Source organism: Carettochelys insculpta, chromosome 1 (assembly GCF_033958435.1).
Source record: "Carettochelys insculpta isolate YL-2023 chromosome 1, ASM3395843v1, whole genome shotgun sequence".
NCBI lineage: Eukaryota > Metazoa > Chordata > Testudines > Carettochelyidae > Carettochelys > Carettochelys insculpta.
In genome coordinates, this window is record NC_134137.1 from 251101152 (window position 1) to 251389509 (window position 288358).

Consider the following 288358-nt stretch of genomic DNA (forward strand, 5'->3'; position numbering starts at 1 on the left):
TGATTCAACACTTGCGCTCTCAGACGTCCTAGTGCCCAGCTGGCCTGGCAGATTCTGGCATAGATTTCTTTGTCAAGGGAGCCATCACTGGCTATCACACTGCCAAGGTACTTGAACTCCTCTCCTGTTTTTAACTCTGTTCCTTCAATAAAGATTGAAGTGGGGAGAACAGCCTTGGTCTTCTCTAGGCTGATGGTCAAACCAGAGATGAGCGGCATCAGCAAACTTGTTGACGATGAGCTGGAGATCAGATTCCTTGTGTGCCATAAGTACACAGTCGTCAACAAAAAGGGCTTCAAGGATGAGCCTCTCAAGCATCTTGGTTTTAGCATTCAGACGATGAAGGTCGAAAAGTGACCCATCAAGTCTGTATTTTATGTAGACTCCATGGTCCCGGTTACTAACTGTGTGGCTGAGGACGCATGTGAAAAAGAGGTTGAATAACACTGCGGCCAGCACGCACCCTTGCTTCACACCATTAGATATCTCAAATGGATCTGAGGACTCGCCATTTGAAAGAACAAAACAACTAATTGCAGCACAAAGAACACAGAAATCTAAACAGCACACAGTTCAGCATAATCCTTCATTACAGTAAAAGAAGCTTGAACATCTTACAGTACTTCTGTTGCCTATGACTAGAGAGAACACAGCTCCAATCTGTTAATCAAAAAGTCTTAAATACCAGGTTTGTAGACACGATATTTGCTTTCTTCAACTGCCAGCTCAGAGAGAAGGAGAAAACAGTGGGCCAAATTCATATCTGCTCCATAGGTGCTGAAACTACGTTGTTGGGAGTGGTGCCTCACACACTGGCTTGAATTATAATAAACCAGAAACATGGGTTCTGGCTTCAGTATCCCCACATTATAAGAATTGTTTCAGCACCATTGATCTGCAGTGAGTAAATTGTCTAGGACTGAGTTTGGGCCCATTGTCTCTCCCATAGAGATGCTGATACAGAGAGGTTCAAAAATTGACACCATTCAGTATAAAGGTCTATACATTCACCTGGTACAACAGATAATCTACAGTTACAGGTTTTAGATCTTTTTGATAGAAAAATAGATTTCATCTTATATTAACTTGACTCAAAAATTTTCATTAATTTATCATATTTTGTAATGAGCATCTGTGTAACCAACAAACTTTAATTGGAATAAATTATTTTAAGTTTTACAGTAATTCTTTGGGGATGGTGTGGGGGTTTCTCTTCCCTTCTATTTTCTGCCAGTAGCTCTGCTTTCCCTCCCACATTCACGCTTTTTTCAAATGTTAACTAGAAAGCTTCTGAAGTATACTTGACTAAACAAACATGTTTTTCAAAAAGAAATAAAACACAAAGAAGCCATAGAACTGATTAAACCACTTTCCTCTAAGAACCACTTTTTGGAGACATCTTTTGCCCCATGGTACTTGCTGTGTACATTATTAATATGCCGAGGTATTGACTCACTCAAACTTTGTGAATAGTCACAGAGAGGTGCCAACGTTAGTCTGGATCTTCACAAAATAAACAAGCAGTCCTGCAGTACTTTAAGGACTAACAAAATAATTTGTTAGGTGATGAGCTCTTGTGATCTAGTCCAGATCTGAACAAGTGGCTCTACTCCACCAAAGCTTATCACTTAATAAATTATTTTGTTAAAGTGCTAGATGACGGGATGTTTGTTTTGGCAGGAATGGGACCTGTGTACGGTGAACTGCTCGTATAGTGGGCCCAATAAGTGTACGTGTGAAAGACCGTGGATGAGTAATTCCGTAGGTCTGAGCGGCTTGGGCTCTGTGTGCTTTTGTATTTGAAGCACCTTTGGCGGCGGGGGTTGGAAATGGTGATACAAGTTTTTCGCGTTTATTTCTGTTTCTATTCTGCCCGGTGCTCTGCCCGGCCAGGCGCGAGTGTGGTGGCCAAAAACGTTTGAAAATTTTAAATGCCAGGGTTACCCTCATTAACCTTTCCCCAGAGGAACCCCTGATAGGGATAGCGACCGAGAGCGTCTGCAGCGGCATCCCTGTACCATCCCTACACCCGCACACGCCGATGCAAGCGAACGGGGAAACACAGACAACCCCTCCCAGGGAGTTAAATAGGGTAACGCTGTAATGCTGACAGAACGTTCATAGGAAGCTCCGCCCCCCGGGCGGGCTGGGGCCTGGGGCGCGGCGCGGGGCTGTGCCGCGGGCGGGCACAGCCCGCTTACCCGGGCCACTGGGTGGCCGGCTCTGTCCTTGGCTGGGCGGAGCTGGCTCGCCGCTCGCTCCCTCCCTCCCCGCGGCGGAGCGCGGAGCGCATCGATCGCATCCATTCGCTCGGCGCTCGGCTCGGCAGCCCCAGCCCCCGCCCCGGCCGTCCCCCGCCATTTCAGCCCGGCTCGCAGAGGCAGCGGAGCGGCGCCGGGGAGGGAGCAGCCGCCGGCAGCCCGGACGGCGCCAGGCAGGTGCGGGCGCGCGGGAGGGAGAGGGAGAGGGAGAGGGAGAGGGCCAGGGCCAGGGCCAGGGCCAGGGCCGGGGCCGGGGCCGGGGCCATGTGCAGGCAGGATCTGGGTCCTCCAGCGGGAGCCGGGCTGGACAGATCCGCCCCGCCCTGCCTGGCCAGCGCCCCCGCGGGGAGCCGCGAGCCCGGACCCGAGCGGCAGCCCCGGACCCCGTGTGCCTCCCGCTTCAGCCGCCAGCTGCCCCAGCGCTGCTTCCGCCTGTGCCCCGCCAGCCCGTGCGCCCCCTGCTCCTCCCGCGCCCCGCTTAGCTGTGCCCCCGAGAGCGTCCTGCGGTCCCCCGTGCGCCCCAGCGCCCTCCCCGGCCTCCGTGTGCCCCAAGAGCCCCCCGCCCCGCCCCTGCAGCCGCCTCCGATAGTCCCTGCTCCTGAGCGCCTCCTGCTGGACCCGTGCGCCCGATAGTCCCTGTGCGCCTGCTGCTGGCCCCTGCGCTCCTGGTAGTCCGTGCGCCCCTGTGCCCCCCCCTGCCTCCCTGTGCCCCCATGTCCCTAGTGCTGTAGTTACTCGTGCCCCTGACATCCTCTGCTGACCTCAGCTCCCTGCTTATCTATGCCCCTGCCCCTCCTGCTGCCCGTGTGCCCCCTCCTGTCCCGGGTGGCCAACTTACCTGTGCCCTTGAGAGCCGTGCCCCGTGTGCCCCCTGCTTACCTGTGCTCTCTGCTGCCCCCAGCGCCCCATGCTCTCTCCCCTGCCCAGACAGCCCTCGCCCTCGCCCCCATGCATACTCTGCTGCTCTCAGTGCCCTGCTTACCTGTGCCTCCTGTGGCCCCCCCCGTCCCCAGTGCTGTGGTTACCTTTGCCCTGCCAGCCCCTGCCCCCTTGTGCCCCCTGCTGCCTGCAGTGCCCCATTTACCTGTTCCTTGCATGTACCTAACACCCTGGTACACCTGTCCTCTCGCTGCTCCGCACACCCCACTTACCTCTGGTCCCTGCTGCCCCCAGCACCCTGTTCACCTGTGCCCCAAACAGCTCCTGTCACCCTTGCACTCCCTGCCTGCGTGGGCCCCCACTGCCCTGCTTACCTGTGCTCCCAACAGACCCTGCCCCCATGTGCCCTCTGTCTACCTGTCCCCATTTCTCCAGTGCTCTGCTCCCATGTGCCACATGTATTCCCTGCTGCCTGCAGTGCCCTCCTGTCCTGTGTTGCCAGTGTCCCTATCTCCCTGTATCTCTTGGTGGCCCTAGCACCCTTCTTACCTGTGCACCTAACCGCCCCCCCCCGCCCCGGGCACTCCATGCACACCTCGATTTCCTGTGTTCTTCTTCCCCCAGTGTGTCCCCAGCAGGCCCTGCCCCTGGCATTCTCCCAGCCTGCTATATCTCTGCTTGATCCATCAGGTGTCCTCTTCCCACCTGCCCCTTATTTTCTCCGTTCTGTGCTCTTATTTCCATCTCCCTCTGTATCCCCTTCTTACCTGTGCTTCTGACAGGCTCTGCTCCACTGCTCATGTGTGCCACTTGACTACCTGTCTCTGGTGTCTCCCTGGCACTCCATGTGCCCGTGCCCGTGCCCTCCCCCTCCCCAGTGTGTGCTCCCACCTGCCGGTCTCCATGTGTCCCCAACCCCTGTATTCCCTGCCCACCTTTTATTCCCACCAGTCTGTGTGCCCCACCCTTGTGTGCTCTCTGCTCACCTGTATCTCCCTAGTGACCTGCTCACTTGTGACTCTGACAGGCCCTGCAACTGTTATGCTCCTTGCCCACCTGTGTTCTCTGCTACCTTCCATGTGTCCTTTGTCCATGTGCCCCCAAAGCCCTGTTTACCTGTCCCGCTGATAGCTCCTGCCCCCCAAGGACCTCTCAGTGCTCAGCTAAACTGTCTCTGACAGGCCTGGCCCTGATCCCCCTGTGCTCCTTGCTCACCCGTATCCTCTACTGCCCCCTGGGTGTTCTCATGTGCGCCTAGTACTCTGCTTTCCTGTGCCCCCAACAGTCCCTGCCTCCTTTTGTGCTCTCTGTACTCCCCTAGCAACCTTCTTACTTGTCCTCTGTGTTTGCTCTCTGCCCTGACAGCTTCTGTCTTCATGGGCTTCCTTCCTTGCTTGTGCCCCAAGTGCCCTGCACACCAGCTCCCCGTGTGCCCCAGCTAACCTGTGTTTCTGATTAGCCCCCTGTGCCTCTTGCACATTTGCCCTTCTTCCACCCAAGTATACCCTATTGGCCCAGTCCCCATGTACTTACAGCTCCCTGCACCCTTTTACTTCCCTGTGCCTCCTTCTGCCTGGGTGCCCCAAGCAGCCTGCAAACCTACGCCCCTGACAGCCCTTGCCCCATGTTCCTCCAGCCCTCATGCACGCCTGTGCCCTTGTGGATATGCCTACTGCATACCTATATCCCCAGTAGCCTCCCTCTGCCCCCCACTCCCCTGTGTCTCCTGCCCATCTGTGTCCTTGTTTCCTCCACCCCTGTACACCTCTCCTGTTATATCAGCTGCTTCTGTCCACTAACCCCCCCGAGAGTCCCTGCTACCTATGTACCCCAAAGCCATAACCCTTTTACCCCTGTTTCCCCTGCCCTATTACTCCTGTAACCCCCAAGAGTCTATATGCCGTCAGCCTCAACTCCTCCCCAAGAGCCGTCTCCATTGCACTTTGTATCCCAGACTTACCAGCTTCCTGTGTCCTCTAGACCGTGGTGAGCAAACTTTTTATGTTGGGCCCCATAGAGGCAGGTTTTTCATCCCTGCAATTATCAGCCCTCCCCCAGTCTGTCTAATGTAATCCAGACTCTCGGGAATTTCACTTATGTTCCTATGTAAAAAAGCCCTTTTGGCGTGTGTAAGAAAATAAGTATGTAGAAAGTAAAAACATTTATTTATTTATTAATCGGTAAACAGATATTAATACATGGACATAAAAACAGTAATGTATTTCAACATTTTTAATGAGATGGATGAGCCTGAGACCAACAGCCGATTGTGCCGCACCCCTTTACAAAATGTCATGCCCTCCACTTTGCTCACCCCTGCTCTAGACCACAGTGGCTTCTATAGCTGTGAAAGCTCTTACTCCCGGTGTACTCCAGCTTCCTCTGCACCCTGTTGCCTGAAGAGAGGTGTGGGACAGAAAAAAGCTGGGAGATGTACCTCCCTGTATACTGTAGCTTCTTCTGACCCCTAAATCCAGTACCCTCTGAGAACCTCTACTCCTTCTATATCTTTATCCCCTCTGATCCTACATCTGTGTCCCCTCTGGAGAGCCTAAGCACCTTTATCCCACGAGAGTGCCAGCACTCATCCATGCTTCTAGCCCTGTCTATTGTGGTATGGCTTCTATACCTTTGATCCACACCTCCCTATGCCCCAAAGAGCCATTGCACCCTGCCCCTTCATTATCACTGGCCCTCCATGCCTCTGTGCCACACCCAGCTTTCCTTGATACCTCAACACCTCTCTTTCCATCCCTCCCTAGTTTTCAGCACCTCTTTACTCTGAACCTCCTTGCCTCCCCCTCCCTCCTTAACTTCTCTCTATAGTCCCCTCCCTGCTTTTATTGCCTTCCCCAAAACTCCCTCTTCTTTGCTTCCCTCCTCTCTCTGCCCTTTGGTTGTGTCTCTTGGCTTCTTTCTGCCGCACCCACCTCTTCAGGCAAGTAGTGATTTTGCTGCCACTGAGAGGAGGAAGAGGTGCTGTTGGAAGGCCAGGTGGCCAACACCCACCGCCTCGTGAACATGAGACTGATATCAGCCCACATGAGTGTGTCCCAGCTGCCAGATTTCTTCCCTCCTCCACAAAATAATCACTGTACAACCCAAATAAACTGTGGGATTTCCAGCTACCCGTGTAAGGAATTTATAGAGCCACAGCAGCAAAGGTTTTGTAGAAGGTTTTGGCTGTCATGCTTTCCTGTTCTGTCCTGTCATTTGTGGCAGGATTTGTATCTCATTCAAGAACTTACTTGCGACTGTATTATAACTTGTATAACAGAATGGGCTAACGTAGGCAAAGACTGTGTTCTGACAACTTGTGACAAATGTACAATAGTATATTATTAGGTGTCCCATGATATAGTTGTTGCCCAGAAAAAGATCTGTGAGTTGTGAATCTGACAGTTGAGCCCTGGTTGTTCTGCTTTTTTAATATTAAAATGTTTTAAAGGGTCGTGTTCGTATTTTAATAACTTTTTATATAGTTTTCTGTTTTCTTGGTAGTGGTGAGCCACTTTTTAACTTCCTGGTGAATCAGTAATGAGCCTCCATTTTTAATAATCAGTTTTGTTCTGAGGCTTTGACTTTTTGAATTCATGGGCTATTTTGTATTATAATCAAAGCTCTAATTCTTGATATCCAACAACATGCTATGTCAGTGTACAAAATAGAGAGGTCTTGAGGGTATCAGCTTTGCTCTGCCATATATGTATTTTTAAATGTATATTTCAGTACATACACATCTGAGATAACAATGCGTACACCAATTTAGTCTTTAAGATTACATGGCACAGCATGCTAAATTTCTTAAAATTCTTTCTGAAAAGAATTGATCAGAATAGCAAATAAATAAGTATATATAACATTATAACCTATAAGAACAGGTTTTTCAGACTTTCCTGATTTCTGTGTAATGGTTTTCTTAATTCATATTATTAGTTTCAGTTTGTATTCAATAACTGTTGGCACAATATTTGCACCAAATCTTTTACAACTTTTGAATCTGAGAATTTGTCCCGTTTTCAAAGCTTTTTTGTTTGAGTGCACATTAGTAAGAGAATGGTTTTCTCTTTCTTTAAACACTTCGGAAAAGAAACTTGGGGATGTCTTTGGATGTATTTGAAACTTGACTCTGTCATGCTTTAATTTTGATTTCTTTGTTAGCCAGGTCTTCTGAAAATGACGGAGTACAAACTTGTTGTTGTTGGAGCTGGTGGTGTAGGCAAGAGTGCCTTGACAATACAGCTAATTCAGAATCATTTTGTGGATGAATATGATCCAACAATAGAGGTAAACAATTTTAATTTTAATACAGGTTGAACCTCTCTCATCTGGCACTGACAGAACCCGATTGGTGCTGGATAAGAGAATTTGCAAGGGTGGTCAGTATTGTCTAGCACATTACCAACAATACTTCTGCTCGCTTGGTTTTTAGAAGACACTTAGAGGTAAATTAGAATTAAATAACAGCATAGAACACTGAGACTCAGGACTGGTGGCTGTGAACAAACTTGATGGGGCCTTGGGAAAATTGGCCATGCTAATGGTAAGCGGACGTCCAGCTAACTAAATCACACCAGGGCCGTGTCTACACTAGCCAAAAACTTCAAAATGGCCATGCAAATAGCCATTTCAGAGTTTACTAATGAAGCACTGAAATACATATTCAGCGCCTCATTAGCATGGAGGCAGCCACGGCACTTGGAAATTGACACGGCTCATCCAGACAGGGCTTCTTTTTGAAAGGCCCCCACCTACTTCGAAGTCCCCTTATTCCTATGAGCAGATGGGAATAAGGGGATTTCGAAGTAGCCGGGGTCCTTTCGAGAAGGAGCCCCATCTGGATGAGCCGCGCGGCGGTGAGCCACGTCAATTTCGAAGTGCCGCAGCTGCCCGCATGCTAATGAGGTGCTGAATATGTATTTCAGCGCTTCATTAGTAAACTTCGAAATGGCTATTTGCATGGCCATTTTGAAGTTTTTGGCTAGTGTAGACATAGCCCAGATTACGGATGATGCCAGATTAGAGAGTTCTGGATTAAAGAGGTTCAGCCTGTAGTGTGTACAAACTCTTTGGATGTGAGAGAGGCTGATAACAGCATTTGACAGAGTAGATTTTTGTGGCTTATATTGCTATAATTTTCTATTAATGTATTTTCTATAACTTTTTATTTGTAATTTGTTTAAATGATGCTCTTATAGTGACCAATATTTATGGCTAGAAATTGTAGATATCCAGAAGGTATTCTATGTGCTATTCTAAACTCAACGGACTGCCAATCTGCAGCAGTGTTAGAAAATCAAAAAGGTAATATCCTGAAGATATACTTGGATGATTGAAGTTTCGTTTTGGTTACTAGATCACATTTAGGAGAGTCCAATAAACTAAGAGAATGAGACTGTGTCTACACTAGAGGGTTTTGTTGACAAAATCTGGGAAGCATTCAGATTCCCCACGCATTCTATTGACAGTAAATCGACAGAATGCAGCAGTTTTGTCGACAGACTTATCCTGCTCTCCATGAGGCATAGCATCTCTGTAAACATAGATCTGTTGACAGAAACCCAGTCTGGACTTCTGGAGGACCCTCTGTCAACAGACAGAGCCTCCGAAACACTGGGCAGCCCAGTTTCTGTGCTTCTTGTTGGCCGTTTTGTTGAGGGAGCAGCTGGTCAGTCTTGTGATCTGCTTTACAATTTGGCCGCAATCTGTTCACAAATCACTGTAATCTAGACATAGCCTGCCTATGTACAAAATAAGATAGCATTTGAGACTTCTCATAATTCTTACAAAAGAAATTTTCCTCTGAAGTTTTAAGTTTGATAATTTGAATCTATAATTAAACCATCACGTGCTTCTACAAAGACAGAGGATTGTTCAGATGCCCAGGACTTAAAATAACAGAAATTCTACATTAAAAATTGTAGTTTATGGCACGAACTGCATGGAGAAGTTTGCCATGCCTATCTGTTGCTAATAGCATTAGTACTTCTAGGAACACCAGATTAATTCAGAATGTTAACATGTAACATTCCCCAGAAAAAGATGTAAACTTCTTTAGAAGCTTTGACTAATGGAATTTCTTTGTATTCTAGAAGCTTGTGAATTACTCACATAGGATAACCTCAACATTATATTGTATTCCACGGTTGTGGAAATCATTGGTGTAATATTTTGAAGAAAAGAACTGCAGTTTTTACCTACATAAACATCTTGTCACTTATCACAATAGTATTCTTCTAAAGGTTACTTCAATAAATGTTTGTCTAAATAGATGTCCTCGATTATTGCCTTTCTGTTAGGTTGTATATCTTTAGGGCAGGGACCTGACAAATGGATTACTTGTTCACAGCACCATAAAATAAAAATCATATAGTTGAGGTTGCAGGCAAGGAATGATTTACAGTGCAACCCAAAGGAAGTTCTAACAATTGGATGTTACACTTCTCCTTTCCTGTAACTGGATCTTCAAGGGCAGAGTCTCATTCTAATGAGTAGGCCAGGGCTGCTTAAGTGTGATTTTTTGCACAGATCCATTTGTAGGTTCAGGACCTAAGTCAAAGAACTATAACCATGCAGATACTGGGCATGGGTAAACACAAGGGCTGCGTCTATACTATAGAGATCTTTGGAAAAAAGCCATTCTGGAAGATCTGAAAGAACTTTCAAAAGAGTGCATCCACACACAAAAAATCGGATCAAAAGAGCAATCCGCTCTTTTGAAAGAAAGAGCATCCACGCACAGGGCCAAGGATCAAAAAATCAGGCCCCATAAGGACTGCTCTTTCAGAAAAGAGGGCCTATGGAGTGTCTCCACACATTTTCTTTTGAAAGAAGCTTTGGAAAAGGGACGTTCTTCCTGAAATGGAAAAAGAAGAGCGAATTTGAAAGGAGTGCGACATTCTTTTGATTTAATTTTGAAAGAACACTTTGTTTGTAGGTGCTCTGCAGGATCTTTCGGAAGAGCCCCCTTCTTTCAAAAAATCTTCTGAAAGAACTTGCTAGTGTAGACGCAGCCACAGTGAAGAAGAGCATAGGCTGTACATTTGTCTTGCTTTTGGTAGATGATATGCAAACAGTTCCAATACCATTATTTCTACTTTGTGGTAATGTGTGCTGCTTGAAAGCAAATATTAAATTTGTAAAAGAGCTAAACATTTGAGTCCATAATTACTTAGACATTTGAAATTATTTCTGTGGCTAAAGGAGGTATCCATGATGTACAAAATTTCTGTATTGTGAATGAAGTTACTGGAGTGGGGAAAGAACTTAATGTCTGTGAACAGCAACATTATAATTTTCATAACACTCTTGAAAGAGATTGCGGAACCCTTTTATATTCAAATTGGACACATTAACACGTGGTTTGAACTGGGATGGGAATTTTCTGAGTCACACTAGGGGCTCATTTGCATACTTGGCTTCGTCAAATTCTTGATTTCCCACCCCCCTTCTGCCACTCTACTCTTTGATTTGCTTAGCTTGATCATTTTTTTCTGATTTGTCCACCTTGATTACTGTTTTTGGTTCTCCGTGCCTTAAATATTGAGTCTGTTCTGGTATGGCTATGGTCTGAAGAAGTGGGTCTGTCCCACGAAAGCTCACCTAATAAATTATTTTGTTAGTCTTTAAAGTGCTACTTGACTGCTTTTTTGTTTTTATTATAAATATCTCTATAAAACTTGGGTTTCCTTGGCATGTGCAAGTATTTTTGTTTCTCTAATGTATGTCTTATGTGAGGAAGGCTTCAGGCACCAATAAAATTCACTTCAGGCTGGTCTACTCTCTCACTTGCACCTAAACAACCAAAACTATATTAGGGAACAGATTTAGTTAAAGCAGTGTAAGTTAAAATGTAGATCAACCCTTATAAATGTAGGCTAATATACTGAAGCAGTTTGATTAGCGCCCTCTAGTGGTCAACTGTTTCATCCTGCGTCCAGAATGTATTGTGGCTCATTCATTTTCTGTTTACACATTTTTTCAAATGTTCTTTAGAAAAAGTCCAGCCATCCAATTTGGCTGTTCCTGAAGTACCCAACTAAAGCTTTAAAGTAGTTAAGGATAGGATTTACAAAATCTTGTGACTTTGGAAGTCAAGAAGTCTGAATCATTTCCAAAAATTTTACCCTGTGTTTCTAAATCACTTAGGTTCTTGAAAATTCAACCTAATCAAATAGTATTTTAAAACAACTCTTATTTACTTGGGTAGAGAGTCCTTTCATAAAGATGTAAATATAAAAAATTTTAGTAAGTGTCCAACATGGACTGATAGATTAATAGTGTTGCATTGTTTTTTTTTTAATTGACGTACAATGCACGTTATCACTGCTTGTTGTGTACAAACAGTGGAGGTGTTTTCCATTGGCATAATTCAGATTGACATTATGGCTTTTGAAAGGCCAGTGATAGCATTAATTGATGCAATGGGAAAAAAGTTTTTGATGTAAACTACAGAATCTAGTTTTCATGAAGAAATACAAACTGACTTCTGGAGCGGTTCCTAGCATAGCAGTAACTGTTGGGTTTTGTATTTTTGATTTTTTTGTTTTTGGTATTAGGAGATTGCCTTTTTTATTTGGGCAAGAGAGATTCTAAACTTGATTCTAAAGGATAGATTAATCTCTGCCCTTGTTCCCTTTAGCACCTCTAATCCTATTTCAGGCAGTGGTAGATAGGGTTTCCTTTCCTATTTAATGCTTGAGGAGCAAGGACTTTTGCATTTGTTTTCTTATCTGTTGTTGCAGGGTTTAGCTCCTTCAAGCATTTCTTGTTGCTATGGTAAACAAGATGCAATAGTGTAGCAGCCCTGGGAAGGGATAGAGTTAATTTCCTGTAAGGTCTAAATCTGTAGTAGACTGTTTAAAGGGGAGAATGGAGAGTTTGCCTTTCATATGTGAGCATCGTCTTCAGTTGTCCTTGAAGGGCGACTCGGGTGGGGAGCTTAAGGTGCCCATTTACCATTCTGAACTCTTTTTCCCCGTGGCTGCTTCACATGGAATGTGGAGACAGGTGTGCTGTACACCAGGGAGAAAGTCTTATGCAGCTTACTTGTCACAAATCTCCAAAGGACAAGGCATGGACTGAAAATCCTTTGGCTCCAGGGGGCTCCAGAGACAACCTGACAGGTAGCAGCTAGTGTAAAACTTGACAGCTGCTGTGCATGTAGTGTGCACCCACCTAACGTGAATAGGGAGGAGCGAGCCCTTGAAGAATTAGTTTCTTTCCCTTGATCTGAAGAATTCTCTGTAATTCAAAATCATGTACTGTCCACCACCAGAAATTGGCCCAGTTAACTTCTCTTGAAGCAAGAGCGTTTTTCTTTCAGTATAGCTCAGCTATGCAAAATGGACAAGCAGTCCTGTAGCACTTTAAAGACTAACAAAATAATTTATTAGGTGATGAACTTTCATGGGGCAGACCCACTACCTCTCAGTGACTATTCAGCTATGCAGTTCTGCCTCTTTTGGAGAGGTGGTGAGATGTGAAATACTGATTAGTACACACTTGCTCATCATAAATGATGATTTCTCATGGTTTTTCAAGGAACAGTCCAAATGCATACAGAACTAAGGATTTTTTTCTTTTGATATGATCAGTAAACTGACAAAGATGGGACTAGTGCTTTTTCATTAGCTTGGTGATGAAACTAGAGGCAAAACATGGCTGCTCTGCCTTTCAGTTTAGTGGGAACTGAACATTTGCTTCTGGATATCTTTTTAATGTTCCACATTGGGAAAGGTGTGTTATCCTTAACTAAAAATTTCCTGGGGCTTGTAGCACTGTTGAAATATTATCAATATTTAAACAATTATGTAGTTTTTAAAGTAGGTATGTTACTTCTTTCTTTGGCACATGCCTTTGTACATAAGCAAAATAACTTCCAAAGTGATGCTAAAATTGAACTTTATCTTTAAAGGGATACAGTCAGCTTGAAGTCACATTTCTATTACTTATGTGGTAGTATTACAAATATCTTCCATGATCAAGTCAAGTCAGAGACAGGACTTCTTTAGTTTGTTCACTTTGTGTATTTGGGACTTTGGTACTGTAGAATACGTATTTTGCTATATGTGAACAGTCATTTCCCTCATTTATATGTTTTTATTTTCCACACCTCAATGTGGAAGAGAAAAAACATTTTAAAATGAGAAAACATATGTAGAACTTGCTAGGGGGAACCATGAATAGAATCACAGAATCATAGAATGCTGGGACTGGAAAGGACCTTGAGAGGTCATCATGTCCAGCTCCCTGCCCTCATGGCAGGACCAAGTACTGTCTAGACCATCCCTGATAGACACTTATCTAACCTGTTCTTAAATATCTCCAGAGATGGAGATTCCACAACATCCCTAGGCAATTTATTCCACTGTTTGACCACCCTGACAGTTAGCAACTTTTTCCTAATGTCCAGCCTAAACCTCCTTTGCCGCAGTTTAAGCCCATTGCTTCTTGTTCTGTCCTCAGAGGCGAAGAAGAAGAAGTTTTCTCCCTCTTCCTTATGACACCCTTTTAGATACCTGAAAACCGCTATCATGTCCTCCCTTAATCTTCTTTTTTCCAAACTAAACAAGCCCAATTCTTTCAGCCTTTCTTCATAAGTCATGTTCTCTAGACCTTTGGTCATTCTTTTTGCTCTTTTCTGGACCCTTTCCAGTTTCTCCACATCTTTCTTGAAATGTGGCACCCAGAACTGGACACAGTACTCCAACTGGGGCCTAACCAGCACAGAGTAGAGCGGAAGAATGACTTCTCGTGTCTTGTTCCAAATACACCTGTTAATGCATCCCAGAATCACGTTTGCTTTTTTTGCAACAGCATCACACTGTTGACTCATATTTAACTTGTGATCCACTATAACCCCTAGATCGCTTTCTGCCATACTCCTTCCTAGGCAGTCGCTTCCCACTCTGTATGTGGGGAACTGATTGTTCCTTCCTAAGCGGAACACTTTGCATTTGTCTGTCTTAAACTTCATCCTGTTTACTTCAGACATTTCTCCAATTTGTCCAGATCATTTTGAATTTTGACCCTATCCTCCAAAGCAGTTGCAATCCCTCCGAGCTTGGTATCATCTGCAAACTTAATAAGCACACTTTCTATGCCAATATCTAAATCGTTGATGAAGATATTGAACAGAGCTGGTCCCAGTACAGACCCCTGCGGAACCCCACTTGTTATACCTTTCCAGCAGGATTGAGAATCATTAATAACTACTCTCCGAGTATGGTTATCCAGCCAGTTTTGCACCCACCTTATAGTAGCCCAATCTAATTTGTATTTGCCTAGCTTATTGATAAGAATATCATGCGAGACTGTATGAAATGCCTTACTAAAATCTAGGTATACCACACCCACCACTTGTCCCTTATCCACAAGGCTCGTTATCCTATCAAAGAAAGCTAACAGGTTGGTTTGATGTGATTTGTTCTTTGCAAATCCATGCTGGCTGTTCCCTATCAGCTTACCACCTTCCAAGTGTTTGCAGATGATTGTCTTATTTACTTCTTCCATTATCTTTCCTGGCACAGAAGTCAAACTGACTGGTCTGTAGTTTCCTGCGTTGTTCTTATTCCCTTTTTTATAGATGGGCACTATATTTGCCTTTTTCCAGTCTTCTGGAATCTCTCCCGTCTCCCATGATTTTCCAAAGATGATAGCTAATGGCTCAGATACCTCCTCCATCAGTGCTTTGAGTATTCTAGGATGCATTTCATCAGGTCCTGGTGACTTGCAGACATCTAACTTGCCTAAGTGATTTTTAACTTGTTCTTTTATTTTTATCTTCTAAACCTACCCCTTTCCCACTAGCATTCACTGTATGAGGCATTCCTTCCTCAGACTTCTCAGTGAAGACCGAAACGAAGTCATTAAGCATCTCTGCCATTTCCAAGCTTCCCGTTACTGTTTCTCCCTCCTCACTGAGCAATGGGCCTACCCTATCCTTGGTCTTCCTCTTGCTTTTAATGTATTTATAAAAAGCCTTCTTGTTTCCTTTTTATGCCTGTAGCTAACTTGAGCTCAATTTGTGCCTTTGCCTTTCTAATCTTGCCCCCCCTGCATTTGTGTTGTTTGCCTATATTCATCCTTTGTAGTTTGTCCTAGTTTCCATTTTTTATGATTCCTTTTTTATTTAGAGATCGCACATGATCTCCTGGTTAAGCCAAGGCGGTCTTTTGCCATATTTTCTATCTTTCCTGCACAGCGGGATAGCTTGCTTTTGGGCCCTTAATAATGTCCCTTTGAAAAACTGCCAACTCTCCTCCATTGTTTTTCCCCCTCAGTCTTGCTTCCCATGGGACCCTGTCTACCCTTCCTAAAATGCATTGTCTGTATTTTGCTGTTCTCCTTTCTACCCTTCATGAAATCATTGAGTTCATAATTTTAACGAACACTTTCGCCCAAGCTGCCTTCCACTTTCAGATTCTCAATCAGTTCCTCCCTATTTGTTAAAATCAGATCTAGGACAGCTTCCCCCCGGTAGGTTTTTAAGCCTTCTGAAAAAAAAAAAAAAAAAAAAGTTGTCTCCCATGCAGTCCAGGAATTTATTGGATAGTGAGTGTGTCGCTGTGTTAGTTTCCCCAACATATATCTGGATAGTTGAAGTCCCCCATCACCACCAAATCCTGGGCCCTGGATGATTTTGTTAGTTTAAAAAAAAGCCTCATCCACCTCTTCCATCTGGGTAGGTGGCCTGTAATAAACTCCTAGCAGGACATCATTTTTTACCCCTTTTAGCTTAATCCAGAGGGTCTCAACACATCCATTTCCTATATCTCCCTCCACTTCAGTCCAAGTGTGTACATTTTCAATATACAAGGCAACACCTCCTCCCTTTTTCCTGTCTATGCTTTGAGCAAGCTGTACCCTTCCATACCAACATTCCAATCTTGTGTATTATCTCACCAAGTTTCCGTGATGCCAGCAATGTTATAGTTCATTTATTAGTACTTCCAGTTCTTCAGGCTTATTACCCATACTTCTTGCATTTGTGTATAGGCATCTAAGATATTGATTTGATCTTGCCTCCTAGTTTTGCCCTGACCCTCCTTTTTCTCTGCCACTATAGCCTGTGAGCCCTCCCATTTCTGACCCATCTCCCAGATTTCCATTTTCTCTACTTACCTGCGGCTTTGCTTCCCTGTCCCTGTTGGACCTAGTTTAAAGCCCTCCTCACTAGAGCTACGTCTACACATGAAGCCTACTTTGAAGTAGCCTATTTCGATGTGGAGACATCGAAATAGGCTATTTCTATGAATAACGTCTACACGTCCTCCAGGGCTGGCAACATCGACGTTGCGCAGCACCACATCGAAATAGGCGCTGCGAGGGAACGTCTACACGCCAAAGTAGAAATAAGGGTGCCAGGCACAGCTGCAGATGAGTCACAGGGCGGACTCAACAGCAAGCTGCTCCCTTAAAGGGCCCCTCCCAGACACAGTTGCACTAAACACCACAAGATCCACAGAGCCGACAACTGGTTGCAGACCCTGTGCATGCAGCATGGATCCCCAGCTGCCGCAGCAGCAGCCAGAAGCCCTGGGCTAAGGGCTGCTGCACAGGGTGACCATAGAGCCCCGCCGGGGCTGGAGAGAGAGCGTCTCTCAACCCCTCAGCTGATGGCCACCATGGCGGACCCCGCTATTTCGATGTTGCGGGACGCGGATCGTCTACACGTGCCCTACTTCGACATTCAACTTTGAAGTAGGGCGCTATTCCCATCCCCTCATGGGGTTAGCGACTTCGACGTCTCGCCACCTAACCTCGACGTTAACGTCGAAATAGCGCCTAACACGTGTAGCCGTGACGGGCGCTATTTCGAAGTTAGTGCCGCTACTTTGAAGTAGCGTGCACGTGTAGACACGGCTTAGGTTAGCCAGTCTGTGTCCAGATAGGGTCTTCCCTCTCCTTGAAAGGTGAACACCATCTCTGCCTAGCAGTCCTTCCTGGAATAGCATCCCATGGTCAACGAAGCCAAAGCCTTCCTGGCAACAGCATTTATGCAGCCAGGCATTCACCTCCAGACTGCACCTCTCTCTGCCTGGGCCCCTACCTTTGACAGGAAGCATTGAGGAGAATACCACCTGCGCCCCACACTCCTTCACCTGTACTCCCAGAGCCCTGTAGTCACTCTTGATCTGCTCAGTGTTACACCTGGCAGTATCATGAGTGCCCACATGGTTGAGTAGCATGGGGTGGTCGTCAGAGGGCCAGATAATCCTTGACAACACCTCTAACATCTCGGATACGGGCCCCCGGCAGGCAGCATACCCCCTGAGATGAAATGTCAGGGCAAGAGATGGGTGCCTCTGTCCCCCTCAGAAGAGAATTGCCAATCACCACCACTCTACGTTCCCTCCTCACAGTGGTGGCAGCAGACATCCCAGACTTGGGGGTACGGGGCTTCTCCTCTGTCGTACGGGGTGGTTCCTTGTCTCTTGTATTAAAGTACAGTGTAACGGTTTCCTAGGACCATGGTGGGAGGGTTGGGAGCAGGGGTGGAACACTGCCTGCTGCCAGAAGTAACCAGCTGCCAGTGTCCACCCTGAGCCATCTCCTCCTCCACCAGTGGTGGGTCAGCAGTCCTGTGTTCTGGGACAGCTACCTCAGCTGTCTCCACATGAATACTGTCCAGGAATTGTTCATAAATTTGGATACTCCTCAACCTAGCCACTTGCTCCTGTAGCTCTCCCACCTGCTGCCTGAGAGATTTCACCAGCAGGCACCTTTCACACTGGATGCTCCTCCCAGACTAGATGTCAGTAAGTGGGAATTGCAAGCCACGTTCCTTGCAAAACCACACCAGGATCTGGGTAGAGGCACCCATGGTCAGGCAGGCAGTCTGGCTACAGGCACAGGTGGAGGAGACAGAAGCAGTCCTGGCACAGGTGCTGCAGATCTTCCTTACCATTGTAGGCCTCCCTCTATTAAACTCCCTCTTAAACTCCCCTGTGTGCTTTGTTCCCTGGTCGCATGTAAGAAAGGTAAAGGGAAAAAAACAGGTATGGGGCTCCTCCCAAAGGCGAACTTCCAGGCAAACTCCCTGTTAGCTGCTCCTGTTTGCTAGTTTAAATTAACAAATAATTTCATTTGTAATAAAATTTGGCTCAATGTCAGACTGACTGTATTGCTTCTAAATAGAACTGAGGCTCTTATTTTTCTTCATTCACAAGGAGAGTTCAATACAGGACAGTAGCTTAATGTTTCCATTTTGGTTGGCATTAACAAGAACAGAGCAATATTTTTAAAATCAGGGGGAAGAAAAAGGATCTGAAAGGTAATGCTGGGGTTTCATCCTGAATCACACTACCCATGACACATTTAGATTTCTGAGAAAAGCACTGTTTGCATTTTCCATGGATACATCATGCCTTTGTTTTAGTATTCAGCAATGATAAATATTGTTGTAAAATGTTGTATGTCTAATATTTACAGAAGCATAGCTGCACGTAAACAAAGGTAATGTGTTCATTTAGGATATGCATAAGCTTAGAAAGGATCAATGCTGCTGTGATTAATCTGCTGGGGGTGGAAGATAAGGAGGGGTTGATTTATCAGGTCTAGTGAAGACCTGTTAGATTGGGACAACAAACTGCAGTCATTCACTCCACTACTTCATTGGAATGAGGTGTACCATAAGTGTACAGGAGAGCTTTTCCTGTATCCAGCACTGTGTAGGCACTGTATTAAATTGACCTAAGCTACCTCTACTCAAGCAATGTTCTTCATGTAGGTGAAGCTTTATAACTTCAGTTGACTTAGACCAGTAGTGTAGACGAGACCTTATATTACCACTGAAACTAACAAATTAATCAATGACAGGTAAAGTTCATTGAGAAGGAAGTCTAATGTCAGGAGAGCTGGCAGTTTCTCAAGGCGACAATAGTAAAAGCATGGCAGCAAATTATCCCATTGCAATGGAAGGATAGAAGAAAAAAAAAACTGTAGTAAGAAACCAATGTGGCTTCATCAGGACCTCTTTAATGATCTGAAAAATCAAAGAAAAGTTTTACAGAATGTGGAAAAAAAACAGGTACAATATCAAAAGTGCTAAGAACAAGACACCTAGAAAAGGACATAGGGACTATGTCTACACCAGCCCCAAACTTTGAAATGGCCATGCAAATGGCCACTTCGAAGTTTACTAATGAAGCACTGAAATACATAGAGCGCCTCATTAGCATGTGGGCGGCCACAGCACTTCGAAATTGACACGGCTTGCCGCGGCACGGCTCGTCCTGACGGGGCTCCTTTTCGAAAGGACCCCGCCTACTTCGAAGTCCCCTTATTCCTATGAGCAGATGGGAATAAGGGGACTTTGAAGTAGGCGGGGTTCTTTCGAAAAGGAGCCCCGTCAGGACGAGCCGTGCCGCGGCAATCCGCGTCAATTTCGAAGTGCCGTGGCCGCCCACATGCTAATGAGGCGCTCAATATGTATTTCAGTGCTTCATTAGTAAACTTCGAAGTGGCCATTTGCATGGCTATTTCGAAGTTTGGGGCTAGCGTAGACACGGCCAAAAAGTTTTATGTGTACATTTAAGAGCAAGTGAGAGAGAGACAGACAAAAGAAAGCATTGGCCTTCTGCTTAGACCTTGTCTAGACTGTGCGATAGGTGGATGCTGTAGCAGTTGATCCACTGGCATTGATTTATCCTGTCTGCTGCAGATATGATAAATCAATGTCTAAGCTCGCTCCCATTGGCATGGCTGCTCCACCAAGGTGAGAAGAGTAACCAACATCAGAAGAACATCTCTTATTTACCTTATTACTTGCCAAGACACCGTGATTTGCATAGCTGAATTAGATGAATATTTCTGGTAAGCACAGACAAGGCCTTATTAGGTCAGGAGAGCTAGGACAGGGTTCAAGAAGGCTGAGGTATTTAATGCCTATTTTACTTTATTCTTCGCTAAAGGAGTTACTGGTGAGCAGATACCCAACACAGTATTAACAACAAGAGGAAGAATGCAGGCTGAAAATGGGAAAGGTGTTAGAGTATTTACATAAGTTACAAGGTATTCTTGTTAGCAGAGTCTGATGAAAATCATGATGGGATACTTAAGAAACTAGCTGAAGAAGTTTCAGGACCATTACCAATTATGTTCAGGAACTCAAGTGGTGGGTGATGTCCAAGAGAATTGGAGAAGAGGAAAAGTGGTCCCTGTCTTTAAAAGGGAGACCAGACAGGACCTGGGGAATTAGACCAGCCAGACTTACTTGAATAATTGGAAAGAAACTAGAATGAATTATTAAATGTTCAATTTGCTTACAAGTGCCTACAGGATAATAAAAAAATAAGGAATAGCCAGCATGGATTTGTCTGAACAAATCATGTCAAACCAATCAAATTTCAGAGTTCCTGGGCTAGAGCAGTGTTTCTTAAACTTTGAGACCACAGAACACCAAACAATAATATTTTTTATGCAAAACACCTATGAAAAATGTTTAAAAAGTATAACTTACTCTGCTTACTCATATCAGTGGCAATAATAAATTCAGTAAATCATTTCATGCCACACATGAGTTGACTGACATCAAGGAGCTGGCTAAGAGTGTAGCTGCCACACTGTTATAGAGAATGCTCTGTACATCATTGATGGTTGCTATGCCACTGTATAAATGGGAGTGGGGAGGCTAACACAATGTTAGTCAATGTTGCTGTGTTGACAGACTACTACCACTCTTGCAAGATGTAGAAATATACGAAACTCTTTCAAATCCAGCAGCTCCAGGACAGAGAGGTACTGTGTACAGATGTGGTTTCCTCACCTGAAAAGAAAAAGATATCCTGGCACTGGAGAAGGTTCAGAAAAGGGCAACTAGAATGATTAGGGGCTTGGAACGGGTCCCATATGGGGAGAGGCTAAAATGATTGGGAGTTTTCAGTTTAGAAAAGAGGAGGCTGAGGGGGGAGGTGATAGAGTTATATAAAATTATGACCGGTGTGGAGAGGATGAATAAGGAGAAGTTATTTACTTGTGCCCATAATACAAGAACTAGAGGACACCATATGAAATTAATGAGTAGCAAGTTTAAAACTAATAAAAGAAAGTTCTTCTTCACTCAGCACATAGTTAACCTGTGGAACTTCTTGCCAGAGGAGACTGAAGGCTAGGACTATAACAGAATTTAAGAAAGAGCTAGATAAATTCATGGAGGTTAGGTCTATGAAAGGCTATTAGCCAAGGATAGGAGTGGTGTCTCTGGCTTCTGACTGTCAGAGGCTGGAGGTGGATGGCAGGAGACAAGATGCTTGATCGTTGTCTTTGGTCCACTCCCTCTGGGGCACCTGGCACTGGCCACTGTGGGCCCACAGGCTACTGGGCTGGCTGGACCTTTTGGTCTGATCCAGTATGGCTGTTCTTAAGTATACTGATCAGTGCAGAACATTAAAGAAAAACAAGACTAGATGTTAAGAAGTAAACAAATGTATGCAGAGTACTTTATTTACCAACAACAGTAGTATCATACGCTGTAAATTTATACTGCATATGTATTTACTTTCACTACACTGTACTTATGGAAAACGTAACTAAAGTTTACTTATCGTTAAAATGCTTGTTGAGAGTTCTGAATGAAAGAATGCTGGATACAAATGTTTACTCTAGACTTTTTTTCAGTATTTTCCATTACTGTTACTGTAAAAAGGTTATTTATTGTACAACTTTGTATTATTTTTCCAAACACTCTTGGCACACCTGCAAGTTGTTCGCAGAACACCAGTGTTCTGCAGAACACAGTTTTAAGAAATACTGACCAGAAGGCTGGGGATTGGGGGGAAATAGTAGACATGGTATACAGTAAACTCTGTTTAAACCGGTATTCAAACAGGAATTTTGAATTAACCAGCATTGTCCCACCCCAGCCATCAACGCCTCTTCCCCTTGTTACTTGGGTACCTTCTCACACATCGCCTCGCTCTGCACCTGCCTTGCATCCCTCTGTGCTTTGTGGCCAGCGACTTCTCTGCTTTCCAGCCCAGTGCCCACGACCCAGGGCAGCTCCCTGCATGGCATGGCCATGCGTTTGTCCCCTCCGTCCCCAGTGGTTCCCCACCATTCCCACGAACAAGATAACAGGGCAGCAGTTAAGTGGGAGCTGCCGCTGCAGGGGAGCTTGTTATCCAGCTTATTGGACAATTTGGCAACCTCTTGATCCTGGGGCTGCTGAATATGAAAGTTTACTGTATCTTGATTTTTTAGTAAGGCATTTGACAGTCATGCATGGCATTTTTTTTGGGAAAGTAGAGAAATGTGCTCTAGATGAAATTACATTGAGGTGGGGGCACAATTGATTGACACTATTCAGAGTAGTTACCAATGGTTCTCTGTTAAACTGTGAGGGCATATCTCTTGGAGTCCTCCAGGGGTTAGCTGGGGGTCCAGTAGTAGTCACTATTTTCATTAGTGTCTTGAATAATGGAATGGGGAGCATGCTTATAAAAATTGCATAAGTGGTACCAAACTGGGAGAGTCTGCAAGTACTTTGGAGGATATAGTTATAAATCAAAATTGGAGAATTCATCTGAAATCAAAGGAGTGAAATTCAACAAAAACAAGTGCAAAGTAATACAGTACAGGAAGAAAAAAGTCAAATATTGTAGCAGGGTCAGTCTCATTCCTGGGCCCCAGTTTCTCCTTTCAGTCCACTGGCCCCACCATATGAATCTCGTTATGCTTGCTTGGGGCAGGGGGTGGTCTGGAGGGAACCCAGTCCCCACCCACTTGTTCCAGGTTCCAGCACAGGGACCCTGTATGGCCGCTACCAGCGAGGGCTGACTCCCTTCGCCCTGGCCCCTGTAGCTCCTCTCCCTGGGCCACTTACCCATACGATTCCCCTGGTACCTTCTTCCTCTAGTGGTAGCCGTGGCAGCAAGTCTCTGCCTTTATTTAGCTCCTCTGGCTGACCAGTTCCTTGCAGTCTCTGTTTGAGCTTCAGGCCCCATCTGGGCTGGGGCAGTCCAGCCTCCAGCCCCCCACCCCTGAGGCAAGGCAAGGCGAGGCGAGGCGAGGCGAGGCTCGGCTCGGCTCGGCTCGGCTCAGCTCCTTAACCCCCTCCTCTTGTCCTGTGTGGAGAAGGGCTTATAAAGGTCACCCTGAGTGGGATCAGCTGGTCCTAATTGATTTAGGGCAGCCTACTCCTCAGCTGCTCCCACTTCGATTGTCAGCTCCATCTGTGCTGTTTTTACTCCTGTCTTTTCCTCTCCTGGCCCCACCCTGCCACAATATGTAACTCCAAAATGTGAATAACTGCTTAGGTGATGGCCCTGCTGACGAGGATCTCAGGATTATAGTAAATAACAGATTGAATATGAATCAGTAATGTGGTGCAGGTGTGAAAAAGGGTAATATTCTGGGATGTATTAACAGGAGTGTCATATGTTAGACATAAGAGGTAACTGTCCTATGCTACTTGGCACTGGTGAGGTCTCAGCTGCAGTACTGCATCCAGTTTGGGGCACCACATTGTAGGAAAGATGTGGATAAATTGCAGAAAGTACACAGGAGATCTCAGTGCTAAAATGGCTAGAAAACATGACTTACGTGGAAGGGTGTGAAAAAACTGGAGCTGCTTCAGTCTTGAGAAGAGAAAACTGATGGAGGACCTGTTGGTAATTTTCAGGGATGTTATAGAGCAGCAGTTCCCTACCTTTTTGAGACGGACCCATTTTGACAAATCAGGAAGACTTTTTGTGAAGGCAATACAGAACGGACGGAGGGGGGGCAGTTTTCTCCTGGGGAAAAGCACTCCCCCCTCCCCCCAACTTGAGCCCCTCTCAGCCCCAAAATGCCCCCTCCCCAGGCTTAAACCCCTCTCAGCTCGGGTTGCCAGATTTTTGGAAAACTTATATGGCACAGGCAGCCTCACCCCTGGGATCCCCAGCCAGGGCTGTCTGTCCCACATAAGATTTCCAAAACCTGGGTGGAGGGCCAGTTGTGGGCTCCCCATCCTGGCGGGTGGGCGGAATCCCACAGCCACATTGCTGGGAGCCAGCTGGCGTGTGGAGCCCTGGCCGACAGTGGCTGCTGTGGGATCCCTGGCTGGGAAAGAGGGTCGGGGGCACTCCTGCAGCCACGTGACTAGCTCCCGGCTGGTTGTGGAGTCCTGGCCGGGGTCAGGGGGAACCCCCACAGCTGGGAGTCATCTAGGGTGTGGCGCCCTGGCCAGTTGCGCCAGCTGCGGGATCCCTGGTTGGGGGGCAGGGGATTCCGCAGCAGAACGGCTGGGAGCTGGCTGGGGTGTAGAGCCCTGACCAGCTCTCAGTCCCTCCATCCCCAGGCTTAAAACTCTCTTAGCCACACCAGTTCCCCACCTACCTCACAAGGGAGTTTCACACTGCCCTGCTGACCCCTGCTCCTTCCTTGGGTCACTTCCTTCTCTGCCTGACTCTACCATTTGCAGTGGGGCAGTTTCCTTCCCTGTAGGCTTAAATGGGACTCAGTGTAATTGGTTTCAGGGCAGGATCCCTCCTGCCAGCTGTTAAAGCAATTAAATTGAGTTCCATTTCAGCACCACAGGGCAGGGACTGGGGGACAAAGAGGAGTCAGGCAGCCACTCTGGAGCTGCAAATGGCTCCTTAAGAGTCACATGCAGCTTGGAGTCACCCAGCCAGTGACCATTAGAAAATCTAATCATGACCCAAGACCCATATGTTGGGAATCCCTGTTATAGAGGATGGTCCTCTCCATGTGTTCTCCATGGCCACTGAACGTAAGACAAGCAGTGATTAGTGTAATCTGTAGCAATGAATCACTTTTTTAATGGTAGTTACATTTTTCAGTAAGCTTCCAATGGAGGCTGTGGAACCCCCATCACAAGTTGGACAAATACCTATAATATGTGATCTAGGTTGATTTAATCCTGACATAGCATAAGGGGCTGGACTTGATGAACTTTCAAGGTCCCGCCCAGCCCTACTTTACTATGATGTTATGTTTTTAGTGCTAGGTCTCTGACAGTTTCAAACAGTAGTTATATTCCACCACGTAGGTTGTACCTGAAGTGCCTGAAGTCTGCTTGCATCTTGTGTGCAGACATTGGGTACCGTAAGTGCAGATTCTGGAAACTTCCAAGTCAAACATGCTGAAGAAGTTGTTTCTTATGTGTCGTGGTATTTGTCAAAGGTCTTATCTGAGTCATATTTCATAACATTTCTTTGTGCTGTGAAGATGTGAAACTGTGCATTGATATTAAGGCTATGGCTTAAGTCAACATAAATTATGTCACTCAAGGGTGTGAATTAGCTACTCCTGTGAGTATAAGTCACATGGCTAACTTAAGTGCTGTTGTGGACAGTGGGAGAGGTTTTCCTGCCACTTGCTGGGCCAGAGTAACAAAGCCTACAGAAGAGAGCTCTCCAACTGACTTAGAGTGGGTACCCTAGAGAGCTTACTCTGGCACAGCTGAACTGATGCTTTTGTGCTGCTGAAAGCTGTTTTGTAGTCATACTCTGAGTTTTTCAGAGTTAGGTATTAAAATGTCTTCAAATTATTGGTTGTTCTCATGTTCATGTTTCAGGCTGCTTAGTGGAAGAAAGGGACTTACTGCTCCCCACACTAAGTGGTAGGCTCTGGCACACTGTCTTCTTCCATTGGTGTAGATTTAGGATTTACAGATATACTTTGTGTATTGCTGTCACAGTACAGGACATGGTTCCTGGATAACAAATTCATGGTCTATTTTGGTTGATTTCATAATGATAGGATTTGGCAAACATAGGTGGAACCTCTCTAATCAGGCACCCTGTGAACCTGACCAGAGTCAAACCAGAGAATATGCCAGACCATGGGAGGTTAATATTGTCTAGCAGCATTACCAACACTTCTGTGACTTACTGGGCTCTTAGAAGACGTTTAGGGGTAAATTAAAGTTAAACAGCATCACAGAACACTGAGAGCCAGGGCTCATGGCTGTAAACAAACTTTATGGAACCCTGGGAAACTTGGCTACCCCCATGATAAGTGGTTGTGCGGCTAACTAAAACCATACCAGCTCACAGATGGTGCCAGATTAGATGTTCAACCTGAAATAAATCTAGACTTCAGCTATTTTAATCTGAAAACTCAGTGTTGTAATTGCAAAAGTCATGACCAAAATAGCAGCTGGGGTTGGTGGCGGGGTACAAGGTTATTGTGGAGCACATTGCAGTCCTGCTATCTTTACTTGTGTGCTGCTGCTGGCAGCAACACTGCTTGAAGAGGTGGGCAGCTTGTGAGTGGTGGCTGCTGGCGGGGAGCCAGCTCTGGAGGCAGACTCCCCACTAGGAGCAATGTGGATGTAAGGATAGGCTGGGATGGTATTTACACCCTGGCTTCTACGCTGCTGGTGGCAGGATGCTGTCTTCAGAGCTGGGTGCCCAGCTGACAACCACTGCTCTCTGGCAACTTGTGTCTGATGTCAGCGCAGAAGGGTGTCAGAATACTTTTCACAGATTTTCTCTGAAAATATCCATTGTGTGAAGATGAAATGCCTGATTTAATTGATCATGAAGTGGACTTAAGGTAAACTAGACCCAGAAAAACCATGACTTGAATGTTTCTGGAACTCTGATTTTGATGAAAATGTGACTAAGCAGTCACTGAATTTCTTATCTGGAACTATATCCAAATCACGGTTACCTGCAGGGTAAAGACAAGAGGAGTGCACTTGCATCTGATGGAGTCTAGCAGCTAGAGTGGGTGAATGAAGAATCTCTACTCCTGGGTCTGTTCTCTACTTCGCTGGTGACGTGCTGTATAACTTTGATCATGGTGCTTATTTTCTCTGTGCTTCTCTTTGCCCATTTGTAAAATGGAATGGCTAAAACCTGATACAGGGATGTTCAGTCTTGTTTAATTTTGTAAAGCATTTTGAGATCATTTGTAAAAAGAGTTATAAAGAAGTTCAGAGTCTGACATGTTTAATGTAAAGAATTTTTCTCTTTTTTTTCCTCAGGATTCCTACAGGAAACAAGTAGTAATTGATGGAGAAACCTGTCTCTTGGATATTCTTGATACAGCAGGTCAAGAAGAGTACAGTGCAATGAGGGACCAATATATGAGAACAGGGGAGGGCTTCCTATGTGTATTTGCCATAAATAATACAAAATCATTTGAAGATATTCACCATTATAGGTAAGCTTTGTTAAGTTACGTTTAAAATCTTGATGACTGACAAAAGAGAGAGCGAACAGTTTGCTTGTACTCTCTTGTACCAAAAGATGGATTTGTTTCCTGTAATTTAGTTAATTGTGGAATAATACTTCTGGGAAAATTCTGCTTAAAAATTAAAAATTCTGCATATTTTATTTCTCAAAATAACACAATATAATCATGGCAGTTTCTGTTATTTTGGTAAATTATTTCAAATTGTATTTGGTAAATTATTTCAACAAATATGTCTGTTAACAATACAGATAAAAAGGTAAGTTTGTTTGACAAATTGCTGATGAGAGATATTAATACAGAACTTGGAGTAATTCAGTTAAACTACAATATGGAAACATTTTCACTCACTCCTCAGAAGCAAAGGCTTGGAGGAGTTAGAGGTAAGGAGGGAGCTGAGGGAAGAGGGTAGGAGCCAGGCGCCAACATGGAATATTGTTGGGTATGGATATGAGAAGTGTGGAGCTGGGTGCGTGGGTTATATTTTTTGTGGGGTGTGGGGAGTGGGATTGTTAGGGGGTTGAGGACCTCCCCTGGTTGACCCCAAGCCTCTCCATTCAGTCAGGAACAGCTGTGCCCTGTACCTTCTCTACTCCCGCGTGTGTCTGCACCTCCATCCCCATGTAGCCTTGTATCCTCACACCCATTCGGCCCATCTCAGTGCTGTCATCTCACTAGCTCCTAAGCCTAAGCCCCAGTCTTGTCTGATCCCCACTAGCCATTCTGACCCACCCATGTGCCCCACTCAGTCTGTCCTAACCTAGCTCCAAGGGCGGGGTGCTATAGTGAACTTCTATTCTTGGGAGAATTCTGCACCACTGTGCGTGCACAGAATTCCTCCTCCCCCCGACCCTCTCCGTTCCATTCTGCCGGAGACGTGCTGCAGTTCTGCCTTCTGCCCACCAGAGGACAGTGTTGCCAGAACAGCTGACTTTGTTCATGCTGCTAGCTGTTCTGGCACCACTGTACCCTGTAGTGGGCACAAGGCAGAACAACTGCGGCACTTCTTGAACAAGAAAGTATTTTCTGTGAAGGAAGAGAGAATTCTGCACCAGGCATGAATTCTGCACATGTGCAGTGGTGCAGAATTCCTCCAAGAGTAAATATAAGCAGGGTTCCAAAGCTGCTGTTGCATCTGATAGTCCATTAAAATATACTGATCAGTCCTTTAGACACTTAGCCAGAATATTTTCCAATTTGCCACTTGTGCTTGAAGAATTACACAAGGTTTGGAGTAGATGGAATGGGGATGGCTGAAGCTTCCTTGTAAGCTCAAGAGATGGGACAGTTTTGAAAGGTAAGTAAAGTTTAAAACAGGTATGGAAATGGGGTTTCAGCATTAGCATCCTGCTGAGATGAATGGAGGTGGTTCGTATCTTGCAGGGGCAAATCCACTCTGAGCCCATAGCAGGCACTCTTGGAGTTAATGAGGAGTACTTATGCTGTGCGTGTGAGGTATGAAAAGATACGGTGATACACATGAGCAGTGCATGACCATGGCATGAACCCAGAAAACCCATCTCTGTGGAGCCTTTATCACTGTATAGCAGAATGAATGAATGGAGGCTGGGGATCTGCGACTTTGGTTTTTCAAATCAGATAACCAAATTTAACGTGTGCTTTGAGAACCTTGGCCCTAGTTATCTAGTTTGACTTGATATATGTAATACGGTTTTCCTGAGAATTGTGGCTATATATTTCAAACCTTTAAAAATTGACCATCCCATACATGTAAAATATAAAGAACAACTTTTCCAATTTTGCCACAAACACAAATGATGACTGCTAATATAACGATGATTGAAATGAACACAAATTAGTGTAAATATTGATCTGTACCCTGAAGAAGGTTCACAAATTTGGGCTTTGGAGTAAGAGAAGGAGCTGAAGTACACTTCCAAATTCAGGACTACTTCCAGACAACACCCTTCCAGGCACGCCTCCCGCATTGGTGCTGTGGGTCTTTAGCTGTCATGTCTCTGTCTTCTATTGATCTTAACTTTGGGAGTTTGGTGTCGGAGAGAGGCGTTCTCAAACCTTTCCTGACATAATCACCTTGAATTCACACTAGGAACATATTGGAAGCCACTGTTGATCCCAGAGCACTAGAGTAATATGCTCCCAATATGAAGCATAAGGCATGGCATTCTAAGTTCACTACTTGTACAAGCTCCATGTTAAGAACGGTCTCCATTCAGGCCTATGTAATGTGCACTAAGCAAGCCAATCTTGTAGTTTGTATAACCAGACTTGCAGGGCCACTGGACAAGGATGGGAGCGGTCCCGTGTTCCTGGAAGAGGTCAGTCTGGAAGGCACCATGCTGCCCCTCCCTGCAAATCCTCAGTTGGCAGGGGTGCTTGTATGAAACATAGTATTTGGCCTCCTGAGCTTCCTGAACAGCCCAGTGTCTGTTGTACACTTTGTTATACATCACACCCTCTTAATAGGGAACTACATATTGTAGCTTCTCCCAACTATGATTCACTTGTCAACATTGTGTTGTGGTAAACCCACCTTCATCTGAGACATAGGTTTATGCAAAATGTATTGCTGACAGCGTTTCCTTGTGCTAACCTTCCCAGCTGCCTCCTTTGTTGAACATGAGGGGAGACGAAATAAATCCAGGACAATAGTACTTATATTACTATATTTACAAAAAAAAATCCTGCATACACATGATCATCAAACCCATAAAAATGGATTTCTTGTATGGTTAAAGCAAAGATTTTTTTTCCTTTCCTTCACAGTAAAAAGAACATAGTGTTATTTTTGTCCTGATTTCTGTATTTTGAGTTCTGCAATTTGGCTCTTAAAACTTTCTTACATAGGTAATGTAAGGAGCACAAATGTAATTAAATAAGGCAGCTTTTTGTTATACAGCCTCTTTCCAAAGAACATTGAGTTGGATTCTGGCAATAGTATGTTATGATTGCATATTGCTGAATGAGCTTAAAGGTTCACAGAGAACTGAATAGTTGGTAAGATAGGAAACCATAGCTCTGTTAATTAAGGAATAAACTTCCAGACTGTCTAAGTCAGAAACAGAAATTAAATTGGTGAGGGTCATTACCTGTTATGATTCTTCCGGCAACTTGACAAATAATTTTAAATAGTATTTGAAAGATGCATTCGAACTAGTATGTGAAAGAGGTATTTGAAACAATCAAGTGATTTAGAGAGACCAATCTTAAAGTCTTCAACTACTAGCATAGAGATCAGCAATACTAATTTTAATACATGACATCTGTTGTGGATTTTAGTAGTATTTTATTGGTTAAAAAAGCTAAGGTGGTATGTGCAAAAGGATGAGTGGGGCAGTATAATCAGTCAGCAAATAAGCTGATAGTAAAAAATGTTGATCATAAACAATTCTTGAGCACCTTGCATGTTTTCTAGCTGTGGGAAGGCAGTAAATTGAAACACTAATGCAGAGTCCACATACACATCTAGCACAAGTATGAACAGCCGTACAGAGCAGGCATTGGCAAAGTCCTCAGTGACCATCCGTCCCGTTTTGGGCAGGACAGCCCTGTATTTTGGGCGCCGTCCCAGTTTGTTTTGCCAAAGCAGCTAATTGCTCCGTATTCCACCTTTTTACTAGCCACCTGACTTCCTCCAGCTCAGGGGGAGCTGGAGCTGGACCCGGACCCATGTTGCGGCACTGCTGCTGCTCAGCTTTCCCTGGCTGGGGGAGCCGGAGCCAGAGCCGTACCTGCGTGGCTGCTGCTCAACTTTCTCTGGCTATAGTGAGCCAGGAGCTTTGCTGGCCTGTCACCTCCAGCACAGGGCATCCACTGCCTGACTCCCATGTGGGTGACCATCCGTCCCGTTTTGGCCGGGACAGCATCATTCCCCCATGTCCCATATTTGCCGGGGGAGATACGGTCACCCTAGCAAAGTATGGCCTGAGCGCTGCATCTTGAACCTTTTGAATCCAGTTCTTGAGCTCCTGGTGGGGAGCTGGATTGGGACTTGCCTCATTCCAGTGCTCCAGCTGGGGAGTGAAGTTCGGGACTTGCCTTGTTCTACTTGCATTCAGTGGCTCTGCGTGTGTCCCGGAAGCAGGGGTTGTCGGGGGTTCTGCACACTTCCCCTGCCTGAAGTGCCCACTCTGCAGCTCCCATTGGCCAGGAACTGCAGCTAGTCGGAGCTGTGGGAGCAGTACCTGTGGACGAGGCAGGCGGCAGAGCCATATAGACCTGCATCTCCATGGGAGTCAAAGGGGAGATGGACTGCCCCTTGAAGTAAGGGCTGCTTGCATCCTGACCCTCTGAGGCCCCCTCCAAACCCTTCAATCCAAACCCTTTATCCACAGCCTGTCCTCAGAATTTACACTGCCTGGCTGGAGCTTCCCCTCTCCCCACAGTGCCCCAGCTCACCCACCCCGACCCATTCAAGAGCCCTCTCCTGCCCTCCAAAGTCCCAGCCTGGAGCATCGTCCCCCACCCTGAACTCTTCAGTTCTAGCTCCACCCCAGAGCACCCACCACCAGCCAGAGCCTTCACCCCCTCTTACAGCCCAACCCCCGGTTTCGGAACAGTGATGGCCCTCTATACATTTTCCCTATCACGCTGTGGTCCTTCGGCCAAAAAGTTTGCCAACCCCTGCTATAGGTGGTGGGGGCATTGCTTAGGTGAGTAGAGTACAGAGGTGCCAGAGTCTTAGAGTCTTTACACTGTCTGGCTCTCTGCATACCCAAAAAACACTGCATTGCCCACAGGGCAGTCAGAAAGTCTCTGGAAAGAAATAGCACTGCAAGGAAAGACTTGTGGGAGTGGTATGGTGCCAGGCAGTGAGGAAAATCTTGGCAGGGGAGAGTGTGGGTGCCACTTGCGGAGTGGAAGTAAAAGGCTCCACCAGAGCAATGGGGAAAGGCTCTGGCAGGGTGGATGCTTTGCCTGGAACTGTGGGAAGGGCTCCCCATAGTTCCCCCCACTAGATCCTTTCACTGCCCCATGTATCTATGCATGTTAGCACAGACACAGCCTGGGTTCCCTATAGCATGTAGTTATGTGTGTCCTTCATGCTACCGCAAGTGTAGGCAAGGCCTTAGAAGGTGAGCAAATCATCTATGCCACTGATGCCAGCCTTGGAAACAAATTGCTTGCTCACATTGTCCGGCCAAAACGAGGAGGGGACAGTCCCCTCATAAACCCTGCCACTGCTCACAAAAGCCATCAGACCTCATTTATAGTAAAGAACACGGGCAAGTAGAAGCATGCAGCACATTTGGAGATTTTGTTCTACCAAATAATACAGATTTGATTCTCTTGTTTTGCTAATCTCTTTAGGTAGAGTCAAATATTGTAAAATCAAGACAGACATTTAGGGCTTCACTATTGCACTATCCACCAGACCCGAGTAGGAGTTTTGGCTAAATGGGGAAGAGTCCTTTGGGAAGGACACTGTGAACCTATTTGTTATCCGCACAAAGGCCCTTTGTGCTGCTCTGGCAGTGTGACGAGATGCTAAAGTGGACATACAAGTAATGCAGCTGCAGTGTAGATGGAATTAGGACTTGTGTAATTTTAGCTCTGGGAATCCCACGGCTATGTGACTAATATGCATGCTCTGCTTCTGAGGCGAAGTGCTAAATCTGGGGGGGAAAGCAATAGTATCACCTAGTTTAACTGTTATGCAAAGTTTCAACCAATGTGCACAGCAAATAAAAGGAAACTATGATGTAGTGTTGGCCCATCTGGAAATATTAGAAATGTCTAACTTGATTTTGTTTCCTTCCCTAAAAATTCTACTATATTAACACTACTAACAGTATTGAAATAAAATCTTTCCGTTTTATTTTAGGGAACAAATAAAAAGAGTTAAAGATTCTGAAGATGTCCCCATGGTGCTAGTAGGAAACAAATGTGATTTACCTTCCAGAACAGTAGATACAAAACAAGCTCAGGACTTAGCACGAAGTTATGGAATCCCTTTCATTGAAACATCAGCAAAAACAAGACAGGTAAAGTTCAAAATAAAGACACACAAGCTGAATTCCTGCTTAAATCTTGACAGTACCAAAGCATTCAAAACTCCAGCAACTGCCAAATTTCAGTGTTAATGCATATTTCTCTACAGTGCAATTTGTGCTGTTTTGCCATTCTGTGGACTCCCAGACAACTAGTACTTAAGCACTAATCAATTATGCATTTCAATAGTTCATACTCACAGACCTGAGTTACAGAGCTAATAGCATTCAGCTATTAAGAAATAGCATATTCCTTCCAATTTTACTTGATTTTTAAAAATAGTTTCAGTGTGAGTTTCACAAAAAAAGTGAGAATGATGTGAATCACTTTCTTAGTGAAGTGTTCAGCAGTCAGACAATTAACCAGAGTCCTGGAGTTCTGAGTTCTTGATCTTGTCTAGCAAAAAAGTATAATTTATACTTAAAATCAGAATAGGTCTACTGAAGGAAAGAAGATATCTCAAACGAAAATGTTGTTGCACACTGCCCTTGCGGTGGAGTCAATCCTAAACCAATGGATAGAATGCCTTTGGAAATTCATGTGTAAATTACGCATATTACATGTCCACAGAATGTCTGGATTAATGCAAATTATGCTACTTTGCCACTTTCCTCAGTTTTCTGACCATCTTTACACTAATGGACTAACTCACACAAATTCTAAATACAGAGTCAAAATTCACTGAAATAAAAATGTAGAGTTGTTCTAACTTGGATATACAGTAATATATGGAGCATAAACCTATGTAAAGGAAGATTCCAAAGCTGTAAAACTTTAGTACTAGAAGAAAGGTCTTAAGTGAGCCAAGTGACATACAACCTGGTTGAATAGATATAGCTTACAATATTTGCCAAGGTCCTACATATATGTCATTAGCAATGCACTAAAGAAGATAAAAATGGAACAATCAGGAAATAAACAGCAAATGAATGCTGCTTTGAAGTACAAATTCTGTACAATCATTTAGTATTGTTTTTTGCTTTAGTTTCTTAGAGAATAGTCTTTGTTAAAGAACTCTACCTTACCTTTCCCTGTCCAAGATAGATTTTAATGAACTTGTTGCTAATGTTTTAAATGACTTCTTGGGAATACATTTCGAAGCAGAAACATGGTTAATGTACCAGGCTTTTGATTTCTTTTCATGCTTACACATTTTTCTTTTTCTTTTCATGCTTATCTGTTACAAAATTGCTTGCTCAATCGCCATTGAAAGGCTGTGTTATTTTATCACTGCTTAAAATTCACTTCCAGAATAGTCACAATCTGTATGTATTTTTTTAACATCTTAATAGGAAAGTTTTAAAGATCTTATGACAAATGTTCATTTCATTCACTTTGAGCACCATTTCCAGTGCAGCACTATCTCCAGATCTGAAGAAGTGGGTCTGCCCACGAAAGCTCATCATGTTAATACATAATTTTGTTAGTCTTTAAAGTGCTACATGACAGCTTTTCTGTTTTGTTAGGATATAGACTAACATGGCTACTTCTTTGTTACTGTTCACCAATGTTCATGTAGACTTTAACAGGTAATATACCAGCTTGATTTTAACAAAGATTAAATGGTTTATCCATTGTCACATTTCAAAAAAACTTGGTCAGCTATTAATGATTTTGGATGCTTAAACTTTGGGTAGCCATTTGAGATGTTTTGTAGAGGACCTAATTTTCTTCAGAAAATGTGGAGCACACATCCATTTGAAACCCTGAAATTTAGGACTACAAATAACTAGACATTCTTGAAAATTTTGCCTTGTAGGAAATGAATCATTAGGGGATTTTTTTTGTTGTTTTTTGTTTAATTTTGGTAAATAATCAGTATCATTAGTGATCAGGTACCATCTTATGGAACCACAGTGCTGTGATCTCAAACACAAAATATTGTCCAAAGACAAGTGGATGAACGTTTTTTTCAAGAACAACAAGTCGTCTTGTGGCACCTTATAGACTAACAGATATTTTGGAGCATAAGCTTTCGTGGGCAAAGACCTGCTTCATCAGATGCATGAGTGGGGGGTTGGTTTCAGAGGGGTATTTAAAGAGTGGGGTCCCAGTAAGAGGGAGGGCCAGAGCTGACAAGGTCTATTCAGCAAGGTGGAAATGGCCCAGTATCAACAGTACTTATGAAAGGAGGAAAAAACAAGGCAGATCAGACAGGGGATGCGACCCTTGGTCAGCATCTGCTGGGGAGATATGAACACTCAGAGCAGAGAAGCTGCCTTTGTAAGCTGCGAGCCACTCCCAGTCTCTGTTTAATCCTTGGTTAATGGAGTCAAATTTGCAAATAAATTGCAGCTCGGAGATGTCTCTCTTCATTTGATTTTTGAAATTTTTTTTGTTTCAGGACTGCCACCCTTAAATCTGCCACTGAGTGTCCAGGGAGATTGAAATGTTCTCTCACAGGCTTCTGTACATTACCATTCCTGATGTCTGATTTATGTCCATTTATTCTTTTACAGAGAGACTGTCCAGTTTGGCCAATGTAAATTGCAGTGGGGCATTGCTGGCACATGATGGCGTATATTATATTAGTAGATGTGCAGGTAAAGGAGCCCCTGATGGTATGGTTGATGTTAGGTCCTGTGATCATGTCACTGGTGTAGATACGTGAGCAGAGGTGGCAGCGAGGACTGTTTCAGGGTCTGGTTCCAGGCCTAGAGTCGCTGGTTTGTGATTTGTAGTGGCTGGTGAGGATTCGTTTAAGGTTGACAGGTTGTCTGTAGGCGAGGACAGGCCTGCCTCCCAAGGTCTGAGAGAGTGAAAGATCATTGTTCAGGATGGGTTGCAGATCACTAATGATGCAATGGAGAGGCCTTAGGTGGGTGCTGTATGTGATGGTCAGTGGTGTTCTCTTGTTTTCCTTGCGAGGCCTGTCTTGTAGCAGGTGGCTTCTGGGTACCCATCTGGCTCTGTCCATCTGTTTCCTCACTTCCTTAGGCAGGTACTGTAGTTTAAGGAAAGCTTGGTAAAGGTTTTGTAGATGTTTGTCTCTGTCTGATGGATCAGAGCAAATATGGTTGTACCTTAGTGCCTGGCTGTAAACAATGGATTGTGTACTATGCCCTGGATGGAAGCTGGAGGTGTGTAGATAAGCATAGCAGTCCATGGGTTTCCGGTATAGGGTGGTATTTATGTGACCGTTGCTTATCTGCACAGTAGTGTCCAGGAAGTGAATCTCTTGTGTGGACTGGTCCACGCTAAGGTTGATGGTTCAAGATACTACTTTTAGTTAGTGTGTGTATATGGGCCACATCTAGCCCACATGAAATATTTAGATTGTGTAAAAGGTAAACTTTCATTTACAGGAAACCCTTAGTCCTCCATGGTTGCAAAGACTGCCTTTTAAACATGAACCATTATGCAGTGATGTCTTCTAGAGGCTGCATAAAACCAGAAACATGGAAGTCGAGATTCCCTCCATCCTCCATTAGTGCATTTGCTCTAAAGGGCAATGATGGCACTTCACTATTAACTGTTTAATTGCTGACTATTTTAGCAGATACAGTGGGGGATGGAAGGGTGAGCATGAAGGCCCAGGGGAGCCAGGAGTTTCTGAAGGGAGGAAAAATGTAGGATGGTGAAGATAGAGTAGAGACAGAAGGTTTACCCCAAAATAGTTTTTGTTGTAGCTATAGGTACAAATTTTTATGATGATCTAATGCTGTCCATAGTAAGGAGGTGCCTTAATTACCCAATTTTAGTTTTAGGTGCCATTTTAAATCAGTACAAATCCTATAAGAGAGAGAGAGATTCTTGGAAGGAGGGTGAAAAAAGAGCAGAAATAAAAGTGGCTGTAAAGGTGTGCATATTTTTTCAAAGTGATATTGAATGTGACAGTAAGGTACTTAGCAAAAGGACTAGTTGCTGCATGAAGGTTACATTCCACCATTTTTGTGCCAACTTTGCACTAAAATCCATGGGAGCTCTGCGGTGGATTGACTCCACAATTTATATCCTGCTCCATGGACCATAACTAAAAAAAATAAATAAAAACCCAAGTCTTCTCCATCAAGTAAGTCTGACATCCATAAATAACATTACAGTTCACAGTATTTTTTTTTTCATAAAATGTCTTAAATCCTAGCTACAAAGTGTAGTAGTATGTTTTATGGGAGGTATTGCATTACTTTTTGTCACACACTCTATATACCATTACCATCTATAAATACAGCAGAAGGAATTCTAGAGGTTCTTTCCCACTGTACTTAGTTCTCTGTGTGTTTGACTTGTAGACTCAATCCTGTTGCATATGAGGAAGGAACTCCCAGAAAAATCAAAAGAAGTTGTACTTCTTTAAACTACACATGATTTTTGTTTTTAAGTCTAGATTTTGCCACTGTTGAGTGTAGTGTTTTACTTATAGGACATACGCAATATCTAATTTCAGCAGTGAGCCCAAAATGTGTCATTGACTTGTAGATTTTCCCTCTTTGTTACTGAAATAGTCTTCAAACTCCCATAATAGTATTAGATTAGGAGTAGAGTGTGGGTGGGGTTATATATGTGGGTGAGAATTCCTTGAATTGTCATACTTTCCTTGCAAAGCTGTATTGTGAAGAATGCATATTTGACATATTTTGAAAGTCTGTTTTAATGAAGATTTGATTATAAATGATTGACAGTTCCTTTTCTATTTTAACTGTTGTATGAACACTTAAATACCACATAGGTGAACTCCTGCTCAATGGGGAGTTCTCGTGAAATAAGTGGTGCTCCATTTGTAGGACTCCACTTGTGCAGTGCTCACTGTCAGGTTAAGGCTTGCAGAATTTTAAAAACTTGAATATTAAAAAAAGTTACTTGAACCAGCCTATCCTTTGCAGACATCATGCCAAAGATTGCTGTAAAATAATATCTTATCTATGCATAGTATGTAGCCATTATATTTTATTACCTGGGACTGGTAGCCTGACCTATCAAGGTTGCTTCACACTTCCCTTAAGGCCCTGTTTTTAATTGCCTGTAACATTGCCAACTCCAAATATTCTGTTTAAACTTTTCCATGCCTGGTCTCTGCCTTGGCCTGGTGGAGTTTTTTGGGGAAATTTCATCCATATCAGTTTAGACACTTATGAGAAGAAGGCTGAGACCAAAAAAAAAAAAGAAAAAGAAAATGAAAATCAAGAGAGCATATCTTTGTAAGGCTCGACCCATCCCCTCCATACCCCGTGCTTTGGAGCAGGAACTTGACATTTGTGGGGTTGGTAGCCTTTGTTTCAGTGATATTCCGGGAATGGCACCCAAGTTTCCTGAGTCTTTCCAATGCTTTGTCGTCAGCACATACCTGGCAAAAGGGGTATCTCGTTGCCCTCTAGTGCTGGTCACAAATAAGATAATGTACTACTGCTAAGTGGCAGAGGTCTGTGGTAGATCTAAATGTTTCAACTCTGTCTGTGACCCATAAAAGTGCCGTTGTAAGGCTAAATGAAGATTTTTTTTTTCAATTTGCTTTTTAAAAAAATCTTAGAAATCACCACACACAAAAACATCCAATAACTATTAAGAGAATGATTAAGGCTGCAAAGTCAAATGTTCATAACTTAAGAAATTGCAGAATTAAGGTTCCTAGTGGAACCTGCTCCTCTTCCCCACCATCAAAACAAAAAATCAGTCAAGTAGCACTTTAAAGACTAATGAAATAATTTATCAGGTGAGCTTCCGGGGGACAGACCCACGTCTTCGGACCATAGCCATACCAGAACAGACTCAATATTTAAGGCACAAAGATGTTAGTCTTTAAAGTGCTACTTGACTGCTTTTTTGTCTTGATAGTATATAGACTGGGATGGCTCCCTCTCTGTTACTATTCTCTTCCTCCATGTATCTGTTTAAAGTCAATCTTCAATTACATGATCCCTTTTTTTCCTCTTAAGCCACATGACTGAGTAAATAGGATGAATAGTGGTCACTTAATGAGTAGCTGTTTAATATTTTGTTCAGGGCCATTAAGCAATTCAAATAATTGTGATCAATGGTGTGATTAATCACACTAGTAAACAATAAAGCTATGTCTACACTACACAAATCTTTTGAAGGAAGCTCTTCAGGAGATCTCTTCCAAAAGAGCTTCTTTCAAAAAAGATCACTCTTGATCTGCTCTTTCAAAAGATAGTGTCCACACAGCCCCCACTCTGTTGAAAGAATGGCCCAGGGATCAAAAATGAAGACTTCTTTTCTTCAAAAGAAGGGCCCTGTGGCATGTCTACATGTTTTCCTTTGAGAGACGCTTTTGAAAGGCGGCACTCTTCCTGAAATGGGAAAGGAAGAGTGATTTACTTTTGAAAGAACGCTTTTTGTGTGTACACGTTCCATGGGTTCTTTTGAAAGAGCCCCCTTCTTTTGAAAAATCTTTTGAGAGAACTTGCTAGTGTATATGTTGCCTAATAGAATACCATTTATTATTTTGGACATTTTGTACGTTTTGCTCTAAAGGGCAATGATGCCACTTTTTGTACATTTTCAAATATATTGATTTCAATTACAACACAATATAAAGTTGAAGGAACAAAAGTTTGGCTCCGTGTAAATTCACACGCAAGGCCTTTTTTATGCATAGCTGGCTGAGTGTCACTTTGCTTGTTCAATGAGACTGACAAACAGCTGATTACAATAAATTAGATAGGGTGCCAAAGGGCGGAAGGAAACAACGGAGTGGGAATTCCTGAGCCCCCCTGGAAAGATGCTAGCAGAAAAGCATAATGAGTAAAATAAGCCAATAATCTAAAAGATTACATAATTGCTCCTCCTATGGCTCAGGTTTACATGTTTGTTAATAGACAGGTGTTATCCTTTAAGTTTTCTCTTGTACAGGATAGGTTAAATTCCAATTCTAGGTCTTTAGGGATGACAGCCTGTCAAAGGAGGTGTTTCTGCAGGTACATTCCTAAATGGTCTTAAAACAAAAGAAAGATAAGCAGTGTGTACATTGGCAATAATTATCAATCCCTTTCTAGGTTTAGATTGGCACCTGTGAAGAGTAGACACCATAACAGCTTCTCTCCCTAAGATTTTTCAGGAGACATTATTAATAAAAAGGGGGCAGCATTATTTCCGATGAATGTAAACAAACTTGTTTTTCTAAGGAATTGCCTGAAAAGAAGTAGGGCTGAATGGACTTGTAGGCTCTAAAGTTTTACATAGTTTTATTTTTGCTTGCAATTATGTTTAAAACAAACTGCATTTGCAAGCTGCACTTTCATGATAAAGAAATTGTACTACAGTACTTTTGTGAGGTGCATTGAAAAATACTAAATTTGTTTATCATTTTACAGTGCAAACGTTTGTAATAAATATGAAATGAGCACTGTACACTTTGATCTATGTTTTAATTGAAGTGAATATATTTGAAAATGTAGAAAAATACCCAAAATATTTTATTTCAATTGATACTTTGTTCTCAACAGTGCTATTAAAAATAGTGAATAATTGCAATTTTTAATTATTACTTTTGGGGAGGAGGGATAGCTCAGTGGTTTGAGCATTGGCCTGCTAAACCTAGGGTTGTGAGCTCAATCTTTGAGGGGGCCATTTAGGGATCTAGGGCAAATAGATTTTAAAAAGAAGGCAGACGACTGGACTGGACTCCCAATGTCCCTTTCAGTTCTATGAGATGTATATCTCCATATATTTTATTTTTTAAATTGCATGAGTTAATTGTGATTAATCAATGGTTCTACTTTTGTTTTATCTTCATTGTTAAGTTTGTGTCCAAGTCTTATTTGTTGTAGATGTCAGAATACAGAATTATTCATTTTCCTATCATACTCATTACTGTGCCAGCTGCGTGCTTTACAGATTTATGAATTTTACCTGCAAGATGAGGGTGCATTATTTATCACCATATTACAGGTGAAAAGCTGTTGCTTAGAGAGACTAAGGCCAAAAGTAATCACTAATTCTGATTGTTGATTTTTTCCAGAGGAAGTGATTTAAAATACTGATTCCAATCACTAATTTTAACCATGATTTAAATCAGCAAATGGGAAATCCATTAAATAATTGATTATAATCTTGTTTTGCATTTGTATTTGGCTCTTTTTCTAAAGAAACTGGGTCATCGTCATTAAAACATGTAGATTTACAACTGCATATAGCATTTACACTAAATGTTTTTTTGTTAACCAAAAAGATACACGATCTTTAATTTATATAACTTAATAAATACACTCATCCCTCGTTAAACGAGAATTTTATTTACGAGTACTCACTTAAACGAGGGACACACACACTTATCTTTGTTCACTAGATGAGTGAACTACCCCTGCTAATAGGAGACTTACCCTCTCCCCGCGGCTTCAACCTGCTGCAGCCTGACCCCGCTGTCAGCCTGCAGCGCCTACCCCCCACAGCCTGACACCCCGCCCCCCACCGGCCCTGCAGACACCAAACCGCCACAACTTAACACCCCCCCCCGCCGCTGGCCCCACACACATGAACCGCTGCAACCTAAACCCCCCCCTGCCAGCCCCTCACACCCAAACTGCTGCAGCCTAACCCTGCCAGCTCCATAGACCAAAACTGTTGCAGCTTTAACCCCCCTGCTGGCCCCAGAGACCCAACCTGCAGCAGCCCGAACCCTGTGCACCCCAACCCACTACCATGTTTTAACCCTCCCTCCCACTCATGTCCCCAAACTGCCCCCAACCTTTAACCCACCCCAACCCCAGGTTCACCTACCTCTCAAAAGCAGCGCCACCTGCTGCCACTCTGAGCACTTGGAACCAATCAGAGACTTGTACATGTATTTTCATAGTAATTTAGTGTCCCTTTTACAAGTTTTCGCCTACGAGCAGAAATCAAATTGTGCTTGTATAGCAAGGGATGAATGTACATAAAGATACTCAAATTTCATAAGTGTTATATTGAAAAAGGTGAATGGTTAATACTTTGCTTGTAATTTAAGATCTACTTGGATAGACATTAAAAAGCAATTCAATAAGATTAATATAAATGGGCTGGATACATTAAACTTTTTCTTATGAAAGTGTTTTTCATTTGAAATTGATTTATTAGACAAAGGAGTTGTTATCTGTCATTAATGAACCATTTGTTTTCAGTCATGTCTTTCAAGATTTGTTTAATTAGTAGTGGCTACTCTATCATACACTGTTTCTGTTTATACCTTGGAAGAAGGAAAACAAGCTTTGTTGCTTTTCAATTCCCAAGTGATTTTTTTAAACTTTGAACTAGTAAGTGAACAGAATAAAATGACACTAAAGGAACACTCTCTGCACCTGCAGAAGAGGATACTGCTGTCAGAAGGTGACTTAGCACTTCAGCAAGTTCTGATTCTGAGTGCTTAGCCAGTGATTTCCATCAATTCAGTGGTTCTGCTTTCTTTAAAACTTGGCAGCAAACATGTTTAATATTTCTTGTTTAGTTAAAATATTTTAGTAAGTGAAAGCCTTGATATAGGTTGTCTAATTCAATTTTAATTTTAAATAGGGTTGGAATAAGCTTGTGTGTGTTAAACTAAAAATATCAGTTTTAAATAAATTGATTTTATTCAATCTGCACTATGGCTACATCTACACTAGAGAGTTTTGTAGACAAAACTCACAAAGTATCTACACACAGCATGCATTTTGTTGACAGAAACTGTCAACAAAAAAGCTGTGTAAATGCTCCGGGTTGCCCTTTTGTCAACAGAGCAGATCAAAAGATCGATCTGCTTTTATGTGTCGATGAGATCTTTGACAGGTTTGTTGAAACAGCTGTTTAGACAGTAACTTCTGTAGACAGATGCTTCTAGTGTAGATGTAACCTGTATGTTCTTTTTAAGCACTGTCTGTAGGACAGTCTATGAATGTACTGTAAGCATTCTGGCCTATCAAATAGTCTTGTACTTTTGTGAATAGTAACATTTTATGCTAGCTGTTTGGCTGTGTGCGAGGAGTCTCCAACATCATCTTGAAAACACTGTGCTGCAGTATCTTGCATGTCATGGATCTTTCACATGTTAAAAATACCAGTGCTTTTAATTTCTTAATTGCTTAAAGAAAAGTACTGAAAAGCTGCTACTTACTTTCTGGTGGTGCCACTGTGACCTCGAATTACCATCAATTTGTTAACCTTATGAAGTGAGCATAAAAAAGAGACAGTAATGCAAAGGTTCTTTTTAAAAAATACTGTTGCTTTTTAAACCATATTGTTGTGGTGGCTTGCTCTTTAAAGGGTGTATTGTGTAGATTGTCATACTAGTTAAACTAGCAAATGTCTGTTGTTAAAAGATGTCTTTTCTTTTGTGACTCCTGTTAACTGGAATCCTAAAGTTACACTTTTGGTGGAGGTAGTAGCAATTTCTTTTCTCTCTGTGTGTCTGTTTCTCTGCATCGCTAATGCAAAATCACTCCTCCTGTCATTGGTGATGGGGACATGAACATTATGAAGGTGCACTGTCTGATTTGTGATATCACAGCAACAGAATCAAATTTCATGTTTCTTCTGCAAAACAGTAAATCCCAAATATCTTGATTTCTGCACAGCATGTGCTGTGGCTGATCACTGTTTATTAGCTCTCTATGAATTAAGATTTTCTTCTCTCTCAGGAAAACATGAAAATATGAGCTTTACTTGGCTTACGTTTTTGTAAATGACCTACAAATTGCTAGATTTTAAATGTAAGAATTTTCAGGCCATCAATATTTAGTGGATATGAAGGTAAGCTCCTTTTCTTAAAAAGGTAGATTTTTATTTCTTGAACTTAATTAGTTTTATTTATCCATAAATAACGTACAGCATGTTATAATCCTTATGATCAGATGGCTATTGTTCAGAGAACGATTCAGTTAGCAAATTCTGACTTTAGTGTCATTAATTCTTAACATGATCTTTTGTGGCATCATATATAGTAGAATAGATAAATTTTACACAATTTGTGTTTGTTTCCTGGGATTCTTTGCTCATCTTATTTGCACAGTGCATAGATATCCTTTTAGACAATTTTATTCGTACATAAAAAAAATCTGATTTTAAAGTCAAGGCTGTAAAAATGTAATTAGAAAAATTCTAGTAGTAGACTATGTGTATTAGCCAAAGTAGATTGCAGGTTTGAGAAACTCGTGTAATGAGTTATTCTCATCTCAAGTTAAATCTGTTTATGGAAAGCAGAGGTCCTGATTCTCGGATCTGGATGAGCTGTGCTCAGTGCAGAGTCTGAGATGCTAGGTAAAACTGCAGTAGACTGGCTGTGCCAAATTTAAAGGCTTACCCAAAATGACTGGCTCCAGGAGTGGGTAAACAAAAAGGTGGCACCAACCATTTGGGCACCAGTGCAACCTAAGTTGGGTAAATTTTAGTAGATCTCTCTGTAGGCCTTTCAATTTGGCAGAGCTGATCAGGTACAGTTCTCTGAAGTAGCCATTTGTCAACTTTCTGTTGCTGATAAGCTCTTCTGTCTTTCATCTGGGTTAAATATCTAAAGTTTTTTCCCCCAATTTTTCTTATATGGCTGAAGAGATGGCATATTCTCACAATGCCCTTGCAACTTAGATTGCCTTAATAATGAGGGAATCCTTTTCCTGGCTGCCATGGTCAGCTTTACAGCCTCTGACTACCATGCTGCAAAGGCACCATAGCAATTGCCTAGATCTGTCTTGGTTAGTATAGACTAGCACTTATTTTTGGGCTAACTTATACACCTTTTTCGTCATATGATCTGTAACAACTTGCTATTTCTCTAAGTTGGAGAAATAACTTATGAAAATAGGAATATTATTTCTATTGTGGTGTACACTGCTGACTTATTGTTTTTAGAAACAGATTATTTAATTAAAGGCAGATTACCTTAAAGAGGAAGTTTTTATGTATTTAGTCCAAATATATTCTCTTGATAAGATTAGAGCTAACAGTTACTTGTATCTTGGGTGTCAAATAAGTTCCATTTAAAAAAAAAATCAACCTTGGCCACTTTAAAAATTGAACGATATAGCATTAAGTATGCATGTGTCAGTAGCTGCTTTTTGTTCTTGAAATATGTAGTCTAACAGTTCTCTAAAAACTCTCTCATGTAGCAATCTGCATGAAGGCACATCTTGTACTCCAAAGAAGAGCAGACAGTAATTTATGCACTCATCTGACCAAAGAATGTAAGGGCCCCAAATCAGAGGTGTAGACTTGCCTGCCTAAATAACTCCAAAAGATTGGAATGAGTGGCTGAGGAACCTTAAACAGAAACACGCTCTTCTCTTCTCTTAGTGACTAAGTTACTATACTTACATTGTGCATTGAAAAATGCACAATGTGATATACATCTCTGAGTAGTACATTATAATAATTTTTCCTGATCCATCCCCAAATTGGTCCATACCCTGTTCTGACCAATTACTACTTTCCTACAAAAATGCTGAAGGGCTTTAAGTACAATGCAGCGTAGTGGCTTTGAATGACCCAGACCTTACTCCTGAATTTTGCCTGCCTGCAGCTTGTCAGTTATAATTTTATATCAAGCCAGACTTAACTGTCTAAAGGTGTTTTTTTTAAAGGTATAAATGCCCAATTGCAAATGCAAATACAAAATTGGGCATGGATATAAGTCTTAAAACTTACCTTTAATTCAGGACAGAGAAGATGCCAGTAAGGAGCATCTGTTAAAGAACATAGATTCTGTGGCTCCATATGTGACATTATAGATAGTGTTCCACCCTTCCTCTGATAGGCTCTTGCTTAGTCTGCAGATTGAACATGAACACAGCTTTAAGAATTACTTGTGCTCTGTACGCTTACATTTTTCACATAAAGCTCATACTTTCAGTGGTTTTTCTGAAATGGGTGTCCCAGTACATCATCTTTGTCAAGAAAGCAGATTTTAAGGAGTTGTGTTTTACAATGCAGAGAGTGGAGGATGCTTTTTATACATTGGTGCGAGAGATTCGACAGTACAGAGTGAAAAAAATCAGCAAAGAAGAAAAGACTCCGGGGTGTGTGAAAATTAAAAAATGTCTTGTAATGTAACAGGGTAAGTTTTGTAATAGGGTAAGTTTTGCAAATTAATTTTGGGCAGAGAGCCTGATTATCAGTTTTGTGTAAATCAGATGTCTTATGACTTCTCAGTAGTAATTAAATTTCATAATACAAGTATAAAATAAATTTCTACTATTCTCTCTTATTAACATCTGGTTTTGGGCTTTGGTTTCCTAGCAACAGAGTATTTTTACATAGTACCTTAGCTATTTATTGGTTTTGTCTGTGGTTGACAAATCGGTAGGAGAGTGATACTCTGAGTGACCTTGGGCAATTTATTTTAATCTCTGTGCTTTGGTGTCTGTTAAATGGGTGTCATGGTATATGCCAACCTCATGCAGTGTGTTGTGAAGAAAAATTTAGAGATTCCAGAGTTGTGAAGGCCACCGTAGATCTTCAATTTGATTTATAAATAGCTGATACTCTCTCTTCAACTATCTACATTTTCAGATATAGAAACAAATTAAATGCTTTTCTCACTGCAACAGATAAGCAGTGGAAATTAGGACACAGAAGTTTGAGAGACCACACCTATCCTTAGACCACTGGTCCTGTATCACTCACCCTCTGAGATGAAATAATTCACTTTATCTCTTCAGAAAATGCATCTGAATTCTTTCTTCCCCATTTCAGTTATATTGGCATCCGATTTCATCAGACAACTGATATGGGAGGGAGGGACAGACGTTGTTTGTCTTTAAAATGTCTTTGTTGTAAAAGGAATAGAGAAGTTTTGTACTGAAATAAGAAAAATGCAGATAAGTACAATATCCAGCTATATTAATATTATAACATAAACCAGTGTTTAATATCTTCTGGTTTATGGTGTAAGAACTAAGAACCAAAAAATAAGTGGGAAGAGAGAAGCTCTGAGAAATGAAGAAAAGATAATGTTCAATACATAGCATGTCATCAAGAAGCAGTGTGCTCAGTCTGTTCCAAACACTTTCACTAGGCCCCCTCCTCCCCAATAACGCTCCCTGTACACACTGCTGTTCTATTACTTCTTGTGCTCTGGGTGCTGCACTCACTTGACAGGCAGGATGATGACCATTCACTGCCCACTCCCTAGCATCCCACTTTTGTCTTTGCCAGTTTGATTATTGTCTCACTCGGAACAACGTGCCTGAAGGCAGTGGAGTCTGTCATTTGTGTCCGAAGCAGTGAAAGCTAAAGAAAAATAGAAAGTCCACTTCATCAGTGGCTCTTAGCAGTTGTGCTTTGCCACTGGGATAGTGAACATTTTACTTGTATTTTCGTGAGGGGGTGGGGGTTACTCCACAACCTCTTTGGAGTGACATAGTGGCTAAAATGATGGGTACGAAAGACAAAACAAAGCTACATAGATATTCTCCCAAAATATTGGCATAATGAGACAGTCTACGCCAGTAGTGTCCAATGGGAATTGAAAGATCGCCACACTTGTGGTTGTCATCTTTGTGTATTCGCCCCAGCCCTGCCCCTCTTAATAAATGCCCTCTGCCAGAGCCAGGCTCCTCCCCCCCCCAGCTCTAAATGAGTGCCCTCCCCCAGAACCAGGCCCCCCCACACTGCCCGAGCCCCTCCCCCACGCTAAATGACAGCATCTCACCAGAGCCACTGGAGTGGCTGGGGCTACCAGGCCCGGAGGAGTCACCAGAGCAGCTGGGGCTAAGGGGAGCAGCCAGGGCCACTGGGGCCAGATGAGCAGCTGGGGCCGCCATGCGCTTCTCCCCCAGGTGTGGGGAATGGGTAGGGTGGCCCTCGTGTGCAGCTCTAGGAGGAGCCACATTTAAAGTTCCCATGAGCCACATGTGGCTCCAGATCTGAAGCACCGCACCACTGTGTCCTGTTTGCACATGCAGAGCTGGTCTTAGGGTGGGCGAGCCAGGCAGTCTCCCTGGGCCACTAGTTTCAAGGGACCACCAAAACCCCCCACACTCCTGGGCAGCTCCCACTGGACTGCCTGTGCTCCCAGGCAGCCCCCCTATTCCTGGGCAGGCCCCCACCACACTGTGTGTGCTCCTGAACAGCCTCCTGCTCCTGATCTGGCCCCTGCTGTGCTGCCCACACTCCTGGGCAGGCGCTCTGCTCCTGGGCAGCCCCTGCCTGGGGCCACCAATTGAGTAGGACTGGCCCTGGCCACGTGTGGCGAGTGGCAACCATATTGAACACCACGGTGTGTGCTAGCGGGAGAACTATCTTCTATTGGCATAACCCCCCCCCCCACCTCTGTGAGTAGCAGAAGCTACATTGGCAGCAGAAATTCTTTTGTTAACATGATGTTAGGCACACAAGAGCTTAGTTCAGTGTAACTCATGTTGCTCAGAAGGGAGTGACATATTTATCCTGAGTGACCTAAATTTTGCTGACACAGCTAGCTTTAGTCCATTAGCTGAGAATATCCTGAATGTTGGTGATCAGGGCTCTCTGAATTGTTCCACTAATGTCCTCTGCTCCTCCCTAGTGGCCCACTGGGTATTGTGAATTTAGCTTTGATGTGGGACAATAGCTTGTCCCAGGTCTTTATGATATCTGTTCACTTCAAACTGGTTGCCTTTTCCCATGTTTTTAAAAGGAACTCATTTAGTTATACTTCTCTAAGCTTTGTCTTCAGGGAAAAGTTAGTCATGCCTTTTTGCAATTAGGATACATGAAGGAGAGACCCTGGAGATAAGCTTAGTTCTGGTATGTTGGAAAGGCCATCTTCCTTTTGTTCATGTATCTGGAAGTAGATCTAAGACTTCCTTCACAGTGCTAAGAAAAGATTTCTGGCTTTGTTGACCTTTTGTGGACGTACTTGGGAAAGAGTGGTTAGAATCTAATTTTCTTTGTTTGCTTTCCACTGAGAATCTCCTCAGATTCTTGAAACTATTTCCATAATCTCTTGAGGGTAACCTTTCTCTCTTCACTTGATTCCTAGTATAGTAGTTTTGCCCCCAGATAAGGAGAAACACTGACAAATTTCTGCATGCCTAGTGCCATCCTAACTAATGTCTAGTCAGCATATAAATTACCCAAGTGGCTAAACTTTTTGTGGAGCTCCTAGGATTCTTGATGAACTCAAGGAAACATGATCATTAAGTGAAAATAAGTTTTATGTATATGCCCTTGAGGTGTGATAAGTCATGTTAGCAATCTTGGCATTTAGAAGGCTAATCTGGAGAAGACATGCTCATAAAGGCACATCAATAGCTAAATACCTGAGTTGTTATGCCACAAGTAATACAGTCTGCTAAGGAAACCATCCTTTCTTAGTGTGTGTCTTCATGGCAAAAGAGGCCTCCTCAGCAGTGAATCTTAGAGCCTGCAACTAAAAATTCAATCTGTGGACTAACAATAGCCATGTAGACATTTGGGCTTAGAATTTCAAGCCCAGGTAGGGATGATGGATTTCTTTCTGTACAGCTGTTTTTAGTGATGTTGCCAAAGACCTGATAGCTTAACTGTAGACCCAGACAGACTCACTGCTGAGTGTGTGGGTTGTTTTGTTTCTTTGCTGACACATAACCACATTCTCAGTAAGAATGTAATTGTTCTGGGACAGCTTAACTGTACAGCAGACTAGCTAAGCAGTTCCAAGGAAAATGGTCCTTGAAGACTGAAGCCTTTCAACAGATTTCCAGAACTTTGGGAAAACTCACAACAGAACTCTTTGAAACTAAATGCAGCTTCAGGTGTTTCTTTCATCAGCCAACCAAGCCCTGCAATGATGGTCCAGAGCACATTTGTTATTACATAGAACTTCTCCTGGTTTTTGTATTTTCTCCTTTCTGTCATCATGGGACTTTTTTTTATATGGTATTTAAAAAATGATTGTTTTGGATTGGAAAGCTTGTGCGGGGTTAGTATTTCCACCTGCTTATGGAGCCCTGAAGGATTAAATTTCTTTGGTCTTACATCATAAAGCAGGACAAAGCTACGTATATCTGACTAACTCTGTGATCAATAAAATGTTTTAACTAATGTAAAACCTACAAAGGATACCTTCATTGAAAATATGAGTAGCATTCTATTACAGGTGATTGCCTAATAATGAAAGGCTTTGTCTACTTTTTAAAAAACTAAAGCATGGTTGCAGCAGCACTTTAAACAGAAAATGTGGCCATGGCAGAAGCACTGGGGGAGAGCTCACTGGGCACTCTTGTGAGCTACTTCCATGAGGGGAGTAGCTAACAGCACTGGAAGCCCGTTTGCATTGGCGCAGTGAAGTAGCAGTGTAGACTTAGCCATGGAAGCTATGTTTGAACTTAATTTTGTAAGACACTCAGTAATTGTTTTCCAGCTGTAAACAAAGTTGTTTTTAGCCTTCCCATCCAACTCCAAAGAAAGATGTGGAAATCTGCAAGCCAAAATGATGATAGTCTCCCTCCCATGTTGAAAGTATACTCTATAATTAGATCCTTTTTTAACTATAAGTTGATTTAAGCCCTCTTGAAAAAGCAAACTATTTTTTTAATAGGAAGTTGATAGGAAAAAGTAAAGTTTTGACATTAAATGCTACTTAACTGTTAAACTACCTTAAGCCTTAAACAATGTCTAAATATTTTCTTAGTGTGAATGCAAGATAGAAGTTGATTTATGATCCTGCACAGGGCTCTCTGTGAATTAAATTGTCTCTCTTCTGGAGTTATGGCCAGTAGGAGGGCTTCCAAGCACTGACTTTTTAATTTTAAAATATGACTTGAACAGAATCGAGCACAAAATAAATTTTCTACCTGAGCTGAATAAAGTGACTGCTGATTGTATTTTTATCAAAACACTTCTAAGTTATCCTTGTTGTAACCATATTCTTGTAGTTTGCACGTATACTTTTTCAACTAGGGTCTTAGAATTCTTCTGCACACTATCATCTAATAGATTTCTGGATTTATGTCTAAATGCCTCCCAGCATTTGAAAGCTTTAGAGATAATTTTTGTAACACTTCTGTGGGGTCACCAAATGAAATGAATGGGTAACAGATTTAAAACTAACAAAAGGAAGTATTTCTTCACACAGCGCATAATAGGCCTGTGGCACTTTTTGCCAGAGGAAGTTGTGAAGACCAGGACTTGAACAGGGTCCAAAAATGAGCTGGATAAATTCATGGTGGCTAGGTCTATTGATGGCTATTAGCCAGGATGTGTAGGAATGGTGTCCCTAGACTTTGTCAGAGGTTGGAAATGAATGTCAGGAGAGGGATCGCTTTCATGATTACCTGTTCTCTCCCTCTAGGGCATCAGGCATTGGCCCCTGTTGAAACATGGGATGTTGGGCTAGATGGACCTTTGGTCTGACCCAGTGTGGCCATTCTTCTGTTCTTTTAATGTCAGCATTTCATTCTAAGTCAGTAAAATAAATAGAGTAAAAATGTTCATTGAAGGTGTCTGAAGAAAACACAGCAATGAATAATGACCCCTTAAGAGACATGTTAGTGAGAGAATTCCAAAGCTTAGTGCCCAGATGAATTTCAGTAGGAGGCCAAGAGAGACTGACATTTTGTGGAAATGGTTGCACACTCCCAGAAGCAATAGTCTATTAGTCAGACTTAAGTACATTAAGGTCTCAGAGTATGCGAACCCAGAGTATGCAACCCTGCTTACATGTCTGACCCCCAGTTCCTACAGTAAACCCTGCAAAAGCAGAGTTTCCAGTTGCGCTTAACTTGCTCCTCTCCAGCCCTGACTCAATCTACCTGGCTCCACATGGGCCTCAGCTCAGCGCCCCCCCACGCCCAGCTCTTCTCACTACCCGTGCATAGCTCCTGTTCACACCCCCCTCCACCTCTGGCTCTAGCTCACCATCCCTCATGTGTAGCTCCAGCTCAACCTCCCCCTGCCCTAGTTTAAACCCCCGTGTGCATGGCTCCATTTCAAGCCCCCTCTATGTGCGTAGCTTTGGTTCAAGGCTCCCCACCCCCCACTGTGGCCCGGCTTACCACCTAAGCAGGGCTCCAGCTCAGCTCCTCCCCTTACCCCCACCCTGCAGCCCTAACCCACCCCAGGCTTAGCTTGCCTCCCATGACCACAAACCACTGCCAGGCTTAACCCTCCCACCCCAGGACTAATTTTCCTGCTGCTTTCCCAACTGCAGAACATGTCTTCCACCTGGGAAAAAGCCGGAATCCCACTTGCACGAAATTTGGGTTACATGAGGATGTGTGGAACAGAACCCTCATGTAACTCAAGAGTCTACTGTACTAGCAAATGCTCTGGAGTTCCTACTTAGTTGTTCCTTTGACATTGTCAAATGTGTTGCTGCTGCATGTGTAAAACCTGAAATTCTGCAAACACTAAAGAGTAGACGTGCACAGATGCAGGACTTTAATTCTTCTCAGTTTTGCCAGCACATTTGAGGTCTTCTGAGCAAGTGGCTTAGTGTCACTGACTCTATCTGTAGAAGACTTGTGGGTAAAGCAGGACTTCGGGTAACTTTCCTACTGAACTCTAGTTGAGTTGCTGCAACCCAAATTTTGAAAACGTGTTCCTTATCTAAGAGTAACCAAAATAAGTTCCTGGGGTTAAATGAAAGATAAACTAAGAGCTTAAATTTAAATCTATTTCTGAACTGAGTCTTGATACAAAGTGCCCTTTTAAGTCTTGGGAACGGGAGGATGGCTTAGGGCTGCGAGTGGTTTAAGCCTGGAGGAAGGGAGGTATGGTTTGGGGCTGTGAGGGATTTAAGCCTGAGGGAGTGGGGGAATCAAGACTTAAAAAAAAAAAAAAAAAAAAAAGTCCCAGGGGAGGAAACGCTCCCCCACCCCAATTTTGAATTGTCTTGGGTCACAAAGTCTTACTGAATTGTCAGAATGGGCTGCCATCTCAAAAAGGCTGGGAACTGCCGCATAAGGTGAAATGCCATACTTAGTCTCCCCCTAGTGTACAGCTTTCATAATACACACAAAGTAAAATTACACTGTTTTGCAATACCTGCAGTAGGCACATTAGAATGAATTTCAGCCTTAGCTGTGTTTCTTAGAGGTGTAAGTCCTTAATATTGTTTGAATACAGCTTGTTCTATTGGTTAATTTCTGTGCATTTATTTTAACAGTAGCTTAACACAGGAAGGAATCTTTTTGTGGACACCAGAGTTCTGTTATGCCTTGTATTTAGCGCCATTCTTCTGAGGATCTTAAACCACTCTATGGCTACGTCTACACGTGCAGCCAACATCGAAATAGCTTATTTCGATGTTGCGACTCTATTTCGATGAATAACGTCTACACGTCCTCCAGGGCCGGCAACATCGATGTTCAACTTCGACGTTGCTCAGCCCAACATCGAAATAGGCGCAGCGAGGGAACGTCTACACGTCAAAGTAGCACACATCGAAATAGGGATGCCAGGCACAGCTGCAGACAGGGTCACAGGGCGGACTCAACAGCAAGCCGCTCCCTTAAAGGGCCCCTCCCAGACACAGTTGCACTAAACAACACAAGATACACAGAGCTGACAACTGGTTGCAGACCCTGTGCCTGCAGCATAGATCCCCAGCTGCCACAGAAGCAGCCAGAAGCCCTGGGCTAAGGGCTGCTGCCCACGGTGACCATAGAGCCCCGCAGGGGCTGGAGAGAGAGCATCTCTCAACCCCCCAGCTGATGGCCGCCATGGAGGACCCAGCAATTTCGACGTTGCGGGACGCGGATCGTCTACACGGTCCCTACTTCGACGTTGAACGTCGAAGTAGGGCGCTATTCCTATCTCCTCATGAGGTTAGCGACTTCGACGTCTTGCCGCCTAACGTCGAAGTTAACTTCGAAATAGCGCCCGACGTGTGTAGACGCGACGGGCGCTATTTCGAAGTTGGTGCTGCTACTTCGAAGTAGCGTGCACGTGTAGACGCAGCTTATAGGTGTTATTGACCTCTGGGAGGAAGATGGTATTCACTACATTTTACTCATAGGGAAACTGAGGTACTTCCCGGTCATCTTGCTCAGCTCATGAGTGCAGTCTGTAGGAAAGCAGCAGTACTGTTCTTAGTGCCAGTCCAGCACTCTAACCAGGAGACTATACTTCAGTCTTTTTCAGTGGACTGTAATATTTGTTTTGCTATTTTGGTTTATAGAGAATTAATATCACAGTATGTATGTTTTAAAATTCCATGTCCAGCTGCCACACCATTGTATCTGATATAAAGATTATTCTCTAGATACAGGGGGGGTAAAAGATGAATTTTGTGCCTTAATTCGGACTTAAGTAAAAGTCAGATATTAACATGAGTTGTATATCAGAACAGTATTAATGAGATCCATTCATTCTGCTTTAAAAAGTGAACATTTAAAAACCAATAGAACTGCACCCCCAAAAATGCTACATTCATTTTATGTTGACTGTTACAATTTATTTATATTTGGAATAATTCACAGTATACTAGTGAATGTACTTAAGTGTGCTGAATGTACTTAAGTGGGATTTTTGGTGCATGTACAGCTGCTAACTTCCTAGTAGAGCAGTGGTTTTCCACTGGTGTGCCATGAGAACTGTTAAGTGTGCCATGAAATTTAGTCAGTTTCCCTTCATAGCTCTTTGCAGAGTCACGGCAGGAGGGAAGGGGGTGGGAATTGATGAACCAATGCCAGCTGGGGCTCAAGTACCAAGGCTATTTAGTCAATTTCCAGATCTGAGGAAGCAGCTCTGCCCCATGAAAGCTCATCACCTAATAAATTATTTTGTTGGTCTTTAAAGCACCACATGACTGCTTTTTTTGTTTTGTGAAGATAGACTAACATGGCTACTACTCTCTGTGACTGTTCAGTTTTCTCCTATTGGTATCAATGGGAGGGTTTTTAGCTGTTGCTCTCAGTGGGAGAAGGAACATGCAGTATGTATGTATTGCCTTTAATTTGAACTTTGCAATTTAGGGTGTCTACAGCTGATAACAAAAAGGACTTCTTTAAGCCCCAGTGGTGGGAGTTTTTACTTCTGGGGGTTGATTTCTGTACCCACTTCTGCAGGTGTGTGGCATATTACTTTGATACAGTAGTATTTTACGCTCACTTTTGTACATCTATAAATACATAATGACAAATGGTGTGGTGAACTGGGCTCTCAGATACACAAGAATAGCAAATGAAAATGTGCATATGAAATTAACCCCATGCTAACCTGGAAGCTGCCAAAAATACAAAGGTTTCCAAAACCACTTAATATTGCTCTGTGACAACACACGTACTTGTTATATTTACAGAACCCAAACACTTAAAAGCACAGAAATTAATAAATAAATCTACACAGATTATAAAAAGTAATATTTCATCACAACACCTACTATACATATTCTTACTAAACTACAACATTATGAACCTGCAGTACTTAGATGAATACAAACGCTACCCAAATCATGTTAATTTGATTTTACAGCCACATACATTTCTTTGCAGGGTGTTGATGACGCCTTCTACACATTAGTTCGAGAAATCCGAAAACATAAAGAGAAGATGAGCAAAGATGGTAAAAAGAAGAAAAAGAAGACAAAGACAAAGTGTATAATTATGTAAATACAATTTATCCTTTATTCTTAAGGCATACTTAAATGATTTTTTGTACATTACACTAAATTATTAGCATTTGTTTTAGCATTACTTAATTTTCTTTCTGCCTCATGAACCTGAATGCTTGTTTTAAATGACAGTGGAAACTTTATATCCTCTTAAGTGCCAGTATTCCTTGAGTGTTGTTCTTGAACTAGCAATGCCTGTGGAAGAAAAAGCAAACCCTGAAAATTCTCTTAGGATTTTTTGGCGCATGCACAGCTGCTAACTTCCTATTTTCCTTACCAATTGTGAATGTTAGTTCTGTCTGCAAACAAAACAATGAAAATTCTCCACATTGTCACTGTGGCTTTTTATCGGTTGGATAAGAGAATTAGTTAGCATAAGAAATTTTTCTACTGGTTTTCTTTTATTTACATGGATGGCAATATTGAGAGACCAGAAGCCTTTATAGTCTTCCTATAGATTTTGTTTCTAGGCATCTCGTCTTGTAGCATTTCAGATCAACTTCAATGAATGTAAACATATAACTTTCACAGATTTTCACTGCAATTTGTCATGGTCACTCCTTAAATACTATATTTTTTCTATAAAAAAAGAAAAATTAAAAAAAGACAATAATGCACACCTGGCAATGGAAAAAGTAAAAGTTCTAATTGGATTTACTTGCTATTTTAATACTTTGCTTAAGACTTTTTTGTATCAAAAGACCGAGAGTGAAATCCTGGCTCCACTGAAGTAACTGACACACTTCAGAACATTCAGTGGGCCCAGGATTTAACCCTTAGTGTCACTACTAAGAAATACTAGAAAGCCTTAACAACTGAATAATTCAGACACTTACAGAAGTTAATTCATATGTTAATTCAGAGTTTAAACTAAGAATAAGATCAGAACTTCTAGCTTTACAGATGTCACAACCATTTTTTCAAGAGTGGCATTCCATATTTTCAAATGCCATTTTGGGCGTAATAGGAGAGGCATTTTAAAGTCTGGTAACTTCTTTAGATTCACAAATTGCACTTGAATTGATCTGTTTCATACGATTAGTTGGAAATTCACTATGCCATAAATATGGAGAATTTGCACAAACATTCAACAGGCATAGTTAATATTATGATTTCCAGAGCCAATATTGTCTTGTGTTCTGCTGTGATTCTTGTGAAATACTAATTAGTTCACATATTAAATGGCTGTCCAGTGACATAAAATGTCAAGATTGTTACACAGCTCAAAGTTTTCAGATGTGGTGGTCTCAATTTTCTTCTGATTTTTCTGAGTGGAGTTAATCCATTACTTTGCAGAAGGTTCATTTGCAGTATACTATAGTTTGGTTAGTCTGAACCAAAGTGAGAGCTAGTTATTCCAGTGTTGCCAACTCTTGTGATTTTTACTGTGAATTTAGTAAAATTTTATGTTTTTCTTGAGGCCCATGATCCTGGAGTTGAGATGAAATTACATGAGAATCTCAGCTTGCTTTTTTTAATGAGTCTAGGTCTCACAGTTGCAGGGAAGAGCTTGCAAATATAACATCATACTAAATGATCAACTAGCGGAACGCAAATACATGATTTGTCAGTGCCTGATTCATGTGTTTTGAGTGGTCATTTATAGACAATACTGGTATTCCCAAGTTATCCTGAACTTTTAAAGAGTTTGCACACTTAGTTTTCCATGGAGTAGGATTTCCATGTAGCAGCATAACTTAAAAACACATATACAATATCAAAGGTACAACTACATGTGCAAAATGACCTCTTACTTCCACGCAGAGAGGAGTAGTAGCCATATTTGAAGGAGAGCTGCAATAGTGATTAGGGATGTAATAAATGCATTATTACCTGTCTTGCTGCATGACTCCGAAATTTTGTGGGGCTGGGAAACCATTTTTAAAAATTCTAAAAAATTCTCTCTCAAGCTGCACAACCACCCCTGAAAGGTGATAGTGGGACATTGTATAATTACATCCTAATTTAAGACAAATAGGAAGTGGGAACAAATCTCTGTATATGTTGTGAACAAGTTTATTTGCGATTTTTAAATTTAAAATATCTTGAAACTGAGATTTTAATTGCATATTTTAGATGCTACTATCACAATATTGGAAGAATGTAGCAGAAGTGGATAGTGTAACTTGAAAAAATAGAAGAAATTAAATCTTAAGACTTGTTACTTCTTGTAAACTGAGGGCAGGTCTACACTACCCCAGAATACTGACCTGCTCACGGTAGATCTTCCAGGTCTTGATTTCATGTGTCTAGAAGAGATGCGTGAAATCATCCTCTCGGGGTTGCAGTCAACCCCTGCACTTCTTGCATGGAGTAAGGGAGGCTGATGGGAGAAACTCTCCCATTGACCTTCCCCTGTATAGACAACCAAGTTAGCTGAGCACAGATACGTCAACTGGCATAGCTAGAATAGCGTATCTGCAGTTGACTCTCTTTGTCTAGTGTAGACATAGCTTTAATCAAGTTGTGTGCAAGTTTAGGGTTCCTTTAGACACAGTTTTTTTATCAATTTAACTAAACTGGTAGAAGCTGATTTAGCTAAAATTCTTGCAGCTTTCAAAAGGTGGCTGCAATTATCAGTATAAAAGTATTCATACCAATATAACTTATTTTAATAAATTTAATCTGTAAACCAACTCATTTGAATTATTAAAACTGTTTAGACCAGTCTTTGTGATCTTTCACAAAATATGCTCATCCTTGCCACAGTTGTGCAGCTTTGTCTTAATGTTTGTAGAGACTTGGTGAGGCATGTTGAATTGCAGCTTGCACAATTTGATCTAATTGTTGTCCTCCTTAATTTGAAATGCTTTCCAAGAATATATCTGGATACTATCTTTTTTTACTAGTGAATATTAAATGAACATGTGAAATCACTTACTACATTAATACACGAGATTTCCAATGCCTGATAGTAGCTTTATGTAACTTTTGGTAAATACCCTTTTTTGAAAAAGGGTCATCAGTTAACTTAAAGCGGAAATTTTGTTTTGATTCTTTAAACAATTTTCCTAAAATCAAGGTTGGCTGAGATGACGTAAAAAGAATCCACAGTATGAAATGACTAATATTTCTCTACCAGGTATATTGCTACATAAACTTCTATTCTTTTTTCTATACTATGAAGCAATACAGCTATTTCTTTCGGAGGCCACCAAGCCGTAACTCTTTTGTAAAATCTACATAAAGCTACATAGGCAGTAATCTTTCCTAACATTCCCTAAAAATCCACTGTCTTCTGTTTTCATGTTGAAAATACTTCTGCTTTTTCCTCCTGAGTGCCAACTTCTTACTAGAACAATTTCGTAATGTAATATGTTTACCTGCAATGTATTAACTATTTTTGTATAGTGTAAACTGAAACATGCACATTTTGTACATTTGTGCTTTTCTTTTTTTTTTATGTGGAACATATGCAATGTGATCCCATTTTCCCATCACTTGGTTACATGACTCAAGAATATTGGTCATATTAGACATTAAATTAAAAGAATGACCACTGTTCAAACTTGTTAATGTTTTATAGGAGCATGTGCTGTGAGGTGATCTGAAATTTGTCATTGTCAAATTGTACTGCTCCTATTTATTGTAATGTAATAAAAATAGTTATTGTGAACATCTATTGCTATTTAGTTCATTGCGCCTTCCATAAATGTAATGTTGACCTTCACAGTCAAGTACCCCATGAACTTCATTTATTTATCAGTCCCTCTCCATTTCTCTTGTTTTGATTGCCAACCATTCTGCAGTCATCTCTGTCCATCAACTTTTGTGTAATCTTACAACCATTTACTGTCAGATACTCTTTTTAGAGAACTCTTTCCAAGCCTACTCTCTAGGGCTGAAACCCAAGTTCTGTCTCACCTTGCCAAAGCCATGGGGCTTAGGTTATAGGTTTTCTGCCTGGCGCCAAAGTGGATGGGTTTCATCTTTGCACAACCCCTATCCCCCCTCCTCCACCTGGGGCAGTGGGACTTGGGCTTTACTTTTGCATCACTCCACCCTCCTTGCCTTGGGATAGTGGGAGTTGGGTGGGCTCAGGCTCCAGGCCCCTCTTGCTGGGATCATGTAGTGATTTTTCTTGTCAGAAAGGGGTCAGAGTACAATGAAGTTTAAGAACCACTGCCCTAAGTAATATTGGAAGAATGTAGCTACTTAATCTTTAAATGTGTGACATGAGCAAATCTAAAACATTAGACTTCTGACTGAGAACAAACAATTTCTTGCATTTCAACCTTGAAATTTACAAGTTTTATAGCTTCTGAGAAAAGCATCTGTCAAATGTTATTAGGCAGGTAATATAAAAACAGAATCAATCTTACCTACTTTTGTACTGAGGATTACGTCAAGTAAATGCTTCTGCATATACTAAATAAAAGGCAGTACAGCTATATAGTCAGTGTGGAAGGAGTAAATTTCAAACCACTAGGATAGTAGAAATGAATAACTAGAGCTCATTTATCTTGGACAAAATGGTATTACATTTTCAGTAACCTCTAAGCCAGTAATGCAACTAATTGTGGCTAAACTAGCAATGTCACTGTAGTAGTCCACTGAAATGTAGTTTAAAGAGAGTTGCATTTTACTTCCTCTCCCCATGATTTTCAAATCGAACTGAAGACCATGCTACTATTCTGTGCAAAGTCAGTTAGGGCACAGCTCTGTATTAGTGACGCTGGCACAGTTTCAGGAATAGTGGCTATGATATAAGTGCTATACCAGGAGCACAGAGTGATTTCTCAGAACTGGAACCACAAAACCTTACTCACCCTGCCTCCTCTCCTCCCACCCCCCCGCCTTCTCCACACCAGAATAGAACTAAAGGTCATCACCTTCTGGGCATGAACCACCTACCCAAAGTTTTTCTAGGTAATCATTTTCCAAAGAGTAATTTTTTTTTTCAGTTGAGTGAGGCTAGAATCTCTGCCAACTTACCAAAAGGACTACTATGCCACCAATGCCAACAAAAATATTTAAATAAATACATAAATAAATAAATAAATAACCCTAATTAGACTTTTGAAATGGTTTTCATTTATAATGAGCAGGAAACAAAATGTAACATTTTAAAACTATGGGTTGCATAGCACCCTCAGGACCTAAAGAGTCCTAAACTAGGGAATTTGTTGGATAAAGCTTCTGATATATAAGATCTTATTTGCATACCACAAGTTTATATTCGAATAATTAACAGAGAGGTACCTGTGTTAGTCTGTATTCTAACAAAACAAACAGTCATGTAGCACTTTAACAAAATAATTTGGTGATGAGCTTTTGTGGGACAGACCTACTTCCTCAGATCTAGGGTATATCTCTCCAGATCTGAAGAAGTGGGTCTGCCCCATGAAAGCTTATCACCTAATAAATTATTTTATTAGTCTTTAAAGTATTACATGATTGCTTGTTTGTTTTGTTCAAATAATTAAACTAGCCACTTAGAAAATGTAGTAAGGTAGCCACTGATATGGAAATATTTAAGTCTCATTGTCTGGAACATAACAGTTCCTTTTTTATTAATTCATCTCAGCCACTAACCTGTATGCCAAGCACTGGCTCAACAATATTACAGCTCACGTATTCTTACTGTCATCCTTATAGTAGCGCTGTTTCATAGCCCGGTACTTTCTGAGATAATACAAGGCCTCTAGTTCTTTTATAACAAACTCTCCACGGGCAATTAGTTGCTTAATTTTTTCTGGATCTTTAACATCCTTATTTTTTAGGAAAGCTGTCTTCAAACGGCTTCTAAAGTAGTCTGCTCCTTTGGGATATTCCTTTCCAAGGTACAGCAGCTTTAAAAAGAAAAAAAAAGTATTTTAGAACTTAGCAATATGTGGCAAAAAAGTTTTTACCTAGTTAAGCAAAAGTGCTAGTAGCAATCAAAACACTTACATTTTTGTAAAGATTCAGCACTTCACCTCTTAAAGAATTGGCCATTTTTTTTCATATTTCAATGAACATAGCCACTTTCTACCTGAAGAATAATCAGTTTATTAGCCACATACTGAACTAACATTACTGCACTTTAACCATTATATTATTTACACTAATACCTAAAATCTGTTTTCCTTAATTTCTACTTTCCTGAGTTAGCAGAAATACATTTACAATTCAATGAAAACAGATCTTATTTTAAGCAAAGTTGCAATCAATTATGAAAATAAAAAGTTAAATGTATACTTCCCAATTCCAGCTGCTTATCTCCTAACACTACCACTTTTAAATAATTGTGTTAAATATCTAGTTTGCGGCAAGTAGGCTGTGTCTCTTTCACCTCAATTAGACTATCTTTCAAGTACTCTGTCTGTCAGTTCTGAAGTCCTAGATTAGGTATTGGTGACCTGCAGCTCCAGAGCCACATGTAGCTCTTCAGGAAGTCATTTGAGACCCCAGAAACTGACTCCTTTGTGGTGCTGGACATTGTAATGACCCTGCTGCTGCTGAAACAACAGCAGCTATCTCCAGACTGGCCAGGATTTCACTCTTCCCTCCTCCTCTCATCTCTGGCCATGTCATGGGTCAGCAGTGAGTGGGGCTGGCCAGTGTTCCATTAGGCAGGGCAGCAGGGGGGAGAGCTGGCTCTATTGCTGTGTTGGCTGGGCTTGATCAGAGCATGGTGCAGTGGGCTGCAATGAGCAGGATCCTGTTCTGGACAGGTACAGAGCATTTTGGATTTCTCTACCCCACCCCCCAAATTCTCTGGTTCCTTTTCCTGACCATGAAGCTAGGCTCCACCTGGATCCTCCTCCGTCCCATAGATGTGCAGCTCTTTCCCCAGCAGTGGTGTGCTGACCCCAATGCCTCTGTGTGAGCCAGGCTAGCAGCATCTCTGGCAATGTTTTAGCCCTGGGGCTCTCTGGGTGTACAGCAGTATCCTGTCCCCACCCCGCTCAGAGCATAGTGCACGCTGGTTCTACAAAGCAGTGATTGCTGGCTGCTGCTGTGCGGCAGGGGGAGGTTGCAGACCAGAGACCCTCACCCCGGGAGTGCCTGCAGGATGTTCATGCACAGCATCAATATCAATACATAAGGCAATGCACTCTGTGTTGTCTTGTTTTATAGGGAACAGTCAGTCGACCAGTATTGCTGAAATCCCCCTGACACAAGTTAAGACGACAAGAAGCCAGTCCCTGCATCAAAAAGGCTTATATAGGAGAACTGGTCATATGGTTGTACAGCCACAACCCTGCCACTGAACAGCTCATAATGATCTAAATCAGCTCCAAGAAAATAAGTTCTGCTAGGTAAAAATCTTCTACTGTTTGGGAAACACTATTTGCTACCACTTACTACATGAGTAGTAAGCATGGTTATAGGTACAATTATGTTTAGAGCCCTAATTCTACAAATGTCTTTAAAAGCACGTGGAATAGATGGGACCTAGATACTCTGCAAAATATCTTATTCTGGCATCATGAGGGCAGGTTTCATCCAAAAATGAGGTTAAAACTTTGACGTTATTTATTAAGGACTGTCTTGTATTCACACACAAAGTATTGATTTTTGTAACTGAATTTGAAAAAAATGTCCCAATATTTTGGTTGCAGATCCCTGTCCTAGATGCAGCAAAACTGGCTTGCTTTGCACCTGGAAGTAAACTATAAAAACAAACAAGATTGAAAAGTGGAACAAGTTAGCTAGAACAATGCATCTGTACCAATTTCTAACATTTTATGCTCTGCTTTTCCTTAGTTTCTAGTCATAACTGATCTGTTATTTGTGATTAGAAAGTAGCTGAGCATGAGGTCAGCAAGCTTTTCCTGCACAGTCCTGTTTCACAGCTGTATTAAGTCAATGTTCACTTGTAAAATTTTGAAAGTTTTGCTCAGAATTATGAACATTTCAGAGGTAGGAACACCCTCCATCCCTGAGATGTCCATAACACTGAGGTTCTACTGTTATCCTTAGTAACTGGGCACTGTGTGAACACACAGTTGTGACGATGAGTAGGCCTCCCTGATGTTAACAGCTTAATGTACACAATTAATGTAGTAGATCTACCTTGAACTCCTGAACTTGTTTACAAAATGAGAAAGGAGAAGGAGGTACTATTTTCAGTATCACTAGTTCAAATCAGAAAAAGCTTGGGTGGGAGGGCTTACCCCAGATAATTATGACTACATAGGAAAAAAAGTTTCTAACTAGCGCTGTTTGGTTTCTGTGAGAGCATTCTCTGTACAGAAGCTAACCAAGAGAATGAGTTAACTGAGCTAGTGCCTCCATGATGAAGTTGAAGTCCATTCATATACAGGTTTGCAGAGAACTCGGCACAGAGCTGGGGGGTGGAGGTAGGGGAAGATTCCAACTGGAATTGAATTGCTCCTCACTATCAGTAGCAATACTATAATTTAAAGGTATGTTTACACTGCATGTTAAGTCCAGGATCTCACTCAGGTTTCAGCCTAACCCCTGCTTCTGTCTACATGCAAGTCAGCCTGACTTGGGTAAGCAAGTACTATCCAGGAGGTTGGGTCAAAGCCTGAGTGCTACTAGGCCTTTGATCTAGCGTGGGTCTGTGGCAGAGGCCACAGGTGTGGGGAAAATCTGTCCCATGCCCCTGCCTCCCCTTCCCCATCCATCTCTTCTGGTGCATGATGCAGGGTAGTTCCCCACTCCCTCCCCTGGAGCAGTGCTGCCTACCAGTAACACAAGCTAGCCTGTGCAGCTCTCATGCTGTGCCACGCCGGGGGAGGCCCCCGCACTCATTAGAAACTGTGGTGCTGACTGAGCGGTGGGTGTAGGTGGAGACGCGGGGGCGGATCCCTCTCTGCATCCCCACCTATAGTCCGTGGTGCCCGTGCTCCACCACTATTCCGTATTCAGCCCACTTCTGCCAACGCTTTTGCTTCTCAGCGCTCTCCCCTCCAGAGGGCAGCCCGCTGTGAGAGGCCCGGCTCTGCCGGGTACGCAACCAGGGACCAAGGCAGCCTGAGGGGCTAGCGGGGTCTGGTGCCTCCAGCAGCGAGCCGCTCTCGCCAACTTCCACGCTGCGAAGATCCTCCCGGGCTTCCAGTTAGCCCCACACCCACGTTAATCCCCCGTCAAACAAGGCCAGGGGCCGGCCGGCCCTCCCCCCCGCCACTCCTACTCCTCCTCCTCCTCCTCCTCCTCCTCCAGCGGGAGGGGAACTGCCCGGGCGGACGGACGCAGCACAAGCCTGTGCAGGGCACCACGGACGCGAGGCTGGGCTGGGGGCGCCCGGTGAGCAGCTGTGCAGCCAGGGGATACCCAAGCGCTGGAACGGGGAGTGCCCTGGCCTGGCCGCACGGGGGAGGTGGGGAGACCTCACCAGCCCCGCCACTTCCTGGCTCAGCCCGCGTGTCCCGGGGCTGACGGGGCCGCTCCCGGGCCCCTCCCAGGCGGCGAACAAGGCGCTGCCCCTTCCCCAGAGCGGTGCAGGTTGGCGGGGGAGATAGGACTCACCACCTGCCCCGCCGCAAAACCAGCCGCGCACGCTTTACGGCATCTCCTGTCGGCCGTAAAGCGCCGCCGACCCCGCCCTTGCCAAGCAGCCCCCGCCGGCGAGCCAGCCCGCCAACCGCAGCGCCGGGGCGGCCTTGAGCTGCCAGCGAGTGCGAGGCTACGGCGGCTGCGCCAGCGCTCCGAGTGGGCGGGACTAGTGGCCTAGGTAACGGAGGGGCGGGGCGGTAAACAGCGGGTAGCGCCGGGCTGGCGGGACGCGGCGAGATGGTGAGAGCGAGGCCGGTTGACTGCGGGGCCCGGCAGTGGGGTTAGCAGCTAGGTCACCCCCGCCCCCCAGCGCTCAGTCCCGGGCCCCGGCTGGGGGGGAAGGTCGGCCTCCCATCGGGGTGGGGGGGGGCGCTTTGTTCAGGGCCGCTGGAGCACGGGGGAGGGAGTGCCCCTGGACCGAGCTGTGCCCCTGTCTGTGCTGGGCGCCGCTTGGGGCCAGGGTGCAGCGCTCTCCCCCCACCCCCACCCCCACCCCCGCCGGCACCTGCCCGCTCTTTCCCTGACGCGGCCGGTAAGGGCTGCAGGGGCAGCTGAAGGGTTAAACAGAATCACTCAGAAGGGAGGTGAGCGCCTCTGATCGGGGAACAGGTAGGGCAGGGGGACACCCAAACGTCTCCTGCAAGAGGGCTGCTCGCCAGAGTGCCCATCTAGTGTGTTTTGTAAGGTTGACGTTTAGCCTCTAGCAACTGGATTGAACGCCAAGTGCTTTTTGCTAGATCTGCCGGGGGCAGAGTCTAAGAGGTCCAGAGAGGCCAAGGCCCTTAGCTGTAGTAAAAATAAAAAACAGTGGTACACGAAAACAAAATAAGTCACCAAAAATTTGCTGCTTTAAGCTGAGAGACAGACGCACATTTCGGTCTGATACGGAAGAGCATGAAAACAAGTTGTGAAACTTATCAAATGCCAAAAATTAACAGGTGTCCAAATTTGAGGCTTCCTTTGAATTTGATGCCAAGGCAAGGCAGGACCCTCATTCCCCTTCCCCATTGACCCCCTGGTGTGTGGAGGAGGGCAACGGTTGCATCTGCCCCAGGGCCCACAACTGCTGTTATGAGCCCTTTAAATCACCATTGCTTCAGGTGGTGCTGAGGGCTGTCTGACAGGGAGGCAAGGGGTACAGTGCTGTCTGTTCCCCAAGGCCTCAACCCTTCTTGGTGCACAGAGCTCCACTCCACCTTGCCCAGGGCCCTGGCAGTTCTGTCCATTTCCTGAATTTCACACGCACTGCTAAACTGGAAATCATATTCTGATACTGCCGATCTGGGCTTGACTTCAAAAGGTGATGTGAAGTAGATGGGCGCTTTGGGCCAGATCCTCAGAAGTATTTCTGCTTCCCAAATCAATGGACATTAAGAGCTTAAATATTGTTGTCAAGCTGAGCCTTCCTACTCTGCCTGATGAATCCAGTTTTTTATGTTATAGGAAATCCCTGGGATATTTTAGAGTGAAATTCAGCTTGCATTCCCTTATACTTCAGTTTCACACTTTACCAAAATTAATGTGATATAATACACAGCTCCTAGAACTGGAAGGGACCTCAGAAGGTCATTGAGTACAGTCCCCTGTCCTCTTGGCAGGACAAAGCATCATCCCTCATGGATATCTTTGTTAATCTATTTGGCCCAGACCCCTAAGTGGCCTCCTCAAGGACTGAGCTTACCACCGTGGGTTTAGCAGGCTAATGTTCAAACACTGAGCTATCCCTGCCCCCAGATTATCTACTACAGTGGACCATTTCTTCTATGCCCTCAGAAGAAACCTTTATTCACTCCCCAGGTATCCATTTCCACTCATCTTTACCTCCTTGTTCTCTTGCTTCTCCACTGACTGCCTCTCACTTCCATTTCAATAGTCTAAGTGTAAATCTTTAGCATAAAACACAAAAATTTAGGCATTAGGTGTCCATATTTTAATATTAACTAGCTATCTCCTATGCATTGCACTGAAAAGATAACTGTTTGATTCATGATGCAGTGCCCTGTAAGTCAATGAGTTTTGGGATACTTTAGTTTTTATTTTTTGCTATGACTTAGCATTTGTGCAGTGTGCTTTGGGTAGCATGGTACCAGAATTTATCACTGAATTTGGTCTGCTGATGGGATCATTAGCTTGCTTGGGCTGAACAGTGGCAGGGAGCACAATGTGAATGAATACTGGCCTACGTAATTCCTTGTGTTGCTTTTGAGAAAGTCCCTTAGTGTCTTTGTGGTTCAGTTTCTCCATGTGTAAAAAGGGATCAATAATATCCATGTCTGTAAAGTGATATTCATTGTAAGATTATTTGTACTACAAACTAGTGAAACCAGGAAGGACTACAAAGAACATTTTTACTAAAATCTATATCAGACTGAATTAAGTCTCTGATATGCATCATCTTTTAATGAACAAATTAAAATGGATGTGCTGCCACAATCTTAACTACAAAATATTGTTGTGAGAAGTGTCAGTGGTCTGTTAATATCAATAAAAGCAGTGAAACTATGTCATACTGGTGAGTCTTCCTTTTTCCAGTGTTAAAGGAATTGGTTATCCTCCCACCAATTTATTTATTTATTTATACTTTACCAATGGCTAAGCTTTGAATGAAATCTATTTACCTGCCTGCATTTAATTAACGTAGCAGTTACATTTCTTAATTATTCCCTATAGTCTTTTTAGGTACTATAATCTCTGACTCTCCCTCTCTTCTTTTTCTCTGAATTTTTAGGGTCCAAAAAAGAAAAAAAAGGTAGGTCGGTAGATATGTGTGTGTGTGTTTGAGATATATATCAGATAGATGTAACTAGCAGCAAAGATCCTGATTTAGCTCACACAGTTTGTTGGACTTGGTAGTGTTCATTTACATACCTGGGAAGACCAGTTTCTGCACTCAGGAAATTATAGAGTGAAACTCTATGGCTTGTCCTGATAGAAGCCTTGAGACCTTAAGAACCCATCCAGTCTTCGCCAGTGGTTTTCAACCAGTGTGCTACAACACACTCGTGTGCTGTGCAAACTGTTCAAGTGTGCTGTGAAATTTTATCAATTTCCCCTCATCCTGGTTCTGCGGGGAGGGAACTGACCATCCCCGCTCCAGCTGCTGGAGTCCTAGCTGGCACAGGGTTCATCAAATTCCCCTCACAATGATTCTTTGAGGAGTTGCTGTAAGGGGAAATGCTGACCTCGCAGTAGCCCATTTATGCTGGGAGGCAGCTGAAATGCTGCTGTCCAGCCTGAAGAGGCCGGCAAGGAGCCCATGTCCCGCTCCCTGTTGTGGCAAGGAAGTAGGGAGGGTGGGAGCCTGTTGGAGCTAGTACATGGTTTAAATGCCTTGTCCCAGCTCCTGTGGGCTGGCAGGGAGGGGAGCCTGCTCTCTGGAATTGCCTCACCCTTACCCCCTTTGAGTAATCAATTAACCACTGAAAATTTCAGCAGTTACTTGGTACTCAGCATCCCATTTAATCCCTGTTTAACTTCTTGTATGAGCTGCTGTGCTGCAAACCTCTCTAGTAAGAATGTAGCCATAGTAAATATATGTAAATGTGACGTTTTTGAGCAATCGATTCATCTGAAAAAAGTGGGTGTACTGTGAAATTGTCTCACTGAAGGATGTTGTGTTACTGAAAAGGTAGGGAACCATTGGTGTAGGCCCTTGCACTGAGGCAGGGCCTAATAAATCTTATGAACATCCAGTAATGGTGTTTCCACAGCCTCCCATGGAAGCCTATTTGAGAGCTGCTTTTCTACCCTTATAATTAGAAAGGTTTTCTTAATATGCAACTTAAAACTCCATTGCTGTAGTTTAAGGCTATTATTTCTTGTCCTAAATACAGTGGACATGCAGAACAATTAAGCACTGTCTCTTCATCATCCTTTGACCTATTTGAAGACATCAGGTCCCCCATCAGTCATGATTTCTCAGAACTAAATGTGCAGTTTTTTCTTTAAACTTGTGTCAGGATTTTTAAACATTTTATCATTTACGTAGCTCTTCTGGACTCTCCAGTTTTTCTCATGTTAGTGCCTCAGACTGGGCGCAGTAGTCCAGCTAAGGTCTCACCAGAGTTAAGTGGAGAGAAACAGTTATCTCCCTTATCCGAAATACAACACCTTTGCAAATGCAACCGAAACATTATTTATTTTTGCAATTGTATCACATTGTTGACTCATATTCAGTTTGAATAGTGACAGAGGTACCCATGTTAGTCTGTATTCTATCAAAACAAAAAAACCAGTCATATAGCACTTTAAAGACTAACAAAATAATTTATTAGGTGATGAGCTTTTGTGGGACAGACCCACTTCTTCAGATCATAACCTTACCAGAACAGACTCAATATATAAAGCACAGAGGTCCAAAAATGATCAAGCCTGACAAATCAGAAGAGCGGGAGTGGGGGATGTTTGGTGAGGGGGAAGTTAAGAATTAGAGAAAACATCAAAGTATGTAAAAGAGTCCTTATAATGGGTCAGGTAATTGCTGTCCCTGTTCAAACCATGTGTTAATGTGTCGAATTTGTATATGAATGTTAATTCTGAGTATTTCTTCTGTAGATGGTTGTTAAAGTCCCTTTCCAGTAGAACACAAACTCTCAGGTCTTTAATGGAGTGTCCCATTCTGTTAAAGTGCTGACTGATAGGTTTGTGTATTTGGGGATTTTTGATGTCTGTTCTATGTCCATTCATTCTTTGTCAAAGAGTGTTTGCAGTCTGTCTTATATACATGGTGTGCAGGCATTATTGGCACATGATGGCATATATGGTGTTAGTTGAGGAACAGGAGAATGTGCCTGTGATTCTGTAATTAATGTGGTTAGGTCCACTGATGGTGTCTCCAGAATAGATATGTGGACAAAGTTGGCAGTGAGGCTTGTTGCAAGGGAAAGTTTCAGGATTAGTATTATTGTGGTATAGCCTGTGTTTGCTGGTGAGAACCCTTATATTCAGTTTGTGATCAATTATAATTCCCAAATCCTTTTCGGCAGTACTAGCCAACTACTCTCTATTTTGTGGATATGCATTTGATATTTCCTTCATCAGGGAAGTGGTTTGCACTTGTTTTATTGAATTTCATCATGTTGATTTCAGTTCTCTAATTTTATCGAGGTCATTTTGTCTTTTAATCCTGCCTTGGTGTCACGTGCAGATTTCATACACACATTCTCTGTTATCCAGCTCATTAATGAAAATATTGAATAGTACCAGACTCAGAACAGAACTCTTATGCAGAAAGTCAGACTAGATGAATCACAGTCCCTCCTGAAGTTAATCTACAAAATAGTATTGAGGTTTTGGCCAGGGGGAGGCGCTAGGACATACTGTTGGGTCAAATTTGGTGTAAAAGACTTAGTAAAAACAAGCTTTTACAAAGCTTAAGACACAAAAAAAGTTTTAAAATTCCTGTACGGTTTTTAAAATGTACATAAAACAAACCTGTTTTCCTATAACATTTTGTAGGTCACACATTGCAATTCTGGACTAAGACAGGAGAATATGGGAAACAATGATTAGAATATGATTGTAAACAAACCTGAAACTCACTAGTCTATTTTTATCTTCCAAACTGAGAGAGAGAAAAGTCAGCAAATGATATACAGTAAAAGTAAGATAGATATTTATTCTTTCATATCCTGAGGTCCTTTAATATCCTAAGACCCTCATCCTGCATTCAAACTCATGAGCATACCTTCTGTGTCTGTATCTACAGTTTTTGTGGCAGAACTTCTCATGTGAATATTTTAATAATAAGTGATGGGATTCACTTTTCCCTTAGTATGTCATAACTAAAGCTACGATTTAGTCAAAGGTATTTTTAATAAAGGCTACGCACAGGTCATGAGCAATAAACAAAAATTCATGGCCCATGACCTATCTATGATTTATTCCAAAAATACCTTTGATTAAATCTTCGAGGAGGGACACTGACAGAGGGGACAGCTGGGGAGGAGGACAGCTGCTGGCGGGGTATACCCGGGGCCAGTGTCACCAGCTTCCAAGGGCCAGAGGTTCGTGGCTGGCCACCTGGGGACTGCCAAAACAGTTGCTGTCCCTGGGACCACCTTAGCAGCTTATCCCGGAGCTAGTTGCTTAGTAGCCCTACAGTCAGCCACAGTGGCCACATCAGAAGTAAGAGAGATCCCAGAAGGTAATGGAATCCATGACTTCTGAGACCTCTGTCACACATATGGAGCCCTAATCATAACTTCATTGTCATCAGGAGAGTTACTCTCTCTTATTGCAGCAGTACGTTTGTCCTTATCTTTTGTTCAAGTTTCTTAACAAGCTTGTTGACTTGATTTTCAATTTATGTATTTGTTTTGTTGTTCATTTTTTTACGATACAAAGGTCAATAAATGTGGACGTTTTGGCTGGCTGTACAGAGCAGTATAGTTTCCCTGGTATTTCTGCTAGCTGACAAGCCACTAATTACCTTGGAAATAACAGTGGATGATCCCTGGATGTTGTGCCTGTAGGGGGGTGCGGGGCAGGGGTGAGGGGGGTCCTGTGGCACAAAAGAGGAGGGATCTTACACCTGACCAGATGCTGCCTGAGGGGGCTTCTTGGGTGAGTGTCTTTCAGAGACCCCTCAATCTCCAGCCACTACCCATGCTCCATTCTGGGCAAGGGGCAGCCCCATGCCCCAAGTGTGAGACTATGGTGAGAGGCAGCTTGGAAGTCGGGGGCAGACCCCATTGTGGGGGAGTGGGGCTGGGGTAGGACACAGGGATCCAGGTTGGTGGTGCAGCAGGGAAGGGGAGATGGGTAAGGGATCAGTCCACATGGGGAGTGGGGGTCCTTAGGAACACACATGCCAGCATCTGGGGTGAAGAAGTGGCCAGAAGACTCTCTAATCTTGCTGTGCTGCTAGTGTGCCCCCCCCCCCAGCAGGGTGTTTTAAATTCTTCAGGGTGGCAGGAGGTGCTGAACAATGCACAGGGAGAGCCGGGAGAGAAGTGGGGGCCAGAGGGCATGCAGGGGCAGCAGTACCTGGAGACTCCCGCCTCTCCAGGAGTCATTGCCAGAAGGGAGTACCTCCGAGTAAGCATGGCGCTCCACTTCCTCCACAGCCTGTACTCTGTCCACTTCCCGAATGCTCTCCCAGAGCCTGCATCCAGGACTCCCAACACCTGCCTAAGGCAGAGCCAGCGCCCATGTTCCCTCCCAGAGCCTGCACCCCAGGCCAATGTTCCCTCTAACCTTTTCTGTCCATGTGCAGAATAAATATTGTATGTCCACTGAGGCATGTGTGAATGTGCACCACCAGTAGAAACAAAAAACCTGGCTGTGGGCACTCTGCTCATCAGCCTTGTAGCGTTTAAATTTCTTTTGAGTGGCCGCAGAAGTGCACATCTCAGAGAGAATATTGTCCTAGACCACATGTACCCACATTTCCTCCCACAGCTTGCATTGCAGACCCCCACCTGCACCCTGTACCCTTCCTGCACCCCATCCCTAACCTACTTCCCAGAGCCTGCTTCTACTCCTGCCTGCCAGTCCACTACTCCAATCCAGAACATGCACCCAAACTCTCTCCCAGAACCTTAGGCAGTTGCGGGGCAGGGAAGCTGGGGAGGAATATGGGCTCTGAGTATTTTGGGTACCACCAAAATTTTTGTAAACCTGCCACCTCCCTCTCAATCATTTACCCTCTTGCTGTAATACTAGCTGTCTCTATCCTGTCATGTTCTGGCCACAACAATTGCAAAAGCCTCCTCCTTTTCAATGTTTGTCATCTGAAACAGCCTGTCTTTATACTAATAACTCATCAGCTTCAGCTACATTCACACATTGCATGTCCTTCTGTATGTTTATACAGTATAAATAATAAATTCTAATCACTGAAAATCTCTTTTCTACTATTATTCACCCCTTAACTTTGTAATTATTTTGAGCGCATAAAACATTTTTGAATACAAGTATGAAAATATTACAGAGGCTGTGTCTACACTACAAACTAACTTCGAAATAGAGCGTCCACGCACAAAATGCACCCTCCCCTATGTCAAAGTAGGCTTTCCCCTACTTCGAAGTTAAACGTCTACACACGATTAGTCCCTACTTCGAAGTAAGGGGACAGGCAATGAAGGCATGGGGTCACAGCCAGCCGACCCCTTAAAGGGCCCCTCCCAACACCCACAGCCTGCACATGCTCAAGGCCGATAGGCTGAAGACAGAAGCAGCACGTACACAGGGGAACAGTCGGAGACCATGCCAGCTCCCTCCCTCGCCCAGGATGATACCTTCACGATTCTGGTCAGCTTGCTGGCCATGCTGTTCACCATGCAGCACCAGCAGCATGGGAGGCTCGCTCGCCTGGGACCCAGCCTTGAGGCCCTTGCCAGCCTCATGCTGCCCCTCCCCCGTTCCCCCGCAAGCCGGTGGGCCTACGCCACCAGCACCGAATGATGGGACCGGCTGGTGCTGGAGAGCTGGGACAATGAGCAGTGGCTGAGGAATTTCGGGATGACCTGGCAGACATTCGAGGACCTCTGCCACTGGCTTGCCCCAGTCCTCCAGCACTGTGACACCCGTATGCAGCCAGTGCTCCTGGTGCGGAAGAGGGTGGCCATCGCACTATGGCGGCTGGCCACCCCCGATGGCCACAGATCTGTCAGCCACCCCTTTGGCATAGGCAAGGCCACCATCAGAGCAGTGCTGAACGAGGTATGGCCAGCCCCCACCATGGACCCATCCTGGGGAGGGGGCGACCGGGAAGGGGTAGGGGGCTCCCAGTGGGGGGCAGGGGGCAAGGGGATTCTGGTGTGTGTGGTGGGGGGGCCGGGGGCAGGGGGATTCTGGTCGGGGGCGGGGGGCCTCCCAGTCCAGTGGTCATGGACATCCCTTCCTTCCCTCTGCAGGTCGTCCAAGCCATCAACACAGTGCTCCTGCGACATGTCGTGACCCTGGGGGATCTGGATGCCGCGCCGCTGGGTTCATGGGCCTGGGCTTCCCCAACTGTTTTGGAGCCCTAGACGGGATGTATGTTGTGATCTGGGCTCCGGACCACGGCAGGGGCGCCTACATAAACAGGAAGGGGTACCACTCAGTGGTACTCCAGGCCCTGTTGGACTCTAGGGCCATTTTCTGGACGTGTGTGGGGTGGCTGGGCAGGGACCATGACACCTGGGTGTTCCGGAATTCGTGGCTGGGACACTGGATGCAGGAGGGCATGTATGTCCCCCTGCTGGAGCTCCCGCTTAGGGACATCACAATGCCCCCCCTGCATCATGGCTGACGCCGCGTACCTGCTGCACCCGTGGCTCATGCGGCCCTATACCGGGCACACCACGCCAGCCCACAACACCTTTAACAGTCGCCTCAACCATGCCAGGGGCACAGTCGAGCGAGTGTTCGGGAGGCTGAAGGGGAGGTTTTGCTGCCTCCTCACTAGGCTGGATGTCAGCCTCCCGAATGTCCCCTCAGTCATTGCCGCCTGCTGCCCCCTCCACAACCTTGTGGAGGGCTGCTGGTAGCCCTTAATGCAGGCCTGGGCTGCGTACTTGGGGGGGCCGCTTATGAGCAGCTGCCCGCTGCCCTGTGCCATGAGGCACAGCAGAATGGGGTCAGGGTCCGGGATGCCCTGTGCTGGGCCTTCACGCAGGGCCTGCCCTGATCCCCCCCAGCCACACACAGCACCACACACCACCCCACCTGCACCCCTCACACTCCCCACTCACCCCCCGCCAGGAAGCACCAGGGACATGGGCTAGGGTGGGAACAGGAAACTTTAATGGGGGAAATAAAGTATCGTACAATACAGAATGGAATGTGGAAACCTTTGGTGTGCATGGGGAGACTGGTTGTCAGTGGGGAGACGGGGGCTTGAGTGGGGGACTGAACTGGAGAGGGGGCTGGGATGGGGGTAGGGTCAGTTGGCTGGAGGTGTGGGGGGCCGGGAGCCACATCGGCCATGGCCACCTCTAATGCCCCAGAACCGGGGTCCCCTGCGGGGCTGCTACGGAGCCGGGACCACAGGGAGGTAGGGCTGAGTTGGGGGTGCCGCGGGCTCTGCCTCCACAGGGCATGCAGGAGGGGCCACGGGCGCTGGGCCACATGCGCCCGCCTCCGTCAGCAGCCACCAGCCAGCTCAAGGTGCTCAGTTGGCGGCAGGTCCACCACACGTCGGGGGGCGGCTGCGGGAGGGGCTTGTGAGGTGGGCGGCCAAGGCCCGGAGCACGGCATCCATGCTGCCAGCCAGCCTCGCCCACACATCCTGCTCCATTGCCAGCCATTCCAGCAGCACCCTGGTCAGCTCTCGTACAACCGCCCGGTTGGCGGTCGCCTCCTCATCCCTCCACCGCCGTCTCCGAGGGGCCCACCCACCGCCGTGGGGAGATGCAGGCTGGGGTGATGGTGCAGCCTCTCGGCCTTCTGCAACCACAGCCCACTCAGGTCTGCTGGGTTGGCTGACTGGCGAGGGACCTGTGGAGACAGGAGGGGACAGCGGGATGGACCCTGAGTGCTGGCTCCTGACCTGGCGGGGGCCGGGGGGGGACAGGATCCCTTGCCCCCTGCCCCACTTCCCTGTCGCCCGATGGCCTGTGGGATCTCGGATGCCCAGGGGTTCCTGCTGGGCAAGGATCAGCCCGTGCTCCCCCACCATCCTCAGGTGTGTGGGCTGTGGAGTTATTCTGGAGGGGCCCCGTCCCCATCCCCTGCAATGTCCCGCTTGCCCCAAACACACCGGCTGTCACCTCCTGGGGCTGAGGCTGGGGCGGGGCGCAGCTCGATGATGCTTGACTCGGTGTTCCGGAGGGGACGATGACGAGGGTCCCGTCGCTGGAGCCCCCGTCATCACCCTTGGTCTTGGAGGGCCGGTCTCCGTGCCGCTGCCCAAGGGGGCAGGACGGGACACTGGTGGTGTCTGTGTCCACCAGGTGCTCTGGACTGGCCACCTCCCTCAGCCCCAGGAGCCTGTGCAGGCCCTGATAGTGGGGGCAGTGCACAGGCCATGCCCCCGACCGGCTGGCAGCCTCACAGGCCTTGGTGCATTTGGTGCAGCTCCTTTACTTTGATTCGGATGCTGCTGCTGGTGTGGTTGGGGTGGCCTCAGGCAGTGAGAGCGCTGGCCAGCCTGTCGAAGGCATCGGCATTGCGCTGGGGGGCGCCGGTTTGCCGAAGGGCCTTCTCCTCCCCCCACAGAGTGAGGAGGTCCTTCAGCTCCGCCTCTGTCCAGGAGGGTCTCCTGCTGGCGCGGCTTTTGCTTGGGCCCTGAGAGCCCTCGGACCCCTCCTCTGGAGCCCCTGGGGGTGGGGAGGGGGATCCTGCTGTGCTGCCATGTTGGGTAGGGGCTGCAGAGGCTGGCAGGTGCTTCAGGCAGGGGCAGTCCAAGGCAGAGCTCGTGCTGCCCCTGCTTGTGGCTCACTCTCAGCTTCCTGCCTGGGGCTGCCAGGGAGCTGCTTCCTTTAAGGCAGTTGGCAGGGACCATAGAGCCCTGCCTGGGCTAGCCAGACTGTCTCCATCCCACCCCGCCCGTGGCGGGGGAGGCTCCTTGGAGAACTCCTTACTTCAAAGTAAGGAGTGCAGAGCACCTATACACATTAACTTTGAAGTTAAACTTCAAAGTAAGCCACGACTCCATTCCCGGGAATGGAGTAGTGACGCCTAGGTTAGTCTTTCTTACTTCGATGTTAACTTCAAAGTAAGGGAAAGCACGTGTAGACGCTCAGCAGGCTACTTCGAAGTAGCCCCTTACTACTACTAAGTTAACTTTAAAGTTAGTTTGTAGTGTCGACACATCCAGAAGAATCAAGTTGTATTGTCTGTAGTGCTGACTTACGATTGCAGTCAGTGAGAACCTTGTCTGAACAAACATGGAGTAAATAACGTCAAACCATACATTTATATCCCGTTTTAAGAATAGCGCTCACACATATCCCACAATGCACTGTGCATATTAATAGGGGAGTCATCCAGTGTTTGAGATCACATATTGTTTGCTGTTTAGATATGAGTTGTTCATTGTTGGGCTTTTAGATGTGCAGCAAAATATCAAAAATAATCAGGAGGGTTTTTTTTTACTTTGTGATTATAACATCGGGAGCCACAAAGAAGTCTTTCAAAGAGCCTGTGACTCCAGAGCTACAGGCTGCAGACCTCTGATCTAGTAACTATATATTTGAGAATGGTCAAGAGCACTGGCTGTTTAACTTAATATATTAATAGTAGTTTAATATTTTTTTCATTTTAAAGCTGTTTATGTAGATCATACTGTCTGGCGCTTTTGCTTGTTCCTCACAGTATGTTCCTCCACTTAGTGAACTCTGCCAGCAGAAACAAGGAAAACAGGACTCTGGGGAACTATTCTTTTGGAGGGCAGGGGAATAATAGTGGATTCTCAATTTAGTTCTCAGTCCGCTCTCAAGCCCATAAAACATATATGTTGTCAAGATCTATAATATATGCTGAGATACATCAGCTGGGTCTCTGTATGTAGTTAACTTTGCAATTATAGGGTTGCCATGTTTGGACTTTCAAAACATTAACAGAACCTGAGTTGGTAGATACTGATACAGATACACTCACTCTCAGGGGGTATCTTCTTTTTTTGAAAGGTCAGATATGTTAACCCTGCCCAATTATGATTATTCATTGGGCTTTTTTTTCCCCTAGTATAGTTTATATAATGGACCAAATTTTCCCATGCTGGTTCAAGTTGATTAAGGAGAATTTGGCCCAATATATGGAACTGTGTTTTCCTTTCTTTATATTCCTATGTCATTGTGGGAACTAGTGAAAATTAGAATAAATATATACATTCCCTGCTTTGATCATCTCCTAATTGTGCTCTTCTGTTAAAGAGCTGTGCCTGTGACTTTTCCTGTCTGCATGTTCTTTAAAACAATATTCTTTCTGCTTGCTTTCAAAAGTGAAAAATTTTGTGATGTCATATGAAAGATTTTTTAGTTCAAATAAAAAATCCAGCATCTCAATGCACTCATTTAATTAGTCTTGTTAACCACATTGCCCTGAGGATAGGGCTGGCTTAAACATTCATTTATTTTTGTGGGTTACAACAAATTTGTTCACTGGCATAATATCCTGTAGTATCTTTTGAACACAGAACTACATAAAAGACAGAAAGGATACTTTGAAATGCTACATTAGAGAAGAGTATAAAATTAATATTGACATTTAGTCTTCTTCAATTTATTGCCCATGTTAGGAGTCTGGTGAAAGTGGAGGTAAAAAGAAACTTAGCAAAGCAGAACGACTGAGATTACAGAAAGAAGAGGAAGATAGAAGATTGCAAGAGGAAGGTACAGTGCTCATTACTTTCAGGAAATGTGATTATACCAAATCACTAGTTAATTAGGCTGAGTGAAAATGATGACCATTAAGGAGCTCTGAATTCTCTTTCATTTCAGCAGGCTGATTTACTTGTGTTTCTCTGTTCTCATATAATGTTTGTGAAGGTCCTAAATAAGATTATTTTTTGGAGTTCCTGCATATCCTTCATCACAGTGTTCAAGCTCCTTTCCCATATACTATTTCCACTAGTTATTTTGCCCTCTGCCCTCTATAAATGTTTGGAATGGAAAGTGTATGATCACTGGGGAATTTTCTTTATCTCCCCTTTTGGTACTCTCCCAGCCAAGTAAAGCACAAGGGAGTAGAAAGGTGGGGGAACAGATTTCCTCTTTCCCACAATAAATTACTACAAAGAACAAGAAGTTCAGTGACTAGGACTTTTCTTAACCTAGATCAACAAAGTATGCCCAAATTGCCCACAACAGAGTCTTGATCTGTGGATTCAGATAGCAACAGACACTCTGTATTAATGTGAGGATTGCCTTACAAATAGCGATAAATATGATGCGGGCAAATTTAGCTACAACAGATCAGGAGAGGGATCTTGGAATTATAGTGGATAGTTCTCTGAAAACATCCACACAGTGCGCAGCGGCAGTCAGTAAAGCAAATAGGATGTTAGGAATAACTAAAAAAGGGATAGAAAATAAGACGAAGAATATCTTACTTCCCTTATATAAAACTATGGTACGCCTACATCTTGAGTACTGCGTGCAGATGTGGTCTCCTCACCTCAAAAAAGATATATTGGCATTAGAAAAGGTTCAGAAAAGGGCAACTAAAATGATTAAGGGTTTGGAACGAGTCCCATATGAGGAGAGGCTAGAGAGACTGGAATTTTTCAGTCTAGAAAAGAGGAGACTGAGGGGCGATATGATAGAGGTATATTAAATCATGAATGGTGTGGAGAAAGTGAATACAGAAAAGTTATTTACTTGTTCCCATAATATAAGAACTATAGGACACCAAATGAAATTAATGGGTAGCAGGTTCAAAACTAACAAAAGAAAGTTTTTTCCACACAACACACAGTCAACCTGTGGAACTCCTTACTAGAGGACGCTGTGAAGGCCAGGACTCTAACAGAGTTTAAAAAAGAGATCGATAAATATTTGGAGGTTAGGTCCATAGATGGCTGTTAGCAGGGGGTAAGGTCTGGTGACTAGCCTTTTGTTGAAGGCAGGAGATGGATAGCAGGAGACAAATCGCTTGATCATTGTCTTCAGTTCACCTCCTCTGGGGCACCTGGCATTGGCTACTGTCAGCAGACAGGATACTGGACTAGATGGATGTTTGGTCTGACCCAGTATGGGCGTTCTTATGTTCTAAATTAAAACATAGCCAGTACAGGCTGGTACTCAGGGTTGCATCTCTTAGAGTCATGTAATCATCAGAATCTCATCTATCATTTACAAAAAAAATTATCCATAATGACTGAGAAGAAGATATTGAAATGTGATTCTAATTTAGTTTGTGTAATGACACCTGTATGAATCTACAGAAACCTTGATACGATGCTTTGAGACATGAACTATTGCATGCATCTTGATGGGTTACTAACCCAAAGAGAATAGAGAACCTGGCAACATCACCTGAGCTGTGTATGGCAAGATGAGATAAGCAGACCACCAAATCAGATGGGCTGTGTCTACACTAGCATTCCTCTTTCAAAAGAGGCGTGCAAATGAGGTGCAGATTTACATATCTGGCACCTCATTTGCATATTCTTTCAAAAGAAGAAAAGCAGTGTAGACACAGCTGTTTCAGAAGTAAACCCCATCTTTGAAAGAACACTTCTTCCTAAAAAATAGGAAGAAGGGTTCTTTCAGAGATGGGGATTACTTTCAAAAGAGCCACGTCTACACTGCTTTCTTTTTTTCAAAAGAAGAATGTGCAAATAAGGTGCCAGATATGTAAATCTGTGCCTCATTTGCATTTTTGATTTCTCTTATTTGCATGTCTCATTCAAAAGAGGAATGATAGTGTAGACATAGCCATGGTGCTATTGTAATGAGGGGTTGGTGGGTGCTTCCTGGCTGCCACCTCTGCCTCTTATTGGTAGGTGGGAGAAGAGAAGTCTCCTACTATTTCTTCTTCTCATCCTGAGGGGGAACAGGACTCTGTTTCTGCTTCCCTGGAACTGTGGAAGTGGCACATCTGCCACCACAATTTCAAGTGGCGGTAGGTCCATGGGGAGGTCTGTGTGCAGGGAGCTATGGTTCGACTTTATCTGGTACTATGTCCAAACTTTATGGATTGAACCCATAATGGCCAACGTAGATTGGATGCTTACATCACCCATTCTTATTGTTATTTTGAAATGGAAATATTGATATGTTAGCTGGTTTATAAAAAGAGGCATCTCTTTTTATTAATACTCAGGATGTATATCGATAACGGATTTCTCATTCTTCAGAGGAAGCCCGTTTACGAGCTGAGCAAGAAGAAGCAGAGAGACTTGAAAAGGAAAGAATTATCCGAGAGGAGAGGGAAAGGCTTGAAGCAAAAGTTAGTACACAGCCATTATAAAAAGCAGCTATCACACACTGCAATTGCTTCTAAACTTTGTGTCAAATCATCATTGTTTTGTTATGAAAATGTGGGAATTTCTATCCATTTCCCCAAAGCGGAGGAAGAAGTGGAGGGAGGGGAGCTTTCCAGTATTCTTGGATCAAAACTAATATTGAAAACTCTAGCCATACTGCTTCAAAGTGTAACCATGTAATATCCACAAAATACATACACTAGCACAGTGCACTGGCTCAGCACCTAAATGACAGACTTCCCAGAAAAGCCAGTGGTGCTTAAGAAAATGTCTTGTTATGTGTCATTATATCCTCTAGGGTAATGGTCACACACTATTGTGTAAAAAAGTGCTCATGTGATAAAAGAAGATGTAAAAGCCGAGTCTTGCCTATGTCTGACCATTAAAACCCTCATGGTAGCCTTTGCCTGAGTAGAAATGTAATCTCTCTCCTGTCCAAATTCCAATCTGGTGATGTTGTTTTTCTATATTCCACACATGTATATTCAATTAGACATACTCATTTTCTCTCCTAAACTGCATGTAATATTGCTTTAGGCTGTGTAGTATTTCATTGTAGAAATCGTTGCACTTTAGTGTTAATTAAGATAGTTGCATTTATGTGTATGCATGTATGTGATGTAGTATAAAGGTTTACTGTTAGACACTTGGGATGATTAGGTCTCATTTGTGAAATTATGAATTATGTAAGACAATGCAAATTGGCACCAGTAAAAACACACTACTACCTATTCTGTGTATAACACATTTATCAGAACTTTTTTAAATAATATTTTCGCAAGTTTAACTTTTATAACTGTTCTTTTTCTTATATATATATCCTACATCTGTAAAGCTAGATTGTGTTTGTTGCTGTGGACACAGTTACCTCGGGCTCTGAGAAAGAAAAAGTGAACAAGCAGCACATTTTGAAAATTTCTAGAAATTGCCCCAAATAAATTTTCCATTCCATTGAAATGTCACAGTTTTAAGGTTTGAGATCTGGGAATCTGCCAGAGGCATGTGCAGTGTGTTCCACTGTAAAGCAAGAATAGATGGGTGGTGTTGGAGGTAGTGGTAATCAGCTTTCTTTAAAACAAATGGATGTGCCAAGCACTCTGCTACTCATAAGGTTGCCAGCACTTTATTTCATAAGTCAGGGAGTGTTTCCTCTCCACTCCTTCTTTTTATTATATTATTAGTAGTACTGCTGCCACTAATAATCAATAATCAGTACACATCTACAGTCAACAGGAGTATTTCTTGTTGCTGGGGTTTTGGCAGAAACTTTGAGGAGGGAGGCTATACCCTAGCACTACAGAGCCCTGGCCAGGCAGATCCCTTTTCTGTCCCTTCAGTGTAGCTCCAAGAGACAAAGCCTGTCCACTTGCTTTGCCAGAAAGAGCCGGCTCAGGGAGAGCACACAGGGCTGTACTCAAAGGCTGGAGTCAGCAGAAGCCCTGTCCACTGACTCTTGAGTGCAGCCTTATCTCTGTCCCTAAGCAGTATTGAAGGGTTAGGGTCAGGAGGGGAGTGGAAGGGTACACCCATGAGTAGGTGGCCTTTCTGCTGGACAGCGCACTCTGCAGACTTCACCGCTTGATTGCAGTGTGTTTGATTTCCTTGAACAACACTAAAGGAACACAGTAGAGGAGTGAAATATGCAACCGTGAATACTGGCCCCCACTGTTAAAAATGAGGGGTAAAAGATGTTCCGTATGGATGTAGTATGGGACAAGCAATTTTCTATTTAAATAAAGGACTTCCCTTGTCATACAAGACTATTACAGACTGCTGCAACCCTGTCTCCTACAGCAGAGGTCAGCAACCCCTGGTATGGGTGCCAAGAGTGGCACATGAGCCGATTTTTATCAGCGAGTGAAGTGGGAGCTCAGCCCCGCCCCTCCCCGCCCCTGGGAGCTTGTTCAAAGCCTGTGGATTAAAGTAAAGACCTGCTAGTGCTGCCAACCACCATCTAAATGATAAAGCTCTGCCTCTTAATTTATTTATTAATGAAGCTGTTGTAAGTAGGACTGTTAGTGACTTTAAAAGTATCACCAGCACTTGGACTGTACATAAAGGTCAAATGGTCAAATTTTGGCTCTCCACCTCAGAAAGGTTGCTGACCCCTGTTCTACAGACTCATCCAAAGGAGTGATCAAAGGCGCTTACCCTCTATGTAGTGAAAACAGGTGCAGAAAATGGAGGCTACCATGTAAGGCACTCAGCCATATGACCAGGGCAGAACTAACCCTGGTGGATTAACAGGGATTTTCCATGTTGCAAATGTAAGGGCCATGAAACTGGTTGTAGGACATGTGTGTTGGAGTGAGAAGCCAGTGGAAGGAATTGTTATCATAGCCCTGAGAGGAAGCAAAGAGGAACCTGCTTGAACACAGGGTTCACTGGAATGGGACATATGGGTGTTACTGAGCAGGGTAATTGCCTGCCATACTTTGTTCCTACTGTGTTTAGGGTGTAACCGGACTTAGTAAATACATTTTTTTGACTAAACAAGATAATAACGAGGTTATATCTGATTCATCATGGATTTCTAAACCAAAAGGAAACAATCCCTACATACCCTGAGTTTTGGTTAACTGCTTCTGCCAAAGGAGCAATAATTTTGTCTGTTCTGTTCTTCTGGCCCAATGTAATTTTTGGTAGGAGAGTATACATTTAGGAGGAAAGAAAAACATTTTCCTGCTCAGATTTTTTTTTAATTGTTTACTCTTTGAAGCTGCTGAGAGGTTTAGAATATAAGATGTGAGCTAGAAAGTTTTTACAAATAATTCATTTTGGTAGACCTTTTCCATATTTTTTTTGCAAAATGTCAAAATGTTTTTTTTTAAAAGAAAGGAGAGTTTTGCTTCCTTTCTTTTATGAAAAATACCACTGTCTCTTGTTTCATTTTTTTTCTAAGTCAGAAAATATTCCTTACCCAATCTTGCTTGTCCTTCCACCACTTCCCAAACAAACAAAACAAAAAATAAAAAGCATGCAAACAAAACATTCACCAGAAATTTGTAGCAAAAAAATTGTATTGCAAAATTTTCATGGAAAATATATTTACCTTTTTGACGAGCTGTCATTAGAAGTAGTCCTAGCAGTGATAGTGGGAGCACAGTGCAAATGAGACAATAAGAACGATGTGACAAATCTCATTTAATATATAACTCAGCAGTTCATGACATGTCATCACCCCATGAATATTCTCTGTGATAAAACATTGCTAATTTTCTGCAATCTCTTGGATGAAAAGTGACATGAAAATCAAGATACTGTATCATGAAAATTTGGATTATGTTTAATATTAATAAATTGTCCATTTAATAGAACTGGGTATGTTTTACTCTAAAGTAATTTATAAAAATTACACTGAATAGTAAATTTTCTATACCTGGTTATATAATAACAGGATCAAGAGCGGAGAGGGACTGAACTTGCAGAACTCCATTTGTTAGAAGAGAATTTTTTGTCTGCAAGTCAATGGAAAGCAGATTATAGAGCACATGCCAAGGTAAGATTACTTTCCAAAATATCCACATAAAATCACACAGGTTTGACCAAGAAGAGACTTTTAGATGATCTTGAGCTCTTGATCAGAAAATTATTCCCTCGTTTTCTATAAGTGCTTTGTTCATTCTAATTTTAAACAAAAAACACTACTACATTAGTCAAAAACACTTCTATGGAGAGTGGGCAGAGCCTGCGCAGGCGAGTCAGGGATGATGGAAGTCAGGATACGGAGGTGTATTGGCTGAATTACAGGAAGAAAACTGCATAACTTGAAAGCTATGTACTACTGCTAGACAAAAACAACTTTAAAATGCAGTTTAAACTTAGGGTATATAGCAGTAATTTAGCTTTAAAGTATGTTAAAAATCCCTCAGATGAGCCATGAAACTGAGAATTAATGTCTTTACATAAGAACATGAGAACATAAGAATGGCCATACTGGGTCAGACCAAAGGTCCATCCAGCCCAGCATCCCATCTGCCGACGGTGGCCAATGCCAGGTGCCCCAGAGAAGGAGAACAGAAGACAATGATCAAGTGATTTATCTCCTGCCATCCATCTCCTGCCCTTGTTCTGAAGGCTAGGGCACCATACTTTATCCCTGGCTAATAGCCATTTATGGACCTAACCTGCAAAAATTTATTGAGCTCTTTTTTAAACCCTAATAGAGTCCTGGCCTTCACAGCCTCCTCCGGCAAGGAGTTCCACAGGTTGACTGTGCGCTGTGTGAAGAAAAATTTCCTTTTATTAGTTTTGAACCTACTACCCATCAATTTCATTAGGTGTCCCCTAGTTCTTGTATTATGGGAAAAGGTAAATAATTTTTCTATATTCACTTTCTCCACACCATTCATGATTTTATATACCTCTATCATATCGCCCCTCAATCGCCTCTTTTCCAAACTGAAAAGTCCCAGTCTCTCTAGCCTCTCCCCATATGGGACCCGTTCCAAGCCCCTAATCATCTTAGTCGCCCTTTTCTGAACCTTTTCTAATGCCAATATATCTTTTTTGAGGTGAGGAGACCACATCTGCACGCAGTACTCAAGATGTGGGCGTACCATAGTTTTATATAGGGGAAGTATGATATCTTTTGTCTTATTATCGATCCCTTTTTTAATAATTCCTAACATCCTATTTGCCTTACTAACTGCCGCTGCACACTGCGTGGATGTCTTCAGAGAACTATCCACTATAACTCCAAGATCCCTTTCCTGATCTGTCGTAGCTAAATTTGACTCCATCATGTAGTACGTGTAATTTGGGTTATTTTTTCCTACATGCATTACCTTACACTTACCCACATTAAATTTCATTTGCCATTTTGCTGCCCAATCACTCAGTTTGCTGAGATCTTTTTGTAGTTCTTCACGATCTGTTTAAGTCTAATGTGTGAAGAACTGGAAATATAAGTGAAAGATTCCAAACAATTCCATCCTATAGGAGTGGGGTGGCCAAATTTACTGATCCTCTGAGCTGTATATGAAGACTGTCATAAGTCTGAGACCTGGGGTGCACCTGCCAGGGCTCAGGGCTTCAGCCCCCCTGGGGAGTGCTGGCTGCACTTTGGGGTTTCAGCCAGACTGAAGCCTCAACCCCACCACCCTGCTGCAAGGCAGAGGTCCTGAGGTCCACCACCAGTCTCGTAGAGGGAGAATATGGGGGTGGGAGGATGTGCGGGGCTCTGCAAACAACACTTTAACTATGAAACAGCCACACATGGCTCACGAGCCATCAATTGGCCACAAGTACTATATTGGACACGAGCAGATTCACTTAATGGCTCTTGGGTCCTTAATTAAGTGGTTTATTTTTTGGAAAATAATGGAAAATGTACATGCTTCATTGAAATGATTTTATTTTTAAAAAATAATGTTATTTATATAAAGTTAATTTTTTCAGATTTCTTAAAAATAGGGATTTTTCTGTTTAGGGTTTGAGTTTGGGGGTTCTTTTTCCGTAATTTTTTAAATTGGGAATTCCATCACGTTTATTTTTTCATCCCTATAAACCCTTATTATTCACTGGCCGTGTCTACACTAGCCCATAGGAATAAGGGGACTTTGAAGTAGGCGGGGTCCTTTCGAAAAGGAGCCCTGTCGGGACGAGCCGCGTGGCGGCGAGGCGCGTCAATTTCGAAGTGCCGCGGCCGCCCGCATGCTAATGAAGCGCTGAATATGTATTTCAGCGCTTCATTAGTAAATTTCGAAATGGCCATTTGATGGCAATTTTGAAGTTTGGGGCTAGTGTAGACGGGGCCACCGTGTTGTAACACAAAAGGTCTATAATGAATTTGTTTTCCAACCACATTTCTTCCATCTTTTCAAACCTTGAGCATAGATTTAGCTACACTAAAACAGAGCACTGCTCTAAATTTCTCTGTATTAACTCTTTTCTGTAAGGTTTATTGAGAAGCAAACCTATTCCAAGTTAATCTTATTTTTTGGCTCATCTTGGTTCAGTCTCTTTCAACATTTGCTCACTTATTTCAGTTTTGAGGACTGTACTAGATTTGGTGATTCTGTCTCTTTTCTGTTTAGTTATAAGTGAAGCAATGCCATTTCAGGCACATCCCATTTTCCTGGCACAACCAAATCATTACGTGGCTTTGAGTTATGATGATCAGAAGTTGCATGCTGAATTTGGTCGTTCTAACTCTTACCATTTAGGAGACGTTCTTAATCAAACAGACAAATGCTCTAAAATATATAGTAGATCAGGCAATGCCTGATCATTAAGTTTTTGGTGTATTTGTTTCCAAAACAGGTTAAATTAAATTTCAAAATGCATTACATTTCTCTGGCTACGTCTACACTAGCACACTACGTCGAAGTAGCCTTTTTCGAAGTAAGAGCATCTTACTTACTTACGAAATAGGCCACTTCGACACGTTTCGTCTACACGTCCTCCAGTGCTGATGCTGTTGATGTTCAATGTTGAAGTAGAGACGGGGAACTTTGAAAGGAGCCGGCCCGGAAGGAAATGCAGTTCATCCACACACACAAGTGCTCCCCGTCGAAATAAGGGGCCAGCAAAGCCCGCGGACTGGGTCACAGGCTGGACTAGCCCTTCCGGGTCAACAGCAAGCCGCTCCTTTAAAAGGCCCCTCCCAGACACACCCAGCCTGCACAGCGCAAGGTCTGCAGAGCAGTAGCCACTCGCTCGCAGACCAAGTCACAGTAGCTATGGACACCCAGCAGCAGCAGCAGGAAGAGGAGGCCCTCCAGGTAGTCATCCAGGGGGCAAGCGCCCTGCTAGGTGCTGCCCGGGAGGCCACCCAGTGGTTCCTGCCAGAGGAGCCCTCCCCAGAGGCAGACGGGGATGTCCCTGATCACCGGGCTCCCCTCTTCCTCCCCGGCCGGCTGCTCCCCGCCTCTGGAGCTACCCCACCAGCTCCAAGTGGCGGGAGCAGTTCGTCATGCGGGAGTGGGACGCTGACATGTGGCTCCGGAACTTCTGCATGCACCGGCAGACCTTTCTCGAGCTCTGCCAGTGGCTCACCCCAGCACTGAGGCACCACAACACCCGGATGCGGCGCGCCCTCCCCTTCGAGAGGAGGGTCCAATAGCCATCTGGAAGCTGGCCACTCCAGACAGCTATTGTTCCGTGGAACACTAGTTTGGAGTGGGGAAGGCCACGGTCGGGGCCGTCGTCATGGAGGTAAGGAGGCCCGGGCATGCACCCACTGGGGCGGGGGGGGTGGGATGCCAGGTGTGGGGCTGGGGAGGGAGGGGCTGGGTATGGGGCTGGGGAGGGAGGGGCTGGGCGGGGGGATACCCGGGGAGGTGCCTGGGAGAGGGGCCTGGGGGAAGGGCCCTGGGGCACCCTGCACAGCCTCATGGGTGCCTGTGTTCCCTCCCCACAGGTGGTCCATGCGCTTAACGCCATGCTGCTCCAGAGGGTCGTCCGACTCAGGGACCTGGACGCAGCTGTCACCAGATTTGCCTCCATGGGGTTCCTGAACTGCTTTGGGGCCCTGGATGGGACCCACATCCTCATCTGCGCCCTGGACCACAGCAGAGGAAGATACATAAACCCCAGGGGCTACCACTCCATGGTCCTGCAGGCCATGGTGTACAGTCGGGGCCGCTTCCAGGACGTGTACGTGGGCTGGCCCGGCTGCATACACGATGCCCATGTTTTTAGGAACTCGGGCCTGTGCAGCCGGCTGGAGGTGGGGACCTACATCCCCCAGAGGGATCTCCCTGTGGGGGACACCACCATGCCCCTCTGCCTCGTGGCAGATGCAGCCTACCCCCTCCAGCCCTGGCTCATGTGCCCGTATACTGGCCACCTCAATGCCAGCCAGGAGCGGTTCAACGCCCACCTGAACCACGCCTGCCAGGTGGTGGAGAGGATATTCGGCCATTTGAAGGGCCGCTGGCGGTGCCTTCTTGCCCGACTGGACGTCAGCCTCCAAAACATCCCCCAGGTTGTGGGCACGTGCTGCACGCTCCACAACATCGTTGAGAGCAAGGGGGAGGCTTTTGTCCAGGGGTGGATGGTCGACACCGGCACGGGCTTCCCCCAGCGGGCCGCCGCACCCAGCTGCCAGGCCCACCATGATGGGGTATGGGTCCGCGAGGCCCTGTGGGCCCACTTCGATCAGGCAGACCCCTGAGCACCTCCCTGGCCTTCCCCAGAAGACCCCCCCCGCACACAGCCTGCACTGCCCGTACACCGCCCCCAACACCCGCATGCCACCCCCTCAACAAGCACACACCTCCAGCTTTTTTGAAAATAAAACCTTTTTTTTTCTGAAAACTGCTAACTTGTTTTGTTCACAACAGAAATTGCAACCAGTATACAAAAAGGGGGACAACTATATACATGGGGGCCTGGCGGATGGCTCAGCTGTTGGCCCATCAGTCTGGGGTGGGGGTAGAGGGGCGCAACCCCCGGTGGGCACGGCTCGCGACTGCCCCCCGTGTCTGCGGTCCCTGGCGTGGCTGGCTGCGGGCTGGGAGGACCGGCAAGTACGGCCGGGATGCCTCCACTGGCTGGTCTTCAGCCCCAGTGGGCTCTGTGGAGCTTTTAGGCGGCGAGGTGGGTGGGGCGGCAGGCGGCGCTGCAGGTGGCGAGGCAGATGGGGCGGCAGGCGGTGAGGCAGGGGGGGCCTCAGGTGGAGTGGTGGGGAGGGCGGCCCGGAGGGCAGTGGGGGGCGGGAGCCGGGCGACGGCCTCCCGGATCAACCCGGCTATGTCCCGGAAGACCCCCATGAAGTCCTCCCATGCCTCCCACCACTGGGTGGACTCCTCCCGGTTGAAGCGGAGTCTCTCCTCTGCCACCTCCATCTGCCACCGGAGAGCTGCCAGGAGCTGGGGATCCACAGGGGCCATCCCCAGAGTCCGGTGGTGGCAGGACCATCCCACTGCCCTTGGGGGTGTCTCCAGGTGCTGGCCATGGCTGACCTCCGGCAGGCTGTCAGGGATGACGGAGGATGCCTGGCTGCCTGGGGCATCGGATGCTGCAGCTGCAGAGAGGGAGTGGAAGGCTGTTAGTACAGTGCCCTGGCCTGTGGCCTGTGGCCCGTTCCCCCAGCCCCCTCCTGGGTGCGGGGTCTCCATCCCCGTCGGTGGGTGTGATGTCTCTGTTGGCTGTTGCCATAGCATTGTCCCCCCACCCCCGGGGTTAAGGCTGAGTGCTGTCCATGGGTGCGGGTGCTGACAGGCACTGATGGCCGTGCCGCCATCCTGGGACCATACTGTGGCTGGGCGTTTGCGGGTTGGGATCTGCTGGGGGTGTGTGAGGCTCCCAGTCATGTTTGGTGCCCCCACCCCCTGGCCCGTGGGTGTGTGCTCTGTGGAGTATGTACCTGACCGTCCATTGCCGTGGTTGGGGGAGGCCTGGTGGGCGGATGCCCGGCTGGTGCTCCAGGAGGGAAGGTCAATAAGGAGCCCCTCCTCCTCGCTGCTGAACCCCTCCTCCGCTGTCCCGAGGGGGGGCTCCTCGGGTGGGCCCCAGGGTGCGGGGCTGGCCTCCGGGCCGGACTGGGGCTCCAAGGCCTGCTGGGGCTCGTCGGCCGTGGTGTCAAGGGTGGCTGTGGGGGAGGAGATATCCCGGGGGCCCAGGATGGCCCTGAGCTCCCTGTAATAGGGGCAAGCTGCTGGGGCGGCCCCAGACTGTCTGGCAGAGTCCTGGGCCCAGGCGTACCCCTGCCAAACTCCTTCACCTTAGTCCAGACGTGATCCGGAGTGCAGGCAGGGTGACCCCCGGCAGCCAGGCCCTCAGACAGTCGGGCGAACGCTTCTGCATTCCGCTGCTTGCTCCCCATCACATGGAGTACCTCCTCTTCACCTCAGAACCCCAGAAGGTCTCGGAGCTCAGCCTCCAACCAGGAGGGGCCCTGCCTCTTTTTGGCCCCCCGCTTGGCTGCTGGGGATGCCTGGGTCCCCTCAGGAGGGGAGCCCTGGGGGTGCTCTGGGGACTGGCTCGATGTCATGGCGCTGGTTAGAGGGGTCAGGGTCTGTAGAGGGCGTGCAGGGTTAGCACGTGCATGTGCTGCTGCCTGCATGCTCTCAGCTTCCTGCCACAGGAAATCCGGGTCCGTGGTGCTTTAAAGGCTGCTGCGCGCGGGGACCATAGAGCCCCTCAGGGGCGGGACAGAGCGTCTCAACCCCTCAGCTGATGGCCGCCATGGAGGACCCTGCTATTTCGAAGTAGCGGGACGCGGATCGTCTACACACAACCTATTTCGACATTAAACGTCGAAGTAGGGCGCTATTCCCATCTTCTCAATGGGAATAGCAATTTCGACATCTCGCCGCCTAATGTCGATTTCAACATTGAAATAGCACACGGCATGTGTAGACACGACGGGTGCTATTTCGACGTTGTGCTGGCTACTTCAGATGCGCCCTCCTTCCCCCACCCATCCACTTTATGATGCTGCTATCGGATAAAGTTAAGGTTGTTTGTGTGCCCTAATTCTGAATTTCAGTTTCTTGCCATCTTTGGATTTTTTATTTTGTTTACCAAAATTGGTTTTCTACTGAAGACAGCTGGTTACTTTAGTACCCTTGAGACCAATAGGAGTTACCAGTCATTTTGAAAGAGGACCATTTTTTGTAGAATTCTCCTAAAATGATTATTCAGCCTACACCAAAGGAATAATTTTCAGTTGTGAAAAATAATAATAAAATGAGATGATTAGTCTTTAAAAAATTATTCAAGTGTCTCATGCCCACAGCTTCACTGAGTTTTAACTTTATGGGAAGTATTAATAGTTGTTTTTTTTTAATTGTGATGAATATTTACACCACAGAAAATTTTAATTCAAAGTGCTAAATTTCTGAAATGTCCCATTTACTTGTAAATTCTGAGAAAATACATTCTATACGCAAAGGCAAAAGTGTTTTAATTTTGGAAATTGTTTATTATGCGTAATAAAAAGGTTGAATACTTAACTTTAAGTGCAAAACTTAGTTCACACCTGTCTATGGATCTCTAACAGATTGCTCTGTAATGCCTGGGTCTATTTAGTGTTCTCAATCCTCACATTTTATGATCATTCACATTTCATCAAAATTGCAAAAAATTAAATGATTTTGTCATGATTGAGTGCTGTTTTAATATATAATGCTTACTAAATTTATAGATGGTGTTTTAAAAAGTGCTTATTTTTGCTCCCCCCGGAGTCAGTGGGAATTTGACTGTTGACTTTAGTAGAAGTACAGCCAGGCTAAGGCTTAGCGATTTAAAATTCCATCTTAAGTCTTTATGGTGGTTTATAACCATCATCTAATTGTCACAACACTCACTGAAGCAGCTTTTATTATGATCCTTATTTTACAAATGGGGAAACAGAGAGAGATTTTTGGCACCATGGAGTGAGTCAAGACTGAAGGTCATGCAGGGAGTGATGGATGAAAATGGGCTTAGGTTTCAGGCTTGGCCGATGCTGAGGCTGTGGCCACACTTGGCCAAAACTCCGAAATTGCCATGCTAATGGCCAAATTGAAGAATATTAATGAGGTGCTGAATTGAATATTCATCACCTCATTAAAATGAGCATGCTTCCGGCCACAGCGCTTCGAAAGCACTGCTTTCGAACGCGTGCGGCTCGGTGTGGCTACACGGGAGTCCTTTTCGAAAGGACCCTGCACATTTCGAAATCCCCTTATGCCTGTCAACTGAGACAAATAAGAGGATTTCAAAATGTGCAGGGTCCTTTCAAAAAGGACCCCCGTGTAGCCGCGCTGAGCTGCACGCGTTTGAAAGCGGCGCTTTTGAAGCGCTGCAGCTGGAAGCTTGCTAATACTAATGAGTCGCTCAATATTTAATTCAGCGCCTCATTAGTATTCTTCGATTTGGCCATTAGCATGGCCATTTCAAAGTTTTGGCCAAGTGTGGCCACAGCCTGAGGGTTGGGTTTATCATTCCCAACTCAAGGAGACATACTCGCAGAAGCTGTTGTTGAGCTAGTCCGCTCAAAATTGTCGTGTAGCTCCACTAGCACAGCCATAATATTGGGCTAGCTGCCTAAGTATGTATCCAAATGGTCTGCATGGAGTTGTGTTCGAAGTGACTAGCTTCTTCTGCTGCTACTAATGCTACTACAGGAATGCTACACTCTTGCACACTAGCTCTACAAGAACTAGCACAAGTATCCTTCTTTGAGGTACAAATGTAGATATACCTCCAAATTATTGTGTTTTATCACTCAACCACATATACTTCTCTCTCGAAACCCTTCTACTTTGTATTGTAATTATGAAGTTTTGAGGTATTTGTACCTATGATGTTTAGATTTATTTTTCTTCTTCTTAAAAAACACTTTAGTGGGAGCAATACATGCAATGTGATGGGAGTCCTGACCCAGCTGTGCCCCAAGAAATTAATACTTTCATGACCTTGTGGCAAGAAAGTAAAAATGAGGATATTGAGTTTGTGATCAAGAAAGGAAACCAAGTGCTAAATGTAAGTGTTAAAATGATATTTCTAAGGTTCTTGGTTACCAGCAGCTTACAATCTGCAAAATGATCCTGTCTGCCCTTTTGGTTGTTTGCCTATAATTGATCATCATCCTTATGATCTTTAATTTTTGTGTGGTGTTTTCCTCTGATATGCTGGCTTTACTTTTCTGCAGTATACATTTATTATTAGGAAACAAGGAATATGAAACCATTGGTCCAAAAGTCTAGCATCCTACCTTGCAGGAGTTCATGTCTCTGAGTGTATGCAGTAAGGTTAATAAGGAACAATGCTTGTGTATTTAGCTGTGGACCCAATCAAAATTCTGCATTGAAATAGCCTTCCAAAGTGACAAAAGTTTCATCAAGCCCAGATCTAAACATTGCCTACAATCTAAATACTGTTCAAATAGTGCAGTAATTCTGATACACAGATAACTTTATATTTAACATTTTAGAAGGAAAAATATCAGTGGTATCAAAACTTTTTCACAGAACAGCTGGTCACATCACACAGAACACAAGTGTTCCACCGAACACAGTTTGGGAAAAGCTGATCTAACTAATTTAGAATTGTTTTACCTGGTATCAGCAATTCAGTTTCTTTCTGAACCTTTAGAGCAAACTGCTTATGCTCAGAAGCTTGGTATTGTCTAGACCTTCATTATACCCGTTCACTGTGTTTGACTCCTGCTGTGGTCATACTGGCTGCCTCTACGCTTGCAAGTACATTCGGCAAATCAGGTCCTCTTTTGAAAGGGCATGCAGCTCGTTTACACACAAAACGTGCTCTTTCGATCCGAAATCGAAATAAGTGGGAGCTGTTCATGAAAGAGTTCCTCCAATCCTGTAATAGGAGGAACTCCCCCTTTCAGAAGAGTCTTTCAAAGATACGTGCATAGACATTCCGCAGGCCACTCTTTCGAAAGAGCAGTCCTCCATGGCGCCGGCCAGCTGGCGTGCAGAGATCTCTTGACCAGCGGCAGTGGAGCTCTGTGCAAGCTGTGTCTGACCACATTTAAAGCTGCACAGATCCTGCAACCCGGTGGCAGGAAACTGTGAGCGTGCTAGGATCAACAAACCCATGTGCTCCCACAGCACATCCTCTGTGCAGCCCCAGAGCAGCAACCAGCACAGATGGCCAGCAGCCAGCTACCCCAGAAGCCCCAGGGCCCCCCATCAGAGCCCTCACAGGACTCTGGGCAGCCCCCAAAAAAGGGCACCCTTGTGGACCAAGCCCAAGCTGAGAGACTTGCTCGGCTCTGGAAGAAGGAGGCAGTCCTAAAGGAGATGGGGGAAAGCAGCAGAATGCGTCTGCATTTGCCTGACTTGCCAAAGGGCTGTCTGCCTGAGGCCACCCTGTCTGCACCCCAAACCAAGTACACAGCAAGGTGAAGGAGCTGCAGCAGGGATATGCCCAGGCCTGGGACTCTGCTGGCCACTCCCTGCCACACCCTGCTTCCTGGAGACAGCAGCGGATGAGCCACATCCCCGGGATGAGGAGGATCCCCAACCCGCAGAACGCCCCACACACCTGGAGCCAGAGGATGCCACCAAGGTCTCGAGTGATGAGGGGGACCTCGTGATCGAGCTCCCATCCCAGTTGTTGAGCTGGGTGATGGACAGCTGGGCATCGTCAGACCTTGGTGAGGGACCCTCCAGTAAGTATCCAACAGGGAACACACCCCATCTCATGGGCACCGCAGCCACCAGTTGGCCACCCACATGCCCAGCAGACCCAAGCTGAACACAGCACATGTGGCCATGGCTCCCAGCACACCTCACCGGCTGCCAGCAACATCCAGCACCTGATCCTCTGGACTGCACTGCTAGCTGCACGCGCAGGGAATGGGGGAACGGGGATGGACCACGGCCGGGGGCTGCCTCAATGGCAAGCGCAATACCCCATGTCCACCTGCTGCTGGATGGGGCCAGTGCCTGCGTGAGAGCATGGCCCTCATGCCATAAAATGGGACTGACCGTGTCCTCCTCTCCATCCCAGCAGTCATGGTGCAGGTGGGCCAGGAGAGCCCTCACCCATCTGTGGTCCCAGACAGCCTGGCAGAGAAGGGGGACTGCTCACCACCCCATGACAGCAGACTGGCGAGGACAATGCTACCCATTGCCAGACGGAGCTGGCAGAGCGGCGCCTCTGCATGGATGAGGCATACCATGCATGGCAGAGGGCTGCATGGGATGACCTGATGGGGCACCTGTGGGAGATGACCGTGGTCCTGTGAGGGGAGCCGGGGCTCCTGGCCTGCCTGTTCCCCCCACCTCTGCCCCCCCACTGAAACTGACCTCACCGAGCCCATCCCTGACCCTGAAGAACCCACTCCCACCGTACCCTCCCCAAAGGCCCTAACTCCCTGTGCTGCCTGCCCCTTCCCAGCCCTGCTGGAGACCCCGCACCAGGGTGGGAGGGGATCCCGGGGCCGACAGGATTGCAGCCATCCACCTCTACCCTGGAGTAGTGCTGCCCCTTCCCCCTCCAGGTTGAGGTCTCAAGTCCCCTCTGGGTACACCGCTTCCCCCTTGCCCAGCTCCCCCATTGTACGTAGTCTGCCCCCGCTCCCTGCTGTAACTAGTTTTGTTGTCATATTACTAGAAAACAGTTGACAATGAAGCTGATAATGAAAGTTATTTTTATTTTTGCACTGCCCTGAGTCCCACGCTCTTGTTGAGGGGGTGGGGGGGTGGATGTGTCTGTTTGGGGGTGGGGGAGATAGTGAGGGGGTATGTGCAGGGGTGCCTACATCAGGTGCTGTGGGTGGGGTCACTGCTCAGAGGACCTCCCCATCCCCATGGGTCTGGCAGCTGGGGCTGGCTGTTGGAAGCTAGGGCCAGACTCAGCTGCCCACTGTCGGGGAATGCCTCACCCTTTCACACCACAATTTTGTGGAGGATGCAGCAGGTACCCACCACCTACAGAACATTCTGGAGGCCGACCTCCAGTCGCACAAGGAGGCCTACCACTTAAGGTGCCCAAAGTCCCGCTCCACTAAATGGCGGGCCTGGTTCAGGCATGGGTGGAACAGCTCCTGGGTGGGGTCGGGATAGCCGGTATAGGGCCGCATTAACCAGAGCTGCAGGGTGTAGGCAGCGTCTGCCACCATGTACAGAAGGGGGCACAGTGACGTCCCAGACCTGGTGCTCCTCCGGTGGGACATATGTCCCAGCCTCCAGTCAGTGACAGAGACTGGAATTCCAGAACACCTGGGCATCGTGTATCCGGCTCACCCAGCCCACATAAATGTCCCAGGAGCGTCCCCTCGGATCCACCAGCGTCAGGACCATCACTGAGTGGTAGTCCTTCTGATTTATGTAGGTTCCAGCTCTGTATTCTGGGGTGCAGATGGGGATGTGCATTCTGTACAAGGCACCAAACCAATTCAGGAAATTGAGCACTGCGAATCCTGTGACCGCTGCATCCGCATCCCCCATGCTCACCACCCTGTGCAGCAGCATGGCGTTGATGGCACGCACGACTTGCATGGGAGGGAGGGGGTGCACTTTCATGAGGGTGTAATAGGGTGTGCTTGGCTCCCTCTCTTGCACTTCCTCTGCTGGGCCCAGCTGCCAATGGTCCCCCTTGCATGGGGCCCCCCTTACCCCATCCCTGTGGTGGGTGCATGCCCCGAGCATGCCTTATCTCCATGGTGACAGCCCTGACGGTGGCCTTGCTGACTCTGAATTGGTGCCCCACTGACTGGTAACTGTCCAGGGTGCCCAGCTTCCAGATGGCAATGGCTACCCGTTTTTCAAGGAGGAGGGCGGGCTGATAGCTGTGATGAGATTAGAAAATATAAATATTTTTAAGAAAACAAGCAACGCTGTCCAAAGCAGAGTTTCTGTACCTAGTCCTGCTCTGAACGAGGGATATGAAATGACATAATTAAAGACTGTATCCTAATACGTATATATGAGAGGGCTAAACTAAGTTGTACAAACGCCTTAGTTCTGTCTTTTTCTAATTTTGAAACCTTAATAATGTTCTTTTAACATAGTTTATAGCTGTATAAAAGAGAACTGTAGCCAGTGGTTCTGTGTATACAAAAGAAGAAAGTTTGGCTCGTATTTTAACAGAGTGCAGGATACCTGATATATGATAGCTCAAATCAAAAGAACAGAAGTCATTTTGTCACCCTACCAAGGTGAGAAACCCCTGGATCTGGACCTGGAGACTCGGGGCTCCCCTCCCTAATATCTGGCCCATGACAGGGTGGGGAGCCCAGAACCTCATGGGCCTGATCAGGTAAGCCAGGCTGGATCCAGACCACAGGCTCTACTGGGAAATAGGTGGCAAGAGAGGAGGGAAAGAGTGACTGTGTGCAGCACTGCTACATCTTGCTGCACCCCCTTTGCCCAGACCCCATGCTCCCAGACCACTCCTGCACCCCTCCCATCCAGACCCCCCACTTCCACCTCCGTCATGTTCCCTCCCTCCCACCCTGTCTCCCCACCTGCTCCCACCTCCTCCTGTCCAGACCCCTCATCTCAAATCCTCCTGGACCCTGCTCCCACCCAGACCCCATGCCCCTCTCATTAAAACATACACACGGCCATACTGGGTCAGACCAAAGGTCCATGTAGGCCAGTATCCTCTCTTTCGACAGTGGCTGATGTCACATGCCCCAGAGGGAGTGAACAGAACAGGTGATCATCCAGTGATCCCCCTCCTTTCATCCATTTCCAGCCTCTGACAGAGGCTAGGGTATACATCCTGGCTAATAGCCATTGATGGACCTAACCTCCATTAATATATTTTGTTCTTTTTTGAGCCCTGTTAAACTCCTGGTCTTCCAACATCCTCTGGCAAGGAGTTCCACAGGTCTACCATGTGCTGTGTGAAGAATAACTTCCTTTTGTTAGTTTTAAACCTGCTACCCATTCATTTCATTTGGTGACCCCCACTAGTTCTTATGTTATAGGAATGAGTAAATAACTTTCCCTTATTCACTTTTTCCATACTAGTCATGATTTTATAGACATCTGTCATCTCCTCTTTAATCTGAAAAGTTCCAGTCTTTTTAATCTTTCTTCATGTGGCACCCGTTCCAAACCCCTAATAATTTTTGCTGCCCTTTTCTGAACCTTGCCAAATACCAATATGTATTTTTTGAGATGAGGTGACCACATCTCTACACAGTATTCAAGATGTGGGCATACCAGGGATCTCTACAATGGCAATAAAATATTCTCTGTCTTATTCTCCATCTTCTTTCTGATGATTCCTAACATTCTGTTTGATTTTTGATTGATGCTGCATATTGCGTGGAAATTTTCAGAGAACTATTCGCAATGACTCCAAGATCTTTCTCTTGAGTAGTTATGGCTAAATTAGTCCCCATCATTTTGTGTGTAGAGTTGGGATTATTTTTTCCAATGTGCATTTTACATTTTTCAGCATTAAATTTTATTTGCCATTTTGTTGCACAATGACTTAGTTTTGTGAGATCTTTTTGAAGCTCTTCACAGTCTGGTTTGCTGCTAACAATCTAGAGCAGTTTAATATCCTGCATCCCCTGCCTGCCCAGACCCCCAAACCCCCAGCCTGCCCCTGCGTCCTCATCCGGCCCAGCATACCTAACCTCAGCTCATTCCTGCACCCCACACCTGACCAGACCCCAAAATTCCCAGCCTGCTCTTGTACCCTCCTGCCCAGACCCCACAGCCCAAGCCCATTTCCCAGCAGCCCTCTCCCAAACTGAACCCCTCATTCCCCTCTCTAACTAGCCCCAGAGCCTAGAGGGGCCCAACATGTGCTCGCCCTGGACCCACTGTGCTCTGGGCCTGGAAGCCAAGGGGAAAAAGGAGAGTGTCTCCTTTTTGTTGCTTTTTCAGTCAGGGACTGCATCAGTGAGGGTTTTTGCCTGACTGATTTGTCTATGGGTCAGAGGCCTCTGACCCAAAAAAGGTCCCCACCCTGTCCCTGCACCTTCAAAAACGGAAATTAAATTGCCGTGATTTGATCTGAAAACTAAGGTGGAAAGTTTAATGTCTTTTAGCTAATTGAGAAGTTGGAGTTTCTGTTATTGGACACACCACCAAATGAGCTAACAGCAGAGACTGTAGTTCAGTACCAAGAGTCAATTCTGGAACTGCAGGGTCTTCTACAGCAGAAGTACAATGAAGCAACAGGGCACCTGCTTAAAGTAAGTAACTCTGTATTTTAGCTGGTAGTCTGCACTCCCGCCTGCTAACAGCTCCACCCTGGCTCGCTCCGCACCACCCCCCTGGCCAGACACCCTGCACCCTCACATGCTCCTGCAGCCTGTCTCCTGGCCAAACACCCTAGCCCACTCCTGCACTTTCCTGCCTTTCAGACCTCCCACCCTCAGCCCACTCCTGCACCCTCCCTCCCAGCCAGCCCTCCAGTCCCAGCCTGCTCCAGCACCCTGCTCCGCTCAGTCACCCCCCATCGCTATCCCACTCCCTGGCAGCCCCCTCCTGAACACTCAACTCCTCATTTTTGGCTTCACCCCAGAGCTTGAGGGAGGGCTCTCAAAATCTACTAATCCTGGGACCTCAAAAGAGTTACTCTGGCCCATGGAAGCCTTGAAGTGCGGTCTTCCCTGCCTCCTCTCCCCCTCCCCATCGCAGGGCTGGAGCACCAGCGGGGTGAATTACCTCAGTTGAGGGCCACATCAGTTTAATTATTTTGACTTTGATTAATAATATTTCCTTCCTTACTGGCCCCTTATGTTATAGCTCCAGTAACTTAATATGAATAATTTCGTATTTAAGGTACTCAGAGATTTTAAAAAAGGCATTTTGTCATCATGGGTGGTTGCCTGGTGGTCCACGGAAGGGTTTGTATGGAGCAGAGTGGGCCACAGGCCAAAAAGTTTGAGAACCACTGATGTACTGGAAGTGGTGTTTCTGAGGACCTCTTCACAGTTTCTGAATTAAGAATTTTTTAAATTAACCTAAGGATGTTCAGTTCAGTGGGAGTTAGGTATCTTAGTGTTGTTTGACACAATGGGGATGAAGAGGGTTTTGAAAATCCTAGCTTTAACCACCATGATTTAAATTAGCATAAACCATTGATTACACAAAAATTAAGTGCAAAATATTGTCATTGAAACAGATACAATTTATATCTTTAAAACAAGTTTGTGACACACTTTTTACTGAGATTTTGTGAGATGAAGACTATATTAATAAGATAATTAATATGAACATAGGTAAAACATTTATCTTAAATTGGATGATTCCATAATGTATTTCGGTTGTTTAGCAAGAGAATGATGCTTGAAAAACAAATGTATAAAGGAGAAGGAATAATCAAAAAGGTAGAAGAAAATGGCTGTATGTTTGCAATGAATTGTTAGTCGCCTGCTGACCATTGTCGTCATCCTCCTGTTCCTCATTCACCATGTCCTTCTTGCTGTTGTGAGGGGATTCCTGAGGAATCTCTTCAGAGTGTACCCAGAGACTCTTTGGGAACAGTGGTTGGGTCACTCCCTCATATTATATGCAACTGCTTATAGAAGCAACATGTTTGGGGAGATGATCTGGAACATCCATTTGCTTCTTTTGTCTTTTGGTACGCCTGCCTGAGCCCCTTTGTTTCCACATGGCACTGCTGAGCATCCCTAGTGTGCCCTTTTTCCTCCATGCCCTGTGAGATCTTTGCACATATGCCTGCATTTCTTTTGCTACTTCATTGTTTCATCAGCACATCACCCCCACCCACAGCAATGAGGTCCTGGATCTCCTGCATGCTCCATGCTGGAGGTTGTCTGTGACCCTGGGAATTCATGGCCAGTTGTGCTGCTGAGATGTGCTGCCTGCTCTGCTAGCTAGGCTGGCTACATAGCAAATGAATTCAGATTTCCCAGGCTGCTTCTTGGACAGCTGGAGGTCAGTGGATCTGAAACTGATGGCCAGAGTAGACACACTGGGGCAGCGTGGGACTCATCAGGAGGCCAAGAATGTCGAATTTAAGAGCAATCCATCTACACTTCCCTAAGGTCGACCTGGCAAAATCAAATTTGGCATTACTTCTTGTGAAAAATAGGAGTACAAAAGTCAACTTTAGGAACCCTAAAAACAGATGGAATGACCCTCATAGTGGGGACTGGTTTGTTAAAAATTTAACCTGAGTCACCTCAATTTGATTTTAATCTCTGAGGCTATGTCTAGGCTGCAGGCTTCTGACAGGAGTCCAGAGGTCTGCTGACAGAAGTCTGCCACTCTGGGAGCCCTCTGCTGTGGTCATCCTCATTCCACGAGGAAGAAGGCCGGTGTTGGCAGTGGGGGTTTTCTTGACATTTGGTCCCATGTAGAAGAGCCAAGTGTCAGGAAAGCCTTTCCCGAAAGAACTGTTGGCAGGAGATATGCAAATGCTTTGCACAACTTGCTTATCTTTAGCCAACAGATCTCTTGAATTTAGACATAGGCTTCACCTACACAAAGGCTAACACAGTTGTAAGGTATTTCCGCCTTGCAGTGAACGCTGACCTAGCAATTCTCAGCCTTAGGTGAAGTGCTCTAATGGAGGAACTTCTCAGTTTCTTATCTTGGTATCCTCATGTTACTTTTTCTTTACATGTTGAATCTTTTGTATTCAAACACAGAAAAACTAAAGACAGAACCCTTCCATGTTATAGTATAGTGGGAATTTTTCGGGTTATGGATAGGTCTTCCTTTGATCTTCAACTTACAGTCTTGATGGCCACAGTTCAGCTTTCACTGAATCCTTGCATTGTTTGAATGGCACAGATCAAAATACGCTGCTTTCTTCTATTTCTTGCTAATACCTTAATGTTATTTTTTCTGTATATTCTGTGATGAACTGTATCTTTTAAAACTATAGGTTTTTATTATGTGTTTGTTTCAATGGCAGACAAGACAGATGGTGGATCTTTAGCAAACACCCTTGTTATCCTGCTATTGATAGTAAAAAAAAGAAAAAGCAGTCAAGTAGCACTTTAAAGACTAACAAAATAATTTATTAGGTGAGCTTTCGTGGGACAGACCCACTTCTTCAGACCATAGCCAGACCAGAACAGACTCAATATTTAAGGCATAGAGAACCAATGGATTCACCTAATAAAGTGTTTTGTTAGTCTTTAAATGCTACTTGACTGCTTTTTTTGTTTTGATTGGATATAGACTAGCACGGCTCCCTCTCTATTGATAGTAAAGGTGTAATGGAATTTTGTGTTGCTCTGAGATAACTGTATGAAAATAGCTTTTCAAAGAAATAGCTGTCTTTGCCATTCCTGTGAATATATCTGCCTTCCCCGCCCCACCATCTCTGGACCTTTGTGGAAGAAACATATTTGTAAGTTAACATAGCTGAAGTCAAATTGACTTCTCTTACCAGTTTTTTCCAATGTTCCTATACGTTCTGTAACTTTGGAAAATCTTCATTAACTATGAAATGCTCTAAGGTTTCTTTAACAGATTTGAAGTAAGGGGACCATTACCCATAGGGCGTTGTATACATCAGCAGCAGCATAGACAATATGTGATGGTATGTACGCAAGATGCTGCCAAAATGGAAGACAAGTTGGCATTTTTAAGACGGTTGTGGTGGTGCTGACATGACGTGCAGTGAGATACCACAATAATGGGTGCCTTATAGATACTGGATTACTATTACTTGATTTATGTAATTCTGGTAAGACTTTTCACAGCCCTAGTGTGACAGATAAAAGAGAGAATCCCTAACTACCTGAAATTTACAGACTGCACGGCTATGCATCTAAAGAAAGGACAATGTATAGCCATTGTAGCTTGAGTGTATCACAGAACAGGTGGGTTTCCTGGGCCTTTTTATGGGACTATAAGGACTGATCATTATAATGGTAAGTCCGCACTTGGAGAGAGCAAGGGGAAGACTCCATCTTTCTAGAGCAGATAAGAAATGTCATAAATACGGGCAGATAAGTCACTGAATTAAATTACACAGTAATCACTGACTATTTTAACATTTTAGCTAGTGATCACACTAAAGAAAGTTTTATAGTTTTAATATTTGTATAGACCATTACAAATTATCACATATAGATTTTACTTAATTCAGATATTATTTTAAGAATCTAAGAGTTTTCTCAACTTTTTCATCAGTTCTTTCATCAGTTTCAAACACATGAACTCCATCCCAGTTTGATTTATATTAATATGCTGATTTTCTTTTTGCAGAAGGCTAATACTTATGCAGATTCTGACAGTGGAAATATGGAAGTGGTCGTAAAAGACAAAAATGTCACTTTCTGTATTTGGGGAAATCTCAAGAAGAATCCAAGGTACAGTCCAAAAGTGAATTTATTTCAAATGAGTTCTGTCTTTGTACACATCTGTGAAATAAAGACTCAGGACCAGTTTTGTATAATGCTTTTGTACTGAGTAGCTCTTTACTGCACAAGTAGCCCTTATTTGCCTGAAGGGAGAGGGTAGATTGGCAGACAATGGAACCATGCAAGACAGCTGCAAGGCTGTCTTTTGAGGCCTCCTTTGCATGTCTAGTGCAGTCCTTGGGGCAGGAGGGCTATGCTGAGGCACCTTTGTGGACAGCACTGCAACTTATGGGGCAAGCTAGGGAGGCTTCTGAAATGTTTGCCCCCAAAACCATTTTTCTGTGTGCAGCAAAGGAGCCATAAAAGAGGCTTGATGTCACATTAGCATCCTTCCTGTTGGGCACAGAATGTGCTGCACCTTTTAAGGCCCAGCACAGACTCTCACCCATTTTTCCTAAGTGAGACACTGAGGTTTGTGTGTGAAAGTTGTTATAAGCTAGGAAATATCTCCTTGTATTAAAAAGGAAAAAAGGAGCATTCTCATTTGAATGGGGCTATGTCTGCTTGGTGAGAAATAGCACCTGCAGTCATATGATGGCAAGCCAGAGATCCATGAGGAGCGAAGGCCCATGTTCTTTGAGTACCTGACTTCATGCAGAATTGATCTCCTTCTGTATGCCTTCTAGCTCATTCCCTACAGTGTCATAGAGGCAGGAGATGTGCCTTTGCTTATGTGCTGCCTCAGCTTGTTTGTGGAAAAAATTGAGTCAGATTTAATACTGACACCAGCTGCACTAGCCTGTACAGAAAAGTACCTAATAAATTAATCCAATTTACTTATGAGGATGCTGTATAGAACAGCTGAGGAGTTAAGCCCTGGAGATGGGGGGGGCGGAGTTTGTGGGCTAAGGGCGTAGAGCCTAGGAATGCGGGGTGCAACGTGGAGGATTGATGCAAAGCATTCTCCTTGTTCTCATTTGCTCTCCAGTCCAGGGGTGAGAGTAACTTAAACTTAATAACTGGTCCAAATCATTGTGTGTGCACTGGTCTTAAAACAAGGGTGACAAAAGGTACCGTTTAACATCATTTATTAAGGACTGTCTCGTATTCACATACATTGCAGCTCTTAAAGTATTGATTTTTAACTGAAGTTGAAAAAATGTCTCTTCTCACTATTTGGGTTGCAGATCCCGATCTAACCCTTTTCTCTAATTTTATCATATAGTACAGGTGAACAAAGGCAACACAGGTGCCATTATTATTATAATACATAAGCTGGAATATTGAATTGTGAGGTAAACACAAATTATACTGAACTTACCAAAGAATTTTTTTAATTCTCCATTTGCAGGTTTAAAAATCATATGTTCAGTGATATAGAAAATGGATTTGACCTGCCAAAGACAGTAGCTGCAAGTGATGTTGCTATCCGCATCTTGCACACTCACTATGATCATATTTCCCCACTACCATGTATTCCTGCACCGCACGTAACGGTGGGAGCTCCAGAAAGCAAGCCAAAATTAACCGTGCTTTATGATATGGCAGAAAAAGAAGAACAAAAGGGTGGGGAAGACCTCATAACCGATGGAAGAAAGGTAAGAACAATGTGAAAGGTATGGCATGGACCGTGCTGTAAGTTGTTGCCCATCTGCATAGTATTGGCAACTTAACAGTTCTTTACATGGCTCCCTTGTGCTTAAGGAAAAAAAAAACAGGGCTAACTGTTTTCATTCTCTGTATTAAAGAATTCCTCCTCTTTGGAGAAGGTCTTGCTATTGAGCTCCTTATAATTCATGATGAGCCTACCTCAGAAGTACTGTAGTTTTGGTACGGATAAAGCCTGAAAAGGGAAAGGGGCAAACCCTGAGGTCTTAGCTCAAACTTTTATCCAAGTGAAGTTGCTCTTGAAGTCATTGGGAGTTTTCCTAGAGAAGGACAAAGTAAGAAGTAATTATCCTTGAGATTTGTCCTATAGGGTTGGCACTGGGGGACTGGTTACCGCCTGGCTGGGGCCAGTAGCCCAGCTGGGCCCATGGTAAGGGGGCTGGCTGGAGTTGGAGGTAGGTGGTTGAGGCAGGGGGGTCAGCCAGGGCAGAAATGGAGCCAGCGGTAGGGAGGGGTGGCAGGCTGGAGGGCTAGAGGCATGGGACCTCTGGCAAATTCCCTTGTTCAGGACCGGTCAGGTCCCATGGGTGATGTACCAGAAAGGTCCAACCTTATTGGAAATAGTTTTTTATTTAACCTTGAATGCTGGTGTTTGAAGAAAGACAGGTATAATTAGAGGATGATAAGAAAGTGGATGGAGATTTTGAAGGGATCTTCTGGGCATGCCCCAAATGCTGCCCCACTGCCCAAGGGTTCCTGCAGACAGTCCCATCCCCTTCCTTCCCCTCTCCTCCCCACTCACCAGGAGGCAGTGAGCAGGACAAGCACAAGCCAGAACACAAGGCAGCCATGCACGGCTGGAGAGAAGCAGTGATTTTCCCTTCAAAGTGTTGGGTTTTTTTCCAGCCATTTTACATTTATCCTCTACTGTAGTCTCTCCCTGCATTAGTTTTCTCATCAGAAGAACAAGTCTAGTAACACTTACTTTCCACTTCAGGCAGTGTCGTGAAGCTGAATTTGATAACATTTGCAAAGTGCTTTGGGCTTTTCATAGGGAAGCTGCTATAGAAATGCAATTAATACGTTCTCTCTCTTTATATGAATGTGTTAGACTGATTACCTCACTTATATATATATATAGATCTCATAGAGCTGGAAGGGACCTTGAGAGGTCATTGAGCTCAGTCCCCTGCACCTGCATCAGGGCCTCTCACCAGCCATGTCACATTTCTTTTCGTGAAATTTCACCTGCTCCAGACCCCCAGAGGGCCCCCTCAAGAACTGAGCTCACAACCCTGGATGCATCTACACTTGCATTCCTCTTTCGACAGATGTATGCAAATGAGGGAAATTGAAAATGCAAATGAGGTGCATATTTGCAAATTTGGCCCCTCGTTTGCGTATTCTTATTTCAGAAGAGCTTCTTTAGAATGAAGAAAACCAGTGTAGACGCTGCTCTTTTGAAAGTAAACCCCATCTTCGAAAGAATCCTTCTTCCCACTAAATAAAGGGAAGAAGGATTCTTTCAAAGATGGGTTTACTTTCAAAAGAGCAGCGTCTACACTGGTTTTCTTCTTTCGAAAGAAGCTCTTTTGAAATAAGAATATGCAAATGAGGTACCACATATGCATCTCATTTGCATTTTTGATTTCCCTCATTTGCATACCTCTTTTGAAAGAAGAATGCAGGTGTAGACACACACACCCCTGAGTTTATAAGGCCAATGCTCTAACCACTAGGCATCCCTATTCCTTTGTCTTAGCTAGTGTGGATTTTATCAATGTTTTTATAGCAAAACCAGGTTATGTTAGCCAGCAAACAAACAAATAAAAGCAAAAAGGAAAAAAAAAAAGAAAAGGTGCCATACTGATGCATTCTGTATTTTCCTACAGCGCATCCTTATTCGTCCAGTGAGGTATGCATCAAGCTCATTAACGAGGACTTAGTCTCACAAGATTCTCATTTTCACAGAGGAGCAACATTATTTTTAATTGTGCCTGTCTCACTGTAATCTAAAAACACACATTTTGTTTTTTAGAGTGCCATCTCTTTCAAAGACTACACTGAAAATAATTTTGATGAAAATGAGACACTAGAAGAGGAATCTGATAAGAAATCAGAAAATGTTAGCATCATTTCAGGAGGTACTCAGATTTTACCTGCAGTATTGCGTAATTATATATGTTTTTAATGCTTGTTTAAGATCTGTTAGCATAGGAGAACAAATGCTCAGTTTAGATTTTTTTTTTTTTTAAGGAAGCCAAAGTTGTGAATAATACAGAGGGTTTTAGGTGATAAATATGCAGAGAGTTTAAATTATTGTATTGTGGTACCGAGTATACTACAAAACCTATGTATAATACGTAAGCATATATAGTATTCATAGAAAACTAGCAGCTCTTTCCCATCCCACTTTTATTTTTTAAATGTGGAAACGTGACACACTGGATATTTTTAGTTTGTTGAGATTCTCATTTTTTAAAAAGTACATTATTTAATAAGATTTCTAATACAGGCTGGACCTCCCTGGTCTGGCACTGTTGGCACCTGACCCATCCCAAATAAGAGAACTTGCTGGATCAGGGGAGGTTCTCTGTTTCCAGCCCCCCAAACTTAGCTGCTGCCAGCTTCCTGGGTGGCCCCTACACTCCTGACCACTTCTGTGGGGACTTCAGCCACAGCTCTGCTCCCTGCCCACTGCCATGGGGGACACCAGTGCCCACCCCGTGTCTCCAGCTCCACATTCCACACTCACTGCTGCAGGGACTCCAACCACAGCCCCACCTCCTGTGGGCTGCCATGACTGTTAAGGAGCTCTGGCCCTGGCCCTGCATTCTGTGCCTGCTGCCACCGGGATTCCAGCTGAGCCACAAATTTCCTGCCAGTAGCTGCGGAGATTCTGGCCCCGTGTTTGCCGCCCACTGCTGTGGGGACTCTGGCCCTGGCCCCATTTGCCGCAGACTGCTGGGGGTTCTGGCCCTGGCTCCAGAGTGCTGCGGGGCTCTGGCCTTAGTCGTGCACTGCCCCCAGCCAGGCTGCCAACTCTGTTATCTCTGGCCCTGAGCTGCCTCTTCTGCCCTCAGGCTCCCAGGCTCTCTGATCCAGGAGCATCCATGGTCCTGCTGGACCACGGCTGTTGCCGGGCCAGAGAGTGCCAGTTTTTGAAGGTGCAACCTGTACAGTTACTTTATATTGTGTTATTGAACAGAATTTAAGTGGATTCTTATTATAAATTTTCTTCCTCACATATATTACAATGTAGGTGGCATGAATTTTTGAACACTCCTAGCGACCTACATGATTTTAGAGGGTTCAAATCCTACATAATTTTCTTTAAAGGCTTAGATATTTTAAAACACAGACATTCACCATTGGAATGTTACTTAAGAATTCTGCAGATCCTCTCATGAATTTTTGTTCCGCAGATGAATCACCAGTCATCCCTTACTGTGTTAAGCATTTTTTTCCCCTCAACTTCAGTTTGTGGCCCGATAGTCATGTTCCATGCACTTTCCATAACCTCTGCAGGATTTTGTATAACATGCAGGCCAGGTTCTCTCTGCTAGTTATAACTGGTACAACCTCACTGTCTCCAGCCCATATTCTGTTGTCACTTACAGTAGTGCTATTCCATTGTGTTTAAGGTTGCACAGATTATAACTAAGACCCTGACTCTGGGGATGACTCTGCTGAATTCACAAAATCAGGGCCTAGTAGGAACAATGCAGTCTTCCCTTTAAAATTTCAGTACTTCTAGCATGAGAAGATAAGGCAGTCGTTGGCTAGATTAGTAAATCCTGTGGTGGTCATAAGTCTATGTGGCTACAGAGTACCTTTGCTACAAAGAAAGGTGTTCACAGCTAGCACACCAGCCACTTACTTAGTTTTAAAACTTCTCAAAACTTAGGTCCAGCTGTGACTAAGCCTTCTGCTCGTTTTTGTTTGTTTAATTTTCTCCATTCCAGTGAATCCTTTTAAAGAGTAGAAAGCCAATTAAGTACATATATAGACGCTATTTACTCAAAAAATATTTGGGATTTGAAATCTCTGAAAAATTTATTAAAATGTTGAATTAATACTAGATATTTGATTGCTGTTTAGTTCAGGCTGCACCACTGCAGATGACCCCTGATGAAAAAGAAGAAGAGATAACTGACGAAAATGTAGTTGATTTGCACCAGTTCACACCAGTGGGTGGAGTGTACCTTATTGATGCATTGAAGCTCCCACCTCAAGCCAAACAAATCAAAGGCTGGACCATGGTGGAAGTAGGTCAAGATCTGAAGCAGTATTACACCCAGTGAACCTCTCTTAGTTCTGGTAACCCTGGAAAGAATTGCCGCAGTTCTGGAGACTTGTCCATGTAGAGTGCACAAAGTATAAACAGGTCTATCCTTTGAGTTTCTGTGTACTAAGATTAAAAGCAGAGTTTTCAAATCATGCTCCTCAGTTCCACCTGCAAAACTTTCAGTCAGTTCTGTGAAATGGAGGTAGCACAGGCAGCTGGAATGACTCCATTTGAAAATCCTCCTGAAAGTGTAAGGAAAAGGAAGTCCTTGCTGCATATTATAAACAGAAAGTTGGGTAAAAGCCCATGAGTGTGATAAAGGATCTTTGAGTTTAATTCCAGGCTCTGAGTCAGATGTTATGATCCCTGAGCAGTATGTCTGTTTGCTCACGTTGAAAATTTGAGAAAACGGTTCCTTGCTTCATGGGCTTTTGTGATGCTGAACTGTTTAATGGGCATAAATCACATAAACTGCAAAAACTCAGGTGCGTGTGTTCACTGGGGTACTGACAGACATAACTGCCCATCCCTAACCTCATCTTCATGAAGAGCTGCTGTAGAGCCCCTCAGTGCAGATAGTACTGAAGCATCAAACATATGGGCTGGAGTAATAGCTGCAGCCCCTCTTTGTGGCTATAGAGTAAACCCTCCATTTAACAGACTTTGGAAATAATGGACGCTGTCTGCCAGCTCACCCCCTCTCCCACCAGTAAATGCCAGTGACTCACCAGAGCCGCCGGGGCTGGAGGAGCTGCCGCTGCAGCTCGGGCCGCTAGGCCAGAGAAACCACACTGCTGAGTGCACCAAGAACTGTGGGAGGTGGCAGGAGCCAGGCTGGCATGGAGCTCCTCTTCCGGTAATTGGGAGAGGGAGATGGAGATGTGAGGGGAAGAATGGGGCAGGAGGAAGGAAAGTGGGGGGCAGAGGACAGGACTGAGTGATGGGCTGGGAAGGTCAGTGCATCATCATACAGTATAACCATTCAGCTATAATAGACTTTCGGCATTAACAGACACCCCTTCCCCCATTAGTCCATTAAATTGAAGATTTACTGTATAGTATTTGGAGCTGCTGGATCCATTTAAAACCTCACTATCTATTCCATGTGGAGCTACAAAGGCCCTTGCCCTGTCTGTGAGAGGAGGTTCCAATGCAGCAGATCTTGTGTGTTCTAGAAAGTGTTTCTCTGGTTTGCACACCAGGCCTAGTTTCACCCTAAGGGTTGTGAAAAGCTCTTTGAGATCCTCAGATGGGAAGATGCAGAAGCAGCAAAGTGTTATTTGCAAAGTTTCACAGATATGTGAATGTACAAGTGTTCAAGGTTTTAGCTTTTTAGATGGTATTTTAGCAAACTCTGCAGAGAGCTAAAGTAGGTTACAAAATGTGTTAGATTATTGCACTTTCTCATGAAATTTTCTCTTCAACTCCATGTTAAAGTTACTTGATGAAGGATTGGAGACATATCCCTATCCTCCAGAATCAGAAGAAACTGAAGATGCCACATATCCACGTATAGGGGTCACTCTTCAACTTCTCAACAGTGTCGTATTTTTTGAGGAACCTGTGGTTGCCAGGTGGGATTCTCCAGGTACAGTAGATCTTCAGCCAGCTGTTATACACAAACATGAAATCCAAAAAACCTTTCTTAAATTCAAGTCCCAGAACTCACACCTGGATTTTAATTTGTCCAAAGTTTAGGGAGTACTTGGAACTCGGACTTCGGCAAGTCCCACTACAGAGGTGAGATCCACTTCAGATCCATAGTTCTGTATGGGCCCTTGACTCTTCATTATCCTTCGATATTTTTTCAATCGCTGCATAACTTCTAATAGATTCAAAATTTTTAGTGTTCCATGATTTAAACATTCTTATTCTGTAAGTTATGTAGATATAAGGAGAATGCTGTGTAGTAGTTCAGTCCTCATTCAAGTGGTATCTCTTGACAGTTACCTCCACTAAAAAATTTTTCTGAAAACTGTGATAGACTTATCTTTGCTTTACTGTTTGGGTTTACATGTTTAGCTCCTGTATAATGTAAATATTAGAGAAAGGTGTTTCATTTTATGAAAGGTTTCATTGGCTACGTCTACACGTGCCCCAAACTTCGAAATGGCCATGCAAATGGCCATTTCGAAGTTTACTAACGAAGCGCTGAAATGCATATTCAGTGCTTCATTAGCATGCGGGCTGCCACGGCGCTTCGAAATTGACGCGCCTTGCCGCTGCGTGGCGCGTCCAGATGGGGCTTCTTTTCGAAAGGGCCCCGCCTACTTCGAAATCCCCTTATTCCTGAGCTCATGGGAATAAGGGGACTTCGAAGTAGGCGGTGTCCTTTCGAAAAGGAGCCCCCTCTGGACGCGACGTGCGGCGGCAAGGCGCGTCAATTTCGAAGCGCCGCGGCAGCCCGCATGCTAATGAAGCGCTGAATATGCATTTCAGCGCTTCGTTAGTAAACTTTGAAATGGCCATTTGCATGGCCATTTCGAAGTTTGGGGCACGTGTAGACACGGCCATTATGCCACTGGCCCTGTGGATACCACTGGGAGAAAGACTTCTGGCAGAGGTTCATGGGATGAGCACACCCCCCAATATGGAACGGACATGAACAACAATTACAAGAGGAAAATAACCAAATTGCAATATCTTGCTTTAATAGAACTAACTTACCTTCAGTGGTGCTGCACTTCCTCTGTGCCATTTATTTTTGGATCAGCAGTATGACAGTACACCATTGATGGTTATGAGAAAAACATAGCTAAAACTGTAGTTATAATATTTAAATGTATCTTGAGCCAAATTCTCCTCTCAAATCTTACATATTTAAAAGACCAGCTACAGCTACTGTTCTTACACAAGTTTTAGTCCAAAGGAACCCCACTGGACTTCAGTAAATTTATTCCTGCATTACATTAATGTAATAAAGTGAAGTTTGATTTTACGTATTAATGTTTCAAAGGTATATTTATTAAAAGTGAGCTTCCACAGTACTAGCTACATTATCATCCATGCTTTCATTTTAAATTCTCATTTATTTTTGGGGGCTAGGAAGAAATTTTGATGCCAAGTGTAAGACTACTTTTCTTGTTAAAATTTATTGTCTGTATCATATGCCTAATATTCTTCACAGCTCAGTATACCACTTGATGCAAGTTCAGTGTGATGTATTTGTCTAACAAGAAAAGCAGCAGCGCTAACAATTTTTTCCTCTTTCATATATACATAGGCAAACAGTGGAAAACTGATGGTATCAGTGGCATAAAGTACAAAATGAAAGAGAAACAAATTTCTTTGGAGATGGATGCTTTTTATACAATCACACTGATTCAGGATGCTCATCTCAACATGCCATACCAATCATGGGAACTCAGACCTAAGGGCACGGATGAATTACTTTTCACTGTTGTTACAGCCTTTGCAGAAGTTCAAATGCAAATTAAGGTACAGTAAATATTTTCATACGTGCAACTCCAACACAGATCTTTATGCTAATTTAGGCCATTACCAGAGCTAATTTTATAGCTATAGTACAGACTGCCTTAATATGGAAAAATGTGAGGGTAGTTGTGTATTGCCACCTCTCCCTGAACCCCAGGAGTTGTGCATGTCCAGGGTCGGAAACATAAATGGCACTTGCACCTAGGTTTTTGCCCAGAATGGGCTAGCAGGCTGCATACTGAATTTTGGTAACATTGTTTTGATTAATGTACTGATTAATGTGCCGTATTTTGAAACCTGAAGCTCCCACTGTTCCGTGTTTAATTCAAAGCCACCTTAAAAAGCAGAGCTCGCCACAAAATTGTGCCTCTTTGGTCCTCTATTTTAGGACTTTTAAAAGGGAGCTCTTCAAATAATGTGATGTCTTAATGCTACTTGTTCTGTGTAAAACAGCCTCTGATTTACACATACAAATCTATCTTCTAGTTACTGTCACAATCTGACAGGTTATAGCCAGCTGAATTAAAGTCCACTATAGGCTCAGAAACCCAACCACCACCATCACAAGGAAAGCCTTGTGGAGCCAACAAGAAAAAAAGGGCACCCAAGAAACGCCTGGTGTAGAGACCTGAAGGCAGAAGCTAAGAAGATGGGATACACCTGCTCAGAACTGGAAAAGATCACCCAGGACAGGCGATGCAAGCAAATGGTTGTCAGTGGCCTGTGCTCCAAGATGTAGGAGTGGAAGGTGGCTATCAATGCAGTGTGCTGCCATCCTATTTGTCCTAAATGCTATATCTAGGCAGCTGTGGGGAATGCAGCAGATTTGGTGCTAGGGAATAGACATGCCACCTCAGTGTGGGTATACGCCCCTTTGAAGTTTTGGTCTTTGGGGCTGCTATTGAGTGGTAGTACTTGGGATAAAGGGTTCAGGTGAATGTGGACTCATCAGAGGTGTTTTCAAATCAGTTTCTGAGGGCCTTAAGGTTCCTAAGAGAAAAGTAAATAGTTGTTAAAAGGCCTGAAGTACAGTGTACTTTTAATCAGTAACAAACTTGTTTTTATTGCCTTGTGTAACAGGATAATCAGTGTATGTTATCTTCATTACTTGTGGTTGGAAGTGAGCAGCTTGCCCACTTGACAGGAAAATGGACATCTCCAGTTAACCTGACAGTTGCTTTGAAAAAGGCTGGCGTGAACATTTTCCCTTCAGACTATTCTCACAAGTATGTCTGTGTGAACGAGAAGGTGAGATAGCTATGAACTCTTTTTTTTTTTTTTTTTAAATCTAGTTTGCTACTTTTAGCTGATATGCTTGGCTACAACAGTGGATCTTTGCCATTCAGAATCCCGCAGGTACCTGGGTATCACAGTTTGCAGGGCCAGCCAAAAGAGCAAGAACCACACCCTGTCCCCTGGCTGTTTACCAGAGCTTTCCTTTAAGTGGGGTATTCTAGTACAGAGTGGTGTGGTTCTTTTGGGTACAGGTGGTTTCTGATGTATATACTTTTCGTTACAGACTCCACTAGCAGAGGTCATAACTTATCAACAGATGGCGCTGGTTGCATCTGCTTTTGCCTTCAGCTGGAGCAAGTGGAATCTGGCATCTGGTCAAGATCAAGTAGTTTTTAAGGTTGCTCTTTTAGACTCAGCCCAAAGAAACAATCTCGAATAACGTAACATGAGACAAGCAAAACTGAGCTGGGGTAGCTCTTCTTTTCAGAAATATGCCATTTCTGAGAACAGGGCTCTACTTTTGCAGTTTTAATAGCTTTAGAATTTACTCAGCTTCTGTCTGAAGTTTTACTGAACGTAATGTACTACACTGAGTCTCTAAGTAACAGTTGTTGACTGTTGAGAGTGAAGACCCAAAAAAAGATGCAGTTACTTTGCTTTACAGGTCACCTGCCATCAGAATTGTCCTAAGGGAGAGGGAGAGTTGGGGGCGGGCATTGTCTGGAGCAAACCCCTCAGGTGCAGGGTCTAAGGCAACCTCCCCTGCCCCAGCCCTGCCTGCTTATCTCTGCAGCCCCACCACCACCACCCTGTGAACAATGGGAGCAGCAGCCTGTGCCTTGCCTCTTCACAGGTAGTGGGAGCTGGATGGATGTTCTGCTTCCCCCAGCTGTGGAGAAGCGAAGAGCAGCTGACCAGGAGGGTGGAACAGGCTCCCACTCCCCCAGCCTGCATGGTGAATGTGGGAGGAAGGGGAGGTGACACCCCTGCTGCTTAATCCTTGGCCCCAGGTACCCCCACCCCTTGGATGGTTGGAGTGGCTGCTGCAGAGCCCAGGATGTCCATCCCCATTTGTCCTGTGGATGAGATGGCTCTGCCTCCCATATAACACAGCTTGGACGTGAGCACTTAGCACACTCCTCAGCTAAGTGGTTTCTCCAGATCTAGAGTGAGTACAAAAAGGGGTTGCATTCAGAGTCCTTCCTTACCCATTAGGTAGGTGGGGTTTTATTAGTTGGCTGGCTGTAACCTGAGCTCTTTTCCCTCAGAGGATGCTATAGGGCTGCTCTCATGCACATTGACTTTAGGGGTCAGAGCTTTAACAGCCCCTTCTTTTGAGAGCGAGATCCTGCCACTATTTCCTGCTACCACAGGGAAGCACTCTTTTGCCAGGTCTAGTTGCAGCCTCTAGCTGCAGGTAAGATAATTGATCCCTTGCCATTATGGTCTGTACATTTGCATCCCCCAGTGCATAATTGGAAGCTATGCAACCATTTCTACAGGTTAATATTCTTTTGTCAAGGGAGGGTAATTTTGTTCTGTGACCTGGGTGGCAGTAAGTAGGACTTCACTGTTTTACACTAAGTGCCATTAGTAAATTTGGAGTTAAGGCAAACTGTTGTATAGATTCATAAGGCTATGCAACAGGCCCACCCATTCCTTGCATTTGGAGAGGAGTGGATATATTCTTAATGACCAGCTTTAACCCCATCCCCTTTCAGAGGCTCATTAAGAGGAATTAAAGACTTGCTATGATTAAGATCTTCTATCCAAACACAGAAGTTGCAATGGGTCTGTTCACAATAACTATCAAATGTGAGATGTTGATCCTGGAAGCTCAGTCACTTCACTGTATGTTCAGAGATATTAAACATGTAGGGACAAAGTTACCTATGCAAGATTCCTTTTGGCCTTCCTGGGGGAGCCACCTAAAATTTGGTAAAACAATGCTGAAGACATTGGAGTACATGGCTCAGGTAGGGTGGGAGACAGGCCAATTACCCCTTGCAATTTATAGTCTCTCTGCTGGACTTATGTGCCTCACCTTTATCAGCCTCTCAGAGAGGGATGGTCCTAGATAACCAGGATGCACTAATAAGTCTTCCTGGCTGAGTGCCCAGAACTCCAGCTAACTTTTCTTTTGTGGGAGAGTTAGAGTGGTGAGAAGAGAGAGCCTCAGTTTCCCACATCCTGCTGGAAGTGCTCTAACCCAAGCAGTGTTGGCTAACATACCATCGTCAGTTGTTCTGTGCAGGGCCAGATTAAATAGGCAGTACATAAAGAGGTGTCTGAGCATAGATACTGTATTGAAGTGGCTAGTTCGAGCTCTGGTATGCAGCATCAGGACTTTAAGGGGTGGTACAGAGGGCAAAGCACGTTTTAGGCACGACAAGGACATTTTAAGCAGTAGAAACTGTGGGTTTGAAGCTGTGAATTTTGTACTCAAGCCAGATCCAAAGTTCCAGCAGCACCTTGTTAAAAACTAGCTCTCAGCATCCACAGCTAGTCGACCTTTCTCCCTACATTAACTCACTTTAGAAAATATAACTTTTTTCTTCCATTCTCCTGTAGGTGAGTGAACACCTTAACACAGATGCTGTTGTTGCTGATGAAGATTGGTCCCTGTGCATGTTTAATGGTCAGCGAGCACAAAGGCTCAGAATCAGTGAAACTAGCGAAGCCTTCTCCACAGATCTAGCAAGCAATACTGAATTTCATTCTACTCTCTACCATCTGATAAAAGATTTTGCCACTGAGGCAGCAATTGAAAAAGTAAAAAAAACTAGTTGCCTATTCATTGATGTGGTATACCAACTCCTCATTGCTACTAGAGTGTTAACATACTCTTAGGACAATTATAATTCACTTTATTGAGCATGAACGCTATCCATAAAATTACAGTGATGTCATTTTACAATCAAAACAGCTTTTAAATGCCTAAGAATGGATAAAAATTCACTTTTGTAAATAAAATTTTCTAACTACCATACAGACCCATTTATTATAAGCTTCAGAAAAATAGAGGATATTTAAGTCATTTAATCTTGAACAAGATTAAGACAGTCTTCAGTTGTCAGAGGGGAAAGGTGCATTTGTATTTCCAAACTTTGGGCTTGAGTATTGAGACTTCACTTGACAGTAAATGGTAAATCTTCAAAGTACGTAGTTAAATATGATTGAGAATTAAAGTAATTCCATACTTGAGCTATGTTTGCACTAGTTCATATAAACACAAATTGTGTCAAAGAGAAAATGCCAACAATCAAAAACAGATTGCATTATACTGGCGGTGGTCCATTGTGTTGAAGTTTAGTATATGGCCACAGTAGTTGCTGTAGTGATTTCCAAGAATCTCCAGTTCCCACAGGAGCAGCATCTGCAGGTCTTTGGAGAGACAGGCCTGCGAGAAAGCTTGTGAGTGCAGCAAGTAGTACAATGATGGTAAGAGAAATCCAGAGAGTTTTGTTAGCTTTGGAGAAGGAAGTCTTCAGAGGAGATGCCCATGATGACATGTTGCAACTGTGAAGAAATCACACACACAAGACAGGCATGTGTTTCTTGAAGATTTGAATGTATTGTTAGACTGTTAATCCAGAATATAAATTGTACATAATGAAGGCTGGTTTGCCACTGTGATGATAACCAGCTACAGTAGCCTGTTATATTCTGGGTATAGAATGCAGGCATGGGTCAGTTCTAGAAGCTGAAGACATTTACATTAAAAACTGAAGTGGCACAAAAACTGAATGTTTGTGTTCAAACCAAATCAGGAATTTCCTCACACATATTCCATAAACATTAATGAAAATGTGTTGCTCAATCTCCAAATAGGCATTGCATATAACCAGCCATTTTTGCCCCTGCAATGAAACAGTTTACTGTCTAGTCCAATGACTTCCTCTCTAATTTTAGAATGACAGAGCTATCTGGACCAGCAAAATACATAGACTAAGGTTGAGTCTACACTATGAGCTAAAATCAATTTTATTGCAAATCAATTAACGCTGGATTTTACCAATTTGATTTTGAGTATCCTCACCTTCCCACAGGCTCCCCACAAAATCAATTTATTGCTGTCACACGTCGGCAAAAATCAACTGTTACTGCTGCGTATTGGGGGACCTTATCCCACAGTTCTGAGCCTCATAGCATTCTGACTATTTTCACTGGTACAGCATGAGTAAACAGTGCCCCACAAGTGGCTGTGGGTATCTGACAACATCTTCCTACATTTCATTTCCTTCATTCCCATGCCATGTTAACCAAATGTCCAAAAAGTGTCCACCGAGGTGGACTTCCCCTGGGCAGCTGCAAGGTCCCTGAATAGTGCCAGCCCTGTTGCCCCAGTATCCTACCCACCAAGGAGGACTTCTCCTGGCTGGTTACAGAGCCCTCACCATGCATGAGCTGCCTGGCACCTTGCACAGTACATCCTTTTATTGGCTCGGGGTCAAGCCACATGATGTGGCTGGGCACAGGAAAGTTCCAGACTGCGTGGTATCTTTGGGGAGAGGGAATGGCAGGGATGTGGGTGTCACAACAAAATGTAAAAGGTTGAGAAACTTCAGCTAATCATACAAGCACAACCCCCACCCACAGCCTAGCTGCCATGTGCTGTAGAGGGGAGAGTGGCTGGTGCTAGGAAGTACATGAAAAACAGCTAGCAGAGGTAGACACAGAACCACAGACTCCACAGCCACACTAATAGCAAAGAAAGACCGAAAAAAATATATCTTTATTCTCCTACACGCATGACCCTACAGCCATGGGGCTCTAGGTGCCAAACTGAAATGGTACTGCTGTTGCTTAACTACTGTGCACCTGAAAGCAGTGGAGATAGAAGAGGCCAAAGCAGAGAATTGTGGGGCACATACAGGACATCTGTGGAGGCTAATGAATTTGATTTAAAGACATGGTGCTTCCTCACTACCTTCATTTGGAACTTTAAATTCGAACTGAACACTACACCCCTCAGGTTACAACAAATATGATATTGATACTATGTTGATTTTAGTGCACCATAAAACTAGCTAATGGAATTTACAGCAAAGGCCGACACTTGCTAAAAGCAGGCTAAACAACTTAAAATTGATATCTCAGTGTAGACATAGCCTTTGTCATCACAGGGGCAGTGTTGACATAGAGCACCATGCAGTGTGGTGTCACAGTTCAAGACAATTGAGTGTGGCAGAGTAAGAGCGGTTCTGTTCTTGACTTGTACCAAAAAGCAAAAGCTTTTAACTTGCTAACTAGATCAAGTAACCTGCCCGCTTTGAAAGGTTGATATCATCCAATAAAATCACAATTGTCACTCTCTTCCAGTGTCTTCCACCTGACCATATTTGCAACTGAGAGACTTACGCTGATCCTGGACTCCATTTAGATAGATTTTTCCCCCTTTCAGTAACATTTATCTTCCTTGCTTGGTCTTCTCTTATTTCTTCAACTGATGGTTCTACTTGTTCAGTTCTGAAAAAAAGTGTTAAATTAACATTCCTGATAAGCACTCACCTCAGGTAAACAAGTAGGCACATTTTTATAAACAGGAAGACAGTATATAATAGCTTTGACATGCAAGATGTGAGCCCACCATAAAACCTTGGAGATTATGAAAGGCCTACTTTGTTTCAGACTGTTCTTCCTCAGACTCCACCCAGGAATATGTGCTAATGAATCGTTGGAGTGAAGGACGTTTCTCATTTTGTTTTGTTCCCAGTCGGCCCCTGCCCAAAGTGAAAGTAAATACTTCAGCTCATGTGTTCATATCACAGTAAAAAGAAAAGAAGTTCAGTGCAAGAGAGAGAAATGAGCACACTCACTTATGTTATCATAAGCTATGAAGATTTTTTCAAGTTTGGCTACGGGTCAGTGGCTCTCCAACCTGAAAAATGTTCCCCACCCCGATCTAAATCATCCCCGACAGATGTTTGTCTAACCTGCTGTTAAAAGTCTCCGGTTGAGATTCTGTGACCTCCCTAGGCAATTTATTCTCTGCTTAACCACCCAAACAGGATTCTTTTCCTAATGTCCAACTTAAACCTCCCTTGTTGCAATTTAAGTCAATTGCTTCTTGTCCTATTAGAGTTTAAAGAGAATAATTTTTCTCCCTCCTCCTTGTGACACACTTTTAGGTTCTTCAGAGATGTTATGTCCCTTCTTTTTTTAACTTGAGCAAGTCCAATTCTTCCAATCTTCCCTTGCAGGTCATATTTTCTAGACCTTTAATCTTTTTGGTTCCTCTTTTCTGGACCTTCTCCACATCTTTCCTGAAATGTGGTGCCCAGACCTGAAAACAATACTGTGCTGATTAGGCCTCAGCTAGAGATAGTGTGAAGTGTCTTGCTTACAACACTCCTGTTAATACATTGCAGAATGATGTTTGCTTTCCCCACCACCACCACACACAGCACCACTCACTGAGTTTGTGGCCCATTACAACCCCTAGATTCCCTCCTGTGATAGTCCTTCCTAGGCAGTCATTTCTCATTTTGTATGTGTGAAACTGATAGTTCCTTCCTTGGTAGAGTGCTTTGTATTTGTCCTTATTGAATTTCATGTTATTTAATTCAGATTATTTTGCCAGGTGATAGACTTAGAATTCAAAAAGATCTGGAGTACCTGCAGCCCCTCCCAACTTTTTATCACCAGCAAGCTTTACAAGTACGCTGTGTATGCAGTTATCTAACTCATTGATGAAGATATTGAATAGAACCCTGCTTGTTAGGCCCTTCCAGGACAACTGTGATCCATTGGATAACCATTCCCAAAGAGAAGTTATCAATCATTTATGCACCCTCCCACCTTGTAGTAGCCCCATCTACTATTTCCCTAGTCTATTTATAAGAAGGGCTTGCAAAACTGAATCTAATGCTCTGCTACTGCTCAGTAGGTATATGCAATCTACCACTTCCCCCTTATCCACAAGGCTTTGTTATGCTATCAAAGAAAACTATGTTTGGATTGACATGATTTGTCTTCACAAATCCATGCTGTTACTTATCACCTTATCTTCTAGACGTATTCAAATGGATTCTTTAATTATTTGTTCTGCTACCTTTCCTGACAGTAGTTTCCTGGGTTACCCTCATTTCCCTTTTTGTAAATGGGCAATATATTTGACCTTTTCCAGTCTTCTGGAATCTCCCCAGTCTTCCATGACTTTCCCAAGATGATCACTAATGGCTTGAATACCTCCTCAATCAGCTCTGTGAGTATTCTAGGATGCATTTCATCAGGCCCTGGTGACCTCAAGACATCTAAATTTTCTAAGTAATTTTTAAACTTGGTCTTTTCCTATTTTAATTTCTGAACCTACCTCATTGTCTCCAGCATTCACTATGCTAGGCATCCAATCACCACCAACCTTCTTGGTGAAAACTAAAATAAAGAAGTCACGAAGCACCTCTGCCATTTTCACATTTTCTGTTTTTCCCTTCATTGAGAAATGGTCTACCCTGTCCTTGGTCTTCCTCAGGCTTATAACATATTTGTACAACATTTTCTTGTTACCCTTTATGGCTCTAGCTAGTTTGAGCTCATTTTGTTCCTTGGCCTTTCTAATTTTGCCCCACTTGTGTTATTGGTCTATACTCTTTCTTTGTAATTTTACCTAGTTTCCACTTTCAGAAAGACAACTTGTTTTTCTAGATCATTCAAAAATCTTCTGGTTAAGCCAGGAAAGTCTCTTGCCATCCTTCCTATCTTTTCCATGCAGAAGAATACTTTGCTCTTGCACCCTTAACATCTCTTTGAAAAACTGCTGTGTTTGATTGCTTTCTGCCCATGGGACCTTACCTACCAACTCTCTAAGTTTGCCAGAGTCTGCCTTCTTGAAATCCATTGTCTTTACATTGCTGTTCCCCTTCCTACCATTATACAGAGGTCATGATTCTCCTATTTCATGAGCACTTACACATGCAGATGGAAGGCAGGTAGACTGAATCTGCTATAGAACAGTCTCAAATTTAAAGATATCTTATCTTAATCTACTGGAACACAAAATAAGGATGTGGACACTCAGGTGTGGCAGTGAACGCTGAACTTTAAGGCTTATATAGCATCATTTCCCAAAAGATGCTTCCAAAACCACTCCAGCAGAATGATCTACTATAGCCATCATGAAGTTGAAAATATCAAGGACCATATAAAAACAAAACTGCAGTAGCCTTACCAGCTGCTTGATCGCCTGTGGATTTTGTCACTTCTTTCACTTCCATCAGTTCCATATAACTGGGCCTGTAAAGTAAGGGAAAATGAAATGCAGTAAGCCTGACTAGTTTGAGAATAAGGTCATCATTTGACAACTCTTTACTTACCAGCTGCAAACCGATACCAGTACTTCCAACGTTCCTGGGCAATGCTGCAATACTGACTCTTCGTAGGGATGATGGGGGCTACACAAAGAAGAGCTTTTATTATTATGCATTGGTTTGATTAACCACTAGTTTTAGGCATGTCAATGGACACATATATTTATAAAATTGATGTTTTCCATGAACACTAAAAAGATACCCAGTAGTAAGTAACCCCATATACAGCACTTAAGTACTTTTTAAAGGAACTTTACATACATATATGCAGATTATTTTCTGGATTAGAAACAACCCACATGTATATCTACCACCGCACAATCTGAAATTTATGATGTCAGAAGTTAACCTACTGGAGCACAAAATAGGGCTCCAACAATGCTGTTAAATCTTTCTTAGTTCAGTATGCTAAAGACCTCTGTTTTGAGGCTTTTGTCGTCAAGGACTCCGTGAGAGCAACAGGTCCTTAAGACGAGAAATGGGCCTCAAAACCATGGAAGATTATGGGCCCGCTTACAGCAGCATATTGAAACTTTTAATTAACTTTTCCACTGAAATGTTAGGATGCCTGATCAAGTTAGTTTGCTTTGGAGAGTTTAGGGAGTTATGGAAAGCCCAGTAGATACAGATTGCATGCAGATGTCTAGCACCAGAATACATGTACAAGATGGCTGTGAAGAGCACACGGCATTCCATTTATTTGTCATAATGTCAGTGGTACCGATACCTTGAAGTTGAGAGAACTTGGAAACTTTTTATTTGCAGAGTCATCTGTGAAGAGGAAATGGTTATTGTAAGCAGATTTTTAAAAGACTGCCATTGTGGAATAGAACCAGATGGTTTGGAGCACCTGCAGTTCCTGTTTAAGTTTATAACAATCCCATCTGGGAGGAAAACCTAAGCAGCAAGTATCAACTCCCCACCCAAAAAAAGGAAAATCAGTGTTTGGTCACTAATATTCCAGGATTAATATGGCTATAAGCAAGCGTGCCAATAGGAGAGAAGGCAGACAAGGGGTGCAGGTGCCCTGAGGCCCAGCCATTTAAGAGGACCTGGGCCTCCTGGCTGTCACTAAGTGTCAATGGGCAGTGGCTGAAGCCCCGAGCAGCACTGAAGAGCTGGCTGGAGGAGGCTAGCCACCAGCCCCTGCCCCTTCCAGGGTCCTGGAGCTGCCCCTACCCATGGCCCAGTGAAGTGTGTCAGCAACCCTGACTATAAGGTAGGGGAGGTAATCTTGCTCACTGGAGGTCTCTAAAAAGAAATTAAATTGCCAAACCCAAATACTGGAAACATCTACAGTTGTAGCCATTAAGTCAAGACTAAGCCAGTTAATACTTTACATTACTGCATGCCCTATGCAAGAGGGGTCACTTCTGCTGGTCTCATTGCCAATGTCTGGTTAAGAGCTACTTTGCCCTTACAAAATTAAAATCTGTTTTTATAGGACAGAGCACTCTTTGGTGCCAGCTTTTACTTCCTCCTCCTTGGCTACAGAGCTTCTGTAAGGATTTCTGTGTTGTGCATGTAAGGTTGAGATCTTCTAAAATTTAAAATAAATGTGGACAGAAGTCCAATGTGCCAAGCCCCTCCAAGTCCCACTGAAGCCTTGGAGCTTCTGAAGTCAGGCCACTGAAAACTGAGCATAAGCACATTAAAATGAGCATCCAATTTGTATTTTTACAGAATACAAGATTAGAGTCCACCATCCCATGTTGCACCTTCAAAAAGAGGCTTAGTTTGTGGAATGATGTGGAATGGTAGATGCTTTCAGAAATTCAAGATATCTGCCTATAAGTCTGAAGTTATAGTTCTTAGATGTTTCCAATAATCATAAAAGTGAGAACAGTCAAACTTCTCTGCTGCTGCGCATTAACAATACACTATCAATAAAACGATACAGGAGATAAAGTGTTTATCTAGCACTTCTCATTCAAGAAGGTGTAGCAGTTTTATAAATACCAGCTGAATGGCTCAACTTATTACACTTATTTAGAAGAGAAATGAAAATAGATTAAATTTAACAGCTACCTTGATCTCCAAAAGAGCTAAAGCATCTTTCATTTTGGAGCAGGACCTGTTTCAACTCCTCAAGTTCTGCATGTTCCTTTGTATACATGCGTTTCAAGTTTTCCACATGTTGTATCATCACTTCTACTGCTTTACTGACACGGCTCTCCTAGCAAAGTAAATGCAATACTGGGTGAAAGAAGGTAGCCCTTCAGGACATTGAGTTATGCTTAGGGTGAAACCACCCACAATCATTCTAAGGGAAGGTCTACACTAAACCCAAAAGTCGATCCTAGATACACAATTTCAGCTATGACAACTGCATAGCTGGAATCAACTTATCTAAGACCAACTTTTCAGGCTATCCTCACAGAGGGAGGTCAACAGGAAACACTCTCCCATTGACCTCTCTTACTCCTGGCAAGAACGGGGAGTACCAGGATTGAGTGTTGAGCCCTGATGGTTTGATTTAGTGCATCCCCCACTAGACATGCTAAATCAAACCCCAGAAGATCGACCCTGACTGGGTCGATCTTCTGGTAAGTATAGATGTACCCTAAGTTACCACCTTTCCATCCACACTCAACACACACTCTTGTCCAGAATCTCATGTCTCAAATTACAGTAGTTTCTTTTCTTTGGCCTTTACACATGCCACCTTGCCTCCACTCATCCGTTCTGAATGTTGCTGCAAAGATTATTTCCCTAACAAATTTCTTTGACTGCATCACTGCTCTGAATTCTCCACTGGCTCTCTCCTTTGTCTATTAAGCACAACTGGGCAGTCTTCATTTTCAACAAAGTTCATCACGTAACTTCTCTCTCATTCACTATTCAACTATTGCCTTCTGCCTCTGAATAGCCCATGATGCCAGGTCTATGTAGATCAAGACATAAGTAACTTAACAGCAACAGGATTACATCTGTCAGGTATGGTTTAGATAACTAGTTCTACCGTGGTATAGGGGAATGGACTGGATGGCCTTTTGAGCTGTCTTCGGCTACGTTTACAGTACAGAGGTATTTTGACATAACAGCTGACTATGCACATGCTATTCTGAAATAAATTTGAAAGAGTGGATGCATTATTTTGAAATTGGTAACCCTCAGTGCAGGAGGTCTGTATCTACCCTGGCAACCCCACCTTTCGAAATAAGACCAAATATTTGGTTATAGGAATAAGGGATTTCGACGTGTGCAAGGCCTTTTAAAAAAAGGACTCCGTGTAGATGAGCCATGCTTGATCGAAAGTTACACTTTCGAAGTGCTGAGGCTGCTATTATGCTAATGAGGTGCTGCATATTCATTGCAGTGCCTCATTAGCATATCCTGACATGTCTCACTATCATCCCCCTTTCAAAAGGGGGGGGTGCTAGTGTAGACATAGCCGAGGAGAAACACCTATTTTAAAATAGGTATTTTGAAATAGTAACAGAGAGGTAGCCATGTTATTCTATCAAAACAAAGCAGTCATGTAGCACTTTAAAGACTAACAAAATAATTAGGTGATCCGAAGAAGTGGGTCTGTCCCACCAAAGCTCATCACCTAATAAATTATTTTGTTAGTCTTTAAAGTGCTACTGGACTGCTGTTTTGTTTTGATATTGGCTCTATGAAGACACAGAATAGAGCTATTTGGAAATAAGCCATAATGGCACTATTTCAAAATAGCACTGTGACTGGAAATGCTATTTCAAAATATCTGGGTGCTATTCTGAAATGCATTTTGTGTTCAGCTGTGTTGTTTCGAATTAGCATATTTCAGAATAGTTGTTTTGAAACATTTTATTTCAGAATACCTCCTTAGTGTAGCCATAGCCTACCAGCCCTACGTTGCTATGACAAGTAACATGCCATTTCTTAGAGGGTAGATTGGCAAGCCGAGCTGATTAGTGGGGAAGAGAGGGGATGTTAATACTCGCACAGAGAAAGGTGAAAACACCCCGATATCATTCACGATGTACTTGATAAGCCTGAAATGGAAGAGGAGGTAAAGAGTATTTCATGCATACAGCATGTGGACAGGGCATGCTAAACAGGGTTTGGTTCCTGCAGAGTAACCAGGTCAATTCCAAAGCATGTAAAGCAACATATAGCATTAGGAATGCATGTGTTATGCTGGTAGAAATGTATACAAAGAGAAGTTGTGTAGCTTTGGATGTACGTATACCCTATACCCATCCCTGAGGCACTAACTTGATCAACTCCACATAGCTTTGCTGTTTGCCCAAGAAAAGGGACCTGAGAGATGAGACTAGAGTTGAACTGAGTTCTTGGGGAACACTGGAAATAGTCTCAGCAGAGCACCAACATCTCCATTGCCCACTCATTGAGTTTTCAAGCCCTTTCATGCTTTTCCCCTTGCTGTCCCTGATGCTTGAGAGGCGTTTTGTGTAATCATCTGCAAAAAACTCACTTTTGTCCTTTGAAACCCTCTTCATCACACCCCCACCCCCGATACTTATAACCAAACCTGACAACTATCAGGCCACTGGTGTGCTGAGACTATTGCCTACCACGTTGACAGATGCTCTCATATCCTTTCCTTATACTCTCATCTGTCTATCCAACTGGTATATCTTGTCTTATAGCGAGATTGTAGACTTTTTGATATAGGAACGGTCTTTCTTTTACTTGTACAGTGCCTACCACAATATGATACTAGTCCATGAATAGGGCTTGGGGACCACAAAAAGATGAAAAGACTATGCAGACCATCTACATAACATACTTTAAGAATGATGTTCTTATAAATTATGTACGGTATAAAATATAAGTTCAGTTACAAATACAGCGCAGAATCATTTAAAGAGCTCTTTAGAGACAAGAAAACTTCAGTTACTACTTTACATAAAAGTAAGTAATCAGATTACCTGATTAATGGCTCCCAACATCTCTGCTCTACTAGCAACTCTGGCTGCGTACTGGCTAAGGAACTGCAAGCTTTTCTGCAGTTTCTTAATGATCTCCTGCGCTTGGTTATCCTCTTCACACAAAGGTGCTAGAGACTAAAGGTTGGGGTGCGGGGGGAGAGAGAAAAGAGGGAAAGGTGACAGGGCTGATGATTAGTAAAACGTGGGATGCCATTCTAGAGGCTTGTAGAGTGAATGTAACCCTGCAAAGGAAGTGGTCATACTTGGGATCTTGCTTGGGTGTACCACTTTGCATGATCAAATGTGTTAGGGACAACTATTCAGTTGCTGTAACTAAATACAGCACCACTGGCAAAAACAAAGGAGTTGTGCTGATTTACACCCACTAAGAATTGTAACCTTGATGCAGGGGGAGAGATAGCTCAGTGGTTTGAGCATTAGCCTGCAAATCCCAGGGGTGTGAGCTCAGTCCTTGAGAAGGCTATTTAGGGGTCTGGGGCAAATAGAGTTTAAAGAGTCTGGGATGGTGCTTGGTCCTGCTGAGGGGGCAGAGGACTGAATTCAATGACCTTAAGGTCCCTTCAAGATCTATGAGCTATGTATGTTCATATCCACTCGCTATGGGAACTCTAAGAATGCTAGAATTTCCCATTTGTTGCTAGAGACATACAATAGCCGGGGTGTGTGTGTGTGAGAGAGAGACCTTTAAAAACAACCCCAAAGCACACAGCCTTGCTGCTAAATCACCATTTTTGACTATGCAGGTTGAACCTCTGAAGTCTGCAACCCTTTGGCCCAGCAACATCCCTGGACCTGCAGGACCAGGGATGTTGCTGGACCCAAGAGCCTCAGTGGCCGGGACTCCCAGCCAGGGCTCGGAAGCATTAACCTACCCCAGTCTGCCAAAATCTCTGGTCCAGCACTGCTCTTGTCCCAAGGGTGGGAGACCAGGGAGGTCAAACCTGTACTTTTTATATGATCATATCCAAAAAATAAATTCCAGCTAAAGTTTTACACTAAGGCTTTGTATACACTTATCGTCTGCATAACTTGGAGGTGGCTTATTCACATTGCTGAGCAGCCTAAATGACATGTTATATCAACAGTCTCAGAGGGGCAGCGTTGTTAGCTTGTAGCTTCACAAAAAAACACCACACCCTGCTCTGCAAGCAGTCCTGTAGCATCTTAAAAAAACTAACAATAAAATGATTAGTCTTTAAGGGCAACAGAACTGTTTGGCTTGTTTTACATCAACCTAAGCATTGGTTCGGGTAGCGTTATGTCATTGGTTGAGCCTCTACTGTTATTGGTTGAGCGTGGCTTAATTAAGCCAAAGGGAGAGCTCTCCCCTATTCCCATAAAGCAGCTGCACTAGAGAAAGTATTGAAAGCTCTAGTGTAGCCATAGCCTAAATGAAGTTATTTTAGGCTGGGTGCACAAGTGGCTGACAGGCTGTACGCAATAGTAGTTACTTGTTTGCTGTCAAACTGGGAGGGTATAATAAATATTAGTTCCTTGCATAATAAACTGGAGAATGTGCTTATAAAGTCTGTGGATAACACCACACTGGAAGGGGTTGCAAGTCATTTGGAGGACAGGTTTAGAATTCAAAATAATTTTGAGAAATAGGAGCTGGCAGTCTGGAAAAAAAAATCAATATGAAATTCAGTAGAGATGAATGTAAAATATTACCTTGAAAAGGAAAAAAGTAAAAAACAACACACAAAACCAAAAATGGAAATAACTGGCTGAGCAGAAATAATGCTGAAAAGCATGTTAGGGCTACAATGGATAAGAAATTGAGTAAGAGTCACTGGGCAGCTCTTGCACAAAAAGCTTATGTTTTGGGCTGTATTAATGGGGTGTTTATGTATGACAAATGAAGTAATTGCCTCACTCTAGTTGGCACTGGAAAGGCCTCCAGACAAGTAGCATCCAGTTCTAGGCACCACAATTTAGGAAAGATGTGGACACATTGAAAAGAGCTCCCCCCACCAAAAAATAAAGAGGGTTTAAAGAAAATCCTGACCTAATCGGGAGAGTTCAAAGAGTGGCCTTATTCAGGGTGTCCCCCCACCCCCACCCCAAGAGACTAAGGCTACGTCTACACTTATTTAAAAATTGCAAAATGGCCATGCTAATGGCCAAATCGAAGAATACTAATGAGGCGCTGAAATGCACGTGGAGTGCCTCATTAGCATGCCAGTGGCCGTGGCACTTCAAAAGTGCTGTGGTTCACTCCTGCAGGGCTTGTTTGAACCCGAGCCCTTTTAAAAAGGATGACACAGATGTCGAAATCCCTTATTCCTATGAGCTCATGCTCATGGCATGCTAATGAGGCACTGAATGTGCATTTCAGCACCTCATTCGTATTCTTTGATTTGGCCATTAGCATTTTCGAAGCTTTATAAGCACATTCTCCACTCCATTATGCAAGGAACTAATATTTATTACACCCTCCCAGTGTGACAGCAGAGCGATAACTGGTGTGTACAGCCTTTCAGCCACTTGTGTACCCAGCCTACAATAACTTCATTTAGGCCATGGCTACACTAGAGCTTTCAACACTTTCTCTAGTGCAGCTGCTTCATGAGAATAGGGGAGAGCTCTCCCATTAGCTTAATTAAGCCACCCTTAACCAATAACAGTAGACTCTCCTAATGACATAATGCTACCCAAACCAGTGCTTAGGTTGATGTAAAACAAGCCAAACAGTCCTGTAGCCCTTAAAGACTAACCATTTTATTGTTTGATTTATTGTTAGTCTTTAAGATGAGCTCAAAGGAATAAGGGGATTTCGATATTAGTGGGGTCCTTTTGAAAAGGACCCTGGTGTAGACGAGCCACGCGGAAGTGGACTGCGGCACTTCCAAAGTGTCGTTGCCACCGGTGTGCTAATGAGGCACTGAATGTGTATTTGAGCGCCTCGTTAGTATTCTTTGATTTGGCCATTAGCATGGCCATTTTGAGCTGTGTCTACACATGCACGCTACTTCGAAGTAGCGGCACTAACTTCGAAATAGCGCCCGTCACGGCTACACGCGTCGGGCGCTATTTCGAAGTTAACTTCGACGTTAGGCGGCGAGACGTCGAAGTCGCTAACCTCATGAGGGGATCGGAATAGCGCCCTACTTCGACGTTCAACGTCGAAGTAGGGACTGTGTAGACGATCTGCGTCCCGCAACATCGAAATTGTGGGGTCCTCCATGGCAGCCATCAGCTGGGGGGTTGAGAGACGCTGTCTCTCCAGCCCCTGCAGGGCTCTATGGTCACCGTGGGCAGCAGCCCTTAGCCCAGGGCTTCTGGCTGCTGCTGCTGCAGCGGGGGATTCATGCTGCATGCACAGGGTCTGCAACTCGTTGTCGGCTCTGTGTATCTTGTGCTGTTTAGTGCAAGTGTGTCTGGGAGGGGCCCTTTAAGGGAGCGGCTGGCTGTTGAGTCCGCCCTGTGACCCTGTCTGCAGCTGTGCCTGGCACCCTTATTGCGATGTGTGCTACTGTGGCGTGTAGACGTTCCCTTGCTGCGCCTATTTCGATGTGGTGCTGCGCAACGTCGATGTTGAACATCGACGTTGCCAGCCCTGGAGGACGTGTAGACGTTATTCATCGAAATAGCCTATTTCGATGTCACCACATCGAAATAGGCTACTTCGATGTAGGCTTCAGGTGTAGACGTAGCCAAGAAGTTCTTACTAAGTGTAGACATGGCCTCAGGGTCAGGGAATGGGAGAGAGAGAACCTGATAATGTATTTGAAGGATTAAGGATTGATCAATTGCTCTCCACGTCAGATCCTGACAGGAGAAGTAGTAATGGACTTAAATTTGCAGCAAAAAAAAATTGAGGATAGCTGTTGGGAGGGGTTGGGGGTCGTGCAGAACCTAACTCCAAGGATAGGTGAGCACTGAACAGGCTGCCAAGAAAGGCTATGGAGTTATCAGTACTGGAGATTTTTAAGAACAGGTTAAACAAACAGACACCTGTTGGAGATTATCTAGGTGTACTTGGTTCTGCCTCTGAACAGCCAGCTGGACTTGAGGACCTACTGAGGTTCCTTCCAGACCCATACTTTTATGATTAATGGACTACCAGGCCATTTGTCCCCTCCCTCATTCCAACCTCATCCACTGCTCACCTCCAACAGTTTAAGCCCGTTCATGATCTCCTTTCTCAGGTTTTCTTCAGCCAAGTCTCGGGACCTTTCTTCAAGCCTCACTCGCTTATCCAAGGTGAACAAGTCACATTTAAAGCCCAGAGACAATCTGAGAAACTCTGCCTGTTGGAGGGAAAGAGAAGGGGAAAGAATTCCATGATAGATCAGGCAACAGAAGCCTATTCAATTCAAAGGAGTTACTTAAAAAGACACCAAAGCTATTGCTAATTATTCTGGGAATAACAGGCGCTTCCCCAAACAGGGTTTAAATTAAAAACAAAAATGTCGCAGCTCTACCCACATCTAGTGCTAGGTAAGTAATTTACTAACAGGAGTAGCTGCTCTCCCCCACAACAGGTCATCCCATTAGGAAAGGCAACATAAATCAATTGTTAGAATATTCTGACAGGCTGAAGCTCGTGGCTAGGTCAGAACTCTCCTTCCCACCCAAAATGACACCAGCAGAGAAAACTCAAACCCATATTTTTTATACAGTGACAGGGAGTCTTTGTTTTTACTGTCTTCCTCCTCTGCTCCCTTCTCCTTCACTGCATAGGAGCATCTCCCTGCCATTTTATGAAGCTCTCTGGGAGCTTCAGTTGTATATGGAAGACTGATAACACCACTGCCATGCTACGTTGCTGGTAAGCTGAGCATCTGGGCTGCTACCACAGAGATTTAGGTGCCTTCCAGGTGGTTAGCAGAGAACCCACAGCCAGCAGCATGTTTCTATTAGTGGTACACATACTCCAGGCCTCGGAACACAAAATTTATTCTGCACATAGATGGGGAAAAATAAAGGGAACATTATTGGCATGGGTATTTACCTAAATTAATGAAATCCATGCCATCCTTGACTTAAGAGAAGGCAGAAAGGCAATTTTTGGGCTGCCATATTTACATGCAGAGAACCCATTCATACATAAAAAACTACTCAATTTCTTGAAAAATGTATTATCTGCATTTAAGAAGGGACCTTTGGAAAAAGAATTCTACTGTCTGTGAAATATTTTAGGGTATGTGGAATCAAGACTCACCTCCACCTCCTTCTCATCAGGAGAAATGCTGTAGGAGGAAAATGAATAACTACATGAGCAAAGCATAATGGTAAGTTAATGCAATTGGGCATCAGGTTACATGAGATACATACGTGTCATTTGGTGTGGTTTTGGTTACTTTAAGGCCAGTCATAGTGGGAGAAGAATTCTCTGGTAATTAGAAAGACAAAACATTTCAGTAGTTAGAGAAATGAACGCCCTTTTAAAAAGAAGAGTTTATTGAAGACATAAATTCAGTCAGAAGAGGGAAAACTGGATTAAGATTCCTTGGGTTGAACTATTGTCTCATAATAGGAATAGCATCATCAGTACTAGGTAAAAATTCAGCAAGACAGCTCATTTTACCTTTTAATGGCCAGACTCTGCCAAAAGAGGTAGTCCTTATTTGACTAGTTCATGACCTGAACCAAAAAGTCCAGATCTGCAACTACAGCAGCTGGATCTTTGGGTTTGGTTCTCATGGCAACATCCTGCCCTCAACCTTCTATTTCAAGAAGTTTTGCATTATAGAAGCCATCCCAAACTCACAATAGTTTGGCCAGCGTCAACTTAGGGGTAAGGACAGCCCATGCGATTGGTGATGGACTGCTAATAAAAAGAGGAAAGCCAGATGGCTTTTAGATCCTTACAACAGCTGAGCATTCTGTGGAGTTGAAAGAACTTGCTTTATACACCTATTGGAGTAGAGGACGCAAATAAAACTAGCATTAGGATATCACTGGGTATAGTAAAAACTTGGCCCATTTGGACCCCACCAATGAGTTCTCTTTCCTGTTCTAAGGAAAATACAGTTGGATTAGACAAGGGCTAGGAGGAGGTGGAAGAACATGTCTTTGTAGGACGACATTTTTAATACCCGATGACACATTTTAAAAAGTTTACACAACATAAGATGGACAAAGCTGCTTTGCTCTCCAAAGCTAGACTATAAACAGCACTTCTTCCACAGCAAAAAACCCAACATCCCCGCACTCCCCTTCTGTAGCTTATCAGGTCTTTACACTAATCGTGCGTGTTGCAGACACAGGTGCATCCTAGAGGTGAATGCCTGGCTTCAAAGATGGTGTTGCCAGGAAGGCTTTGGCTTCCTTGGCCACGGGATGCTATTCCAGGAAGGACTGCTGGGCAGAGATGGTGTTCACCTTTCGAGGAGGGGAAAGACCGTATTTGGACACAGACTGGCTAATGTAGTGAGGAGGGCTTTAAACTAGGTTCGACAGGGGCAGGGGAGCAAAGCCCACAGGTAAGTAGAGAACATGGAAACCTGGGTGAAGGGTCAGAAATGGGAGGCAGCATGGGCAACAATGTCAGAGTAAAAAGAGGGTCAGGGCAAAACAGGAAGGCAAGATCAAATCAATATCTTAGATGCCTGCATACAAATGCAAGAAGTATGGGTAATTAGCTGGAAGAACTGGAAGTGCTAATAAATAAATATAACTATGACATAGTTGGCATCACAAACTTGGTGGGATAATACACATGATTGGAATGTTGGTATTGAAGGGTACAGCCTGCTTAGGAAGGATAGACAGGGAAGAAAGTGGGGAGGTGTTGCCTTATATATTAAAAATGTATACACTTGGACTGAGATGGAGATGGACGTGGACATATTAAATGGATGTGTTGAGAGTCTCTGGGTTAGACTAAGAGGGGTAAAAAACAAGGGTGATGTCCTGATAGGCATCTACTACAGGCCACCTAGCCAGGTGGAAGAGGTGGATGAGGTTTTTTTTTTAAAACAACTAACAAAGTCAAGCAGGGCCCCAGATTTGGTGGTGATGGGGGACTTCAACTATCCAGATATATGTTGGAAAACTAACACAGCGGGGCACAGACTATCCAGTAAGTTCTTGGATTGTACTGGAGACAATTTTTTATTCCAAAAGGTTGAAAAAGCTACCAGGGGAACTGTTTTAGATTTGATTTTAACAAATAGGGAGGAATTGGTAGAGAACTTGAAGGTGAAGGCAGCTTGGGTGAAAGTGATCATGAAATCAGAGAGTTCACAATCCTAAGGAAGGGTAGAACAGAAAACAGCAAAATAGAGATAATGGATTTCAGGAGGGCAGATTTTGGTAAACTCAGAGAGCTGGTAGGTAAGGTCCCATGGGAAGCAAAACTGAGGGGAAAAACAGCTGAGGAGAGATGGCAGTTTTTCAAAGGGACATTATTAAGGGCCCAAAAGCAAGCTATCCCGCTGCTTAGGAAAGATAGAAAATATGGAAAAAGACCGCCTTGGCTTAACCAGGAGAGCATGTGTGATCTCAAAATAAAAAAGGAATCATATAAAAAATGGAAACAAGGAAAAATTACAAAAGATGAATATAGGCAAACAATACAAGAATGCAGGAGAAAGATTAGAAAGGTTAAGGCACAAAAAGAGCTTAAACTAGCTACAGGCATAAAGGGAAACAAGAAGGCTTTTTAAAAATATATTAGAAACAAGAGGAAGACCAGGGGACAGGGTAGGGCCATTGCTCAGTGAGGAGGGAGAAACAGTAATAGGGAACTTGGAAATGGCAGAGATGCTTAATGACTTCTTTGTTTCGGTCTTCACTGAGAAGTCTGAGGAAGGAATGCCCAGCATAGTGAATGCTAGTGGGAGAGGGGTAGGTTTAGAAGTTGAAATAAAAAAAGAACAAGTTAAAAAACACTTAGGAAAATTAGATGTCTGCAAGCCACCAGGGCCTGATTAAATGAATCCCAGAATACTCAAAGAGCTGATAGAGGAGCTACCTGAGCCTTTATCTATCATCTTTGGAAAATCATGGGAGATAGGAGAGATTCCAGAAGACTGGAAAAGGGCAAATATAGTGCCCATCTATAAAAAAGGGGAATAAGAATAACTCAGGAAACTACAGGCCAGTCAGCTTAACTTCAGTGCCAGGAAAGATAATGGAGCAGGTAATTAAAGAAATCATCTGCAAGCACTTGGAAGGTGGTAAGGTGATAGGGAACAGCCAGCATGGATTTGTAAAGAATAAATCTTGTCAAACTAATCTGATAGCTTTCTTTGATAGGATAACGAGCCTTGTGGATAGGGGAGAAGCAGTAGATGTGGTCTACCTAGACTTTAGTAAAGCATTTGATATGGTCTTTCATGATATTCTTATAAAAAAAACTAGGCAAATACAATTTAGATGAGGCTAGTATAAAAGGTGGGTGCATAACTGGCTGGATAACCGTACCCAGAGAGTAGTTCTTAATGGTTCTCAATCCTGCTAGAAACGTATAAAAAGTGGGGTTCTGCAGGGGTCTGTGTTGGGACCGGTTCTGTTCAATATCTTCATCAATGATTTAGATATTGGCATAGAAAGTACGCTTATTAAGTTTGCAGATGATACCAAGTTGGGAGGGGTTGCAACAACTTTGGAGGATAGGGTCAGAATTCAAAATTATCTGGATAATTGGAGAAATGGTCTGAGGTAAACAGGATGAAGTTTAATAAGGACAAATGCAAAGTGCTCCACTTGGGAAGGAACAATCAGTTTCACACATACAGAATGGGGAGAGACTGTCTAGGAATGACTACAGCAGAAAGGGATCTAGGGATTATAGTGGACCACAAGCTAAATATGAGTCAACAGTGTGATGCTGTTGCAAAAAAAGCAAACATGATTCTGGGATGCATTAACAAGTGTGCTGTGAACAAGACACGAGAAGTCATTCTTCTGTTCTACTCTGTGCTGTTTAGGCCTCAGCTGGAGTATTGTGTCCAGTTCTGGGCACCGCAGTTCAAAAAAGATGTGGAGAAACTAGAGAGGGTCCAGAGAAGAGCGACAAGAATGATTATAGGTCTAGAGAATGTGACCTATGAAAACAGGTTGAAAGAATAGGGATTGTTTAGTTTGGAAAAGAGAAAATTGAGGGGAGACATGATAACGGTTTTCAGGTATCTAAAAGGGAGTCATAAGGAGGAAGGAGAAAACTTGTTCTTCTTGGCCTCTGAGGATAGAACAAGAGGCAACAGACTTAAACTGAAGCAAGGGAGGTTTAGGTTGGACATTAGGAAAAAGTCCCTAACTGTCAGGGCGGTCAAACAGTGGAATAAATTGGCAAGGGAGGTTGTGGAATCTCCATCACTGGAGATATTTAAGAACAGGTTAGGTAGATGTCTATCAGGGATGGTTTAGATAGTACTTGGTCCTGCCATTGGGGCAGGAGGCTGGACTCGATGACCTCTCGAGGTCCCTTCCAGTCCTAGTGTTCTATGATATCCTGGTAGAAGCGTAGACATTCCTGTTACCATGGTATCAGAGTGGACCACCATTCCTATTATAAACACAATCTGCTCTGTGATTCACCTGGGTGTAAACTACAGACATTTCCTCATAATGAAAGCTGTGCCCTATCCTGGTTTTGGATAGGGTTTCATGTTGCATTATACATACATATTTCAGAGTTTTTCCCATCACAATTAAATATTACCGTCACGTGTTCCATATACAAGCTGTACTTTGGTTGTACAGCACACACTGCAAAGAAATTAGGGCTAAGAACATATACACATATTCAGAGATTTAAGACTACGTTTTACTGAACACTAACCAAGGATGCTCTGTAACAGGTTACATGCTGTGAATTTTAGTGAAGACACTTTACCTTTTCCATCCAAAACTGCAGCAGACACTTCTCCACTCTGCTCTTGAATAGATTCCAGTTCCCCATCTGTCTCCTAAAAATGGTTGAGAGTAACTTTACAGTGTGAACTGCCACAAACACCTTACCAGAGATGACCAGCTATGATGGAGGTTCTTTAGTTCACACAGTCCAACTCTAGGGCTAATCAGATAAGTTTATCCTGTGCCACCATCATGTATGGAAACTAAACCTTGAATGGGCTTCAGCTCTGGAGTGGTTTGGTTCTTCCTTGGACAAGGATCAACTTACCCTGCAAACAACTCCTGAAGCAACACTACCCAGAACTTCTTAAACAGCCAGAGAATTTAAAATAGTTCAGAAGGGGCAAGGAGTTGTGGGGGGTGAAGCCTATCCCCTCTATCCTGAGCCTACCTATCTATGAGAGAAATCACTGGACCAGATCCTCACCTTGTCTAAGTCAGCATAATTTTGCTAGCATCCGATGGACACCAGCCAAGGCGCTAGTAGTGCAGTTTCTGGGAGGGGAGTCCAACCCCAGCTGCTGTTTACACCTTTTGTCCTTAACGGGGTTACCTAGTCAGGGGAGGGGGACTACTCTGACGTGCCACGCTACTTGTGTCTCTAGTACTGTTCTGCAAGTCTCCCCCACCTGTAGCCGCCGGTTTTGGCGAGACACTCCCATATTTGAGATGCCAGAATGGCATCCTGATTTATTTTGTCAAAGGGGCTAATTGCCCCACATTTTCAGGTGGCTGCTGCCTGCTTTCCCCCTGGCTCCTCCCATGGAAGCCCCCCAGATTTCCCAGGCTGGGGGAGCCAGGAGCTGGACCAACACCATGGCTGCACCCCTCACAGGGCTTCCCTCACCATGGGGAGCTGGAGGTGGACCTATACAGCAGCATGGCTGCCCCCTCATAGCTTCCCCCAGCGGTGGGAACCAGAGTGGCAGCATAGTGGCCCCCCAGCTGCTGGGAGCTTCACTGGGAGGGTGACAGCCCCCACAGGGCAGCCACCTCCTGACTCCCACATAGGGTGACCATCTGTCCCCTTTCAGCCAGGACGGCATGTGATGGGGTTCAGGGGTCCCCCTGCACTGCACCCCGTCTGCTGGCAGGATTGACTCTCACTCAGCAGGTACAACAGAAGGTTTATTAGGCAACAGATACCCAGTTTCTCCCAGAAGCGACAGCACAGCAGCCCGAGACAGTCCTTCCAACCCGTCCTCGGGAGAAGACCCCGAGGGGTGCCCCTCTGGGGTGTAGCTTCCCCCTCCTCTCGCTGGCTGCCTTCCAGCTCCTCTTTCCCCCTCTTCCTAACTGCCGCCCCCAATTCAAAACTCAGCTCAGCTCCTCCCTCCTCTTTGTTCAGGCAGAGGTGTTACCTGCCAGTTGTAGCCCCACGGTCATCCTTAGCCACTGGGAGCTGCTGCTAGCCTCAGACATCCAGCCTGACTCACACATACACTCCCCCCACTCCATCACACGGCATCATTCTCCTTGTCCCATATTTGGGCAGGGGAGATATGGTCATGCTACGCATCTGTCACTTCAGCATTCCCCGTGTTGCACCCGTCAGCCTTCTTAGAAACTTAGCAAGCTAGTAGAACTCATACCGGCTCTAGCTTTAGCTCTCTTTCAGGTGTGGTTTTGCGATTCTCCATGATGGGGCAAAAGTCACCTTTATTAGTCAGATCAGTACCTGGAAAAAGAGTCCAGAAAAATCCAGGTGAACAAATGCAACTCAACTATTAACTAGATTTCTCAAGCAGAAACCACCAGTGCTCTCCTGTAGGAATTGCCAGGAGAAAATACAACAAAGAAAGTAGACTTTAAAAGCCAGCAGCACAGAGTGCTGTAAAATGGAGGCAGTGCTGGTAGAACAAGTTTATTGAGTCAAAGCTTGACAATATGAAGAACCACAAGCTTTGTGCTGATCAGTCTTGCTAGGTGCAGCTGCTGTAAGAAAGACAGTTTCTATACATTCGGTTTTCCAAAACAACGACTTTGGACTGAAATTTTCTGTGCTTTGGAGTATTTTGTGTTTTTGGAGATTGGGAGAGGGGGTTAAGGTAAAAACAAAAAAACAAACAAAACCAACACACTTTGGAACTCTAAATGCAGAGAAACATTTCTGATCTCCCTTGATGAGGCCAAAGGAGGTTGGAAATTGGTGCTCTGCTTAGCATTGTAGGATGTGCAGGTGTGACTGCCACAGATATAATCCAGTTACCAAGAAGCTTGAACATACCTTCATGGTCCTCTGCATTTGCTGGATCTTTATAGGGTAAGCTACATTTATGTCGAGAGACACTGGACCCTTATGCAGGGGACACTTTGGTGTCTGAAGTGAGCTGTGGTGTACAACATAGGTAGTCATTCAGCTGCTAGACTGTATCAGCTCAGCAGCTAGAGCATATTGAATGCCAAGAATTGAGAGCCACGGAGCAAAGGGCAACACACTGGTGAGGGTAGCAAACTGCTTAATACCAACCTAAGCAGCACACATCACTAAATGATGATCTCTGTTTTTTAAAGGACATTACATGCTCCGTTGGAAAGGCTGATCAATTTAAAAAATAAAATAAGATAAAACGTTCAGAAGAAATGGGGTTCATGAAGCTAGACCTAATGCACAGCCAAACACTCAAAAGATTAGGCAATTCCAAAAGTTAATTTCTCCTGCAACAGCAACTCTGGCCACAATTAATCTCTCTCTCCCCCCATCTCCTTTTTTTTTTTTTTTTTTTAAACTAAACACCACTACGCTATTATAAAATTGCAAACCAAAGAAACAGGATGTGCAGCAGTCAATTAGTGTTGATTTTTAGAATTCTTTTTAGCAGACTTAACACTGAATTAATGCTAGAGGTTGAAGCTCTCTAGTTAACACTGTCATTCAGCAACATCCACGGTCGAGCATGATTTTAGTTAGCTGGATGACCACTTATCATGGATGTGGCCAAGTTTCCTGTGGTCCGATAAAGGTGCTTTTTTTGGAAAAAACACACACACACACACACACCAACATCTACCAGTCCTGGCTCTCAGTGCTCTGTCCCATTATTTAGCTGTAATTTACCCCAAATGTCTTCTTAGAGCCAAGCAAGCAGTGGGAGTGTTGGTAATGCTGCTAGACGATATTGACCTCCTGTGGTCCAACAAATTCTCTTATCTGGCACCAGTCAGGTCCCAGATGAGAGAGTTTCAACCTGCAGTAACAGATTAGTAAAGAACAAAAACAGGCCACCCTTACAGATTAGACATTATTCTTTCAGAAAACAATAAATATTTTGTTTGGCACAATTGAAAGCAACAGTAGAGATCCAAAGCTGGTGAGAATTAAAGATTTTGAAAAAAATTGGAATTTTTCCACTCACACTTCTCCTCAATATTCAGGGCTGCTCAGGTTGGAATGGGGAAACATCTGTCGATCTATTTCCCTTAAACCGATCATGTGGTACAGTACTTTAGAACCTTTTGTTTAAAATTTTAAAAGCTGCATTAATTTACGTACTTCTGACAGCCGCCCGATTACTCTCCTGCCAGGGCTGGTAATCACTTTGACCAATTTACTCTATGCACTCCCCTATTAGCCTGATCTTAAGCCCTAACCCTGCAATGGTCTCTGCCCAGGCAAAGGCCCTACACTTGTGCAGAGAAAATTGGAAGCAGCTGCAGGCCAAAGTTGTTATTGTCAGCACAACAAAGACTGAAATTTGTGCAAAGCACTTTCTTACTCAACTTCCTCACTTCAAAAAGCCATGGTGGAAGCAAGTTCCCCATCACACAATGAACCTTCAGAGCAGGTACAATACCTGATACATTATCATTCAGATCCTTATCTTCATTTTTCTTCACTTCTGTAGAAGTGGATATGTCTTCGTCTTTTGCCACAGAAGCCTCAGACAGTTCTGTCTCCATAGTGAGACATTCTGTAATAGGAAGCAACAGAAGGCGGATGCATATATGCAGCTTCTTCACAATAACGTAAGGACATCTTATTCAGACCTCTCAGACACATTTTGCCCCCCTCCCCTGCCATGACTAACTATACTTCCACTTTAAAGCTTTACCAGTTGATAAGATGCTCTTCAAAGCAGCAGCAATAACTTCTTCCTGGGATGCTGTTGAATGCTCACTGTCAAGACAGGAAAACACTCTCAGACATTCATGATCTGATAGGTCTGGTTAATTTATTTAAGAATTAAATGAATACATAGACTCACCTGGACAAGGCTGGATTATCCGATGTCAAAGGCAAAGCACCACTATCCTTAACAAAAGAAATTTTAAAAATGGTTTAGCATTTATATTTGTACAGGTTGAATCTCTCTAGCCTGGTACCCTGGGGACCTGACTGGTGCTGAATGAGAGAATTTGCCTCATCACAGAAGGTCTATATTGTCTAGCAGCATAACCAACACTTCCACTGTTTACTGGGATCTTAAAAGCCATTTGGTGTAAACTACAGCAAAACAACAGAACAGAACACGGGGAGCCAGGACTGGTGGCTATAAAAAAAACTTTATGGGACCATGGGAAACTTAGCTCAATGTCCACTAATCATGACTTTGGCCAACTACAACCATGCTGGACCACAGATGTTGCTGACAAAAGAGGTTCAGCCTGTAATAAGTCATTTGTAAATGAAATTCATCATATTTGTTGGGTCTTGGGTCAGCAATTCCTTTAGATGTAACTAGATCAGGTTGAAATATGTTAATGTCAAATCAAGAGGGTGTTATTTTAAATAGTTTGCACCATTTTTTCTAGCCAACCCTTGATGTACAGTATGGGTTTTAATACTGTTACCACCCAAAAGTGCAATTATGTTTTAAACAAAAAGTAATAGGGGAGGAGAAGAAATCCAGCATAAGAGTCAGGAGTACAGTTTTTTTGTAATAAAAATGCAGATGTGAGCAAAGTTTCACACTAAAATCAAAGTGTGTTGCTCCAAAGAAATGTTACCATATCAGTTTTTTCCCCACATTTTAAGAGACTTGCATCACTGCCTCAGTCCACTTTACAAGAGATGAGGGACAGTTTAACAAAGCTTCTTTGCTTTTCCTGTTATCCGTTCTCTCCATTGCTCACCATAGTCCCTTCCAGAGATTCAGAAAAAGCTCTGAGCTGCATTAGTGTTGCTTCTAAGGGTACCTCCTCACCACAGGGAAGATCAAGTCTACCATGGTTGATCGTCCAGAGTTCGACTGAGCATACTTAGTAGGAAAGCACTAAACTGAACTTACACGATGCCCATATGGGCACCACTACCCCTGCCCATTGGTTAGGGGTAACGGAAGTTGACGAGAACCCTTAGTGGAGATGGCACGGAAGCCTGAATTAAGGTATGTCGACTCCATCTATGGAATTAATGGATCTGGAATTTTGTACCTTAATTTGACCTTCTGACATAGTGTAGACCCACCCCAAGACACCACAAGTATAAAGCATTTTGCCAGTATTAAATTTCAAGCTGTTTAAGCAATGAACATTTACATTCAAGTCTCCATTTTTTATTCTAATAGCAACATTGTACAACATCCACCAGTCCAATTGATCATAGAGCAGAAAGGTACCTGCTTTTTCATACTAGCTTAATGATTATAAATTTGGTTAATATTTAAGGGCCAAATTCTTTTGTCAGTTCACTTTGTTGCACCTGGGAAACACAGTAGTTTGGCCCCAAACTTGCTGCACTTGACTGATACAAACTGCATTTTACAAAGCTTTAATTTTTAATCCAGTGTGTATTGACATTTTATTGCTATGGTCAGTTCTTTGGACCACCACAAAGCAAAATACATTAACTTATTTTAGCACTGAATTCTAATAGTATTTTAAATCCCAATTGTCAGTAGTTAACTGAGAATTGTAGGAGGTTTGTGTGGCTTTTATGGTTGCGCATCCCAGTGTATTTAGGGAGGGCATTTCTTTTTAAGTACTTGTGATGAAGACTAGCAATAGTATTGCACTGCATTTCCACATCACTCTGGGTAACGTTACGCTTTCCATCAGATTCATGTTACAATAGTACATATACAACACGCTGTCTCATACAGAGCGGTTTCATGATGTGGGGCAGAGAAAAGACAAAAACACAGCTTTAAATTTTACGAGCATCTCAGTCAATAGCTATAAAATGACAGGTAGACACCTTGTGTTCCTTCATCATTCTATACCAGCAAAGAGAAATTAAGAGAATCCACAGCACACAAAAATGTAGGTGGTGGGGGGGGGAAATCTAATTTCCACTGAAGTAAATAGGAGTCCACCCCACTTAGTCAAGCAATATAGAAAAAAATTGTGTTACTATAGCATAGAAACTGAACATAAAATGAAGGTGAAGAAGAATTTTAACGAGCCTACTCGGAGAACTTTGGGACTCAACAACTCCACCAGATATTAAAAACAATAGCTGGGAGGTGGTGGGAAGGAGGGGAGAGGAAAGACAAAGCACAGAGATAGGAGTGAGCTGCCTAACTCCAAAGTTAAGTCTACACTAGAATCAGAAGTTACTGTTGGAAGAGAGGTTTGACAAAACTTCTGTTGGCAGATCGCATCTACACATAGAGCAGACCAAAAGATCAATCCTCTTTTGTCAACAAAAGGGCCTCCTGGAGCATCTATGCAGCTTTTTTGTCGACAGTTTTGGTCAACAAAATGCATTGTGTGTGTAGATGCTCTACGAGTTTTGTTGACAAAACTCTCCAGTGTAGATGCACCCAACTGACTTTCAGTGGCACTCCATGCCTTTGACAGCCTCCTGTACTACTGGAGTTTCTCAGAGAAACATAGTATTGGTAACCCTCAATTTTACATTTCTGAACATGCTTAGTTTTGTAAGAGTGGTCTAGCAGTAAAAGCGAAGAGAAAACTCTCTATGAACACACATTTTACAGGAAAAAAAGCCTTTATAAGCTTTTCCAACAGAAACAGGCAGCAAAGCCAGCAGTTTTCTGAAGGGATAAGTGAATACGGATCTCTTGATGCTTAGGTACCCAGCCTCATTCCTGCCCAGCCCTGATTTTTAAGGCTATGTAAGCTCAGCTGATTCTGAAAGAAGTGATCCCCTTTCAAGATGTCTTCAGTTGTGCAACCAAAAATGAACATCTTTAACACACACACACACACACACAAAAACACAGACATTAGTGCATATGTTGTTCAGTTTCCTTTCTCCCCCCAACATTAATGTAAGGATCAGTGAGAACAGTTCAGCTCAGTCAGCTGGATATTTCCTCATGCAAATCTACACTATTTATAGTCTTATTTGAATTCTCTCTTGGGTTTAAAGGACGCTACAGTGCTTTGTTTTACTCTAGGGGGAGGAGCAGTAAACTGAAATGGAAAAAAAAAAAAGACTCCAGGGCTTTAGAATGTAGTACTAGCCCAAAAAAATCAAGACCAGAGTAAGACAGACTGCCCCACACATAATGCTGGAATAAATTTAAGACCTGTGACTTCATTACAAAGCAAGGGAGAACACAAATCCATTCCACACCTTCCATCCACATCTAGTTCTTTTCCAAGATTTTAAAAAAAGTTATTAAGAACAGTGGAAACTTCTGGCTTGCAAAGATGAAAAAGCCCCATCACACCCATTAGTGCATGCCAGACACCTGCCTTTAATAGGCTTGACAAAAATCGTGATTTTACAAATGTTCAGGGCACAATTACTACCTGCTACATGCCATATTTTGCTCAGTCATTCTAGAGCAACAAGATAAAGGACTTCAATACAACCCAAACCAAGTGTGAAAAACACAGAAGAACTCCCTAGAGTAGAGATAACCAACTGTCCTCTAGGCCTACTTGTTGTATGGAAATATCGAATATTGCTATTTAACACTCATCCAGGCACTACTTGTGTTGCGAGACAGACTTCTGCTTAAAATTTTATAGAATCCCAGTCTCAAACCCCCTACTCAAGTACCTTTTATCTTACACACACACACACACACACACACACACTTTGTAATAGGACTATGGAGATACTTACATTCTGAAAGGGCTCAGTCTAATCCACACCCCTACAGGTAACCACAGCCTGATCAAAGGCCACAGAGACTTTTCCTATTAATCAAGGACATGCAAATTCTGTTCTGCATCAATTTTGGGCCAGATATGGGACACTGCCCATTGGCCCCTCCTTCAATTCTGACCTGGAATACTGCCCCGGGGAGAAAGGAGGATTATGAACAAAGGGATTCCAACAGAAATGTAGCGGAATCCTACTTAGAGCCAAAAAGGGCAACTGTGGGTATGAAAACGGGAATTACAGAACTGTACAAATGTATGTACAAATACATGTACAAATATGGAGTGTGTCACTGCTTTAAATACACACAGCTGGGTTGTGACTGCCCTGGGGAACAAGGCCCTCTAGATAGCCAAAGCAGCACTACAAGCAGGGCAGTAACAGCGAAAGCAAGCCCACACACCAGCCAGCCAACCAGTGCACTTCAACCCTCCTCACCCAGGTCCTACTAAAGGGGTATGTGACCAAGTGGCTGTCACACACTCCTTTGCTTCACCGCCGCCAATGGATGAGGAGTATTGCAGCTGGCTAGGCCACTCCCAAGCAGGCAAGCCTGAGGTCACCAACTCATTTGCTGCACAAAACAGTTTCATTATTAGCCTGGATTAAGTTGCACTCTCACTTCATGGTGCAGCAGTGGCAGGGAGGGGGAAGGAGGGGCACTGTATTAATCTAACCGGTCAGATGAAAGTTTCACTGAAGTCCATGGGCTAAAATCAAGCTCTCCTTGACACAGCTCGCACCCTTTTCCAAATACCACCACGTCTGGAAAACGCATGGAGAACTGAAGTAATGTTGGCTACTGGTAAACAAGCCGAGAACCAAGGATTTACTCATAATGTTCATCTGTCTCAATACCACCGAAAGGGACAAATGAGGAACATGAATTCTTTTCCTCAGCTTTCAACGCTGAGTGGACAGACAGACACGATCCTGTTGAAATCTAGATGCCAATCTGAACTATTGCATATTGGGTATGGTGTCAACCACCTTGCTTTTCCAGAGCACAGATGGAATGTTTGGAAGATCGTAACAGTGTTCACTGATGCAAGTATATAGAAAGGCAGTCAAATGGGATTAAAAACACATGGAAATGCCTGATAGGGGTTCTTTTGGTTTGGCTGCTGCCTGTCCATTCCCTCCACACACGTGCTGTAGGGAACAGACATCATTTATGTTCTACCAAACAGAGAAAAATCCCTTGTACTGGAAAAAGGAACACTCATTTTAAGATTTCTATACTGAATAAAGAGAACTCTGAGCTGGAGTATGGGATTTCAATACTCCTAAACATTGATCTTTATTTTGACACCACAGGTCAAGTACATTTTTGGAACGTTTTTTTCCTATCACAGCAGTTGAAATGCAGACAAGTGGGACTGTCCCAATAGTAAGTCAGCAGAAAACCACTGACTTCCTAATGGACCAGTTCTCATTTACACAGGGTCTGATCCATTACTGCTATTTTAAAAAGTCAGTGCACAATTGCAAGTAAACACCTACCAGATCCCAAACCCACACCCAAAAGAGAAGAGTCCTTCAGTAACAAAAAAGAGACAGCACTAACCTCAATAAAGAGAGAGTCCATTGTGGCAAGAGAGGCAACAAAACCTGCATGAGTCTGGTTACCAGCAGAGCGTATCTTCCACCTGGCAGCACATATTTGCTTATTGTAATGAGATCACATTTCAACCTGTTCTTTAAAATTACTTGCACGTAGAATAGCCACAGTGTCTTGAGGGCCAATCCCCAGCCTTAACAAACATGAAAATGACGTTGACAGATCATAATAGGGGAAATCACAGGAGATGCTGACCCTTGCAGTCAAACCTAGGCAAAGCAAAGCTCAACTTTCTCAACAAACAGCCAAATCTCATTTTTAAAAAAGGGAGAAATCAGCAGCAGACTTAAGTGTTACACTCCCACAAGTACAAAATCATCACTGGTGCTCTGACAACCGTATAAGTTCTCAATTTTTGGTCAGAGATGGGAAGGGTGAACCGGGGATAGCATATTAGTCTGTGACCTGATTTTCAGTTCCATTCTCAGCCACTGGCTTCCTGAGTGAGCCTACCCTGCACCTAAGTTCCCCCTCACCTCACAGAAGAGGAATAGCACCTCCATACCTCAGAGACACATGGAAGAAAAGCAATTATTAAAGAACTAGAGACTATTTCTATACCGATTAGGACTACACAGATATCCCGATCACCAGCAACACTATTATTTGATCACTAATTCAGAATATAGCAACTCATTCCCTAGCAATGATGCTGTAGTATTAAACAAAGACCACGTTCTTGAAGGTTAACATTATCAGACTATCCTAGGTCAGCTGGAGAGTGGCTGTCTTCAACTCCCCTCAAGAGTCTGTGGTAATCTCCCCCACCCCTCCAAACATGGGTTTGCCATCTTACTTGTGTCCCTCCAGAGTCACGTCCAAAGTAGACCCATTTTTCAGACTCTCTCCTTGAATCCTAGACTGAGCACTGGTTGTAACACTGGTGAGATCGCTACATGTGCGCACTCGTCGATTCAGGTGTAGGATTTCCAAGGCCAGAGCATCTGTTAACAAAGACACAGACTTGGAAATACGAGATGGGTGTCAACATTGAAAGTTAATAGAAGAGAAACAAATCTACACAGCTGATCATCACCGTTTGCCCTCACCCTCGGACAACAAACCTGAGTATACAGCTGTCCTGTTGCATTTGCTTGATCCGTTCATGGGTTATTAGTACATGCTGAGGGAGCCGCAGAGACGTGTAAGCAGACTACAATTGGGATGACATAAATTGGAGTCTATTCTAAAAGGGGAGCATGACCAGCAGTCCAGGGCTGAGCAGTGACCACAGACACTCACATTTGAGCAGTAGAGTCATTTGACAAACTGCAATGCTAGTAGCCAGTCTCTACCTCTCACAGCTGTCAGATATGGCTTTTGAACTGAAGTGGTGCGGTCATGGGGAGGATGGGAACTTGTGAGAGGCAAGGCAGGTGCACATACTGTAGAACGTAATACTGTGCACTACAGACTGTAGATACAAAAGCTTGCTTAAAGCAAGCCTGGGCTCCCATGCAACATGGGCCAGTAGGGAAAGAACAGGAAAGGGAAGAATTACACACACGGCATAACAACATCATCACTCTGCAGAATCAGCACAAAGGCATTATGGGAAGGTAATAGATTGGCTAGATGGAAGCGTACTGGCCCACACTTGGGGGGCATCGTGGCCTGGACTCTCAGGTACAGGCTGAAGCAGGGGATAGATGAAACAGGCATAACTGGGATGTCAAAGCTCATTTTCTGATGCCGTAGACCTCTGGCCCATGTGCAGGAATTACAGGGTGGAGGGCACGCTTTATGTAAATGTGTACCACTTTTGTAAGCATGGATGACAATTGTTTAATATAAAAGGCACTCAAAGTAGTTGTGCACTGCGCGTGCGTACAAGACATTAATGGAAAATATTTGGTAAAATGATTTTGTTCTAACTTACTAAATTTATACAGTGAAAAAAGGTTTTTACAGAAATTATGACATTACAGCAACAGCCCAGAAGGAAAGTGAAAAAACAGTATTTCCTCATCCTCCTCCCTTTCCTGTTGCTAGTAGCCAAGGGCATGCTGGGAAATGTAGTCCCGGCCCCATTCCAGGACCAGCTTTCTAGTAGTGAGCTGGCCAAGGAACTACAGTTTTGAGGGTGCCTTGGGTTGCCCATTCATGTCCAGCAGCCTCCCTTTCCACAAAGCAGCTGGGAAGAAGGGAGAGAAATCAGATCTAGGGGTACTTTCGCACCCTTTGTGTGCCCCCCCCCACATATGGGCCTGGACCAGTCATGTACAACATAAGTTAAACCGCCTCCTCATTAGTGAGAATGATTGATGGTACAGCCATGTGTTTTGTAAAAGAACAGCTTTTCAGTTGCCATTTCCAGTTGTCTATGAGAAGGCTCACAAAGAGAACAGCTATTCTTTAGATCAGGAGGCCAATGGATTCAGCCGGCAAATGCATATCAAGTTTTTCAAGGGCATGATTTATACAGATTAAAGCCAGTGGTAAGTTTTCACCATAGCAAATCAGGCCAGATTCACACCAAGGCAAAGGCAACAGATACTCTGCCATAAGTATCTGGAGAGATAGGTAAAAAATTCCATCTCATTCCTCTTTTAATTCTTTGCTATGCTAGATTTAGAACCATGGTGCATTACAGAAGAGACTTTAAGATTATCCACCAGCTGCTTTGGAAGATAAGGTTACAAAAGGAGGCAAAGCCCACAAAAGCTTAACCAGCAGACCTTACCTAGCAGAGGTGTATGCCACCAGCATGAATATCCAGAGGAGGGCCTTTGGAGCAGTCCTGTGCACTGACTTGCTTCTTGACCCTCAAATTTCTTGAAACAGCAAATTTTCTAATGGAGAAGGCAAAATTTTCTGCGTTGTTATTTAGAGGAGGGCCTAAGGTCACCCATTGTTCAAGGCACTGTACGCACAGAATGCTACCCTGAGGAGCTTACAGTCCAGCAGACAAGACACATGGGGGCTGGGGGACCAGAGGTATAACACAAGCAGAATGGACAAGGTAGTGGTGGTAGATGTGTCAGGTGCTATGTTTTTGCAAAGTTACACTATGTTGTTGCTAGAGGGTTTAGTTAGGAAGGGACAAGCAAAATGGAAAGTGAAGTAAAAGGAAGGGGGACACTAAAGGAGTGGTGAGCAGGACAGGGCAGGGCAGAAGAGGGGAATGAAGCTAAGCTGAAGATGAGGGTGAGAGTAAAGACAACCAGCTAGTCGACAAAGGGCAGACACACTCCAGTGAGGACTGTAGAAATTTGAATGTTTCTGCTTTGATAGCTTCTGCAATTGCTCCTATAGCCTCTGTTCTACAGTATCCCACCCTGGTCCGGCCCTGTCCCCTTCACACCCAGACCCCGTAGAGCAGTGGGGAGAAGTACCATGTGATCTTAGGTTCTTTCAAACAGTATATGCTAGCCATTGTTCGTGAGTCCTCTTACTGCCGAAGGCAAATCAAACAATTAGTATTGGAACAGATTCATGCAGCAGTAGCCATACATCCATGGCAGGGAAGGAAGGAAGGAAGGGAGTACTATTTGACACAGTTTTGAAACAAAGAAAGGACCTGTATTTCAATGGTGACTTCAAGAACTCTCTTCTGAGTCTTCAATTTCTAGTTCTTCTGAGAAGGGTCATTTACCAATAACCTATGTTCTAAAAATAACGAGTTTTTTTTTTTTTTTGGTAAGACACCCACACACAACAGGAGCCCATGTTTTGCATGTGCTTCACATAAGCTGAAACCAGGGACAGCCAATGGAAGAGACACCAAAAAGTACCTTTGCAAAAACACAACTGCCACCAATTTTTGGCACAGCTATGGTCCAATCAGTGTTTTTGCCCCCCCTCTCTGTGATAGGGGGAGAAGACCAACAGTAGCCAGAATCACTCACTTACCTTGCCTTTTACTGTTGCTTGGTTTAAACTGGACAGTGGACTATAGTCAATAGATTCCCCATCTATGCAACTCTGTAGGGATTACAAAGACATTTATAGCAACTGGACAGGAAGAGGTAACTATGCATTGTTACTGCTTGCAGAAGCCATATCGTCGCTTGGAGATATGATTAATGTTCTATCGAAGTAATTCTTACAAGTAAGTTAAATAGGGAACACTTTCTGCTACTACAATTGCCTTCTTTTCCTCTTTGCAAAAGCATAATTTTTACTCATGCAAGTTGTCTCTAACTTGACTCCATTACAAGCTTATGCACATATAGATGTTTTTTGCAGGATTGGGGCCTTAAAGAGAAATGCTTTACTCTGTGTCTTTGGAGAAAGCATAACTTGTGTCAAAATAAAACCAGATCCTTTAGTTCCTGAATAAATAAGGTTATAAACATTTTCCAATAGAAAAACATTGGACTATAGGCAGGCAATGTCCTTTTAACCACATGAGCACCACCACCACCACCACCACCACATCCAATACAGAACCATGCAATGACAACGTCTGGTTCATGGAGCTTTAGGGTAATGTGAGGGGTCCATCCTGATCTGCCACCTATGTTCCTGTCGGCAGCATATTTACATAAATTAAACACTGGGGGTGGGAAGCTTAGTTGTTACAAGAAACAGGCCTGAGATAAGACTTCAGGTAAAGTGAAGCTAGACATTCCCCTAATGTCCTCTGTGCCAGGAAAAATGTTCTCTTCCACCACCAGGAGAGAGAATGGATTTCATACCTGACACAGCAATCCACAAAGTTGCCCCTTAAACAGTTTCTCTCTCAGTGCGTTAGCAATGGCTACAAAGAGACATTTACATATTAATGTATTGCGAAATATAAAGAACCATTTTAGATTCTGTTCTGGCTTCTTTCAGCCTTGTTTTGGCCCATCACACAGACAAGTTAAATTTGCAGTGCAAGCTATTTGTACCTGAAATTTCCATGTATTAAGACTTAAATGGATGCATATGAGACCATATTCCAACATGGGGGACAATAGTGAAAGTGTCCTAGGCTTTGGTCTACTTGGCTTTTCCTTTTTTTAAATAGAGGAAAAGCATGTGAGTGTGTCATTTTTTTTAAATGAGTACAATAGCACTCTAAATAACTGCTCTGAACCAGTGTCACTGGACTCTAGGTTTATGCCTGTGATTCCAGAGCATATTTGAGATTCCCCTCTACCTGGCCCTCCCCTCCCCGAGAGAACATATTTCTGGCTTTATTTTATCTTCTAGAATTGCATGCTGAAGCCCGCAAATGCTTGTAAGAGCAAGGACAGTATTTTTATTTTCTGTCTGCACAGCAACTGCTGCAATAGCACACATACACACACCCTGGCACCAGTGCAATACAAGTAGAAATTAACTGTGTTTTACTTCGTGCTTCATTGCAAAACTCCAACAACAAAACTTGGTTATTCGTAGCTCATTCCTCCTCTTCAGAATCCAGCTCTCAATGGCCATATTGTTTCCCCCAACCCCCACAAGTAGTAGCTGTAGCTCAATGTAGCACTAACAGCTACCTGAGACCCTAAACAGGGGGTAGTTTCTGCTGCCTTTATTACTACCAAATTCCTTCCTCTGCACATAGGTCCAAGGATTTCAATACTGTATCATTAGCACTGCTAACAGTGGGACTACCGGTGGTGAAGCATACTAAGCAGCGAGAGTGGAAGGGTCAGAAACTGGTCTTACGGAACAAAGTCAACTCGGCTGACCACACAAAAGGAAGTACACGTGAAGCAAACATTCATTTTTATCATCAATTCTCAGTCCATAACATCATGAAGAAGTGTCTTTAGAAAGTACTCTGTTCAATAAGAGGCTCCCCAAGGCATTTTAAAGAGAGACTCCTCAAATGGGTAGCCAATGAAGCTCCACTGGCTTCACTTACATTAGGTAGGGAGCTACCCCTCCAATTTTCAATGGGTATTGTGTGTGTTTTATTCTTGGAGTTACATTCCCGCCAGAACCTACCAAGGCAAAGAACATGCAGATTTCCAGTTTCACAGCTCTTCAACGCAGCTAACATAACCAAAGAGTGAACACGAAAGTGAGATTGTTATAAACTATGTGAACAACTGTAAAACCATCTTGGGAAGTTTCTGCAATACAAGGGCAGAATATTCTTAAGGCACCAAGTTTCAGTTAAGTGCTGATGTACACACCTTGGCCTCAGCTCAGCATCTTTCCAGAGTGTGTGCTGGTTTCAGTGGATTGCAGTGGCTATAGTATCTATTCCACAGAAAAAAAATCAGAGGCAGCCAGGCAAGAGGGTTAATTCCCAGTTCACAAGTGGGTGCTTAGGCACAAGAATAGCGTCTTCAGCTACACTGCTCCTCACGCTTTACAAAGGCCTCAGAGAGAAAGCGCCACCTACTGAGTCTCCTTCCCCATATCTTGCAGGCCCCTGGAATTTTGGTTGGAGGTTTCTCTCTGGAGGGCCAACAGCTCCAGTTCTGTCTGTGTAGCTGCACAAGGAAGAACAACTGCAGTGCTCTCAAAAGAAACGACTCCCACCGAGCGCAGCACTACAAAAAGGTCACTGTCTGGCACAGCCTTATCGGATTCTTCCATTATCTAACTGCAGCACAGGGCTAGAAGTGAATATTACGCATACACTTACTTGTCTGCTCGTTAACTTTTTCCTGAAGCGTCTGGCAAGAGCTCATTACAGCCGCATTCATAGCCTGAAGGTTTCTCTGCTCAGAAATGGCCTCCTCTAACACACATTGCAAAGACCCAGCTTCTTCCCAGGCAGAACAAAGGGCGCCATCTCGATCCTTAATCTGAGTGCACACCAATAAAACTTCTCAGCCTTCACTGGCACCAAAAGGTCTCCACTGTTCATGCAAATGAAACTGAAATGTGTTTGTTCTCTCAGGAAATAAGCCCCTATTGAACTTCTGCATTTTTACATTTGGGTGGACTGTGCATGGGAGCTATTTTGAGGGTTTGTTGTTAAGCCACCACAAATATGCAAAGTTGCCTCTTTCATCAGCAAGCTGTTGACACCACCTCCTCAGCTTTTACTTCCTCTGCAAGTCACACAGTTTTGCAGTGCAGCAGTTCCTTCCAACAAAGCACAGTTTCCTATCTGCTTGCAGAGGCATACCAGGCATAGCTCTCTGGTGTGTGAAATATCCATACACTCCCCGCATCTACCTGCTTGCTGGAATCCTCCAACTGTCTGGTAGCTTCTTGGAGCTGGAGACCAAGAGCATCTGCCTGACGGACAGCTTCTTCTTGTTGCTGTTTGACAGCCTCTAGCTCGTGTTGCCTGAAGAGGAGTGCAAGAAAGCAGGACAAGTGTTCCCTGACTGTTCAGAAAAACATGCTGTGAAGCGCAGTACCCAGAGGCTAAGAGAGAATCCACGTTATATTAAAAAGCTTTAACATCATTTAACTTCCTAGACACAAAACACAGGTTTAGAGATTAACCCACTCGGTGAGCAAGGCTGGTTGTGCTCAAATCAGAAGTGCAGGTTTTTCAAGCAACTCAAACCTGTGCTAGGCAAGCCCCGTTTAGAAGAATTCCAATATGGAACCAGAGTAGGAGTTTGCTGCATGAGTACCAAATAGTTTAACCAAGGGTGTGTGTGTGTATATTATATATATATATATTATATATATATATATTTTAAAAGATGACCATCATTTGGGTATATTAAAGAAAAGTAGCAAGAGAGAACTAAAATCAATAGCATTAGTGAAAATATCAAAGGTTGACCCTGTCAGTAGAGTTCACGATCTTGATCGCTGCCTTTAAACAGCTTTAGTCAGTCAAGTACTTGGTGCTTCCAAGGGTGCTTCAGTGAGATTACTGCTCGAAGAGCGACCTGGTCAGGATTGATCTTGCAGGGTTTGATTTCACATACCTAGCAGGGGCATGCAAAAAAAAAAAATCCAAACTATCAGGGCTCAACAGTCAATCCTGGTGGTAGTCATTATTGCAAGGAGTTAGGGAGGTCAATGGGAGAGTTTCTCACCTCAGCCTCACTCGGAGTACAGCCTTATAATCTGGTTTTAGTTATGGTAACTGTATCTGGAACTGACATATCTGTAGCTCTGTATCTAGGATTGACTTCCAGGCTAGCGCAGACCCTGCCCCAAGTGACAGCTACCAATGGGAAGCCAGCACCACACAGGTTCTTGTGATAGAAGGTGGCAGATCCGTGGCGCTTAACAAGTTTATCTTGCGTTGCTGAACAGTGGGTCTGAACTACACCCACCTCATTCTAAACTTATTCCCTCGGTTACAGCAGCACTGGCGGCAGTACCAACTACCACCATTTCTATCAGTGCCCTGAGCTGGGCACTCCACCAGCAGCTGACCCATGCTAGCACTCTACCATTGGTGGGCAATTCAGAAAGACCGAGCATTAGGTTGGGCCAGGAGGATAGTATACTTGCTCAGCAAAAAGGACTCCAAGCCCTGAGAGTGTGCCCAGACAGGAGTGCACGGTAAGGAGTGCATTGTACATGCCAGTTCTCCATGTATATGTAGGGAATACTGAAGAGGCAGGTTAGGCATATTCTTTTCAAGAGGATTTGTGCATGTGTAGTCAACTAGTTAGACAAACTCTTCTGGGTGGAAACTTGGACAGCTGCTTTCCCGAAAGTCTGATGCGAGTTTTACAGCTATGTGCCCTCCGTAGCTGTGTTTAAACCCATGGGCATATCACAAACAAAAACAAGGATAGGGATGTTCTTCTCTAGCCTGCATTTGCCCATTACTCCTATGGGATAACAACCCACTAGGGCTACGTCTACACGTGAAGCCTACATCGAAATAGCTTATTTCGATGTAGCAACATCGAAATAGGCTATTTCGATGAATAACGTCTACACGTCCTCCAGGGCTGGCAATGTCGATGTTCAACTTTGACGTTGCGCGGCACCACATCGAAATAGGCGCTGCGAGGGAATGTCTACATGCCAAAGTAGCACACATCGAAATAAGGGTGCCAGGCACAGCTGCAAACAGGGTCACAGGGCGGACTCAACAGCAAGCCGCTCCCTTAAAGGGCCCCTCCCAGACACAGTTGCACTATACAACACAAGATACACAGAGCCTACAACTGGTTGCAGACCCTGTGCCTGCAGCATGGATCCCCAGCTGCCGCAGCAGCAGCCAGAAGCCCTGGGCTAAGGGCTGCTGCCCACGGTGACCATAGAGCCCCGCAGGGGCTGGAGAGAGAGCATCTCTCAACCCCCCAGCTGATGGCCGCCATGGAGGACCCGGCAATTTCGACGTTGCGGGACGCGGATCGTCTACATGGTCCCTACTTCGACGTTGAACGTCGAAGTAGGGCGCTATTCTGATCCCCTCATGAGGTTAGCGACTTCGACGTCTCGCCGCCTAACGTCGAAGTTAACTTCGAAATAGTGCCCGACGCGTGTAGCCGCGACCGGCGCTATTTCGAAGTTAGTGCCGCTACTTCGAAGTAGCGTGCACGTGTAGACACAGCTTTGGAGTCCAAGTTGTCCTCGCACACTAGGAAACCAAGGCAACATGCTGGCCTGAGTGAGAAATGGTTATGTCTCATATAGAAGATTGTTTCCAGTATGTCTGACAGAGCAGCTTTATACACTGCCAACAGTTCTGCTTATTTAGTGGTTGCACCTGCACAGCATGCAGTTCACTAACTGTTAAGTCTGTGGTCTGCCTGATGCTTGAGAGGAGGAGTCTCTAAAATGATGCAGTCTTACTCGGCACACTGAGGATAAAAACATTTGAACAGATCTGCTCACAAAAGCAGCACGTGATTAGTTTTCACATTCCTAAGTAGTCCTGTTCAAGTGCCATATAACATTTATATGGGGTGAGGGGAGAGTAAGAGGTACCTGGAGGAGAGTTCTTTCCGGAAATGAAGCTGCTCTGTTCTTAATCTCCTCAGGTTTCCTGCCATTCTAACAAACTCTTTATCCAGGGATTCTCTGTGTTCTTCTAAGAGGTGGAGCTTTTTAATCCAGCAATTTCTCTTCTCTTCTAGCACTTGCTTCAGGTCCTATTCATTTTTAAAGTTAAAAATGCCACATGGTTATAAGAGTGAAGTGTAAGATTTACTGAACATCACTGACAGAGATTAACATCAGCAGAAACAGCTTCTCCCTATCCTCCATCCCTTAGTAGTCCAATACTTCTCCATATATTAGACTGCCAGCAATAAGTAAACAAGGAGGGACTTCACACAACATTGAGAGCTGTTGGAAGAGGAAAGATAGATAAGGACACGTTATATAAAATAGGTTAATCTGTAGAGCTTTTTGGGAAGTTGGTTTTCATATAAGTTTTTCAAAAGGAAGTAAACATTTTTGCAGAGAAACCATCTCCTTCAAAACCTTCCATTTGAAATTAAAAAATACTTCTCAAATAAAAAGTTAAGTTCAGACTTCAAACATCACTGTCACCAGGTTTTCTTTTGTCTTAAAAAAAAAAAAAAAAAAACTTACAGGGAAGGGGAAGAGGAGAAACAAGAAGAACTACCAAAAATTCTTTTGGAAAGAAAATAAATTGTATTCATAAAGAAAAATTCTCATTCCAAAGAAAATTGTAGAGCAAAAATGAAAAAATATTAACAAGTGTTTGTTTTAAAAACTGGGGAATATATCGACTCCCTATACCAGTCCTAATAATCACCCACACAGACAAGCTTTCTGGATAGTCAGAGCACACCATCATACATTATTTTATAACCATTTATGGCTTCACATTAGGTGGAGAGACAAGCAGAGAGTGAAAGACTGAATTCTAGCATCATGGAAATAAGTTCAGTTACAGCAATTAGAGTGTTTCAGGGTACAGTTCATACAAACTTGTACCAGATTTAACCCCGCTAACATTCGGGTTAATGTTATTTAGTTTTCCTGAGGCTTAACTGGTCAAGAGAACAAGTTCTTTTGGCTGGCAGCACTGTTTTTGAAGAACCAACACCATATGGCAGTGAGCATGCATTGTAGACCGACGGGTACGGTATCTCTTACATGACTAGCAAGTCTGCTGTTCAACCCCACCTGAATACTTCCCTCCCGCAGGAACAGTTTGTTATACGTCCACTGCTTCTCAGGTGGTTTGGTTGAGTGCAGCTAGGATTTGCCTTTTATTACTGCAATTTATAACTTGAGGTCATGGTGGGGAGGCAAACCTTTTGCGTGGGTACTCTTTCAACAGTTTAAAAACACAGAGCTTACAGGAAGCTAACGGCAGGGTATGGACACTAGTAACTTGGGGGGGAAAAAGCAATTGTCTGTTAGTACATGGAACGGGAAAGATCTGCTAGATTGAAACTGCTTAATATCCAAGGACATTCAAAACCAAATAGAGCTAAAGTTATTTAAAAATACAATAGAATTGGAAGTAAGATGCAATGTTATTAACAGCCAGGAGAAGCAGCTATTGAAGATTTAACTAAGGGATGTAGTAAATTCTCTGTCACTTGGGGCCTAAAATCACTTGTCTTAGTACTCAATATAATTCACTTCAACCACAAGTTATTGGAGTCTATATTGGCCCCTTTCTGTACAGCGAAAACTGTTCTAGGGATTACTGAATTAAATTCTTTTGGCTTTTGCTATATTCAAGGCCAGACTAGATGAAGAACAGGAGTGATCTTTGAACATAGATCTAGAAATACCTATGATATCTGTCACCTTTAGAGGGACAACTTCTCTTATCAGTTGAGTACTTATGGGTTCAGAGAAGTTTTAGCAACCTGTTTGTCTAACATCCTAAATAGAAGTCACAACCTAGTTCACCACTCCATTCCTTCTTTGTTAGGAAGGCTTTAGAAGAGGAAGTTTATGACAGATTTTCAGAAGTAAGAGATTAAATTCCTGAACAAAACCCAGAAAGCACTTGTATAAAGTAGTAATCTTGCTTTCTCTTCCTGAAGAGACAGGCTGATATAGAACATCTTCAATAATGAGGTGCTAAAGCAAGAAGGAATGAGATGGACCATGGCGAAGGCTGTAGAAGCATGACCAGGTCTGCCAATAGAGGGGTGGAAGAGAAGGAAAGGGCCAGTTGCCCCCACCCACCCCTGGCATTTCAGTGGGGTCCAGAACTCTGGCTGTCACTGCTGAAGTCGCAGTAGTTGCTGTTGGAGTTCCAGATCCTTTCAAAAGCCCACAGAGCACTGTGCTGCAACTCTGCTTGTGGCTGAGGGAACGTGGGAGAGAGCCAGAGCTAGCTGCCCTAAGCCCCACCCCTTCCACTCTTGGCCCTATCCCTTCCAGGGATGAGGAGCCACCCCTCCCGCATCTTGTCCCCAAGCCTGTGGTGGCTGTCCGTGCTGCTGAGTGCAAGACCAGCATACCTGGTGCCATTTTAAGATTTAAATACAATAAGACTAGCATCACAGATAGCCAGGATACAGTAATGGCTTCCTTTCAAAGGAACTCTGATGAGGAAATTACTACCCTAAATAAATAAGAAGGAACTGAATTGGAAGGACAGTTGTGCAGTGTTATCTAGTTCTTGAAAGCCCAAAAACACGCTTTAGGCTAATTCCAGTTGTTTAATGAGTGATTTGCTCTTTAGTATTTTTACATAATTCTACTAGTGCTAACAAGTTCCAGTTAACATGTACTCTAACAAAATAAAAAATTTAATGCCTCAGACAGTTACACGCATGTAGCAAATTAAGCCTTTCAGAAGAGCAACCCAGTTTTTGCTTTGTGTTTCAAGAGGAAGGGGCAGAAGTGGTTAGTAATACTGCTAACTTATTCCTTGTTCTTGAAAGATGACTTGCAACAATTATTGTGAAACAGGTAACCACATTCAGTATGTTTGTTCCTTCCTGAGGTGTCTTCTAAATAAAGCTGATTTTATATCACAATAGTTTCAATTAAAGGATTAAACAATCATGTCAAATTTCTAGGATGTCTCCCATTCAGATCCAATAGTATGATCTATAAAGCTGACTGCGCAACATGAATCTGAACATCTATGTACCGGTTGACCCTTATTTGGCACCCTCAGGACTTGACCAGTGCTAGATGAGATAATTTGCTGGGCCTCAGGAAGTCAATGTTGTCTAGCATGTTACCAACACTTCCACTGCTTGCTGGAATCTTAGAAAACATTAGGGGTAAATCATAGCTAGATAACAGCACAGAACACGGAGCCAGTATTTGTGGCTGTAAACAAACTTTATGGGATCATGGGAAACTTGGCTACACCCATGGGAAGTAGTTGTCTGGCTAACTAAAATCATGCCAGATTAGAGAGTTTCTACATGTAGTAACGTGCTTGGAAAACATGATTTGTCACTCTGAGTACTACCCGTTAAATTCCTGGTGATAGCAGAGCTCTGACTAGTTCTTAATTTAAGTAGTTCCCAGACACACCACAAAAAATGGGAAGGCCTGAACACCCACATTTAAAAAAAAAAAGTCACAGAACAAATGGGCAGCATTAGGGGAGCTGGAACAAGAATGGTTCCAACCGATGTGGAATATGCTTAGCTTTCTGTAAGATAAGAATGGCAAGGTTATCATTACAGCTAGTTACACACATTTTGCTGGAAACTGAGAAAGCCTGATTTTCATTTATATTTCCCATAATATTGTGATAAAAACCTTAAAAAGAAAAATAGTTTTCAACACGAACTAGCGTTTCTTTTTGTTCAAAAGCCCAGCAAGTTGTGGGGTTTTTTTTGTTTTTGTTTTTGAATGAGCACATGCACAGCCTGTTCCAGTCATACTCAACCACTCATAGATTGCCAGGGTCCTGCCTACGTTGTTCTGGCTAGGTGAAGACTGTATGGCCAATGAAGGGGAAGAGAAGCCAACTGGCCTCTTCTCTAGAGTGCACACTTCTGAAGCCCAATCATACTTAGATAATCTCGCTTCTGAACCTTCCATTAACAAGCTAAAAAATAAGTACATAGCTTAAATAACCCAATACACCTCTCTCTACAAGTAGTACAGTAAATTCTTTCATATCCCACCTTCTATCACCCAGAACTCTCAGATAACTGGCATTTTAACCATAAGTGAATGTTAGTTACTTTTTCCATAAATACAGGATACTGAAAGTAAATACAAATAAACACAGCCAATCTAGTGTAAGTTTACAGTGTATAGTACTCCTGTTCTTGGTGAATAAAGTACTTGCAAACATTTTTGTTTGTGTCTCAATATCTATTCTTGTTTTTCCTTCAGTGTCACGCGTTGCTAGGTATACCTCTATTATCCAGAGTATTTGAATAGCCGGCAGCCTCCCTGCCCGGGGCTGCCATTTATGAATGAGTTTACTGTATTATAAAATTTAGGGCTTGTCTACAGCTAAAATATTCTTCTGGTATAGCACTTCAGAGAAGATGGAACCTACACTTACTAGAGAGGGTATTTTGTGTCAGCATAAATAAGCCACCTCTCCAATAAGAAATGATAGAACTCTCCCATTTGATTGAGTGCTGCCTACACCAGGAGTGAGGTTGGTTTAATTGCATCACTTGGGAAGGGGCGTGTGTAGATTTTTCACTTCCTTGAACAATGTTGTTATACTGACTTAATTTCTTAGCGTAGACTAGGCCTTATTTGCCAAAACCAGAAAGATACAGCCACACTCAGCTTAGGCTTAATTTTTAACTCTTGAGTGATTTGGCCCGTGAAGTAGGAGCAGGTAATTTTTAAGAGCTAGGCTAGCAAGTCCTTTTGAATCTTCAGTAACAACTCCTTCAAAAGGAGACAGTAATGCTGAGAGGATAAATCCCCTGATTACGTGAACAGGCACAGGCGGGCATACTAGCTTCGGAGAAAACATTTCTCACTTGAATTCAAGAGGGAATAGGAGCACAGAAGCGTTGTTCAAGGTCCAGTGCGAGGATGTCTTCTGCAGGACTGTCATGTTTCAGTGAGGAGGCAGTAATGATACGGAAGGGAGAGAAAGCCAGCTACTAAGCCTACTCTAGAACAGAACATTACCTACTGCTGCACATATTAACCACACAGTTTGCCACAATTGAATTTTGCTATTATAAAGCTATGATGATCCCAACCGTAACTTCATTGATTTTAGGGATCAGTTTGTCCAGCATCAGTTCACTCCTATTATGAGCAGAGAATGATTTTTCTTCTGCAAGCTAGGCTCGGTCCACACCAGGAAATTAGATCAGTATAAAAACACTGCTCAGGGGGTGAAAAAATCCTCAGTCCAGAATGATGCAGTTAAGTCAATCTAATCCTCATCATAGACTGTGCTGTATTTAGGGAGAATTCTCATGTCAACCTACCTATCACCTCTTGGGGAGGCCTCCATAAGGTGGGCTCCCAGATCAATCACCTCTCATAATACACCAGTCAGGAATTTTCCATAATTACCACAGCAACATAGCAAAGGGGGAGAATGTAGCTCATTGTGGCCAGATTACATATCCCAAGCAACCTCAGATCATGGATTATTGTTGCATGAGACCTGTAATCTGAAGTTTGAGGGATGCACTCTGGTGACAAAACCAAAATTTCTGATTTGGAAGTAAGCCAAAGTGTTTCTGGCTAAAAAGAATTAGTCCCCCCTGCCACCCAGAAGGGCCCACTCCCCAACCAGCTGTAATTGAGTTTTTCACCATAGTACAGGTTGAACTTCTCTAATCCAGAACTCTTGTTGGGCAAACTCCATAATTCTGCATGTTTTTAATTAGCCAGATGACCACTTATCATGGGTGTGGCCAAGGTTCCTGTGGTCCCATAAAGTTTGTTTACTGCCACCAGTCCTGGCTCTCAGCATTCTGTGCTGTTATTTAGCTCTAATTTACCTCTAACTGTCTAAAAGCCCAGTAAGCAGTGGAAGTGTTGATAATGCACTAGAAAATATTGACCTCCCATTGTCCAGCAAATTTTCTCACCCAGCACTAGTCAGGTCCCAAGGGTGCCGGATGAGAGAGGTTCAACCTGTACATCTGAATTTTCAGTATAGTATGTGAAATAGAAGGAGCTTTAGATATTATATAGCAAGTACACAGTTTAAACATGTTTTTCCCCCCCTCATGAAATTCAGGCAAGAAAAAAAAAAACACACAGCCACAAGATGAGATGAGACTTTATAGTAATATAAAGACAGGGGGAAAAAATGAAGGGAACCAGGGTGTAAAAGGGAGAGGTTCCAATTAGAAAGCTGTTCATAGTTATCAGTTCTGTCCTCAAGGCTACCCCAACCTCCTCCTTTGAGGTTGTTTGGTTGGGTTTTTTTGGGGCACACTTCAAGCCACATTTGTTGGTGTTGAAGAGCAGAGTTACTTACCATAAGCTTTGTCTCATAAGTCTCCCACACATTTACCTTCGGATCTGCAACCCCTTGCAAAGCAGTAACAACAAATTCCTCTGCTTCAGAGGCTTCCTCTTGCTGCAAAGATACATGTTAATACTTTGAATACTTACTGCTACACAGCATCACTTAAGTGTAATGTCAGGCTAATAACTGTACTAGAGAGCTCTCTCTCCACTGAGTGACGTATAGTAGAAGTAACTAGAAGGAAGCACTGCCTCCAGATAATTATGTTCAAATAGTTCCCCAAAACTGCCTCACTTCAGGTCTCAATCACCTTACCATGTGCATAAGGGGCCATGGGCTATTTATATCTCCAGCTTACTCTCTTCCCTTCTCACAGATTCTGCACTACGCCCCCCCCTCACCCCCCCCCCCCCCGCCTTCCCCCATCTCCAATACAGGAAGGTAGGCCAGGACAGAGCTTCAACTGTACGTGCCAATGGGTATGTGCTAGCCAGTGCAGCAGACATAGGAATACTCATTAAAGAAAAAGCTGAACAGACTCCTGTAGTAATGGAGAAGCAAGGGACAATCACAATTTGGATCAATTCAGTCCCTGAACTGTTCCTGGAACACCACAAGTATGCACTTCCCCTTAGTCAGGCCATATGGTAACTTCAAGGTTGAGTTCTAAAGGCAGAAATGAATTTGACATAGGGAGTCTATTTGTTTTCAAATTGGAGAAGCCGTCATAGAATAACAGTTGGAGAAGATCTCAGGAGGTCATCTAGTCCAGCCCCGGCTAAAAGCAAAGCCAGTCCCAACTAAATCATCCCAAACACAGGTTTGTCAAGTCAAGACTCTAGGGATGGACATTCCACCACCTCCATAAGTAACCCATTGCAGTAGTTCACCACCCTCCTCATGAAACAGTTTTTCCCTAATATCCAATCTAGGAAACAACTGGAAACCAGAAGGATGCTCCTAAGAGACCAGTTCTCTATTTATCAAAATGTGGAAACATGGACAGTGAGATGTTTTCAAAAGTCTAAAAATCTGGAAGAGCCCAGCTTTCCTATAAATAATTACTTATGCAATGTCATACCAGTTGTTGGATGGTAGCCTTCAAGTTTTCTCCCATTTGTTCAGGCCCTTGCAATAACAGCAGCACCTCTCGGTCCAATGTTTCATCCAAAGCTGCCCATTGAAGTCCAGTGACCTGTATGTTTTGAAAAGTAAAAAGGATGTGTCCCTTGAAGTCTTTGTATTATGAAGACCAGCACCAGTGACATTTAGAACTTTCAGGAGTGCTACTGTTTTGTGGTTAATCAGCAGGTAAAGAATTACCAGGGATTTTCAAGCCTATGAAGGCTACAAAAAAAGCTATCACAGAAAGTTAAGAACTAAAAGTCAAAGCTGTTGGAATGATTTGAATAAGGTAGATTCTTCTATTAGGCCTTCTGGAACCACAGTGACAGAAAGGAGTCTTGACCTGGTTTGCACTGTTTTAATATGACCTCACCCATTGTTATTAAGCTTCAACACAAGATAATCTGAGACATCATATGAAACTCCAATAAAGGCTACTGTTCAAACTTCTGCATAGGGAAATAGTTTGCATCCTCTGTTAGTTTGTTACATAACGACCTACCCAATTATCCCTCAGGCTTTCAAGTCCACAGAAGGGACCATGAATTTTAACAGGACTTCATACTTTGCTGCAAATGCCACCCTCAACTGGGTAGTGCATTCAGAAAATGGCAAAGCGAGCAATTGACTCATCTCACTGACTAAGAGAGAAGTCAGAGCAGTGAGGAAGGCCTTTAAAAACCACACTGGGCAAATATTTCATTGCCTAAACTAGGGGGATTGTAGGTTTCATATGCCATAGCAATGATTCCCTTTAATAACGTTTCATATCAGTAGACATACAAGCTTTCCCCTCTGTAACAGAGTGTGCTCTAGGGCAGCAACAGATTAAGGGAAAGGAGGACAGTATTCTAGAGTCAGTCCTTACAGAAAGGGGCACAGAGGGCCAAGTCATACAGGACCAGAATTAGGACTGTGCTAGCAAAACAAGCTGTTTTCCCAATAGCTCTTTTGGAACACTGGAAAGGTAAGGGCATTGGTAGTCAGGTATCCAATGCTTGCCGCTAGGTTGGTTTGACTCCAGCCCACATTGGCAGGAATTACAAGTCGGCTGCCTTCAGAGGACTGTTCTGTCTAACAAATTGGTGTTCTCAACTGACAGGCACCCAGCAGAGTTGGGTGAAGAACTAATGTTTCTATTCTCTGACAATTGGAGAACTGGATCAACTGACATTAGAGAACTGTAGAAAAGTGTGGTGAGTAAGAAACCCTATTCGAGGGTCAATGAAGCATATGGCACCAAACAAAGTGAGAGGCAAAAACCAAAACAAAACAGAACCCTCACTGGTGTAGCCCCCAACTGAGAAGCAGCAATGCATTCCCCTTGCACACTAGAGCCTCGGAGGGCCCAGGCTAGTAGATTTTTGTGTGCTCCAGCCCCACGAAGGGATGGGCAGGAAGATGGAACTCCAGCATGGGCTCCTCCATGCTGGGGAGAAGCCCTGAATTTTGGGGGGCAGATCTAGGCAAGCCAGGGGCTGCATCCAGCCCCTGCCCCCTGGGGCCTTAGGCTCCCCAGCTATGATTTAAGCTAAAATAACCCATTCCTCAAGTCATTCTTAAATGAAGGTTTGGCCAAGAACAACTTTGACATCGCCCTTTGCAAGGGGGAAGAGACAATAGCCCTGTACTCAGAGGAGCAAGAGACTGAACAGCTTCCAAGATAAAGGTGGGGAGGAGGCACCATTCCCCAGGCAGGGCAGAGGAACCAAAAATGCAAGTTTGCCCAGGCCACGATTTCCCCTAAGGCTTGTCTGATAATTTTGAAAATGAACTCCTTCTAAGGTTGAACAAGCATTTTTGTAATTAATGGTTACAGGGCTAAAATACACACTTGAGAACATAGACAAGATAAATACACTTTGTAATTTGACTCCTGTATTTGATTTGGTCACTCTTTAGCTATATAAAAGGAAGACTACCAATACATTTAAATTCCAGATTTGAAATATAAATGCATAGCATGTGTGCATGTAACACACACACACACACACACACACACACACACTGTAGGGATTCTATTTATATGAAAAATATAATGGAGCTTTGTGATAACTCAGGTGGTTAACCATTGATTTCTATAGGATGGCTACTTTTTACTTCTGGATACTCGAGTACTATCAAGTTGCAACAACTTTGTATTTTTACCCAAGCCGTTTTCCAGAAGGATACTTTGACTTTTACTTACATAAATTTTTTGCAAAATAACTGTACTTCTACGCAAGTAACTAAGTACTTTTTTGACCACTGCTATTGGGCCTCCTTTTCTTCCTCCTGTTTTATGAATGGACTAAGTCCTAAAAGAAAATTTCTGGCAAAGCTCTTTGTTGAATTTGCACCAAATTTGCAAGTAGTTTTGGCTTGACTGAAACTGCATTTTTTGGTGAGCTGGGCAAACAAACTATTAGTACAAGTTTAAATGTCCACATTACAAAACCCACCACACCAGTTGATACCCACTAACAAGCTTAGAGATTTACCAACTTTTAAGTGAGCTGGATGTCGGACAGACTAACCAATGTCTCCCCCTACCCCATTGCTCCTCATTCTCTGCCAACGCATATGGTCCTATTGCATACGATAAGTACAGCCCTGGCAGTACAAGCATGTGTGGTTATTTGCGGATTTCATGCTCCAGGCCTGTGTGTTCAGGACTAAAAGCCCCTGGGGTATGACCTACAGGGATTTTGAGTCACAAGGGTCTTTTCCATATAGCTAATTTGAATTATGTACATGTCATCTATTACTAAAGTATTTGAACTTCAAGTTTCATACCTCTGAAGATTGTTGAGCAAGTGCTAATTCACTGTGCAATGAATTTGTCCCATCCAGGGTGCTGCTATTAAATTTGTATATTAGTGGGAAGTCTATGCCATTTCTAGAAAGAGGGGAGAGGAAAAAAAAGACATTTTTGAATATCCTGCCCCCAAATTTTTGCTAAGAAAAAGGACTTACTATAATTTCCAGTTCAGATACTTACGAAATCAGCTCTTGCTGTATTTGTTGAATGTCATTCACTAGTTTATTTTTTTCCATCCTTAAGGTCTAGAATCACACCGAAAAAGAGAGCTCATAAGTTCACTTGTTACACAGAGTAAGAATTTTTAAAATTTGTATGTTCCCAAATGAAAAAAATCCAGAATCGTACCTCGATTACAGAGGAGTATTCCACAATGGTAGACTTAAGTTCTTGGATGGCCAAGTCTCTCTACAAAGGTTGGAGGGGTGGTGGTGGGGGGAGGGTAAAAAGAAAGTTATGGCACAGAATCTAAATGGTGAGCATGTTGAAATGGTGTAACTGGCATTACTTCAGTTACACACTGTACAGGATACTCCCTTGCTCGACAATTTAGTAAGTTATTTGGTTAGAATTTCAATTACAACTCATCATGTTCCAGTGCTTTACAAAGAGATCCCTGTGTTGCTCTTATGGAGAAAAGGGTAAGCCAAGGAAGTGCTTAATCACATAGTTTTAAACTTTGTACATTTGGGTGATTTTCCAAATAGTTGCATTTGTGAGGCAACCCTAAATAGAAGTCAAAGTTTAGTGGACTCCCCTCCCACCCTTTAAACCAGGTCCTCTCTTCCCATCATGGAGAGTATTCACAGTGGTACATTTTGTCTGTTGCCAATTTTTTTTTAATCTGCATTTTGCAGATGCAAATTGTAAGAAGTTAAATAAGAACTGCATACTAACAATTAGAAATTTCATGTGGCTTGGTTCAAAGACCAAAAAACCCACCTCCTGTACTTACAGCTTGGAATTTTTTTTAAAGGAAAAATATAGACTCCGTTCACCCTGCCCCTGCATTCTATGTCATATCCTACCATTACACTGACAGCAGCTCAAGACATAGGTCCAAAACGGAAGCTAATTACCAGCTGTAATAAAATGCAAAATTTTATTTTACTGTTCAGCCACGAGGTGGCACTGCATGCAAGTTACCTTATTTAAATGAAACCCAGCCATACCTGCCAAAGCATAAAGCACCTGACCCGGACATCTGGCATGTGTAATAAGCTATATAGCCAGACTATATCTGGTACAGAAGTGCATGACAGTTACTACTCTCCTGAAACTTTGGTGACTTGTATAAATGGAACCCCCAGGTTTATGCCTGGTTTCAATTTCAAGGCTCCGAAAGGAAGAAACAAACTGCACAAACAGGTTTTACTTTGTTCAGTTTTGTACAGGTGTCAGCACAAAGAAGCAGGATGCACAAATGCAAAATAAAAAAAAGAAAAAAAAAAAAAAAAAAAAAACACACTGGGAAACCACGAGTGTTTCAAATTCAGGTTTCATGTCTGGAAATCAAGTGGCAACTTACTGCCAATCTACAGCTAAGCACCTCTTAAAAGATGTATTACAGGTATATTAACAGTTCACATACTCAGCAGATTAGCTCTAGAGGATTGCTTAAAGCAGCAGAAACATGAAATTATTTTTGATACAAATCCTTGTCCTTTTTATGATTTTAAAATTGCTAGAGCACTTGTTGAAAGGTGGTAACTGGATTGGGAACCTATGAATTAGTGAGCAAAGAGACTGAATTTGCTGTCAAAGTATATTCTAAGCCTGTAACACTAGAAGCCCAAAATAAAAAGAGAAGATAAATTCAGTTTAACTTCCAGCCTCACATTTCCTGTGGATGCAGCCAAAGAGACCAGTAATATTTAAGATGTTGCTGTAGTATATTTAACTGAGAAATGGCAACATGGGAGTGATTTACTCTGAATAGTACCTCCTCCTGCAATTGTCAATGTCTCCAAGCTAGTCATAGTTTTCTAACACATTCCTTGTCCAAATTCAGATAGTTTTTGCAAGTTCCTCTGCGGATTGACCATTGTGAGAGAGTACTCAACCCACTAGAATACATTCACAATCCAGTTTCTATTTGGTCAATACAGATTAAAGAAGGCATTGAAACTCTGCTTGTGTTGATTTACAGCTCAAGAAACCCAGACTTTAGAATTTTGTTTACAAATTGTTTACTGCAGTATTTATTGATTAAATACTCTCATCACACTCAGAATATTAGAAAACCTGAGTTTTAAAAGGATAGATACTTCAGAGAAAATATGCACTTTGGCAGAGATGCAAGTAACATCATTTTAGCCAGAGAGGAATAGGACACAGAAGATTTGTTGGGCATGCATGTTCTGCCCACCTACTTCAAAGAATACCCTTTCAGGTTTTTTCTACTTATTCTGGAGTTCGCTGGATACAAACAGACCTTCTGAAAGCCAGGTTACAATGCCCTTACCTATTTCATGAGTATAGTCTCAGCGAAGTCATGGAGTAAGGTACTGTTGCACAGAAGAATTTAAAAATAATATATAACTGTAGACTAATTTAATCAATATTTTTTAAAAAAGTAATTTAATCAGTATTTAATCAATAAATACTGCAGTAAGCAATTTGTAGGAAAGGTGCCCTAGGCAAAGCTCATTTTGGTCAGAATGAAAACCACAAAATTATGAAGTCTCTGTGTTGATTTACAGCTCAAGAACCCTATTTAACTACCTTTTTCCATAATTTAGTTAAAGTGTCCTGTAGTCAGCAATGTCAATCAATACAGTCACAGCAAAGAAGCTACTAACCTTTAATAGAATTGCATCTTTATTCACCACAGTACTCTCATAAACATGCACTTGCATCTGAATTGAGGAAGAAAACAGAGAAAGGACTTTTATTGGCAGGAAGATTCAAGTACCCTGTGTTACAATTTGAGCCCCTCTGGCAGATGGCAAAGGGGAAATGGCATCATAAGCTTATTGTAACCCAAGAACCTCTTGATGTCAACTGGCAATGGGTCACAGAGTGGTTAAAGAGTCTTGCCACCCCAGTATGCACCTACTTCGCCACAGAATGTCATGTGAGGTCTCCATGAAAGCCAGTGTCACAGTGTTCACAGCTATGTTAATGACAAACACGTATGGATAATATTTTCAGCCTAGAGATGGAACTTCTGACATGTTATTAAAGTCTGCATCAAGGTATTAGTCATCAGCAAAGCTGAACAGTTTTTCCTCTCCTCAGGAGGCAAGGAACACCTCTCTCCACAGGGGTGTAAATTAAGCATTGTAAATTAGCACAATGGATGCCATATACATACAAAGTCAAATCTTAAATGGAGAGACATGAAGTCAACAGGAGACAAAACACACAGAAGAAAAAGCAGGAGGCAGGGGAACTGTCCTCTCAGCAAGTGAAGACAATCAAGTTTGAGGGTACTTTAAAAGGCAAAGTTGACTCCCTGTTATCTGCACCTAGGTAGTAAACAGATAGCATGTTTGTATTCATGAAAGTGGGGTCTCTACCAGCCTTGGCTGAAAGATCTGGAGAGGATTTTGTGAGAAATTCTTTGGACAGGAGGTTAAACTGTTGGATAAGTTTAATCTCTACAAAGCATACTATGTTCTTGATTCACATATAACCATTTATTTACCCATGTTCTGGTTTGAGATCTCCTGAATCTCTAGCCTTTGATCCACTTGTTTTCAAATAAGCCTGCAGCAATGTGATCCACTAAACCCCCTCAAATCCTTTTCAGCAGTACTACCAGCTAACCAGTTCTTTTCCATTTTATAGTTGCACATTTGACCTTTTTCTAGGAAAAAAAAAAAACACTGAAAAAGTGTGTTGGAATTTAAGTCTGAGGATTCCTCATAGTGGTTAAAGTGTTCAATTTTAATGCCCTGGTCCCATGCTGCTGTGGGACTGGCAGGGGCTCCTGCCCCAGTCCCTGCACTGCTGTGGGACTGGTGGTGAAAATTTCTGTGATGTTCTCATGGGAAAAAGGTGCTGGAACTCCATTTTGGGGCATTCTGCCAGAAAGAAAGCCCTGGACATTTTATTCCTAAGTAATGTACAGTAGGGTCACAACGTTCGCAAGGGGGTGGGCACCAGGGCTCCCCACACTGGGGAAGTGGTGGCCACCGGCGCTGCCCGCCCTGGGGCCCCCAAAGTAGCCACTCACTAATGACTGAATTTGCAAACATTAAGTCCGCGAATGTGGGGACCTTGCTGTATTTTGTATGTGTCTTCAAATGTCATTTTGTTTTCCCATTTGTCAAGGTTGTTTTAAATTATAATCCTGTCCTTGAAAGCACTAGCAATCCCTTCTAATCTGGCATTATACACAAATTTGTGTAAGACTAGCATCAACTCCACTTCTGCCTTAGATAATGGCTAATAAATTTTTGCTGTGGGTAGGAGGAGAGATGCTCTAAGATTTTGGTAAGTGGTCAAGGATCCCACTTTTCTATGGAGGGGGATGTGGTACCTGGGGCAGAGGATGGGTACAAAAGGGAGCTTGGGTACAGAAAGGGTTATGACTTGGGGTACGAGGTGTGGGAGGGTGTAGAAGAGGATTCTGGCCTGGGAAAGGTGTGTAGGAATGGGTGCAGGGTCTGGGAGGGAGTTGGGGTGTGGGGTGCCAGAAGCTGGCTCTGGCCAGGAGACATTTACCTAAGCAGCTCCTGGCCAGCAGCACACTCAGGCAGGTTTCGCCCACCTGCCAGCAACCCCAGCCCAGTGGCTATTTCATGTGTCTACCTGCCATAGGGGTCAGGGGCAGGGCTTCAGGCACATCCCCCACCCTCAGCAAAATCTTTGTTCCTATTGGCTGATATCCAACCAATGGGAGCCGAGATATTTTGTTGGGGGCAGGGGCAGCAGCCAAAGATCTCTCTCTGCAGCCATAGGCCAGATTCAGCCCCTGGACCACACCTTGCCTGCATCTGATCTCGGGCTTGTCTTCACTACACAGTACACTGATGCTGCAGAGATCAATCCACCGGTGGTCCATTTAATCACATTTGCTCAGATGTGATAAACTGACCTCCCAGCACTCTCCTGTGGACTCTTGTACTCCACGAAGATGAGAAGAGTAACTAGAGCAGCTCGTGCCGACCTTCCCACATAAAAGACACCGCACTAAGCATGTGAACTTCAGCTATGCCTTTTCACATAGCTGAGGCTGCCTAGCTTAGATTGACTGCAGGGAGGAGAAGGGAAACAGTGTAAACTAGGCCTAAGTCATGAATGAAAATATTGACTAGAAGCAGAGTCTGGGACTGACACTTGTGGGACCCCACTAGGGACTACCCTTTCAGTTTAACAGTGAGCCTTGGATAACTACCCTGAGAACAGGTCAACATTTCCCTAGTTTTGTTACAAGAATGTCATATGGGACTATCAAAAACTTTTCTGAGTTTTCATGTATACAGCCAACTCCCTATTCACCTAGTCCAGTTGCCATATCAAAGAAGGAAATTAGGTTGGCTTGGCATGATCTGTTCTTGATGGCCAGCAATGGGTCTATTACTTATAATTATATTGTGGTCTAGGGCAGTGGTACCTGACCATTGGGTAGGGTCCATAAAAAAATAGTAAAAGTGATCTTAGAAAGTAAATTCTAAATAAATTGCAAATTGATAATTTGCTGGGACATCAGAAGTGAGTATGCATCATTTTAAGCGTCATTTACATTTCCTTTTTCCTCTAACGAAGTGTACATAGCAGCAAAAATTGGCTTTGATAAGGGCCATGAAAAGGTTGGGAACCACCAGTCTAGACCAGTGGTTCTCCCAATTTTTTCTACCCATGGGTGGAACACAATTTTTATGTGCCCTAAGGCATGCATGGATGTGCACTGCCAATAGAACACACATGCTGCCCACTGTGGACACCATCTTAGAGCTAGAAAGCACCTGAATCTCTCTTGGGCAGCTGCCCAAGTGCTGTGCTTGCCAGTGAACACTGGTCTAGGCCCATGGCTCTCAACCCTTCCAGGCTACAGTACTCCTTTCAACATAGTTGTCTCATTTTTCACTATAGAACTATAAATCAATTGCAATAATTATATTTCGGTGTACAGTGTTAAAAGCAGCAGACAGAAGTCATTGTGTGAAATTTGAATCTGTATTGACTTTGCTAGTGTTTTACATAGCCTGTTATAAATATGGACAAATATGCAGAGGAGCTGGTGTATCCCTGGAAGACCTCTGCATACCTTTGTTGAGGGGCTGATCTTGTAGCCATCCTGGATCATTAAAAGTCATAATTTATATAACTACTGGAGATGAGCCAGGAGTCTGCAGTATTCGTTTGTAACTTTAGTTGAGACTACAAGCTCTCAGGATAAGAGATGCATTTTTTCCCCTCCTTAAAATATTTATTGTGATCCTTACTAAAGTGCTAAGAGAACTTTGAAACTCCCCCAGACACCTTCATTTCCCTGTAGCCCATCTACATGGTGATTTATTTTTTAATAGTTTCTAACACTGTGACCTTAACAAGTACAGACAAGAATTCTTCTCAGTGAAGCTGCAGTAGAAAAAAGGAAATAAACTGTCAGCCAAGAAAACCTTTTGGACCCCAACAGCACCATCCATAATCAAGGCTACTACCAGCAGACCGCAGCTGTGGAACTCGGAACCAACATTAAAAGGGCTTTTTGTTGAACAGTTTATCATCATTGGTTATGAGCTTTAAATTTAAAGGCTTACTTGGAGCTCAGATGCATTTTTGGATAACTCCTCAATCTTCTTGTGAAGCCCATCTGTATCCAAGGCATTCCTAATATTCTGATCAAAATGCAAAAACTATTATATATAGCTAAGAAGAATTAAAGACTAAATTGGCTGAGCTGGCTACAGAGATGCATAGTAATATTTACTGCCCTACTGACTGGCCCCTCCAAAATACTCCAACAGGGAGAGGGAGGGAGATGGTTAATAGCCCCACACCATGCAGGCCTTGCCTCCTTTCCCAGCCCCCATGACACCTGTGGCCCTAAAATGTGAAGACACGGTATCAAATGCATGCAAGCCAAAGAGCTAGTGCAGGGTTCTGCAGCCCAACAACCCTGATGCTTCCAACAGGAGGCAGTAGCTACATCAAGTTTCTATGAGCATGTCTACACGTGTTGTAAGTGCACATACCTCCACTGCCCGCCCGTGTTAGCCAATATTTATTACACAACATTGGACTATTGTATGCATCGTGAGTTGTTTATCAATGTATTATGCTATTCCCACAATTCCCTTCACACGTCAGATATCCCCCACTACACAAAGTCCACTTCAGCCTTAAGAATTAGGAAGCCTGTAAAAGCCAAGATACAGGAATGACATGTCCTAGCATAGCTTAGGATGTACCTCAATGGGTTTGGGCTCTCGAACAGAGATAAGGAAAGGTACAGAACGTAACAAGGAACCAGCTAGTTGTATCTTCAGTGATTAAGTACTTTTTAAACTTGAAAAAGCCAGCCATAATGTAAATGCGAATGGTTTTGGAGTATATCTTTGAAAAATACCTTCTGCATAAGGTAAACATGCTGCAAAAGGAGACTAGCTTCCAATGAGGACAGTAAGTCTCTTTTTTTCAGGTTGTCCTGTTTTGGTTTCAGACAATCTTTTTGGCTGAGATTGCTCATTCAATCTCGAGCATTTCTTATGAAAAGCCACAAGTATAAATCGATCAACTGGCTATGCTATTAACAGCACAATCGTGCTCTTAGAGATTTACAATGGAATGGACAAGTGATGTGTTTTGGAAGTGCTATTGATGGGCCTGGTTAAATAGCTCAGGACAGAGTTCTCTGGTTTTGGAGATTATTTCTTTTGTTTGTTGCACTACCTTTTATGGGTCATTATTCCCTATGGCATGTTCCTCTCCCCTTTCATTTTCCCCTCAACACAAAAAACCTAAACACCCTATGAATAAAACATTTTCCAGGAAATTCAAGTGTAATATGTCATTACAATATTTTACAATAAACTACCTTTGTAGTGATCTTCATATTTCCCTCCAATCAGCTACAACACCAGACATTCTAAAATGGCAATGTCACTAAAACAGCATCTCTATTCCCCTGAAAACTCTGTTAAGCCATGATCTGTAATACAGACTTTAGGGAGTTCTCTCAACACAAATAGGTTACAGCCAGGGACATATTGATGGACAGAAGCTGGGCTGAATGTTCCACATAGCTTAGTTGAGTGGTGAAACAGAAGTGCATGTTAAGGACAACAATTTAGAGATGGACACTAGTCTATTGTTTGGGCTATCTAGAGTGGACTTTGTTTTAAAAAAAAAAAACAAATAAAAAAAAAAAAAAAAACCATCCATAGTAGGGACCCTCATCCCAACAAACCAGCCCTTGTCCTCTCTAACCTGCCAGATGAATCTGAAATATAGCACATTTTGGAGACTTGTGATGACTCACTATGAAATTATGAAAAAGCAGTGAGGGGTCCTGTGGCACCTTATAGACTCACAGAAATGTATGAGCATAAGCTTTCGTGGGCAAAGACCCACTTCGTCTGATGCAGGTTTAGATGGACACTAGGAAAAATTCCAAACTCTACGGGCAGTCAAGTACTGGAATAAATTGCCTGGGCTGGTTGTAGAATCTCCATCATTGGAGATATTTAAGAACAGTTTGGATAAGTAAACAGGGATGATGATACTTGATCCTGCCATGAGGGCAGAGGACTGGACTTGAGGATCTTGAGGTCACTTCCCATTTTAGTATTCAATGATTCGTGACATTCATATATACTCTACCTCTTCCTGAAGAGAAGAGATCTTGATGATGAGAGATTGATTCTCTTTTTCCTAGTCGTAGAGAATAAGAGAAGAGTCAGCAAGCCACATTTTAAAGGTAGAATCATATGACTCATGGAAATATTATCAAAATGCTTTGGTGACCTTAGCTTCAAAGTTACTGTCTTGATCTTGCAAGAAACCAAGTGAAGGAGCCAAAAATTCAATGACAGAATGACATTAGACCAGCATGGGGGGCCAAGAGCAGCACATGAGCAGAATTTTGAGGACTAAAGGGACTTTGAAGTTGCCCGGGCACCTTGAAGTACTGCTGGGTTAGCCACAGCTACACGGGAGCCAGCACTTCAACGTTGCTGCAGGGGAGAATTAGCTTAATGAAGTGCTGCATATGCAGTGCAGCACTTCATTAATAATCTCCCAACACCCTACTTACCATCCTCCCTTCGAAGTAGGGAGGTAGTGTAGACACAGCCAAAGTTAAGACCAGAGTTTTATTTCCAAAGCTGTATGAACTACCAGCGATATTAAGGTGACCTAGTTTCTGATTTTATAATAAGCAACTCATATCCATTGCTGCTGCTTTTTACTTTTACGTATCACCAGAGGACCTACTAGCTGTTTATGCTGGGTCACAACATTGCGTGTCTTCTCTTCTGAGATGTTCAGGTTAATTTTCATTTCTTCCAGTTCCTCCTTTAATGATTTTGCTCTCATAACAGACTGCTGGGCACTGCAGAAAGAATCCAGTAAAACCACAGGCATTAGATTTTTAAAGCTTATGATGTACATAGTATTTTTTATCAGAGAGATAACCGTGTTAGTCTGTAGGTTTGAGAACAACAAGAAGTCTTGTAGCACCTTATAGACTAACAGAAATTGTGGAGCATAAGCTTTTGTGTACAAAGACCCGCTTCATCAGATGCATGAGTTTGCGGGGGGGGGGGGGGGGGTTAAAGGGGTATTTAAAGAATGGGGTCCCAGAAAAAGGGAGGGCCATAGTATTTTTAGACACAGCAAGAGAACCCTGGGGCTCATTCTTCTGGCATATTAAGGCAGAAAGCAAGAATCTGCCATTTTAGTTAAATTTAAGCCTGCTTTTTGTCTATGGAATGACTTTCTATGGAATTTTTTCATTTCTGTCTATTTCAGGATTCCCTCCTCTCCCACCGGCCCATCATACCACCAAGGCCTCTGCTGCATCTCTGTTGCCTTCATTCAGCCCAGGTGTACTCAATGAAGAGCATCTGAGCAGCTACAGGCTTGTTCTTGGATCACACTTAACTTACAACTTCAACAAGTATGAGACCAATTACCAGCATGTTCTGCTGTGTTTGTCTATTGAACAGTCAGGCAGACTGTTCGTTTCCATGGTCACTACCAATATTTTGTTCTTGCTAAAGCCCTAAATAGATAGCAAAATAAATTATGGGAAAACAAGTATGTTGATAGGATGACCTATCTGTGCATGTTTATATGATGTGACCAAAAACATCTTCCTGCTGTCTCTATTCAGAAAGGTGTTCCTCAAGCACATTGTCAATATATGACAACTACCACTTTGAAGGTCTTTCAGGCTCTGTCGCTCAGCTGAAGTTCCAGAGAGAAGACTCAGGAGAGGGAGAGAGAATCACTTGAGTCTAGCACTTATGCACTCACATAATAGGTGAGATAACCCCCTCTTCAAAACCCTGCTTCAGGCAGAATCTTCCACACATGAACTAAGTGTACGAACTATTGAGTTCAAATGAGATCCTCTTCCCTACCTCCCCCAATCCCTCCAGGGACTTTTCACAGCTGTTGGCTGGCTGAAGTGGTTCTCATTATTTCCAGTTTTATAAAACAAATGCAAGAGGTCCATCACAGGGAGTTTTTGCACAGCTGGTTACCCCTTCCAGACTGCAGGAGTTGAAAATTATTTAACTTGTGATTGACACGTTCCACCTTTTTATTTGATTATGTAGATCCTCATGATCCTCCATTAGTTTATTACTGGTTTCTTCCAATGCTTCAACTGTCAGCTTTAGTTTGCTGTTCTCCTCCTGAAGTTTCTGGTTCTTGAACTGAAGGTCGGCTACACAGGTAATCAAATCAGAGGTCTCCCTGTATTCAATCAAAAATTAATCATGTTCTTGCAAGCCCAAAGAGACTCTAGCAACCAGAGATTCCTGAAGTGGGGGGCACAATTTATAGGGAACATCCTACCCCCTCTGCCCCACCCATCCACCCACTTTCTGCAAATATTCAGAGCAGAGCAAATGGAGAGAGGTGGCTTCTAGCTAGGCACTTGGCTCTGAGGGCAGCATTACTCTCAGCTGGTAGCATGGTATGGTATTGCCACCACTGTGTGTGATGGCTGGCTACCACTCAGTCCACCTTCAGATCAGGGTGTCCAGAAAGTGGTGGCTGCTGTCAGACACAAAGACTGGTGCACGATTAAACAAGTTGAGATCTGCTGCTAGCAACTGTGCAAAGAAATGCTCTTTGATCCCCTAATTACCTCTTTACTAGGCCAAAACTTTCTTCTGGAGAAAAACTGTCTGAGGTTTAAGGAAAGCATTGCAGGACCAAAACTTACAGGTCTCCTTTGGACACATCTCCACCTATGGCCTCTAAACTTCCTGATGTAATGTTTGTCCTAGCAGGAGTCTTTTTTGCTGAAAGACATTTTTCCAGTTTTAGTTTAAGAAAACTAAGCCAAGTGTTCCAGAGTAAGAATGAAATATTTCATACCGGTCAGAATGCTCTCGTGCACTTTAAAGACAGAATCTTCTGTACTGGGGGCTGTCTCCTTAGAAGTATCTTCCCTGAAACAAGCAAGCCATGAGATTCACACTACACAGCCTCTAGTTAACGCTCATTCTATTAAAAGTACCTTCAAGTTCCTTACAATATACATCCACAAAAATATATTACTGCTCCTTAAGATATAGTGTGACCTTTGATTTCTTGCTGATTTTATTATTATTAATTATTATTATTATGTAGGACGATGTGTGGTCAAAAGCCACTCTTTGGTTTCTATTGTACAAGTTCAGGATGCTAACATGCACACAGTGTATTAGCACCGCAATCTGAACAAGTTATTTTTATTGTCTCCTGTTGATAGAGGCTATATTAGAAGACAAAAAGATAGTTACCATTTTCTCTTACAGTCTTCAATCCATTCTTTCATAATAGCATGGTATGTTTCTAGATCCATTGAGATGTCCCTTTTATCAGGATCAAGCATATTACACAGCTCTTCAAGGCCACTGTCTTCTGATCCCCGGCTAGTTGTATGTCTCAGATAATCAACTATCTTGGAAACTGCTACTTTTCCTTAAAAGCATAAAAATCAGTCTGTGTCTTGACTTTTGAAACCAGGTACAATTGTAAACAGGCAATTGGAATAGGTGATTGGAATACATTCATAGCATGCCTGAATCTAAGTTTCTGTGTGTCTAAGTGACTTGGTGAAGCTCCAGACCAGCTACAGACTAGAAGAATTGTAGTGCAACAGAGAGGTAGAAGCCAGGAGAGAAAAGTAACATGAAGAGTTCTATTTAAGCTCTGAAAGATTTGAGACAGAGCCTGAATCCATAGCAAATATTATTCTGGACAATAAGAGATTGGGGTTCTAACCTGACACCCACACTGGCCTCCTTAAAAAAGGAAGAGCTCAAAGATGAAAGTTAAGCAATTATATCCATAATTGATCTGAAAACAGTTAGTTACTTCCCCCCCGCCACACACCCATTAAGCTACCTCAAAATTTCAGCCAAACAGACTTTTGACAAGAACGGCTGTGGGGAAATAGCCATTTATCATAGAAGTGCACAAAGAAACATAATTAGCTCTAAGTATGAGACGGCAGCAAGCTGAAACTTCTATGGAAAGACTCCTATTACTTCACTGACACAGTATTTCAGAAGGGCAACTCTGTTAGTTGGTAGCCTCACAAACAGACCATGAAAGCTCATGATGTGATAAATCTGTTAGTCTCTAAGGGTCTACAGATCTGCTTGTAATTTGCATTTCCAGAACATATTTCAAATGATCTCAAAGTCATTTTTAAACATTTTTTGCCTCAGGTAAGCAATTGCCTGTGTTTTACAAACAGGAAACAGCCAGACAGAGGCTAGGTAACTAACTGTGCCATACTAGGGGTTTGTGGGAAGGCCAGGAATTCCCAATCCCCGAACTACCAGTCCTTTGATTTAGCCATGAGACCATCCCCTCTCTCTACATCCCAAACACGTTATATTTTCTTTGAGATTCTAGTAAGACCTAAGTCTTGAAATTTGCTCAAAAAAAACAAAAACAAAAACAAAAAACAGTAACTAGGGAGTGGGAGAAAGGGGAAAGAGTTTAAGTACCTCTGCGTTCTGTGTCACATGCACAGAAGATAGTGGTCAGCAAGTCTTCTTCACAGATTAAGCTCACATCGTAAGTGTTGTCGGCTTTATTCACCCATGATAATTGCCAGCCTATACGGGATAAAAATTGTACTTCATCTGATTCTCTTACAGATACCATGAGCAGTGGTCCCTCTAATTTTTCCCATCCATGTGCAGAATAAATTTTGTTATGTGCCCCAAGGCATGTGTGGATTTGCAGCCCCAGTAGAAACACATGCCACCAGCTACACGCACTCTGCTTATCATCTGGACGGCATTTGAATCTCTCGTGTGTGGCTTCCTGTAAGCTGGAGGGCTTGGGTAACAACCACCTTTTTGGGTTCCCCCCCCCGCAACAGCAGAAGTTTACATGGCATTCCCATGTCATCTAAGGGGTGGTGCAAACTAAGCAGCAAGCCTTTACTCATCCAGCTAACATGCAGACTCCTGCACTTGTGCATAGACCCATTGAAGTGAACAGTGTCTTCCCACACATTTTAATTGGCTGGTCTGGGAACTAAATATGGTTATGTAGCAGACTCTATATACACAGGGACACAGCATGTGGATAAGAAGATTTTAGAGTATGCCTTCATAAAGAGTAGAAAGGGGTGATAGGCTCACAGACTAAATAACACATCAGTGCCATGTTTCAGGACCTTTTTAAAGAATAACTTCAATCCTCGCTTTCAGCCATCATTAGGCAACCTAGTGTTTGTGGTTGGCCGAAAGAAAATTGGCTCCTTTGTGTATATTGGTATTGTTTACCTCTTTCACTCAGAGACAGTCTCTTCACCACAGGAGATTGGAATGCAAAACATTCTGCCTTTTGGACTGTCGTTAAGAAAGGCAAGTTTGGACTTGATGTAAGGTAGCTATCCTCAGGAGGCAAATCTTTACGTTCAGTATTGGAAGCTGCCCAAAGTTGACCCATATAGATGTTAGTGTCTCCAGTTTTGAGAAGAGATGGAGAACTCTCAATTTGGCCAATGGGTAGCCATGGCTTGCCAGTCTTCTCTTTATTTTTACCAATGGAATAGGTTGCATTGCCAGCATGAAAGTCAGATGTGCGTTGTCTGCGGCCCATGGCCTGTGGGCACGGAGAGAAGACAGTATCTCTAGTGGGGCTTAGGAAACATGGCCCACTAGTTTCATGGCTTTTAAAGGTCCTTTTCTTCAGTATCTCCTCTAAGTTTTTCTTGATGTTTGTCTGTGGGCTGTCAAAGTTTCTAGACTGAAATTTTGGGATCTGTAAAGCAGGGTTTGAGACTTGGTCCATCATCTGGATAGTCTTGATCTTTCGGCAAATGCTGTCTACTGGGTTATGACGTTTGTTGGTTCCATTTTCAGAAGACATCATGGATTTCTCTTTTTGAAGAGTATTTGAAAGGAAAAGCCTAAACACAAACATCAGATATATTGAGTTAAAAGCTTATTCTTTGCAGCAGTTCATCTCTAATAGGCAGTCTACAGACAACAGGAGATAGTTGTTGTCTCAAAATTCTTGGATAATATTTGAGCCTCTCTCTCAGCTGAAAATAATTAAAGAACTCAAGCTACTTTGTGGAAAGAAGGAAAAGAAATTCCTGTTTCTATTTAAAGAAATTTTACTAGCTCTATGGCTGTTAGAAATAAACTGATCTTTTAGCTACATTTTTCTTTCCAGAAATCAGTCTCATTAAAGTTCTAATCATTAATGAGACTTGTTTTATTAACACATTAGAATGCAATAGCATTTTCCATACAAACACAAGTTCAAGAAACTAAAAAGGAAGTAGAACAGTTATTCAGGAATTTACACAAATTATCTTTTAGACTCCCTAGACATTTTGAACTTCTGCTTTCATCCAGTAGCCTGTCAGACAGATGCAAACAAGACAGCTATAGCTATATTAGTCTGTTATGACTTCTTGAGGTAGTATTTAAAGCAAGTTCTTAATATCATTTAGCAACTACAGTTTTCAAGAGTTTTAAATTGGTTTGCCTCTTAAAAAACAAACTTTTTAAAATTTGTCACTGTTCCAAGCCGCCTTGTTCTGGTACAGCTGGAAATGAGACTGTGGTACAGGCTTCACATTTTAGTGGGCCAGCTGAGCATAAACTACCCACTCACAGACACAGACAGACTACCACTAGAAAACTTCATTCTCTTTAATATAGCAACACCTGAAAGCTGATTTAGAGAATAACAAAATGTTACCAAGAAATGACATTTAGCAAACAGAAATTGTTGCTATTCTAGCAGATATTTTAATGAAGAAAAAAAAAAAAGACTATTTAAGCATTACTTTCACTATCCCTGAATGAGTCAGAGAATTTACCACAGACCCATAAAGAATCCTATATCATTAAATGTAATTTCACATTTTAAGCCCAAGAAGTTTCAAAGTGCTAAAGAGCCACAACATTCAAGATATCAGTTAAAATGTTTTGGAAGCATTGTTTTCTCTTGAACAAGTCAATTTGAAACACAATCCCAAAAAGTTATTTTTCCAAGGCTGATTAGCATAATTAGTATCTCTTACACTAGTTGATAGGCAATCTTTTAGCAGAATATTTCAACAGAAACCTACAGCTACCATGTGTTTGATTAAAAGTAACAGAAAGACAACTCTAGAATCTATACCTGATTTCAAAATGTTAGCTCAAGAGACAGAATCATAGCATTTTCCTTTTGGCTAGTGCTTACTCACTACTACATACAAATAAAAGGAAAAATATGTTACTGTACTTCTTCTAAAACCTGAGCAGGTCAACAGAATGCATTTCTCCATCCCAGTCAAAAAGGCTAAAAGGGATAATTATGTTGCTTTTCTACTTTTTAATGGCTAAATACAGCAAACTCATTTGATGGAAATCAGTAGAAAAGACACACCTGCTACTGCCCACAGCTCACTCTCAGGGGTTGGTAAATTTGATTAGGTTTGTGCTAGGTATTAATTTCCTACTCTGTGGCCCTTGCTTCACCTCCAGTTGCTTCATTCCCCTGCTAAATGAATCAATTTGACCTCGTCACCATTTCCTACAGCATTTTACTGTCTGTTGCCATCCTTAGTTTTGGAAATATGAAATGAACAAAATGACCCTCTGCAGCCTGTGATCCTCTGATAAGGGAGTGGTCCTGTTTCCACGGAGGAGGCCATCTGGTTCCTGCAGCTGTAAGGAATTTGAGCAGAGCCTCTTATCTGAGATCTGTTCCTCTGCCCCAGAGCTTGTACCTTTCAGCCAGGTGACTCTCATTGGCTGTTTCCAGAAGGCTAAAGACTGAATGAGCATGGAGACTGTGCCAGAAATCCCCTGGCACTTTCAGATAGTCCCCCTGAGGCAAAGATTGAAGCATGTTGGTTGACAGCACAGGGGAAAGTTGATCTGCAGCTTTCTGTGACACACCTTTTCTGTGGGTAGAAGGTTTCTCTCAGTAGGAGTCAGTGGTTTACACTTGGGTCTGTTAAAATCGGGGTTGTGAGGTCAGTCCTTGAGGGGACCATTTAGGGATCTGAGGCAAATAGATCAAACAAAAAAAAAAACTGCCAAGGATGGTGCTTGGTCCTTCTGTGAGGGCAGGAGACTGGACTTGATGACCTCCCAAGGTCCCTTCCAGCCCTGTGAGATGTGTCTCTCCATATGTATCTCACATGAGCACTAAATGCACAAGCTCAACCTAACATGAACAGAGTGAAATGTCAGGGGTTTGTACTATGACTAAGCTGAGTGGGGAGAGCTTTATTACAAACCTTATTTCCCCCTCAGACCCACCCGTGCAGATGCAGTGGGTACTGTGGCCCATATTTTCCACTGGAAAGTCATTCTGAAGCAAAATGCCTGACCCTGTTCCATCTCTGTTTGCTCTTCAGACCACAGGAACATCTTAGGGCACATCTACAGTGCAATAAGAAACCCACAGCAGGGCCACAGCTGGCCTGTGTCAGCTGATTCATGCTCATGGGGTGTGGGTTATGGTGCTATAAAGTATCAGTGTGAACATTCCAGTTGCAGCAAGAGATGTGGGAGAGTGGGTCTCAGAGCCTGGGTTCCAGTACACGCCCAGGTGTCTACACAGCTGTTTTTAGTCCCATAGCCCAAGCAACTTGATCTCAGCTCTGAGACTCAGCACTGGCAGGTTTTTCATTGCAGTGGGGACATATTCCTACTGGCCATTTGAGGTCACTCCCCAGATTGGTGACAGATTCATTTTTGTTTTGTTTTAAATTATCTCCAGTTGTTGAAGGCTGTTCAGTTCAATGCAGAGTCTCTGGGTCACTCTATAAAGCAGGGGCTTAAACTCATGAGCCCTGGGCCATTTACAGCTGAAGCAGATCTGAAGGGCAGCCTGGGAGTCCTGGTGGCCTGTGAGCAGGAGAGGGTGTCTTTATCTGTTTCCCAGCCCCATCCCTTCCTGCCACCACCCTGTTGCCCCCCACATAAACCCTAGCACCTCTGCTCCAAGGGATGCCAGCTTGGGGATTAACACAGGGGCCTGGTGTGGGGCAGCAACAGCGGTTGAATTCCCCCTATATTCTCTGGCCACATCTAGACTAGACGCCTCCTTTCAGAAGGGGCACGGTAATGAGGGATTTTGACAGATGCTAATGAGGTGCTGACATGAATATGCAGTGCCTCATGGCATAACGGCAGCTGCGTGTTCTTCAAAAGTGCCGCTTTTGAAATGCATGCCTCCTGTGTAGACAGGGACCTTGTGAAAGGACCCCCTGGACTTCGAAAGCCCCTTTTACCTACTTGATTTTGGGAAGAAGGAGCTTTCGAAGGCCAGGGGGTCCTTTCTAAAGGCCCCCATCTACACAGGTGGTGCATGATTCGAAAGCGGCATTTTGAAGCCTGTGTGGCTACCGTTATGCTAATGAGGTGCTGCATATTCGTGGCAGCTCCTCATTAGCATCAGCTGAAATCCCTCATTACCGTGTCTCTTCCAAAAGATGGGGGCTAGCGTGGCCACAGCCTGGGTTATCTAATCACAAGGCCGATGGACCCAGGTCGTCGACAGGGGAGAATGAACCTGTGACCATAGGGGCAAAAGCCTTGTGCTCTACCCGATTTTAGCCAGCTGGCTGTCACGATCTCCCTAGCGTGCAGACTCAGTGCCTCTAGGGCAGGGGTTGGCAACCTGCAGCTCTGGAGCTGCAAGTGGCTCTGAGCACTTCCCCCGCTGACTCCCTGTGTGGCTCTGGAGGCTGCCCCTGCTCACGCAAAAATCTAAACTCAGTTGCTTGCTGTTGAACCAACTGCATTTAATGTTTTTGTTTAAGTGATGGCAGCCGGAGCCGCTCAGCCATCAGCTGTGTCCAGGTGCCTGGAAGAGAAAACCGGCTGGGCAGGAAGCCGCCCCATGTGGGCCGAAGTCTAAGCTAACAGGAGAGCTGGGGGGACCGGCGGGGAGGCAGCTGAGCCCGCCCCTCTTGGAGCCATGCAACTGCTCCAAGAAGGAGGAGACAGGGAGGAGCAGTGGGGGGAGGTGGCAGCCGCAACTGCTGCAGAAATGCATGTGCTGAGGTGAGTTACGCCTGTGGGTGGGGGGGAGGTTGGGGCTCAGAGGGGTGAAGCCTGGGGATGGGGGTTGGGTTTGCAGGATGCGGGGGGATGAAGTTGGGGATGGGGGGCAGATTTGGGAGCTGAGGCGAGTAAAGCCTGGAGATGGGGGTAACAACTTTCTAACTGGTACAAATCATTGTGTGTGCGCTGTTCTTAAACTAGGGGTGATTAAAAAGTGCGGTTTGACGTTATTTATTAAGGACTGTCTCCTATTCACGTGCATTGCAGCTCTTAGAGTATTGATTTTATAACTGAATTTGAAAAAATGTCTCTTCTCGCTGATTTGGTTGCAGACCCCTCCCCTGAGGGTGCATAAAGTTACAAGTTCCTGTGTGCTGCTAAAGGTGCGGAAGTGGTCCCAGATCTGCAGTTGTGGGGATGTGAAGGAGTCGCCTTGAGGCTGGGGGTTACAGCTGTGGTGACAGAATGGCCTGAGGTGGTGAATCACTGGAGATTAATGACATAACATGGCTAGCCTCCCACAAATAATATTTGGGTTCGACATGAAAACAGTACTCCATTGTCATCAGCCACATAGACAGCTGCCAGCGCAAGACAGCCTAAAATACAATGTTATCCAGTTTAATTTTCCCACTACTACTTCCTCAACGTCCTCTACGTCTGCGTGGTCTCCTTTTACATTCCCAAAGCTAGCTGCCCCCTGCTCTGCAGCCAGAGTGAAATAGGGTATGTGGTATAGTGTCCACAGCCTGGGAAAACACCTGCAGCAGGGCTCTGGCTTTGCACTGTGGCCATATCAAGTGGGGTCATGGGGTGGAAGCACGTGGCTGAAAGGTGAGCAGGATGGGAAATGTTACAGTGTTCGTTATCATACAGATGAGCACTCCATTACCTAGGAGGAAGGAGGCCTGGGAGGACAGCACAGCATCCACCATTCATGAGTTCACCACAGCTGAAGCTAAGGGGAACAAAATTGGGCGTGCAGAACTGGGTACAGAGAGAGCAGGATAAACTTGTTAATTTTATATAAAAATTTAAATATGCTTAAAAATGTTTGATGATGTCATTTTTTCTGCAATAAGTAATTGATACTTAGACCCTTCCCTTCTGTTGGCCTTAGGCCCCTCATACCCTTAATCCAGCACTGCCCAAGACAATGCTTTTGTTATCACAATTGCTTGTTTCAGCCCCGGAGTAGTCCTTTGGTATGTGCACCCTAACCTTTCCAGCCACATTCACCAGCTGGCTGTGACCAAGGCCACTGTGATAACTGCTCAGTGCTATGGCACCGCAGACCTCAAAGGTACAAGCAGTGTGGCAGGTGTACTGCAACTCAGAGGCAAGCACTGGTGGCCGGCCTGATGTTATGTTCTACAGGCACGAGGCCTGGTGGGTTTCCACAAAGACTCTGACACAGGGGAGCTGACAGCCCCTGCAGGTCCCCAGCAAGGTGGGGTGGGGGGGAGAGGGGCTCGGCTCTGTGCTGTCAGAAGGGGTGGGGCCTCAGGCGGAAGGCATGTGGCTGGGATAATCAGATGATCTGCAGTGCTCCAGCCATTGGCTGCTGCTGTTGCTGCACTAGCAGTGCTGGCCAGGAGCCCCAGGCTCTTTGGCATTACTGAGCCCCAAGGCAACTGCCTGCCCCATGGGGGTGGGCGGGGGAGCTTCTCAGACATGTAGCTAAATGATGGGTCGTATTACGAGGCCTGGCAGAAGGGGAAAGATTGCCAATACAGGTTCCACCTCCCTCACCCAGCAACCTTGGGACCTAACTAGTCTTGTCTGTGGCCACGTCAGGATGTTGCCGGGTTGGTGTCAGCCCAGAAGGGGCCAGGGTCCAGGCAGGAGGTCAGGGACCCTGGGGCTGGACTTGGGGGAGGGGCAACAGAGAAGCCAGAAGCAGACTAGGTGGCCAGAGCAGGGGACCACCCTTTGCCTGGCAAATTCCCTCATCTGAGACCAGTCAGGCCCTACAGAGATCAGCACAGCCCCAGCCCTGCGAGCACTTGGTGCAGTCCCAGCCAGGCTGTTAGTGCAGCCCCAGCTCTGAAGGCGACAGATGCAGCCCTGGTCCTGCAAAGGCTGGCTGTGCCTCTGGCCAGAGACACAAGCCCTGCTGGGCTCCTCTTCCCAAGGCAGCCAGGCTGTCCGTACTAAATTCTCACCCCAGCATCTCTGGTGCAGTAACATCCATGGTCCTTCCAGAAGACGGATATTGCCAGATGAGAAAATGCCGGTTTTGGGAGTTTCAGCCTGTACTTTAGGTACAGTGGCTTAGCCAGTTGCAGTTTAAGGTAATATAGCAGCAGTTCCTATTTAAGCTCTTGGGGGAAGAGATACACTGGAGTTTTATGGTTCCTCTGACCAAGTGCTTGGTGTCTCTCCGGTCCAGTGTCTGCCAGAGCTGAATAGGAGTCGGTGTTGAAGCCAGGGTCACAGAGGTATCTCACTGGGGTCCCTGTGCAGAGGGTCACTGCTCAGTCTCTGCTACTTCCCTACAAGTTCCACACAGACCTGACCCGGATACAATATCCACTCATCACAACTTCATCCAGCTTCCACTGCAGTCCACTCTGCACATTGTTCCCCAGCTGTCTTCCCGCCATTCGGCATACCTCCTGCTTCCAGTTTCCACCCTGCCATCTTTCCCCCAAAGTAAGTTTATTGCTAGGCCACAGCTTTTCCTCATACGCTATGTCTGGACTGCAGGCGTCTGTCGGCAAACCATTGACAGTTGTACCGACAGAGCACGTGCCCAGACTGCAGCTCTCTCGGCAGAGATCTGCCGGTTGGGAGCGTTCTGTCCCTATACAACTTGTTCCATGAGGCAGAAAGGATGTCTCAACAGAGAGGGTTTGCCAACATCTGGCCCTGTGTGGATGGGCCAAATATTGGAAAAGCCAATCCTGACAGAACTGTCAGCAAAAGATGTGCAAATGTGTTACACAATATGCATATCTTTTACCAACCGTTCCCCACAGTCCAGACACAGCCTTATTAGGGTTTATGAAAGGGGCTGTACAGACCATCCTGGAGGTACAGCATAAGAAGAAGCACCACAATCTTCAGAGGAACTAATATAAACCTTGGCATTGCTTCTGTAAAGGTATCACATACACAAGCAGGGAGGTAATTGTCCCTTTTTTAGGTAACCATTGTGACCTTTATGTGAAATACTGTGACATGCTAAAAATACAACAATTTCTTTTACTAGAGAGACAGTATTAGCCAAATAGCAGGAAAATCTCTCTGCAAAAAGTAGCATGCTACAATAGAATAGTTTTCAGCCATCAGAAAAGGTCAGCTGACCACCAAATCCTAAGAAAGATGTAAGTGTTTCTGTGGGATTTGTTGGCTCAGGATAGACTCTTCTTTAAGCAGGTCTGAGAAAGGCTTGCATATAACATTGCACACACTAGAGAAGGTAAGCTCCTGCAATGACAGAAGCACCTAAGGCCAAGGAAGCATTTGACCTTTGCTTCCACACACCCCCGACTCCCACCCGTGAATCGGGTAGAGAAGATTTTTGTCTACTGACCAGGATAATGACCTTGCTAAATGAAATTCACACAGCCCGTTCCTGTTGTCTGTGTAGTCCATTTGTCACACAGTCCCCCCCATGGATCTGGACAAGAAATGCTGTCAAGTGGCTTGATGCTGACATTTGATCGCAAATGGTGGATTAAACTAGGCCTGAGGCAAATTACATAGAACTCTCAAAATGTGGATAATGGGACAGCTGGGTATTGTTACATACCTTGAGGATGCTAACCAAAGGTCTTGTTATATCATATCTGTTTGGAGAGGTCTACAAAACATGCAGACATGCTGTAAAATATAGCTTTTCCACATTGGACTCATTTCTGTTAAAGGAAAGATTAGAAAATTTTCGGTAAAATTTTCAAAAGCACCTAAGTGACTTAGGAGCCTATATACCTTTTCTTAAGTGACTGAGGCATTTATGTCCAGATACAGGAGTTAGATACCTAAATAAATACCTTTTGGGATCTGGGCCTTAGCAGCCTAAATTCTATTGACTTTCAGCAAGCCTTTTGCTCTTAAGTGCTTAGGTTGCTTTCAAAAATGGAAATTAGGTTCCTAAGTTACTTTGACACTTTTGAAAATTATGAACCTTGCTACAGAAAATGAAGAGCACAGTCTATTTTAAAACATATATTTGATTCTCATCATAGAGACTACAGGCTACTGAAACAGAAGCTGTTTACAAAGTTTTTTTTTTTTTAACACCTTCGAAGAAGTGACGGTAGTAGTAAACATTTGCTATTTGCAACAGAAGTGGAATGCTGTTATGGTTGGGTCTGTTCTTGAGATAGAAGACATGTGCCTTGTTTTGTCTGGTGAGAATCAACCCACAAACTGTGAACCAGATGACCAGATGTAGAGATAAATAAAACGCATGTAGATGCTTGATCTTTTTATTCCCACGTGTTTTCCTTTCTCTTTTTTTAGGATGGAATCAAACAAAATCATTCATATAATCCTGAAACAGTTCCACAAGTCCTCTTTCAGTGCTTGGTAAAATCTTCCCAAATGCCCTGATTCTTGGATCTGAGCTTGCATTTGTGGGAGAGGTAGCCAGCAACTGAAATGGTGATCCAAGTGACAGCCTGGAAGTGGGGCCAAACGCTAATCAAATCAGTACAGTGAGCAGTGTTCCCTGTAAGCTGAGCACTTGGGTGGCCACCCAGGAGAGCTTCACATGCCACCTACCTGATTAACAGAGCATTCACAGCTGGCAGCATGTGTTTCTATTGGTGGTGCACATTTGCATGTGTTGTGGTGCACACAACAAAATTTATTCCACGCGGATGGAAAAAAAATAGAGGGAACTTTATCAGTGAGGGTGGGCACACTGAACCGTTTTGGTCAAACTGGTGCTGAAGAAATGGTTTAACTCTCTAGTACTGATAAGCCTAGAGATTCTTTCCCGGTGTAGAAACAGGAAATGTCCCTCAAAATTCTTATCACTTTTTAAATCAGTTGAAGCTATGGTATAAACTAGATCCTTGTGCTCCTATTATCAGTTCCTGATTAGTCTAACAACTCCAACTGGTCTTAAAAATCAGGTTAGATGAATTTGTTTTAACCTAGTCAAAGTGTAGACAGCAGGTTTTAATGCAACAATATTGCTTCTAACAAAGAACCCAACTCAAGACCCACTGAATTTGATAGAAAAACTCTCAACTTCAGAGGGTTTGGGGTCAGGCCCAAACTGACTGATAAAATAATTGCTGCATTGACAGTCACTGTATGAACTGCCCTTGGGTGAATAAACAAGACTCAGTGTTGTACGGTCAAGGAATTTCAATAAAATATTTCCAAAACGGTGGTCAGATGTGGCAGACATTCCGTACAACAGCAATGTAATTACATCTCGCAAGGATTCCATCTTCTGGTGACGTTTCCTTGTAGCACAACCTTTCTGCTCAGGCTATTTGATCCAATTTCCAGAGGATTTGCCTCACTACAAATATAGGCAATTGGCTAGTTGGGAAACTACCATTCCCATCATGTCCCTCCCCTCTGACCTTTGACCCTCCCCCAAGGGGACTTGCCGACACAGCCCCTTTCCCTGGCCAGTAGCCAGAGAGGGGGCAGAAATTCTATGGCTACATCTACACTAGATGGTTTTGTTGACAAGAACTGGTGCTTTGTTGACAAAGCCCTCAGAGCATCCACACTAAAAATGCTTTCTGTCGATATACTGCTGACAGATCTCAGCACTTTTGTCAACAATCTTCTGCTTCACCCACATGAGGCAGAATGCCTTTCTCAACAAAATCTGTTGACAAAAAGCTGTGTGGATGCTCATGGGGGTGGAGGGTGATCCTCTGTTGACAGACAGGGCTTCTGGGTCACCGGGCAGCCCTGTCTGCTGTGCTTCCAGTTAGCCATTTTTGTCAAGAGAGTGGCTGGGCAGTCCAGACACTCTCTGTCGACATTGCGATCCCCTTCTGTGTGTGGCTGCACTCAGTTGACAGAATTTTTCGGAAGATATCTTTCAACAATAACTGCTGTCAACAGATTGCGGTAGTGTAGACATAACCTAAGAGTTGGCAACACCAGACATATAAATAAAATATAGTATATAGTGAAGATTAATTATTTTTATAACTCTAGCACCTTGGAGGTCAGAGGTTTTCCTCGTAGAATTTCTGTCACCTTAGCATAGACGCATGGAATAAAAGAGGTTCTCACAGTTTACAACCAGATGGGGTGCTTGAAGAAAGAATGGGACAGTAGTGGTCAGCACACTAGGCCGTGGTCACAGCAGTAGGTGACGTAGGCCCTGACTTTGGCTGTATGGTTCACAACCCTGTGGTTACCAATCCCTCACAGATGAGTTCCTCCACATACCTCAGAACTCAAGCTCAGTCTTGGGTTTCATCATTTACTCTGTCATGTTAGGTAGGTTAATGACCTTTAGAACATCTTTCCGAATAAGCATATGTTATGTTTCTTTTAATGAGGGGGTCCTGCTGCTGCAGTGAGCTTCTCTCCACCACGCTGATTTTGCGTATTGATTACTTGCCAAAGCCACTTACTCAGTGATGTGAATCTGCTGAGAAATGGCAGGAATGATGTAAATCATTTGATGTAGAACTCATCAACCCGAGCTCTCAAAACAAAAAGAAAAGACACCTATCAGTTTAAAGTGTTATGATCCATAACCCAATTATAGGATATTTTATTTTTCAAATATATATGTATGTATTCACAAACATGCAATTGTATGTGCCTAAATTATGTATGTAAGCACCCTGGGCACATGCACGTTGATGTATGTTTCTCATCCTAAAGTATAATTTAGTTTTGCTGGGGGCTGTTAAACTGCTGTTATCACTGCAGGGGAGGGCTGCATTTCTTTGAATAGTATAAATAGATGCTATGTAAAGCATGGTGGCATGAAAGATGCTGTAAAGGGAGGAAGAATGGTCTTTAGGTTAAAGCATTCTACTAGGATCAAGAGTCCTGGGTCAGTTCCGGTTTTGCCCACACAGACTTTTTGTATGACCTTAAGCTAGTCATTGCAGGCAAAAATTTCAAAAGCCCTACTAACTTAAGGCACCTATATTACTTAGGCACTTATGACAATTTTACCTGAAGTCTTGACATGCCTGTCTCCCTCAAAAGTAAGGATTATGATATTCGTTAGGCACAGAAGTTTGTGAAGTTAGTTACTGTAAGTAGTAGTAGGTAGTCCGTTGTGTCCGACGATGACATCTTGAGCTTGCACAGTCTCATCGGTTGTGGACTCACATGTGGCTGAGGAAACCAAGTTTTGAACAGCATGGGCATTCACAGCGGGGGCAAGGGAATTGTCCTGGCTCTGTTGGTGCAGCTGCTGCTGTTGCTTTCTTCCTCTCACGAGCATCAATGAGACATACACATCGCTGCTCTTCAAAGTTGTCATACACATGTCGTACGAGAGCACAACAGCCTGTTCGGTCTTTTGCACGCTGCTCAAGCTGAGCTGGTTTTAAACCAGCATGGGCAATGTTGGCCTTCACGCAGTCTTGCGAGGCCGACCTTGATTCCTTTTGCCCTGGGAGAGTTCACCATAGAGGAGTTGCTTAGGGATTCTCGACTCCTCCATTCGTATGACTTGCCCTGTCCAGCGAAGCTGGGCTTTCAGAATCACGGCTTCGATGCTTGTAGTTCTTGCTCTGTCCAGAACTTCCCAGTTTGTAAATCCGTCCTGCCATCAAATTTGCAGTATTGACCTCAGGCTGCATGTGTGGAAGCACTCCAGCAGTTTTATATGTTTTCTGTACAAGGTCCAGGTTTCACAGCCATACAGGAGACTGGTCAGGACTACAGCCTTGTACACTTTCAGTTTAGTGCACTGTTGAATATTGTATTGAGTCAACATTCGCAATCTCAGACGTCCTAGTGCCAGGCTGGCCTGGCAGATTCTGGCATTGATTTCTTTGTCAAGGGAGCCATCATTGGCTATCACACTGCCAAGGTACTTGAACTCCTCTCCTGTTTTTAACTCTATTCCTTCAATAAAGAATGAAGCAGTGAGAACAGCAGATCCTGGAGAAGGTAGTACCTTAGTCTTTCCAAGGCTGATGGTCAAACCAAAGAGGCGAGTGGGATCAGCAAACTTGTTGATGATGAGCTGGAGATCAGATTCCTTGTGTGCCATAAGTGCACAGTCATCAGCAAAAAGGGCTTCAAGGATGAGCTTCTCAAGCCTTTTAGCATTCAGACAATGAAGGTCGAAAAGTAATCCATTGTCTGTATTTTATGTAGAATCCATGGTCCAGGTCCCTAAGTGTGCGGCTGAGGATGCACCTGAAAAAGAGGTTGAATAACACTGGGGCCAGCACACACCCTTGCTTCACACCATTGGATATCTCAAATGGATCTCAGGACTCCCCATTTGAAAGAACAAAGCCAGTCATGTCATCGTGGAACAGGCATATGAGCTTAATGAATCTTTTTGGGCAGCCAAGTTTTGACAGGATAATCCACAGGGCTTCTCTGTTGACAGTGTCAAACGCCTTGGTCAGGTCTATAAAGACAGCATACAGATCCAAATTCTGCTCTGTGCACTTTTCCTGGACCTCAAGAACAGCAAAGATCATGTCAATGGTGCTGCGGCCTGGGCAAAAACCACACTGTGCCTCTGATAGTTTCTCCTCTGAGATGTTGGTGATCAGACGGTTGAGAATGACTCGAGCCAAGATCTTCCCAGCAGCGCATAGAAGGGAGATGCCCCATTAATTTCCATAGTCAGCTTTGTTGCCCTTGTTCTTGAAGAGCAAGATGATTGTGGCATCCTTAAAGTCTTTGGGCATGTCTTCTTCTTCCCAGATGCTGATCAAGATGTTGTGAAAGCCTTCAAGTGACACTGGTCCTGCCACTTCGAAAATTTCAGCAGGGATACCGTCCATCCCAGGGGCTTTGCCAGAGCTGGTCTGGCTGATTGCCTTTTTGACCTCATTCATTGAAGGGGTCAGGTCAAGATTGTCTATTGTGGTTTTCTGAGGGATCTGGCCTAGGGCCAAAGTGTCAACAATGGAGGGTCTATTGAGAAGGTTGCTGAAGTGCTCTCTCCACTTATTGGTGATGCTGTTTTTCTCTCTCAGAAGGGTTATGCCATCTGCAGATAGAAGAGGTGTAGTACTTGGCTTTGAAGGTCCATATATAGCTTTGATAGCACTGAAGAACATCTAGGAGTTCTTGGTGTCAGCGTAGTATTGGACTTCATCAGCTTTACTGTTCCACCACTCATCTTGCATTTTACAAAGTGCCGTTTGCGCCTGGCTCTGAAGGCGTTTGAAACTTTCATATTTGGAGATTGAGGACTGATTGTTTTGCCATAGCAGAAACGCATTCTGTTTTTCCTCTAAGATCTTCATGATGGCCTCGTCATTTTCATCAAACCAGTCTTGGTGAACTCTCTTTTTCAGTTCTAGTGTTGACTTGTCTGACTCCATCACCAGGGTTTTGAACTGGTCCCACTTTTGTGTTGGGTGTCCAGTCTGAGGTCCATGGGACGTCCGCGCTTCGTCAAGGCAGGCTGCGAATTTCTCATGATGACCAGTATGTTGCAGCTTCCCGATGTTGAAGGAGGGTCTGACAACCTTGAGCTTCTTGCAGGGCAGTGGTGTGATGTGCAGCATAAGGACTGATCTGACAAGTCTATGATCAGTCCAGCACTCAGCTCCCTGCATGGCCTTGGTGAGCTTAACATCTTGAATATCCCGCCTGCGACTGATGACATATTCAGTCAGGTGCCACTGTTTTGATCTCAGGTGTATCCATGTGGTGTTGTTTTTATCGGCTTGCCTGAAGAGAGTGTTGGTAATCGTCAGGTCGTTTTCTGCACACAAGCTTGGCATTCATGTTACCAACACCATGATGCGCCAGCACCACGTTCCAGGTCCTACAGTCCTTGCCGACCCTCATGCTCATCACTTACGGTAAGTAATTTGAGAATAAAAATGCAAAGCATTAATTTATTTTTGATGCTGTTATAGCAACAACAAACATGTGGTCTGTCTCTCTTTCTCCTTCGATACACGGCTTCAACACTGGCGTGAGTGACTCCAGAGCATACCACTGTGAGGGAGGGGCAAATCAGGCTCCAATTTTCATGCCAACAATCCTCATTGCTCCTACATCTGTTTTAGAAAATCTTCAGAGTGCTGGGTCATGTATCCACAGGTGAAATATTGTATACATGGATTTAATTTCCTACCGTTGCAGAATTTTAATTTTGTCCCCACTGTCTAAAGAGGCGCAAAAGACTGTACAGAGCCACTTTTATGACACTTAAATGAATGGCTGCGGCTGCGCGTTAACGTTTGTCTCTGTGTGTGCATAACTGTTAAATGAGACGCAACCCAGAAAGTCCTCTTTAAGGCCAGGGCTTGAACGGCCAGAGGAACGTTTCTGGTCTGTCATGGACAAGAAGCTGTTGCTAAAGACTGGAAACTTCAACTTGCAGAAAATGCAAGTAGAAACCCTTCTGCTGGTTAAGGGCACATCATGACTTACCTTTTTAAAGGTCACAGCCCCCCCATTACCACTTTAGTTATATGAGACCATAATCTAAGCCGTTCCCTTATTTTTCCCTGCATCCACAACACAGCTAGGAGCCTAACTCTGTACCGTTGTCATTCAACCTTGCCCAGCATCTGTTATGAAATCCGACAGCTACATCCTCATCGCTATAGGCCACAATTGCATTCCACTCCAGCAAAAGGCTGGACTGCGCTCCACATGTGAGCAGCATTTACATAGTACTGACCTAGATCGCTCTTGAAGGGGGCAGTTGTGGCCAAAGGAGCACAAAAGCCAGTTAAGGTACAGACCTTAACAAACTCATCTACCCATTGCCCACCTGTGTCTCCACAGGAGCACACATGTATCACAAACTAGGAAGACTCTTTTTGTGGGGGCTGTAGGTCCATTTACCTAAGAAATATGTGCAGTGTCAGCCCTGTCCATGAGAACACCACTATTTTTCATTCCTCTGCTTGCCTGCTCACTCCTTGGCTATCCCTTCACGAGACCCTTGTCAGGGAAGTATGTCTTCCTTTTTACAAATGAGTCATTATAGGTACCAAAGTGAAGACAGCTGCCAAGCAGGCAGGCAGTGTTGAAGCTGAGATTAGAAGGTAAGAATATTTATTCCCTTCCCTAGGAAGTGCCAGACTAGATCAAACCAGAGGTCCATGCTGGTCAGTATCTTGCCACTGACAGTAACCAGTGTCTGATGTAGTCACTCTTTGTATAAAGGGCACATTTATACATTGTGTGTACAATGCTGATAAATGAAGAATAGATGTTTTGACATGTTTTCCCAAAGGTTATATGTTTCAATAGAATCCAATAACCAAGCCAATAAGATGCTTATAAGGATGACATCATTTTATTACGTCTACCAGTGTTCTTCTAGTAATCTGTAACATACACCTGCCGTGTATTTCAGGTGTTTATAACAAATATTATTAATTTATACAAGGAGCCTTAATATCAGGCCTCATTCTTCAAATTCCTGCTCTTTGTTGTCTGGGCGGTTCTGTTGCTCTAACTGCTCAAGAATGGGCTTTCATTCTAACCATTCCATATAGTTGTGACCATCAAGACTGCAAAGGAAATACAGTTCAATGTTTTAAAAATTCTGCTTGACCTTTTGATTTCTCATGGCTGGAACAAACCAATAGGCAAGAACAAGAGACTTATTCCTCTTATGTTAGACAGCATTAACACTGACATGCTGCTTTTTTCAGTCGCATTTTCTGAGGCATTGGTACATGGTGACTCTTCAGAATAATTTGCTAACTTTTCCATAGGATCACTTGTCAGTCACGGCAGTTGATGCCAACCTTACACACACTAGGTAAGCTACTCAAAGAATTTGTTATCCTTATTAATATTTGCTGTTGACTCCTGCTATCAATCGTTCTGCACGACAATGATGTTTGACTGAGAAGCAGGTGGGAGAAGTTTGGACAGTTGATACATTCAGGAAGTAACCTGGCTAATGGGGTGAATCTCCATGTCCGTGGGATCTGTCATTCAATCATTTCCCTGACTCCCTGCAAATATGCAAGTCACCCTGAGGAGGCATCAGACCTTCTACTTCTTGATCTCCAGGGCTGACAAGAGGTCCCTTTAGACTCTTCCACTCTGCTGTAAAGGGGGTGGGGATTTTCTCTCAGAAGGCTATAAAAGGGAACCCCAAATTGCAACCAGCTCAAATATCTTTCAACGCACAATCCTAGCTCACCCTATCCAAAACTATTGAATCACAGGGGCACCAAGTATGAAGGTAAGTCAGGAGCTTTTGATAATTGGATACTTTTTGGTAAATAGTTTCTCCAACAGCTTCAGGGGTGTTTGTTATTTTAGGAGTAATGGGGGGGTGTGGCTTGTCGGTTTTTTAAAAAATTTAGAAAACAAGTAAAAATGGCATTGTGGTTTCCAGGGTACTGTAAACCAAACAGATTAAACGATTAATAGCACAATGACTTCTAAAAACAGATGGGATGAAATGAACATCTGTGAGTCACAATAGGTGCATGCTCTTATTTATCTCATGAATCAAAGCATGGAAAACAAAGCTTGTGTTGTGTATGCAAACTGAAGATTCAGCTTGCTTTCTCTATGAATTGAGTTAATTATACTCATTTTCAAATGCTGGATCAGCATGCAAAACCCACCATTTTTAATAGGTGTTCATAAAAATATTTGTATTATTAGTCAGTAGCCTGACTGGTGTAAATCTAACACTAAGAAAAACAATGTTTATTTACCTACAAAGCAATAATCTGCCTTACTGTTTTTAAAATGCCAAATCCCCTACACTGGAATATAGAAATGTTTGCCGCTCATCTCATTAGCATCCAGAGTTGGGCGTAAACAGGCATTATCTAACCTGTCTCTCTGGGTACATAGACTATGTCCATTACTGCAGTGTCTGAAGACCTAGAATATTTGTAAAAGAAAGAATACAAACATTCTGATGTCAATGGCAAACTTTACAGCCATATGTAAACTTCACACCATCTGATATTAATATCCATCCTCTCCTTAAATTTGATGAGGTTTGGCTGGGAGGGTGTAATGCATGGAATAGAGGGGGTTTAGAAGCAAAGGAGGTCTGGACTAACTTCAGGAAATGAAGCTGAGTGGAGAAGATGACGGGGTATCTGAAAAGCAATTTCCCTTGTCCTTGTGGTTGTTTGTCCTGTGCAGGGATTGCGTAAACTGACAACTTCTGCCATGGCCTTGTTCCTTACAGCTTCTTTCATTCCGTACACCTGGAGTGCTCCTCAGGTAAAGTGCTTTATTCAGACAGTGTACATACATTAGTAATTCTGACTGATGGATGTTGGTAAAGTAGTGGTGCTCATTGTGAGTGACAAGACTGTGATAATGGGTCATTTTTCTCTCCTTTGGTGTGAAGAGTCACTTCCAAAGAAGAAACTGGACTCCTCAGGCTATGCTCTATTTAAAGGGTGCACGTAAGTTCCAAGCTATTTCAGTTTTGAGAACTGTACTTTCTCTATCAAGGGTTTATTCTTTGCATGCTTTGTTCAACACAGGCAGAGAACTGAGATGTGTTAAATATCAGAGGAGTTGAAAGCTCAGGGGATCACAAGGATGTGTTGACTGTGACCCCTTCTTACCTTAAAAACATTGCTGTTATTTTTTGTAATTTTTGGAAAAAAACATTTTTAAACATTTCCAAAGGGATGTATTTCTGGGTTGGTTGTTAAATCTGCTGGAAAAATAAACTTTCCCTTTGAAGTTGATTTTTGAAAGGCTTAACATATTTTGGCTATATTTAATTGATATGATTAATCCTGTGCTTTATTAAGCATCTCCACAAACAACAACGTAGGAGAATGTTCTAAGGCAAAACTTGTGCCAGGAATTCATCGCCTAAGAGGCTTCTACTCCCGAGGATGGAAAGGCTGTGTTATCTATTTCTAGATAGTGCTCTGTGTAAATCTATTTTTCTTAATTCAACATTGAAGGGATAGTGTTTAATAATCAAAGGTGTATCCAAACTGAGATTTTGTGATTAAAAGTAAAAATCTAGAACCAATGGAATTTTTTTCATTTTTTGAAAACAATCCCCTGGAAACAGCTAGTTTAAAAAGAAATAAACATTTTGGCTGTGGCTACACTAGCACCCCCCTTTTGAAAGGGGGATGCTAATGAGCCACTTCGGCAGATGTTAATGAGGCACTGCCATGCATATGCAGTGCTGCATTAGCATAATGGCAGCAACACACGTTTTGAAAGTGCTGCTTTCAGAGTGCACGCCGTCAGTGTAGGTGGGAGCCTTTTGAAAGGAGCCCCTGGATTTCGAAAGCCCCTTCTTCCTATTTGGTTTTGGTTTTCCCATTAGCATCTGCCAAAGTGGCTCATTAGCATCCCCCTTTTGAAAGGTGGGTGCTGTGGTTGCCACGGCCTTTCGAGCCAAACAAGCCTTTAGGTTGTGTATGCTATCCAAACAAAACAGCAATGCAAAACTATCAGTAAAAATTCCTACAGACGGGAAAAAAAAATTCATAGCCTAAACCCCTAGAATGCAAAAAGCAAATGGCATAAATTATTTTAAAAACTAAATTAAGAGCCAAAATATTTGCTGATGTAAATGGGAGAAAATGTGCCAAAGTCAAAAAAGCTGCCTCCATTTATACCAGCAGAAAATTTGGTCCCAGGCTTAAAAATGAACTGTTATTTTTAATAATGTGTTGTAATTTTACTAAAGCTAGGGTTACCATATTTGAATTTTAAAAAAGAGACCACTCCTGAGATAGAGTGCATCTGTATCAGTATCTACCAATACACATTGAATTAATGTACTACATATACTAGAACACATTAACACACCCTGATTTGGTAGATACTGATACAGACACACTCCCTTCTCAGGGGATGTCATCTACTTTGAAAGTTCAGATAGGATAACCCTAACTAAATCTGTTTATTAGTAATGACACATTCAAAGTAATTTGTCTGCAGTATTATATATTTTCTCTTTAAAAGAAAAATGACAATGCTCCTTTAAAAAAAGCTATAGAATTATAATGCATTTGGATATAGAGGAGCAAAGGCGTGTGAAGGAAGAAGTTGGAAAATTTCACGCATAATTCCTGAGGAAAGTTCATCAAGCAGTGGGAAAGGGTGAAAATCATGAGCCCTTTGGAACAGAATGCAGCTCTGGTAAAGCAGTCTGTTCTACCATTTTGATTACTCTGAAATCATCTGATCTCAGGCTCTTGGAGACATCTATCACTAGAATGGTTGTTTAGTTGTGTAAAACAGGTTGAAATTACTATGATAGGGATCTCTTGTTATGCTTTCATTTTGCCCCCCTCCCCATTGCTTTTTTAGAGGGACGTCGCTTCATTTCAGATGAGAGCCAGAGGAAGAATCTGTATGATGGATTGCAGCTAGGTAAGCTCAAATGGGAATTCGTTTAAGGAAAAAAACCTTTTATATTCTTCCATTTCCACAATCCGCACTCCCTCCCTAAAATAACTGATCGGGTGGGATAGGAAAAACAGGTGCATAAGAAATGGAGAAAACTTTAACAGTAAACAAAACATTGTCTTGTGGGATAAGGAGGTAATTCAATGGAAAAATTTAAACTAGGGGGAAGCTACTTTTCTACTTTTTATTTTGTTTTGTTAGAGTCAAATGCAAAGTGGCACCTTTGAAGTGTCAAGCTCTGGAAATAGAGAAAATATTAGACTATGGCTGTGTCCACACTAGCTCCCAACTTCAAAGGGAGTGTGGTAAGTAGGGTGTTGGGAGATTACTAATGAAGTGCTGCAGTGCATATGAAGCAATTCATTAAGCTGATTCTCCCCTGTGGCAACTTCAAAGCGGCAAACTTCGAAGTGCCGGCTTTTAGAGTAAAGGGACTTCGAAGTAGCCCGACCACTTCGAAGTACCAGCGGGTTAGCTGCAGCTACACACAAGCCGGCACTTCAAAGTTTGCTGGGGTGGGGGGGAATTAGCTTAACGAAGTGCTGCTTATGCACCACAGCACTTCATTAGTAATCTCCAAACACCCTACTTATCATGCTCCCTTCAAAGGTGGGAGCTAGTGTAGACACAGCCTATGTGGTGCAAACTGAACCTTGCAACTAGAAAACTAATTTAAACAAAAAGCTATGGTTACACTACAGAGTTCTGTCAACAGAAGTCACTGTCAGAAGAGATTTCCTGAAAATACTTCTGTCCACAGAGCGTATCCGCACACAAAAACCCGTTGGAAGAGTGCTGTACTCTGTCAACAGAGCAGCTGGACTGCCCAGCTGCTCTCTTGACAAAACAGACAGCTGGAAGCACAGCAGACAGAGCTGCCCATTTTTCTGGATGCCCTGTCTGTAGAGAGAAGGTCCCCCCACACCCCTTCCTGAGCATCCACAAAACTTTTTTTGTTGACAGAATCTGCCAAAAAAAAGTCACTCTTCTACCTCTGGGAGAAGCAGAATGTTGTCAGCAAACATGCCAGATTTTATCAAGATATTGTCAACAAATCCCATGTGTGTGGATGCTCCACTAGTTTTCTCAACAAAACTGGGGTTTTGCAGGCAAAACTTGCTTGTGTAACCATAGCCTAAGGGGTTTTAGAAAAAATTGTTAGTTTCCATCTATTTCCGTGTCTACACGAGCCCCTTCCTTTCGAAAGGGACATGTTAATGAGCGGGTTCATTATATGCTAATGAGGTGCTGTGATGAATATGCAGTGCTTCATTAGCATAAGGGCAGCTGCAGCGATTTGAAAGTGCGGCTTTTCAAATCGTGCGCCGCCCATGGAGACGGAACCTTCCGAAAGGCCCCCCCCCTCCCAAGTTTTTGAAAGCCCTTCTTCCTAACACCAGATAGGAAGAAGGCCTTTCAAAACTGGGGGTGTCCTTTCGGAAGGTCCTGTCTCCATGGGTGGCATGTGATTGAAAAAGCTGCACTTTCGAATGGCTGTGGCTGCCATTATGCTAATGAGGCACTGCATAGTCATTGCAGCACCTCATTAGCATCTTTCAAACCCACTCATTAACATGCCACTTTCAAAAGGAAGGGGCTCATGTAGACACAGCCTTTAAATTAATGGCAAGGTAGTTCATGCCATGATTTAATGGGCTATTTGGGGACAGAGAATTGTACTGAAAGTTATTGAAACAGTCTATGAAAAATATTTCTAAAAGTCTCCCTTTTGTTTTCAAGCTGTAAAGATTAATAAGAAAATGAAGGGCAGAATGTGAAATGCAGAAATTTTGCAGGCACACATTGGTTAACTGTGTTTCATTGCTATAGGTTTAGATTTGAGAAAGCGCGTTGGCTTTGTCTCTCCAGAAACACACAGCCAAAATACAGATCCTTTAGCTCTGTCAGAGGCTGCAGCACTATTTCTTAACTCATTACAGAAAGCACAAGTAGGTAAGTGTATAATTTATTTTACTCTGAGCTTCTAGAGGCTTTATGAATACTCCATTTATTAATGCTTTAAACTATAGCTGAATGTAAACACATATTATGTCCTCAAGTATATTGCATTAGAAGTTCCAGTAAGAAAGACTGAAACATGTATCTGAGAACTGATAGGATAACTGTTGGTTTATCCTGCTTCAGTATTTACTTTTCTCATTTGTTAGTAGCTGTCCTAATACTTAACTCACTTCTTGTTATCCTGACTCTTGCTTGTTTGGGCTCTAAAGACTGTTTATAATGGCTTGCCTTTGCAAGAGCAAACTCCTCTTTTGGGTACCAGATTTTGCAGATTACAGATCATGGGTGAGATCTGTACCCTTGCTCTGGTTCCTTTACACCAGGTAGAAAGGTCAGACTGAAGTGAAAAAGCACTAAATGCCATACTAGAGGCACGGTGCAGGCCAGCTATAAAGCTACAGCCTGAGGAGCCTGTGGCTGGGGCATCGAGGTGTCTTAAAATAGGGGCTGGCTTATTTCAAAATGGGTAAACCTCATTGAACAAGTAATGGCACCAATTTCAAAATAAGCCAGAGTGCATCCAATTGCTCTATTTTGAAATAGGCTCTGTGGGTGCAGACACTGTTTCCAAATGCATTTCGTGTGTAGCTATGTTATTTTGAAATGAGATATTCCAGAATGGCTTATTTCAAAATAAGGCTGCTGTGTAGACATACCCTCAGAGTGCATATAATAAAGTATGCATTTATTTTTGACTAAAATGATTAAGGAAAATTCCAAAGAAAGGTCAAATACGCTGCAGTCTCCCAGAGATGTAGCTTCTTCATTGTCCTTAAGATCATCCACCCTGACATAGTATGCCCCTGATGTTCCCTAGCAAGAAGGCAAACTTCTTGTAAAGTCTGTTAAGACAGCACGCATAATCATCACTGCACACAGCACAAAGCCCCTTGCTTTTCCTAGATAGCTACACATCACACAGTTCCAGCTCTGATTTCTCTGTCTTGCTCTCCTTAGCAGCTGAACTTCCCGGCTGTGGCTACACCAGCCCCTTCCTTTCAGAGGGGGCATGGTAATGAGGCACTTGGACAGATGCTAATGAGGCACTACCCTGAATATGCAGTACCTTATTAGCATAATGGCTGCCACATGTGCTTCAAAAGTGCTAATGACCCTGATTTCAAAAGCCTCTTTGAGTTTGGTTTTGGGAAGAAGGGGCTTTTGAAATCAGGGGGAGGGGAGTTGCAAAAGGCCCCTGGCCACACAGGCAGCATGTGTTTTGAAAACAGCACTTTTGAAGCATGCTTGGCTGCCATTATGCTAATGAGGTGCTGCATCTTCATGGCAGCACCTCATTACCATGCCTCCTCTGAAAGAACGGACTAGTGTGGCCACAGCCCATGTTTAAAGACACCACCTGCAGCTTATTTCCACCCCCACTCCTCATATCTTGTCTCTGTTGTCTTGCAGCTGAAGAAGAAACCAATGATCACCCTGGATATGTAACAGACAGTCTATTAAGGTGGTGAAAGATTTCAAGTTGTATAAACATCCCTATCCATCTTGCTTTAATTCATGGTCTGTGTTAGCAAAACATTTCAGTTCCTCTGACTCCACTTGTGTTCTGAGGAAATAAAACAAATATTTCTGCATTTTGAATGCACACTGATTAAAGGTTATCATTCAGCTACAAAAACTATTTAAATTGATTTCCCATCTTAGAACACATTTCAGCTTGCAAGACCCAAACATTGTGCTTGTATTGAATTGTTTTCCATAATTTTTCCAAAAATCTTTTAAGTGGAAAAAACTTTCACCATTTTCCAGGCAACTCTTTTTGTAAGCACATTTTACCTATGACAGTTGTTGACTCATTAGCCACTTTAGTGCTGGTACAGAAGTCCTTCTGCAGTGCTCTTGCATTCTGTCGATGTTCCCATTAAAATAATGAGCTATTAGACTACATCTAACGTATGAGTCAGCAAAGCAGGTGATTTCTGATGCTGACTGTTCCCTACAATATGAATTATCAACAGGCTGCCTATCTAGGCCTTGTTCCTACAAAATTTAAATATATGTTTATCTTTTATGTACTGCAAATAATCCCACCTACCTGCTCACTGTGGCTACGTCTACACTAGCCAAAAACTTTGAAATGGCCATTTCGAAGTTTACTAATGAAGCACTGAAATACACATTCAGCACCTCATTAGAATGTGGGCGGCCACGGCACTTCAAAATAGACACGTCTCGCGGCCACGCAGCTCATCCAGACAGGGCTCCTCTTCGAAAGGACCCCAGCAACTTCAAAATCCCCTCATTCCTATGAGGAAATGAATGAGATAAATTCACCACTGTTATCAGCTGACCTCTATTATGGTTTGCCAACAGTGAATCTAGCCACACATGGCAACAGGGATATTGCAGAAAATTATACATAACTACATACTTGTTAGTCATTGGATTTATTTACTTATTTGCTGTAGGAGCAGCACGAGAGGAATTACACTTGAACTGGCTAATTGGCATTCCACAGAGAGTAATGTGAAACATACACCTGTGTGACTACAAGGTACTTACCAGGAAATGAGATGTTCATGAACCCTTTGTGTTGTCAGTAGGATAACTAACCCCAGATGCCAATGAATGATATGAAAATCAGTGGAGGTTGGCCTCTGGTGAGTTGGGTATCTTGAATGAAGACCGACTTTGCGTCTTTGCCCCCTTCACATGGTCAAAAGGGGAAAGCGATTGGCAATATTTAAAATACATCATCCACTTGAGAACAAGCTGGGGGCAGAATTTGAATGAGTAACCCTACAGGTACGAGACCTAAGCTCACTCTGACTACTGTAAGGAAGGACACTATTCATGCTAGTGTCAGCTAGAAAGTATGCTGCTGCTATTTGGGCGGCAAGAGACCATGCATGAGGTTGACAAGCAGAGGTCAGAGGCCCTAGACAGAAGGATTTCTGCCACATCAAAAGGGTTTCCCCCCCCCCCCCCCCTTTCAACCAGCATCTTCTCACTCTCATATGAGTTAAGCTTGAACCAGGTACTTTTCAGCCAGTTGTGCAGGAAGCTGCTGTATGTGAGCTTGATGAGATTGAAACAAATAACTGGGTGTCATTGAGATATTTTTGTCATTTGAGCACAAGCCAGTTTACTGTTTTACCCAATGGTCTTATGTACAGAAAGTATGGATAAGAATGGGTACAGGCTTTAACCTGGTGGGAATCTACACACTGGGATCGTGTAAGTTGCTCACTGAAACTTTGAGGCATATTTAAAAAGTAGTTAAGTGGGGCTGGTTAGTAAATTTTTGATCTGACATTGAGTGGGAAGGTTTGTTTGAATTTGTTTAAACCAAAACAGTTTAGGGCCATTTTCAAAAATTTCCTGCTTAGAAAATATTTGAGGGAGAAAGTTTCAAAATGTTCTATTAACATTTTCAAAATGAATAAGTTTCAATTGCAGACCATGGTGAGTTGTGTTTCAAAATTTAAGTTATTTTTAAGAAAAAAGTCATAAAAAGATTAACAAAATTAAACAAAGTCATCAACACATTTCAAACGATCCAAGCTGATACTCTATGTTTTGGTCAGAAAATGTTTAGACTTTGACTTTTCATGCTAGGTTGGATTGAAAACACTTCAAAATCTTCCAAATTCTTGTAGGAACTTTGTGGGAACCATGTTTCCTGCCCTGGCATGCAGCTGCATTATGTGAGCAACACCTTGCTTATTTGTACCAACAGAGGCTACATCTACACTACATCAATCTTTCAAAAAGTTCTTCTGGAAGCTCTCCCGGAAAAAAGCTTCTTCCCAAAGAGAGCATGTGTACACACAAACACTCTGCTCTTTCAATAAAGAGCATCCACACAGCCTCTCCTCCTTCAAAGGGGCAGGCTGGGAAATAAAAACACAGAGCCCTGAGGACTGCTCTTTTGGAAAAAGGGGCTGCAGGGCATCTACACACAATTCCCCCCACCCCAGCTCCCCCCACAAAAGACTCTCAGAAAAAGGCATTCTTCCACATCTGGGAGAGGAAGAGGGTCACCAGAAAAAGTGCTGTGTTCTTTTGATTTCAGATTGAAAGAGTGCATTGTGTGTAGATGTTCCCCAGGTTCTTTTTTTTTTGTTCCCCCGTCTGCCCAAAAGAACTTACAAATGTAGATGCAGCCAGAGCATGGATTGGCTATTCTATCCTATTCAACCTGAATAGGACATTTGAGTAAAAGAAAAAAAATTACTAGAATAGGGAAGAATATTCATCACAAACACTTTTATGCTGAAAAATCAGCTGTTCTTCCCTACTCTCCCTCCCAGTTCAGGAAGTTTTGTGAACAAAAGGCATATTTACTGTATATTGAAAGTGTCATCTGATTTAGTTATTTCTTCACCCTGTCACAGGGCAGCGAGTGACTGGATATCTAGACATAGCTTTGTGCCATACAAACCTGTTTTCCTTCTAGTGTAAAATTTTAAAAAGCACCTACATGACTTGTGGGTCTTAAGTCCCATTTTAACAAGTGACTTCAGAAGTAACTTCCAGTAGGGCCTATATGCCTTTAAAAATCCTACTGAGGACATTGTTCTTTAACTGCTTAAATAGCTTTAAGCATCTGGTCCTTAGACAGTTAGGAGCCCAAGTTTCATTTTAGTTCACTCCTAGTGCTGGAGACCCAAAAGGCATTTAAGTACTTCACTCCCATTGATTTAATGCCAGGTACCTTTGAAAATGGGACTCATTAAAATTTTCAGAAGTCCATCACAACTTAGTACTGTAGTTCATTTACCTTAGTATGCAGGACCCTAGAAACTGAAAAGAACTATACAGACAATGCCATCTTGGGGTGCATGCTGAACTGAATAGGCTTCTGTGGGAACAAGGTAAGTCAGGGCAGCCTTTGAGAGAGCACCTTAACCTTAAGAAAAGCACTACTCATTATTGCAATCCCACATTTTTTGCTTGTGATAGGATTTTTCACATGAGAGATTGTCAGATATTTTAAAAGGCAACTTCCCACATTTGGTACACAGGGCACAAGAGCTTGGGACCATTTATTTTCCCTGCATTACAGTTAGAAGGGTCCACCTGGTCTACAAGAGCTCTGTACTAAGACTCCGTTGAACTAGGTGCTGTTCACTTCTCTGCTGTTGATCCATTGTGTGGTGTTCTTCAGTGAGTCATTGTGCCACTTTGTGTCTTTAAGTACCCTCTTATGCTCAGTCTACTCAGATCTTTCAGACAAGCATTCGCTCTACAATGTCTACCACAATAGTATCCTAACCTCAGTGGGCTGTGGAAGTCGTACAGCACATTTATTAACAACAGATGCTGCTAAGTCATTTCCATAGGAGGCCTTCTGGTATTAGAAGTTTCCTAGTCCCACACAGAGCTAAGCCTTTTAAGTTCAGATTTTTTTTGCGACAATAGTATCTCAGCGATATGTGGATTTACTCAGAGGCACAGACTCATTTCTAGGAATTTTATAGCTTGCTTGTGCCAAGTCTCATGAATTTATTTCTCCAAACCTCTGTGGAGAGAATAAAAATGAAATAAAATGAAGCATTCAAAAGAAACCAGAAAAAGGGGTATGCTTTTTTTATGGCTCTCAATACCACCATAAGGTGACTTTATATGAAAATGCCCAGAGAGTAACACAGACTTCCCCCCACCACAGGCAGCATCAAGACTATTCTGTACACTTTTACCAAAATACTTAAATTGTAGATTTAGAACAGGAGAAACAACAGAAAAGCCAAACAACAACTTTCTTTCCAACATTTTTTCAACCTTCCGAAGTTTTTGCTGGTAACAATTTCTTCAAAATATTCCAGTTTGAGGGGGTGTCTGTCCACAAGGGCAGAGAAAAGGATGCGAGTAGGTATTCTTTAGGAATGACTAAGAAACCCATCTTCATGGATTACAAGTAAGTTCAAATAATTATACTAATCGATCATATTTTTGTCTGTATGTACCAACTAGCCAGAGCTATCACACAGGATTTGTCACATTCTCTAGGTTAAGTAAGGTTTGGAAAAAAACTTCTACCTCCAAGGCTGAAAGGAGAATTACCACTCACTTGTAGGGTAAAATATAATTAGGTTTTCAAGCAGCTTAACCAAGTAATGTTAAGATTCCCTAACCACACAGTACTGCCCTTAACACAGATTAGCCTATAACTTGGATCCTCTAACAGAAAAACACCACATTGGGGTGACAAAGGAATTCAGTTCCTATACTCTCCATGCAGCTTTTTCTTTCCTTGTGGCAGGACTCCTAAGGAAAAAGGGGACTTGATGTTTTGCCTATCTCTTTCGGCTTCTTCATCCTCATCGTAGCGCTCATCCTCATCATCCTCCCCTTCGCTATGATGAGGGCTGGAATGCTGAGACGCGGAAGGTGATGGTGGGACGGATGAAGGTCTGGGGTACCTGAAACCTTCCGTCTGCCAGGGACATAAGCAAGAAATTAATATGACACCACTGCAGCCTGTTTACACAGAGTAATCACAGGTCAACATGGTCACAGGGCCCATGCAAAAATGATGTTCAAGTTAATGGAGGCTACACCTGCATGAGAGTTAGACTCCCTTAAAATTATTTACTGCCCATGTGATAGGGAGTCAAAGCTGATGTAACTTACACAGAGGAATCCTATGGGGGGAAAATATCAAGCAAAACAGGACAGAGGTGTTCTGCATCTGCTGTGCTGCCTACACAGAGGGCCAGGGAGAACTCTGAAGAGTGCAGGGCACATCCTCTTCCTTCTCCTCTGGGGACCACACACTGTCAAATGACTCTCAGCCTGGGCCTGCAGGCCCATATTGATGTAGCGGGGGAGTAAGCCGCAGCCCATAATGGAGTATAGCTGCTGACATGCTCCACCTGATTGGCCAGGAGCTCTTGGAGGCATCCTGGGGCTCACCCTTGGACAGCAACGCAACTTGTTTTTTCCCCAGGACCATGCTAGGCAGGCATGATTTAGCCCAAGGCCCTGGGAATTTGAAATACAAATTTAAACAGGAAAACTCCATATTCTTCATGGTAACAGGAAGCTGCAGGTCTTAAAATGGAGTGATGAGGGGAAACAGAGGCAGCAACTACAAATTAAGGGTTCTGCTAATTTTCCATATAGTAACTCAATGGCCAACCTCTCCCTCCTCTTAAGTTTATGTACAGTTCAAACCCTACAAGCAAAATTCTCCTTCCAACCGATTAGGAGCCATTCAAGAGCTGAAGGCTTTGTCAGGCCTCTCTCATAGCACTAGCGGTTGCAACTGTCGTTCATGGTAAGTGCAATCTGGGTTGCAGAGATATTTTCAGGCACAGTTACCTGCTCATATCACACTCTGTGCCCCATAGGGTTCAGCTTTCTGAAAATTCTTGGTGTAAAAAGATTCACACTAAGAGTAATATTTTTGGTAGTTAAAAATATGGATTGTACGCAGAGTGCACTTCTGAGATGGAAATACACTGTAAAGCCTTAAATATTACTATTATAAATTGACATTTGAGACCTTATTTCCAGTCTAAAGGAAACTACCTTTTGTATAAGATACGTTACAACCTTGTACTTGCTGTATCTTTGGAGGAGTGCAACACTGGCTTTGCACACATGTGGAACGGTTAACTTCTAACACTAAGGGTCTGTCATGAGTCAGCTCTAAGGTCTTATTGCTGATGTAGATTTCCAAAGCTTTTACTCTTGCTCTAACTCTGAACAGCCTGGAAGGGATTCTAAAATAATCCTAATCCATCTCCTTAATCTGCGCATTCATTTCAAAAACCACTGAACCTAACTCACCCTGCAGCAACTATAAAAATTTAGCAAAATACAAAACAATGAAGTAGATCAGATCTAATTTTTGATGAGACAATTAGTCTCAAGCATCTACTTCTCTTTACAAATTCTGTTTCATAAATCCCTATTCCAGCTGGTGGGGTTTTCTTTCAGACATACACACTGTTCTAGCAGAATTCAACTTGTAATTAAATACGTTGAACTAAAGTAAACATTGTTTTAGGTTAAACCCAACGCTTTTCGATGACCCTCTCTTTTTCCCTCTAGAGACATGAGTTAAAATGCACACACAAGTCACCCATAAGGAGCGACATACCTCTGGTGGAGCATTTGGTTCCATCTCAAATTTATCTGGGAAAGCTCTGCTCAGAGCCAGGTGTCTGGCATGCATGTAGTACTGCAATATAAAAACAGAAGCAACATACATATGCAAGAACCTAATGAAGACTTGGGCAAATTTAGGCAATGAAAAAGGAGAAGTAACACTATTATCTTCTCAAAAGGTGGCGCTGAAGAAAAACTGAAGGTCATGTATCACTGAGGCTGCCTCTTCTGAGATGGCTCTTGTAACACTATGGGCACATTGCCATGATATAATTGATCAAAACTTGAGGGTTTTTTTCCTGGGGTAGTCTGATGGTTTTGTAAGACTTCAAACTCCATCAGGATGGTTCATTTCAAGCGCCCATACTGAAATGACAGTTTACTGTGACAAGCTGTGATCCTGTAATCTTCTGTATAAAACAAGCAGAGCAAGGTGATTCTCTGCCATTTGGGAGTGAGTAGGCACAGGTCTGTCTAAGTTAAAAGGGAGATTTCCCTGGATGGGAGCTTTGGTACTAATGAGGACAGGTTCTATCCCCTATAACTACTGTGATGGATGTGCATCTGGGCCAACAGCTTTTAGTGGGTGTATAACACACTTTCACATACCCTGCCTAAAAACCTCCAGTCCAGTAGGTCTGAGAGCCTCTCAGTTCGATTTCTCTGGATGATCCTCTGGCGCCGGGACTGCTGGCAAAATCCATACAAGAACTGCGTCAGCTGGTTACAGGATTCATCCGGAGAACGGAACCTCCTGTCAACTATGTAAATGCCTGAGGGTACAAAGTTACAGATGAGCATGTATGGAAGTGGGCTTTTGTCAATTCAATTCTACCTCTCTTTACACAACCTTAAGTGGTTATATTTGTTTTTTAATTAAGTGGAACAAGGATTGACAAGTATTTCCATTCTAACAGGCCATTTCAGCAGCTGCTGAGAAAAGTTTCAATATTTTTCCTTTCAGGTTGAAATGTGGCAGATCTCAACTCAGGAAGGCCTTTATTCTATTTTAAAGTCTGTGCAAAAAGGGTTCAAGTGCCTTTGTATAATATATTCACTCTTCCATTTTCAAGAAATGGCAGTCCAGTAAACCCTGTTGGGGCAGCAGCCATGAGTCAAACTCCCACCCACAAGAGAATCTTGGAAAAAGTGCTCCTGTCAGGGGTGGCAAGAGTCAGGCTGCTGCCCCTGACAGGAGCCGTCTTTCCACTGCCTGACTTTCAGTCACGTTAACTTGAGACGCATGGAAATTGACTGCACGTATCTCAAGGGTTTACTGTACATTCTTTATTACCTGTCAGGGCTTGGTGGTGTGAAGTTCAGCAGATAAGAAAAAAACCCTAGGACACAGACCAGGTCTTCTTTGCAAGAGGTGATGTTTTTATATAAAAAGACAGCTAGCTTGAGTTAGCTATTTCAAAGTAAAATCCAAGTGGAGATAAGGCACATTTAATTACCTCAGGTGTCACTAGTCCAGGTCAATGTTTCATCTCCCTACTTTTGACTGAACAGGGCTTTCAAAAATTAGGTAAAAAAAATGTATACTACTTGGTCACCAGTAGGATGTTACAGCCAGGTAGCTGCCTACATGACGCACCTAATTTTTTGGTCAAGACATAGCCATGCATGTACGTTTTGGAATTTTGGGGAGAACTGGTTGTGATCTGAGAAAGTCTGTCAACACACCTTCAAATTCCATAATACTGGTGCATCATAAAGATACTGTATCTTGTTCTTTTTCAACCCAATAAACACCAACTTTTTCTTGAAGACTCAATGCCACATCCTATTTCTTACCATATTTAGCCACTAAGCTCCAATTGATTTCAAGTACCTGAGCCTTCCTTCGTATTTATAATCACAGAATCAAAGTTTCTTCCAGTTCTATAAGAGGTCATTAAGTCTAGTCCCCTGCACCCTCTAGATCATCCCAGATAGGTGTTTGTGGAATTTCCATCACTGGGGTTTACGAGCAAGTTAGACAATCTCTGCAGGCCATGTATTCCTGTAGTTAACCACTGCGATTGGAAGATTTTCCTATATTTATATCCTAAGCTTCCCCTGCTGCAATTTAAGCCCACTGCTTCTTGCCCTATCATTGAGGTTAAGGAGAATAACTTTTCTCCCTCCTTGTAACAACTGTTTAGGTACTTGAAACCATTATCGCATCCCCACCATCTTCTCTTTTCTAGACTAAACAATCAATTCTTTCAGTCTTCCCTCATAGGTCATGTTTTCTAGACAAATCATTTTTGTTGCTTTTCTCTTTCCAATTTGTCCACGTCTCCTGAAATATTTAGGCCTTCATTAGAGTGCTGTGTCCAGTTCTGGGCACCACAGCACAAAATAGAGTGAAAGTAGTATTTCTTGTGTCTTGCCTACAACACTCCCAGTAACACTTACCCAAATTAAGTTTGCCTTTTTTTTTTTTTGGCAATAGCACCACACTGTTGACTCGTATTTAATTTGTGGTTCACTATGACCCTTAGATCTCTTTCTAGGAAGCATATAAGGCTCCATTACATCATAAAAAGTCATGTAAAAGAGCCTTACTGTAATTAAGCATCCCTGTTTGGTTTAGCTGAGTTATCCTCTCGCACTCTCTCGGATGCTACACTCAGTTGCTACTTCCCCAGCAAATCCAGCAAGGATTCTTAAGTACAGTCAGATTTCCATCACTTCCTAAAACAAGTAATATAGTCTAATTAGAAGTGACTGAAGGAAATAAGTTGGAAGAAAGGCTAACAAACTAGCAAGGTTTGGGGAAGACCAAAAAGGACGAGAAGTATCAGCAGTGGAAAGGTTTTGGAATAACACCTCAACTTTCAACTCAAACCAAAACAGCTGAACTTTGGGGATTGTCCCTCAATTTATTCTGGGATGAGAGAATATAAAACATGCAGTCACAAAACAGCTGGTTAGTTGGGTTCCTAAATCTGATACAATTTGAAGCATGGTTAACAAGCTCACCATAAGCAGCTGGGTCAGCTACATGCTCCTGCATGAAACAGCCAAATCCAGAGAGGTTTGTGGTCACACTGGGAATGCCCATCACAGTGCACTCAGCTACCAAAAGACAGAAGAGATTTCATGTCAGTATGCTTTGCCTGGTTTTAGCTTGAGCGAATGGAAAAAACAGAAAATAAGATGTAAAGTCCTGTCAATACCTGTTGGTCAGAAAATTTCAATGAAAGGCCTTCTTAATTTTTATGACGTCTGCCCTCCCCCACCCTGCTGCTGCCACTATTTGGCCAAAAAAGTGCAAAGTGACATTTTGATGAGCGGTGGATTTTTCTTCAATTTTTGGAAGTATTTAGTTCTACTTTCCAGCTAGCTCCAAAGCGTTACCCAGTGAGCTCACTGTTCACGCACACAGGAGCCTAAATGCAATATCCAGGCCATTCAAAACCAAAGGAAATATGCAAACAGCAGGTGCCAGTGCTCATTTCATGTACATATTTACAACTCCAACTGCCCAAATACAGGACTTGGGCCTCAGTTTCCCAAGAGTAATTATTTATTACTATGTATTGGGCATCGACAGGTTCTTCCATAAAAAAAGGCATGTTCCCTGCACAAGCAGCATATGGTTTAAATGAGTTTAGTGCTTTAACCAATAAAATACCATTTAAAAAACTACATGGCAATAGGAGTAATATCAGACATCAAATTTAGGATTAGGATGAACCTAATAATGCATCAGAGGGTCTATTTTTCTTCTTGGGAGTTTCATATGGGTAACCAATTAGGCAGGATGAGGGAAACATTCCTCCAAACTAAGTACCAGCCAAACTTTTCTATGTGAAGCTAACGATGTCTAATATCAAAATCTTCCTCAGCTCCCACATTTATCTTTCCATTTGATGTTTGGGCTGGGATGAGGAGCATGTGCTAAAATACAGCTAAATAATTGTGACCCAGTTGGAACAAGAAAACAGGAAATATTAAATTTTGTCTGAGAAAGCTTGATCTTGTGACAGCTAATGAATCTGAGTGGAACTAACAAAAAAAGTTAGCCTACAGATGAAGCTCCCAAGCTTTCAGATGCACATCGTAACTAAGGGAGATATTTTTCAAAGGCACAAATGGAAGTTAGGCACTCAGCCCTGCACCCTGAAAGATATTTGGGCATGATGGGAGTTGACACCAAGATATCTTAGAAATCTGGGCCATAATTATAAATTCAAATATTTTCCCCTCCACCCCTGCACAATCCTATGAGGCTTATATATTACTACTTGTAAGCCATCATCTTTCTTGACACTTTCCTATTTGGAGCTGGCCATTTTATAGCTTTCCCCCAAAAGTCTTGGTCATATGCCAGCATGTCATGAAGAGTGGTCTCTGTGAGCATCACTAGTATTCTCCACTTACTGTGTCCTTTATCTTTATCACTAACTTGTAAGTGCTCGTGGTAAAATACCAATAGACATATCCAGCAGATTGTGAAAATATTTGGAATAGGTAGCAAACATGCATAATATGTGATTGTGTGTAATTACAGCGCTCTAAGGACATTTTGGATTCTATTTTCTTGCCTCATTATTGCGATTATTCCTCCCAACCTCTATTTTCACAGATGGATGTTTGTTATTGCCACCCACCCACCCTATGGATTTGTCTTCCAATGCAGGCAGAAAGATTACATGGGGAAAGTCTGAGCTCTGACCTGGGAAAGCACTAGGAAGTTTTTTGGCCTATGGAACAATGACAACATACAGCAGCTAAAAATCCAATCTAAGAATTCTGCCATCAGGAGAAGCTTTGTGATGGAGAAAAAACAGAGTTCAATACAATAGATGCTCAATTTCCAGCCCCTCCCTCTCTATAAATGCTCCCCCACCCCCACCAGCAATAGAATGTATATTAAATATCTGACAATGATCAGACAAAAGATTGCTTACCTGGAGTGTAACCCCATGGCTCATAGTAGGATGGAAACACCCCAAGGTGGCAGCCTCTAACAAAATCTTCATAGTCCATGGGTAATAATGGACTTGTTGAAGACAGGAACTCTGGGTGTAGTATCACCTGCATAGTCAACAATTACACCACCACCAAAAGTAAAATCAATTTTTAAGTTATATAAGATCAAACAGCTCCTTCATCCCTAGCAAAAGCATAGGAGGGACATTCCAGTTCCGTATGTTCCTCCCTAATTCTATTTGTGCATTGCCCAGGTGATAATTTTGGTACCTTAATTTGTTTCCCGTGACCCTTCCGCACACATGGTACCTTTTCTTAGTCATATCAGCTGTGGGCAGCCCTACCTGGAAATGTGGGCAGAAGGCATCTTGGCAATACAGGCTCAATCTTCAGTGGGTTTGCCTACCACAGCTAGAGAGGACCCATGATAATTTGAAAGACAGCAAGGTCAAAAGGTCCCGTTATTAGATTTGTGTAAACAGACACATTTACTTAGATAAATGGGTGGCAGACCCAGCATGCGAAATCCCAGCCTCAAAAAAAATGCAATGGGTCTTTAGCAATTGACTTTGATGGGGCCAGGATTTCAAAGAGTCTATCTTGAAGGTTTTAACAGATATGCCACCCCAATGTTAAATGCATCCCTTCAAATTCTGTGGGTAATGAGCAGATTGCAACTGTCAAAAGCAACTGGCTGTTGCTATTTGAAGAGGTGTTGGATATTTTATCCCACATCTCTAGTAGAATAACCACACTTCCCCAATACTAAGGTTAAGGTAGTTTAACGAAATTCCCCTAGGGAAAAAAACAAAAAACATCAGACAGACTTTACCTTAACTCTGTCTGTGCGGTTATTGAAGAGTCCAATGCGCCGGATGGTATTGAGGATTGGGTCATTGGAATCATCAATCATGTTGTGGGTGGTCACAGGAGGCAGAGACTGTCGCTACATCAGAATAAAGGCAAACTTTGATCAAGGCACAAAAAACATGCTGCCAAAGAATCTGTTAAGAGTCTTGGGGTGCAGCCTTGGACCCTTTGAAGTCAATGGAATTTTTGCCATTGACTTCATTAGGAATTGGATTTCACTTCAGTTTTAAGGTCAGAAAGGATCATTGTGATAAACTAATCTCTTACATAATAGAGACATGATTTTTTAAAAAAAAAAAAAAAAACAAAAAAAGCAAAACACTAGCAATTCTTTAACTAGCCCAATAAATTCTGTTTGTAGTAGATGCTCTTTTATAAAAGACACCCATTTTGACTTAAAGATTTTAAGTGATGGAGAATCACCTATATCCTTAGATATGGTAATGGTTAATTGTCCCTGCAGTTCAAAAATGGAAGAGTCCAGGCATCAAGTAGGGATGGGAAATAAAACAAGAGCTGAGATGTGGGAAGAGAAGGACTTGTGAAGAAACTGAATTTACTATTAAAAAAGGAGAGGACCCAGGAGTTCAGGGATATGCATGAGGTGATGGGAGTACTCCTGTGCTACCAAAAGCAGCTGGGATAGTTTGGTAGTAATTCTTAAAATAAACACTGAGACAGAATGGAAAGGCAAAAAACCAAAAAACACACACACACCACACATGCCGAGTTAGAAAGGTGGTTATAGGAAATGTGAATGATTGACAATGATTATCTAATTCATACATATGTTCACTATACAAGACCCTTCTTCATGACCTTGTTTATCTTTACCATCCAATATTTGTGAAAAAGAGACTTTGTTCTCTGACCTGAGTTGAAAAGATGGCTCTTTTCATTATGGTTAAGTCATCCCGGTCAAGGATCTTGTTCAAATCTGGAATTTCTCCTCTGCAAAGGCAATGCAGACAGGCTATATGACCAACTAGCTTCTCAGTCTTTTCAGAAACTAGGATTAAGAGTTTGCATTAAAGTTACACAGGCTATGTCTAGACTAGAGGGATTTGTCAATAAAACCCACGCAGCACCCAGATTCCCAAGTGCTTCCTGTTAGCAAGCTTGGTACAGCTGCCATGAGGAAGAACACCTCTGTTGAGGGAGCTCCGTTAATAAAAAAAACACTGGTCTGTATGCTCTGGGCTGCAGGGAGGTTGGGGGAGAGAAGACTCTCCATCAACAGAAGAGGCCTCTGGTGTGCTGCGCAGGTGTCCTGGGGAACACCCTGTCCACAACAAGCAGTGCTCCATGGTTCTGCCTCTGGCCATTCTTAGTCACAGGGAGAGGAGAGCATATGAGCAGCAAAGCAACACGCTGCTGTGCAAACATCCTCACAGCCACTCCTTTCCAGCCAGCGTTCCCCGTGGCAGTCCAGCTGGGAGACCACAACGATGCTGGGCCCATGAGAGACCAGCTTGAGGAGTCCCAGAGCCACCCCAGGGCAGCAAGAGGTGGACCCACTCCTGGACCCAGGCAGAGGTCTAGGCTCTCTTGGACGAGGAGGAGACACTCCAAGCCCCAAAGGCCAAGCGCTGCAATGCCCCGACATATACAAGGATGGCCAATGCCCTGGCTAAATGGGGCCGGGGCCTCCTTCCCTCCAGAAGGATGGGGCAGGTCTGGGCAAAAGTGAAGGAGCTGCACCAGGGGTAGGCCTAGGCCCAGGACACTGCCTGACGCACTGGGGAAGGACCTGCCACCTGCCCCTACTACAGGGAGCTCAGTGCCATCCTGAGGTGGGGAAGACACATCCCAGCATCACAGGTGCAGTGCTTGAGGTTCCCTCACTGCAGCAGGAGCACCCTGAGAAGGGGGCCTCTGAGCCCCAACCCCTGCTAGAGCTGGCAGCCAGCAGCAGCCTGTACATCATCCTGGACCCAGTCCCCAGCAGTCAGGCCATGTCCAGGACATCGGAGCTGGAGGGGGGAGGACCCCTCCGGTGAGCACCCCATGCATCACACCTCCCCAGGCTTGGGAAGCGGGTGCAAGCACAGCATGCTGCAAGCATTGCCTGGCCAGCTTGGACGGGACCTCGCACTGCGGTCCCAGCACAATGAATCCTGTGCAAGGTGGTCTGCACTACCCAGACCCAGCTGACAGCCCCCCGGGCATGGGCAGCATCCCATTGTCAGCCTCACGGGAGGCCAGAGAAGCCCCAGGGGGCAGGTGGGGGTGCCCTGCCAGCACCTGCCATGGCCGGAAGCAGGCTAGCCATAAGGGCACTGTCCTGACCCCAGCCATGCTGAGGAGTTTGGCACCCCGCCATGCCCACAGGCGAGAGGCAGCACCTGCTCAGGTGTGGGGGGGCCCCCCAGGGTGGGAGAGGCTGCTCCTGGCTCACCTGCCACCCATAAGACCCCCCCCCACAGCTGCACAGCCCCCTTGGCCACTAGCCCATTGAGCAGGGGGAGGGGGGCAAAACACACAGCTATCAGCATGGTCCCAAAGGCACTGCCACGTCCCTGTGTGGCAGGGCCTGTTGTGCAGGCCACATGTGGCTCTGCTCCTGGGGTATCCCCATCCCTGGGCCCAGGAGATGTTAGTCAGTGCTCATGGTCGGGGCAGGGGTGCAGGCGCACCCTCAGGGGCTGTGTTGCATGAATGACTTAGCATCTCCCCTCCTTGTCTTCCTTACAGCTGGACCTGCACCGATTGAGGGCCCAGCCAGCTGCACCTCACCACCAGGCTGAGGCTGCAGCTGGCCCAACTGAGGCAGGCATTGACCAGTTCCCAGCTGGCCCGTGTACGATTTCAGACAGGACACGAGGGGGTGGGTGGCATCCCCCAAGATGCACAGTAGCATCTGAACATCCCCAACTGCCAGCTCATGGTGGGGGATGAACATGCCCATCTCCAGCCTCTGGCACAGGCTGGAGTTGCAGAACAACCAACCACCTGATGTAAATGTCTGAACTGGCCACCATGGTCACCAGCACCTGCAGCACCATCAAAACGCATCCCTTGCTGTTAATGTACTTGGCTGCAGTATGCTCCAGGGCACAGATTGGGACGCAGGTCCCAATGGATGGCCCTGACGGGGTTCGGGCTGGCCATTTTGCCAGTGGAGCAGCTGGGCAGTCTGTCCACTTTCTGTCAGAGCGGATCACTCTTCCGATTCGCTTTGCAGTCTGGACACGATATGCTGACAGAAGTTTTGTTGCAAGACATCTTCTGGCACAAACTTCTGAGAACAAATCCCTGTAATCTAGACATAGCCACAGAGCAGATGAAGAAACTCAAATAGAGATGTGCTGAAATCAAACAATTTTTTTCAGCCTCTTCAATCAGCTTTGACTCAGGCTCTTCGAGTTTTTTCTATTACCTCTTTATTGTATCCATATGTCGGAACCATTTATTTTCTCCCCCACTGCTTTTGTGACAATTCCATCTTAGATGTATTTAAAAGTATTTGAAAAAGAAAAAAAGTCTCAAAAGAGTCAACTTTTGGAGGGTGTCAAAATTTAATTTCCATTTAAAAAAAATCCAGACCTAAACAGAACAACCTACTCTTTTGAACTTGGGGCTGTATAGACCTTGCAGCTCAGGCTAACCTTCCCTTGTAATCAATGTGAGTATGATGTAAAAAGGAGTGCAGAGACTTCCTTCCTACCTACTACAATCAAAGTTTCAATGCATCCAAGTTCCCCAGTATTCTGACTAAGGTACTCATATGGCCTCATCACCATAGTGCCCTACAACTCTTCATGTATTGATCCTCACAAAACCCCTGCGAGGTAGGGAAATAGTACTATCCCTGTGTTCAGAAAGGGACCTGAGACAAAGGGTAACATTTTCAAACAACTAAGTGACTTAGGAGCCTGCCTCTTCCCATTGACTCTTCTTAGACTCTAAAATGCTTACGTCACCTTTGAAAAAAATCAAATGCAGTCTTCCAAGACAGTTCGGATAAGTAACATAGGATTTAACCTTTTCAGAACACAAGACCACCACTGTTGAGCAGGGACTTGAATGTGGGTTTCCTAGATCCCTAATGCCACCATTTTTTCCTATTGCTCCCCAATTCTTTTCTTGCATCCAAAATACACACCTATAAACACAGGCGAGTCAAATGGCTTCTCTGCAATACAAAGTGATTTGCATACTCACTTCAGTAGTGCATCATAGAGCTTCTTTCCAAATTTTTCTTTCACAGATTGTGCAGTGTCCCTAGTACATAAAGGAATAAAATGGGACATGTCAGGGGCTGGACCAGAATAGACTATGTTCCTGCTAGTGCTCTAACTTCTGCAGGGAATGAAGGATCACAGAAAGCACAAATGGATTAAAGGCACCTTCTCGAATTCTCAGTTATAGCAACTGATTGCAGCACAACAGAGGATCCAGCCCACAGAGATTTGCACAAAGAAAGAAAGTCAGTGGCAAAGCTAGCACAGGAAATTGATGCTTGCATCCTTGCTCCAACACACAGAACTTAGTAATATTTAGGATTTAAAAACAAAACAAGCACTGCAACATCTTGGGTGGAGAAAGCAGTATAATGGGACACTTTTCAAGGTTGAGGGGCTCCAAATTTAATAAAATATAGGGAGCAGAGAGAAAAAGAGAAAGAGAGGAAATAAAATGAACCTGTTTTAGAAGTTTCTTGCCTGCAAGAGGTTTCAAAAATAAGGGATAGGAGAAACAGACATTAAGCTTTCCAATAAATTGGTTTGAAACCCAAATGTGCTTTCGGCAAACCTGGGTTAAGTTGAGAATGCATCAAAACGTGCACCAGATAATTTTGCCTCATTTATCATTTTGTCGTAGCCCTTTTGCACACCCGTAAAACTGTTCTAAGTACAAGCTACAGTCAGCATATCCAGCCACAAGGTGGCATTTCACAGAAAGTAAAGTACAGCTAAATCACAGCACTCAAAACCAACAAACAAGTCATAAAACATTTGTGTGATTTTTCTGTCTTACTCTTTTGACCATTAATGATGGGCCTGAGCCATAAATGGTTATGGGAACACCCTGAAATTTGGAAAAAAACCCAGGATTCCAGCTCCCATCTGTTGGTTGCCTCTTGAGCCGCAAGAGATGGGACTCTATAGCCCACCAACACAAATAGGAAAAAAGGTAATAAGCAGCTGAGTCATTCAACACCCCTGTTGCTCCCCACTAAACAGCCCTCTCACTCAGTCCCAGCACCTCCTTTCTGCTGCCTATAAATCTCCACCTTCAGGCTGAACACCAGAGGTCACCTCAGCTCCCACTATCCTTAACAGGTATGAGAGCTTTTCAAAGAAACTCTTGTGATTTGGCTGCACAGCTGCCTTTTCTGTCTGTGGAAAAACTCCACCTAGATATTTGTGCACTCTGATGATTACAGCGCAGTGACAGCTAAATACAAAATCTTGACATCAACCACATAATTTAAGGCAAATAATTTCACAATCACATGGAACATGTGACAGGCAGAAGCGCCGGGAAGTTTTATTTTTGGCAAATGGGAAGTTAACTGGAAAATGAATTTTGGAGCACTGAACGATATGGATCAAATTCGGACAGAATTCAGCAAATAGAAGCCAGGTTTGATTAGTGCTGATTTTTTTTTTTTTTTTTTTTAAAAGGGTCAAAACTGTTTGTTTAGAATCAAATAGGTTCACCCCACCCCCACCCAAAAACCCCCACACAGATTAGTTGGGTTCAGTTATGGGTGGATCAGTATACCCTTCCACAACCTCAACTGGCAGTAAATGCCGTGTGTGAGCGCCATTAATAGAGTTAAAATGCCGCGTTCATTTTTATGATTACTCATTCTTACTAAATGATATTTCCAATATGTATAAATTAAATCTTAAGAATTAACAGTATTAAAAATCAAAGTGGAACGGGGTTCAGGGGCATACATGGAAGCCTGGGGAGGGCATAAAGTCAGGGAAGCTAATGGAGTATGGGGCCAAGGTTGTAGGGAGGGAAACTGCCCATCTAAAGAGAAGGGGGCTGAGATTCATGTTCCCCACCTGCAAGCCAACATCATTGCCTTTCCCACATCATGTTCATTCTGCCTCTCATCCAGGCATCCCTCTTCCCTGGAAGGTCTTGACCATACCCAGGGAGAATCCCTGTTACTCTGACTGCCTCCATCAAACTAGAATACCAGAATTCTGGCAAGCCTGGACAGGCGTTACCAGCAGTGATAATTGAGTTGACTCAGGAAAGGTAATCTGTCCATGTATGACTTCACTTCTGTGATCCTCTTTTGAAAAGTGCACTAGCCCTGAGCTGTTTTGAGAGGCTATGTCTACACCAGCAAGTTATTTTGGGAAATCAGATTTTTTTTTTTTTTTGAAAACACAGCGCATTTACACAGAAAATGTGCTCTTTTGATCTGAAGTTGAAAGAACACAGCTCTTCTTCTGGAAGCCCTCATCCGCTCCTGGATCAGTGAGAGCGCCTTCTTTCAAAAAAAAAAAAAACAAAAAAAAAACAAAAAAAAAAAAAAAAAAACCCACATGTAGACACTTCACAGGCCCTTTTTTCCTAAAAGGCAGTCCTCAAGGTACTAGATTTTTTTGATCCATGGCCCATTCTTTCACAAGAGCGGAGGCTGTGTGGACGCTCTTGGTCAAAAGAATGTTTTTTGGAAGAGATCGTGAGGAAGAACTTTTCGAAAGATCACTGTGACGTAGACATAGGTAGAGTGTGAGTGTCAGATGTTGTTTGGGAGTCATTGCAAACATGCTCCTTTAGAGGAAGGCAAAAGGATAAGTTTTCAGGAAAGCTCTGCAAAAGGGGAGCTCAGCAGTTTTTCTGCAAAAGGCAGTACATTTTTAAAAGTTACATGGAAAATTCAATGGCTTCCTGGATAATGATTGTGCTACATTCAGAAAGGAAACTGCATCATTAAAGTGTGAGAGAGAGAGTGGGTTTAACTGACAAGTGTTAATCCAAATGCAGCCTGAACTATGGAATTTTGCTTCCACCTCAAGCGTGAGCAGAGCTAAATCTCTCAAGCTGATTGTAAGTCTTAAAATGCAGAGAAGTCTTGAATTAGATGTGAAGTTATTTTAACTCTGTCTGTAAATTGAGCTCAACTAAGGCCCTGGATCTGAACCCCACTGAATATTGGAGTACCCTGAACTTTGCAAGTATGGGGCCATTTCTAATGAATATTGCAAGTGAATGCGGCAAAACACAAAGTGAGCTGTGTGATGAAAGATAAATAAGGCTCCCCCGGATTCATGCCTCAAGCTGCCACTGAAACACATTCAGACAGGATAGTCTGCTTATTTCACAGCACAGGAAGATGGGGCTTTATATCACAGATCAGCCAGCTTCTATCCCCTGATTAAATGCCAGGAGAGGTTGGCAGTAATCTCCGTGGCACCTGCAATATCAGCTAGTATTACAATGGCAAGTCCTTTTATCCCGCAGCTTAATATGATGATTACTACATAGGAGTGCTCAAGGGCTGTTGGAAGCTCAAACATATCTATGAGCAGTGCTCTACACACTGATTCAGCCCCTCTTGAGAAACTAGGCACTCTGCATGGCCTTCTCAGGAAGAGAAGGCAGAGATGGGATCAATTTATCCTGAGCTGCATGGATTTATTTTTTTTCCCCAATGAGCACACACTGTAGCTACACCAGCCTCTTCCGTTCACACTAGCCCAGCCCCACTGATTTTCCTTTGTAGGTCTCCCTTCATTGAAAACTTTCCTGTTTTTCCTACCCCTCAGGGGCATCAAAATGCTTATGGTAAACATGGCTGTTTCTCACAGTGCACAAAACATCCTGCACCTGACCTTGAGGGAAATCATGGCCTCACTGAAGTCAATGGCCAAACTCCCATTGACTTCAAGGGAGAGGGGCCCAAGATTTCATTCGTATGGTGCTGCTAGTCACAGGAAAATTACAGGTACAACTCCCAGTCAGTTTCCTGTATTTTTTCAGCTGGGCAACAGCCATACACAGAACATAGTCTTCAAGGCAGCTGTTAGAGGGACAACTACAGAGAATATTTCTTGGATGCCCTTGATAAAGGCATCTTCTGCGTGACTGCTGTGGTAGGTGAACAAATCTGATCTAGTAGTTGCTGTATTTGAAAAGAAAATCAATCAGTTCAGTGCTCCCAAGGATACTGCTTCTGCTATGACTGTGCACTTCTAGAGTCCAAACCATTCTCCACCAAGCACCCCTCTGAAGCATTTATAAAACAAACACCAACAAAAACCAGGACCCCATTTTTAATCTATTGCCTTTCCCCGCTTCCCCCAAGATCTCAGAGTGCATTAGAAGAGCCGGCTTCATCATCGGTCTGTGACCAAGGGGGGAAAATTGAGCAAGAAAGGCTAATGTGAAGTGACTCATACAAGAACAGAACCCAGCTCTTACAGCTTTTTGTCCCTTAATCTCAGAGTCAGCCTTCTTACCTATGCAGGCGAGATTGGCTGATTTAACCAATTTGCAAGGAATCCATCTGGAACTGTTGATTGCCCTGATCAAACAGCACCTAGCCCATGAATGTGTTCAGTGAAACAAGTTTTGCATTCTTAGAGCTCAGTTCAATCTTGATGACTTCTCCCCTGGTTTCACTGATTAATTTGGCCCTTTAAAGTTAAAGTTAGAGGACTCATCTGCATAAAGTTATATTGCACAGCACCTCTCCTCTCACATGGAATGAAAGGGAAATTACTAGATGGAGTAGCTGGAGGCTGTAGGCTGATTTTAGTGGGATGCTCCACCAAACCCATGGTAGAGTGGCTTTAGTTTTGTGGGAGTTTATTAATTGGGAAAACAGAGGAACTAATATTTGCATTAAAAATATTAGACTTCTAATCATGTCTGTTCTTCTAGAGCCTATGCAGACCTATGGACGTGACCCAAAATTTTAATCTATATTATAGCATCATCCCATATGACTGACGAATCCATGCTCCATATTTCAGAATAGAAAAATGTGAGGTCAGTTTCAGGTGGTCTAGCAGAGTTCCTAGAAAACCTGCCTTCTACTCTAAAAGTAAGCTACCAAAAGTCTCTGTAGCAGGCTCATTTCTCCTGTGCAGTTAGCATTAAGAGCACTGCTGGATATCAAAGGCAAGATATGGTCTAACCTGAGTATCAAGATCGGACATGTGGCTCAGGGTTTGATTCTCCAGTGCTTGCACCTTGTGTTGTCATTTACATCTGTGACAAGTGAGTATAAAATGCTGAACACCAACATTCAGATGAGAAGGTGAACATTCACTTTATATAGGGTATAAATGGACGCAAGGGCAATGCTGTTAAGAATCAGATTCCTTGTTAATAAAATTAGGAAGAGGGGAAAAAGGCACGCTTTGATTTATCATCTTTATCTTCCTCATGCCCACAAATGGGCTCAGGTTACTTACTCTGTTAGCCAGGAGGAGAATAATGATCCTTATTCTCCACCAAAGCCATTCACAAGCAGCAATAAGAAACAGTGATTAGTTACCATAGCTGCTTTCGCACGGCTTGGCCTTTCAGCGTTTCCACATTGAAATTGTTAGTCTTTGCTGGCATAATGAAGAACACTATGACTGTAACTTCACTTCTGTGAACCTAAACAGAGGAAAGAGGGAAAACGTGCCATATTAACAACAAATCTTAATGCAGAAGCTAACAGATTCCACACAATACAGAAGACCCCTTCACAAGGGGAATTGCCCATAGTAAATGATCAACAGAACTCACTGCATTTTAACTAGTTGCTCAAGAAATCCCTGATTCTGCAGTGATGTCTGTGCAAGTGGACCCTGACTTCAGTGGGGCCCCATGAGAGTGAAGGAGTGAGCCGAACATAGCTCATTGTGGCAGGGAGCCAAAAGAGGCTGCCAAGATAATCAGATACATTGTTGAAGACCTACACGACCTCTCTTGCAATCTTTGTGCAAACAAAGCCAAATTGTACTTTTAATCTTGTAACTGGGATAACAGTAAGATTAAGAATTAAATGTTGTTTTCATCACTTGCCCGATTCTTTACACACTGCATTTGAGTCAGCTCAGCCAGCAACATATGGTGGGTAATGCTTTTAGACTGCATCTACCCTGAGCTGTGCTGCTGGCAGTGTGATGCAAAAGGAGGGCTCTCAAAAATGAAAAAGGATGCTCATTCGCATGTTCACACAAGATCACCCTACCCACAGAAAACAAGTAGTGTAGCCGTGGTTCTGCCAGCAAAAATTCCCTTTGCTGGCAAGCTCTTATCCCTGATCTTTTCCAGGACTGCTTGTTTTCTGCTGGCAGCCACCTCCGCCAGCAGGACAAGCTGACATGACTATGTAAATTATTATGTGCATATACAAATGGAAGCTATTTGCGTTTTCAAGATTGCTTATTTGCATCAAGCTGCCGGCACTATGGCTCCGTGTAGACATAGCCTTTAGAGTCCATTTCTGGGCTCCCTTGTCCAACATAGATCCTTCATGTTACTTTGTTGGGGCTGGGCATCGGCTGGATTTTCTGCGTTGGGATTTCTGGCATGAGTGTATCCCCAGAAGTTGTGCAACTAGTAAATTTTCCCCAATAGGTCTTCAAGTGTTAATTGCAGCCAGCAGAAATTGCATGCATTGGAGAATCTGGGCCTTTGTTTACAGTCATTTTTTCCCCATGTTGGTCCCTCTCATGCTTTGGTTTTGTTTTGGGTTGTGGGACAGGGGAGAGAATTTGCAAAGCTCCAGAGAAATATTTACATAGAATAGAAACCATTTTTACATTTCAATACATAAGCATCTCTATCAACAGGAGCTGTGCTGAAATTAAATGAGAAATTTTTTACATCTACATTAATCAGCCTAATATATTTAACAGCTGACACCTAACATTTTCAAGAGACATATAGAAAGCATATGTATTAGATAGAAAGGACATGAACAAAAACCTGGGATGCAAGTACCTTGGACTTCGGGATCCAGGCACAAAATTCCCCTGAAGGCATAGTCCACACAGGTACGTCCTTTACCATGTGAACAGGCCAGAGCATTTTCTCCTGGTAAAGCTGTGGAAAGTCTGTTCCACTATCCCATGTCACTGGCCATTTAGCAGCTGTAGTGGTCTTCAAAGGGCTAATCAAATGCCTGGAAATTGCTGTTCCAGTTCACGATCAGCTCTTCCCCCCTTTGACCTACCTTCTTCCTCCCTAGCTATTTGTGCACCAGAGATATTGGGGCTGCCAGATGCTTAAAACAAGCCAGCTGTACGTCAGCTATGGATCCTCCCCTGCCCATGAATACCTCACCAGCCTTTTTTGGGCTGATACAATGTTCTTTTGTGCAATGACCTTAGCTGTTAGCAAAGCTCTATCCCCATGTACATTTTATCATTATCTCAACCAAGCTTTCAAACCATCACCAAAATGGTTCTGTAAAATTTTTCCAATCAATTGCCACCTGTATGTACAGATCAGCCACCCTATTAGACGTTGGTTAGAGAAGCATATGAAGGGGAGCATTCCTAGATTCTCAAATAGCACAGAAGGCTAGCTGCTCCCAATTGGATTACGCTCAGCACTAATTGCAGACCAGATGTTCTCTGATTGTCAGTAACACTTTTTGCTAATGTTGTCATTACACTCACCCAGTAAACCTTAGCTGAGTGAATGTCACAAAAACATAACTAATGTTAGATCACATTGAACCACCAGTATAAATGCTCCTATGGCACTGAAACCAGTGGACTAAAAGGGAACATACAACTGGAAGGGACCTTTTGGGTCACTGAGTTCGGCCTCAGCTATCACAGGAAACCCACCCCCATTACATGGCAATGGATAAATGGCAGAACTGTAGAGGAAGAGATTCTTTGCTGATCCCATGAGTCCAGGAGCTTGGGCTTTAAGAAAAACACCAACTATCATGAGAAATTTCTGAGAGCTGGCAACACTGCCAGGAGTGAGATAGCAACCACACATTCTAATTTTTCTCTAGAGTTCACAGGAACAAAGATGAAAATTTGGTGAATGCTAAGGTGGGGGGGCGAGGGGGTGGAAAAAAGTGACTGAACAGCTATTAAATACATTAGCATGTGGGGCAGCACTGTGGGGCAGCCGATGGAGTGAAACAGGCAGGATCACTCCATAATAGGCACAAAACAGTAGCTCAACATCACCATCAAGTCACTGGTAGCCGACAGAGCTGCTGCTTAGCTCTGAATCTCTTTTGCCTCATAAAATTAATCCTTTTAGAAAAGGTCAGTTGGGCCTTCTATTTTTGCCAGTGGGTTGTACCCGAAGTATCTCATTGTACCGTAAGTTTCTTTCGTATCTACATCTTAAGAGTCCTAGTGGTGAGGAAAGTTGTGTGAGCTGGTGGTAGGGAGATTTTCCTGCTGTAGCTGGGCGCATATGCAGAGCCTCCCCTGGCTTCTAGGATGGTACCAGTGTTTCAAAACAAGGGAAAGCCTTTGAGAATGAACTCAAATGATCCCCCCCACAAATAGCCTGATGAGTACAGGGATATAAACAGGAGACTACAGGGAATTAATGATCCCAATTCGCAGGCAGGCTTAGGGGCTGGAAGAGCAATTGCTGCCCTTTTTGAACCCTCTGTGCAGGACTTGGTGGCTACTGGATTCAGATAAGGTCTACCTTAGCCTGTTCCAACAGTCTTTCCACACTGGTCTATGCAGAGAAAGTGAAGATGGCGGCCACAGTGAACAGAAGGTACAGCTATTCCCCAGGACAGCCTACCCACCTGCCTCTTGTCACTTCAACTCAGACTTTTCATAGTGTGGAGATTCTTGCATGTGACCTCCACACTTGGGGGAGCATCACATGGTAGAATTAAGTGTGTGTGCGTGCATATGAATACACATGCTTATGCATTTAAACTAGCTGCAGGTACAGTAGTGTCTGCCAAGAGTACAAAAATACATTTGGTTTCTGTGGGACCTTGCCCAAGTGACACTGACTGAATCAGGTACTTGCAGCTAAGCCCTACTTCAGGCCGGTGATAGTAATTCACCTAGAGGCTCTATCAAAACTCTTAAGGCCCCAGGCCTTCATGCCATGTTGGCAGTGAAAAGGGACCTTAAAACCCCTCCTGAAAATATCCCCTGCACAGGGTGCCTACTCAACCAGAGGGGACATAAATCATCTATGCTGGCCTTGTTTCCATTCACTGGTGTAGGAAGCAGGTCAAGATAGCAAGGAGCTACAGCACACAACTACTGCGTTTCCTTGATTCCAAGACCATGGTAAGTAGAGTTTAACCTTACAGCAGCCCTCAAGCTGATCTGAATTTAGGCTGAGCCGAGCAGAACTCGGACTGCCCCCAACGTATCTACAGCTACATTTGCTCCTTCCTGCCCCAAGCACAGAAATGGTAGACCTGAGAAATTGGCCCTTAAAAGTGCAGAATGCCCCACTTCCCAGGCTAAATATGCTGGGGAGGAGCTGAGCAGGAGGTAGTCTTTTGCTGTCTTTGAATGGGCAAAGTAGGGGCACTGCAATTGACAGGAAGGGCTATGAATCTAAGCAAGAAAATCCCTCATATCATTTTGTGATTAAAGATACCAAACAAAAGCCTGGTGAGATGTTTGTATGTGACCCTAGGTTCATTTCATCTGGACAGGATTAGAGGTCTCTTCCCCCTCGTACACCCAACTTTCTTACCCTCAGCAAGAAGTTTAATCTGGATAAGGCCTCTAGAAACATATCCGCTCCTTTGTTTGAATATTCGTATCGCCCAGCGATGAAGAAAAACAAGGTCCTTGCAAGGTTGAAGTCAAGATGCCTGAAACCAAGCAACACACACAAAATGGTTCAACCTGCGATCAAACAAACCAGAGCAATTCTGTAATCAGTAAAGATCAATGACACATAGCTGCTGCCTTACTGATCTACGATAATCAAAAAGTTAAAATTTACCTGGGGTTCTTCATAATAAAAAGCGACCATTGAGCTCCACCTTGGGAACGTAGTGTACCTTGTAAGATCAGGCAGAAGGGTGCTAGATTTCATTCTTGGCTTTGCTTAAGATTTGTATTGTAGCTCTGCAGCCACTTAAATCACTTAGGCAACATTACACCTCTGATAATACAGTATGCTTCAGAGTCTACCTTAAGTACTGCTGTATAAGGTCTGTACAACCAGATGCTAATTTTGAAAAGTAAATGCATACCCATAGAAATGGCCTCGAACGAACTCTTGGATCCTAGCCTTGTACAAGGCATGCAAATTCTGAAACTCATGCATTGCTGAAAATTTTTTAATGTTCAAGCCATTTGGAGTAACAACATCTGGAAAAGCAAAGAGAAGGTAGAGAAAGACATCTTCTGAGTTTGAGAAATCCTTTAAGACATTTTGGTTCTTTCCTTTAGTTGTCAATATGTAAAGATGTACATTGCCTTATCGCTCATGATGGGGAAGTTTCTCTACAGCTAAAAATCATCATCAATTCATGTCTAATAAAGCAGCAGAAAACTATACATTAAATTCTGATCTTAATTGCAGGGGTGTAATTCCAACATAACTCCACAATGTTCAGTAGAGTTACTCCAGACTTGCACCTGTGTAACAAGATACCTTTTGTCTACAGGGCCACTAGTGTAGCAAAGTTACTTGGGTAATTTTTCTCCACCCTTCCCCTCTCCCAACTCCCCAGAACTGTAATTTAGCACATTGCCAGCATGAAAGATGTGATGCTGGAACATCAGCATCCCATCATTGTTGCAGGTGGAGAGCACCAGGTCTCTAGCCACTACTGAATGCATAGAATCAAACTTTTCTTTTAAAGAATGTACTGTTCTTCAAAAATATTTGACCTTTCTCCTGAAGAGCTACACCATACTTTGTACTTCTGTCCTGCCCCCCTCCCGCCCCATCTGGAAATTTCAATACATTTTATGAAGAGACGATTATGAGCATATGGTTCATTCCAGTCACAAGTGAAATCACTGTGGAAGAATCCCATTTACTCCACTGAGAATTCAATTCAGCCATGAAAGCAGAGATAGCTTACAACAGGGAACCAGTCAGGGCTGGCCCCAGACCAAACTGGCACCCAGGCAAGGAATGTCTTTGATGCCCCCAGCCTCCCCGACACACACTGCAAAAGCTTTTCATACCTGCATCAAAAGTCAGGAAGTGGGCTACAAATGCGCCAAAAGAGGTAAGTTGTGTAAGATTTATCCTAGTCATATTCTGTAAGTCTACGCAGAATATAAGCAAATACAAATTTCCTCTAGCTTATAAGAAAACTAAAGTGTACCAATATCAAAATATTGATTTGTGCACCAACATTTGGAGGAGAAGTATAAGACAATGTTGCAATAGGTAGCAAAATTAGCAAGTTAACCCTACACCTTTAGATTTTTCTTGCCTTTACCCTCGTGGGCTGAAGCACAGTATCATATCTAAAGACTGGACAATGGCATTTTGATGCTACAGTAGCACACAATACTGGTCTCAGCTATCGTAGATCAAAGAAAAATTTTAATGAGCCTGAGCTTCAAAAAGCTGCATGTCTGTGACTGGCTACATTAGCAGAATCCTTAAAGCTATCCACACATTTGGAGGAAAAAAGTGTTCTCAGCTTTCCATCATGAACAAATTAGATAACTTTGTACAATAGCCATCATATCTGGCCATGTGGGAAGCACATTCCATTCAATTTGACAAGACTGTTTATCATGGACATCCAAATTTTCCTCATGTGTCAGCACTTGGTGAAGGTCTGTACAAGTATTCAAGGGTATTTTCCTTTTCATTGGACACTTACTGGAGGTCATACAAAAAAAATCCACCCCACAAGATATTATTTTGGTTCTTCATTTATCCAAACCCTTCTTCAATGGACACTTCAGCAGTGCCCATGAGAAAGCAGAAAGACTCCCTCTTGAAATTTTTCCCTCAGCTTTCTACAACCTTCTCAGTCTTCATAACTAAAACGGCTCTTCTGGCGAGCACAAGTATCCATGATTTTTGACCTAGAAGATGCCAAAACACAGACTATATCTTTTCCAATACTCCAAAGCAAGATACTTAAAGACTAGGATGCTGCATTTGACACAATCAAAAGTGGGAATGGAAGCCCCAGTGTGCAGAGAGAGCTCTTCGATTCAGCACGAGGCTGCTTGCCTGGATCTCACTTCTTCCCTTCACTATTGTCATAGCCTGGGCTGTAGCTGTCCCCATGCTTTATATGATTCTCATTCAAAACCTTCTTAAACAGTTCTGTTGACTCTACTGGAAATAGCCATCTGGAGATTGGCAGCACATAAGGTGTTCCTTTACTTGCATTCAGCCATCTTTGTCGTCCAAGATACCTTGCTGTGAACAACATCCATTACTAATGAAGTCCATTATAAGAGCATAGTACTTTGTTTGATACCAGTGAGTTGGCTCAGCAAAGCAGTTTTTGCCATAAGGTCAAATCATTTGTTTTGAATGCTTTTGCTCAGTAGTGGGTCATAGCTTCTTTACTACTTTATCATAGCTATTCAGCATAGGTGCTCATGCAGGATATTGTCATATTTCCCCAAGGAGCCCTACGAAATTGAGGAACTTACTGTTATGTTGAACGAACAACTTACCCAATGAGCCCCAGAAAGCCAGCTTATATTCTTTGGCAGCGTGACTTTGAAAAAATGTTGCTACTGGGTCATTTATTCGAAAGGTCATAGCCACAGTTTTGACCAGCCCATTCAAAATGGTACTATCAACAACTGACAGCTTAGAATTGCCATCCATAAAGCAGGATCTGATGCACTGATTTGTGGTATGCAATTTGCTCACTGTTTCTGCCACCTTGTGAGGCCACAACTACTTTATGACAAAGATCCAGTTTACATGAAAGTGAGAGAAATGATAATCTTGTCATGTTTGCCACATTCTTCATCATTTTACTGCCCCAGGAAAAATGGGCGATTCTCAATCACTTCTCATATTTCCATTCCTTGTCTTCAGGTAAATCTGCTAATTCCTTAATATAAACTTTCATCATTTACACTCTGCTCCTCAAATTTCTTCTGCACTGGGATGATCACTGCTGACAAAGGCTGCTGCTACACTACCATGGTTCCATCAGATGGGCCATAGTAATGAAGCAACTCGAAGCAAGCAAATAAGGCACTGAACTGCACATTCCATGCTTCATTAGCATAATGGTGGCCATGCAAACAAATGTCGATTTCTTTCTTTCAGATTGACAGTGAAGATAGGGACAAGTTCGGAACGAGCACCCCACTTTGACATGCCCTTGCTCCCACAGAACTAATTGGGAGTAAGGGAATGTCAAAGCGGGGCACTTATTCCGAAGCTGTCCCCATCTACACTGTCAATCTGAAAGAAAGAAAAATCGACATTTGTCTGCATGGCCACCATTATGCTAATGAAGCACGGAATGTGCAGTTCAGTGCCTTATTTGCTTGCTTCGAGTTGCTTCATTACCATGGCCCCTCCGACGGACCCATGGTAGCAAAGCAGAAGCCAAAGGCTGGTTTACGTTGTCCTGTTTTGATTTGGGTTGCGGGGGGTGGAATCTCAATTTGCTCCTTGCTGCAATAGATTTCAATTGAGCATTTAAATCTATTTTAGCCACCCATTAATGCTACCAACAGCTGGCTTGTGATCAACAGAGTTGTGAAATCCACAGGGACAATGGTTGCTCAAATGTCAGTCCATCAGTAGAACTGAATATATAAAACACATTAATACAGCATGAGTTAGTAGATACTAATAAAGATACACTCATCCTCTGGGTGTCCTCTTTTTTGAAACTTCAAATACAGTAAGCTTATACAGGTGAATGATAAAATCTTATTTTCTGTGGGGCAAAACAGACACTAATTTAAGAGAGTCTATGTCCTGCAGTCTTAAAGTCATGAAATGTGTGCTAATATTTTATTTTGTTGCGTAGGTAAGAGTTTGATAAAGATCTCCAGTGCCTCCAATGTCATTTATTAAATCACTTCTTACACTCTGAATCTTAAAAATACAATTACTCTTTTACAATAAAACAAGGTTCACAATATTGCAGCCAGGTTCTCACTTCAGTTTGTTCTCCTCTCTCACTGACTGGCAACACTTCACTGCTTGTAGTGTGGAAACCCCATTGTTGTCCCTGGTTCAGCCTATTCTGAAGAACCTCCAATGTGTTGGGAGTGCATGAGAGGTCACATGAACCCTCCAAGCATCACTGTACCTCCTGCCCACACTCATGGCCTGCACTGCACTGGTTCCAGTGAGTGTGGGAATGGTCCTGCCCCTCACCCGGAGCGGTACGGCCCTAAAGCAGCGTGAACTTCCTATTGACAGCGCTTCTAGAGGAAGAGGCAAGCAAGAGCAGAGTATGCAGGATGGAGGGACAAGAAGAGGGGAATGGGCATGTGGTTTGTGCCCCCTCCCAAGCCCTCCTCATCAGTTGCCACTGAGTTGCACACAATCCTGGTCAAATATGGTCTGGGTTTAACTGGTGCTGCTTCAGCACAGGGGGATAGACTTGACATCCCGAGGGTCCCATCCAACACTACATCTACATAATTCTGTAACTGCTTGTTTGTGATGGAGCTGCCTTCGATAAACTCAGCAGCAAACAAGTTACTCTCCTCTCTTGTGGACCAGTCTGTGGATGCCAACTATTCTGATTAGGTTTTTTAGTTTTTATTTTCTGGAGTGGATTAAAAGAAAAAAAAGTCTCATTTCACAGACTGTTTTAACAATCTACTGAAGGATTATTGACATTTTTGAGCAAACATTGTGCCGAAGGATTTCACAACTTTACTGTTCACAAGCCAGCAGTTTGTAACAGTAATGGGAAGCTAAAACTGACTGAAATATACTTGCTTATGTCCTACGATTTAACAAGACTACTAAGGTACATGTGCTAGTTCACATCAAATCACATTTACAAGAGAACTCACCTATGTCCATTTAGAATGAAGGGACTCCCCTAGCCTTTAGTTACAAAGGCCTATTTAATTAAGTTACATCTAGTTGCACTTCAGCTTGCAACTTGATGAACAGCAGCTTAAAACAAAAACCACAGATGGCAAAAAACAAATAAAGAAGAAACCAAAGAAGAATCAAAAAGTTTCAGGAGTGAAAACAAGAGTAATGTCTGTAAGGCCACTTTCCATGGAATTCTCCTTGGCTTAAGTGCCAACTGTTTGTGCTGGGTTTGCAGGCTCGAGCAAACCAGGCCAGGCTTTTTTTCTCCTCCCCTTGAACTCCTTCAACTCAAGGCATGTAGGCCTAGATTTTCAAGAGCAACCCTGTTGGGCACTCACCATGAGACTTCTCAAGGAAATCTGACTTTCATCAGGCAGGTGCTCTCCTCCCTCTGGAAACCAGGAATTAGATAACCACAAAACAACTCATTTGAAAATCCCGGCCTTACATTTAAAATTGAGAACGCCCATGTTGCAAGTCTCAGAAGTGGGGCGAAGAACTGAACATATTTGGAGCAGCTTGGCTTTGCCCTCACAAAATATTCTGTCTGTACTTTCAGGGCAGATCTGGATTGGGGTGGGGGAGAAAAAACAAACGTGGTGTGTGGAGGGGTGGGGGAAAAATTCAGGTTGCAATCCTGGTGCTTCAAGGATGAACAATGAGATCAACTGCCTGAAATCACACTTAGGTTTTGCCTACTCATGTCTTACCCTGTTTCTTTTATTAAAGTGAGGATTACCATGGGAAAGAGAGTTACATTGAAACACTGCTTTCTTAGATCAAACCATCCACCTGTATTGTTAATGGATCTCCCACTAGTACCTAAGTGTTGCTCTAACATTTATGGGTTGAAGCCCAGCCACATAAAGCAAACCTCAGTGGCTGTGTGATGCTTTGACCAGCTCAGATGAACTTGCTTGGGAGCACCAATCTAGACAAAGCTCTTGAGGCTTAGATAAACCTGTTGAAATAAAATTTAACAGTCCTGGAGGTAAACTAAGGGTAGGTCTACACAGCACAGTTATTTCAAAAACACACCCCACAGATGTCTGCCATTCTAGGAGAAATAGTACCTATTTCAAAATAATCCAGTGTCCCCAATGGCTCTATTTCGAAATACACTCTGTGTGTGTCAACACTATTTTGAACTAGCACAGTTCAAAATGCATTTGTGTGCGCGGCAACCTTATTTCAAAATAAGGTATTTGGAATAGCTATTCTGGACTAAAGCTGCTGTGTAGAGATACCCTAGGACTCCTACAAATGCTAACCACAGTTACTCAAATGGTGCTGAGTTTAGATTTGTCTTTGGCTCCATTTGCAGTAAAAATGTGTTTAGCACCAATTCAACTGAAGTTCATTGGTAGCTATGGTTGTTTCCCTAAGTATAGCAAGGCTGCTGCGTATGTCTCGTCTTAAGGCCAATTTAATTAGTGAAAAGTTAGAAGGATGGAAAGTTCAAGTCTTACCAGCTTTTCTCTTTAGCATGTGTTCTGCTTCTATAGCTGTTATGTGCGACACAGTGGTGAAAACATGAGTACAATGCACAGATGCCCGTTCCATACAGTATCGATGGTAAATCTGTCTCTCTCCTGCTTCTTTGTCTATGTCAAACTGTTGGAACAACAAAAATACCTGTATGATATACTAGTTCAAACAATTCACTATAAGTTAAATGGGGGAAAAAAAATTAAAGGTCTTCATTTCAAAGAGCAAAGTGAGAAAACCCTGAAGACTCATTTTCTGGCACTTTCAATCACACCAGTTCCATGCAGAGTAGATTAAAAACTGGTTTAAAAATAAATCAAGTTTGATTTTTTAAAAACCCAACAAATTTCTCATTTAAAAACAGTTACAGTTGACTCTTGTCAAACATGTGCTACACATACTCTTTCAGTCTCAAAAAATTAATGGCTGTAGTCTAGCTACTAGACTTTCAAGCAGAAAGCGCTACCAGTAGCCACTGTCGTTTTCTTTTATATTGCATAATACATTACCTTATTTTGGGACATGTAGGCCACAGACCATAGAGGCGATACTGTAAGTCTATTCCCTATTGTACTTTGGCATAACTCAGTTTTCCCAAAGGAACCCCATTTTGTACTTGGTTTACGCAAAAACCAGTAGTGCTGGTGAGTTCAACGAGGCTTACTCCAAAATCAAGTGAATTTTTAGCAGTCTTAAGGAGCGTGGTTTTTTTTTGTTTTTTTTTTGTTTTTTTTTTTTTAAAGGGGGGGGGTAACATGACTTTAAAAAAATCAATTTAAATTGCATTAATTTAAAAATCAGTCCACCCTGATTCCACCAGTACTATTTACTGGTCAGCCATCTCAATTCAACTCCAACTCAGGTAATTTCTAAAGATGGGCTCAAATCAAAGTCTCAGAAGCAACCACCCCACTCTCCGAAGTATTCCCAATTCTGATTTAATATTGCAGCTGGTCTTAGCTAGGATTTAACTAAAACATCCCTAAATTTGGAGGGAGGAAGGAGTATACAAGTCTTGAATGATATTTGCTGTTTAGCAGAGACAGAAAGAAAGCTAAAGGTATAAAGGGGATAAAGGGGATAGCGTTACATAGCAGCAAAGCAGTACAAGAAATAGAAAATGATAGTACAGACAAAAACAGAATATGCTGTAAAAGGTTCTGTTGGGATTGTGTTAGGGCTCAGCTGTAGACCCCAGGTCTCACTCAGATCTGAATAGTCTTTAAAATTAAAATAGAGTTTAATGCTTTTGGGAACTTGTCATAATGGGAAACTAATTCTCAGAAACAGATTGAAGAAATGCTACTATAGTGGTCAGACCCAGTTTTCCTTGGCTGTCATGAGAGCAATTTTCTCTATCAAATTGTCACTAAACCAAACATGATGCATTGTAATGGGAGACTTGGCTTTCATAAAGAGCACAGATGTAACAGAAGAGGAGCTTGTAAGGAATAGCCTTAGACTGAGTGATCACAAATGGAGTCAGTTTCGATTAAAACAATGATAATTGAAACTGGGTCATAAACTATGGTTTCTAATTATCAAAAAGGCAGGGAAATTAAGGGAATTTGTTAAAGTAATCAGCTAGACTGGACAGCTCAAGGATTTAAAAGTGGGGGAGGCTTGAAATTTCTTCAAATCCGTTATACAAAAAGTTCTGAAATCTGCATCCCATAAAGGGGAAAAAATTGTAGGGGAGAGTTCCAGATCTAGCTGGATTAACATCGCCCCTTAGCAAAATTATTAGGAGAAAGCAGAAAGCTGATACAGAATGAAAAAGGAGTTGATCAAAAAGCTACATAAGACAATAAAATTGGAAGGACACGAGATCCCCACACGTTGCAGGACAAAGCACCATTTACAACATCCCAACAGATTTTGGTTTAACCTGCTTTTTTTTTTTTTTTAAAAAAAACACAACACAAAAAAAACCCCTCCAAATGAGAGAGATTCTACAGCCTCCCTAGTGCTTAACCATCTTGACACAGAGGATGTTTTTCTTAATGTCCAACCTAAACCTCCCTTGTTGCAATTTAAATCCATTTCTTGTCCTATCATAGGGAGTTGGAAGAAAGTTCTTCTCTTTTTTTCCTTGTAACAACTATTTAAGTAGTCAAAAGCTGATATGTCCCCTTGGTCTTCTCTTTCCCCAACTAAACAAACCCTTTCCCCCCCCCTACAATCTTCCCTCATAGGTCACGTTTTCTAGACCTTCAATCAAATTTTAGGGAGTAAAGGAACTTCGAAGTAGCACGGGCACTTCGAAGAGCCTGTGGCTACACGCATGTCAGCACTTCCAATTTGCCATGGGGGAGAATGAGCCTGATGAAGTGCTGCATATTCATCACAGCACTTAATAAGTAATTTCCCCAACAGCCTGATTACCATGCCCCCTTCGAAGTACAGGGCAAGTGCAGACACGGACTATGAACTCTAGATACCTTTCCGTAACGGTCGTTCCTAGGTAGCCCTTTCCTGAATTCAACTGATTGCTCTTCCTTAAAACAGCACTTTAATTGTCCTTGCTGAATTTCATCTTATTTACTTTAGGCCACTTCTCCAGCTTATTCTCCAAAGCACTAGCAACCTCTCCTGCCTTGGTATCCTCTGCAAACATCATAAATTGTATTTTCTATGCCATTAACTAAATCAGCAGTTCCCAAACCAAAAGATTTCCCCACTCCTCTCTCCCTCTCCCCCTCTCCCCCTCCCTCTCTCTCACACACACACACACACACCAGTTGTTCCCACGCAGTTTGTCAACCAAAAAAAAGCCGTATAGACACTCCGGGGGGACCTTTGTCAGACAGAATGTGAGATTCACTGGGCAGCCCTGTTTGCTGAGATTTCAGCTGGCCATTCTGTCAAGAGCACAACTGGGCATTCTGGCCACTGTGCCAGAGTGGATTGCTCTTCTGAGCCACTTGTGTGTGTGCGGTCATGATCTCCTGACAGAAGTTTTGCTGGAAGATCTCTTTTGACAGTAACTTCCGTCCACAGATTGCTACAGTGTAAGTGTAGCCTATGACTAAATCTAGATACCAACTACAATGGGGTAACATTTTTAGTCCATATCTGCAAAAACAAGAAGCCATGTGGCAGCTTATAGACTAAACTGATACCCTGGGTCTAACATGTGCCCCTTCCTTTTGAAAGGGGCATGTTAATGAGTGGGTTTGAAAGATGCTAATGAGCACTGCAATGAATATGCAGCTCCTCATTAGCATGACGACAGCCACGGCGATTCAAAAGTGCAGCTTGTCGAATTGCATGCGGCCCCTGGAGAGGTATGTTCCAAAAGGACCCCCCGCACCTTTTTGAAAGCCCTTCGTCTGATCACCAGATATGACACGTGTAGACCCAGCCATATTTTGGGGCACAAGCTTTCATGGGCAAAGACCCACTTTGTCAGATGCATATAGTGGAGACTCCAGAGGTCTAATTATACAGGTTTATGAAAAGGAGGGAGTCCCAGTCAAGAGGAAGGCCAGAGCTGACAAGGTCAATTCAGTCAGGGAGGGCACGGCCTACTGCCAGCAGCTGATGTGGAGGTGTGAACACAGAAGAAAAACTGCTTTTGTAGCGGGCCAACCACTCTCAGACTCTGTTCAATCCTTGGTTGATCGTGTCAAATTGGCAAATGAATTGCAGCTCTGCAGTTTCTCTTTGGAGTGTTTTCAAAGTGTTTTTGTTTCAGGATCATCATCATCCTCCTCCTCCTCCACCATGGGCTCAGTGCCCATTGGTGTCCGATGCCTCTCTTGCTATTTCCTTCCACCTTTCCTTGTCAGTGCGGAGTAGCTTCGTTTCTGGAGACTAGCTCTGCACCAGTCTCTGGGGGGGTCTACCTCTTCTAGTCAAACTGTCCATTTTGCCCAATACCAGGGTCTTGATTTTTCATTCGTCATTCATTTGGCAAATATGCCTCAATACCTGTAACTTCCATTGTATAACCTTCTGCAGTAGGTTCTATTTCAGCTGTATCTTCCTATATAATTCCTCGTTGGTGACCTTCTGCATCCATCCTATTCTCAAGATCTCTCTAACAACTCCTCTAGAAGGCCAGTATTCTTCTCTTTGAATCTTTCATTGACAACATGTATTCAGCATATGTGATAAGACGCTCAGCTTCATTCCTAAGCTAAATCACTTTGCTTTTCCAGATCTTATTTGTTGCCTCCAAACTCACTTTTGCTTTTGCTATTCTAGTCATTACTTCCTTCCTACAGTCTAGATCATGTGTTATGTTGCTCCCCAGATATGTGAGCTTCTCTACATCCTCTAGTTCAATCCCCTTCCTATTTCCTTATCTCCAAATACCTTTGTCTTTGTTTTTAATCAATGATCATAATCAGTCTGTACCGCTTCCCTTCCTGGTTTAGCACCCACACCGTTCTCGCCAGCTTCTCTTCACCTTCCTCAATAACTATATCATCCGCGAACATCAAGTTAATTCTTCTCCCATGCACAGATATCCCTTCTACCTCTTCCTTGATCTTGTCCATCGCTCTCTCTAGACGTGTGATGAAGCTATTTGGCAATGTCATATCTCCTTGCCTCGTACCTCTACTCGTTCTAAATGAGCATCCCAACTACCCACCTGTGGTATTCTTGTTTCATGGTCCACACGTCACCTGTCATCTGACCAGCTCTCCCCCTCCATCCAGGCTCGGGACTGGCAGGGAACCCCCAGAGGCTTCATGGTGGAGTTTGTTGCAGGATGGCTACTTTTAAATCTGTTACTGAGTATCCAGGGAGACTGAAGTGTTCTCCTATGGTTTTCTGAATGTTACCATTCTGGATATCTGATCTGTGTCTATTTATTCTCTTACATACATAAGGTATATAGAATATATAAGGTTATACTTCAAAATATCTGTTAGTCTATAGGGTGCCATAGGATTTCTCATTGTATGCTTTGTATCTGCAAAAACAGATTCTTACCATCTCTAATCATGTTTTTGCACCTATATTCCCACCTGGAGCTGCACTCAGATATGGTTTGTGCTGCTGTCAGTCTTGAACAATTTTATTTTATTGTCTAGTATTAAACACTTGATTTTTTTTTAGCCAAAAGGTGAATGTTGCAATTCCTGCAGCTAGCTTACATGTCAGTCTTATGGCTGGAAGGCTCGGGTAGGCTTTATTGTAAGGGCAGCTGTGAAAACAAGGTAAAGTAGGCAACATTGGCTGAGTTAACCATATGACCTGCACAGAAGGAAAATCAGATCACTATAGAGCCAATGCTTAAGAGTTCAAATGGTCACCCCTAATTTCCCACTACAAAAGCCAAATCTGTACGATTTAGTTTAAAAAAAGCTTAGCTTTAGTTAAGTGCCAATGATTATATGGTTTTCGATTAAATTATCTTTCACTGCTGGGAATACCAACATAACCCTCCCAAGGTTAGCGGCAAGGGCACTGTGTACACTGATTTTACATGTCATTTATTAAATGCTGAAGTTTGTTACAATGATATTAAGTATCTTACTTATGCTGAATTCTCATGTTTCATTATTGCTAAGCCCATCGCCACACTACAATGGAAGATCAACCTGCTCAGGGCTGATCTTCCATGGCTCTGTTTCACGCTTTCGTGAAATGGTGCTTTCTGGGGTCCAAGTCAACCCAGGAACTCCTCGCAAGCAGCAAGGTCGATGGGAGAAACGCTTCCCCACAGAGACCTTCTTCTGTGAGGATGTCCATGCCAGTCAACTGCTGATAAGTCAATTTTAGCTATGCAATTGGTGTAGATAAAAAAAATTGTGTTTTGGGGGGGTCCACTATGTCTAGTGTAGACCTAGCCTAAGACTGGCACTTAGCACATTTTACCTTGTAACTTAAAGAATCCTGTGCACATGGGGGGAAATCAGACCAATCAAGGAGTTGGAAGGAGGTAGATATGGGAGACAGGACTAGGACAGGCTGAGGTTGGTAAAGTCAGGGCAAAAAGGTTCTTGAAATAGAATTCAAGATTCCTGAATTTCAACATACCTCTGCTGTCAGCAAATATCTGAAGCCTGTATGTGGACCATCGCCCTGTAGTGGTTGCTCCACTCAGCTGGCAACCTATTATTGCCATCTGCAATTTTTGCTCACAGAACAGAGATCTGTGTCTTGGATCAGCAAGTTTGGAACTTTTAGATGACCTATACAGGTGTCAATGGTTTAACAGGGTGTATTAGTAAACCGAAGTCAGATCTCCTGAGTCCCAGTCCAGTAATATGCACAAGTCAAATTACCACAATGTTTCCTGAAGAATCTGCAATGAGGGTTTTGGGCTTTTTTTTTTCCCTGAACAGGCATTAAATGGCCTATTTGAAAGATGCCAAGCACCTGTAGCTTCCATTGACTTCAGATTCTCTGGGTCAACAGCACTTCTGGAAAAAAAATTGGTCTGAAAAGGTTGAGGTTTTTACTCCACCCTCTTGCAGATATAGATAAATCTGGAGTTGGTGGGGAAAAGAAGAAGAAACACCCAGGTGTTTTTCCAGGAGGCTCTTTAAAATCATTGATCATCAAAAAAAATTTCAACCAACCATAATGCTGATTAAAAGCCCCAAGCATTTCACCAAAAGGGTTTTGGTTCCACCCCCACTCCCCCAAGAAACCAAATTGCTGTAAATGTTAAATTAGTCCCCAGCTTGGAGTTTGGCCACATCTAGTTAAAAACTTCCTTCTGACTGATGACAAAGCCCTCATACTGTCCATAAAAGCCCTATACAGAATATGAGGCATGATACTTGCTTATTTTCATTTATTTATGACAGTGGTTTCTAAAACAAATGTCATAGCTCACCACACCCTGCCTCCCCACACCACCCCTCCCTGAAGCCAGGTTATTCACTGGAGCCCCCCTCATGGGGCTGAAGCCCACTGGGACCTAAGGAGCCACCACCGCATCTGCTGCCACATGGCAGGGTACACGCATGGAGCAGCTGGAGAGGGGCCCCACATTTGCCACAATCCACAGCCCTGTTCACCACATGTGGTGAACGGGGAGCATATTAGACAAGGCAGCTTTACACAATCCTCATATATTGTATTCCTCCCCCTCTCCACCACCACCACCGCTATCAAATTCAACTTCTTGCTGTTTGATTGCTTTTGCATGACTTCTAGACCAAGTTCTTCATGGGGGAGAAACAGACCTAATCATTCTTAACTCACTCTGTTCTTCCTCCTGTAGGTTACCCTCTTCATACAGTTCTTCCTGCTCTGGCTTCTTCTGACAGAGATGGCAAGTCCCAGCCTTTGACCTTACTTACAGGGTGGAGAGAAATCTCATTGTCTCCCTCTTAGCAGGCTGAACTGATGACTTCAGAAAATAATAGTCTTAGATGAGTTGAAGGCCAGGTTGACAGGTACTTAAGTGATGAGGCAACACAACCTGATAGAGAGCAAACTGAAGCCTCTACTTGGAAGCCATGGAATGCTTTTGTTCTACTGCATGTCTGCCAACGTGAATAGTAGCACATGCGCACTTACCATTTGAGCTAAGTAAAAGCTACACAGAAAGTTAAGAAATGTTTCTCAATGTGGTTTTTAAAAGCAAAATTTCATCCAACCCCCTAATTCTACATGCATAGCATTATCTGGATATTAATAAAAAAAACACATGTGGAGATCTCATTGAACTCAATATTAATAAAATATTAGGAGGATATTAAAGGCAAAGTTCTCTTTCCCCCCCGCCCCCCCCCCCCCAAAAAATCCACTCAATTTCAAAAGAGTGCAGTGCTGCAAATACATAATATTGTGAAATCACCCTGGGACTTATTTTTATGCTATCCTGGACCAAAGTTTGAACTGGGTTCCTCCCTTCACATGGAATCCTGTGATGGATTTCTACTTTTATTCATGGCACATAATCTACAAGTGGGAATGAATGTTTTCCACTGAGTTCTATTTAGAGTTTTCAGCTGCATCAGAACTCCTACCCAGCATGAGGCTCAAAAATCTTCTGCTTTCTCCCTTTCTCAGGCCAAAACCTCCATCTTTCACAACTCTCCAGTCACAGCAACAGCTTTAAAACGAACCTTGGAATATTAAATCCACTCTCACAGAAAACCGCAATAATTCTATATTCCATTGTCCAAGTTTGACTAATCTCTATTTACCAAAGTTTATAAAACCAAAATTGTTCCAAAAAAAAAAAAAAAAAAAAAAACTTAGAAATATTGAAAAAAAATTAACATTGGATTAATCTTAAAGTGTTTCACTTCAAAGCATCAATTCAAAGCTACATTGCTCCAGATTGACATTTGCACATTATTTTATGTCTACTTAGACTCATTTTCATTTGAAATACTTTTGCACAAGTCAGCATTTTGAAATGAAATACCTTTGGATATACATCTAGAAACAAAGTGTTCTGCTTTCAAATGCCACTGCAGAAAAAATCATCATCAAAAGGACATTTCCCAATGGCAAATATTCATCAGAAAATTTTCAGCCAGCTCTAATTCACAATCAAATCATCGAAGAAGTTAAAAAAAAAAAAGTTGAGAAATTCATAACTTGCTCTCCTCTGATTCTTCTTCATTTAATTCGAACATACTTCAGGGCCACTGAAAATTACAAAACAAATACCAGGAACGACCATTCCTGAAGTCCAGGGAAGTCTTGCGCTAAAAACTGACACATTATGACCAGATTCCATCTCCACAGTAGGTCAAACAAAAATCCCTGATCTGAACACTTCAAAACTGTAAGGAAGTTTAGCGTATCTGGTTTTAGAATTTTTTGTCTTGGCCCATTGTAGGGTTAGGGTCCAGCTGTGAGGTTTGATTCTGCATCCCAATCTAATCTAATTTCTGCTTTTGCATCCTCATTCTTTTTGCAATGAAAGGGTTCACTAAGTGTTATGCGATAACTGTACAAAAGTATATCAAAAAAAAGGTCATGCTCCCTAAGACTGACTACACTAGGCAGGTAATTCTAGCTAGAACTGACTTATCTGCAATTGCTTCCCATCACCTCTCCTCAAATGAGGACAGCCAGATAAGAGTTTCTCCTGTAAACCTCCCTTACTTCTCCCGATAGTGAGGTGTAGAGGGGTTGACTGCCACCCCAGTATGTCAATTTTGTGCATCCCAGGCCTGTGAAATCAAACCCTGGAAGATTACCCAGAGATCAGCCCACTCAGGGTCAATGTAGACATGGCCTAAACCACCTTCAATTCTTAGGGGAACTGTAGACTATGGAAAAATTTGATTCACTCAGTATGGTGTCAAGTTGACAAGCGTATAACCTCAAAACCTGAACTTGCGTATGGAGTCTTCATAAGCGAGTGAGAGAATGTGATATATGAGTGAGGAAGAGGGATAGAAAATGAAACCTTTAAATCTGGACATCTCCAGTCTATGCATAAGGGTGTGAAAGGCGGATGGGAATTTTTCATCACAGGCCACCTGCAGCATGGGCAGCTGCGCCCCACATCTCTATTATTGCTTTGCTCCAGTCCTTCATTTGATATGATGGGCGTAAGAGCACATTTCACTGACGCAGAAAAGGAAAGTCATGCGGCTAAGGCACGGAACTGAAACTAAGGACATCTGTTCCATACCAAGCCATGGCAATGAGACCTTGATTGACTTGTTATAGTTGAATAATGGTTTTCTACTTGTAAAATGGGGATCTCTGTACTTTCCTACTTTATGTGGGCACCATGAGGCTAAATGGATTACTCCTCAGTTGACATTAGTAAATTGTTTGACAGCCACTTAGGTAACATGATGGGAACCATGTAAATAGACTAATTACTTCAGCTGTTGGGTTTGATGTGTGCATGCGCTGAGTTGCGATGATGGCCTGTGATCAGACTAAATGGTCTGATTTGTACCTTCTGGCCATAAATCCTATGGCTCTGAATCTGAAATATTGGCCACCATGCTACCTCAAGTGCAAGTCTGAGTGGCTGTTACAATAGTTCATGGAATTTTTGCTTGTAACTAAAGACAGTTAACATGAGCCCTGGATGCATGAGCAAGAGACTATCAACGAATAGAGAGGGGATATTACTGCTGGATGCTGCATTAGAGAGACCGGTACAAGAATATTGTTTCCAGTTCTGCTGTCCATACTTCAAAATGGATATTGAGGAATTGCAAAGATTTGAAGAGTGCAAGAACAAGTCAAGGTCTGGAAAGCATAAGTGACTAAAGAAGCTCAGTCTAATTAGTTTATATAAGAGGCAGTTGAATATGATTCTTGACTAGCAATAAGGTGAACATTTTAGATAGCGAGATGCACCAACCATTAGTATAACTTCTTTGTGGATGTGGAGGATTGTTCATCATCATGCCTTGCAATCTTTAAATCAAGCTCAGGATTTTTTTTTTATATTAATATAAAAGATAAGTTCAGTTTGAGCAGCAACATATGGGCTGGATGCAGGAATTATTGGGAGAGATTCCCTGCACATTACGGGTCCAATTGTGCCCCGTGGACCTGCAGGCTCCTACCTCCCACCATTCACCTCACACACCAAGACACCAGAGGCCTGCAATTTTTGGGTCTTTCCCAGGACTTGCAGAGTGCAAATTACCTGATTCTTGCTCTGTCTTTGCTCTTCCCCCTCCCTCCCAGAACTGGAATGCCATGAGTCAACTGTTCACAGCCTGGGAGGGAAAAGGGATGGAGTGCAAATCAGGTGATACATGGTGCCAAAGCACGGGGGGAGGTGGAGCAGGGAAATGCACAGCTCTACCACCCCAATGTGAGAGGCACCTGCGGGGGTGGGCGGGCAGATAGGCAAGCCATAGGTGGAACACCCAATTCATCTGTGGACTGCTGTGGCCCACTGAGATAAAAGAGGGACACTCATGTGGCCCACTAGCCCTTTGTGGCTGCCCAATGACAGTGACTTGGCAAAGGTCAGAGTACATGTGCAAGAGCTGGAAATAGTGACAGACCTGAGAATGGAACCCAGGAGTCCTGACTGCGCTAATTATTAGACCCTCTTCCGTATGGAACATAACTTTCTTCATTACCAATTCAAGGGAAAAAGAACATAACAGCTCTGGCATGTTATTGAATGAAGATGAAAAGGAGCTAATTAAATATCTAAAATATAGTTTATTAAATGAGTTACATTTGATGTACTGGCCTATGTAAATTGCAAGTGGTAGAATTGTCTTTCCTCTATAGCTTAACTGCACTAACAAGAATAAAAACTACATATGCTGGCTTAAGTCAGATTTGCATTAGCTGCTGTGCTGATAAAGCTAGTCAACTTTGCACAATGGTGAGCTCAACTACTACAGTTGTGCTGCCTCCACAATAAGAAAAATTGAGAACTGCTATGGTGCCAACAAAAGCGCTACATGAAGGTAGTTTCAACGGAGACCTCACAGTGCATTGAGTTATTTAGTCATTACGGCCAGCTCTCCACTAATATGCATCTTGTAGACTCATAAGTGTGTAGGATAGGTATAAATAAGCTCCCAGATCAGATGAGTAGTGTTTTAAGACCTAATAGGCATGCACATAAAACAGTGCAAGACTGGGGAGAGAGACAGCCCATAGTGGGTTCCCCCCCCCATATGCAGTATTTCTAAACTATAGAATCTTAAGGTGACTTTTCAGTACTTGTGAAAGGCTTACTTGCTAGCCCCAGAGACTTTGCCAATAGTCTTGCCCATAGTGTCCAGCTAGCGTGCTGCAAACCTATTTTGAAAGGATCATTGTTAGTATAGAGAAAGAAGTGTTGTCCTTCTGTCCATTGGCGTCTTTGCTGAAACTGTTGGCTCTGATGTGGAGCTCTGTCCCCTGGAAATTATACTGACACCATCAATATATGTCAGTGATGTGAGGAAAAGCGCCTGTCTATGTGACCTCTTGCAAGGGTGGGCAGTCTCCACTGGAAAGAAAAGCCCAGTGCCGCAAACAGGAGAAGGGCCACAAGCAGGTGGGCTGCACCCTCCTGCAGCCCTCAGTGTGGGGGGGGACTATGGACTAGGTGGTCTCCAATTCTGAGAGCACTGGGACTAGTGTCCAGCACACCAAGGAGTCCTCCACCACCTGCACAGAGATCCTTGAGTTATAGAGCAGGATCTCAATGAGGTGATCTTCACCTGCAGCTTGAAAGATGCTATTAGCCTCCAATACTGTGACTCCCTGGGTTCTCAGCTGTGACTGTCTATCTTTTGGGAGCCAAACCAAAAAACACACAACTCATTTCACTGAACAGCTAACGTAACTTTTGGTGATTACTGACCTCGGCTGGATTTGAACAAATGAAAATCAAGCTCTTATCTACCCCTGACCTCTTCATTCCTCCAAGGACAGATGCGAACAAAAGCTACAAAGGAAAGTTATATCGCACTAATGAAATCCCATTCATTTTGTTTTCTCCACAGTAGGAAGGTTATTCAAATATCAAAATCTTGAATTCAACTAAAAATGTAAAAGCCCATTACCATCTGACAGCTATTAAAGTCTAGCTCAGATCTGGCACAGGTCAGTACAGTGACCTAGAAGTGAAAGGCTTATCCAATTACCAGTCCTCTGAGCCATGTAACCCAAATGCAAGCTGGGGGGCATGGGGCCAGGTCAGCAGAGAGGAGTGTGGCCCACTCACAGCTTTGCCTTCTGAAATGAAGTACAAGTTCAGCCATAGTGTGGGTGTAACGAGCGACCCTTGTTCTTGCTCTCAGTGGCTATGGTTACACTACAGTGCTCTGTTGACAGAGGTCACTGTTGGAAGAGATTTCCCAACAAATACTTCTGTCGACAGAGTGTGGCCACACACAAAACCTGATCTGAAGAGTGGTTGGCTCTGCTGACAGACCAGCCATACTGCCCAGCTGCTCTCTTGATAAAACAGGTACCTGGAAGCACAGCAGACAGGGCTGCCCATTGTTCTGGATGCCCTGTCTGTCAAAAGAAGCCTGCCCCACAGAGCATCCAGACAGCTTTTTGGTGACTGATTCTGTCAACAGCAGCGTTATGCCTCATGGCTCAGAGGCAGAATTCTGTCAGCAGAAGTGCTGAGTTTTGTCAAAGTCATCAAAATACATTGTGTGAGGATGTTCCACCAGTTTAGTTGGCAAAACTCGCTAGTGTAACCATAGCTGTTGAGGAAACTATGCATTCTAGGCAAGACACCTGTCTGCAGAAAACAAAGAGCTGTTTACACTTCTAATAAGTTCTCCTGAATAGTGTATGAAGTAAACTAAAGGTAACAGAATGACTAAGAAAATGAGAACCGAAACTACACAAACATCTAATTCGATATAAAAAAAAAAAAACACAACACCATGAAGAATCTCCTCCACTTCAGACAGATTCCCCTCAGTCATCCCCCTGTAAATCCAGAGTGACTGTAAAGTTCAGTAGAATCACTTCACATTCGCACTGGTGGATGAGAGATCAGAAACAGAGCCACATCATCGAAACTGGCTAATAGTTCTCTGGATTCATTCTAGCCACCAGGAGTTAATGGAGAACAAAGAAATGCCAGCTAAGCTCTTTTCCTTGACCATACCCAATACACTGATTGGTGAATTGCTTACAGATCTGTTACAATGTAGATAGAGCCCGTCTAACCACAACTACATCACTCTATTCTTAGCATGGCCCAATCTCTTTACCAGCTGATTTGTTTCAGGCAAACAGAGCTCTGAATCACAGCCACCCCATTTGGTCCTCACAGTTCCAGCTCCCTTCTGCTTACAATAATCGGGAAAAGCCATCAGCAACTACACTTGGGATCACCTGTTGCTTTATAAAATTCCTGATGTTCCCAAATGTAGGGAAACAAATTCATCTTGAATAGAAGTCAACTGACTAATGGGAATACAACATGCTACGCATTTGTGCCTTTTATGTTTGTATTCCTTTCTTGTACCTTGTTATTAGTGTGCATGTAAGGCATTTTCTCCAGCAAGAAGCACACCAGAAAAAGAGAGGCTTTGCCATTTGTTCCTTTGTATATTTAAATCTGAATCAGACTGTAGCCTTGCCCTACCAGTTCTGTCGTCCACACTTGGATCCTGCACATACATTCTGTCTTCTGATCATTTAACCCTCCTTCCTCACTGCACACCCACACTGGTTTTTTGACAGTACTTCCTGATCAGGGCTAAGCAGGATTCTCTTTGGAGCTCATTAAAAGCAATCCTTGCTTTTTACATTTAGTGCTCATATAGGTATCATGAGGCTGCTTCTCCTTCTGCAGGAGATGAGCATGTCTGTTTACTCCCAAAACGAGGAGTCTTGTGGCACCTTAAAGATTAATGGATTTATTTGGACAGAAAGTGGGTTTCACTCTTGAAAGCTCATGCCCAAATGAACTGGTTTGTCTTTAAGGTGCCACAGAACTCCTTGTTAGGGGTTTGTAGTTGCAAAAACAAAGTATCCCTCTGAGACTAGCTTATTTCTCGACACTTCTACAATCAGCATCAGCATCATTTATGATATAACATACAACCCTGGCTTTTTTGCTTAAACTGAAGGAAAATATCTTCAAGAAACACTGATCAAATTGACATCTTCTAAAAAACTGAAAAAAATCCAGTTAGCTAGAGCCACAAAAATCTGTGCCTTGTACTTTGGAAAGAGGAAGAAAGCAACATGCCCTTTAAAAGGTATAGTGTCTCATCCAAAGGTTAACATTAGAAAGCCCTGAAGAATCTTACCACTGGACCAATCACTTGTTTGACCTTAATAGTCTACATCCAGAAGACAGCAGCAAGGATATGCTCTAAAGACCTGCCTATTTGTATCACTTAATGAGCGTGCACAAGATCAGCCCCTTGTCTCTCTCATCTGGTTTTTGAGCCAGGTTGACCTTTTTACAGCCAAAAATGCCCTCATTAAGACAGCTGATCGCTTAGTAAATGTTAAGGTCTGTCATGACAAGCTTTAAGGCACTGTGAGTGCCTGTGAAACAGTTGTGCAACAGCCTTGTGCAATTTCCTGCATCAGTACCCATTAAATGTCAGCCTGACTTGTGAAGGGCCTAAAGGAATGAGCTGTGGAATTCCATTAGCCTCTGTCATTAGAGTACACGTGCAGAGATCAATTATAAAACCTGAAAGGTGATATATTTCTCTATCACGCTAGCAATGAATGATATTTCAAGAGGGTCTATTGCTACCCAGAAATTGTCTGATGTAGTGAACACAGCTTTGATTTGAGAACACAACAAAAGATAAGGAATTTTAAAAAGTTTGCATTTTACTGTTGTCCTTTCCATAAGCTCAGAGCAGCAGAGCTCAACCTTTTAAACTTGTATTCCAGTTTAAAAAAATGCACAGATTATTTGATAGAGAATTAAAGAGAAGTACAGACCACATGAGGACGCTTCAGTAATTTTTGTTATACAGTAAAAGCTTTGTTAATATCCAGAAAACTTGGCTAACCAGCATCTGCCACAGACGGCAATACAATTCCTCCTTCAGTGAGCAGAAAAAAAAAGTTTCTCAGCGCTTTTGGGCATCATTTCACAGTGTTTGTGGAGGTCATGTTTGTTTGATAGCCCTGAAGGCAGTAAAGGAGCAGTGAACTACAGTACTGCATATAATAATGTTATAAGAAGTAGTATTATGTAAGATTTCTTTTCTTAAAGATTTTTGAGAGTTTGGTATAAAAGGCTTGAGTGACTGGCCCATTTGATTAACTGGCAGCCCCCATTCTCAATGCATACAGTACAGTAAGAGCTTTGTATCCATAAGATGGCTTATTTTACATCAATGACAGGTGAATAGACATGATGATGATGATGATGATGGACGACGACGACATCACTGTGCTTTTTAGTTCTTGTTTAACTAACTAGTAACAATGTTCATACAGAACAGTTATTTTGCAGTATGCTAAGTTCTGAGCTACCACAACTAACTAGTCTTAAGGTGGGAATTTTAAAAGCAATTTGGCATGATTCATACAGCATGAGTGTGATGCATAAACCACTCTAAATCAATTTCTCTTTGTATCCACATTTGCAAAGCATGGCTTACACCCTGTACCTGCAGTTTCTGATCATCAAGTATATCTGACTGCTTTATATTTTCAATTGTGTGCAATTGACCCCTGAGTTGCACAAAATTTGAATGCAACCTTCGCGTAAGTCGGGAGGAGCTGGGAGCCAGGTGGTAGCCTGGTTCCCAGCTCCCCTCTGCTGGCAGCAGCCAAGAAACCGACTAGCACAGGAGTGATGTGCTGGTCAGTTTCCCAGCTCCCCACCAACCAGCACACCAGCAGGGAAACTACTCCTGTCAGGGATGGGAGTTACTCCTGTCTGAGGCAGGAGCTGGGAAACTGACCGGTGCAGCTCCCTGTCAGTCACATTAACCTAAGATATACGCAAGTCCAGTGCATGTATCTCAGGGTTCTAATGTATTTTATTGTGGTATCATGAAGTTGACAAAGGGGAACATAAAAGCCCTTGGACAAGTACAAAAAGGCATCAAGAATGAGGTATTTTGAACAAGTCTTTTAATCTTAAAATCAAATTAGTCATAAAAGGGGGGAAAATTTTCTAGCTGCCAGTAAGATTTAACCTTAAAAACAAAGCTTACAGACTCCTTTTTGACTTACAAGGGAGCAATGGCATACTGGAGGAAGGCAAAAGAGGCCTTATAATAGGAACCCAGTTGCAATGTCAGTTATACAGAGATTATGGCAATATACATTTTTTCTACATCCCTACACTCGTGAAGAGTACTGTAAAACCACAGCAGCTGAGACTTAAGACTAAACCCCAGCACCACCTATTCAGCTGGCTACAGAGCCTCTGAACCAACTTGCTCTACCTCTGTCTCAGATGCCTTATCTGCACACAAGGGGCAGATTTTGACAGGAACTGACTGTCAGTGAGAGTTGGGCACTTAACTGACTGTTGTGCCTTTGAAAAAAGAGCTTCAGATGGCAAGCACAGGAGTTTGAGGTTTTTCAGTTTTCTTCAGTGTAGGCCTGAGGCAACTGACATCACTGGAAAGACTCATGATTTCACTGGGTTAAGTGTACAGGAGCTGATACTAAGTGACTCAGAACATAATAAAATTGCATTAAGTTGTGGCCAAGTACCAATACATGGTCCCATCCCACAAGATTATACAAGAAGGAATAACTGTGCATGAGTAGTGTAAACAGTTAAAGCAAGGAGCTGCATGGTTTAAATGAGACATTTAGCTTCACTGAAGAGTTGTCAGGAAATGCCACAAACCAGAAAAATCGGATGATTGACGCTTACCTGGTCAAGTCTGTTGTAGAAATCTATACTTGCAGCACACAGGTACCGCCCGAGAAGCGTGGCATGGGTCGTAAAGATTGTGGCAACCGGAAGTTTCCTAAATTGAGAGAGGATGAGGCCAGCACCTGCCTGCCATTCGTGAAAGTGGGCAATCAAGTTGGGCTTATCATCAAACTGGCTGGAGAGCTGAAAACAAACGTGAAAGGACACACGTGAAGTGTTCTGCCTCCTGCTCACCACCCTATTCTTAGCAGTCCCCAAACATTTGCTTACTTCTGTATGGAAAAAAAACCACACACACACACACGGCTGATTGGGAAGAGAAATACAGGCTGCACCATGTTTCCCACCCACAGCCAAATTGACTATATATTTTAGAGAGTTTGTTTGATCAAGATCTCCTAAAAAGGAGTAAGTGCTAGGACCACCACATTTGATATGCAGCTTCCCCTTAAAGCAAGGTAAGGGTCTGGTTACATCAGGAAAACAGGATGTACCTGGAATGGGATTGCTTCCCAAAGCCAAACAGAAAATGAATCGCCAAATCCAGTTCAGTCCTCAAAATTGACATAGTTGAATGAGCATTGAAAGAGAATCAAGATGAGCCAAAAGGAGAATGAACCTGGAACAGGTCTGCCCTCTCAATAGACCTTACAGAAAAGTGATAAAATTGAGAAGTGCAGAGCAGTGCTCTGTTTTGGCACAGCTCTGTCAATGCTTAAGGTTTGAAAACTAAGAGAAAGTGTTATTGGAAACCAACCTGACTATAGCCCTTTGGTAAAGATGTAGCCAATGATAAGCATTTATAGGAATTCCATCTGCTGTATTTTTCATTCCTATCTAAAAACAAACATTTACTAAAACTAAATGAAAAAATGTTATTTTAAGAAAATCTAAAATTAATCAAACTTCATAAAAAATACAATCATTTAAAGCATGTGTTTTGTTTTTTTTTTTAAAAAACCAATTGAATTAAGGACATGACCAACACTGGGTAAATCTGCTAGCTATTCTTTATTTCCTCTCCTGATATGAGAGCCCTGATTTAAAAAAAAAACAAAAAGCTAAGAGTGACTCAGTGTTAATTGTTTGAGGAAAGACAGAATCAAGCAGCTTTCCAAAAAACTTTAAAAAACCCACCGACCCAAAGCCAGGACAGTGAGTGATCAGCTGGTTGCTGGTCATTGTAGTAAAAAGTGAAACCATTAAGGCCATGTCTAGATCACAGCAATTTGTCAACAGAAGTTTTTGTCTGAAGGCATCTTCCAACAAAACTATCAAAGGATTGCAGCTGAACTGCCAAGTGGATCACAAGGGCAATCTGCTCTGTTGACAGAGCATGGCTGGACTGCCCAGATGCTCGATTTGCAAAAGAGCCAACTGGAAGCACAGCAGACAGGGCTGCCCAGTGTCCCAGAAGCTCTGTCTCTCAAAAAACAGGGCCTCCCAGAACATCCAGACCAGCCCTCTGTCAACAGAGGCATTATTCCACATGGAGAAGCAAGGTACAGCCAACAAAAAGTGTTGCATTCTGTTGCCTTAGAGTCAACAGAATGCCTTGGAAATCTGGAAACTGTGGGTTTTGTCGCCAAAAACCTCAAATGTAGACATAGCCCAGGTGGTATCAGGAAGAACACAAAGACCCAAGAAGAAATATAGCAGAGAAAAGGCAGTGAAGTACCACCACATGCCAGACATGCCTTTCCACGGAAAGCACGCGGTTACATTTACCAATAGCACACTCAGAAGTCAGAGAAGCTACAGCCAACACTTTGAATCACAGGAGCGAAATTTCTTACAATTGAAGGGAAAGATTACCAGAACACCAGACTGGCACACTGTGTAAAGAGAAGAGTTGATATTTGGTTTGGAACCATATCAGATCCAGGTTTGAAGCCTCTGTTCTAGACTTTAAAAACCAGTACCTCTTTAAAGAACCAGGCTGTTAATGATCCAAAGATCAGTGCATCGTTGGCCTCTCTGTCATGGAAAGGGATTCCTATGTTACATGCATCCCAGAATTCTCCTTTCCATCTGTCCAGATTCCAGGCTGCTGATCCTATGTCAAAGAGCATAACATACGGGCTGCCTTCTATCAGCCATCTTCCAAAAAATACCTATTAATGAAGGGCAGAGGTGTTAGCAGAAAAGGCCAATTTCACAAGGAGTTTCTTAAATTAGGCCAACAAACGAAGCTGAGGGCTGGACTAGAGGACCTCCTGAGGTCCCTTCCAGCCCTGTAATTCTAAATTTTGCTTAGAAAACTAATTCTGTGTGCAGAAGCACAAACGTTTGGGAACAATGTGGATATTCCTGCGTGCACAATACAGATATTTGGGGTTTGTATTTGCAATGTATGGAATAAAGCCAGCCCATAACCAGGAGGGGAAATTCCAATTTTTCCAAGTGTATTTTCTTATATTTTCACTGAAATTTGAAATATTTTGAACTGCAGTACGGTTGGTTGATAAAAAATGGGAAAAAAGGTGCAAACAAAAAAAAAAAATCACATTTGCTGCTTTAAATGAGAGGTGTAGGCACTTAGCATTTTTCAGGATTGAAACATGCCTACTTTTTACTCAATATACTGGGTATATGAAGTGCAACATAAGCTGCAAAATATTTCCAATTTAGGAGGCTTGTTTTAAAAGCAAGGCCATGGAAGCCTTAGAATCTGATTCTCAAACTCTAAAGCCTCCACCTGAGAATACACAGGGATAGCTAAGGCCGCAAAACTCCAAGGTAGGTCTACACAGCAAAGTTCCTGAAACAGCCATTATTTTCAAGTAACAATGTTAGCGGTTGCATTGTGTAGATGCTATTTTGACATAGCAGTCGTCTCATTTCAAAAGTGGTAAACCTCATTCTACGGGGAACAGAGCCTATTTTGAAGTAAACCATAGCAAGTCCAAGAGACTATTTCAAAATAGAGCCTCTAATGCAGCTGACGAAGCAGGTCTTTGCCCACAAAAGCTTATGCTCCAAAATACCTGCTAGTCTATAAGGTGCCACAAGCCTTCTTTTAGTTCACACAGAGCTTAAGTGATATTTCAAAATACATCTTTAAGTAACAGCACTACTTTGAAATAGGCTCTTCAGGAATAACTCTTCCAGAATAGCTTGTTTTGGAAATAAGGCTGCTGGTTAGACGTACCCCCAGGCAACATCTACACCACAGAGATCTTTCCAAACAAGCCCTTCCAGAAGATCTCTTACGAAATAACTTTTCGAAAAAGAGTACAGCCACACACAAAAAAGCAGATTGAAAGATCCATCTGCTTTTTTGATGGCGGGGGCTGTGTGGATGCTCTCTTTCAAAAGAATTGGCCAGGAATCGGGGGGGGGGGTTGGGGGGGGAAGAGAAAAATCAGGCCCCTTGAGGACTGCTGTTTTGGAAAAAAAGGGGGGGGGGCTGCAGACCATCTACACACGTTCTTTCGAGTGGAGACGCTCTTCCTGGAATGGGAAAGGAAGAGCAATTGCAGAAGAAGGAGTGCCACATTCTTTCAATTTACTTTTGAAAGAACACTGTGTGTAGATGCTCCACGGGATCTTTCTAAAGAGCCCCTTTCTTTCAAAAGAGAAAAAAATTCTTTTAAAAGAACTTGCTAGTGTAGACGCAGCCAAAGCCTGCATGCAGTTATAATGCTATAAATACACATTATAGCAGCATGGCTAGCCTATATAGGAGAGGGAAACAGATGTACCGTTAAACTGTGTGCGCGCACATCCAACCCCACATCCATTTTTGGGGCTGTACCACTATAGTAGTTTCAATTAAAGATTGCCCCTCTAAACAGAATAGCTGCAGGAATACAAAACCTGCGCAGAGTACACCTTATAGTCCTATTCCCATTAACTCTAAAGCCCCCATTACATCATTCTGACAGTGGAAAGGGGCCACAAAGTGACTCTAAACGTAATTTATGCCTGCTTTAAGGTAAATGAGGATCAGGTCCTTACAATGGTCTTTCATTCTATAAGTGCCTGAGTACCGTGATCAGTTCATCATGACACTGGAGCCTAGGTGTACATTGTGTTACACATACTAGAAAATAAAGGAAAATAAATTTGATGTAACAGAAATACATTCATCAGTGTGGTCTGCTTTATGGAACTCGGGCAATACAAAGCTGAGGTAAACCTGATAAATGTATGGCTGTTTTGCATTTCAAGGTCAAAACATCTAGTTTCAAAGTCTGTAATTGTCCATTCGAGATAGAGCTTACTAGACGGCAAAGACATATAATCAATAGTAGGTATTATATTTAGTAACCCAGGGTAAATAATTAACTTTATGAAAAAAGTTACACTAAACCCAGAAGCAGCAGTTAAATTAGGAACATCTTTGTGCTTCTGTCTGAGGATTAGCAAAACTCCTTACAAATATCAATGCATTATAGCTTGGCTCCACTTTGAAGATTAGACTGCATGCACTGGGGGGAAAAAGAATCTACATCACCTCCATGAAGGAAGTAAAGTATCGTCTCCATTTCATAGCTAGGGAAACTGAGGCACAGACCTGCTAAGAGACATGGTTGTCCAAACAGGAAATGGAACCACTAGGTCACAGGTCCCCCTCCCCTGCCTCCCCCGACTGATCACAAAGGTAATTTTCTTTTTTGGTATAAAAATTAACACAAACACTTATGAGCACCATATTACAATGGGGAGACCACACATTAGTTCCAGAGTTAAACTGACTTTAGAAAGCAAGTTCTTCGTCAGCAGATAAATGAACCAAATTGGTATTTAGAAAGATTATGCTGAGCTTTCAAAACCTCCCACAGCGCTTGCTAGACGTGGTGAAATGCTATTCCCTCTCAGAGTTTATTCAGCAGCAAGAGAAGGCCAAATGTAATATGAGAGAATTACACAACAGTTCAGCCAACCTAAGGTCATATTATGTCTACTGCAATCTCCCTGTATTTAGGGACTGGCAAAGTAAGTCATTAATCCAATTAAGTAGACTTGCAGATAAATAACTCTTAAAACATGTAATTGGATAAACCGGTTCTCTCTCAAAAATAACCTTTAACGAATTGACTTTGCTACTCTAACTCTGAGTTAAGGCCCTGAGCCCTTTCCTTTTGGGACACTGACCAGGGCCACAGCGTCAAGTGGAATGGCAAGAGCATTAACCAGAACAGTAATCTCCTCCGTGTCAGATTAGCAGTCATAGGGAGCAGTGGCAGATTTCATTTACCTGACACCCCTGGCTTTTCAGCGTGTCCACTGCCTTCTTCATTGCCAGGTTTGGCGGCTCGCACATCTCTACCTGAGTCTTCACATTGTGCTCAAAATAGGGACCGATCAGAAAATAATTCTCACCCCATTCATCAACAGTAATTTTGGCTTTTGTCTGAATCACAGTATAGATGCCACCAACTGTAAAAGAAAAAAAGTGTATCACATTGAGATGGGCATAGGATGCCAAACTCAGACCCAGGGTCACACCTACCTAGCAGGTCTACTGCTAATTCACACCTACCTGGTCAAGTCTACCTCTAGTTTAATTACTTTTCATTTTCACAAATCTGTGAGAAATCCTGGCCCTAGTGAAGTAAATGGGGGCTTTGATGTTAATGTCAACAGGCCCAGAATTTAATCCCCTATATTTAAAAAATGGGACGTTCAGACAGGAAGACCTCATGAGGTAGTGAAATTGTAATCCCATAGTACTTTGCCCAAGAGTGGTGCATGTTAGGGCAAAGCCTTGCATCACCCGCGAGGGCCCCAAAGATGAATTGCCTGACTGAGACCGCACCCAGCTGCAGCAGACCTTGAGGTTTGTTAAAACTCTCATAGAATCATAAGTCACAGGGCTGGAAGGAACCTCAGGAGGTCATTTAGTCCAGCCCCCTGCTTCAACTCACCAAGTTTGTTAAAACTGTAGCTGTCTTACAAGAAGCCGTTTTGCTAAACTGCTTCCTTTGCATTGTTCTCCCGCTACGGTATTTATAGAACCAGTTTGCCCCTGCTCCCTTCTATTTGTAAAGAGAAGACATTTCTCCCACCTCCTACCTGGCCCCCTTACCCTGGTTCCATCCCTTTATACAAGATCTGTTCCTTCTTGACCAATAAACTTATTGTAGCTAGTTGAGTTGTATGAATAAGAAGCATACTGCTAATAGCTCTTTTGAATCTGCTTTGCTAATAAACTTCCTATTAGCTACAAGAATTTTTTGGTGCTGGTATGGTGTACCTGAACCTCAGCATCCCAGCCCCAGGATTCCTGGCAGGGCAATCCCGCATCTGGGGCACAGAGCCCTGCCACAACCCCAGAAGCTGGCTGAGTACTGGCTTTTGTTTATTTACAAAAAAAAAAAAAAAAAAAAAAAAAAAAAAGAAGCACTGATAATGTATGGCTGAATTCTTGGGGAAAAGATTTCTTTTGCTTAACGTGTGTGACTTCCCTAAAGGTCTCCTATGTGGAGACACACTTTCTACCTGTAACTGTTATCCATTAGATTTTGGGTTTTTTATATCATGCCCACTGGTGTGGCATCAGCATCTTGTGCCATTCTCATTCTTATGTCTGGCCGCCTCCTATTCGTATAAAGGGTAATCAATTTTGTACACATCCCTGAAGTTCAGACTGGGAGATTCAAATTCTGTGGCTTTGAACCACTCATTTTCTATTGCCTAATGTAGTAATTGCATAGATCAGCTTTTTGCTTTGGCAGACGTCATTTTTAAAGCTAATTCATTGTGATATAGATGCCTGCACATCATGCACAAGCCACTAGAAACCAGTAAACAGTAAAAAGTTTCTAGCTGCTATTGAAATGAGCTGGATTTGAATTTTTTATAAAAAAAAAAAAAAAAAAAAAAAAAAAGGTGCTGTATTCCATCATACCTCTTCCACCAATATCAGCATCAGCTTCTTTCACTGGTACATTATATAAAACAAGTAAAACAAACTGCCCTGCTTAGCAAGTAAGTAATTTAGCTCACAGACAACTAGAATAAAAGACACACTGAGATGGGTATGCAGATCTTTTATGGGATGAAATTCCACAATATCAGGTCAAGATGACTAGAAGCACAGTATTGAGATGCAGGAAGTGGAAGGAAGGTGAAAGGAGGAGTCAAAGTCTGGGTATGAATAAGTCAGACTGAATTCGCTACTGCATCAGTCCAGTTTCACATTGGCATAACTCCACTGAATTAATGGAAGCAGTTCAATAGTGAATAAAGCCCAAGGTCCAGTCTTGTCTAGAAGGAGTTGCAGTAAGGGCCAGATTTTTTTTTCTTTTTTAAATGGTACTTTACAAATCTGACCCTTCATGACTTCATTTACCATTAACCAATGGAGGATTAGGCCCAAAATGCATTAAAATTAGTCAGCCAATATCTGCAGCAACCCTTTTGCCAAATCTGATTTCCCTTCAGTGCTGTGCAATTTAATAGTGGGCTACATTTTAAACTGCCCAGATAAAATGCATGGACAGCTAGCATACCCATGAGAAGGCCTCTGGGCATGCAAAACCACTGCAATCTTTCACTGAAGATGATGTACTCCTTATTTCCAATCTGAAAGTAATTAACGGCTGCAAGGTTTATCAAAAGGTACAGTGATTCTCCACCACAGGCGAGTGTGATAAATCAGTAGTGAATGTGTCTAAAAGTTCTGCTGTAGTAACTGTTTTGGCCTGTGTTGTACACGAGTTCACCCTACGTGATGATCATAGTGCTTCCTACTGGCCGTGGAATCTAGGAATGTAAACAAGTATAGATACAATTATCCAGGTTTCATTTATAAACTTTCCTATGCAGTTAGCCCCTACATTAACATCCTGCCCTTTAAAAGCAGGACAACTTAAGACCCCAAACAAGAAAACATCTGAAAGATGGAAGAGCCACAGAATTAGGTCTTGCAGTAAAAACAATGAAGCTAAAAGTTCCACAGAAGAACAGTCCAGTCCATCACAGAGATCATAATGAAAACAAAGTCTTCGTTCCACGTTTAGAAATGTGTTTCAGTGGCAGATGTATAACTCAATGAAGCTGCAGCGAAAGAAAAGGCTGGCCCCACTTCTTCCCCTTGCAGGTCATTAGGGCCATAAACCAAAGCAGCTGTCCTGTTCTCAGCACTCCCTACAATGATTGTTGAATCTGGATTAGGATTTAGATCCTGTGTGGTGACACAGCAGAAGAGTAAGAATCTGAGTAACTAGTCTAAACACAAGATTCGCATCTCTTAACTATACCACTGTAGCAGCACAGACCCCAATTGTGGATTCAGAGCTACTGTTACAAAACGTACTTCTAATACCTTTAGTCCTGTAGTGAAATAGTTTATGGCTTTAAGACACTGGGTGCTATAGGGTGAACCAGTGGGGGTACCAAGGTAGGTTTTCTGCCTGTCCCAGCACAACAGCCAGCAATGCATTCTGGATGTGGCCTGCAACGGGTCCAGCTCCAGGCAAGTGGGTGTGGGGGGGGGACACCACCACAGGGCCCCAGTGCACGACCCCTGCCCTGAGCGCTGGCTGCACACTCCCACTGGCCACTTCCCTGTCAGTGGCACTACAGGGCAGCATCTGGCAGGGAGAACCACATGGAGACTGCTTGAGTGGGTCTGCTGCTGGCTGCTTCCAGGGCACAGTGCTATTCATGGTGCCAGGACAGGCATGAAGTTGGTCTTAACGCCCAGGGTGCCACTGACCAGGAGCCGTCAGAGGTAAGCCCACATTCCAGTCCCGTGCTCCAGCCCCAACACCTCAAAGCCTCCATTCCTGGCTCCATCCCAGAGCCTCCCAACACACCCAGTGCCCAAGCCCACAGCCTGCTCCCACCCCCTAAATCCCTTGGCCCCACCCCAGTGCCCACACTCTAGCCAGAATTAGGTTGGATTGTAGGCAGTTTCCCCCCCACTCCAACTGGGTCACAAGGAAGTTTGAAAACCACTGGCCTAAGGCACCTTTCTGCCAGTATAACTAGCTTCATTCTAGGAGCTGATTTCACCCAGAAACAAAATAGTTACAGACATGCAAAACCTAGGTGTGGACCAGGTCCGACTTCAGTGGTGCAAGATTGTGGAATCTGCTGGTTAAGCGAGACCCAAAGAATCCCTCTTCTGTGAACTACATCTGAGTCCTGCCTCTGCTCTGTGGCACAGGAACTAGTCTTGTAATGATTGGGATACTTTGGGAACCAACCACTTACAAAAGGCATAAACTAAAGGGAGACCTTTTCAAAAAAGGTAGGAATGGTGAGGACACACCCCATGCATGCTGAAAGGTGCTGCCATTTCTGCCTTTGAAGAGCTCTCCTGAAGCACAAGGATACCACCAGAAGCATCTAGTCAGGGAATGGAGCCAGGGATAGAAAGTGTATCCTCCAGCTGCCAACTGCAATCATGTATGCGCTGATGCATTCTGCACCAGCTGCTAGTGATGAATCAGTTCCTTACAGAGCCCAGTATGGAGTTCATTGGAGTAATCCCAATGCACTGTCACAAAAATGTGTGTTTCTTGGTTACCAGGTCAGTGCACTTCATTCCTAAAGTGATAAAACCAGAGGAAAACTGTATATGACTGGGAAGATGTCACTGCATAAGATGACTAAAAGGGAAGATAGAACTGCTTGCCTTCTCGCATGCTCTTTTACACGTCAGTCGGACAGAAGGGCAAGTACAATTACAATGCCCTGTTTTACTACCTTTGTTACAAGAAAGACTTTGAAAATTAAGCCTTTGATTTTGAATAATGCGGTAAGATCTGCAGAAAACTTGCCAAACATAGGGATCACCTGTCTCCAGCAATCCAGTTGCCCCTGTGTTGCCATGTGAATGTGACTCGTGAGGCAGATGTCTCTGTATACATGTGAGAGCTAGCACAGGAAGTTGGCACATTCAGTTGTACACACATGGAAGGTGATAGACATGCTTCAAAGACAGGAGAGGAAGAGCTGAGCAGTGGCTGGGCCAATTGTACATACATTTCATACCCAAAAGAGATCTTAAAAGTCTCACCCCCTACTTTGACTGCTTACCAACACAGTCTCAGGGAATTCAATCTACAAACTGCAGAATCAGTTCCAAAGTAAATAATGGTGATGGGGTGGTGTTTAATTAGTTTAAATATCTGCTTACGCTTCCTGACTCTAGCCTAAAACTCCATATTGGGAAGGAATTTTAATTGATTCCCTAATCAAATGAAATGCAACAGAACAGCCCATGATTTTCTTCAGCAGTGTATACAATCTTCTGGAAGCAATATCTGAAACCCTACCTTAGGTGCTGGCTTTATTAAAAAAAAGAAGAGAAGTGGGCAAGAATTTTGCAAAATACTTATCAAAATTTCCCCAAAGTTTAAAGGTGTTTAGGTCTGACACAGTTTTAGTCTGCCTCACAGATGACAGGTTAGCTGCCGGTTTTGAACACATCTGGTTTTCAATTCTGCCATCCACTGAAGCTTAGTATTATTCAGAACTAAATCTGAACTTTGTGGTTTGGAGCAATCTCTAGTTTAAGAGGCCACCTAGGTTAGCCCTAAAGTTGCTCTGTTGACAGTATGCAGACTGATGTACAAAGTTCATATGTCTGACTAGTGTATGTTTAAAAAAAAACCAATGCCCCACCATTCTATTGAATACATTTTGTAAAGCAAATTGGTATTGTTTAACAATCCTCCCACTGACAGTGGCAATTTAAAGGCCATATTCACCAGTGTACTGATGCGATACTCTCTCTGTTCCGATATAACCTTCACTAAAAATGGCGGGCAGAACTAGAAATTGCTTTCCTTCTTATTTTTTTCCTGCCCCTTTACTTCTTTTCTTCAGTTTTTTCTGAACTGGTGTACCATGTGTGTTTGTGTGTGCTTCAGTGCCAGTGAAGACATGCCAAGAAACAAAAAAATTGTTCCATTCAAAGTTAGTTTGACTCAAAAAAAATTGATATTTCATTTCAGTTGAGAAAAACTAAACCATGTCACTCACTTTTGTTCTTGTGGTTTTAAAAACTTATTTGGAAGAGGTGAGAAAAGAGGAACAGGAAAATGTGTGAAAGATATGGGACTTAGACACTCATGTCATTCTCACTTTTTTAAAAAAAATATTCTCAGTATTTGAAACTTTGTGTGTGTGGGGCAGGGGGAGGACCCCACTCCCTTTTTAGGGAAAAAACTAATGAAGTTTTATTTTTCTGAAAAGATGTTTGTCAAAGTTGAAAAATGCTGACCCATAGTACTCTTCCCATTCTATTTTTCCTACATGCACGATGTACCTGCCCCCACTCTTCAATTAACTCTCTCAATACCCCTGCCCTGACCACAAAAAAAAAAAAAATCCACCGCTAATTCAACTCACATTCTTGAAGGTGAGAGGAAAGGCAAAGCTGCGGCGGAAGAGCTGGTAAAAAGGAGGTGAGGGGCAGGGATGGGAAGAAATAGTGCACAGATACTGAAGCTTGTATGTGGATAGGGAATGAGTTCTTCTCTAGACAGCTTTGCTCTACAAGATTAAAAAGCAACAGTGTTCCAATAGCACTGTAGTGGGCCTGAATATTGAGCTCAGGGGTTTGTATTTAGGTAGTGGAATGAACTGATCACCTGCCTAGCATGTTGTTTAAGCATTAGCTCCACCTTCTATCTTGGTGTGTACAAGATGGACTGAATCACAGACAATATGCAAAGAGAGACTATAAATATTAAAACCTCAATAAGTGGAAGTCTCGATAATCCAAGCTAATGACTACAGCAAGTAACAGAATTACCGTATATGAGAATTTGTCTCTTCCTTCCTGAACAGCTTGAGCAAATGGACTTTTGCCAAGAACATACAAGGAGGGGGATGAGGAAAGGACCGTGAACTATGCAGCCACTCCTTGGACACTGCTGCAGTCTTTTAGTGGCCTATAGTATCTGTCAGTTAATCGTTTCTGCTGGTTTACTGTAAGGTGGGTGTACAACTAGCTTGAAAAGGTTACTCAGAGTAGTTATGGTTCACTGTCAAGCTAGAAGGACATAACCAAGTGCAGACCCACAGTGATCTGTTCTTACTCTGATTCAACTCTCGACAAGGTTTTAACCCTCTCCCAACCCCCAGGTTCACATACCTTTCAAAAACAGCACCATATGCTGCCACTCTGCTCAGTTACGAGCACTTGGAACGAATCAGAGTTTTACATGCATTGTAAGAGGGACACTAAATTCCCATTAAAAAGTTTTCACTTATGAACAAAAATTTGGAAACCAGATTGTGCTTGTATAGAGAGGGATGAGTGTAGTAATTCTTCCACTCAGCACTGATAAGGCACAATACTCCAGCTGAGGCCCAGTTCCAGGCACCTCACTTCAGGAAAAGTGCAGACTAATTACAGAAAAGTCTAAGGGAGAACAGCCACCAAGGCTGTTTCTCCTCTCAGAGGTGCCATGGTAATGGGGCAACTTGAAAACAGGCTGAGGCTCTAACATGCTTATTCAGTGCCTCATTAGCATAATGGCAGCCACACGAATTTCAAACTGCAGACTTACAATTGCGGATTGATAGTGTAGATGGAGGCAGCTGTGAAATAAGCGTCCCACTTTGACATTCCCTTACTCCCATCTAGTTCTTTGGAGTAAGGGAATGTCAAAGTGGGACGCTTATTTCACAGCTGCCTCCATCTACACTGTCAATCCGCAATTGTAAGTCTGCAGTTTGAAATTCGTGTGGCTGCCATTATGCTAATGAGGCACTGAATAAGCATGTTAGAGCCTCATTAGCCTGTTTTCAAGTTGCCCCATTACCATGGCACCTCTGACAGGAGAGAGAGAGAGTGTAGAAGCAGCCCAACAAGAATGATGAAAAGTCTACATTGTGACTTAGGAGAAATGATTAAGAAAGTGGAGTTATTTAGTCTGCAAAAGAAAAGTTTAAGGGGGACATGCAGGGCCATCCTCAATCAGGGCAAGGCCCTACCAACAATTCCCCAGGTGCAAAGCCAGGGACAACCCACTCTCCCCCACCCCACCCCACCCCACCCCACCCCCAGTGCCCCAGGCCCTTCCCCTGCTGCCTTCCACTAGGCACAGCAGGCCCAGAGACCAGCAGAGCAGACTGCCACTCCTGCCAACTGCATAGCGAGTGAAGCAGGAAAGGTGAACGCCACCACATGCAACCTCCAGGTAATCCTCCAGCCCTATTGCTGGGGGTGAGGTAAAAGGGCAGGGTGAGGGCAGAGCAGGTCCTGAGGCACTTGGACAAGATAAGTAGTACCAGACATAGAAACAGCAAAATGAGATTTAGGGTAGAGACTTCAGGAAAAACTTTCTAACTGCAAGGGTAGCTAAGCACTGGAAAAAGTTATCTGGAGAGGTTGCAGAAACTCCTTCATGGGAGGTCCTTAAAAAGTCAGGTATACAAACACTTGTCAATGACAGTCAAGATAATACTTAGTTCTGCCTCAATTCAAGAGACTGAACCAGGCAGCTTATCCATGGGGCTGTTCCAGTTCTCCATTGCTATGATTCTACTGAGGCTTTAAACACGCCGTGTGTGGCCACTACACAGAAGACCCCATCTTTGCCTTAGCTGGCACCAAAATCCTCCCTCCACGTCCTGGAGGAGACACACAGCATGACTGCTCTTCAGCATATAAAATGCATGACTTCTGCGGTCTGCCTTCCTTATTTTGCTTCTGCAACAGCCACACGTAGTTCTACTGCTTACTAGGCCCAGCATCATCCACCCCTCAACAAACAAGCAGAGCAACAAAAAGCCAGGAAACTCATGCATTATAAGCTATATTTTGCTAGCTATGATGGATATCATCATTCATTTTAAAATTATCTGACTGCAGAGGACACTAATATACATTGTGCTTACATGTGGGTGTCTCATTCTTTTTACATCAATATTTAGGGGAGAATTTTGATTTGTGCAAACTGGGACCTTTGAACACCAGAAATGCTCACTTGGCCACCCTTCATATGATCTCTGTGCTGGTTTGGGAGTGAGGGTGCTAAAAGGAGAAGATGTGAAATAAATACAAGTGAGCTACCACCTCAGCATGAGCAGTAGCAAGAAAAAGGCATATGAAAGAGAGAGTACAAACAAGAAAGTCTTGACTGGAAACAATCTGAACATGTTCTGCACTAGGAATATGGAACAAGATGCCTGAAGAGTGTCCTATGAGGAGACAAAAGATAGTGTATCTGGCGTTTTATTACCTTTGTGGATACCTGACTCCATGTCAATCAAAGGCCCTCTGCACTCCTTGTCAGGGACAAATCATATACCCACCAGAATGAACACCAGTCAGAGAGGAAGTGAGGCTCCAGGCAAATAATATACTTTCAGAGGTTGTTAGTGGGTCTTTTTAACTTAAATGAAAATGAGGTCCTAAGTTAGCTTAGTTTAGGTCTCTCTCCCCTACTCTGTCAGGAAGGAACCCTGCAATATTTAAGTCTCAAGGGGCACATGCATTTTGCCTAGTATTCTGTTTCCTCTTATGCAAAGCCAGACTTTTTTTTTTTTTTTTTTTTTTTAAATGTTCTAACCTCTCTTAGGCCTGTTTACCCCATGTTTCACCTTCCTATGACTCTAAAGTGCTGCCCATCCTTGATGTGGGAGACCTACTGCACCAGAGATTTCTTCAGGAACTACTACTGTTTAGAAAAGTGAAGTCATTCTATCAGGGAGCAGTATAACCATACAGGTTGAACCTCTCTAGTCTAGCACCCTCAGGACCTGACCATTTCTGAATGAGAGAATTTGCCAGACCACAGGAGGTTAATATTGTCTCTCAGCATTACTAACACTTCCACTGTTTACTGAGCTCTTTGAAGACATTTAAGTGTAAATAAAAGTAAAACAGAGCCAGGACTGGTGGCTGTGAACAAGTGTTATGGGACATGGGAAATTGGGCCACAACTATAAGTGGTCATGTTGCTAACCAAAATTGTGCCAGATTATGAATGTTGCCAGATGACTGCCGGACTAGAGAGGTTCACAACATACATGACTGGGATGGCCCAAGCACACAGGCAAAATATCCTCTACTTGAAGGAGCACAAGCTACAAAAAGACTGCAAGAAAACACGTTCTCGTTCTCTCTCTCTCTCTCTCTCTCTCTCTCTCACACACTTAGAACAAGTGCTTCAAACCACAATGGATTGAAAGGACAATTTATAAGAAAGCTCTGAGGTAAGGCATTGTTTGCTATGGCTAGGTCAACCTGAACCTTAGAACTGGTTGAATAAGTATCAGTTCATTACTTGGTTTATCAGTTAGAGAATGCTGTTCCAACTTGTGGAGTTCCAAATAATTAATTGAACTGTATCAGTAGGGTAAATCCATGTAGCTTCCCTGAAGTCAGCAGAGTTACACCACTGACAATGAAACCTGTTGTGTGCTATGTCAACGTCCAGGAGGAATTTGCACTGTGTAGATTTAGAACAAAAAATTGTGGGTCTGTCCCATGAAAGCTCACCTAATAAATTATTTTGTTAGGTCTTTAAATTGCTACTTGACTGCTTTTTTGTTTTGATAGTATCTAGACTAGCACAGCTCCCTCTGTTATTAATCAACATGTGTAGATTTAATTTATAAATTATATAGATGCCTTTAATTTAGCCAGATTTCTGCTGCCATCTGCCTGCCAACTGCTTGCCATGCACATTGTAATCTGCAACATCTGAACCCTAGAAGATAAACCAAAGTGAGAACAGAAAGGTAGCTGGGTTAGTCTGTATTCTAACAGAACAAGCCAGCAGTCAGGCAGCACTATAAAGACTAACTAAATAATTTATTAGGTGATGAGCTTTCATGGAACAGACCCAAGTGGGTCTGTCCCACAAAAGCTCATCACCTTTTTTTTTTTCTTATTATTAAAGTCTTTAGAATCTTAAAGTTAACCTTGTACCCGGGCGTGTTAAAAATAAGTGCTATCTTTGCAATCGATTCCTCGACTAATCTTGTCTTTATCCACCCAGGCAGCAAGAGACACACACAATGTCAATCATTGACTCCGTAGTAACTCATTTATGCTGCAACATGAGTGCCTTTTCCCCTTTGAGGCCGTCAACCTGCTTTGTTGAAGGAGGACAGCTCAATTAGCAATTCAGAGCTGAAAGGACTCTGGTAGAGAGCTCACAGTAGCTCGAGCAATGTGCGCAGAGTTCAAATATGATCACGTGCACAAAGCGTGAAGGCTCTAATGCAATATCTGCCTTTAGACACGCTTGTAAATATTTGGCTAGGTTTTTTTTTTTTTTAAACTAGTATCAAACTGATGCAGCCCCATTAACTTTTACTCCTGACTTCCAATGGAGCCATGCACACCCGTTGAGAATCTGGCCTTTTATCCTGCTGAAGAAAAATCACTGCACTCACATATGTTTACTGCCTGCCTAATACTTGTTTTCCTACTTTGCATATGCAAAAGTTTTCCCCATCAATTTAAAAATCAGTCTCAAGTAAGTCATAGCAATACAATCCATATATCTACACAGCACTCAACATACCCATCTTTGGAGGATTGGTACACAAAAATACGCCTACATGAGTGACACACACACATTCTGAATGAGGACACACAGAGACAGCACCTAGACAGTCATACACGCTCCAAGCTCAAAGAGGGACACATTCTATTGAAAACACTTCCTAAACTCTCTTTCTGATATCTGGCTGCATTTACTTCCACAGTTCCCACGTACTTACATTTACACCCATTTCCCCTCTCCCTCTCCACACCCCCCCCCCCCCCAAAAAAAAAAGCCATAGTAGCATGTAAAGTGCTGTACAGACCTTTGTTGGTAACTTCCCAAGCGACTTCAAAGAGCAATAAATCCTCCACCGGCAGGTCTTCATCCTCCCACTGAGGAAGGCCATTGAGGGAGGTCACAGACAGCGATCTAACCAAAGTCATTCTGCTTTGGCGTTTAGCTCTTGCAGCAGAGGCTGTAACCTTGATAAATGTGTAGTTACTTTTGTTTCTCAATTTGGTTTTGACTGGCAAAACAGGCCTGAGAGCTAGGCTTACCAGAGCAAATTTACTCCACTAGCTGGGAGCTAATGGGCTTAAAACTGTCTGACTACAAGTCTTAAACTGGCTGAGTGAAATCCCACAGACAAGCTAGGCAGCTGCTGGCAGGACTAGGAATTCAAAGCTGATCCAAGCAGGTCTTGGCTGTTCTGAGGGAAGACTCTTCTTTTTCTCTGTCTGTCTGTCTCAGAGGGAGGCAATTATCAGCATCAAGTATCTCAGCCCTAACTTTCAATAGCCACCTGAGTCGGGAATAGGTAAAGCTTATCAGCCCTTCCCTGAGCCAACTCCCCTGGGGAAACCCTAATAAGTTGCCAACTGATTTGAGCCCTGCCCCTCAACGGCTCCCATGCAGGCCCACCCCTTTTTGTTACACTCGCTGATCTGTCTATTATGCACCTGACCAATATCCTAGATTCAGTGTAAGGGCTTTCAAGTGTAAAATATTATATATTTGTCCTCTCCTCTGAGTTCTTGGTTAGCTAATTACACTTACAAAATCCATAAATCCTTGCACACCTTCTTCTGTTGCTTTGCTCACCCTAGTTACCCTTAGCCTTGCACACAGCATTCTCTCTGGCTCTCTCAGGGTCTGACCCAAACCCCACTGAAGTTCATGAACTGTCTTTGTATCAGACCCCTAAGCCTGATTCAGTAAAGCAGTCACACCTACTTAACCTTAAGCAGGTGCTTGAATGTTTTCCTGAATACAGGTGATTTTCTGAATCAAGGCCTTTATTTTCCCTCTGGAGTTTCACTCCTCTTAGCCCTTGTGTGTCTCTTTTTCTAGCTAGAATCTGGCTTGCTTGTATTTAACTTCCATAGTAAGGGTCTGGAAGAATTAAAGAAATCCTGCATTAAAGTCACAAATATATTAAATAGTACAGTTTAGTAGTTTATCACAAAACAGGACTCTGAGTCAAGATTCAGGATTCTTTGCCACTTATTCACTTTGGCTGTGTCTACACTACAAAAATAACTTCAAAGCATCTACACAAACCCTACATCGAAGTTAAACTTTGAAGTAGGGTACTACTCCATTCCCAGGAACAGAGTAAAGACTTCGAAGTTGGGCTCCCTACTTCGAAATTAACTTTGAAGTAAGGGAAAATGTGTGTAGACTTTCTGCTGGCTACTTTAATGTAGTGCCTAGCTTCAAAGTTAACTTCAAAGTTGGTTCTTAGTGTAGATGCACCCAAATATGTGTCTCTGAATAAGTCATTTAGTTTCTTTCTATCTCAGTTTCCCTATCTGCAATGTAGGAGTGATAAATAATCAGGGTTTCCATATAAAAAAGAGTTCACCTCTGAGAAGGAGTGTATCTGTATCAATACCTACCAACTCAGTGACACAGATACACTCCCTCTCAGGGGTGTCCTCTTTTTTGAAAGGTCAAACATGGTAACCCTAAAATAATAAAACTCGAAGGAGATAGCAACACAAACTTCAGAATGTTTGTGCGGTATTTTGAAATATTAGCAATTATTTATGTACAAATTATTTAAAATAATAATGGCATTAGCACTGTAATTATTTAGATCATCCTTGTTATTGACTTATTGTTAATGTAATTTACAAAGTCTGGACAAAAAATATGTCCAATTTTTTCCCCATTTCTCAGCAAGCTATGGAACAGGTCAATGTTTTTAAATGTGCAAAATGTTGGTAAAAGTTTTCACCAAAATGTCACAGTTTGATTAAACAGAAGGAGTGATGAGCATTTCCTTTTTTTTTTTTTGTCTGTTTTTCAAGAAGCTCCAGTAATCACAGATTCAATTTAAAAAAATCATAGGGGTGGAGAATGGTTAACGATATAGGTGTGATATAATGAAATGAACCAGAATTTGAGAAAGGAGGAAGGAGTATGTTCTCATGGTTAGAACACCATGCCGGGAGTCAGGATTTTGGGGTTCTGTTCACTACTCTGTAATCACTTTGATCATGGGTAAGTCACTTAGCCTCTCTGTGCCTCAGTTTCTTCTGCTGTAAAATTGGCATAATACCTAGCTACTGTGCAAGGAGTTTCTTAGCCTCAATTCATTAGTATCTGTTGAGCCCTATGAGAGCCTCAGGTGAAAGGTGTTATAATAAATCTAAAATATTAGATATGATATGTTATGATATAGGTCGAAACCCCCAAAACTGGCATTCTCTCATCTGGCAACATCTGTCTTCCAGAAGGACCACAGATGTTACCAGACCAGAGACACCAGGATGGGAATTTAGTACAGAGAGCCTGGCTACCTTGGGAAGGGGACCCTAGTGGGGCTTGTGTCCCTGACCAGAGGCACAGCCAGCCTCCATGGGGCCAGGGCTGCACCTGGTGCCTCCAGAGTTGGGACCATACTGACAGCCAGGCTGGGGCTGCACCAGGTGTTCACAGGCCTAGGGCTGTGCTGATCTCCTTGGGGCCAAGGCTAGAGTTGGCAGCCTGGCCCGAGCTACAACCGGCGTCCACGGGTTGAGGGCCAAAGCCAGAAGCCAGGCTTGTGCCACAGCTGGCCACCAGCCTTGGGAGCCATGCTGGCAGCCCAATCAGGGCTGAGCCAGTGCCACATGGCCTTGGCCATGGCCACGTCTGGAGCCAGCCCCTGCAGGGTCTAGACTATGTCTGACAGGCTGGGCGGGGCTGGTACAATTTCCATGGCCAGCAGATTGAGGTGGCCAGCTCAACATCAGCCCAGCAGGGGCCGAGGTCCAGGAAGGAGGGAAAGTGGCCCTAGAGCTGGATTTGTGGGGGGTGGTCAAAAGAGGAAGCAACAGCAGACTAGGTGGCCAGAGCAGGGGACTACCCTTCGTCCAGCAAATTCTCTTATCCAGGACCAGATTGCTGGCAGGTCCCAAGGTTGCTGGATGAGGGAGGTGGAACATGTATTTTATTACATCAACTGAAGGGATAATGGAGAGCAAACCCAGTTCGGTTTTGGGCTGGACACGCACTGCATTACAAACCCTATAGGTGACAGTTCCTATGTATGGGATGGGATGAGACCACTCAGCCCTGTTCCCAATCCTTCCATACCAGAAAGATGTTGCATGGGCAGCAAATGACATTTCTAGACATGGGACTGGTCTGCAAACCAGGATCCAATATCCAATTCCCTATAGTCTGGGGGAGTCCACAGCTGTTATTCACCACTGCATGTCTCCAGTCTGTACCAAAAGGGTCACATCAGTGCAAAATGAAATAATGCAGTAGTGAATCAGGCCCATAACAACCAGTTGATGATAGAGATGGAGGGCAAGGCAAAAATTTGAATCTTAATCTGATTTTAGATTGTGACCTGTCCCAGTCCCAAAGTTCAGGATCTGAGGGTTAGCTAAGGCTCATCTCTGGAATTAGTAGGGTGGAAAATAATCCTGCAATGACGAGGGAATGGACAGCACGATAACCTTGTGGGCCTTGCTGATCTCACTTAAACTGATATAAGGCCAGAGCAATTCCTTAGAAGACAAGAGGATTACCCAAATGTAGCATGGGTAAAAGTAAGAGCAGATGAGATATATTTTCCACCTCCACTTGGTAAGATAGCTAATACCTCAAGGCACAAGTACAATTACATGGACAGTATTTTGCATTTTTAAAATTCAGGGAACAGTTCTATGGAATAAGGGTAGGGCCTCAAGGTACAGTGTCAAATGGGTGTGCTCTGGGAGCAGATCCACACTCAAGCACAAACCACTGCAGGGTAGGAGAGGAAGCAGCTTGTAGTCCACTGTTCAGGTGCTGCCAGAGGCCAGTTCAATCTCCAGCCTAGGCTACGGAAGCCCTAATTTGTGCCTCTGTTGCAATAGTTCCTAAGGGTCATTGCAGAGGTGCAGAGTCTGCAGTGTTCATGTCCATTTCTCCCTTCCCCTCCCCTCTCCTACCAACCTCTGACATGATTATGGCCCACTCAAGAAAGCATGTGGAGGCAGCACACAGCTAACAGATATGTGGAGCACATGAGTCTCCTGTGCTAGCGCTATACTTCACTGGAGGGGAGGGGAACCTTACAGCCCCTTCGTACCACTGCAGCTAAAACGTAGGCTAACTTTAAATTTAGTGCTAAGTCACAGTATTGCCAACACCCAGGCTGTGTTTACATAGCAGTGTTATTGTGAAGTAAGCTGTTCTGGAAGAGATCTTCCAGAATAGCTTATTCTGAAATAGCACAGCCACACACAAAATGCCTTGTGAGATACTGCTCAGCTATTTTGAAATAGAGCGTCCACATGCAATAGAACCTTGTGCAAAATAGCGCCGTTGGATGCACTATGGCTTAGCTCAGAATAGCCTCTATTGCCTGTCTATACCACCCCTATTTTGACATATCTATTTCAAACCAGGCACTAATTCTCGTGCAATGGTGTTTGCCAATTTCAAAATAAACCGTCCACTCTTTCAAAATTATTTCAAAATCACGCTTGCGTTGTGTAGATGCTCGCAAAATTATTTTGGAATATCGGCCATTATTCCAAAACAACTGTGCTGTGTAGACATACTGCAAGAGTTCAAACGTTATGAGTCAGCTCCAGAATGTCATGGTATTGGCTTAAAAATCTTGAGGGTTGAAATAATAATACTAATAATAATGTTTGAAATCTTTTTATTTGTCTTTTGAAACATATAAGGTGCACTTAGGTCACTTTCTTCTAAAGCTCTGAGAGGAGAGACTTGCATTAGCTGTTAAATGACAGCTGAGATTCCCACATAATCACATCGCTTGGGGAGCTGGAGATTTTTAACAAATCATCAGCAGTTTTGAGACTTGCCTTAATATTGTGAGTTAGCAACACTAATGTGAATATGTGACACAGCCAATCATTTAACACTGAATAAGGCATGATTATTGCCTCATTTTTCCATAGTACCCTGGCCTGTGTGTATATATTGTACAACAGGCAGTCAGCAAATATTTCAAAGAATAGACTTCAACAGAGAACTAGTGAGAAACACAGCATAGCTCTCATAATACACACATCTGTGGAGGTTCAGTCTTGGTATTTTCTGACCAGAGAAGGTCTTTGGGCCTTTTTCTCTGTTCTCTTGCACCTTCTGTTGTCATTTGCCCACTGTATTGGGCGTAGAGCATTACTGAAACAGAACTTATGCCAGGTACGCATGGTGTAAATGCCTAAGAAAAGTGCAAAGCACTGGAATAGGCCTGTTGTTTTTATGCTCAATATATACCAGCAGAGGCCGCCGCACACCTCTTTAAATTACTAGTCTCAGAGGCACAGCTCTGTAGCTTCACAAACAACAAGCTTTCATGGGTAAGACCCACTTCTTCGGATGATTGGAGTAGACAATAGAATCCAGGATTTATATAGCAGTGAAAGGGGAAGGGGAAGGGGAAGGGAGAAGGAAGCGGGGGTGGGGGAAAAGGGTTACTTGTCACTAGCAAGACCAGTTGATGAAGCAAATTAAGTAGGATGTGTCCTATTCCTGTGAATATCAAAGGTAGGGAAATTACCCTTGTAATACATGCAATATGCAAACCAGTATATCAATAACTTTACAATAGGAAATCTGGAGGGCTCTCTCAGGAGGCACCCTTCCTTTTTAACAAACAGTATGTCTGCACAACAAAGTTATTTCAGAAAAGCAGCCATTATTTCAAAATAACTATCCTAGTGTCTACACAATGCAACCATTTCGAAATAGCGGTTGGCTTATTTCAAAACTAATAAACCTCATTGTACATGGAATAATTCCTTTTTCAGAATGGGTGTTTTGAATAGATGTTGTTTAGACAGAGAATTGAGTCTATTTCGACATACGCCATAGTGCATCCAATGGCTCTCTTTCGAAATAGGCTCAATGTGTATAGATGCTGTATTTTGAAATTGCTAAGTGCTATTTCAAAATGCATCTTGTGCACAGCAGCATTATTTTGAAATAATCTGTTCCGGACTAGCTTATTTCAAAATAAGGCTGCTATATAGACATACCCTAAGAAAGCATTCTCAGATCAAGCCAGCGTATCTGATGTTTCATCCACAGATCCTAACATACTTAGTGGCTGATCCTAGCCAAAGAAATGGCATTGGTCTCATAAATGCCTTATTATTTATTATTTATTTCATTATTTGTATTTTTTTATTATTTGTATTATGGTAGTTTGTATAAGCCCTAATTTATGCTCAGGAACTGTTGTGTCAGGCACAATACACACAAACACAAAGATGATCCTCAACCCAAAGAGTTTACATTTGTTCTCTCATTATAAAAGTGAATACCTTTTAAGGCCATTAATCAGATAAAAAGTTTTAGGAATTTGGCATCTAACTCCCTTAGAGATCTTTGCCAGAAGGAGTTCAAGCCTCCACCCTTACACCAATAATTTCCCCAAATGCTGACAATCAGGTGGACAGGGTGACACCTTTTATTGGACCAACATCTCATCGGTCAGAGAGACAAGCTTCAGAATAGCCCTTGTACAGTCTCAGAAGCTTGTCTGTCTATCAGCAACAGAAGTTTATTCAATAAAAGATATCATCTCAGCCACTTTGTCTTCCTCATATCCTGGGATCCACCTGGTTACCATCATACTGCATACAACAGTCAGACAATCAACCATCACGACATATGTGTTAATGACTTAATGACGTCTTGCTAATCTCTCTCATTCAAAAATCATGAGATTGACTTAAAAATAATGAGACTCTAATTGTAAACAATAGTAATTTTGGAACATTTTTAATTTGCCTTCTCATTTTCAATCTAACAGAACAAAACAGCAGTCGTGTAGCACTTTAAAGACTAACAAAATGATTTATTAAGTGATGAGCTTTTGTGGGACAGACCCACTTCTTCAGATCTACAGAATTTCCAGTCCAGACCCAGTTAGATAGCACAGAGGTCCAAAAAAATTTTTTTTCAATAAAAACAGACAAATTAAATGCATAGAACTGAAGAGCCGTGTCTACACTAGCCGACTATTTTGAAGTAGTCAGACCAACTTTGAAATAGCGCACACCGCATTTAACCATGCCATGTGCTACTTCAAAGTTGAAATCAACGTTAGGTGGTGAGACATTGAAATCACTATCCCCATCAGAAGATGGGAATATCTCCCTACTTCGACATTCAACGTCGAAGTAGGGCAAGTGTAGACGATCCGCATCCTGCTACTTCAAAATACCGGGGTCCTCCATGGTGGCAATCAGCTGTGGGGTTGAGACGTGCTGTCCAGCTCCTGCGGGGCTCTATGATCACTGTGTGCAGCAGCCCTTAAAGCACCACTGACCCGGACTTCCTGAGGTAGGAAGTGTGCAGGCTGCAGCACCCACACATGGTGGCCCTGCAAGCCCTCGAGAGGCCCTGAGCCACCCACTCACCACCCATGGCAGCCAGTCAGCCCACTGAGCTCCCTCAGGGCTCCCCCCCACCGAAGGGACCCGGGGCTCCCAAGTGTCCAGCTGTGGGGGAGAGACGGCAGGGCCCCTCCTGGACTGACTCCAAGCTCCGAGACTGGCTGGGGCTCTTGCTTGAGGAGGAGGTGCTCCAAGTAATGAGGAGCAAGTGGCGGAACGCAGAAGCATTCACCTGGCTGGCTGAGGGCCGGGTCACCCTGCCCACACTCCAGATTGTGTCCCAAGCAAAGTAAAGGCATTGTGGCAGGGTTACGCTGGGGCCCAGGGCACAGCCAGCCAGTCTGAGGCCACACCCACTGCTTGCCCCTATTGCAGGGAGTTCAGGGCAATCCTGGGCCCCCAGTACACCTCCTCTCCCCGGCCATCCTTGACACCACAGCCAAGGAGCCCCAGCAGGCCTTGGACCAGGTGTCCAGCCTGGAGGCCAGCCCCGCACTCCAGGGGCCCCAGGAGCAGCCAGCCCCCAGAACCGCAGAAGAGGGATCCAGCAACAGGGAGCTCCAGGTAGACATCCCCTCCCAGAGCTCCAGCCAAGCGTCTGCCCAACAGGTGTAGCCCGACTGCGGGAGTGAACCTTCAGGTATGTACCCCACAGGGCACACACCCTTGAGTTATGGGGTGGGGGCATGGGACACAACCGGGGGCACCCCACATTCCCAGCTGACTCTGGCCCACCATGGCCCAGCCAGACCACAACCCCAGAACAGTGTCACAGCCCCCAGGCCCATCAGCACCCGCTCCCACCCTACCCCCCGGGGGAATGGCATTGGGGCTGAACACCCAAAGGGGGCTGCCCACAAGGATACCGTGACCATGGCCGGGGGACAGGGGACAGGGACCTGGTGCCCATGGGAGAGCAAGGGGCATGGGCCATGGGCCAGGGCCCAGTAATAACAGCCATCCTGTCTCTTCCCCCCTGCATCCACAGCGGCACCATCTGCGGGCCACAACAGCACAGCAGTCTCCATGGTGCTGGACGGCCCCCCAGGGACATTGCAGCGCGGCAGCCAGCCAGGGCAGGGACCACCACTGGGACCAGCCCACCACCTCCAGAGCCAGCCACGAGCAGCCCCAACCCCCAGGTCCTTGTCACCCTCTGGCGCCAGGTGGAGGTGGTAGAGCATTGCCTCCAATTGGAGGAGCAGGTGTTGGCCTGGTGCTAGGAGGCCTAGGGGTCCTTCATGCAGACATTCAACCGCATCATGGGAGCCCTGGAGTAGATCACAGACTGGCTGCCAGCCCCCCGCCACTCCACCTGTCGTCCTTCCTGGCAGCCCCTGTGCACCAGACCCCACTGAGGAGGGCTGTGGGGCTTCTGAGCCAGCCCAGCCATATTTGCTGGTCCTCCTGACCCCCACCTGGCCTTGACGGGGAACCTGGATGGTGGGGGGGAGTGGCAACCTGGACATGGTGGAGGTCGTGCCCCTCCATGCTGGATGTGGGGCAGTGATGGACCAAAGACTGGGCCACTCAGACCACCCTCCTCTGTATATAGTTCCCCCTCACCTCTGTTGTGTATAGTTATGCCCCCCACTTTAGGTAGCGTTCCCCCCATGTACATAGTTTCCCCAAGGACATTTGTTCCATTAAAGAATTGGTTTACCCATTTGGTTTATCAATAATATAATCATAGTTTTATTTTTCAAAAAACCCAGTGTGTTGTGTGATCTTTAGCAGGGCGGTAGGCAGGTGGTGGGGGCAGCATGCGGGAGGCCTGCGAGAGATGGCCAGGGTGGCGCTCACGCTGCTCCCTGGTCAAAATACGTCCGCTGGGCCTCCAGAACCCCCTCGTGGTGGGTCTGGTGGCTAAGGGCGGCTGCTGGGTGGGGGTAGGCCGTGCCAGCCTCCAGAGCCCACCCCTGCACAAACACCTCCCCCTTGATCTCCACCAGGTTGTGGAGTGTGCAGCATAAGCCCACAACTTGGGGGATGTTCTGATGGCTCACGTCAAGGCGGGTGAACAGGCAGCACCAGCAGCCCTTGAGGCAGCCAAAAGCCCACTCCATCACCTGGTGGGCATGGTTCAGGTGGCCATTGAATCCTGACATTGAGGCGGTCCATATGTGGCCGCATAAGCCAGGACTTGAGGGGGTAGGCCGCACCTGCCATGAGGCAGAGGGGCACAGTGGTGTACCCCAGAAGGATATCCTTCTGGGGGATGTAGGTCCCCACCTCCATCCAGTGGCACAGGCCCAGGTTTTGGAACTCATGGGCATTGTAGGTGCAGCCGGGCCAACCAACACAGAAGTCTTGGAAGCGGCCCTGGCTGTCCACCAATGGCATGGAGGACCGCAGAGTGGTACCTTTTCCTGTTTATAAAGTGTTCCCTGCTGTGATCTGGGGCGTGGATGGGGATGTGGGTCCCATCCAGAGCCCCGAAGCAGTTGGGGAACCCCATGCCGGCAAACCCTGCAATGGCCGCATCCGATCTGAACAAGCCTGTGGAGCAGCAGGGCAGTCAGCACACAGGCCACCTGTGGGGAGGGGACATTGGCACCTGTGAGGGTGTGCTGGATGCACCTGGCCCATCCCCTCGGCTCCACCACTCTCTGCCCCCCTCCGGGTCCCCCCCCTCCCCAGACTCCCCCTCACCTAGCACCCCCCTCCTCCAGGACCCCTGCCCAGTCCTTCCCCCTGGACCCCCTCCCTGGACTGTTCCCTGACCCCCCCACCCCTCCATGACGACAGCCCCAACAGTGGCCTTGCCTACCCCGAAGTGGTGTCCAATGGATCAGTAGCTGTCTGGAGCAGCCAGCTTCCAGACAGCAATACTGACCCTTTTCTCCATGGTGAGGATGCGCCGCATGCAGGTGTTGTGGTACCTCAGGGCGGGGGTTAGCCACTGGCAGAGCTCATGGAAAGTCTGCCAGAGCATCCAGAAATTCTAGAGCCACTGGTCATCTTCCCAGTCCCTCCATGACCAGGCACTTCCACCACTTTAAGTTCATGGGGTAGCTTGATAGCCGGCAGAGCACCTGGTGGGGGGTGGGGACCAGGAGGGCCCCATGGTCTGGGGCAACCCCTTCATCCCCTGAGGACGGCTCTCCTTCCAGAAGGTGCTGGGCAGCCTCCTGCACAGCGCCGAGCAGGGTGGCTCCTGCCTTAGCAACAGCCCAGATGGCTTCTGGTTGCTGCTGCTGCTGGGGGCCCATAGCTGCATGCACAGGGTCTGCGAGTCTGGCGTCAGCTCCGCAGGCCTTGTGCTGTGCAGGCCGAATGTGTTTGGGAGGCGGCCTTTAAAGGAGCAGCTTGCTGTTACCCCAGAAGGGCTAGTCCGCCCTGTGACCTCATCCGCAGGCTTTCCTGCCCCCTCATGTCAAAAGGAGCCACTTTTGTGCGTAGATGCTCTGTCGGGCAGCCCTTTTCAATGTTGCCCATTGCTACATTGACGTTGAACATCGATGGCTCAAGCCCCGGAGGACGTGTAGACGCTAAGCACTGAAGTAGCTTATTTTGATGTCTCTGCATCGAAGTATGTTATGCCGATGTAGTGTTCTAGTGTAGGCATAGCTAAAGAGGGAGATGAGGGGTGGGGGACGTTAAGTGTCTTGCCTGAGATCATTACGAACATCAAAGGAAGGGAAGCAGTTCTCGCATTGTGTGAGATAACTGCTGTCTTTGTTCATACCAAATGTTAATGGAACATTGATTCCTTAGCTCTCTTCCCCTATTACCTCTCCTTTACTTACGCTACATCGATGTCATCTTTATCATTTGGACCCACAGTAAAGAGACTCTGGAAGAATTCCACAGAGATTTTAACAACCTTCACCCAACTATCAATCTCAGCCTTGACTATTCCACACGAGAGATGCATTTCCTGGACACCACACTACAAATCACTGATGGGCACATCGACAACACTCTCTACTGGAAACCCACTGACTGCTACACTTACCTACATGCCTCCAGCTTCCATCCAGCTCACATCACACAATCCATCGTTATCGTCAAGCCCTTAGATACAATTGCATTTGCTCTGATCCTACTGACAGTGACCGAAAACTTCTTTGCCAAGCAGTCAAAAAAAGCAGTTAAAAAAAATAAAAAACAGATTGACAGGGCCAGACGAATACCCAGAAGCCAGCTACTTCAAGATAGGCCCAAGAAGTTCAAAACAGAACACCACTTGTCATCACCTACGGCTCCCACCTCAAACTCCTGCAACACATTGTTAAAAACCTACAACTTATTGTAGGTCATGATGCTACACTCCAGAAGGCCCTAGGTGATAGGGTAGTCCTCTCCTATAGACAACCTCCCAACCTAAGGAAAATTCTCACTTGCAATCATAGGCTACACCACTTTTCCTTGCAACAAATTCATTGCCAACTTTGTCCATATATTTATTCTGAGGATACCATCACTGGACCTAACCACTTTAATTATAAGATCGGGGCTCATTCTCATGTACCTCAACCAATGTTATATATGCCATCATGTGCCAGCAATACCCCTCTGCTATGTATATCAGACAAACCGGGTAAATATTTCACCAAAGAATGAATGGACACAGAGCAGACATTAGGAATCTCGATACACCTAAATCTGTCAGTGAGCATTTCAGTGGAGTGGGCCATTCTGTTAAAGACCTGAGAATATGCCTCCTACAACAAAGAAACTTTAAAAGCAGATTATATCTGAAGATTTGTGAACTGGGTTTCATACTCATATTTGACACATTAACACTTGGTATGAACAAAGCCAACAATTATCTCACACATTGCAAGAACTGCATCCCTTTCTTTGATGTTCATAATTGTCTCAGGCAAGACACTTAACGCTTCCTACCCCTCACCTCCCTCCTTCAGTTCCATGTATTTGATTTGTCAGTTTTTATTGCAGGTTTTTTTGGACATCTGTGCTACATAGCTGGGTCTGGACTGGAAATTCTATAGATCTGAAGAAGTGGGTCTGTTAGAATACAGACTAACACAGCTACCTCTTTGTTACATTTTCAGTCCTGTAAGGTTCACAATTTCCAGCTTTCCTCTCCAACTGTAAGGGCTAGAGCTTTGCTTGTTTTTTTTTTTTTTTTTTTTTTTTTAAATCTGAGTTATGATGTGTAATTCTTGACTCCAGGAACTGGGGATTTATCATGATTTCAAATCACAAACATTGAAAAACTGTCATTACATAATCTTGCGCAAATCATATAGCCACTCTGCACCTCAGCTTCATTTCTAAACTGGAAGTAATATTTACCCATTTTTAAAAGCATTGATCCCAAGATGAGAAGTGTTAGATAAGACCAAAATTTAATTATTATTAGCTCATAAATTATGTATATTTGGTTTAATTTCATCTGTAGCTCTCCCTTTTTTGAGGATTTGTTTACACTGCATACTCCTAGATTCCTGCTTTCTGTTCTCAAATGTCTAGAGTAAAAAGAAAATGAGAGATGTCAAGGTTTTAAAGATGTGGAAGGTTTTAAAAAGGAAACAGATCCCAAATAAGAGGCTAGTTCTGTAAATTAGATCTAGCCAAGTGACTTTCCTCCACTATCTTTCTGAATGGAAACCTTAGCTCCTGGCAGGCAAGAGATAATGTTATCAGCCAAAAAAATACATGTACATCTCTGCCATATCACACAGGAGTCAAAACCACTTTATAAGCCCAAGGTGAAATTCATAACCTGCAGAGACTTTCACAAAGTGAAAATTGCTTTGCATTAAATTACTTAAGGGAAATTGGAAATTTTGCATTTGGAACTTTATAATGCCAGCCTGTAGCTTATTTTTAAGTTTCTCCTCTGTGGGTTTGTCAGGTAAGTTGCTTATTAAACACTTTCCTTTGAAGCACACAGGTAGCTGTCTCTTTAGTATTGAGTAACAAAAATTTATACAAATGACAGTGGAAGAAAAAGAGAAAAACAAACAACAAAATCCCAAGCCCCAATCATTGCATATATATGATGACAGAGGATCTGTGGCTAAACTCATTCTGAAAGAATAATAAATATGGACTAGGCTGGCGTGAGCAAATTTTTTGCGTTGGGCTCTGCTTTTCACCCCTGAAATTAGTAAGCACCTCGTTCCTGCCCCCCAACCTGTCCAATGTAATCCAAAATGACAGATATTTCAGTTATGTTCATATGAAAAAAACCCAACCTTTTTACACGTGTAAGAAAATAAGTCTGTAGAATGTAAAAGCCTTAATAATCAGTAAATAAAAGGAAATATACAGACATTAAAACAGTGGCATATTTTCAACATTTTTAATGAAATGGGTGAGCCTGAGACCCAGCAGCTGATGTTGCTCAGCCCCCACAACAAAATTTCACACTTCCATGAGGGCCCCACCACCACTTTGCAAACCCCTGGACTAGCCTGTGCAAAATAAAGCTTCAGCTATATTTGTTGTGAAATTGGCCTTGTTGGAGCAATAAAGTACAGGTTGAACCTCTCTAGTCTGGCAATCTTTTGTCCAACAACATCCATAATCTGGCATGATTTTAGTTAACTGGAAGTTTGCTGTGATCCTATAAAGTGTGTTCACAGCCACCAGCCCTGGCTGCCAGTGTTCTGTGATGTTATTTAGCTGTAAATTACCCCGAATGACTTCTAAGAGCCCAGTAAACTGTGGGATTGTAGGTAATGTTGCTAGACAATATTGACCTCCTGTTGTCCAGCACATTCTCTCATTCAGCACCAGTCAGGTCGCAAGTGTGCCAGACTAGACACGTTCAACCTGTATATGTCATTCATCTGTTCATGTGGGCCAGTTTCATAAAATCCATCTTGGTGAATTCCTAGCTCCAATGAAGTTGCTGGCAAAATTCCCATCAGGCTCAATGAGGCCAGAATCACTCCCCTCATTTGCAGGTGCAGTTTGCATGCACAAAATTTGCTCATGCAAAAAAAGAATTGTAGGCATAATTTGCACCTCTCACTCAAATGCAGGCTCCAGTCTGGTAGGGAGAGGTGTAAATGCTCAGATTTGCACTATAAACAGAGAAGCCAGAACTCTGGAAGACACTGGCACTTTGAGACTCTTGCCATGCTTATTAAATCACATGGGCTTTGATAAACCTGTCGTAGAACAATATGTCAGTCAAAATAAGTAAATATGGTAGGAGACCAGACTGGCTTACTGGGGAAATCCTTGGAAAACTTAGGAACAAAAAGGGAGCTTACAAAAAGTGGAAACTTGGACCGATGTCTAGGTAGGGGTATAAATGTGTAGCTTGAGAATGTAGGACAGTTATCAGGAAGGCGAAAGCGCAACTGGAATTGCGACTCGTGAAGAATGTGAAGGATAACAAGAAAAGTTTCTACAGGCATGTTACCAAGAAGAAGGTGATCAGAGAGGGCATGTGGCACCTACCGGATGAGGGAGGTAACCCAGTGACAGATGATGTAGAGAAAGCTGAAGTACTTAATGCTTTCTTTGCCTCTGTCTTCATGGACAAGGACAGCTCCCAGACTAATGCGATAAGTGATGCATTGTGGGATGAAGGTGGACAGCCTTCGGTGGGGAAAGAACAGGTTAGGAGCTATCTAAAAAAGCTAAATGTACATAAATCGATGGGCCCGGAGCTAATTCATCCTAGGGTTCTGAGGGAGTTGGTGTATGTTGTTGATGAGCCCTGGGCCATTATCTTTGAAAAGTCATGGAGATCGGGAGAGATCCTGGATGATTGGAAAAAGGCAAATGTAGTGCCCATCTTTAAAAAAGGGAAGAAGGATGATCCAGGGAACTATAGGCCAGTCAGTCTTACATCAGTCCCTGGAAAAATCATGGAGGGGCTCCTCAAGGAAGTCATTCTGAGGCACTCGGAGGAGGGCAGAGTGATCAGGAATAGTCAGCATGGATTCATGAAGGGCAAGTCATGCCTGACCAATCTGATTAGTTTCTATGATGAGATAACTGGCTCTGTGGATAGGGGAAAATCAATGGATGTGATTTATCTTGACTTTAGCAAAGCTTTTGATACAGTCTCCCACAATATTTTTGTCAGCAAGTTAAAGGAATGTGGATTGGATAAATGGAAGGTAAGATGGATAGAAAGCTGGCTAGAAGGTTGGGCTCAGCGGGTAGTGATTAACGGCTCGATGTCAGGATGGCGGTCGGTTTCTAGTGCAGTGCCCCAAGGTTCAGTTCTGGGTCCAGTTCTGTTCAACGTATTTATCAATGACCTGGATGAGGGGTTGGATTGCACCCTCAGTAAGTTTGCAGATGACACTAAGCTGGGGGAGAGGTGGATACACTGAAAGGTAGGGACAGGGTCCAGACTGACTTAGACAAATTGGAAGCCCAGGCTGCAAGAAATCTGATGAGGTTCAATAAGGACAAGTGCAGAGTCCTGCACTTGGGCTGGAAGAATCCCAAGCATTGTTACAGGCTGGGGTCCGACTGGCTCAGTAGTAGTTTTGCAGAAAAGGACCTGGGAGTTGTAGTGGATGAGAAGCTGGACATGAGTCAACAGTGTGCCATTGTAGCCAAGAAGGCTGATGGCATATTAGGTTGCATAAAGAGGAGCATTTTCAGTAGATCCAGAGAAGTGATTATTCCTCTTTATTCAGCTTTGGTGAGGCTGCATCTGGAGTACTGTGTTCAGTTCTGGGCCCCCAGTTATAGGAAGGATGTGGATACACTGGAGAGGGTCCAGCAGAGGGCAACCAAAATAATTAGGGGGCTGGAGTATATGGCTTATGAAGAACGGTTGAGGGAATTGGGACTGTTTAGTCTGCAGAAGAGAAGACTGAGGGGGGACTTGATAACAACCTTCAACTTACTGAAGGGAGGTTGCCAAGAGGCTGGAGAGAGGCTGTTCACAGTGGTCATGGATGGCAGAACACAGAACAATGGTCTCAAGTTGCGGTTGGAAAGGTCCAGGTTGAACATTAGGAAAAACTTTTTCACTAGGAGGGTGGTGAAGCATTGGAATGGTCCACCCAGGGAAGTAGTGGAGTCTCCATCCCTGGAGGTGTTTAAGTCTCACCTTGACAAAGCCCTGGCTGGGCTGATCTGATGGGTTTGGTCCTGGACTCGATGGCTTTTTTAGGTCTCTTCTAGCTCTATTGTTCTATGATTCTATGAAAATCTGTAAACTTAAAAAGGGCTTATTGGCCTCTTCATCAACTCTTGTCCGCTATGGAACATACCCAGATTTAAGAAGCTATGCATTTTTCATTATAGCTGTGTCTGCATGTGCACATAAAATCGAAATAAGTGGCCCTTTCTCGAAAGAGTGGGACGAGCGTCCACATGAGTAAACCCATCTTTCGAAAGAAAATCGAAAGAACGGGGTGCAGACTTCGACATCCGAACCCATCCCATATCAGGAAGATTTCTCCCTTTCGAAATACTAAATCAAAAGAGTACACATGTAGACGCTCCACAGTCTGCTCTTTCGAAATACAGGTCCACCATGGCACCCATCAGCTGGAGCGTGGGGCCACTCCAGTCGGCAGCAGTGGGGCTCTATGGTCCCTGCGTT

At 43.6% G+C, this 288358-nt stretch overlaps 6 protein-coding genes and 1 long non-coding RNA gene across 15 annotated transcripts; 3 read left to right on the plus strand and 4 right to left on the minus strand.

The window, feature by feature from the left end:
• The first annotated feature begins 2336 nt into the window (after window positions 1-2336).
• KRAS (KRAS proto-oncogene, GTPase) lies at window positions 2337-55694 on the plus strand. Of its 4 annotated transcripts, none has more exons than XM_075004558.1 (6): window positions 2337-2438; window positions 7306-7427; window positions 27076-27254; window positions 33091-33250; window positions 46089-46212; window positions 55556-55694. In XM_075004558.1, the coding sequence occupies exons 2-5, from the start codon at window positions 7317-7319 to the stop codon at window positions 46206-46208; spliced, it is 570 nt and encodes a 189-aa protein (XP_074860659.1). In that variant the 5' UTR covers window positions 2337-2438; window positions 7306-7316; the 3' UTR covers window positions 46209-46212; window positions 55556-55694. The 4 variants fall into 4 exon arrangements, with proteins under 4 accessions (XP_074860659.1, XP_074860648.1, XP_074860674.1 ...); XM_075004547.1 differs by having other exon boundaries at window positions 2360-2438; window positions 7302-7427; XM_075004567.1 differs by having other exon boundaries at window positions 2361-2434.
• On the minus strand, window positions 38056-47232 carry LOC142018649 (uncharacterized). Its single transcript, XR_012646875.1, has 5 exons — window positions 46782-47232; window positions 45804-45925; window positions 43282-43328; window positions 41934-42039; window positions 38056-38340 (listed from the first exon to the last, which is right to left on the minus strand). It is a non-coding gene; the product is annotated as an uncharacterized LOC142018649 (long non-coding RNA).
• A 46-nt stretch (window positions 55695-55740) lies between the features above and the next one.
• On the minus strand, window positions 55741-65159 carry ETFRF1 (electron transfer flavoprotein regulatory factor 1). Of its 4 annotated transcripts, none has more exons than XM_075004584.1 (4): window positions 65098-65159; window positions 61567-61648; window positions 61210-61466; window positions 55741-55869 (listed from the first exon to the last, which is right to left on the minus strand). In XM_075004584.1, exons 2-3 carry the CDS (start codon window positions 61609-61611, stop codon window positions 61245-61247), a joined length of 267 nt encoding a protein of 88 aa, XP_074860685.1. In that variant the 5' UTR covers window positions 61612-61648; window positions 65098-65159; the 3' UTR covers window positions 55741-55869; window positions 61210-61244. The 4 variants fall into 4 exon arrangements, with proteins under 4 accessions (XP_074860685.1, XP_074860696.1, XP_074860703.1 ...); XM_075004595.1 differs by having other exon boundaries at window positions 61567-61644; window positions 65098-65126; XM_075004602.1 differs by lacking the exon at window positions 65098-65159 and adding an exon at window positions 64964-64982.
• Window positions 65160-65213: 54 nt separating this feature from the next.
• Window positions 65214-117079, plus strand: DNAI7 (dynein axonemal intermediate chain 7). 3 transcript variants are annotated; one of them, XM_075004521.1, is made up of 17 exons: window positions 65214-65302; window positions 78290-78383; window positions 80818-80943; window positions 84378-84479; window positions 85147-85291; window positions 93260-93397; window positions 99399-99545; window positions 103546-103649; window positions 104992-105238; window positions 107287-107392; window positions 109350-109516; window positions 110974-111124; window positions 112760-112974; window positions 114052-114219; window positions 114491-114604; window positions 115061-115162; window positions 116779-117079. In XM_075004521.1, the coding sequence occupies exons 4-17, from the start codon at window positions 84472-84474 to the stop codon at window positions 117055-117057; spliced, it is 2091 nt and encodes a 696-aa protein (XP_074860622.1). In that variant the 5' UTR covers window positions 65214-65302; window positions 78290-78383; window positions 80818-80943; window positions 84378-84471; the 3' UTR covers window positions 117058-117079. The 3 variants fall into 3 exon arrangements, with proteins under 3 accessions (XP_074860622.1, XP_074860631.1, XP_074860639.1); XM_075004530.1 differs by lacking the exon at window positions 115061-115162; XM_075004538.1 differs by lacking the exon at window positions 85147-85291.
• IRAG2 (inositol 1,4,5-triphosphate receptor associated 2) lies at window positions 117058-188199 on the minus strand. The gene is made up of 39 exons (XM_074998480.1): window positions 188108-188199; window positions 180854-181482; window positions 180065-180175; window positions 178847-179027; window positions 178440-178513; window positions 178285-178363; window positions 177651-177809; window positions 176322-176439; window positions 175710-175760; window positions 173648-173725; window positions 169736-169792; window positions 167283-167342; window positions 167115-167179; window positions 166910-167012; window positions 164091-164204; window positions 163019-163120; window positions 156619-156782; window positions 153937-154051; window positions 153398-153560; window positions 151509-151570; window positions 149552-149660; window positions 147665-147812; window positions 146815-146896; window positions 141433-141479; window positions 141280-141344; window positions 141022-141138; window positions 138820-138905; window positions 137208-137280; window positions 132698-132755; window positions 132585-132612; window positions 131530-131670; window positions 127397-127531; window positions 124545-124692; window positions 123244-123287; window positions 122523-122600; window positions 122378-122442; window positions 119829-119930; window positions 119569-119676; window positions 117058-117726 (listed from the first exon to the last, which is right to left on the minus strand). The coding sequence occupies exons 1-39, from the start codon at window positions 188197-188199 to the stop codon at window positions 117486-117488; spliced, it is 4452 nt and encodes a 1483-aa protein (XP_074854581.1). The 3' UTR covers window positions 117058-117485.
• A 9701-nt stretch (window positions 188200-197900) lies between these two features.
• On the plus strand, window positions 197901-204576 carry SPX (spexin hormone). Its single transcript, XM_074998583.1, has 6 exons — window positions 197901-197906; window positions 198833-198913; window positions 199044-199101; window positions 200987-201049; window positions 202955-203038; window positions 204518-204576. The coding sequence occupies exons 1-6, from the start codon at window positions 197901-197903 to the stop codon at window positions 204574-204576; spliced, it is 351 nt and encodes a 116-aa protein (XP_074854684.1).
• Window positions 204577-208658: 4082 nt separating this feature from the next.
• GYS2 (glycogen synthase 2) lies at window positions 208659-271440 on the minus strand. Its single transcript, XM_074983721.1, has 16 exons — window positions 271320-271440; window positions 259786-259967; window positions 256505-256696; window positions 254580-254765; window positions 237361-237505; window positions 231123-231240; window positions 230615-230735; window positions 226458-226564; window positions 221144-221203; window positions 217852-217930; window positions 216942-217055; window positions 216088-216214; window positions 214154-214249; window positions 211793-211956; window positions 211176-211256; window positions 208659-209504 (listed from the first exon to the last, which is right to left on the minus strand). The coding sequence occupies exons 1-16, from the start codon at window positions 271438-271440 to the stop codon at window positions 209286-209288; spliced, it is 2112 nt and encodes a 703-aa protein (XP_074839822.1). The 3' UTR covers window positions 208659-209285.
• Between the last annotated feature and the right edge of the window lie 16918 nt (window positions 271441-288358).

What these genes read in the sequence shown, in the direction of transcription:
- KRAS (XM_075004558.1), top strand. Translation starts at nt 7,317, where the DNA reads ATGACGGAGTACAAACTTGTTGTTGTTGGAGCTGGTGGTGTAGGCAAG. An exon ending in GAAGATATTCACCATTATAG is followed by an intron (nt 27,255 to 33,090) that starts GTAAGCTTTGTT and finishes GTTTTATTTTAG; the next exon opens with GGAACAAATAAAAAGAGTTA. An exon ending in CATCAGCAAAAACAAGACAG is followed by an intron (nt 33,251 to 46,088) that starts GTAAAGTTCAAA and finishes TTTACAATGCAG; the next exon opens with AGAGTGGAGGATGCTTTTTA.
- ETFRF1 (XM_075004584.1), bottom strand. Translation starts at nt 61,611, where the DNA reads ATGGCCAATTCTTTAAGAGGTGAAGTGCTGAATCTTTACAAAAAT. An exon ending in TGCTGAATCTTTACAAAAAT is followed by an intron (nt 61,467 to 61,566) that starts GTAAGTGTTTTG and finishes TTCTTTTTAAAG; the next exon opens with CTGCTGTACCTTGGAAAGGA.
- DNAI7 (XM_075004521.1), top strand. An exon ending in TTCTTGTATTATGGGAAAAG is followed by an intron (nt 85,292 to 93,259) that starts GTAAATAATTTT and finishes AAAACACTTTAG; the next exon opens with TGGGAGCAATACATGCAATG. An exon ending in ATGTCTGTGTGAACGAGAAG is followed by an intron (nt 114,220 to 114,490) that starts GTGAGATAGCTA and finishes TTTTCGTTACAG; the next exon opens with ACTCCACTAGCAGAGGTCAT.
- IRAG2 (XM_074998480.1), bottom strand. Translation starts at nt 188,199, where the DNA reads ATGGCGGGAAGACAGCTGGGGAACAATGTGCAGAGTGGACTGCAGTGG. An exon ending in CTTATGAGACAAAGCTTATG is followed by an intron (nt 156,783 to 163,018) that starts GTAAGTAACTCT and finishes AAAAATGAATAG; the next exon opens with GACCTGAAGCAAGTGCTAGA. An exon ending in TGGAGGATTCCAGCAAGCAG is followed by an intron (nt 153,561 to 153,936) that starts GTAGATGCGGGG and finishes GTGTGCACTCAG; the next exon opens with ATTAAGGATCGAGATGGCGC.
- SPX (XM_074998583.1), top strand. An exon ending in ACACCTGGAGTGCTCCTCAG is followed by an intron (nt 198,914 to 199,043) that starts GTAAAGTGCTTT and finishes TTTGGTGTGAAG; the next exon opens with AGTCACTTCCAAAGAAGAAA. An exon ending in GTATGATGGATTGCAGCTAG is followed by an intron (nt 201,050 to 202,954) that starts GTAAGCTCAAAT and finishes TTGTCTCTCCAG; the next exon opens with AAACACACAGCCAAAATACA.
- GYS2 (XM_074983721.1), bottom strand. Translation starts at nt 271,440, where the DNA reads ATGACTTTGGTTAGATCGCTGTCTGTGACCTCCCTCAATGGCCTTCCT. An exon ending in TGAAAAGCCAGGGGTGTCAG is followed by an intron (nt 256,697 to 259,785) that starts GTAAATGAAATC and finishes CTTCATTAATAG; the next exon opens with GTATTTTTTGGAAGATGGCT. An exon ending in GAGCCATCTTTTCAACTCAG is followed by an intron (nt 217,056 to 217,851) that starts GTCAGAGAACAA and finishes ATTCTGATGTAG; the next exon opens with CGACAGTCTCTGCCTCCTGT.